Raw genomic sequence first — 253,556 nt, 5'->3', positions numbered from 1 at the left:
CTCTGCCCCCTCCCCCAGCTGCCTATCACCTCCCTCATGGTTCCGCCTCCTTCTTCTACTACCCATTGTTTTCCTGCCTATGACGTCCCTGCTTCCCCTCCCCCACCCCTTTGTCTTTCAAATTACTGGTTTTTCAACTGAACCTACAAGCATTCTTCAAATCCTTCCCCCTCCTTCTTTCTTCAGTCCTGATGAAGAGTTCCGGCCTGAAACGTTGACTCATTGTTTCCACTGATGCTGCCCGACCTGCTGAGTTCCTCCAGCGTGCTGTGAATACAATAAACCAATTATTGTTTCAGGAAGCTTAAAATATTTAACTGAAAAAATATTACGCCATTATGGCTGCATGATTATATTCTCCATTTTGTTGACAACTACTTTGAGTTGGTTAAGCTTCACGAGTTGAAGCTTAACTTCACGAGTTGTTGGCTTAGCAAAGACCTCTCTGCCTTTTTCAGCTTTCTCTCTTGTGCTTAACTCCAGGAAATAGTTCAAGTTGGGAGGAATTTGATTTTAAGTTTTCATGTTCTGTTGGATATTAAAGAGAAGCATGTATCCAGCCCATTTCCTTAGTTTATTTTTTTCTACTTCGATTATGATGTGGAGTTTAATTGGGATTTCAGCAGTCATCTTGTTATGAAATTGGGTGATAAAGCTCATCTCAAAATTTTAATGTATATGTGCAACATAAGTATTCTATTTTTTTCTGCATTTTTACTAATTTTCAGGTTATAGCGGCCATTGGGAAAACCATCGTCCCTAACTGGCCAGGAGAGGGTAGTTGTGAGCCATTTTCTTGAAATGCTAGCGATCTTCCAGTGAACCAGGCCTAGTGAGTCGTGAGTTCCAGGTATTTATACGCAGTGAAAATGAAGGATAGGCTAAATATTTCCAAGTCAGAATAGTGTATGGACCGGAAGGGGGACGATTGTGTACGCATGCACTTCTCCCCTAGTCCTCCTTAGTGGTGGTGGTTGTGGATTTGGAACGTGCTTCTTGAGTAGCCTGGTTGAGTATTGCAGTGCATTTTGTCAATGGTACACATACTGCAAACACTGATGGAGGGAATAAATGTTCAAGGTCGTTGGTGGTGCCAATTAAGCAAGTTGATTTGTTCTGGATTGTGCTGAGCCACTTGAAAGTTGTTGATGCTTCATTCTTCAGGAAAATAGAAGGTATACCACTATAGTCCCGAGTCATGATTGTAATTGAACATAGAGGTGTTCATTGGTGTGAGGGCTTTGATGGACAGGAAGATCGATCAATCCCAATAGGCTGCCCACCTTCTGACTTGATCTTGCAGCGTTGGATTTTGTGGCTAATCTATTTGAGTTTCTGGTCAGTGTTGACCCACAAGATATTGATGGTGGGGGAGTTAGATGGCAATGCCTTAAAACGTCAAGTGTAGGGGTTTTGACATGTTTTTGACATGACATTCAGATTAGGCAATATCTGGATGCCCCCAGGATTTAATTATAACATAATGAAATATAACTGCATATATTACTGTGGATGTTTTGTATTCTAATATGATTACAGTGCGTGATACTGACTTTTATTCAATGCAGCTTAACATGACAGTCTCAACAGGGAGTTCTTTATAAAATTTAAGATAACTTTAAAGTGCTTTGTATTTAAAAGGTATGGGGGGCAGTGTTGAAGTGGCTAAATTAGTGATCATTGATTAGTGGTCATTGCTTGGTACCTGAACGTAATAATCATGGTACAACTAAGTGGCTTTCTTTCCCACTTCAAAGAGCATTTCAGAGTCCCACTTATGTCAAGTTTCCTCTGCTGAATAAAATTAATGTGGTACAACAATTCAGAATTCTATTGTGGTTATCAGTAATAAGAATTTTAACCTTAATTCGAAATTAAGTGAAATCAAACTGAATTCCACAACCATCATAATGGTATTTGAACTCTGGTTTCTGGATTGTTATTCTGGGTCCGCAGATCACTAATTTAGCCACTGCACCCCACCATACCTTTTAAAACCAAAATGTATGTTAAAGGTAAGTTATTTTACAAGGGTTTTACAGTATCACGCACTGCAACAATCATATTAGAATATGAAACAGCCGCAGTAATATATAGATATGAATATGCAGTCATACTGCATTTTGTGACATAATTATATCCAGCAGGCATACAAATATTGCCTCAAATGCAAGAGTAGGAATTTATTAGCATGAAAGTGACATAATAATAAATGTCTTGAGCATGCAAAGATCATCACCAAAGATGCAGCAATCTCTTCACTCACTTCCTGTGGTAACCTGGGAGTATTCCATCTGGGCCAGGGGACTTTTCTATCCTAAGTTTTTTCAAAAATTCCAGTGATCCTCTTTTGTAATCTTAACATGTTCCAGCATATCAGTCTGTTCTATGCTAGCTTCACATTTGTTAGGTGTCTTTCACTGGTGAATATTGAAGCAAAGTTGTCCATTAAGGACCTGCTCTGACTCGAGGCATGTTTTCTCTTTTATCCCTGATTGGTCTACCCTCACTCTCGTCATCTTCATGTTCTTCACATACATGTAGAACACCTTGCAGTCTTGCTTAGTCCTAATCACCAATGCCTTCTCATGTCCCCTTCTAGCTCCCTTAAATCCCTTCTTAAGCTCTTTCCTGGGTACATTATAACTCAAGAGCACTGTATGATCCTTGATTCCTCAAACTTAAATATACTTCCCTCTTTAACCTTGACTAGATGCTCTATATCTCCGTAGAGGGGAGCAGTAGTGATAGGGGACTCAGTAGTCAGGGGAACACACAGGAGATTCTGTGGACATGAACAGCACACCTGAATGGTATGTTGCCTCCCAGGTGCCAGGATCAGGGACATCTCGGATCGCGTCCACAGCATTTTGGAGGGGGAGGGAGAGCAGCCAGATGTCTTGGTACATATTGGTACCAATGGCATAGGAAGGAAAAGCAAAGGGGTCTAGAAAAGAGAATTTAGAGAGCTGGGCAGAAGACTGAGGAGCAGCACCTCCAGGGTAGTAATTTCTGGATTGCTGCCTGTGCCACGTGCCAGTGAGAATAGAAACAGGATGATCTGGCCAATTAATGTCTGGCTGAGAAGCTACTGCAGGAGGCAGGGCTTCAGGTTCTTGGATCATTGGGATCTCTTCTGGGGGAGGTATGACCTGTACAAAAGTGATGGGTTGCACCTGAACCCAAGGAGACCAATATTCTCACAGGCAGATTTGGTAGAGCTGTTGGGGAGAGTTGAAACTAATTTGGGAGGGAAATGGGAACCCCATGAAGGTGCTTGCTAAGCAACCTCCACATGTTCATGGTACATTTCTCCGAGTATATCTGTTCCCAATTTGCGCTCCAAATTTCCTGCCTGATGTCATCATAATTTGCCCTGCCCCAGTTATATACTTTTACGTATCACCTGCTCCCATCCCCGTCAAATGCTATGATAAAGGTCAGGATTTGTGGTCCCCAAAATGCTCACTCACCAAGAGGTTTGTCATCTGACCAGATTCATTGCCCAGTACTAGATCTAGTATGGCCACTCCTCTAGTTGACCTGTCCAAATATTGTGTCCAGCATTCTGGACACACCTAACAAATTCTTCCCCATGTAAACCATTTGCATTAAGGAGATGCCAATCAATATTGTGTATCAGGAATGATCCTGGAATTAAAAACCAGTGTTGGGCAAACTATTGGAGAAAATTCTTAGAGGATTTACAAGCATTGGAGGTGCATAGTCTGTTCAGGGATAGTCAGTGTGGTTTTGTGAAGGGCAGGTCATGTCTCATTAGCCCAAATGACTTTGAGGAATGAGACAAAACAAACTGATGAAGGTAGAACAGTGGATGCGGTGTAAATGGAAGGCATTCAACAAGGGTGATGTGGGGGTGGGGAGGAGAGAGGAATTGTAATGTTTCAGATTGAGACTCTGCAGCAAGAGATCAAGGTAATGTTGCTTTGTGTGACAACACAAAACAGCTGTTTTTAACAACTCTTGTCTTTCAAGTCAATATACTGCAAATGAAATTAGGAGAAAAGCAAAAATGGGCACCATTGGGTCAGCACCTTACCTTACTCAATTGCACAAGATTAAACTAACAGGGCAGGAGTCACAACGCAGCAGTCAAGTCTGAGATCTTTTCATTTTACTTGGGAAAAAAAGATGCAGAGAGCTTAGAGAAAATGTTAGAGCTTGGCAATTATTGTTATGACTTAATCAGAGAGATGAATGTTAGAATCTTGTATTCAGTTCTCAGTGAAAGCTATTTACTTATTTGAACATTATATTTGGTGTCATCAGACATAATTTATTAATTTAGGACTTCAATGAAGGAAGCTTATGATGATCCAGAGAAGAGGTGTTGTCTTCAATCACAGGCCACATTCATTGTCACATAATGGACAACAGTTATACAGAATACGTTTTACATAAATTAAAAGTCACAGATGTCATCAATCAGAAATACTCCAAGAGCAGATGAAACCTTTGCCTAAATTTTGGCCTTAATTGTTCAATGTTCTTGAAAGAAAGCCAGTGTGTTTTTTCACATATTGTAACTATTTCCTAATGTTATAATCTTACTTCCAGAAATACAGATATTATGCTGAAGAAACTGATACATAATGTTTAATGTTTATTTCAAACTCCTTGGAATTTCTCTAAGCCCAGTGGATCCCATTAAAGTCATGTTATGCATCCAAGTTTTATTCACTAATGCCCTTTATACAAACCTAGTATAGCCATCTGCTGCTTTTGGTAAAATACTTGCTGTTGTATTCTAACAAAACAAAATTTAAACCATAAGATATAGGAGCAGAATTGGGCCGCTTGGCCTATTGAGTCTGCTGTGCCATTTCATCATAGCTAATCCATTTTCCCTCTCAGCCCCAACCTCCTGCCTTCTCCCAATGTCCCTTCATTTCCTGACTAATCATGAATTTATTAACCTCTGCCTTATGACTTGGCTTCCATAGCTGCTTGTGACAATGAATTCCACAGGTTCACCACTTCCTGGTGAAAGAAATTTCTCCTCCTGTCTGTTCTAAAAGGTCCCAGTATTCTGAGGCTGAAGCCTCTGGTCTTAGACTCCCCCACCGTAGGAAATAACCTTTCCACATCCACTCTACCAAGGCTTTTCAACATTCGATAGGAAACAATGAGGTCACCCCACATTCTTCTGAATTCCATTGAGTAGCGGCCAAAAGCCATCAAACGCCCCTCATATGACAAGCCTCTCAATCCTGGAATCATTTCTGTGAACCTCCTTTGAACCCTCTCCAATAGCAGCACATCCTTCTTTACATAAGGGGCTCAAAGCTGTTCACAATATTCCCAGTGAAGCCTCACCGATGCCTTATAATAAGTATATTCCCCTCAATAATAATTATGCTGTTTTGGAGACTGTTGTGGGGGATGACCTCCAAGGAGAATGCCATGGAGACAGGGTTACTGTCACTGAGCAAGGGTCCATGGTGAAGAGGGAGAAGAGGGAAGCGGTAGTGATAGGGGACTCAATAGTCGGAAGAACAGCCAGGAGAATTTGTGGACGTGAATGAGACTCCTGGATGGTATGTTGCCTCCCAGGTGCCAGGGTCAGAGACATCTCGGATCACATCCAGAACATTTTGGAGGGGGAGAGAGAGCAGGCAGATGTCTTAGTACATATTGGTACCAATGACATAGGAAGGAAAAGCAAAGAGGTCCTGAATAGTGAATTTAGAGAGTTAAGAATAAAGCTGAGAAGCAGGACCTCCAGGGTAGTAATTTCTAAATTGCTACCTGTGCCACACACCAGTGAGGGTAGAAACAGGATGATTTGTTACTCAGATATAGAATACAGAATTTATTTAAATCTTACATCCATCCCACAACGTGAGGGGGTAAAAATCTTTGCATTACGACTCTGTCGCAATGTACAGACTTGTGAATTTAAAAGTCTAATGAATTGTAGAAAGAGGCTGTTCCATAGCCTGTTGGTCCTCGCTTTAATGCTGCAGTACCGTTTGCCAGAAGGAAGCAGCTGAAGCGGTTTATGGTTGGGCTGACTGGTGTCTCCAATGATCTTCCAGGCCTTCTTTGTGCATCTGCTGCTGTAAATGTCCTTAATGGAGAGAAGTTCACATCTACAGAAGCACTGGGCTATCCGTACCACTCTCTGCAGTGCCCTGCGATTGAGGTTGGTGCAGTTCCCGTACCAGGAGGTGATACAGCCAGTCAATATGCTCTCAATGGTGCCCTGTAGAAGGTCCTGAGGATTTGGGGATCCATGCCAAACTTCTTCAGTCGCCTGAAGTGGAAGAGACATTGTTGTGCTTTTTTTTGCCACAAAGCTATGTGTACAGTCCAGTTGAGATCATCAGTGATGTGTATACCGAGGAACTTGAAACTACTCACCCTTTCAACTGCAGACCCACTGGTGTTGATTGGGTGAGCCTTTCTCAGTTCCTCCTGCAATCCACAATCAGCTCTTTTGTTTTTCGGACACTGCGTCAGGGTGTCGACCTCTCCTCTGTAGGCTGTCTCATCGCTGCTGGAAATAAGGCAATCGAAGTCGTGTCGTCTGCGAATTTGGTCAGCAGGTTGGAGCGGTGTGTGGCAGTACAGTCGTGGGAGTAGAGAACATAACCCGGGGGGGAGGGGGAGCACCTGTGTTGAGGGTCAGAGGGGTGGAGGAGAGGGAGTCCATCCTTATGACCTGTTGGTAATCTGACAGGAAGTCTAGGATTCAGTTTCATAATGTGGGGTGAAAAGCTGATGTAGGGACAGGACTTTAGGTTCTTAGATTATTGTGATCTCTTCTGGGGGAGGTATGACCTTTACAAAAGGGATAGGTTGCACCTGAACCCAAGGGTGACAATAGACAATATTCTTGTGGCCACGTTTGTTAGAGCTGGTGGGGAGGATTTAAACTAATTTGGAAGGGGGATGGGGACCGAAGAGAAGGGACTCAGAATAGAATGTATGGTTAAAAAAAAGCAAAGATAGCATGCAGTTATACTGTCAGGAAGGGCAAGCAGATGATAGGACAAAATTGCAGCCAGCAGGGTGAGTATCAGTGCATTAGGGATGCAGAACCAAAAAGGGTAGCAAATACAGTAGTCAGTGTTATAACTCAATGCACAGAATATAAGATATAAAGTAGATGATCTTGTTGCATGTTTACAGATTGTCAAATATGATGTTGCGGCCATCACTGAATTGTGGCTGAAGGATGGTTGTCGCGGGGTGCTGAATGTCCAAGGTTACATATTATATCGTAGGGATAGGAAGGTAGGCAGAGGGATTAGCATAGCCCTCCTGGTAAAGAATGTTATCAAATCAGTAGAAAGATGTGATATAGGATTGGAAAATGTTGAACCCTTGTGGGTTTGGTTAAGAAACTGCAAGGGTAAAAGGACCCTGGTGGCTGTTAACAGTAGTTGTGATGTGGACAACAGATTACAATGGGAAAAAGAAACTGTGTGGTAAAAGGGCAATGCTATGACACTCGTGGAAGATTTTGACATGCATGTAGATTGGGAAAAATCAGGTTGGCAATGGATCTCAGGATAGCGAATTTATTGAATGCCTACAAGATGGCTTTCTAGAGCAGTGTTTCATTGATCCTGTTTGGGGATCAGCTATTCTGCATTGGGTGTTATGGAATTAACCACAGGTGATTAAGAAGCTTAAGGTAAAGGGACCCTTAGGGGACAATGATCACAATATGATTGAGTTCAACTTGAAATTTGATAAGAAAGTAAAGTCTGACGTAACAGTATTTCAGTAGAGTAAAGGAAATTACAGTGGTATGAGAGAGGAGTAGGCCAAAGTAAATTGAAAGAAATGCTGGAAGGGATGACAGCAGAGCAGCAATGGCTTGAGTTTCTGGGAAAAATCAGGAAGATGCAGAATAGAAGTATTCCAAAAACAAAGAAATATTCAAATGGCAAAATAGTACAACCATGGCTGACAAGGGAAGTCAAAGCTAATGCAAAGCAAAAGAGAGGGCAAACAACAAAGCAAAAAAGAGCAGGGAGACGGAGGATTGGGAAGCTTTTAAAAACCGACAGAAAGCAACTAAAAGAATCATTGCAGGGAAAAGATAAAATATGAAAGCAAGCTAGCAAACAATAGCAAAGTGGATAGAAAAAGCTTTTTCAGGTATCTAAAAAATAAAAGAGAGGTGAGAGTGGATTTAGGACCACTAGAAAATGAGGCCAGACAAATAATAATAACAGGGGACAAGGAGATGACAGATGAACTAAATGAGTATTTTGCATCAGTTTTCACTGTCGTAGACACTAGCAGTGTGCCATGTATTGAAGGGCGAGAGGGCAGAAAAGTGAGTGTAGTTACTATTACAAGGGAGAAGGTGCTCAGAAAGCTGAAAGACCTGAGGGTACACAAGTCAACCAGACCAGATAAAGTGCACCCGAGGGTTCTGAAAGAGGTAGTGGTAGTGATTGTGGAGGCATTAGTAATAATCTTTCAAGAATCATTGGACTCTAGCCTGGTTCTAGAGGATTGGAAAATTGCAAATGTCACTCCACTTTTTAAGAAAGGAGGGAGGCAACAGAAAGGAAATTATAGACCAGTTAGCCTGACCTCAGTGGTTGGAAAGATGTTGGAGTCAATTATTAAGGATGAGGTTATGAAGTACTTAGAGACAGAGAACAAGCTAGGACAAAGTCAGCATGGTTTCCTTAAGGGAAAATCTTGTCTGAAAAACCTGTTGGAATTCCTTGAGGAGATTGCAGGTAGGATAGTTAAAGGGGATGCAGGTGATGTTGTACGAGGGGTGATTGATAAGTTCGTGGCCTAAGGTAGAAGGAATCAATTTTAGAAAACCTAGCACATTTATTTTTCAACATAGTTCCCTCCTACACTTAGTCCAGTGGTCATGGAGCATACGGATCCCATCTTTGTAGAAGTGGTCCACAGCAGGGGTGATAAGTTTGTGGCCTAAAGTACAAAGAGATGAGTTATTAACTTCAAACTTTCTGCATGATCACTCAAAGAGTTGAACTACACGTGCATGTAACGAGAGCGTCTTGGACCTCCAGGAGGTCCACAGCAGGGGTGATTGATAAGTTTGTGGCCAAAGGTAGAAGGAGATGGGTTATACAGCTCTTGTTACATGCAGATGCAGTTCAACTCTTTGAGTGAAAATGCAGAAAGTTTGAAGTTTCTCCTCATCTCCTCCTACTTTAGGCCACAAACTTATCAATCACCCCTGCTGTGGACCACTTCTGGAGGTCCAAGACACCAACTTCTACAAAGAAGGGATCTGTATGCTCCATGACCTCTGAACTAAGTGTGTAAATGTAGGAAAAATAAATGTGCTAGGTTTTCTAAAATTGACTCCATCTACCTTAGGCCACGAACTTATCAAGCCCCCTCGTATATTTGGACTTTCAGAAGGCCTTTAACAAGTTGCCACACATGAGGTTGCATACCAATTTAAGAGCCCATGGTATGACAGAAAAGTTACTGGCATGGTTAGAGCATTGGCTGATTGCTAGAAGGCAGTAAGTAGGAATAAAGGATCCTTTTCTGGTTAGCTGCCAGTGACTCGTGGTGTTCCGCAGGGGTCAGTGTTGGGACCGCTTCTTTTTATGGTGTATATCAATGATTTAGATGATGGAGTAGATGGCTTTGTTGCCAAGTTTGCAGATGATAAAGAAGATTGGTGGAGGGGCAGATAGTTTTAAGGAAACAGGAAAGCTGCAGAAGGGTTTGAATTAGAAGAATGGGCAAGAAAGTGGCAAATAAACTACAATGTTGAAAAATGCACTTTGGTAGTAAAAATAAATGTGCAGACTATTTTCTAAATGGGTGCAGGGAAATCCAGAAATCTGAGCTGCAGAGGGACTTGGGAGTTTAAGGTTGACTTGCTGAGGCTTTATAAGGCACTGGTGAGGCTTCACCTTGAGTACAGTTTTGGGCTCCTCATTTAAGAAAAGATGTGTTGGCATTGGAGAGGGTTCAGGGAAGGTTCACAAGGATGATTCCAGGAATGAAAGGGTTATCATACGAGAAACGTTTGGTGACTCTGGGCCTGTACTTGCTGGAATTTAGAAGGATAAGGAGGATCTCATTGAAACCTTTCAGATATTGAAAGGGCTAGACAGAGTAGTTGTGGAAAGGATGTTTCCCATAGTAGGAGAGTCTAGGACAATAGAGTACAGCCTCAGGATAGAAGGGTGTACATTTAATACAGAGATGCATAAAAATTTCTTTAGCCAGAGGGTAGTGAATTTGCGGAATTTGTTACTACAGGCAACTGTGCAGGTCAGGTTGTTGGGTGTATTTAAGGCAGAGTTTGATAGGCTCTTGATTGGCCATGACATCGAAGGTTACAGGGAGAAGACCAGGGTGTGGGTCCAAGGAGGGGAGAACACTTTTTAACCAACAATGCTACGTCACCCCCTCTGCTTACCTGCCTGTCCTTTCAAATACAATGTGTATCCCTGGATGTTAAGATATTAGCTATAATCTTCTTTCAGCCATGATTCTGTGATGCCCACAATGTCATACATGCCAATGTTTAACTGTGTTACAAGTTCCTTTACCTTATTCCGCATACTGCATGCATTTAAATATAACATCTTCAGACCTGTATTCATCACCCTTTTCAATTTTGGCTGCCTTTTACATTGCAACTCATCCTGTTGACTGCAATTTTTACTTATCATCTGCCTCTCTTTGTTAGCTGCCTCACTACACACTGCCTCTGTTTGTAAATCAACTACCACATCCTCAGCAGAATCACTCCAGTTCCATCTCTTTGCCAGTTTAATGTAAACCCTCCAAAACAGCTTTAGCAAACCTGCCCATGAGGATATTGGTCCCCTTCGGGTTCAGGTGTGACCCATTCCTCAGATTGTACCTTTCCCAGAAGAGATCTCAATGATAAATAAATCTGAAACTATGCCCCTTGCACCAGTTCCTCAGCCAAACATTAATCTGCCAAATCATCCTATTCTTAACCTCACTTCAACAATGGCCACTACGCTTGCCCCTGGCTTATTTTGATCTGCTTTTCCTGCTCACTGATTGGGCACAGTCTAACTCTTAGTGTTACACGCTTTCAGACTTTTGTCTCTTCTGCCCGATGGGACCAGGGTAAAATAGAGAATGCCCAGGTGGGTGGGAGCTCACTGAGGCAATGAGAAGTATAGACAAAGTCCATAGAGAGGAGGCTAGTTTCCTTAGCCTTGCAGTCACAGGCAGAGCATTTGCTCTGCCTAAACACGCAGACTGACAGCATGTTTTCTATGGTGCATCAATAAAAATTGGAGAGGGTCAAAGGAACATGCTGCATTTCTTTAGCCTCCTGAGCTGTTGGTGAGCCATCTTGGCCATGGCATCTACGTGTTTGGAGCAGGATAGATTATTGCTGATATTTACTCCTAGGAATCTGAAACTTCCAACCTCTTGACCTGAGCACCTTTGATATATACAGGAGAATTGCACCAACCCACCCACCCCTTTTCCTGAAACTCTTTTGCTGACATTGAGGGAAAGGCTGAGAGGAACATACCAAAAGCAGGAATAACATTGAATGCACTTTAATATTTAATTGAAATTGCTATTTATATTATACATTGAAAGTTAGATCATCTCCAAGACTGGCTCAAAAATGACTGGTGAAGCGATGGATATGTGAGAATTTAAACATTTCTTTCAGCGGTTCCCTAATTGAACGGGAGGTGGCACTAAATGGTTGTAGCAAACTTTAAACGTTGCCGCTTGCACTGCGTCCGTCGAGGTTGGAACGGAAAAAAATTACGAGTATTAACAAAAAAAGGCATCATTCCGTTCACCAGGTTAAAGGAAAAGACCAGTAGTAAAACAGTAGAAGTTTTATTTGACCATATTTAAGTTTACTGTATGTTATTCTGTTCACTATACAGTAAATAAATGAAACGCCTGATTGTTTAATCCTTGCAAATTGCGACAGGACTGTATTCAATCATTTCTGGCGGGGCTTTAGACAAAATTGTGAGCCCCTGCCTGCACGGGCTCAACGTCAAACTCGTCAATTTGAAATAAAATACCTAATACGTACAGACACAAGGGGCTGCAGATGCTGGAATATGGACCAAACAAAATGTAAACCTCCGAAGGAGCCCAGCGGGCTGGACAGCATCTGTGGTGGGAAATATCCACGGCATTTTAGTCAAGCCTCGTCCGAAAGGTCCAGATGAAAATTTCTCGATTGAAACGTTAATTGTCCATTGCTCTGCACGTTCAAAGTAGTGTGTTTCCAGGCGGGAGGGTGGATGTTCCGTGTCCTGACCACGGCAGAAGAACTTTCTCTGTTCTTGCTGTAGCAGTGCCTGATTTGATTCTTCAACGAATAGTTAGTTATGATATGAGTGCATTTTCATCCTGGAAACTTTATAACAGTAAACTGATGTAATGGAGATGTCAACATGCATAGATGATAGCGTTACATTGATAGTCACTTCCAGTTTTGGATTACAATGCATCCATGATTTTCCGGGAAGATGAGTGCTAATGTAAAGAGCGCTAACGGATAGGCTAGGGGCATTTCCTTGTACTTCGGAGAGTAGGAGGCTGAGGGGTGTTTGGGATTGACCTTACAGAGGTGTATAAAATCATGAGCGGCACCGACACTGCTATTTTCCCAGTGCAGAGGTGTCTAAAGCTAGAAGACTCTGGCTTAAGGTGAGAGGGGAAAGATTTTAAATGGAACTGAGGTTCTTTTTTAAAAAAAAAAATCCGCACTAAGCGTGGTGGGAATGCGGAACGACCCGCCAGGAAAAGTGGAGGAGTCCGGGTCAGTTGCAATGTTTAAAGGGCATTTGAAAAGCAGCGTAGATAGGAAATTGGCCAAATTGAACCAGCTCAGTTAGTCAGTGGACTAGTTGGGCGGAGAAGCCTGTTTCCGTGCTGTATGTCTCTCCCATTGCTTCTTGTTTTCAATATAAGCTGCTGTCTTCTTCCCCACCCCAACCCCCTCTCCTTGACCGGCCGCGCATCTCTCTTCTGCTCGGGGGTTTATCTCTGGTGACAGAGGGAGGGAGGGTATGCAGCTAAACAAGGACAAGGCGAGACACTTCCTGCGGGGGCCACCTACCAACACACGGGACGGGTGCTGCCAGTCCGGGCCTAGCCGACCTCAGCCCTTATAAAATACAAAATTCAACCCAGTCCTTTATCAAAGTATATGTACGTCACCATATACTACCCTGGGATTCTTTTTTATGTGGACGTTCAAGGTAGTTACACAAAAAACCCCGCAATAGAATCAACAGCGCTTCTTTCACCTCAGACGGTTGAGGAAGTTTGGTCTGGGCCCCCAAATCCTAAGAACTTTCTACAAGGCCACAATTGAGAGCATCCTAACTGGCTGCATCACTGCCTGGTATGGGAACTGTACTTCCCTTCATCGCAGGACTCCGCAGAGAGTGGTGTGGACAGCCCAGCGCATCTGTAGATGCGAACTTACCATGATTCAGGACATTTACAGAGACAGGTGTGAAAAAAGGAACCGAAGGATCATTGGGGACCCGAGTCACCCCCAACCAGAAACTGTTCCATCCAGGAAACGGTACGGCAGCATAAAAGCCGGGACAGCTTCTTCCACCAGGCCATCAGACTGAATAACCCAAGCTGATTTCAGAGTATTTCTGTTACATTGACTGTTCTATTTATTATAAATTACTATGATTGCACATTGCACATTTAGACGGAGACATTACTTAAAGATTTTTACTTCTCATGTATGTGACGGATGTAAGAAATAAAGTCAATTCAATTCAATTAAAAGCTGCGCACAAAGATGAACGAACAGAAAGTGCACAAAGACAAATAGTGCAAATAAAATGAATGAATTAGTATTGAAAACATGAGTTGTACAGTCTTTGAAAGTGAGTCCATAGGTTGTGCATGAGCTCAGTGCTGAGGTGAATAAAGGTATCCTGACCATTGAACCTAGTAGTGTGGGACCTAAGGCCCCATACCTCACAGGTCGCCTCTTCACAGTCAGCCGGGTGAAGGGGCGATGCCTCGTTGCCGAGCTGATATCTATTTTAAATCACAGTGGAGGCTTAGGGGGTATCAGAGGGGCACTGAGATCACCCTAACCGCTCCACGTGGAGCACAAACTGGCTCCCAGTATATCGCATAAAAGATATTCCAGGCTTAAACAATTATTGTTATTATCTAATCAATGACAATGCTGATGTTCGGTTTGGAGAGAGATATGAATTAGTAGACCGTTCAGTTCTGGAAATTAATGGCTCCTGTAGTTGGTTATTTCTCCCACACGGTGGGGCAAACGCCTGTTTTATTAAAGGGTACCCGGTTGGAGAAAGCAGCAAACGCGGGGAGATTTATCCTGTGTTGTAAAGCGAGCAAACAAGGATATAATGAGGAAGTCCTGTGCGAGCTAACCAACTGTTTCTCCTCCAGCCATGGATTGACGGCTCTGACATCCTGACTCCGAAATGACCTTTCTCCCCTCTAACAGCCAGTCAGACAGACGGCGAAGAACTCAGTGCTAAATAAATTTCCAATACTTCGGCCAAGCAAAAAAAAATATAAATATGGAAATAGGGACGCGTTTTCAACCTTGGATACCGTCATCCTTTTTAAGGAATAACTTGCTTTGTACGCGGGATGCACAATAACGTATATGTAGTCAGAAATGACTGCAGATGCTGGCATGTGGAACAACAATCTGCTGGGAGATCTCGACAGGTCGAGCAGATCAGCAAATGGAAAGGAACAATCTACGCTTCGGGTCGAAAGGCCCGCGGAGTTCCTCCAGCAGATTACTTGTTACACTATATATGGATTGCTAAACCATTCCAATAAAATCAGAACCGGGATTTTAAATCTTCTGAGCTGTACAAAGAGCACTTGGTTTTCCCAGAGCAGTTACTTCTACTCAATGGTACAAAACTTAGTTATTAAGTTTTAAAAACGTCATTGTTAAAGTGAGTTTTCAACCCATTCAGCTTTTTCTGAAACAGTTCAGGTAGCATTTTTGACGTTTCGCCTGTTATTATAACTCACGTGAGCTAGGTATCCCTGGACGCCTTGTGCTTCAATGTGATGTACATATGACATTAATCAAAAGGCTGCATTGATAATGTTTCTGAAAAGATCTATCCACAACAATTCATACTTTTTTTCTGTTTCAAAAGATTGTCTTCATCACTCAGAGCTTCGAGTTCTCCGGTATCATGAACTTCCTTTAACTGAAACAAGAAGAGGCTGGAGAGACTCGGCAGGTTAAGGAACTTCACAAACAAAAGAAAATCTGCAGATACTGGAAATCCAAGCAACACACACAAAATGCTGAAGGAACTCAGAAAGCCAGGCAGCATCTATGGAACAAAAATACAGTCGACGTTTCGGGCCGAGACCCATCGGCAGATTAAGGAACATAAAGTGGTTTCAGGTCCCGAATCTTTTCAGCGTCTGCAATCATTATTAAAATCTTCCTTCAATAGAGATAGTTACCATCTTTGCTACAGTCATAGAGTCAAAGAGCAAGCACTGTAACACAGAAACAGACCCTTCTATTGTTGGAATCTATTATTCAGTCTATTCCCATCGACCTACACCTGGACCATATCCCTACACACCCCTCCCATCAAAGGTTGTGAGCTGTTCAGTTGAATATTACTGTATAATCAACTGAAAAGTTCGGAACTTTTTCCACCTGTGTATCACCAGAATGTGGGCATCGCTGGCTAAAGCGGCGTTTACGCCCTTTAGCAATTGTTCTTGAATGTGTTGTATTTTCGTGTTTACCGAATGTTACTACAAATTTGTACCTTTAAGAAAATCTTTGTGATAGTTACATTTATTTAACGTTCATCGATCGAAAGAGAAATGCAGTAACACTAATGAGGAACAAGTGCCCCGAAGGTTGGAGGTGAGTTATATTGATTTGCATTTAAAAGTCAGACTAACGGGACAGGTAGTTAATCAAATGGTAACAAAACAACCAAGAAACAAAGCTTTGGTTTTCCAAAAAGTGCTTCTTTCCGCAATTCTTGGCAATTATCTCCACTTATTTTTTGCTACCAGTGAGTACAGTAACAAATGGATAATATCTATCCAACGCCTAAAATAGCATTAACCTCCTGCATTCTCTCTCTCTGGAATATTTGTTGATGCCGTTATCAGTTTATCATTTAGAGGCGTGGCCACCAGGCGTTTATTTTCACTTAGTCATAGTATTCTAAGCGAATAAGGGTATTACCAGAACAAGGGAGTCTATTGCGTGTAGAAGGGGAAACTATAACATCTGCTCCCAATAAAACCAGGACGTTAGAGTAATGTGGTTACATCGAAACATGTCCGAAAGATCAACATGAGCCTCAGAACTGCCAACAGCAAACTTGATTGACGCAAAAGAGTTAATGTCGCCTGAGTTTGAAGAATCTGCAAATTGATTATTTGCAGATCTATTTATCATTTATTGATACACCAGTCCCGTCCCACAACTTCTCTAACATTCGTGATTCTTCTGATAAATAAGAAAATATGCTATAAATGTGAACTATGACAAAAAGCCGCTGTGTGTACGAAACGGTGCACTAGACCAGAGGGAGAGCGGGTAACTCGCTGCTTCACCTCGCAGGGCAATTTGGATTTCTGGGTAGTGAGAAGGGAAGAGGTGAAAGGACAGGTGTTGCATCTTCTATGGCTGCATGGGAAGTAGTTATTTCTTGCTTTTTAGTCAGTGTGCTGAGGTTGGTTTTCACAACGTGGACTCTTCTACTTCGGAGAAACCAAATGCAGAATGTCCACGAGTTCATCTCTGAGCTTCCTGTGGCTGCCGCTTCAATTCTCCATCCCACTCCCACTGCGACCTCTCTGTGGCCTTCCATACTGTCAAAGAAGACCGACATGAGCTTGATAGTCAACACCTCATCTTCCAATAAGGCATCTTGCAGCCTTAAAATTTAACTCCACATCTTCAGGGAACTCGCTAACTCAGTAACAGAAAATTAGCCATTTCGGCTCTGTTAGCCACCTGACATATTAACTCAGTTCTTTTCTCCCCTCAGTCACAGCCTGTGTCTGCTGGACACATCCTTCATACCTTTTTGTTGAGATTCTTGTTCTCTACTTTCTCTCTTTACTCCATAGATGAGTTGTGGAAATCAACCAGTCCCCACAGCAAATGTGGTCTCATCCTATTAGAGATATTCACTTTGTCCTTACCATCCCTCCCCAACCTAAACCTAACTTTCTTTCTTTGTCAGCTCACTGAAAGATCTCTGGCCTGAAAGGTTAACTATTTATCCTTTGCCAGAGGTTGCCTGACTTGCTGAGTGTTTCCAATTTCTGCAATTTGCATTTGATTTTCATTTCCTTGCCTGAAATCACCTGACTGACATGAGGAACTGCCCTTGATGCCTACCTTGTTGACAACACCTCATCAAAGTCACTACAAAATCTGCTTAAGCTCACAAGATGCCATTTTGTTGCAAGCACAGCACCCAAAATGCATAGTTTAAACCCAGGTTTTGCCCCGACACCTTCCAGTGTCTTGTCTGCTGTAATAACTCCAGATTCTTTTTTTCTTATTCCTTCATCCTTCCAATTAATCAGCCTTTTCTCCTGAATAGAAAATTGACATGGGCTCACTATTCACCTTGGTCTATCATAAAAGTCAAAGCAAGTCACCATTCTATTCGACCACAATGACGAACGTTAATCTTACACTTTGCCATATTTGCTGAACAGCATCCTTTGCAAGTTTAAACAATGTCTTTGGTCCTGACAAAGAATGTGTTCAATGCTGCTGAACAAATGTATGTGGTATCTTCACCAAATTCTAAGATCTCAAGGCTGAAAACAAATAGATGTGGACATCGCTGGCAAGGATACCATTCATTGTCCATCCCCATCTGAAAGACAACCACCTGGTAGATCCAGAATCCAATATAGACTAGCCCAGACATCCTTCTCTTAGAGATACAAGTGAATGGCATGGATCTTTACAACATTGCAGGGAATGGCTATTTAATTCATACTTAGATACTCACATGAATTTCAATTCCCCATGGTGAAATTTAATGTCCTCATTCTGGATTATATTTTTCTTTAGCGATACACCAGAGAACAGGCCCTTCTGGCCCAACAAGCCTCACTGTCCTGCAGCCCAGCTATTTAAACCCAGCCTAATCACAGGACAATTTACAATCACCAAGTAACCTACTAACCACTTTTAGTCTGTGGGAGGAAACTGGAGCTCTTGGAGGAAACCTACACATTCACAGGAAGAAGGTACAAGCCTCAACTAGGGCTGGGTCTCCAAATGTTAACCGAATAACTTAAACACCATGTTTTACTAACAATATGATATTCAGTTATTTAGAAATGTGTTTGTATTCATCTTTTCTATGTTACCCTCCTAATGCCCACTATTTAGCTTTCACTGCTACAGAAAGAAATAGTAAAATAATGAACCCACTCACTACTTATGAGAATATGCTCATTCAATAGATTACCCTGCTTAATTCTCTTTTTAAAATTTCAAACAAATTATTTATCTATTTGCCATCAGTTGGACTACCTACAATGTCATTCTCACATTTTAGTGGTGTACACTTCTAAGCAAATTTTCACAATTTTTACAACATACTGAAGATGCTGGAATCTGGTGTAAAAATAAAACCTGGAGCAAGATATTTTTAAAAAAGAACAAACTGCTGGAGAAATCAGCTGGTCAGGCAGCATCTGCGGAGGGAGTTGGTCAAAGGCTCTTGACCCAAAATTTCAATGTTCACTTCCTTCGATGGATGCCGCCTGACCCTTTGAGTTGCTCCAGCAACACACGCAAAATGCTAGTGGAATGCAGCAGGCCAGGCAGCATCTATAGGAAGAGGTACAGTTGACATTTCGGGCCGAGACCCTTCATCAGGACTAACTGAAAGAAGAGATAGTAAGAGATTTGAAAGTGGGAGGAGGAGGGGGAGATCCAAAATGATAGGAGAAGACAGGAGGGGGAGGGTTGGAGCCAAGAGCTGGACAGTTGATTGGCACAAGGAATACCAGGCTGGAGAAGGGAGACGATCATGGGATGGGAGGCCTAGGGAGAAAGAAAGAAAGAGAGTTTCTCCAGCCTTTACTTTGTCAAAACTAGCATTGCCTTTACCCTGTTTCTCCTAAGGTCAGTTGATCTGCTTGATCGTAATTGCCTTGTTTTTCCATTAATTCTGGAATTCTGCAGAGTTCCTGTTCCGTTCTAACCATTCTCCAGATCAATGAGATCTTTCTCTAGTTGACCATTCTCCCTCAGCTTTCGCTGACGGACTAAAGAGGAAAAACACTCATTCCTCTCATTATTATAGGCATGCTACAAATTCAGTCATTTGCTATCTATAATATTCTTTAGTCACTCTACTGTGAGTTAATTATTACCATAAAACAGCTGTATGTTGTCACGATTCGACGTCACTGGACCAGGAATGTAGTTCAATAGACACAGAATGATGAAATGCCATCTGTTTTCATGTTGGCAATGGGCACCTTGGTAAGGAATGATATTCTGCCTCAGGGAACTCATAGTGTTAAAGAGGTCCTGGTAGGTTACTGTCATGTACCTTCAGTAGCCATGGTGGATGGGGTTCTATTGCTCAATATCAGCAACCTGGGAAGTAACTATGGACAGTCGTCCTTTTGATAAAAATTGCTCCTTGCTTCTGATTTATTTTATCACATTATTTTCTCCTTTCATTTAATTAAAATAAATAAATAATAATGCATTAGGTAAGGTCGAGTGAATAAATTACCTGGATTATCTGAGCCACTTTCTTTTTGCATTTGAAATTTTACTGGCGATTAAATTCCAAGCAAAAAATCTACATCTTTGACACTCGTACCCTTAAAGCTGTTCTTGCAGATCATTTGGCAGCAGGGTCTCAGTCACATCACTTATCTGTAATTCTTGGTGAAACAAATATAACAATGAAGATAGCAGGAAGACTGAAGGATGGTGTTTGGTAGAGCACTGTGAGGCATTTGAGAGCATTCAGTGTAATTAAGTAGGGAGCCATATAATTAATGAAATTAGACAAACAATTTCAGCCATGGAGTGTAATTCCTGTTTCAAAGCCTAAACAATGTTATGCTGGATCATGCTGAGGCAATATGACACTGGTACTTTTCAACATAAAAACTTAACCTTTTGGTCTGAATATTTTCTTTATTCCAATTATTTTACCAAATTAAAGGAAAGCAGGAAATAATGTCGTAAAGTGTTATGATATCTTTATTGGTTGACCGGGAAAGGATATTGCTCTAGAAAGACCAGTAATGCATCTGTTGGCTTAAACTGGTAACCAATAGAACATGCACCTAAATTTCAATGGGCGTTTCATGCACAGATGGTCCAACAGGCCCCAAATCCATTCAGGGTAATCCTCACATGAGCTGATGCAGAGAAACCAATGGCCAGATGAGGAAGGACCATGATGGAGTCCAGCACCAGTGTTCAATGGAGCTTTGCACAGTGCTTGAAGCCTGTGCTTTCAATAATAGTCCAACGGCAAAACTTTGCAGATGATAGCAGGGTGATGTAAGAACGGAAAATGCCAGAAGTATACGAGAGAGAGAGGTTTAGGAGAGAGAAGGGGTAAGGGAAGAGAGAGGGGAAGGAGATAAGGGGGAAAGGAGAGGGGGAAAAGAGAGGGGGGAAGAGAGAGATGGGGAGGACAGAGGGAGAGGAGAAAGGGGGGAAGAGAGACAAGAAGAGAGAGGAGGGGAGAGAGTGAGGAGAGAGAGGAGGAGAGGAAGTGAGAGGAAAAATGGGGGAGACAGAGTGGGGGATTTGGGAAGAGAGGAGGGGAGCAGAGGGGAGAGTGAGAGAGGGGTTAGAGAAAGGGGAGAAAGAGAGAGAGGTGGGAGAGATGTGCGGAGAGTGAGAGAGTGGAGAGAGATGGGCAGAGGGCAAGGGGAAGGGACAGAGGAAAGAGAGAGAGGGGGTCGAGGTGGGGAGAGGGGAGATAGGAAGATGGGTGGAGAGAGACGGGGATGGAGGGGGAATGGCAGAAGGGGGAAGAGAAGGAGAGACAGGGGAGCTAGAGAGGCATTTGAGGGGGGAAAGAGTGGTTGGGAAAAGAGGGGCAGAGAGGTGGGTGTAAGGTGCTTTATGTTTAAGAAAAACCATAACAACTCACTTATAGTACTCCAAACACTGAGCACAAAAATCACGGTAACAGAACATCACCTAATACATCATCGCGTTGGACCAGCCTGTTAAAGTGAACCCCAGCTCAATGACTGTGGTTGTGATTTATATATGCTTGCACCAATAATGTTGCCCTACACAGGTTCCCCACTAGAATTCACTAAAACCGTCATTGTGAGCCTGCCCGGAGCTCAGATGAGACACCAGCTCGGGTCCTATGTTCCATGGGTGGAGGAACAGCAGGTGTCTCTGGCCCATCCAGGGGTGTGTTGACACATTCATAGTCATGTCATGACAGCAGGGGCATGGTCGCGGAATCCTCCAAAACTTTGTGGGCTGGTATAAGGTGATCTACCGAAATACATTTGGATTTAACCCTCTTATCTGTGATAGAAGTCTTTTCTCTCCATTCCTAAATGTGGAACGGGCCATCATAAGGTGGCCTAAGGGGATGTTGGTGTGCATCATGGTAGATGAAAGCAAATGTGTAAGTCAACAGGAAACCAAGAGAGCTGTACGCCATAATGAGATGTAGCAATGGGTGCAAAGGAATTGAATTTACTGAGGAAGGTGGAATACTGTTGAGAGACCGACCAGTTGAACAATCAGGCAAACGTAACGGCTGCCCATATACCAACTCAGCCACGGACAACTGCAGGTCCTCTTTTGGAGCTGTTCTGAGCCCCAGCTCGACCCACGGGAGATGATCAAGCCAACACTCATCAGTCAGGGAAGCCCTCAGAGCAGCCTTTAAGGAGCGGTGAAACCACTCGCATAGGCCATTGGATTGTGGCTGATACACTGTGGTGTGATGTAGCCTAATGCTGGGGTTCTGGGCCATCACAGCCCAGAGGTCTGAAATTAATTGGGGACTACAGCCAAAGGAAATATCAGATGGGGTGCCATACCAAGCGACCCAGATGCTGATGTATGCTGGAGCCACACCTGTGGCCATTGTCAATGCTAGAGGAACAACCTCTAACCACCTGGTGGTACAGGACGTAATGGTAAGGAGGTACGTGAAGCTGGAGGAGAGGGGGAGAGGACCAACAAGGTCCACATTGACGTGGTCAAACCATCACTCAGGGACCTCAAAAGGTGCCAATGGCATCTGAATGTGACCGTTAGTTTTTGCCCACTGGCTCACCACACAGACTGTGGTGTTGCAGTCCAACCACGCACACCCTTTCTACACGCCACGCCTCACAAACTTCAGTGCAAACAGCGTCTGTGAGGCCTTCCAACTCAGATGCGAGGGGCCATATGTGGAGTCAAAAACAGTCCACCTCAAGTTTGTGGGCACTACAGGACGAGGGTGTCTGGTTGAGACATCGCGTAGGAGAGAAATCCCAGCTTCCCTGAACTTGATGTCAGCCAACCGCAGGCCCCTGACTACTGTTCAGTAAGCCTGTATCTCTGGATCAGGACTGCATGCTAGCGTTGTCAGCCCCTATGTACATGGTCTCAATGGCTGGCCATGGGAGGTAACCAGCCACAGCACTGTTTCTCCCCTTGATATGTTGTACATCAGTTGTGAACTCCAATATGTAGACTAGGTGGCATCGCTGCTGTGTAGATCAAGGGTCTGATATTTTGGCCATTGTGTGCACAAGGGGATTGTGGTCCACTAATGCCATGAAATGGCAACCCTTTAGAAGAAAACGAAAATGGCAGACAGCCAGCTAGAGACTGAGAAGATCATGATCAAATGTACTGTGTTTCCTTTCTGGGGGACGGAGCTGCCGGCTGATGAGGGGCGAGTGACTACCACACGCCTCCAACTAGCTGTTCATGCACAGCACCCACAGCATAGTCTGAAGCGTCAGTGGTCATGACTACGGGTGCGTTGCGGAGCCGCTGCACCAGCGGGGTCACATTGGAATGAGCTCGTTTGGTACCAGTTAGTGCCCTGGTCATGTCCGCTGACCAGTCAAGCATGTGATTAAGGGGACTGTCTTTAAGCGCACTATACGGGGGAGCATCAATTCAGCAGCTCGCAGAATGAAGCGGTGATAGAAATTAACCATACCTAAAAACTGCTGACATTTTTAGTAGTGCAAGGTGCTGGGAAATCCATATTAGCGGCTGCTTTTGATAGGAGGGGTTTTGCACCTTCTGCAGAGATGCAATGGTCGAGAAAGTCAATGGTAAACATGGACATGCTGATGGATTATCCCATTTACACTTGAAAAAATTAAATACCTAAAAAATTTACCAAAAAAGACACCCCTCTTAATGTATTCTCCCTATTGCAAGTCGAAAGTCTCCCTATTACAGCAGAAATGATCCAAAGGGAAAGCATTAAAAAACCCACACTGTCTCAAGTCTACACGGCCACCCAAAATGGCTGAAATGTGCAACAGCAACCCCAGTTTCCCCATTTTACCAGCACTGAGATGACTTTGTCCTTGATGGTAGTTGCCTTATGTGACGATTGAGAGTTGTTTCACCACCCAAGCTCAGAGCTGAAATGTTGGAGGAGCTACATGCCGGTCAGTTAGGCGTGGTTAAAATTAAAGCATTAGCTTGAGGCTTTGTCTGGTGGCCTAGGATAGATCAGCAGATTGAGTAGCTTTTCATGCACTGAACAGGATGCCAACATGTCCAGAAGATGCCAAGGTCCCTGGGAATGGTCTGCATTGTCCTGGCAGAGGATTCATGTGGATTCTGCTGGACCATTTATGGGCACAAATTTCTTGGTAGTAGTAGATGTAGATACAAAGTGGCCAGAAGTGTTCCCAATGGCTTCCACTACAGCCTCGCACACTGTTGATGTGCTGAGAAGCTGCTGCTCAAGGACTGGTGTTCCAGAACACTGAGTCAGTGACAAAGGACCACAGTTTGTGGTGGAACAGTTTCAACCATTCCTAAAACTGAATGGAATAAGATATACTACATCTGCCTCATACTAGCCAACTACAAATTACTTGGCAGAAAGGTTTGTCCAAAGTCTAAAGAATGCACTGTGAGCAATGGCAGTAGGACACACTACACCAGCACTGAGTCAGAACAATTCCCTTCTTGCATTTCTCAATACAGCATGCTCCGCAACCAACAACTCACCAGCAGTGCTGTTCCCGGGTTGCCACTAGCGCTCACACTTGGATTTCCTCAAACCCAGTCTTAGATGCAGTATGTAGGACAAACACTGAGACAAATTGAGAGCTCCTCAAACAAGGAGGTAGCATGTTTCAATCCTGTGCAGGCAATCCTGGTGAGGGACTACAGAGGTGATGAAAAGTGGGTACTCTGAAAGATTAAGGCCAGAACTGGACCACTCTCCCACAGAGTGGAGATTGAGTCTGATATCATTTGGAGATAACACATCAGTCAGTTGAGGAGAACAGAGTCAATTGTTAATGAGGGTTACCACTGTCAGAACCACTTTCTGTAGTCCCACAGTCAACTCCTACCACCACCACAGAAGAGGCCCCCGAACCCGAGATTGTTTCACAGCTACACGTCTCACCTGCCAAGGAAAGTGACCCCCCTTTTCAGGAAAGATGTTATCCTACAAGAGTAAGAAATCCTTCACAGCGATTAAATCTTTAAGTCTGAGTGGGACAATTCAAAATTTACGATGCTGTGGATGTCTGCATATAGTGGTTGCACTATATAGTATACTGCATATATAGTTGAGATGCATTCTCTGTTGAGTTGGAGTTTATGGCTAAGCAGGGAAGAGTGTTGAACATTCAATATTTCAGTAATATTTTGAGCAATCTTGTATATATATATATATATATATATTGTTTGATTATGCATTCTTGTTCATTTAAATCATTAATTAAGGTAAAAATGCATTAACTGCATGCATCATTAACTCACCATGTGATATGTGTGCGCCTTACTGAAAGTAAACCCGAAGTTAGACCCACATTTCTAACTTATGTGTCTTCCTTTGAATTAATTTAATATTTTGAAGTTTCAAACATAACAGGTAGAGAGAGCGGAGTGAGGGAGAGTGGGAAACATGAAGGGATAGGAAGAGGGGAGAGATGGAAAGGGGTGAGAGAAGGGGAGAGAGGGGAGAAGGAGGGGGAAACAGAGGGGAGGAGTGATTAGGGAGAGAATGGTGGAGAGAGGGGTGTGAGGGAGAGGTAGGGAGAGACAGAGGAGTGGAGGGGGAGAGGAGGGGAGAGGAGAGAAAGAGGTGGGGTAAAGAGGTTGGTTAGATAGAGGGGAAGAGAAGAGAGGAAAAGTGGGAAGAAAAAGTGGATGGAAGGTGAAAAGGAGAGAGAAAAGTGAGGAAAGGAGAGAGGTGCAGGGAAATTGGGGAGAGAGTTGGCAGAGTCAGGTAGAGAGTGGGGAATTTAGGGGTGGAGACAGTGCAGCGAGAGAAGTCAGTGGAAAGAGTGTGATACAGTTGACTGAGAGAGGGGAAAGGGAGATGGTGGAGAGAGGGGTAAGGAAAGAGAGATAGGGTGAGGGAGAGAGTGGGTGGAGAGGGGCAGAGGGAGGAGGAGGGAAGAGGGCATGAGTGAGATGAGGGGTAAGGAGACAGTGTGTTGGGAGAGGGGTCAGGGAGATGGGGTAAAGAGGCTGAGGGAGTGGGTGAACAGAGGGGGAGGTGGGGAGAGAGAAAGGGCTTTAGAGAGGTGAGGTGAGAGAGAGGGGGAAAGTGGGGAGAGTGAGAAGCAGGAGAGAGAGGGGTATGAGTGAGAGGTGGGTAGGGAGAGAGGGGTGGAGAGAGAGTATGCGAAAGACAGTGGGGATAGAGTCGTGGAGACAGATAGAGTGAGAGAGAGGGGAAGGTAGAGGTGGGGAGTCAGAGGGGTAGAGAGAGGTACAAGGAGGTAAAGGGTGTGAGGAAGAGGGGAAGGGAGGGAGAGTGGAGAGACGGGGCAAGAAAGTGGGAAGGAGTTAGGGAGTGATGGAGAGTGTGGAGAGTGAGGGGGTGAAGTGAGAGCAGCTGGTAGAAAAAGAGGGGGTAGAGAAAGAGGGCATAGAGAGATGGTGTGAGAGAGAGAGGAGGGGGTGGGGACAGAAAGAAGGGGGAGAGGGGTGGAGGGAGGGAGTGAGAGATAAGAAAGAGAGAGAGGAGAGAGACAGGGCAGGAGAGGGGGTGGCGAGAGAGGGGGAAGAGGGGTTGTAAGAGAAGAGGTGAGAGAGAGGGCATGTGAAAAGGGGTTGTAAGAGACCAGGCGTAACAGATGGTATGAGAGACAGGGGGACAGCACTGTGAGAGAGGGGTGGGATAAAGGGAAAAGGGGAGGAGGGAGAGAGATTGGGGAAAGGGGTTAGGGAGAGGGGAGAGTGTGGGGGCAGAGAGAAGGGGAGGGAGAGGGAGGTTGGGAAGAGGGGAGGCGAGAGGAGCAGAGAGATAGGGGATAAAAGGGTGGAGAGAGTAGGGAGGGAGAGAGCAGTGAGAAATAGAGAGAAAGGAGCAGAGAGTGGTTGAAGAGAGTGGGAGAGAGAGAGAGACAGAGAGGGTGAAAGAAAAAGGGCGAGTGTGGGGTGGAGTGAGGGAGTCTTGGAGTGACAGGAAGTGAATGGGAAGAGCTGAGGTGAGGGGGAAAGAGTGGGTTAGGACAGTGCCAAAGGAAATGAGGGAAGAGGAGTAGATGTAGTGGGAAGAGACTGAGGGAAAGAGAGGGTGGGGAAAGAGAAAGAGCTGAGAGAGAAAGGGAGGAAAGAGGGGAAGTACGAGGAGGAGAAATGGGTGGAGAAAGAGGCAGGAGGGGCACAGAGAAGGAAAAGAGGAGGGAGACGAGTTGGAGTGAGGGGTAGCCCGAGAGGGTGGCGAGAGAAAAGGAAGTAGAGAGAAGGGTGTCTGGGAGAAGAGCGACAGAAGGAGAGGCAGAGGCAGGTAGAGAGAGGTTGATAGAGAGAGAGGGTGAGAGTGGTGATGAGAAAGACTGGGGTGAGAAAGAGAGGTACAGAGGGAGAATGGGAGGAAGGGTAAGAAGGATGGGTGTGAAGGAGAAGGATAGATAGAGGAGCAAGAAAGTTGGGAGCAAGTGTGAAGAGAGTGGAAAGTGAGGGAGAAGTGGGCAGTAAGAGGGGTGTGGACAGAGAGACGCTGTGTGAGGGAGTGAAGAGCGGGGAGTGGTAGAGGGGGAAGGAGGGGTGAGAGAAAGGGAGGAGAGAGAGAGTAGACGGGGTAAAGAGTGAAGCGAGGAATGCAGAAAGTGGGGGTAGAAGGATAGGTGGATAGGGAGAGAGGGGTAGAGTGAGAGATGGGAAGAGAGGGGCAAAAGTGGAAGGGAAGGAGAAGAGAGGGTGAGATAGGTTGGAGAGAAAATGTGGAGAATGAGGGGTGAGAGAGTGAGGTGGGTAGGGAGAGAGGGAGCAGAGTGAGTGAAAGAGAGAGAGGAGGGATGAAGGAGTGGGGGAGGATTGTTGGGAGGAGAGAAGGGAGAGATGGGGAGAAAGGGTAGCAAGATGCATGAGTGAGACAGGGAGGAGAGAGAGAGGTGGTGGGGGAAAACTGAGTGAGAGAGGGAGGGGTGGGGTAAGGAGGGAGAGAGGTGATAGGAGAGGGATACAGAACGTGAGGGTGATTGAGGGGGGATGAGAAAGGGAGAGGGAGAGAGAGAGAGAGAGAGAGAGGGAGTGATGGGATGGGGGGAGAGGGAATCTGATAATAGAGGACAGAAGACTGTTGAAGAAAGGGAAAGGAAGGAGCATCAGAGGGAATTGATGGACAGATAAGAAGAGAAGGTATGAGAGGTTAACAAGAATGGGGAATGGTGAAGGAGAGAAGGACGGGCAATTACCAGAAACGTAGAAACATAGAAACATGGAAAATAGGTGAAGGAGTAGGCCATTCGGCCCTTCGAGCCTGCAGCGCCATTTATTAAGATCATGGCTGATCATCCAACTCAGAACCCCGCCCCAGCCTTCCCTCCATACCCCCTGATCCCCTGTAGCCACAAGGGCCATATCTAACTCCTTCTTAAATATAGCCAATGAACTGGCCTCAACTGTTTCCTGTGGCAGAGAATTCCACAGATTCACCACTCTCTGTGTGAAGAAGTTTTTCCTAATCTCGGTTCTAAAAGGCTTCCCCTCTATCCTCACACTGTGGCCCCTCATTCTGGACTTCCCCAACATCGGGAAGTTCGATAAATTGATGTTCATGCCATCAGGTTGGAGGCTACCCAGAAAGAATATAAGGTGTCGGTCCTCCAGCCTAAGTGTGGCCTCATCGTGGCTGTAGAGGAGGCCTGGGACTGACATGTCGGAATGGGAATGGGAAGTAGAATTGAAATTCTCGTATCTCTGTAACGCGCTGTAAGGATTCACTGCTAAAGTAATGGCTTCTTTGTAATGTTCACTGCTGAGCTAACGGTTTCTCTGTAGTAGCAATGTTAGGTTTATGGCTGGAGATAACAGGATTGTGGTATGCAAGTTAGCCAATCGGAGATTGTTGCTTTGTCTTGTGAATCTGGATGGATGTTTTTTCATGGTCTTTTGTCGAGGAGAGATGAAGAGGGAAGACACGTGTAGAGAGGGCTGATAGACCACCGGACGGAGTGGACTGGGATCTGAGGGTCCGAAGGTCGGTGACGTTCGGCAGAGACTGATGATGGAAGAATGACTACTGAGTGAGCTCCAATGTGAACTTTTGACTTTTCCTTGAATTGGGCCTTTTTTAATTTTCATTTCTAACCCTATATTCAGATTAAGATTCATAAAGTTCAATCATTAAATTGCGTATGGTGTACTGTCTGATATTTTGTGTTGTGGGTTTGTAACTGGGCAGTACATTACGCAGCATCCACACAAATGTGATTTCCCAGTTTGGCGGGGCCAAAGGCTGTTTCCCCTAGATGAACACAAGCTGCATGAGCCTGAGGGTTACATCTCCTTACCCGCTTATCACCTCCCTCTAGTTCTCTTCCCCCTTCCTTTTCTTCCATGGCCTTCTGTCCTCTCCAATCAGATTCCCCCTCCAGCCCTTCATCTCTTTCACCAATCAACTTCACAGCTCTTTACTTCAACCTCTCCCAGTTTCATCCATCACCTGCCACATTGTACTTCTTCCTCCCCTCCCCATACCTTCTTATTCTGACGACTTCTCCTTTCCTTTCCAGTCCTGATGGTGGCCTGAAACATTGACCGTCTGCCTGGCTGTCTGAGCTCCTCCACCATTATGTGAGTGTTGCTTTGGATTTCCAGCATCTGCTTTGTCTCGTGTTCGTGATACTAAAAATACCACTACTATATAGATATCCCCAGCTTAGTAAATTTTAAATTTTTCCATTCAGACCTAAAGATTTGATCGCTGTGGAGACTTACTTTTGTGATATAATGTCTTTCCTGATGAGGGGGACCATTCTGATGACAGGTGAGACTTGTGGCCTTAGGTTCTGGAGCCTCCTCCGCAGTGGTTGTAGGAGTTGACTCTGGGACTGCAGGAAATGGTCCTGACAGCTCTGGAACCCTTTGTTCTCTAACAATTTACCCTGCTCTCCTCAACAGATTGATGTGTCATTTCCAGATGACATCAGATGCAATATCCTCCGTGTAGGAGTTCTGTCGATAATCTTTCCAAGTACCCATAGCTCGACACATTTCCTCTCCATTCTTCAAGGCGCACCATCAGCACTTCCATACTTAGTTGTCCTCTTAAATTTGCTCTTGTAATTGTGTCCTCCAAGGAACAGAGGCCATCTCTGCATTCATTCTGCTGACGCTAGTGGAACACCCTTCTGTGGATCGAAAATGGACACTGATGGTTGACGGTCAGTAATGAGGATAAACTCTGTCTCATACAAGTACTGGTTGGAACATTTTACACCCCAAACCAAATTCCAGTACTCTCTGTCAATCTGTGTGTAATTTCTTTCTATAACAGTAAGGGAACGTGATGCAAAGGCAATGGGGCATTCACTTCCATCACTCATAACATGTGACATGACTGCACCTTTTGTATACCATAAGCCGAGACATCACAGGCAAGCTTCACTGGATAATGTGGATCAGAATGTGTGAGTACAGTGTCTGATTTCACCATTTCCTTCGCCTTTTGGAAAGCCGCCTCACACTGCTTTGTCTATTTGTTATTTCTTCCCAATCTTTAGTAATGAATTGAAGGGTTGAACACAGTGGCCAGGTTTGGCAGGAACTTGTTATAATAATTGACAAATCCTAAAAAGGACCACAACTGTGGCACATTCTTTGGCCTTGGGGCACCCACCACTGCTTGAATTTTCTCAGCTCACTTGTAACGCTTGTGCATCAATGGTGTGACTACAGTAAGTGATGCTTGGTTTAAATAATTCACACTTGTCATGTCATGCTCTGAGCCCATCATTTTATAACATTGTCTTGCGTTCCTTGTCATCCTCAGTGGTAACAATGATGTCATCCAGATAACGTTGATTTCCTGGGCAGCCTTACAACACCTGGTCCATAGCTTTCCACCAGAGAACATGTGGAGATGTTACTCCAAAAATAAACCTATTATACAGATAAAGTCCTTTGTAAGTGTTTACGGTGAGAAACACTTTGGCTCTTCTTCTATCTCCATCTGTAGGTAGGCGTCAGCCAAGTCCACTTCGCTGAAGTGTTTCCTTCCGGAAGGTTGGCAAAGCTATCCTCTATCCGGGGCAGAGGGTATTGATCTGTTTTCACTACTGGATTGATGGTGACCTTAGAATCACCACAGATCCTGACAGTAGACCCGTTCCTGGCAACTGGGACCACTGGCGTTGCCCATTGGCTCCAATCAACCTTGGAAAAAAATCCCATCAGCCGCCATGCGATCTAGCTCACTGGCTACTTTATCACTGATGGTACAAGAAATCCAGCTGGCTCTGTAAAATTTGAGTGTGGCAATTTCATTTAACACTATTTGACCCTTGATATGTTTGAGTTTTCCAATGCCATCTTTGAACACCGCTGTGGCATCATCCAGTACCTTTCTTAGTTCACTTTCAGTTGACTATTGCAGGGGAAGGGGCATGCAAATGATGAATGGATCTCCAATCAAGTTGTAGTTGTCTCAGCCAATCACACCACCACAATGCTAGCCCTCCTGTTTTTATCAGATACATACAAGCCATATGCGGCTTGTCAGTTGTTGTATACAAGCTCATTTGGGTTTGTTGGTTGTTGCATTTTAATGTCATTCCCACATGAGTTATCTTTTCTCCAGAGTAAGTTCTTAACTGGACATCTGCAGGCGCCTGTTCACTGTCTTTGAAATGCTGTTCAAACTCATTTTGTGGAATGCCTGCATTCCAAATGCCCCTCACTACTGGCATAAGCTATGTTGCTTGTCTATTGTTAATTTTCACACTCTAAATGTCAAGGCTACACAGTCTAGTGTCACTCTCACCATTATCAGATTTTTCACCAACAGCATGCAGATTAGTGCTCCTTTTGAAACTGCAGCTTGGCTGTTTAATTTTTTTTTCTTCCCTGTGCAGTCCTTTTATTTTTTTCTGAACAACGTGCTCTTTGTAGGTGTCCTACTTTGTTGCATTTTCTGCAAGTTTTGCCTTTGAACCTGCATTGCTCTGGTGTATGTCAACCCTTGCCGCAACAGTAATGCAATTTGTTCGGCCAGGCACGTTCCTCTTTAGATGTCAAAATTTTTTTCGCATTCACTTTCATTACTGAAACTCAATTGTTTCTCTGGCTGCTGTTTCCATTGATACAGTGATGCAACTGCTCTTTTAAATGTGAGTTGTGCTTCAGTTAGGAGCCATTTTTGAATGCTTTCTTGTAAGTTTTCATAAACTAACCAATCTCGCATTGCAACATTAACAGTTAAACTTCAAAGCAAACTCTATGCTTTTCGAACAATTTCATTCAGCAAAACTGGCACTCATTTCTCATCGGCTATTTCAATTGTTTCAAAATACTGTTCAATTTGTTCAGTACACACCAGCCAATTGGTTGGTTGGTGGCATCCGTTAGTCTCGCGAGACACATGGATCTGTGCCTGGAAAGTTTTGCTTCAGTCTGTGTTAGAGCAGTGTCTGTTGTGGCTGTAGAGTCCCACATGGGAGTGACAGTCTCGGCTGCAGCGACTGCACTTGAAGGCGCTGTCCTCCAGTGTTGTCTTGGTGATGTTTTTCCGACAAGTGTGCTTTTCTTCAGCAGCAAGCTTCAGCTTCTTGTCTCCTCTTTTTAGACCTCTGCATAGTTCCAGCCTCCAGCGAGAGCAATCGGTTGCGATGTCCTCCCATCTCTCGACGTTCATGGTCAGTGACTTTATGTCTCTCTTGCAGACATCTTTGAAACGCAGACGGGGCCGCCCTTGTGCTCTGTTGCTGGAGGCCAGTTCTCCGTACAGCAGGTCTTTCGGGATCCTCTCATCTGACATGCAGTGTACGTGGCCCAGCCAGCAGAGACGGCGTTGTTGGAGCAGCGTGAAGAGGCTGGGTACCTGGACGTGGGCCAGGACCTCATTGTTGGTGACTTGGTCAGTCCATTTGATGTCCAGGCTGCGAAGGTGGATGGCGTTGAGACGCCGCTCTTATCTGGAGTAGAGGCTCCAGGTCTCGCTGTCGTAAAGCAGTGTGCTGAGGATGCAGGCCTTGTAAACTGCAACCTTGGTGTGCGTCGTCAGCTTTCTGTTCTCCCAGACTCTCTTTGTCAGCCTCGTGAATGTTGAGGCTGCTTGTCCGATCCGTCTGTTGATCTCGGGGTCTAGGGAGAGGCTGTCCATGATGGCGGAGCCAAGCTATGTAAACTCGTGAACTACCTCCAGCTCGTAGTTGTTGATGGTAATGGCAGGGGGGTGCTCAATGCCTTGGCCCAACACGTTATCTTTTGTGCAATTGAACATGTCCATCTGTTCAATGTAGTCAGCCATTTCTGCCCTTTTTTAAAGATTTATGATCATTATCACCATTTATGAACCTATGAAATTTAATCCATTGTCTGCCTTTTTTTATAACTCAAATGCCTTTCTCCCCTTTCCAACCGAAAAGAAGTGTGTTGCATTTTTGTTTTAACATGAATGTCTTGCTGTGCTTCAACAGGTTGCTAGCTCTCCCAGATTCGTTTTAAAACTACCTTATTGTCCCAGTCATGTTTTGTAACTCCAACGCATAAACCTAATTGAAAGAAAAGTATAGAGATGGGCATTTACTCATGTGTATTTACTTTTTACTTAAGTGAGGTGATCATATTACATGTAATGGCATATATCATTCACATACATTGTACATATAATCTGTAATGAATTGTGTAAACAACAAAGGATCCTTAATCAAACAGTATACTACTCAAATATTACAGAAATAGAAACATAGAAAACATAGAAAAACCTACAGCACAATATAAGCCCTTCGGCCCACAATGCTGTGCCGAACATACCCCTTCCTTAGAAATTACTAGGGTTACCCATAGCCCTCTATTTTTCTAAGCTCCACATACCTACCCAAAAGTCTCTTAAAAGACCCTATATAAACATAGAGAAACCATAGAAACATACAATATTGAATACACAACGGGAGTGAGAGCAAGATGGATGAGTGAGAGGGGGTGCAGAGAGGGAGGGAAAGGGAGTGGAGAGAAGGAGAGTGGGGAGAGAGAAAGGGAAGTTAGAGACAGTGGGAGGATAGGTGAGTGGGAGAGGGGAGAGTGATAGGGGAGGGGTCGAGAGAAAGGCGGCAGAGAGTTGGGGAATGATGGTGAAGACTGAAAGATGGGTGTAGTGTGAGCGGAAGCTGGATTAAAAAGGGGGAGGGAAAGAGGTGACAGAGAGAGGCAGGTAGAGTGAGAGGGTGGAGACAGAGAGGAGAGAGAGAGGAGTAGATGGGGGTTCAGAGAGAAGGGGACAGAGGAGGGTAGAAAGGGGGAGGTAAGAGGTGGAACAAGAGGGTGAGAGAGAGGATTAGAAGAGAGAGAGGGTTAGAGAGTCACTGGGGATGGAAGAGGGGTGGAGAGAGAGAGGGAAGGAAAGAGAGGGGGCAAGAGAGATGGGGTGAGGGGGGAGAGAGTGAGAGAGCGGTGTGGGAGGATCAAGAGAGGGGAAGGAGGAAGAGAGGGTGGAAACAGAGGAGCATAAAAAAGTGGTATAGAGAAAGAGGGTGTGGGATAGAGAGAGGGGTAGAGATTGACAGGACATGGAGGGAAGGTTTGCGGGTGAGAAGGAAGCAGAAAAAGTGGGGAAGGGAATGAGAGAGATGGCATGAGAGAAAGAGGGAAGAAGAGTGTAAGGGGAGAGAGAGAGAGAAAGGTGAGTGAGAGAGGGATAGAGAGTGAGCTATAGAGAGAGTTAAGAGATAGAAAGGGCAGGTGACCGAGGGAGGAGAGAGGGGAGAGTGAGATGAGGGAATGGGAGTGAGAGAGGGAGGAAAGGGGGGAAAGGAGGTGGAGTGTAGGGTGAGATGGGGAGAGAGTGGGTTAGGATAGGAGCGGGGCAGATGGGAGCAGAATAGTGCGAGAGAGTGGGAAGAGTGGACAGAGGGGGAGAAAGCAAAGGATAGAGGGGTTGGGGAGAGATGGGAGAGAGAGTGGGGAGAAGGAGGAAAAGAAAGGGGGAGAGTCATAGGGGAGAGGTGCAAAAGAGGGGGAGAGATAGTGAGTTTACTGAGAGGGGGGCTCGGAAGGGTAGATGCTGGGAGTGGGGTAGAGAGAGCAGAGAGCATATGGGGGAGAGAGGGAAAACAGGGGTCTGGGAAAGAGGAGACAGAGAGAGGAGGACAGGGAGATGTAGTAAAGAGAAGGATAGTGAGGGAGGGTAAAGAGAGCAGGGCAGAAAGAGCGGGATTCACAGAGAGAGAGAGAGTGGAAGAGGGGATGAGAGATAAGGTTGAGAGGGAGAGAGGTAAGTGAGTGCAGGAAAGAGAGTGGGTATAGAGAGAAAAGGGGTAGAAAGAGAAGGGAAAAGTGGTGGGAGAGAGGGGGGAAGGAGAGGTGGTGGAAAAGTAGGAGAGGGGGCAGTAAGAAGGGGAGAGGGGGATGAGAGGAAGAGAAGGGATGAGAGAGAAGAGAGAGAGACTGGGCATAAGGAGGGTGAGGGGGAGTGAGAAGGGTGGAGAGAGAGAGGAGGTAGAAGAGATGAGGGGAGCGAGAGGAGGGGAGACAGCAGGGAGAGAAGGGGAGAGAGGGGGAGTGGGAGGGTAGAAAGAGAGGAAAGGGAGGGGAGAAAAGGCAGCGGATAGAGAGAGTTGGAATGAGGGAGAGTGTGTGGGGACAGGAAGGATTGGGGAAGAGGGGTGGAGATTAGGGTAGAGTGAAGAAATCGCGGGGAGGGGGTGGGTGAGAAAGGGGAGAGGGGAAGTAGTAGGTAGGAGTGGAGATGGAGATGTGAGAGAGGGGAGATAGGGGAAGAGAAGGGGTGAGGCAGTGAGAGAGAAATGTAGGAAAGGGGAGAGAGAGGTTAGAGGGGTTAGGAAGGGCAGAGAGGGGGAGAAGGGAGGAGCAAGGGGGTAAGAGGATGAGAAAGGGGAGGAGTGGGAGGGAAGGAGTGAAAGAGAGAGAGATAGGGGGTGGAAGAAGGAATGAAAGATAGGGTTCCGTGGGAGAGGGGTAAGTCAGTAGGGGGAAGGACAGGGAATGTAGAGCAAGAAGAGGAGAGTCGTGGGAGAGAGGAAGAGTGATAGGGACAGAGAAGGAAGGAGAGATGGTGGGATAGAGAGGTGAGGAGGGAAGGGACAGTAAGGGGGGAGAGAGAGTTGGGGATAGAGTGTGGAGAGTGAGAGGGTGGTGTAGTGAGAGTGGGAGATAGAGAGACGGGAGAGAGAGAGAGATAGGAGAGAGGAGAGAGAGAAGGGAGAGAGAGGGGGGAGGAGAGAGAGAGGGGAGAGAGTGGAGAGGAAGATGGGAGAGAGGAGAGAGAGAGCACGGGGTAGAGAGATGGGTGGAGAGAAAGGGAGGAGGGATGGGAGAGAGAGAAAAGGGGAGACAGATGGGATGAGAGAGGAAATGGGAGTGGAGAAAGAGGGGAAAAGGGGGTAGAGAGGGCAATGGAGAGAGAGAGGTGGAGTGAGCGGGGAGTGCAGGGTTGAGAGGGGGAGAGAGTGGGTGGGACAGGAGGGAGAGGAATGGGGAAGAGAGGTGGAGAGAGTGGGCAGAGTGGGGAGAGATTGAGGGAAAGAGAGGGGTAGGGGTGAGGGGGAAAAGAGGGGAGAGAGAGGAGAGAGTGGAAAAGGATGGGTGAGAAAAGGAAGAGGGTTGTGGTGGGTATGAGTGGGGAGAGAGTGATGGAGAGAGGGGGGAGATAAGGGAAGAGAAGGGGTGACAGGAGCATGGGGAGAGAGGGTAGAGGGGTTAGGAAGGGCTGGGAAAGAAGGAGGGAATGGGGAAGAGGGGTGAGAAGATGACAAAGGATGAAAGAGGGGAGGAGTGGGAGGAAGGGAGTTAGAGAGTGAGAATATTCCTGTTATGCTGTCAACCCTGGTAGGCTCTATGGTATTTATAAACATTTTGGCCTTGTGTTGATGGATTGCATCTTAATCATGTAGAATATTCTTGTCAACAATAAATATACTCTCCTCGTTCAATTGTCAGAGACTCTTGGCTGCTGCCAGGTTTGGCTGCAGATCAGCTGGAATTCAGACTCATCTTAGAGTTCACTTGCAGCACTCATTGTACTAAGCAACAAAATGCTGGAGGAACTCAGCAGGTCAGGTTTCACTGAACTTCTGTCAAAGAGAAGATTTAAACTTCTTCAGGGCATGCATCCCTCAAAGAATCTTCGTAGTGGAGCAGCAGGTCACACACATGAGAAATTCTGCCAATGCCGGAAATCCAGAGCAACACACACAAAGTGCTGGAGAGGTGGAGGGAGTACATTCAGATTGGAGGATTGTGACTAATGGTGTCCCACAAGGATCTGTTCTGGAACCTCTACTTTTCATGATTTTTATTAACAACCTGGATGTAGGGGTAGAAGGGTGGGTTGGCAAGTTTGCAGACAACACAAAGGTTGGTGGTGTTGTAGATAGTGTAGAGGATTGTCAAAGGTTGGAGAGAGACATTGATAGGATGCAGAAGTGGGCTGAGAAGTGGCAGATGGAGTTCAACCCGGAGAAGTGTAAGGTGGTACACTTTGGAAGGACAAACTCCAAGGCAGAGTACAAAGTAAATGGCAGGATACTTGGTAGTGTGGAGGAGCAGAGGGATCTGAGGGTACATGTCCACAGATCCCTGAAAGTTGCCTCACAGGTGGATAGGGTAGTTAAGAAAGATTATGGGGTGTTAGCTTTCATAAGTCGAGGGATAGAGTTTAAGAGTCGCGATGTAATGATGCAGCTCTATAAAACTCTGGTTAGGCCTCACTTGGAGTACTGTGTCCAGTTCTGCTCACCTCACTATAGGAAGGATGTGGAAGCATTGGAAAGGATACAGAGGAGATTTACCAGGATGCTGCCTGGTTTAGAGAGTATGCATTATGATCAGAGATTAAGGGAGCTAGTGCTTTACTCTTTGGAGAGAAGGAGGATGAGAGGGGACATGATAGAGGTGTACAAGATAATAAGAGGAATAGATAGAGTGGATAGCCAGCGCCTCTTCCCCAGGGCACCACTGCTCAATACAAGAGGACATGGCTTTAAGGTGAGGGGTGGAAAATTCAAGGGAGTTATTAGAGGAAGGTTTTTTACTCATAGTGATTGGTGCGTGGAATGCACTGCCTGAGTCAATGGTGGAGGCAGATACACTAGTGAAGTTTAAGAGACTACTAGACAGGTATATGGAGGAATTTAAGGTGGGGGCTTATATGGGAGGCAGGGTTTGAGGGTAGGCACAACATTGTGGGCCGAAGGGCCTGTACTGTGCTGTACTATTCTATGTTCTATGTAAACTCAGCGGGGGGGATTTCACACCTTCTGTGGAGATGCAATGGCCATGAAGGTCAATTGTTAACAACCTAAACTGGCATTTAGCAGGGTTAATAATCAACCTGTCTTGGCTTAAGTGCTTGAAAAGTGTGCGGAGATGGAATACTTGTTCAGATTTGGATGCACTGGTGACAAGTATGTCATCCAGGTAATCAAAAAGTAAGCCTAAGTCTTTTAATACAGAGTCCATCAGCTGTTGGACAGTCTGTAGTGCATTTTTCAGCTCAAATGGCTTGCACAGAGATTCAAAGAGGTCAAAGAGGGTTATTACAGCCATTTTGGGAATGACCTCCAAGCATACAGGCACCTGATGGTAGCGCCTAACTAGATTGAAATTGGAAAAAAATTAACTTTCTGGCTAAACGTGTCAAAAAGTCGTGAATGTGTGGGATTGGGTAATGATTGGGGTTGGTGACCTTGTTAAGGCATCAGTGATCGCCACATCACCATCGGATTTAGGGACCAAATGGAGAGGTGAAGCCGATGGACATTCAATGACAAGTCTTTCTTTGTTCATCTTGATTGCCAGCTTTTCTGGGTCCAGTCTATGCCATGGGCATGGACTAGTGGGTCAGTTATAGAAATGTGGTGCTTGACCCCACGTTTTGCGATGCAGTAGAGAATGTGGGCTTGATGAGGTTTGGGAATTCACCCAGCAGTCGAGTAAACCCACATGCGATGGTGCACGTGCTTGACAGAATCATTGTGGGGAACTTACTGGGGGAGCAGGGTGACAGCCCAAAGTCCTTGACATCCACAAGCCAGCAGTTCTTAAGATCGACTTATAGCCCTTGGGCACACAGGAAGTCTGCACCAAGCAGAGGTCTAGCCACCTTAGCCAGGAGAAAGTCCCATGTGTAACGTCGCTCACTGACCAGAGCATCACACGTCGTGTCCCATAAGTCTGGATCCTGCTGCTGTTGGCGACCTCCAGTGAGGTTTCATCACTCATTGCCTTCTCTTCAATGGGCGATGCCAGCAGCACACTCACTTGAGCAGTCATGCCACACAGGAAGCATTGCCCTGAAAGGCTGTCTGTAATGAACAGTAGATGACTCTTGCAGGTGGAATCCACAGTGTGCACAGACCTCTGATGTCCCGATGCACTGGCGCTGTCAAAGCTGCAAGTGGTCAGCACTTCCTAGTGTTCCTACCAAAGCGAAGGTGGTAAAAATACAGGCCCAACTTCGTTTGTTTCGCAGCCGCGGCATCCTTATGCTGGGGGACTTGCTGGCTGGACTTACTGAAGTAGGAAAAGGAGGAGGAATTATGCACCGCTGCCTGGCTGAGTGTAGATTACCAGCCATTTTAGGAAGCTCCCTTTAGTCCTGCATGGGAGAATTAGCAAGGGCTATCTGAACTTGATCAGGCTTTTGCTGCTTGAAGAGTCCCATAAAAAAAAACAAGGTGATTCCCCAGTAGAGACAGAATGTGGTCCATTTGCTCTGACGATTTAGCATCACCGAGGCCAGGCAAGGAGAGCAACTATTTGGTGCGCTCGGACTCTGATAGTCTAAAAATCTGTAAAAGGTGAGTTTTCAGCAATTGGTACTTACAGTGTTCAAGTGGGCGTTCGAGTAGACTCACCACTCTCACAGCTGTGGAGTTGCTAAGTGATGCTACCGCATAGAAAACTTTGGTGCTGTCGATGGTGATTTCTTACAGCACGAATTGAGCCTCGGCTAGTACAAACCAAGCGATGGTATTTTGCTCCCAAAACTCCCGACAGTTCCAAAGCAAATGCAGTAACTAACATGTTCAATAAATTTGGAATCGTCCTAGTGCACCGGGTTCACCAGTGTAGGTTTTTGCAAATAAAACAACGTGAGTCATTTTATGTTTGAGAAAAAACATAGCAATTCATTTATTGTACTCCAAACACTGAACTCAAAAATACAATTAAAGAACTTTATGTAATTACGTCGTCATGCAGACCAGCCTCTTAATACAAACCGCAACTCAGTGTCAGTGGTTGCGAGTTATGTATGCTTCCACCAATTCCATTACCCTACACATAGCACATGGTCAGCCTACATGTTGATATCTTCAGAAGAGTGATACGATGCACTTCTCTGTCTCATTAACACTCGGGATGCACTGTGACCTTCCTGACTGTACGTGGCAAACTGTGTTGTGATGCCACTATGTCAAGCTCTATTCTGTAATGTAACTGAGGTTATTGGCCACTGTGTCTAATATCTGAGCAGATAAACATGTTCTCTCATTGTTCTGTGATTCGAGTTAGGTTCAGTGTGCAGGAAAGAGAACAAATGTTTCTCTAGTGTTTGTGAAATTTATCCTCCAAAATTGTTAGCAACATTTGCAATTGCCATTTTGATTAGGCCTGGACTCTTTACTGTCTCAGTCTAACTTTGCCCATCCTTAAAGACAGACAATTGCCCTACACTGAGTTCATTATTTCATCACCAAAGATTATCTAATATTGTCATTGGTAACTGTCACATAGTTAAACCCCACTTGTCCTTCTCCTTGCCGAACAGGGAATTTCTGGGTAGATATCCAGTATTTCAAGGACAGTGCCCATTATTTTAACAGCAATCGTGCTCAGTATTCGTGAGTAGGGTTGAGTGAGTGAGCTGAGGCATTCGTACTGAGGGGCAGGGATAGATCCTGTGAATGGGATTAGGATTAGTAATGTGGCAAATCAGAGTGAGGACTTTAGTACTGAATTACAGACACCTCATATAAGAGAACTGCATGTGCAAATTTTACCTTCTTCCAAAGATCCCTCTCATCACTCCTCTTCCTCTTGCACCAGCTTGCCTTCGACTGTCAGATCCTCTGCTCATTCTCCCTGCCATGTTGTACTCTAAGAACTGGTCACTGAATTCCCACTGATTGGGAGAAATACCTATTGCAGAAGCCTCAAAATCTTGACAGACCTGTGCTTTCCAATCAATGACCCCTGCTCTCTTTAACAGCGGTAAGAAATCTAAAAGTATCAAGTACTGGCTGGTGTGGAGAGGTTATCAAGCAATCAGCTGGTATTGAATGACTTCATCAAATCATACATCCGGCTGCTTAAAACTTTGTTATGTATGTGTGTGTGTATGTGTGTGTGTGTGTGTGTGTGTGTGTGTGTGTGTGTGTTTCTCTAAATGGACTGATCATCTGACCAGCAGTTCCTGCTGGCCTTACCCTTAAAAAGTGATTGCATGGCTGAGGTGTGGCATGTCCTGACCCGCGGTTGTCGCCACTATTTAAGCAATGAGAACTGTGCAGTCAGTGTTTGCAGACTTGATGTCTGGTATTTTACAGGACTGTAACTTGTCATAGAATCAGACAGAGATACAGCAGAGACTGGACATTCAACCCACCCACCACCAAACCACCCTCTATCACTAATCCTTAGTTATTCTCATTCCTTTATTCCCCTGCCACTCATGTCAACTGCACCGAATTCTACTAATTAGCCCACCAACCCACACAGCTTTGGTATGTTGAGGAAACCGAAGGACCCATGTGATCACAGTAAGCATCAGCCGTCGGGATTGAACCAGCATCTCTGACATTGCGAGGAGACGCTTCTACCAGCCGTGCCATTGAATAGCCCCATTCGCTTTACCAGTTGCCTTCGAGGTTAAAACTGAAGCATGTGCTCCATTGCCCCTGCAGCACTTCGAACCACCGAGTCTTTTACGCCCTGCACAGTTGCTGACTTTGAAATTGGCATGTGTATTGTTTTCCTTCTCTGAGGATATGATTTAGTGTTAGCAGGGAGCAAGTGCTGCTCTCTTAACATTTAAAACATTCCAACCCGATGTAAGGTTTTCAGGGTGGTCCCACTGACAGCCTGGATATAATTAAAGGGCAGCTTTGTGCTGTTCACCCCAGGCATAAAACCTCAGTGGGTGTCTTGACTGACCTAAAGTAATCCCAAATTTGCAATACATCACGAGGCCTGTCCAGATTTATCTTGAGTGATCTTTTTTTGTGTTGACATTGAAATCTAGTAATCATTAGTAAGAGACTACTAGTATAACAAGTCTCAAAACACCTTCACGCCACTAGATGAACTGATACAAATAAATCTTAGTTTATTAAAGTAAACTTAATAAGATTTCAGGAAGCTCATCATGCCCATATGTTAATTTTTCTCACAATGATTAAGGGAGTTATTTGTCTTCAATATTCGTACTGCAAAATATCACATGCTGAGGACAAATGGGGAAATGGGTCATGTGTAGGCCACCATCTTCCAGCGATTCATTTTATTGGTTGGAATATCATAGGCTGATATTCACATATGTGCTTCTGTTAAATATGTGGGTTATGACCTAAGGGGGAATAAATGGCTGAAGTTACTTGGCAATCTAGAGCAGGGGCTTTTATTAGGTACATCAAAAATCAAACTTACAAAAATTAGCAAAAATAGCAAAAAGAAAACTGCCAATATTTACAAAAACCAAGAAAACACAGTAATAGCTCCATACTATTTTGCCTAGTGTAAAGTCTTGGCAGCCCCTATCTCTCTCTCCTACTGAGGATGAAGAGCCCTGTTTCATTAGGTACCAGGACATACCGTCTTTAATTACCCAGAAAGTTAACGCAATGATACAAGGATACAAATGAATTATAATATGATGCACCCCACAATGTAGTTACAATCACATTACAAAATAAATAGAACTATCTACCTTAAATACAGTATACACATTTACACATCCCCATTACTAAAGAAATGGAATATCCCACCATGTATGGTGGGGAAGGGGCCATAAGGCCAACCCTGAGTGCATCACCTTGGTTTAGGACCCATTATGAGAATATACCGGGGAAGACATTGAAGTGTGTATGCTCAGCGCAATGACAGCAGAACGGCAAGCTAATGTCTGTGTATGAGTGCATATGTCAGTGATGTATAAGGACTGCGCTTACTAAGTACTTTCCATTACAATTTCATCGCATAAAAGACCACAGCTATATGAGTGTCAAACATTTTCTTCCTTCTAGCGTGTGGTGTATCAATGAGTTCCATTTTTCTTCCACCTTCTACGTGAAGAAATCATTCTGATATTATTATTTGATCTGTGGTGACTATTATGTGTTTATGTCTTCTTTTTCTAAACACACTCGTTAAGTTGAAGCAACTCCTCAGCGCTAGTTGGAGCACAAATCCATGTATGATGTAAAAGTCTTCGATCAGGTCCCTTCTTAATTTCTCTTCACAAGATTTTAATCTCAACTTTCCATCAGTCGCCAAGTTACAACTTGTCAATGATTGCAGAGTTCAAACGCAATGCTTAAAAACTGCTTGATGCCTTTCTGAACCCATCCCTGAATACTCCTAAACCTGGGCTGGTCAGATTGAGATCTTTGATAGCTGAAATCTTTGTTTGTCATGGCACTGGGCTCCGGAATTCTCTTTCTTCTTCATTACACCTCTTCACATCTCCAACTGCGTCTGCAGAATCATCATTGATCTCTGGTCACCACTGTCAATCATCTCCCAACTTTTACTAGCTGCTTGCTCTTCATGCAGTGCAGACATACATACATATGTCAAATACTTACATATGAGGGGTGATTGATAAGTTCGTGGCCTAAGGTAGAAGGAGTCAATTTTAGAAAAACTAGCACATTTATTTTTCAACATAGTCCTTTCCTACATTTATACACTTAGTCCAGCGGTCATGGAGCATACAGATCTTGGACTTCCAGAAAGTGTCCACAGATGGGTAATTGATAAGTTTGTGGCCTAAGGTAGAAGGAGATGAGTTATACAGCTCTTGTTACATGCACGTGCAGGTCAACTCTCTGCGTGATTATGCAGAAAGTTTGAAGTTAATAACTCATCTCCTTCTACCTTAGGCCACGAACTTATAAATCATCCCTGATGTATTATTAACTGATGAGTTATTAACTTCAAACTTTCTACATAATCAGTCAAGGAGTTGAACTGCATGTGCATGTAAAGAGAGCTGTATAACCCATCTCCTTCTACCTTAGGCCATGAACTTATCAGTCACCCCTCGTATGTATACATACATACATACACTGTATACAGTATAGTTACTGATTTCTGGACAAACAACAACACCAAAATCTTCTCGATGTCACCAATGGGTCATCTTCTGAAGTGCATGAGCACATGATTCTTACAATAGCATTTGTTCAAAGAACCTTCAAATAACTGTAACACTCTGTAAGGTTTCACTGCTAATGTAGTGGTTTCTCTATAATGTTCACTGCTAAGGTAATGGTTTCTCTGTAGCAGCAGTGTTTGGGTTATGACTAGAGATAACAGGGGTTTGGCATGAGCGCTATCCAATGAGAGACATGTTGTTTCTTTCTTGTGTGTCTGAGAGAAGGGTTTTGCGGTATTTTGTCAGCAAGGGATGAAGGGAGAAGACACAAGTAGACCGCCGGACAGAGTGGACTTGGAGTGAGGGTCCGGGAGTCGACGCCGCTCGAAGGAGGTCGATGGGGAACGAATGGCCGGACAACCGTGAGCTCCAATGTGCACATTAGACTGTTTCAATAAAATGGGTCCTTATTCCTTTTGTTTTCTTTACTAACCCTATAGTCAGATTAAGAACTATAAAGCTAAATAGTTTAATTGTATATGGTGTACTGTCTGATATTTTGTGGTATGGATTTGTAACAGGGCAATACATCATGCAGCATCCACACAAACAAGATTTCTCATTTGGCTGGGCCAGAGACTGTCTTCTCCTAGACTAACGCATGCGGGCCAAATCTGAGAGTTACATAAATATGAACTATTTAGTTCCATGGGGAACAAAGTCAGCTTACTGAGGTTTCACTGATATTTTATGCTTAAAAGATCTCTTCCGTGCTGTCTTCAGTTACACTTACATATATCATTGAATTTGAACAATGATCATTTTTAAGGTCCTTTGTGAGCCGTCCAATTGGTGGAGGTCTTATCACACAGAGCTGGTAAGAGCAACTAGTTCTTCTGTCTCTTGGAGTGAGGAAGGAGTGGGTTTCTTGCCCAGCAAAAGTAATTGTCAGTGTCCTTCTCAACCACTTCCTCCCAATGCCCAGATCGTGACTTCCCAAATCACAGTGCGAATTTGATCCCACACTCTGGAAAACCTGGACTCTCCCATAGTTCAGGAGCCATCTCTTAGTGAAGGCAGATATTAAAGATGAAATTCACTGCTGCCCATCATAGTCTTTGGCCAATTGAGGAAAAGGATATTTGAAGATCAAGCTTGCTGAACTGGTGGAGAACTCACAATCCACCAGCAAGCAGTGATCTTTGCCCCTCTTTTGTGCCCTGAATTACCTACAGCAAATACATCTAGCAACCTAGATAATACTACCAACCCTATCTGCACAAAATCCTCCAACTTCACTGAAAGGACAGGCAAGTCCTCTCCCAAGCGAATGTTTTCACAATGCAGCTCTTGCTCCACTCAGCCAGCTATGTAAGGCAGGACCTATTGTTTACATGCCTCACACCAAGTTCCTAAAACAGACTTTCTCTTCTAATGGCTGGGAAGCGATTACTAGGCAGGCAGAGAAAAACATTTGATGATATGCTTAGATTCGCCTTAAAGAAATTCAACATTCCTCATTGGTTTTGGGGAATTTCTGGTCCACAACTGTTCACAATGGAGAAGGAGCACTGGGATGATATTCAGAACATCTAGAGTGTATATCAGGAGCACACAAAAGCCCAGGGTAAATAACAGATACGATGCCTCAGCTGATTATCCAGCCACCTATCCTGTCAACCATGACATGCCTCATCCATGGACAACTCCACATTGGCCTCAGTAGCAACCTCAGAATCCTCAAAACCAAAGTGAAAGTTGGTGTTGGACATTTGAGAGGGGACTAAACAGCTTGGACCAAGGGTATAGAAAACTGACGTATGATCTCTTGAAAATATACAAAATTCTTACTTGGATTTATAGTGGCTGAAGTATATCTTTCAGGGGTCTCCAAGTAAGCGGTTGTCTATTCAGGACTGATGAGGACAAACATCCTTACCCAGTGAACAGTGGATCTTTGAAATTCTCCATTCAGGAAAGCAGGAAGGCTCAGTCTCTGAGTATGTTCTGTTCACAAACCAATAATTTTTTGGATATTAATGGAATTGAGGATAGGGTTCAATGAGAGAAAGCAGCACTTGAATAAATGAAGATCCATGATCTTATGGAAATGATGGAGGAGAGAGCAAATGGTCTACTCCTGTGCCCACCTCTTATGTTCTTTTTATTAGGCTTTTGAACATCTACTCCCTTTAAATCACCACACCCATGCTTAGTATGAGCACCCCATCCTTAAAACTTTATAAATCACACAGCAAAAGACCTCCCCAAACCACCACATCCTCTACAGTGCCTCAGCCACAGCACTCGCTAATGCTCACACTCAGAATAGGTCTGCCAAGCCAGAAACCTCTTTAACCACCCACCCACCCTCAGCAAGGTCCACTTCACCAAGCATGGACACACATCCTTAATTTTATTGCGCTTCTTCTTCCAGGGGATAGAGAAAGTACACTTCAGGTCCACACTTACCACAGCCTTCCTGCAAAGAATTTACAATCTTTTTAATCTCTGCAAAGAAAAAAATGTCTTTCACTGGCCCAATAACTCAGGTCCATACTTACCTTGTTCATGTGTTGACTTTTATGTGCTCCACAGTCAAGGATATAACTACTGGACATCAAAGGAATGTTGGATATCAGAAAGAAAAAATGATCCTGTTAAACATTGCCAGTAGCAATGACCTTTGCCCAGCATGAGAAAAGGTAGTCTGCTCCATAATATCTATTTCAGACTACCATGGATTAACTTTCTGATAGCTAAATGCAGTTAATCATACTGGTGTTTGATTGAATCATTGACCCTGGAATATCTTTTGAATTACACGTTGTTAAATGCTACACTTGCACCAGAACAGGCATCTGCATTTAAAGCAGGTGTAGATTAACATTTGTCTGTGTGATAATATTGTATCTGCTGTTGGCAAGCTCCAAATTTAAGAGAAGATTTTAATCCCTATTCAATGTAAGAGTGAGTACCCTGACTTTAAGGAGATCATACAGTGTCAACCTACACTTCAGGAATAATTTACCCCACTGTTTAGTCTCCATAGCGAGATCCTGTTGTCAATAGTCACTATTTGAGCAGTGGGTCCTCCCTCCCGATCAAGGGGGAAATACTTGGAGCTTACAAAATAGTAGCTAACGCAGTTTAACACACACACAAATACTGGAGGAACTCAAAAGGTCAGGGAGTATCTATAGAGAGGAATGAAGAGCTGATGTTTGGGGTCAAGATCTCTCATCAGGATTGTAAAGGCAGGCAGAAGAAGTCAGAATAAGAATGTAGGTACAAGCTAAAAGATGATAGGTGAAGCCAGGTGAAGGGGAAGGTAGGTGGGTAAGTATGCAGATGAAGTTAGAAGCTTGAATGTTGCTCCTCCAATCAGATAGTGGCCCCACCATGTCAGTATAGCTAACTCAGTTTATTTCATTTTTGATAATACACTTTTAATTTAAGTGAATGATTCTTGGCATAGACTTAGAAACATAGAAACACAGCACAATACAGGCCCTACGGCCCACAGAGTTTGCCGAATATGTCCCTACCTTAGAAATTACTAGGCTTACCCATAGCCCTCTATTTTTCTAAGCTCCATGTACCGATCTAAAAGTCTCTTAAAAGACCCTATCATTTCCGCCTCCACCACCGTTGCTGGCAGCCCATTCCACGCACTCACCACACTCTGAGTAAAAAACTTACTCTTGACATCTCCTCTGTATCTACTCCCCAGCACCTTAAACCTGTGTCCTCTTCTGGCGATCATTTTAGCCCTGGGAAAAAGCCTCTGACTATCCACACGATCAATGCCTCTCATCATCTTATACACCTCTATCAGGTCACCTCTCATCCTCCATCGCTCCAAGGAGAAAAGGCCAAGTTCACTCAACCTATTCTCATAAGGCATGCTCCCCAATCCAGGCAACATCCTTGTAAATCTTTTCTGCACCCTTTCTATGGCTTCCACATCCTTCCTGCAGTGAGGCGACCAGAACTGAGCACAGTACTCCAAGTGTGATCTGACCAGGGTCCTATATAGCTGCAACATTACCTCTCGGCTCCTAAATTCAATTCTACGATTGATGAAGGCCAATACATCATACACCTTCTTAACCACAGAGTCAACCTGCGCAGCTGTTTTGAGTGTCCTATGGACTCAGACCCCAAGATCGCTCTGATCCTCCACACTGCCAAGAGTCTTACCAGTAATACTATATTCTGCCATTATATTTGACCTACCAAAATGAACCACTTCACACTTAAACACGAGGAAATCTGCAGATGCTAGAATTTCAAGCAACATACATAAAAGTTGCTGGTGAACGCAGCAGGCCAGGCAGCATCTATTGGAAGAGGTACAATTGACTTCACACTTAACTGGGTTGAACTCCATCTGTCACTTCTCAGCCCAGTTTTGCTTCCTATCAATGTCCTGCTGTAACCTCTGACAGTCCTCTACACTATCCACAACACCCTCAACCTTTGTGTCATCAGCAAACTTACTAACCCTTCCTTCCACTTCTCATCCAGGTCATTTATAAAAATCACGAAGAATAAGGGTCCCAGAACAGATCCCTGAGTCACTTCACTGGTGACTGACCTCCATGCAGAATATAGCCCTTCTACAACCACTCTTTGCCTTCTGTGGGCAAGTCAGTTCTGGATCCACAAAGCAATGTCCCCTTGGACCCCATGCCTCCTTATTTTCTCAGTAAGCTTTGCATGGGATACCTTATCAAATGCCTTGCTAAAATCCATATACACTACATCTACTGCTCTGCCTTCATCAATGTGTTTAGTCACATCCTCAAAAAGCTCAATTAGGCTCATAAGGCATGACGTGCCCTTGACAAAGCCATGCTGACTATTCCTAATTATATTATACCTCTCGAAATATTCATAAATCCTGCCTCTCAGGATCCTCTCCATCAACTTACCAACCACTGAGGTAAGACTCACTGGTCTATAATTTCCTGGGCTATCTCTACTCCTTTTCTTGAATAAAGGAACAACATCTGCAACCCTCCAATCCTCTGGAACCTCTCCAGTTGCCATTGATGATGCAAAGATTATTGCCAGAGACTCAGCAATCTCCTCCCTCACCTCCCACAGTAGCCTGGGGTACATCTCATCCAGACTTAAAACTCACAGAGGGTTTCTAAATTATAAAATATTTCCAAATTACAGATTATTTCTAAATTACGAGGATTCCCAAACACAGGTACACACTTCTTACAAACTAAAAAGACATACCAAGTCACTGATGAATGAATTGTCCATTACAGAAATCGAAGGCTGAGGAATGAATTCTCAATCTTCTTTCTGTCACCATCTAATTCCTAGCAAACCTCTTCTTCTAGTTGTGTTTAATGGTGGTTGGTAGACCAACGTAAGGTGCATTACTGCTACCTACTGAGCATCTTTCAAGCGCGCCAAATGCTTTTCTTCCAGTAAATCTTCCACCACCGCCCTTTTGAAATTGTGTCACTACAACCCCAATTAGTACTATGAGCATCAAAATCCTCTGACCATTAGCGAACAAACTTCTGGCATTTAATTGTAAGATTGTAAAAAGGAAAGGAGAGGAAGAGGAGAAGGGGAAAGATGAGGAGCCACTCCACTCCACTCTGTTTCTCTCATCATCATTGATATTGATCAGGCCAGGTAAGTGCAATGTGTACCCCATTGTTTCTCCCGAATCATGGGGCAATGAGAACATCGATGTTCTCTTGGTTATGACAAGAGGATGAACAAGGAATATTGTATGGAAATTTAACTTAGTCAAAAACAACTCCTTGATGCTCGAAAGGGTCATGCCGTTGTGATAAAAAGCTGAGGTTAGCAATAACCCCTTCTGTCCTGGAAAGTGGATATCCACCACACCTGCATAATTGCAAAAGGATTGGAGTACTGCTAGTTGGCCCGCAACTGAAGAATCATCTAGAAAGGAGCATAGGACATTAACTGTCAGCACACTTGAAAAAAAAACAAGTGCAGATAGTCTGTGCTGAAGTCACTGTTGATAAGATCTGAGGGGAAATTCGATGTGAAGGGAACAGCAAAGCAACTTGAGTGGCGGGACTTTCATATGAAGAAAGACTGGATGAACTGGGCTTGTACTCGTTGGAATTTAGAAGATTGAGGGGGGATCTGATTGAAACGTAGAAGATCCTAAAGGGATTGGACAGGCTGGATGCAGGAAGATTGTTCCCGATGTTGGGGAAGTCCAGAACGAGGGGTCATAGTTTGAGGATAGAGGGGAAGCCTTTTAGGACCGAGATTAGGAAAAACTTCTTCACACAGAGAGTGGTGAATCTGTGGAATTCTCTGCCACAGGAAACAGTTGAGGCCAGTTCATTGGCTATATTTAAGAGGGAGTTAGATATTGCCCTTGTGGCTACGGGGGTCAGGGGGTATGGCGGGAAGGCTGGGGCGGGGTTCTGAGTTGGATGATCAGCCGTGATCATAATAAATGGCGGTGCAGGCTCGAAGGGCCGAATGGCCTACTCCTGCACCTATTTTCTATGTTTCTATGTTTCTATGTAACTCAGGATGCAATAAATTTTATGTGGAAACAAGCAGCAGATAAGATAATGGAACTACCAAATCTATTAGGAAATTCAAATGGTACTCAAGATGTGACTCAGTTATAATGGAATGCAAAAGGAGAACTGAGAAATGTTAAAAATGATCTCAGGCAGTTAAAGAAAATTGTCAGCAAGAGCTGCAGTGTTGATATGACAATATGATGATTTACAAGGACAGCAAAGAACCAATGTCTGGAGTGCTGAGCTGGTGACAGGGAGCAAGGAAATAAAACAAGAGGTCATGGAATTGAGAAGTGAAAATGCTAAACTGCAAAAACAAGTCATGAAAGAGCTGTACGAGGAAACAATAAGCCATTTAAGTAGGGAATTAGACCATACTGACTGTTATGGGCTATGGACACATACTATGATAGAAAATACTGATAAGTGCTGTCACTAAAGGATTATATGGTTGGATAAGTGAGAGACAGGGATGAGATTATGAAGTTAATGCCATTTTTGATCAGTTTGAGGAGATCTGGATTTGAACGTATTAAAAAAAAGCTTTAAATTTGAAACCCATTTTTAAACTGCTGATGAAACAAACGAGGCAATAAAATGTGTGAATGAAACCAAGGTCTTTGAGAATTGCAGACTGTGTGTTGGAGTATTTACCAATACAATACATCCTTTTCTAAAAGATCTGTCTTGAAGAAGCATCTCTGTCTTCTTTTAGGTATCACTTGTCTGCAAAGCTGCAGGAAACAAAGGACTGCAGATATTGAATATTGGAAATTAAAACAGAAAGTGTTAGATATCTTCTTCTTAGTCACTTCTTTAGGATCAAGGATATACTTTTAACTGCTCTACACATTCTGAGATGGCTGATGATAGCAATGTAAGGACCACATACTCTTCCACAGATGGGGCAGGAGGTGCCTGATGGGATGAGCAGGTGGGTAGTCCATAAGGCTGGGTGCACCTTCTGCAGCTCACACATGACCTCAACCCTCTCAACACCTTCCCCACTTTAGGCAGTCATGGGTCAGAGATTTACAGGAATCAATAGGGATGTTGCATTTCTTCAAGGTAACTTTGAATCACTCTCTTCCCTCTGTCTGTCTACCTGACACTCCCTTCCATAACAGAGCCCAGAGCAGAGGGTGTATTTCAGGCCCCTGGTGTCAGAATCAGAATCGGTTTTCATATCAGCAGCATATCTCATAAAACTTGTTGACTTTGCAGCAGCAGTATGTGTTGTTTTGTGGCGGTAGTATGTGGCAATACATAATAATAAAATAACTATCAATTACAATAAAAAGTATATATATATATATGTACACTGATGGCAGAGGGGAAGAAGCTGTTCTGAAACGTTGAGTGTGTGTCTTCAGGTTCCTATTCCTCCTCCTTGATGGTGGCAGTGAGAAGAGGGCATGTCCTGGGTGATGGGGGTCTGCAGCTTTTTCCGATCCTGTGCAGAGGCCCCTCAATATCAGTGATACAGCCAGTTAGAATGCTCTCCACGGTACATCTGTAGAAATTTGTGAGAGACATTGATGACATACCAACTCTCCTCCTCAAACTTGTAACGAAATACAGACACTGTCATGCCTTTTTTGTAATTGCATCAATATGTTAGGTCCAGGACAGATCTTCAGAGATGTTAGCACCTAGGAATTTAAAACTTCTCACCCTTCCTACTGCTGATCCCTCGAAGAGGACTGCTGTGTGTTCTCATGACTTCCCCTTCTTGAAGTCCACAACCTTTGCCTTACTGATGTTGACTGCAAGATTGCTGCTGCGACACCTTACAATCAGCCGATTTATCTCTCTCTGATAAGCCTCCTCATCCCCATCTGAAATTCTGCCAACAATAGCTCTGTTATCAAGCGGTGATCAACCTCTCAAAGTGTTCCATCACAGTAGATCTGAGTGCAGCTGGCCAATATTCACTGAGGCAGCTCACCTTGCTCTTACTGGGTCCTGGTATGATTGTCAGCCTTTTGGATCAGGCGGGAACTCAGACTGCAGCAGTGAGAGATATCTTTGAACACTCCTGCCAGTTGGTTGGTACAGGTTTCAGTTCCCTACTAGATACACCATCAGGGCCAGATAATTTGCAACGGTCCACCCTCTTGAAAGATGTTCTGGTGTCAGCCTTCGAGACAGAGATCACAGGGTCACCAGAGGTTGCAGAGTTTCACACAGTGAAACCCTGCATTGAGCTCATCTGGGAATGAAGCATCACAGCCATTGATGGGGTTAGACAATAGACAATAGGTACAGGAGTAGGCCATTCGGCCCTATGAGCCAGCACCGCCATTCACTGTGATCATGGCTGATCATCCACAATCAGTATCCAGTTAGGTTTCACCTTGTAGAGGGTAATGGCCTGCAAACCCTGCCAGAGCTGATGTGCATAAAATTCCGTCTTTAACTTCAATCGGAATCAAGAATGCAAAAGACATAGCTTGCACAGCTGAGTGTAACTAGGACCTCAATACTAGGCATATTGGCTTTGGAAAGAGCATTGATGATGGTTCACTTACCTTTCCCGTGAACTCAGAGGATTTTGTGGATTCAACATTGCTAGTCTTTTTCTATTGCCTTGAGGTAACTGCTGAAGGTAGTTCAGGACTCAGAAGTACATGGAAGATCAGGGATCTACTACTGGAGCATGAATTTCAGGCTAGGCCTGACATCTTGACCTTAAATATCATTTCTCTCAACAAAAGGCAGTGCTGGGCCACTAAAGGTGGCTGGTGAGCTTTGTCATCAATATCTGCCTTTGCAGAAAATGTTACGCAGTCCATGTTTTCCATGATCTTGTCATAAACCTTGATTGGTGCAGTGGCAGCAGGCTGGTGGAGAACCTTTGCCTTGCATATGTGGAGTGTAAGGCCATCATTTCAAATGCCTCTATGAAAATGTCAACAACAGCTTAGAACTCTGAAACTTGGGCAAAGCCTTGGTTCTGGGGTGTAATTACAGTTGGTTTTTCACTTGCTTCACACTCACTAGATGTTTGCTGGTTATAAGGAGCAATATTCTGGTTAGAATGAGAAAGTGCTGGGGCTTTATATCAACCAATACTGTCCAGTATGGTGCAGCAGTCTCACAATATACAAAAATTACAACAAACTAACACGTCAAGAGACAAGATTGGCTGGACTACCAACACTTCAGAACATGTATGTGTGCAGAACAAAGAAGTTGTCATGGAAACTACTGTGGGCACTGCCCACCCAGCAAACTGCTTTTTCCAAAATCTCCCTTCTGGAAAGCGCTGCAGGGCTATTAAAGAAAAACTTCACACTTCTTAAAGATTTCTTCCCCCTGTCCCCTTACCTCCCTCTATCTATTAACTCAGTCACTACACTGTATTGTAAGCACTTTAGATGTCCTTTTATAATGCTATTTACATCATAAAAACATGCTGTTTTATGCATATATGCACATTTTATTCCATATTAATACTTCATCAACTTTATTTTTCTATAATTCTTTATTCTTTGTAATATTTGAATGTTGTTCTTTTTTGTTCCATGACTGTACATTGTATATGACTGTGCATAAATTTATACAAAACAATTCTGTATACAATCTTAGTGTTTGGGCAATGTCCACCAACATTTCCCCTTCCTTATTCCTTGTACATATCAACGGAATTGCAACATAAAGATTTTTACTCCCTCACACTGTGAGATGGATGTAAGAAATAAAATTCTAATTCTAATTCTAATGTATTACTAACACACCACGACCAAGTCCTGATACATGTAAATATATATGATGCTCCTTGATTGTTTATTTGACACCAGGTTTAACCAAAATTGGTTCTATTGTAGACCTATTGGTTTGTGTTATGGTTTGAATGTTATGGAGAGCCAAAGTAAGATGGAGCCAAAAGTTTTAGGTGAGGTGGAGTAAGTCTGTTGGTGTTGCTCCATGATTTTTTCTTGGAATTGTTAGGAAGTGAAGATCTTGTCCCTGGATTCCACACTGGGACTCAGGAAGCAGCTCTTTGGCCACAAGAAATACTCAATAAAGCCCTTTTTCTGAAATTGAAATTATGCTGAATTCTAACTTTCTCAGTTCTGATGAAGTTAAACCTGTTTCACTTTCCACCTGAAAAAAACAGTGAATACTTTGTGACCCCACAACTGCGAATTGGAACTTAAAATTCTGCTCTTGGGTTCCTAACTAGTTATAGAGATCAATGTTTCAATGGTTCAATGATTCAATTTAATATCAAAGAATGTATACAGTATACAACCTTAAATTCTTACTCTTCACAGACATCCATGAAACAGAGAGGGAAAAACCAAAGAATGAATGACAGAAAAAAACATTAGAACTGCAAAGCCCCTTGTCCCTCCACACACATGCAGCAGCAAAGGCTTCACTTCCCCCCACTTGCCCCAGCAAATGCATCAGGCCCCTGTCCCACTCACCACACAAGCAACAGCAAGCCCGCAGAGACCATGATCTTCAGTCCATCAAAAACCACTGTCCATTCCAGCACTTCGATGTCTCAAACAGGCTCTCTCTCCCATTAATGAGGGAGAGAGAGATATCACTCCTGCCACTGAGAGAAGGGAGGCCAACAGCTTGCTGTTTCAACATTACAATCTGCAGCATTGCTTACTTGAGTCCCCTTGACTTGAGAACCAGCAGACTCTCCCTCAATATCGAGAGAGAGAGAGAAAGATCACTCAAGTGCAGAGGTCTCTGACAGCTGCACCCACTGCTTCGATGTTTTGATCTCCTGAGACATTTCAGTCGGTGAGGAATCGGGTCTTCCACAGGGCGGCACCCCAAAGGCACACGTCTTCCAAGCCGCACCTGGAGATCCTGAAACATAGGCTGCTCAGTGGGTTCCAAGAGCGAGAACCCACCACTCGTTAAGAACATAGTTTCAAAGGTTTCAAAGGTACTTTTAATGTCAGAGAAATGTATACAACATACATCCTGAAATGCTTTTTCTTCGCAACCACCCACCAACTTCCGATACCACCCCCCCCCCCATCTCCAGAGCCACGAAAACTCGGTCCTCTGAAGGCGAGCGGATCTCCTAGGCCAAGGCCTTGGTGTGCCAAATAACAGCCAGTTGTGAAACCCCGAGAGCGGGTCCCATTCCCATAAAGAGCCGTAGTCAGTGTGTAACTCCAGGTCAGGGTCTTCAGAAGAACCCTGAAAGGAAAAAATAGAGATATTAAAGATAGAAATAGAGCTGTTTCCGAAGATGCAAACAAAGGCGTTGCCGTCAGGTGCCATTAACCCTCCTAAGCTCCGCCTTCCAGCATGTGGAGCTGCGGATCATGGACCCCGACAGGACCCCAGCCACCTTGAAAAGGAAAAAAGAGACATGAGAACAGGCAATTTAAACTGATTCGTAGATGAACTAGAGGAAGTCTCCCAGGTTTGCAAAAACCTCTTGCACCATCAATGTTGCAGAAAAACAAATATTGCAAAAAGTTTGCATTTTTGTACACTTCGAGAAATTTGAATTACCTTTTCAGTGTTGTGAATCTTATTCTGATTTGAGATTAATTGTGAAGCAGAGAAATGGACTGTTTTCAGAAATAAGAGCTGGCCTTGAAAGTTCAGTTCATAAATTACAATTGTCAGTGTTTGTGGTGTTAGTTCTAAAGAGCTTTTCAAAGTGTAAATGAGTTACTGCTGGAAATTGTTTTTGTTTCATTTAGTTTAAATTAAAATAAGTGGTTCTGTTAGGTATAATTTGAATGTTTACAAAATCACTGTTCAATTCCATTATTGCAAGTCTGAGACCTGGTATTTCTGGTTGGTTCTTCCCAAGCCTACAGCCTCTGGGTTATTGCAAGTAAGAACAGATCAGGTTAAATTGAACAAATCATTAATTCAATGCCATAGATTAAGAAGAATGAGATGCAGATCTGTTCCCTTTCAGGAATAATTTGTACTCCTTTAACAAGTTGTTTGAAGGTTTCAGAATCCACAAGTTGTATGAAGGTCAATTTTCACCAATAACCTTCAGTGTAAGAATGTTGGAAGTTTTATGTTCATATGATAATTAATTTCTTCCAGTTATATTCAGCATGCTTATAGTTATTTGGTACAATCTATCCTAAAGGCGTCTGAAGAAAGAAAGTGAGTTTATGTACTTTGATAGGTTGTGTTTGCACACACGCAGAACCTCAGATTCTCTCTTATAATAAAAACAGTAAGTGCAGGAGACATTCTGCAGGCCAGGTAGCATTTTGGAAAGTGAAACAGAGTTACACTCTCAACTTAATATTTTCTCTTTCATCTGTTGTATTTCACTTGACAAACAATTAAATTGAATTAAAATCAGAAGAAATTCTCATGACAAGTAATTCTAGTCATATCATAAAATTATGTCAAAGTTTCTAGATCTGGACATGAGATTATTGCATACTTCGAAATATTGCGGAATTTGGTAGCTTGAGTTGGCTATTTGGAAGGCTAGTTGATCACCGAGCTTGGCAAAATGTTTGCAGACGATTTGGCTCCAGTCAAGAAGTCATTATCAGTGCGCAGTTGATGGTGTTGTCGCCTCAGAATGCTGGCTTATATACTCCTCCGGAGTCCGAATGGATATTGATTAGAAATTGTGATCTGGTTGGTTGGTTCAAAACACAGTGAACAGTTTAGCAGTAGAAGATTCTGATTGGCTAGCTTTGAAGGAGATCTGTTGGAAGTGTTTGCTTTGCTGTCCAGATCCTGAGATTACTGGCAATTCTTTGATTGTTGACATTGTTGTTTCTCTTTTCTCCATAAAAGTTCATACAGTATACCGGATCTGCGTCAACGTGCTTGCTGATGGATCCTTCTGTAGAGAGCCATGCCTTAAGAAATTCTCATTCTTTTCTTGTCCTTGTTTGAGTCAAGCCTCTGGTTGTCATCCCATTGAACTGGTGTCCTTCTTGGTCTTCATGAACTGATACCATGTACAGTGGGTCTTGCCTTTTGCTTGCTAGCTGATGCTCATGTAGCTTGGTCGATAGTTTTCTTCCTACTTGACCAACGTATTACTTGTCACAGTCACTAGACTGGATTTTGTAGATAACATTTGTTTTATCAGTCACATTTTGCTGTGCTTTGAGTTTTGGTAGGTTCCTCCTCAAAGTTGCAGTTAGTTTGCAAGTAACTGTGATGTTGTGTCGCTGAATCAGTCTTGCTGTCATTTCTGAGCTGTTCTTCCTGTACGGCAATATAATTCATTTATTCTCCGTTCATGTATCACATACTAAAACCCAGTACAAATAAACTCTGTGCTGCAGTGGGAGTTTCAATGCTTAAAAATAATATACGCGAGATTTTGAAAGATGTAAATATCTTGGAAAATGATAAAATGAATCTCGTAAAGGGACAATGATTTAATGTAATTCCAATATGATTCTGAGAGTGGTTTGTGCTTCACTGGCCTCCAGTTTACCCTGTAGAAAATTGCCCAGACATGCCCGATCCACAGAAAGCAGGGCAATTCCAGTCCAGCTAATTATTGTCCAATCAGTCTACTCTTGATCATCAGCAATATGACGGAAAGTGTTGTCAACAATGCTGTTGACTGATGTCAGCTCTCCAATATGGGTCTACGTTAGAAAGAAACTCCTGGAAGCTCCTGAGCCATAACTACTCAAAACACAGAAGGAGCATTCAGTACAGGGTTGAGAGCCTCAAGAACATGCCACTGGAGTGCACATATACCAGGTGAAAACTGTGAAACAAAGTATCACTTCAAAAACAATAAGAAGTTGGAGCTAGATGAACTCTGGGTCACTTGGGAGGCTGTGGGCGTGATAGTCACAACATGCTGCATATAGAGGTAGCTACACCCAAGATACAGGACACAGGACACAGGATGGCAGCCGGGAAGGGGAAAGGGGTTAGAACCCACTGCAGAGTATCCCAGTGGCCATTCCCATCAACATCAGATATACCACTTTGGATACTGATGTGGGGGGGGGGGTTGTAGGAATAAACTAGTAGAGGAACATTACAGCAATCAGATATCTAGCACTGAGTCTGGCTCTGTGGTTCAGAAGGGAAGGAGGAGAAGAAGCGAACTGTGGTGATAGGAGATTCGTTATTATGAAAAATGATAGGTTTGATCCTCAGGTTGAGATTCTGCCAACTGTGGATTGGGGCAGACTGTTTGCTGGCAAAGGTGTACTTGGGAAGTGGGAGGCCTTCAAAAGTGAAACTTTGAGATTATGTGCCTGTCAGAGTAAAAGGCAAGGATAACAGGTTTAGGAAACCTCAGGAGAGGCCCTGGTTAAGAAAAAAAGGAAGGTGTATAGTAGGGGTTTAGGCAGGTAGGAACATATGAGGTACTTGTGGAGTTCAAGAAATCCAAGAGAACACAAGAAAGAAATCAGGAGGGCTAAAAGAAGGCATGAGCTTGCTCTAGCAGATAAGGACAAGGAGAATCCTAAGGTTTTCCACAGATATATTAGAGCCAAAGGATTGCAAGGGACAAAATTGGTCCTTTGGAAGATCAGAATTTTAATCTACAGTATGTGTGGTGTCAAAAGAGAGTACAGAGGAGGAGGTGTTTGCTCTCTTCAGGCAAATCAGGGTGGACAAATCCCTAGGGCCTGACAAGGTGTTCCCTCAGACCCTGAGTGACAGGTGAGGTACGGGAGGATTGGAGGATAGCTAATGTTGTTCCGCTGTTTAAGAAAGGCTGATTAAGAAAATTCATCATGGCTTTGTGCATGACAGGTCGTGTCTAAACAATCTTATGGAGTTTTTGAGGAAATTACAATGAAAGTTGATGAAGGCAAAGCAGTGGATCTTTGTCTACATGGACTTCAGCAAGGCATATCCAGGTCCTGCATGGGAGGTTGGTCAAGAAGGTCAGTCACTTGGCGCTCAAAATGAAGTAGTAAATAGGATTGGACATTAGCTTTCCAGGAGAAGCTGGAGAGTAGTCTTAGGTTGTTGCCTTTCTGACTGGAGGCCTGTGACTAGTGGAGGACCACAGGGACTGGTGCAGGGTCCATTGTTGTTTGTCATCAACATCAATAATCTGGATGATAATGTGGTTAACTGGATCAGGAAATTTGCGAATGACCCCAAGATTGGGGGTGTAGTGGACAGTGAGGAAGACTATCAAAGCTTACAGTGGGATCTGGACCATCTGGAAAAATAGCAGATATAATTTAATGCAGACAAGTGTGATGAGTTGAACTTTGGGAGGACCAGCCAAGGTACATTGGGTTGGTTCATCTGGAGAATGTCATGGTGAGTACAGGTCAATGGGGCTAGCAGTTTAAATGGTTTGGCATGGATTAGATGAACAGAAGGGCCTGTTCCTGTGCTGAGCTTTTCTATGACTATGACTAACAGATTCAAGATTAAAGCTTATTTGTCACATGTACATCTTACACAGTGAGCGGAAGGGCACTGAGGAATGCTGCAGAACAGAGGGATCTACGAGTACAGGTCCATAATTCACTGAAAGTGGCATCACAGGTAAATAGGGTCATAAAGAAAGTTTTTGACAATTCGGCCTTCATAACTCAAACTTTTGAGTACAGGAGATGGGATGTGATGTGGAAGTTGTATAAAACATTGCTGAAGGTTAACTTGAAGTATTGTGTGTAGTTTTGGACACCTACCTACAGGAAACTGTTTGTATGTTGGAAATGAACAAAACCAGAGTGTGGGAGAGGATCAGAGAAACAGCTGTTAAAGGGGAGTGAGCAACTAAGTGTCAGAAGAGTGAGTTAGTGAATCACTCTGCTCAGCACTCCCAGCTCTCCTCGGTTTGACCCAGACCCCTGACCGCTGCAGCTTGGCATAGTAGGGGGAAGCTGAAGAGAGAACGCCAGCTGAAATTACCTGTTCACACTCGACAGATGATGCTCTCAGCCCCGCTACAGCTGGCAAGTCCATTCCCATCCATCCCACCAATCTCCCAAACTCAGCATCGATAAGCTGGACATTTATAACCTGGAGGGGACCTGTAAGTGGGCATCAAGAGAAGGTGCTTCAGTGGTTGGAGTTACAGCTCAGAAAAACATTCTGGCTGTCAGAAGTCAGTTATTCCAGTTCCAAGATATCACTGCAGGAGTTTCTCAGGAAAGTTCAAAGTTCAAAGTAAAGCGTCCTTAGCCTAACCATTTCCAGCTGCTTTATCGGTGACCTCCCTTCCTTCTTTCCAACAAGTCAGCTGAGGATGTTTCCTGGTAATGACACAATGTCCAATTCCCTTTACAACTCATCAGCAAGTGAAGAGGACCATGCTTGCACAGCTGCAAGAGCGAGCTAGAATCTGGGTATCCTGTGATGAGTGATTCATTTTTTGATACCACAAAGCCTTTCCATCTTCAGAGTGTATGTCAGGATAGAGAAAGAATAGTCTCTATTTTCCACGACAGAGCAATTCCGTTCTGGTCATTGCTTACCTGCACCACACGTTCTCTGCAGCTGTAGTATTAAATTCTGCACGTTATATTTTCTTTATTACCTCGATATACTTCTGATCTACAAAAAAAACAGGTTTTCATTATATCTCTGCATGTGACAATAATAAACTAACTCCAATTCTGAGTAACACACACAAAATACTGGAGGAACTCAGCATGTCAGGCAGCATCTATTGAAAAAAATAAACAGTTGACATCTCAGGCTGAGTGTGGCACATGGCCAAGTGGTTAGGGCATTGGACTAGTAATCTGAAGGTCGTGTGTTCGAGCCTTGGCCGGGGCAGCACGTTTCCTTGAGCAAGGCAGTTAACCACACAATGGTCCAGTCTACCCAACTGAGAATGGGTACTGGCAAGAATGCTGGGGGTTAACCTCACGATAGACTGGCGTCCTATCCGGGCGGGGGGGGTGTGGTGAGTCTCGTACTCTCAGTCGCTTCATGCTATGGAAACCGCCATAAGCACCAGCCTGATGGGCCACAAGGCTCATTACAGACTTTAATTTCAAGCTGAGAACCTTTGTCAGAACTGGAAAGGAAAGGGGAAGAACCCAGAATAAGAAGGTGGGGGAAGGGGAAGGGGAAGGGGTACGTGCCAGAAGGAGATAGGCAAATTATAATTGCAATTGTGATTTCTTTGCTATTTCTGGGTTTAAATCCAGGAAATTATTTCCCAATAGCACTGGAGGAAGGCCTTCATCAGAAGGACTGCAGTAGTTCACCACCACTTTCTCAAGAGCAGTGGGAGTGGACTAGAGATCCTGGTCTTAATAATGACACCCAGATTCCAAAATAAATGAATAAATATTGAAATGTGTGGATGGGTGTTGGGATGAGGTGTGGTGCATGTTGGGATGTGGTGTGATGGATGATGGGATGAGGTGTGGTGCGTATTGAAATGGGATGTTGTGCATGTTGTGATGAGGTGTTATGTATGTTGGGATGCGGTGCAGTGGGTGTTGGGATGAGGAGTGGTGGGTGTTGAGATGAGGTAAAGTGGTTGTTGGGATGAGATGAAGTGGTTGTTGGGATGAGGTGTTGTCCATGTTGGGATGCGGTGTGATGGGTGTTGGGGTATAGTGTGGTGGTTGTTGGGGTGAGGTCAAGTGGGTGTTGGGGTGAGGTGAAGTGGGTGTTGGGATGTGGTGTGGTGCATGTTGGGATGAAGTGTTGTGCATATTGGGATGCAGTGTGGTGAGTGTTGGGATGAGGTGAAGTGGGTGTTGGGATGGAATGTGGTGCATCTTGGAATGAGGTGAAGTAGGTGTTATGATGCGGTGTGGTGCATGTAGGGATGTGGTGTGGTGCATGTTGGGATGAGGTATAGTTGATGTTAGGATGAGGAAGGGTGCTGGTTTCCCTTTCAGATTGTTATTGGTTAAGAGTCTGATTTCATGGAGTAGACTTTTAAGGGTCTACAGAAATGAGTAAGAATTCAAATAAACCAGGTATGGTCGATAGAGGTAATCTAGCTTTAAAATCCCATACCCAATCTGGCAAAATAATTTTTGCACAGCTTTGGAAGGATCTGACTATATCAGACTATAAAAGTACGCCTTGTGCTGAGTTCAGGATGTCTTTTGGGAAAGGCAACCACCCAACTCTTAATGAAAACAGGGAGAAACAAAGGATTCAGCTTATGCTAGCAAGTGCCAGTGAGACCAGAATTTGTACTGGTCTCAGCTAAAAAAAAGATTTTTGAACTGTATGCAATAAAACAGCCAGGACTGATGACATTTTATGCCAATAAAGCAGTTAACTTCACTCCAATAAAGCAATTAACCCCTTCTGCTTCCCCCCTTTTGTGTTTTCTAGTTCATCACACAAATTTTATCTTCCAATCTGAAAATCTCAATTAAGATCAATATTCTTAAGCTTGTAGAGCTCAACATTGACTGGCAACTCCTGCAATGCCACTGGTGCCAGATTGTATCAATCTCTGCTGTTCCTTTGGATTCATCAGCTGTGTGAAGAAGGAGAGCCTGCCACATGGGCAACATGTACATTAGATTCTTCTCCCTATTGTACTGCCCTGTAGGCAGCTGGGATACAACATCCATTGTCGATCTCAACCAATGGAGGGCCTCAAGAAATTAAACTTGTACCTTAAATGTAACTAAACATTTTCACCATGGGAACTTTGAATTGGCAACTGAATGCCCTGCGATTTTGAGATGTCTGCAGTAGATTCTATTGCTTTTAACTATTTCAATGAGGCAGCAATTTAAGATTAGATGCGTTTGGCAAGTAATTCCCATTCTTAAGAACTTGCAAATTCACATACAGACATCAAATGACTCAGCACGGTGGTGAGTTACATTTAAACTTATCTGTAGTTGGAAGATACAAAAATAATTAACAAGAAAGCTACAGATTGAGTATCAAGAAATAAAATTTCAATTGAGAAAAAGAAACTGAATTATGACAAATCCCAACAGTCCAAGATGCTAAAATGTTGGGTCATTTCAAAATGAAAGAATGGGGAAAGGCACGAACATTACTGATACATATGTGTAAATAGCCTTCCAAAATAATTGAAGACGATGTATTAATCATAACTTCAGAAATGTGAAAATCTCCATCTTTCTCCCCTTAAACCCTTCTTTTACCAGTGATACAACATTGTGGACAAGATTATAGCTCTGATATTTCTCAATTATTATTAGCTATTTCAAGATCAAATCTTAGTTCAACTACTTGACAATAGTATAGATTTTGTACGGTTAAAAAGGAAACTCGTAACTTAAACCTCCATTTTGCCCCATGAGAAATCCTGGCCAGGCAGGACTAGGATACATTTGGAGACCTTGATCCTAATAAGGATCAAAGCCCAAGTGACCTTTGTTTAGTTTTAGAATATTTATATGGCCTAATACTTGCTTCATTTCTGATAATGATCAATTTCATATTGTATTCTAAGAATACAAACAAGCAACCGCTCTCAACCATTTTCATGTCAGGTTGTACCATTTTTTTACGATAAATAAAATTTTATAATATCCATTCTTTCTTCCTCAATTATTCAGTCTGCAACACTGCAGCCTCCTAAGCTCAGAGTTATCTCTAGTGATCCCACTGTAATCTTCTGTAGTTCTCAATTTTCATCAACTCCTCACCACTGCCCATCTGCTTCTGGGACTTCAAGTCAGAATAGCTCTCCTTAATTCTTTATACCTCTACATTTTTTTCACACATCTTAAGACCTTTGCCTTTGACCAAACTTGCCCAATTAGGCTGGGAGTTGCAGAGCGAGGCATTGACTCCTAGGGTCTGGAGTTTGATGATGAGTTTTCTTGAAATAGTAGCATTGAAGATGGAAAAATTATCAATAAACAATAGTTTGATGTCGATATCTTAATTGTCCAGATATTTCAGAACTTACTGTAGGGCCAGGGAGATAGCTTCTGCCATAGACCTGTTTTGGTGCAGAGGGTTGAGATTGTCAGGAAGGCCGGAGTTGATGTGTGCCTTGACTTGCCTCTTGAAACACATTATGATGTCAGAACCACTAGGCTGTAGACATTAAGGCACATTATCTTGTTTTTTTTGGGGTACTTGTATGATGAACTTCAATAAAAAGATAGTGGTCATCTTAAAATAGATGGCAACCACTGCCTGAAGCAGGGAGGGGTTAACAAATTCTGCAAATGTGGCATGTTGAATCGGGTGAGAGACTAGTTTTTGTTGCACTGCAGATTATGGTCTTTCCTGAGGGCTTTGTTATTGCTTACCTGTGGGTGGAGGGTGCTGATGCTTTTTTTGCTGAAGCGTGGGAGGGTAAAGGGAGGGTCATTGCTCTGCTGTTGCTTGTGCGTGGGAGAGAGGAGTAGGGGGGGCTTTGAGGTCCTAACTTTTTTATTCTCACTCATTCTTTGGTGCACTCTTCTGTTTTCATGGATGTCTGTGAAGAACAGGAATTTCAGGTTGTATATTGTATACATCCCCTGGTATTAAATGGAATGAGTGAACTATTAAACTATTAAAATGTCCCTGCCAGCTGATCTGCACAGGATCTAAGGACACAGCCAGGGAGACCAACTGGGCCCGGTCACTCTCTGATCTCACATCAGCAACAGTGACTGTAGTTTCAGGTGCACTGGAGACGGTCAGAGTGGTTAGTGACATACCCACTCCCTTCTGTTCGAATGTGCATAGATCGCAGTAAGCGCCTTGGGCAGGCATGTGCTGTTGTCAGCGATGCTGCCCAACTTCATTTTGTAATCTGTTATAGTATGGAAACCCCGTCACAGTTGACGTTTGCACTGAGGCTTGATTTTGAATTGATACTCCTTCTCAGTATCTTTGATAGCTTTATGATGGTCATGTCCTGATTTCTTTTAAAGGTCAGGGTCACCTGATTTAAATGCTGTAGACTTAGACTTTAGAAGAGAGTGAATCTCCTGGTTCATCCATGGTTTCTGGTTGTCCTCTTCAGTACAGAGTCTTCAACACACTTACTGATAAAATCCACGATGGTGGGAACATACTCACCTAGGCTGGCAGCTGAGTCTTTGAATATGGGCCATTCTGCCACTCAAAGCAATATAGTGAAGATAATAAAGAAACAATTTCCAGTAAAAAATTATTGTTGTAAGTTGTCCCAATAAAAATCTGTTGTGATTCTAAAAAAATCTAAGAAATGCATTCTTTAGTAACATAATTTTAATAGTGATTTGCGGGAATGAAAATTTAATTGGTGACAACATCTCATAGATAACTAATAAGGGCATTTATTGAAATGTCATCTTTCTGAATTTTATGACCAATGAAGTACAGTCACAGATGGACAGAAGTAGGGGGAAAGGAACATCCTATTAAACAGCAATGAGAAAATGGATGTACTATCTATTTTTAATGGTGAAGACGGCAGGTTAGTTTATCGACCAGGGCTGCTGAGAACTCCTTCGATAAAGTTTATGTGTTTGATCATTTCCGTCTGAGGGCAGACTGAGCTTCAATTTAATGTTCTTTCCAAAATATGTAATTTCTGTGTTGTTCTCCCCCAGAAAAGAGAATTTGCCCGTTGAGCCATTACATTCTGGGACCCAGAGCCCAGTCTGAAAACATAAAACCGCTACTGATAAGAGAAATCCCTCTCGATCTGAATGTAGACAGATTAAAACAACTAGACTGCAGAGCCAATGGAATCAAAGGATCATTGTCCAGGGAATAGATCTGCATTTACACTACCTTTTTTTTATATCTTTGGGGTGTTTCACACTGAAAGTGTGAAGTTGCAATACAAGAAGCTATCTGGTTACAAGTGATAAGAGACGGTTTGCATGCACTTGAAACTTACTGTGCCTTTCCCACTGAAAGATCTTGTAAACTTCAATTTGTTCTAAAGTTTGTACTGAAAACAGAGTATCGGTATCGCTTGATTTGATCTGCACTAATCAGGTTACTAATGATCAATTAAAATACCCTGTGCTTTTCTCTGCAATTTGAAAGCTTGATATATCAATTTCAACATGGCCTGAAGGTATATGTCTAGTCAATGTCTCTCACAGGGAGCCAGCTAACTGTCTAATTTAATTTAATTTTACCATGATCCAGCCAAACAAAATTATGACTTTCTTTTGATATGTATTCTTTGATTATTTATAAAATTATATTAAGTGTACGGGTGATCTGTAAATAATGTCAATTAGATGTCCTGCTTTATTTGCATTTAACGCTGAAAGATAGATGGGAAATTATTACTGAAAGGCCCAGGTTCAGCTCCAATTAGTTGTAAATGCAGAATTTACTTGGCTGTGTCAAAACCCACTCGGCGTTTTACAAGCGTAATTCAGTTTGTGTATGCAGAAAACATGAGGGCTGCTTGACACCCAAAGGATGTCAGTTCAGATCCGATTTGAACTCTGCATCTGTTCTGTTGCAATACACCAAGTCACGTCCTGTTTTTTCTCAACTAGGCTTCCCTATTTAAAGAATTTATCAGATTGCTGAACTTCTGGGTTCAATGTGGGAAATAAAAATAATACTTTTGTTTCAAGGCAAAAGTTACAAAAGCCTCTTTTGTAAAGAAGTTATATTAATTTTAGCACATTGATATAAAGCTTATAGAAATTTTTGGTGAGATTTTAATCAATGTGCCGTTCACAAATGAATGAATTGACTGTGGTTTATGTCTTCAGTTGACTGTACATGTTATTTAAGAGGCTGGTAGATGGGAATTGTTGGCTGTGACTTCATTAATAAACACTAAAGCTGGTGTTCCTTTGACAAATTGTTTGTTTCTATTGACCACGCACAGCTAGGCTACTTCAGCAACAATAAAACACAGATACAGAGAGCCATTGCCAACTTTAATGAAGTGTTGGTGACAATTCCTTCGCATAAAGTTGCCTTGAAAATAATCTTCCAAAAAAAAGAGGCAGAAAAGGTTACATGGATTTGTCCAATAACACGGATCTACTTTATCTGCCAGGTTCTCTCATGCAGATTGTCAAGCATTTTCTTTTCGTAACTCTGACTTTCAGATATTGCAGCAAGTATTTGTAAACCACTGACAATGGGCAAAATATTAATTTCCAAGGAGAAGATTAACTTAAAATTTCTTGGCATAATTTATTTATAAATGAAAGGCATGCCAATGGTTATACTTCATGAGGCACTTGAGGAGATTTGGCATGTCACCAAAGACTAGTCAATTTCAACAGATGTACCAAGAAGATCATTCTGACTGGTTGCATCACTGTTTAGTATGGAGGCTTCAATGCACAAGATCAAAAGAGGACGCAGAGGGTTGTGCAGTCAGCCAGCTCTATCACAGCTACAAGTCTCCCCACTCTTGAGGACATCACCAAAAGGCAGTGCCTCAAGAAGGCAGCACCCATCTTTAAAGTCCCTTACTACCCAGGACATGCCTGCTCCTCATTACTACCATCAGGAAGGAGGTACAGGCCTGAAGACGCATACTCAACATTTTGGGAACAGCTTCTTCCCTTCCTCCATCAGATTTCTGGATGGTCCTTAAACTCATGAACACGACCTAGCTATTCCTCTTTTGCCCTATTTATTTATTTTGGTTTTTTATATTGTAGCTTATAGTTCTTTTTTATGTCTTGCACTTTACTGCTGCCACAAAACAGACCATCTGATAATAATTAACATTGATTGATACTAATCTGTTTCTGATTCTGAAATTTCCACTGTGTTATTTTATACTGTGCTTCTCAATATTTATGAAGCTATCAATTCTATTGTTTAAAATATGCTTATCACATCCATCTCAGCTTCTTTGCTTTGTTCTGTTGATTGTAATTACTTCTTTCATGCACAAGTTAGTAATAAGTTAGAACTAAAATATTCAAGATACACTTTAGCCCCTGGTCAACCGTTAGATATGGAACACGTCAAGAATATCAGCAGATACATGCCAGGGGACAGGCAGTCAGGATAGACTGGATGCCATCTAAGCCATGTCCCAGAATAATGCAAGTGAAGGACCCACAACCGGCTTTCCACCCTTTGCAATGCTCGTCAAAGATCAGAAGCATGGGACTGCAGTATGCTCAAATTTTGAGCATCATCCACTTTAAGTACTCAGTGAGAATACAACTTCTTTCAATGAACTCTCAGGCATTTAACTATATTTGTTAGTGCTGAAAGCAGGAACCTTTCTTCCTCATCTCCCCTAAATATGTATCAGACAGAATTATTATTTTTTTGACTTATATTTTATAATTTATATAGTTTTGCTCAGCAATGTCAGTTCTGGGACAATAGGATATTTTATGTGTTAGCTGCTTAAAACTAGCATTTGGGTGTCATGAAGGTTCAACCACCTGAAACAATGTCTGTTTCTTTTCCCATGGACTATGCCTGACAAGAGGAGAACATGTAGAAATTTCTTTTGGGATGTTAGCAGTTCCAGAGATGTAAATTTAACTAATATCTAAACATTCTTCAAGCTCTGAATCTAAAGCTCTTGAAGGGATCTAGAGCACCCACAGTTGTGGCTTCTCTTAGCCGAACTAATATTCTTAGCTCAGCTAATAGTGGGCGTGTTTGTGCTGCAAATTGAAGTACGTTAAGAAATGACTTGCAAATGGACCAAAGCAGGTTATGTTGTATCAGAATGCGTTCATCTCTGTTTCAGATTGGTGTCGTCCCACTCTCACCCATCAAAGCCTTCCTTATTAAACTAGAGTCATGCAGCACACAAAACAGATTCTCTTTCTCATTAGTCTATACTGACCTAACACCAACCTTATACGAATCCCATTTCCTCTCCATTCTACCACACACCAACCGTAGTAGCTAATTGAGATAGCAACCAGATCTTTTTTAAGAATTAGCTTCCTGTACTGTTAACGTGTTCTGTATATTTAAGGTGGCACCTGGACTACAAGAGGTCCACAACCTCGTTGTGGTTTGGAGGCTTGTATGTCTCGATGACCCGGAAAGCTATACTGGCTGGAGTCAGGGCTTTATGCTTTGATTCTTGGTCGGGTCACCAATGCCAAACAAGTCAAAGGGTACAGGTCAGATTAAGAATGGTCCACCAGTCCTCCAGGTTTGGGAGTTCAGTTCAGGCCTAACAACCCTGACTGGTCAAACAAAACTGTGACAGAAACAGCAATGAAGAATCCTGCTATATCTATGTGTGACGGTACTCCTGAATCTCCACCCAGGACTTGCACGACTAATGGTAGCGGGAGCGAAGAGGAAGCTACTGGCACCATGAAGGAAGCTGTGAACACTGCCAAGAAAATGGTGGACCTTTGTTGCTGCCCTGATCATAGTCATAGTCATAGTCATAGTCATAGTCATACTTTATTGATCCCGGGGGAAATTGGTTTTCATTACAGTTGCACCATAAATAATAAATAGTAATAAAAACATAACTAGTTAAATAGTAATATGTAAATTATGCCAAGAAATAAGTCCAGGACCAGCGTATTGGCTCAGAGTGTCTGACCCTCCAAGGGAGGAGTTGTAAAGTTTGATGGCCACAAGCAGGAATGACTTCCTGTCTGCCAGCAGACATAATGGGCAGTAAGTAAGTTAGATTACATTTAGAATATTTGTGAGCAGTTTTGGCCCTTCATCTAAGAAAAGACATGTGGCATTGGAGAGGATCCAGAGGAGGTTCACAAGAATGATCCTGGGAATGAAAGGGAAACGTATGAGGATTGATTGAGGGCACTGAGCCAGTGCTCACCGGAATTTAGAAGAATTGTGGGAGATTTCATTGAAATCTATTAACTATTGAAAGGCCTAGCTGGAACGGACGTGGAGAGGATGTCAGAGTGGGAGTCTAAAATCAGGGGATACAGCCTCACAATAAAAGGACATTCCATTAGAACCAAGATGAGGAGAGATTTATTTATTTATTTATTTATAGTTTAGAGATACATCACAGGACAAGTTCTTCTGGCCCAATGAATCGCATAGCCCTGCAACATTTAAACCTAGCCTAGGCACAGGACGACTTCTAATGGCCTATTAATCTACTATCCGACATATCTTTGGAATGTGGGAGGAAACGCATGTGCTCATGGGAAGGACATACAGATTTCTTACAGATGGCAGCAGAATTGAACTCTAAACGCCAACACCCTGAACTATAGTAGCATGGCACTAACTGCTACACCACCGCGGTGCCCATTAGCCAAAGGGCAGTGGTGAATCTGTGGAATTCATTGCCATAAATGTCTGTGGGTGCCAAATTATTGGGTATACTTAAAGCGGAGGTTGATAGGCTCTTGGTTAGTAAGAACATCAAAGGTTACTGAGAGAAGGCAGGAGAAGGGGTTAGAGAGGGAGAGTAAATCAGCCATGATGTAATAGTGGAGCAGACTTGATGGGTTGAATGGCCTAATTCTGCTCCTATGTCTTATGGTGAATGTCTCATCCAGAAGTAGTTAGAACCCGGAGCAATGGCCTGCTCTAGATTTCAAAGCAAAAGATAAATTCACCATGTAACATTGGGGACAAGGAAATACTGACAGACAGCTTTAACTTGCTGGTTTAAATGTTCAATTAGCAACTATCTTGTACCAATGCTGGTAACATGATATATTGCAAAACAAACAATTTCCCTTGAAGTTATGTGTGAGCAGGAGCATGGAAACACCACACTTGCATGCTTGTCTCTAGGCCGCACACATCCTAGCTCTGAAATATTTCACCATTCCTTCATTGTCATCATGTCAAATTCATGGAATTCCCTCTGCAACAGCACTGTGGGGGTACCCTCACCAGAAGGACAACAGAGGGTCAAGATAGTGACTCAAACATAAGTAATTACCAAGGATTTGGGCCTACTCCGGGCTGCTCCTGGGATCAGATCTAAGGACCACTTTGGTTTGCACTAGGCTTTTGCTCGCTTTGACTGTTTGCAAAATTTATGTGTGTTTTTCCCCTTTCTCTGCATATTGGATGCAACACTTTTTTTATTAGGCTCTTGCAGGCTTCTTGCTTTGTGGCTGCCTCTAATCAAAAAATCTCAAGGTTGTATAATTTATATATTCTTTGATAATACATGTACTTTGAAACTTTGAATTACTGCTGTTGCTCTTTCAAAAAGAAATACTGGAACATAATCAGAGGTCAAAGAGCATTAAAGGGAAAACACTCCTGTAGTTGGAGTCATACTCTGCATAATGTGGGATGGTTGTGATTGTTGAAAGTTAATCATCCCAGCCCTAGATTTTCGTTGCAGATATTCCTCATGGCAGTGTGCATCTTCAGCTGTTTAATTAATGACCTTCATTTGATCAGAACTGTCCGAACTACACTACAGATCATGAGGTCTGAGCTACACCAGTTCAGTGAGGTTGCTCAGAGATTGGTGGTTGCTGCTGTTGTTCTTTCAAAGGGGAACTCTATAACATAATCAAAGGTCTTTCATGGAATGGGGGGGGGGAACAAGACTAGTAGGGGTTATTCAGCAACAACGTCGCTGGAGTGTCAGGGCAATATGTTCGACTCAGAAATAATACAAGAAGACGAAAACTGCATTATGGGATGGAAGTAGGTCAGTGAGAAGGAAGAGAATTAAGATCATTTAATCACTGATCTGTGGGTTTGCTGTGGAAATTGGTGGTGACCGGAATTATAATATCTTTCACAAAGTCAATTGCGAAACAATTCAATGTTAGATTGTGTTGTTGAAAACAGGAATGAGGGATAAGCAGTGATGAAATGATTAGAACTATCAGCTGTATCATGAGGAAATATTTTTTATTGCTACAACTTCTGTAGATTAAATATAACCTAGACTGATGAGAAGAAAGCCTCCTCTGTCTAAAGCAGTGAGGGCCTAAGGGAATTTAAATATGGATTTTCACAAATAAGTTCCCAGTGATTATGGACCTACCTCACTAAGTTGTCACTAATTGCTAATCTCATTTCATGTAAAATGGAAAATGCATCACATTGATACAGAAAAATGATGGTCTGGGTTGGAGTTGATTTGAAGGAGTTACTCTTACCTCACGTGGGATTGGTTCCTGCTGAACTTATAATTGGAGCATTGTCCTTATCGAGCTTGGAGAGCAGTGACATAAGTGAGGCACCTGGAAACACCGTTAATATATTCCCTGTGTTACGTACCCCGTAACTGGGTTGCCAAACCAGCAGAAATGGATCACTCAGTTGGAGTCTGGAGTACTAGAACTAAGAAAGTTTTATTAAAGAAACAAGCAACACAGTAATCGAAAGGATAATAAATGCAACAGTTCAGCGATGATAAACACACATGTGCACAGAATTAAGATAACAGCATCAATCAAGCTCTATCGTTGTCTAGGGGTAAATGACCAAATTTCAAAATGACTCAAAGTTCAGTCCAGTTCAGTTCGCAGTAATCGTTGCCATGGCGATGGACAACGTGGGGGAAGAGAGGGATAGAACAGGAACAACTGATCATTCAGAACGGCTTCACTCACAGACCGGCGATATGGCTCACAAGCAACTTTTGGGCGGGTCCTTGGTGATGTCACCTGAGGTCACCGACTGTGACCCCTCCTCCAGATGTGGTCGATCCTCTGCAGTGAACCCGGCACCCAGGCAAGGGCGGACACACACCGGGTTCCCGCTGATCGTACCTTTCCACCCTGGCCGTTGTCTGATACTTCTCACCCACTCGTGAGAGGCGCACCGCTTCCAGGGTCTCGTTACCTCGGGTGGCGTGTGTGTCTGTCTTAGCGAACCGGTCCCTTTTTATCCCCCTGCTGGGGCATCGTCTGTCCATCACTTCAAACAGTTCAAGGTTCAAAGGGGGGAGCCGCTCCAGACAGCTCTCTCTCCCCCGTTCCTTCATTACACATCTCCAGACGCTGCTCCATTGTTCCTTATCTCTCCTTCCCCTGAGGGCAGGTGGCAGACCACTTGCTGATGTCACTGATGCTAACCTAGGCCAGCAAACATCTTAATTTTATGTGTATTCTCGTCACACCTGGAATATTTATCTAACCACTGAATTGCCCATCTCAAGTAGGAGATGATTTTAAAACTGCATTTTTTTTAGTAGAAAGCATTCTTAATGATTCCATTAACAAACGTTTCTTATAATTTAAACCCCTTTCTTGTATAAAGAATAAGCCAGGATTTTAATGCCCAGAATCGGTGGAACATTAATAACAAAAAAATTAGCATTATGTCATTAAAATCTTAACTATTTCTGCAAACATGGATTTAGATGAAATAAGTATCTTCACGTCTGAAAGCAAATGGCAGGCTCTTGAGCGGTGTATGATCCACACAGCCCTTCCTTGACTCGCCCATGTGCAAGGATCATTCAGCAGTGTTGTACAAAATCCAACTGTACGCAAAATAGAAAGAACTTATATAGTGTCTTAGCTGGAGATTCTCTTTTGCAATCCAAATTTGTCCAGGAGCTGCCGAAATGACGCAAATATCCCTTGTATGTATAAGTCTCCGACACTGTGTATCCCTAATTCTTGCCATGCATCAAGGCTCCATCTATACATGAGTGGATAAAAGAGGGGTTCGCTGATATAGGTACAAGAAAAGATAATGTTCTGAGTTTCAAATGCTTCCCTATTTGTCTCCATATCTGTATGGTGCTATGGATAATGGGATTGCCTCTATAACAGGCTTTATTTAACCGAATAGGGGACATGATGACTGCCCCTTTGGAATATGGTAGGCAATCCTCACGCTCCATCTCCAACCATCCAGAAAATACAACTGTATCATCTATCCAGTATGCTATATGGATAATGTTAGCAGCCCAGTGATTCAAAATAAAGTTGGGTAGTGCCGGCTCCCCACTAGTCTTATTCTTGCAGAGATGTTCTTTCCTAATTCAATGGGCTTTTTAATTCCATATGAAAGGTAGAATTATCAAATCTAATCCTTTAAAAGAGGTTTTGGTAAGATAGAGGGGCAGGTTCTGAAGTAAATAGAGCAGTTGGGGAAAAAAGATCATCTTGACGGCATTTACTAAAGAAACTGGGAGTGTCTTCCAAAATTCTATTTTCTTTTTGGTTGGGATTGGGAGGCAGATTTTGGAAAGGTGCAAAAATAACAGAGTTGTTATCATGAGTGACTTTAACTTCCCTAATATTGATTGGCACCTGATTAGTTCCAAGAGTTTAGATGGGGCAGAGTTTGTTAAGTGTGTCCAGGACGGATTCCTGTCACAGTACGTGGACAGGCGGACTAGGGGAAATGCCATACTAGATCTAGTACTAGGTAATGAACCGGGTCAGGTCACAGATCTCTCAGTGGGTGAGCATCTGGGGGACAGTGACCACTGCTCCTTGGCCTTCAGCATTATCATGGAAAGGGATAGAATCAGAGAGGACAGGAAAATTTTTAATTGGGGAAGGGCAAATTATGAGGCTATAAGGCTAGGACTTGCGGGTGTGAATTGGGATGATGTTTTTGCAGGGAAATGTACTATGGACATATGGTCGATGTTTAGAGATCTCTTGCAGAATGTTAGGGATAAATTTGTCCAGGTGAGGAAGATAAAGAATGGTAGGGTGAAGGAACCATGGGTGACAAATGAGGTGGAAAATCTAGTCAGGCGGAAGAAGGCAGCGTACATGAGGTTTAGGAAGCAAGGATCAGATGGGTCTATTGAGGAATATAGGGAAGCAAGAAAGGAGCTTAAGAAGGGGCTGAGAAGAGCAAGAAGGGGGCATGAGAAGGCCTTGGTGAGTAGGGTAAAGGAAAACCCCAAGGCATTCTTCAATTATGTGAAGAACAAAAGGATGACAGGAGTGAAGGTAGGACTGATTAGAGATAAAGGTGGGAAGATGTGCCTGGAGGCTGTGGAAGTGAGCGAGGTCCTCAATGAATACTTCTCTTCGGTATTCACCAATGAGAGGGAACTTGATGATGGTGAGGACAATGTGAGTGAGGTTGATGTTCTGGAGCATGTTGATATTAAGGGAGAGGAGGTGTTGGAGTTGTTAAAATACATTAGGATGGATAAGTCCCCGGGGCCTGACGGAATATTCCCCAGGCTGCTCCATGAAGCAAGGGAAGAGATTGCTGAGCCTCTGGCTTGGATCTTTATGTCCTCGTTGTCCACGGGAATGGAACCGAAGGATTGGAGGGAGGCGAATGTTGTCCCCTTGTTCAAAAAAGGTAGTAGGGATAATCCGGGTAATTATAGACAGTGAGCCTTACGTCTGTGGTCGGAAAGCTGTTGGAAAAGATCCCTAGAGATAGGATTTCTGGGCATTTAGAGAATCATGGTCTGATCAGGGACAGTCAGCATGGCTTTGTGAAGGGCAGATCGTGTCTAACAAGCCTGATAGAGTTCTTTGAGGAGGTGACAAGGCATATAGATGAGGGTAGTGCAGTGGATGTGATCTATATGGATTTTAGTAAGGCATTTGACAAGGTTCCACACAGTAGGCTTTTCAGAAAGTCAGAAGGCATGGGATCCAGGGAAGTTTGGCCAGGTGGATTCAGAATTGGCTTGCCTGCAGAGGGCAGAGGGTGGTGGTGGAGGGAGTACATTCAGATTGGAGGATTGTGACTAGTGGTGTCCCACACGGATCTGTTCTGGGACCTCTACTTTTCGTGATTTTTATTAACAACCTGGATGTGGGGGTAGAAGGGTGGGATGGCAAGTTTGCAGACGACACAAAGGTTGGTGGTGTTGTAGATAGTGTGGAGGATTGTCAAAGATTTCAGAGAGACATTGACAGGATGCAGAAGTGGGCTGAGAAGTGGCAGATGGAGTTCAACCCAGAGAAGTGTGAGGTGGTACACTTTGGAAGGACAAACTCCAAGGCAGAGTACAAAGTAAATGGCAGGATACTTGGTAGTGTGGAGGAGAAGAGGAATCTGGGGGTACATGTCCACAGATCCCTGAAAGTTGCCTCACAGGTGGACAGGGTAGTTAAGAAAGCATATGGGGTGTTAGCTTTCATAAATTGAGGGATAGAGATTAAGAGTCGCGATGTAATGATGCAGCTCTATAAAACTCTGGTTAGGCCACATTTGGAGTACTGTGTCCAGTTCTGGTCACCTCACTATAGGAAGGATGTGGAAGCATTGGAAAGGGTACAGAGGAGATTTACCAGGATGCTGCCTGGTTTAGAGAGTATGCATTATGATCAGAGATTCTAAGGGAGCTAGGGCTTTACTCTTTGGAGAGAAGGAAGATGAGAGGAGACATGATAGAGGTGTACAAGATAATAAGAGGAATAGATAGAGTGGATAGCCAGCGCCTCTTCCCCAGGGCACCACTGCTCAATACAAGAGGACATGGCTTTAAGGTAAGGGGTGGGAAGTTCAAGGGGGATATTAGAGGAAGGTTTTTTACTCAGAGAGTGGTTGGTGCGTGGAATGCACTGCCTGAGTCAGTGGTGGAGGCGAATGCACTAGTGAAGTTTAAGAGACTACTAGACAGGTATATGGAGGAATTTAAGGTGGGGAGTTATATGGGAGGCAGGGTTTGAGGGTCAGCACAACATTGTGGGCTGAAGGGCCTGTACTGTGCTGTACTATTCTATATTCTATGTTCTTTTTTTTAATCTTTTCAATTAGAGGGATAACATTTGCTGCAAATAGAGAACTATACTTTTTGGTTATTACAATGGTTTTGAGATGGCAGAATGTGATAAATTAGATATTCATTTAATCATGTTTAGGGACAGAACACATCATCGCCTATCTGTATGATGCCATACAAAACAAGTGTCATACAACAATGGATAATATTTAAAAAGAGTGGGAAAGGAGTTGGGTACAGAGATAGAGAAGGTTATATGGAATGAGGCTTTGGAGTATGTTCACTCCTGTTCCATCAATACCAGGCATTGTTTAATACAATTTAAAATCCTACATAGACTTCATTACTCAAAAGTAAGGATTCATAAAATATTCCCAGAGGTGTCCCCAATGTGTGAGAAATGCAAGTCCTCGGAGGCAAATTTGTTATGTAGTTATGCTCTATGTCCCAGGATATAAGAGTATTGGAAGCAAATATTTGAGGTCCTATCAAAGGTACTAAAGGTTCAGATAATACCAGACCCCATTTTAATAATTTCTGGAACTTCTGTGAGGTCAAATAAATTCCAGGCTATCAGCAACAACTCCTGAACTGTGGCATACTTAATGGAAAGAAACTCATACTGATGTTCTGGAAAAAGGAGGAAGCTCCATCACTCAGACAATGGCTGGCTGCATTAATGGATACTCTACATCTAGAGAGGATAAGATACGTTATCAAGGACAGACTCGAGGAATTTGAAAAAAATCTGGCAACAATTACTGTTCTATTTAGCAGAGACCGACAGCTGAACTAAGTGTGGGGGGCGGTAGGACCTAAACAGCACATACGGGAGGGCTGGGAAGGGGAAAGGAGACGGGCTGGTAGGGTTTCCTTTGCTTTTTGCTTGCTTACTATACATACATTCGTTTGACTTTCATTATGTTGTTATAAGAAAGGAAAGAAGATAGAAGCATTGTACTTTAGGACATTGTCGGTTGTGGTTAAGCTGATGTTGCTTCACAATAAAAACATTTGAAAACAAAACAGAAAGAACTCCATTCACCAGAACTAATACAATCCACTTAGATATTGAAACAATTAAAAAAAGCCCCATAAGAAACCAATTGCTTTTTTAAGGAAATGATTTAGCTGTATAATATTTCATGACTATTGATCCTGGGCATGACATATGTGGGAACAGCTGGAATTAATTCAGGTAAGTTATTTAGAAATAATTGCAGCAGTTTACTCAGTACTTGACAAGTTTAACGTTATTAAACCGAAGTATAGTTCAATTTAAAATATTAAAAATGCTGACTACACGAAAAATTCGAATAAAGCAGAAAGTGCTAAACTCAGAGAAGCGTTATCAACTCTAGAAAGAGAAAAATAGATTGGTGTTTCATCTGTCATCTTTTCCAAATGTAGCATTCATCACTTGTATGTATTGGTGCAAATATATTGTGAGTTAAAATCTCCCCTGAACCCTTATTTACCTTCAAGACCAATGAATTTGGTCCGTAGAGGCTCATTCCTCTTCTACAGATCTCAGGCATAGATAATTTATATTATTGTATCCAAAGCGTTAAGAGGACACAGATTTAAGATAGTTGTCAATAAGAACCAGGATTTTTTTGCATAATCGATGATTTGGCTTTGGAACAGATATTGGATAAGTGCTTGAAGGAAAACAAAATACAGGGAAATTGACAGCAATGATACTAAATGTATCATTCTTTGAAAGACTGGTGCATTCTCGAAGAAATTTTCTTTTCTGTGCTATTCCAAAAAGAATACCCTTTTTTTTAGCTAAAGTTGCAATCGGTAGAGTAAAATTATTTGAGAAAATTCATTCTCCTTTGTGAAACCATGTATGATTTTGCTAGCCACAGTGACCAGAGCAATTAATGCCCTATGTATTTAAAATGTACTGCTTTTTAATTTAAGGATATAGTCAAATGCGATTCCATTTATTGTCTCATGATTAGCTGACGAGCTAATTCAGAGTTAAAAGATTCTGAGCCTGAGTTGTTTCAATTGTTTCAACATGTTCAGTGAGATAGGCGTTAGATTCAGTGTGAAGCTGCCTTCTTAACCACGCCAGAGGCAGCCTTGATTCAGTATACTACAGACCACCCAGGTGGCTATATGGAAAAAATGGCAAGATTTGAACTTGCGTGACAGTCTGTTCTGTACTGTAATTTAGTGTCCATTGGAACAAGACCTGTTTGGATCTGTCCAAAATTATTTGACTTTGAAATTTTATTTTGCGAGTGTTTTGCTCCATCAGCCTGGAATAAGGTGAATTATTGCACTGTATCACCAGTCCCCAGGGTGAAGCTGTTTCAGAATACTGTGCTTTGGATAGATCCCACTACACAGAAATATTTTAATGGATTTCTATTAATGTTGAACATTCCTTTCAAAGAAAAGCAGTCACGAAGAGTCTATCTATTTGGAAAACTTTACTTCAAGTGTCATGCTGATGACAGCAGCAATTTAAAATTAAGCATCGCATCAGTCAAGTGCTGATGGACAGCCTTATCTTTCAAAATATTTGCTTTTACTTACAAGATACTTCTGTTTACTGTTTTATACCTGACATGGGATCATGTGATTATGAGGATTCTGAATTGTGTCAGGAATCGATAACACAGTTCTATGAGCTGGTGATGTACAGTGATAGCATTGATCACTCCAACTGATGGAGCACAAATTCTGCTTCTCTGTTTGTATTATGTTGAGGCCTGGTGTTTAGCGGTATCTATACGTATGCAATTATTCATTTTTAATTTTTAAAGATTACTCTGCCTATGTTTTATAAATGCAAACAGGTTTCTATTCTGTCCTAATATAAAACTGCTGTCTTAATTCTTGTGTAAAGTTGCCCAGAGCTGAATTGGATGAGCGATTAGATTCCTTTAAGTGGGTCCATTGGTCGGGTATGGCTACCACTTTGCTTCTTAAAAATAAGAAGCAAGCAGTTTTAAAACATTTAAGCTTTTAAGCCAGCCACATTGGCAATTGAACCCTAAAAGCTGTGACGGTGATATTCTCACTGTAGAGCAACCTGTTAATGTACAAGCATGGAGTTTACACTTGAGAAACAGCTAGTTGGGGAGTACTTTGGCAAAAGCAATGTTATTTATAATAGTATCTTTAACCTTTGGCCCGAGACCACATAGGGAGATGTTGGAGCTTTGGGTCTTCGATCAGTGGCAGGTTATAAGTGCTGCCGCAAAGGAGGATAAGACCAAGGTTTAAAGGAGCAAGTCATATTAAAAGTTAATATTCTACAATATGCCACATTTTGTTAACAACCGCATAGTAAGTGCAAGAACATTTATCTAACAGGAATCATAATATGATTGTGATCATTATAATCTTTGAAAAGGAGAAATACAAAGTAACTACAATGAAAGTAGATTTTCCTAAGGCTTTCTTGAATGCATGCAACAAGACAGATGTTTACTGTAAACTCGGCCAACCGGCCAAGAGGTAATACTACATTCGGAAACATTCCGAGACATATTTATTGTCATGTCGTCAGGAGGGGCAAGAGCTATGAATGTGTAGAAAGGTGAAGAGAACTTACTTGTGAGTGTTTACCACCTCAGAGAGACCGGCAGCAGAAGTGGAAGTGATATGCCACAGAAGAGGCAGCTGGTTGGTAATAGATTTCCAAATTTTTATTGTTTATTTGCTTTAGCTAAAATAAAGGCAGGCTAATTAGAAATGTGATTAGCATCTGTTACTAAAGACCTTAAAAGAAAGGTATTTTTTTTAGTTGGACTACTTTATTAATAAAGTTAAGGACCTGGCATGGAAGCCCGACGGTGTGTGCTGTATGGCCTGTGGTGTATGAACATTCTAGATAGTTGTAGCTGGATGGCAATCAGGACAAGATGCCAGAGTCTGACCAGCTTCAGTCAGTGCATGTTTTGAACATGATGTACTGTAGTCCGTCAATGCTGTGAGTTATGTAGATAACATAAGAGTGAAGATCTTCAGCAGGAATTCAGAGGACTTGGTAGCAGATTAAAAAGCAGCATCTTTGAAGTTGTCATAAAACCATAAGATTTAGGAGCAGAATTAGGCTTTCTTCCAGTATCTCTTCATGCCCTGACTAATCAAGAGTCTATCAACATCTGCCTTAAATATACATAAAGACTTGACCAACATAACTGCCTGTGGCAAAGAATTCCACAGATTCACTACTCTCTGGCTAAAGAAATTCCTCTTCATCTCCATTCTAAAAGGATGCCCCTCTGTTCTGAGACTGTGTCCTCTGGTCTTAGACTCACTCACCATAGGAAATATCCTCTCTACATCCACTCTATCAAGGCCTTTCATGATTCAATAGCTGGAATCGTTTTCGTGAACCCTCTTTGAACTCTCAAGTTTCAGCACATCCTTTCTAAGATAAGTGACCCAAAATTCCATGTGAGGCCTCACCGGATCACTTTATAAAGACTCAACATTACATCCTTGTTTTTATACTCTGGTCCCCTGGAAATGAATGCTAACGTTGCATTTGCCTTCCTCACCACAGATTATTTTGAGTGCAGGAACAGGAAAAGGAGGAGGATAGGTTAAACAAATGAGTAGCTGAAAAGATGGTGTTGGAGGGACGGCTTTGGATTTCTGGACCCTTGGGTCTGTTTCTAGGAAGAACATAAGGACAATGAGTTGTATATGACTCAGAACAATTAGGATGGTTCAAACACGTTTGACAGAGAAATGTGAGATGCAGCAAAAGTAGTACATTAAGGGGTAAAATATTAGTAATAAGTCTAGAAGGTGCAAGTGTGGGAGTAAGGCTAATAGTACTAATCTTCATCAAAGAAAATCTGATGAACTGAGAGTGGTGGAAATCTGATCAGTGAGTTCACATGGTGAAAAAATTGGTGGTGGGACATTCTAGGTGAGGTGAGATGAGATATTCTAGGTTTTGGAATGATATTGATTACAATAGGCAGAGAAATGCCAGATGGAATTTACCCTATAGAAATATGAGGTGCTACACTTTGGGAAAATGGCTAATACACGCAGGACTCTTGGATGGACTGAGGAACAGAAGGACCTTTGTATTCATGTCCAAGGATCCCTAAAGACAGTTAGCACAGATGGGTAAAATATTTAAGAAGCAAGTGGAATAATTACCTACATTATATGGAGCATAGAATATAAGAGCAAGGAGTTGATGGTGCAGCTATATAAAACATTAGTTAGCGCCTAGCTAGAGGATTATGTGTAATTTATGTCTTTACTCTTTCAGAATGAAGTGATTGCACTAGAGAGATTAAAGATCGGATTCACCAGTATGTTGCCTAGGAAAAAATCTTCAGGTATGAAAAGGTTCTGGATAGGCTGGGTTTGCCTTCTTTAAGGTGAAGAAAGCGGATGAATCACCTGATTGACTTATACAACATTATGAGAGCTAAAGATAGGAAAGGTAGTGAGAAAGTTTTCCCCTTAGCAAATCTGTCTCTGGCTGGAAAACATAGGTCTAAGGCAAAGAGAATTTTTCGAATAGTATTTGCGCCCAGAGGTTAGTTGAAACCTGAAACCCATTATCTGAGGTGTCGATAGAAGGCAGGTCTTCTCACAGCATTCAAGATATGTTTAGATGAGCATTTGAAATGCTATAGTATTGAAAACTATATGCTGAGTCCTAGAAAGGGGTATTATGTTGAATGACAATTTTGTTTCATTATTTATTCATCTTTACCCTACAGAGAAACAGGATAGTAGGACAGAGAAAACGAATATTACATCGAGAACAACAACTCATGAATAGTATCAAAAGCAAAATTACAAAAATAACCTTCAAAGCCAAATTCTTTGAACCAGGTGGTGTCCATTTCAAGGTTTTCAGGGAAATGAGTGAAAGAAAATTACAGTCACCTTGACTATAAACTCCATCTTGATTTAAGATTAACCTCTTTATATAGTATAATTTCTTATGGTACTTCAGGGAAATTGGGGAATTATCCGTCAGAGTGATAGAGGTGTATAATATTATGACAGGTGTAGGAAAGGGTAGAAAGTAGAATCTGTTTCCTATGGTAGCTGTGTCCAAGACGAGAGGGCATAATTTTAAAGTGAGGGGGAAGCAGTTTAAAGGAGATCTAAGGGGCAAATTTATCATGCAAAATGTGATCGGTATCTGGAATGAGCTGACACAGGAGGCAGTGAAAGACAGAATAGTAACAACACTTAGAGGTATCTAGCCAGGTAGTTAAATGAGCAGGGCATGGGAGATGGGGTATAAAATTAATGCAGGCAATTGAGATTAATGTAGATAATCAGCAGGATATGGTCGGTCAAACATCCTAGTTCTATCCTGTACACTTCTATATCTCTATGCCACTAAATTCTAGTTAATGGGAAATTCCTGAATTCTGTAGCTTGAATTGTTAGAAAGGTTTCAGCTGTTCAACAAGAACCAAAATGGATTTGCAGATAGATCATACCTGAAGTTTTTCTTTTGAAGAAGCCACTGAACATTGCAGTGGGGAGTGTTTAGGGGAAACCTTGTAAATGTTAGTTATATGGTGCTTTAAAGGTCTTTGCAAAGTCCATCATTAGATGATTGACTAAATGTGAAGCTCTTGGAACGGAAGGCAGTTTGTTCAACTGGCAGGGAAAACCAGCCAAGCAACAATCAATACTTTTCCATTTATATTTAAAGAAGCAGCTTGTTTGTGGAAATTATGTGCAGGTTGTAACAGTTTATCACTTTACTATGCCAGCTTAGCAAATGACACACTGATAGGTAATGTTACAAGAAATGTGGAAAGAAGTATTACAATGCAAAAAAAAATAGAGTTGACAAAATTCTAACAATTATAAAGAAATCCGGTTTGGATCTAAAAATGTAGAGATGTAATGGTTCTGCAGGAAAAAGAAAACAGACTTGCAAGGGTTAAACTATGATTACCAACATTGATTTGTAGTTCCAGGAATTTGGAATGTTAATGGGTAAAGCTTTCAAGGTACAAGTGAGTATTACTGATATTGCAAATGTTTCAAGGTAAAAGTGAACACTGGTGATACCACAAAGGCTCTCATTGCAACTTTTCAACTCTCTCCGGCTACAGGATTGGAGCAGTGGATTTGAGGGCTGCTTCCATCGTATTATTGGAGGTCATTGGTGGTGGAGCAATACAAATAAAGCTACTCATTTTATCTGTGGGGTAGGAAAATCATTGGAGTCCATTTAAAGGAGCAACATAAACTTTCATTTAGAAAGTGTAGATTAGTCAGGGGCAATCTGTATTGATTGGTCAAGGGAAGGTTGTGTCTGACTAATAATTAATTTCTTTAGAAGGTAACAAGAAGGACTCATAATAGCAGTGCATTTGATGTAGTCCATATGAAGATACAATATTGACTACATGAAATGCTGAAAAATTGAAAGCCCACGAGATCCTATTGTAAGTGATCACACAGTAGTACTTACATCTACTGTGATGAAGTGCTTTGGGTGGTTGATCATTGCTAAAATTAACTCCTGCCTGAGCAAGGACCTGGACCTGTAATTCATCTACTGCAACAACAGGTCTACAGCAGACACAATCTCGTTGGCTCTCACTGGGCTTTGGAGTACTTAGACAGCAGCTTAGCTTTCAACACCATCATCTCCTCAGACCTACTCAGCAAGTTTCAGAACTTGGGCCTCTGTACTTCTTTTTTCAACTGAATCCTCAGGTTCCTTACCGATAGATCACGGTCAGACCAGATCAATAATAATATCTCCTCCTCACTGACAATCAACACAGGCTTACCTCAGAGATGCTCTACACTCTCTACCTTCATGACTGTCTGACTAGGCACAGCTCAGGCACCATCTGTAAATTTGCTGATGACACCACTGTTGTTGGCAGAATCTAAGATGGCAATGAGGAGGCATACAGGAATAAGATAGATTGGCTGGTTGAGTTGTGTCACAGCAATAACCTCACATTTTGTGTCAGCAAGACCAAGGAATTGAGTTTGGACTTCAGTAAAGGGCAGTCAGAAAAGCACACCAGTCCTTATTGAAGGGTCAGCAGTAAAAAGAGTAAGCTGCTTCAAGTTCCTGGGGTCATCGTCTCAGAGAGTCTATTTTGGACCCAACACATTGATGCAATCGTGAAGAGGACATGCCAGCAGCTCTGTGTCATTTGGAGTTTGAGGAGATTTGGTATGTCACTAGAGACTCATGCAAAATTACTATAGATGTAAAGTGGAGAACATTCTGACTAGCTGCATCTCTGCCTGATATGAAAGCTCTAAAACACAGGATCAAAAGAGGCTGTAGACTTGGCCAGCTCCACCACAGGCACAAATCTCCCCACCATCGAGGACATCTTTCAAAGACAGTGCCTCTAGAAATGTCATCCATCATTTAGGACATTCACCATCAAGGACACACCCCACTCTTGTTACTGCCATCCGGGAGAAGATACAGGAGCCTGAAAGCACACGCTCAATGTTTTAGTAACAGCTTCTTCCACTCTGCCATCAGATTTCTGAATGGTCCATGAGCCCATGAAATCAATCTTGTTATACTTTACTATTTATTCTTTACTATTTATTTATTTTTGTAACTTATAGTAATTTGATGTCTTGCACCATACTGCTGCTGCAAAACAATGAACTTCATGACACATGTCAGATAATAAACCTAATTCTGATTCTGGTCCAAGACAGGCAAATTATCTGAAATTGGTTCAATAGCCAGAAAGAAAGCATAATAGCTGATCTTTTTTTTTGATTGGAAGGCTGTAAACAGTGGAATCCCTCACTCTTTTTTTGCAGTGTATATTAACATCTGTGTAGGGAGCAAGATAAACAAAATTGCATAAAATACAAAATCATGTCCTGTGGTTGAGAGTGGAATTTGGATAGTACAATACATCAATACACACTTCAGATGACAGAGCAGATTAATAAGGTGGTTAAAATTATACACATTATGAAATAGTTCCCTTTATTAAGTGAGGGTGAAAATATAAGAACTGAGAAGTTACTATTGATAAACAGTATGTACATCATCATTCGGGCAAACAGTTTGAATGTTCTGTGCAACACACATCAAAGTTGCTGGTGAACGCAGCAGGCCAGGCAGCATCTCTAGGAAGAAGTACAGTTGACGTTTCAGGCTGAGACCCTTCGTCAGGACTAACTGAAAGAAGAGATAGTCAGAGATTTGAAAGTGGGAGGGAGAGGGGGAGATCCAAAATGATAGGAGAAGACAGGAGGGGGAGGGATGGAGCCAAGAGCTGGACAGGTGATTGGCAAAAGGGATATGAGAGGATCATGGGATGGGAGGCCAAGGGAGAAAGGGAGAGGGGGGAAAAGCCCAGAGGATGGGCAAGGGGTATAGTGAGAGGGACAGAGAATATTCTTTTTCTCTCTCTCTCTTCTTTTTCTCCCTCTGTCCCTCTCACTATACTCCTTGCCCATCCTCTGGGCTTTTCCCCCCTCCCCCTTTCTCCCTGGGCTTCCCGTCCCAAGATCCTCTCATATCCCTTTTGCCAATCAACTGTCCAGCTCTTGGCTCCATCCCTCCCCTTCCTGTCTTCTCCTATAATTTTGGATCTCCCCCTCCCCCTCCCACTTTCAAATCTCTTACTAGCCCTTCTTTCAGTTAGTCCTGACGAAAGGTCTCGGCCCGAAATGTCAACTGTACCTCTTCCTAGAGATGCTGCCTGGCCTGCTGCATTCACCAGCAACTTTTATGTGTGTTGCTTAATAATCTAAAGTTGTTATCTTTTGGAACTGATGGCAGAGGTAAGATTTAGTTGATACATAAGCAATTGTGAGTGGTGTAGGCAAAATAAATAGGAAGGACCTTTTTTAGTAGAAGATTCAAAAATGAGGATCATAAATTTAAAGTAAGTGATGGATTCGAAGGAACGAGTAAGAGTCCGTCTCGACCCAAACTTTCAATTATTTCTCTCCATAGTTGCTGCTGAGCCATTGAGTTCCTCTGGTAATTTGGGCTTTGCTCAGCTTTATAGTATCTGCAATCTCCCATGTCTCAAACTGTCTGACTGGTTGATAGATGCAGAAGCTTCACGACATTTGTGCATTTAAGGAGTTATGGATTTAAATGATGGAAAATTGCATTAGCCTTAGCAGCTCTCTTTTTGATCAGCACAGAATGTCTTTCTGCTGTGTTGTAGTTAGTCTGTGATACAATGGAATGCAGTGTAAAGCAAAACTGTGTCTTCCAGTTTTGTGTACATTGGATGCTACTGTAAAAACACTCATTTCCAACTTCTAAGGACAACTAGTCCTGACTATAATGATCTTGCAAATGCCAACAAAAACATATGCAACCATATTCAGTATTCACTGATATGCAGTGTTTGATATCTTTGGGCTGTTGTGGAGATGGGTGAAGTTTAAGAGCTGCCAGAAAGCTGCAGAGTGTTACTGCTCTTCACAGAAAATAAAACATTTTTGCTTTGTGTTCAGGGTGTCCTTTAGGGAGAATATATGTGCTGTGTTTGTACAACTTGTAAGTCCACCGAAGAAATGCCAACCATATTTACATCCACTTTCAGAGAGAGGTGACCTGTTTTCCAATGATTTTTGCCAAGATCTCAGTCTTAAAGCCCTCAGACTATTATGTCGTTGCAAGTCCTGAAGAAGTTGACAAATAGTGGATTCTACTTCCACACTTCATTAATTATGGGTACAGGAATACAATCAAACCTTCACTCTAACAATAAAGAACTTCGGTTCTGTAAGGGGTTTACTTCTGTGGAGAAAATCGGTTATTTTGCTAGAGAGGAGCTAGTTGTTTTTTTAAAAATCATTGTCCTGCACTACTCGGGAGGCATCTCTGAATGTCATGGAAATATTGTGTGAAGGCGGTTGCCACAATTACTTTTCCAGTAGCGGTTGGGAAAACTGCACGCGAGGCGGGCTTCCTGGCCAAAGCGGTGGATCCGCTATTATTAACACTGGACGATGCCGGCCAGCTTGCTTACTTAACTAACAAAAATCCCACCCCAACGAACATCCCAAGACCAAGGCCATTTTTTAAGACCCGCCACGGTGCTCTCGTGAGACCTGATGAAATGTTGCAGGTGGCAACAATATTGTACGATTTCAAAGCTAATGTATTTACCTGAGTCCCTGCTGTCTAACGGGAGTCTGACGAAAGAAAACCCGTTTATAGGACAGTGAATCCACTCCTTGCAAATAACATCATAGACATAGGTTCTGCTAAATGCAGAAAATAATGAAAGTTGTTATAGTTTCAATAAAATGGAAAATCCCGTTATGCAGCGCAGACTTCGAGCGGTTAAGTTCCAGTGAACAAGACTTTTGTTTAATTGAGGCGTTCCAATCACAACAACTGCTCGGGAGTGTGGCGGGAAACCGCGTGCCTTGAATATAGTCTGCGGATGTCTCTCTCATATGGGGATGGGTTGAGAACACGCAGGAGTCAAGTGGTGGCACTGTTTGGCAAAATACTGACTTCAGACCACGTGAAGTGAGTGGAGCCTGGTTTAAAACCTGACATTTAACACTGCCTGCAGATCATTGCCTCTTAAACTTCCATCGGAAGCTAAAGTCTGTTCCGGACTCTGGAGTGATCCCATCTCGACTTACCACCTTTACATTTATTGCCCCACTCTTCTCGATTGAAGTACTGTGCACCATTTTAAACTCCGATGACCATAGTCCTATATCTATTTTTTCTTACGTGATGCTTCTATTAAGTGATAAAGCAACTGTTTTCATTTTGTTTTATGTCTCTACAGCTGGCGGCCGCTGAGGAACTCCTATCCAGGCTTCATCAGGATTGCCAGTGCTGTGACTTATTTTTTTTTCCCCTCTGACCGGTCTGACATTTGGTGGTGTTGTATACGTTTATTCCCGTGTCCCCGCTTCTCGCAAACATTGCCACACTCGCGCAGACAAGAATGATGAATAAGCAAGTGCCTTCTGATCACAAGCTGGCATCTGTTGCTCCAACGATAGAGTGCAACGATGTGGAGAGGAAGGAGATGGAGCTCGTTCTGGTAAAAGAACGCAATGGGGTTCAGTACGCAAACACAGCTATCATCAACAGCTCAGCCGGGAGAGAACAGGAAGGCAGGGAGACATGGGGAAAGAAGATCGACTTCTTACTCTCTGTTGTCGGTTTTGCCGTGGACCTGGCCAATGTGTGGAGATTCCCCTTTCTCTGCTACAAGAACGGAGGCGGTGAGTGAAACTTTCTTTTAATTTCCCTGTTCTGCTTGAATTGATTTGATGGAAGAATGGTATTAAAAGCAGCGACCGTTCTGTGTATCGAGGCGGCTGTGATTTCTGTGAACTTCCGAGAAGGAAGGGGTTCTTTCTAGTGACCTCGCCGCCCAGAGACGGTGTAAAGCCTCATAACCTAGCCTGGGTTTAATCCGATAATCCATTGGGGGGCAAAGTCCAACCCACGTAAACACTCCCCGTACCCTCTCATGACGGATCTCTCACTTTCTGAAGCACAGGATGAAAGGAACTGCACTTTAACGAAGCATCGATTCAAGTTTAGCCATTTTAGGAGTGCATTCTTACAACTGGTTCTCTTCACTAAGATGGTGTTACAAAATATTCCTCTGGTACCGGGGCCGGACGCAATCCAAGAACGGGTGACAGAAGACCACACATACAGTTCTGATTATCTCCGCACGGTCGCTGGAAGAGCACTTCCTCGGTTCACATGCTTTCCCGGGGCGATCGAAGAATGGAAACATTGTCTTGACGCTTTATTGATATGATGCTTCAGTCTAACTTTTCATTGGCGAAATCGTACACCACACCTAACCTCGGTCAGGCGATGTTTGGAGCCAGAATCGCTGGCTGCCACGGAGCGATCAAAGCGCTGGTGATACTGTGGCATGTTCCCTGGTCCTCAGTTCCACAAATAAACACACTGTGCTCTTCCTCTTTCCCCAGGTGCATTCCTCATCCCTTACTTGTTATTTCTGCTAATCGCTGGAATGCCCTTGTTTTACATGGAATTGGCACTGGGACAATACAACCGCGAGGGCGCCGCCACCGTATGGAAAATCTGCCCTATATTCAAAGGTGATTTGTCTTTGCAGTTTTCAGCAGAAGTAGCCTATTAATTCGCATGTCTCGCGTGGAATTTCAGTAAGATAACGAACCAAGTGGAAGCGTTTGCACTTGATAACACACCATTTTGTTAACATTTATAACACTCGTGAAGATGACTGTGAGTCTAGGACTGAATGCAGGAAATGTGATAAAGTCAATTTTATGCAGTAAGCTAAAGCTAACCATAGACTATGTGCTGTTTTCGAATTGTTATATAATTTATGCAGGGGAATAATGTATCGTTGAATTTACAGAGTCTAGTTTGCCTGCTCGTGGAATTGATCTGTCCTGGTTATTCCCGTATGGTTGGCAGATTTGGGAGGGAAATGGAAGCCTCCGAGTATCCCATTCCAAAATTCTTAACAGTTTCCCATTGGTTTGGCTGTCCGGGGTAGGATTCAGTGCCAAATGCCTTATGATTTACTAAGGGCGATCTTACCATAGACAAACCCATGCTCTAGCCTATAGAGTTATGTTCTATGTTTTCTTAAAAAACTGTTTAAATGTTGCAGTCTTATACCTTGTTAGATTGTGTGCAAAACAGGTAATGATTTAATTGGGGGGGGGTTGTTTGTTAACGATGTTATTCATCAACAATTAGCAATTATTAATTAAGATGCAGCCTACAGAGAAGAGAAACCAGTGAACCTTCTACAAACTAATGTTTTCAACAGTCCAGATACACCTCAGTGAGGAAGGAAGATGATGTGACCATATTTAAGCTGGTAGTAAAATTACAGTTTTCTTTGAACTTGCTGTTTCTCAGCTGTGTTTTCTCAAGCGAGCATGTCCCGCCTTGGGCATATTTTAGTAATGTAGGCTGCGTCAAAATGATGACCTTTTGCTTGCTCAGCAAGAGCTGGCACTAGAAGATAGAGCATAGCTTAGCGATTGGCATGACGCTATTCCAGCTCAGGGTGTCGGAGTTCAATACCAATGCCGTCTGGAGCAGGTTTCTATGCCTTTGCTGTGGTGCGTGGGTTTCCTCCGGGCGCCTCCGGTTTACTCCCACAGTCCAAATACATGCCGGTTAGCAAGTCATTGTAAATTGTCCTTTGAGTAGGCTGGAATTAAGATAGAGGGGTTGCTGGGAGGTGCAGCGGGTTGGGCCAGAGAGCCTGTTCTGCTCTGTTTCTCTAAATAAAACACAATAAAAGTAAGCTTATAGCAGTGCAGTCCCTCTGACCCACAATGTTGTACTGACCTACTTAAACATACACCATGATCAACTTAACCTTCCCCCCTACACAAACCATGACACTCCAACTTCTTGCATCCATGTGCCTATCTAAGAGTCTCTTAAATGTCCCTGTTGTATCAGCCTCTACCACCACCCCTGGCAGTGTGTTCAGGACATCCACCACTCTCTCTCTACATACAAAAAAACTTTTCCCTGCTATCTTCCCTAAACTTCCCACACTCAGCTGAAAAGCATCCCCTCTGGTACTGGCCATTGCCGCTCTGGGAAAAAGATGCTGGCTGCTCACCCTATCTATACCACTGTAGGGCATAGTTTAGATGCTATTACAGGTCGGGCCATCAGAGTTCAGGGTTCATTTCAGGTGCCCTCACCATGCACATCTGTACATTCCTTCACGTCTGTGCATGCGTTTCCTCTGGGTGCTTCCCGGAGTCAATCGGTCATAGTAAATTGTCCCCTGATTAGGCTAGGGTTAAGTTGATGGGTTGCTGTGTGATGCGACTCGGTGGGCTGGAAAGGCTTGTTCCCTGTGCTGTGTCTCTAAATAAATAAATAACTGTTCTTATACTGCTCAATCAAGTCACCTCTGATCTTCCATCACTCCAAAGGGAAAAGTCTTACCTTGCTCAACCTTTTCTATTATGTGACTAGTAGTCACATAACCAAACCTCCTTACGATTTGGGCAGGTAATTGCACTGGACTCCTCACTGGAGGTGGTGCACGCTGCTTGTCAGTATGTACCTTGGTACAAGTGGAGGTCTCTCCCATCCCTCCACTAGAGGGAAACAGCTCCATTAGAACATAGAACAGCACACTATGTGAGTTTCCAGGACATTGGCAGAGATGGGTCGTACTGCCCATTAAAAGTGCCTGACTGTTCAATGTGCTATATTCTAACTCAAAATTGGATATGAAGCACCTATTCCCAACAAAAATATTTCACAAATCACAAAATTTGGAGCCTCTCGAACCTCTTTTGTATTCAAAAAGATGGTGGCAGTCTTAGTTTACTTCCCCCCTGCCCCAATCTTTACGTCCCCTGATTCCTTTGGTGCCTGTGATGCTGCGGCATCTAAGTTTTTCACTGCATCTTTGCATGCATGTATTTGTGCAAGTGACAATTAATTCAATTTTGACTTAATAAGTTACCAATTTCAGCTCTGAGTGCATCTCCACAATGGCTGAGCATCCACAGCAATAAAATGTGGCAAATTCCTATAATTTCTAGCTTTGAATCTAACTTTTTTTTAATCAGAATCTAATGGCTCCCTCATCTTCTGAAGATTTGGTATACCCACATCTACAGTTTTCAGTTTACAGTACAGGATAAAAAGAGTGACTGACTATTAGCTCTATTTCCCTCTTTCAAAATCTTGTATTTGAATGAGATAATCTTTCAGTCTACTCTGATTTAAAAATTACTTATTAAGCTGGCATCTTTAACTTTTTGTGCAGGGAGATGCAACCTTCTGGCACCCCTCTGGTTTTAATGTTAAGTCCCCTCACCATTTCTTTCTCCCTCTCTCATGAAAAATAAACCACCTCTAACCCACTTATTTTAGCCATTTCTCTTAAAATTGAACCCTTGTAATGCCAAATCTGTATAATGCTGTGTCATATGTCAATAATATCGCTATGGTGATACGGTTCTGAGAAATGCACCCTGTGTTTTTGATGTGATCTAAACATTGTTTACTTATAACAGAACTTCCTCAATTTGTCATACTGTCAGCTAGAAAGGTTAACAGTTCATTCACCTTTTTTGGTTTATTTTCCCTGTACACAATCGTTAGTAGTCCGTACACATTCATATGAATCCCCACATCTCTTGAGATGTGCACTGCTGCCAGCTTTTTGTTTTATGCCAGCTTCACCAGACATAACTGGAATGCAATGGTTTTGTTGGGGAATGAAAATTGCAACTTTTACCAATGTATAGAATAAAGAATGTGGAACAGTATAACACAGGAATAGGTCCTATAACTCACAATGTCTATGCTGAACGTCATGTCAAATCAAACTACATTTCTTCCCCCTCTATATCCTCCCATTCCCTGCATATTCGTGAGTCTATCTAAAAACATCTTAAGCACCACTATCCCTAATATTGTGTTTTTTTAAAGTATTTTTCATTTTCACAATGTGATCAGTTACAATATGTCAAAGACTACTTTACCTTAAAAGCCCACCTCAGACACATTAGTTGCCAGGCAAAGATAGCTATAAACCTTCGGGGTTAGGAGCATTGTGATACTTCTAATATCTGCAGTGCTAATGTATGCCATCATAAACATCTTACTTCAATACGGGACTCAAAGATGAATGGGAGCGGAAAGAGGTAGGTGGAGGAGGAGATAATGCTACTTCTTGTTCCTGTTTGCCTAATACCAGTTCTGTAGAAAGATGAGCCCATCAAGTCTAGAAAGCACTATAATGTCTGTTAGCTAAATGCAGTTCATAAAAGAGAGCTTTTTGGCCATTACGTACTTGTCAGCCAAAATTAGACTTTGAGTTAATCCCACTTCTGGCTCTTGGTCCAGAGCATATCAAGTAGGTATCCACATAGATTTTAAATGTTGTGAACGTTTCTTCTCCCACCATCCTTTCAAGCAGTGAATTCTGGATCCCACCACTTATGGCGTAGAAATAAATTTTCTCAACTCCCTCCAGATGCTTTGATCAATTAATTTAATTTTATACCCCCTAAACTGATCTCTCTGCCAAAGATAATCAGAGCTTTCTGTTTCCCCTGGCCAAGTACCACATAATGTGATAAGTTGTCCCCCTTTCAACTTTGTACCAGTGGAAGAGCAAGTCCAATTACACATCTCTCCTCTTTAATAGAATTTTTCAACCCTGGTAAAGCCTTGCAGATTTCCCCTACAGTCTATCCTGTGCTAAAACATCCTTACTAATGTGTGATGGCCAAAAATGTATGCAATGCTCAGTTACTGAATTTGAGTTGCTGATTTTCATGTTGCGAAATCAGGCAGGATTCATGTAATCTAGGATGCCACCTGCTGATAATTGATAGGTGAAGATATATTGACCAATCACTGTTAAACTAAACAGCTAGAAAACACTAGCCTTTGGGTTTATGCATATATATTCACATGGAGCTTTTTCATTAAAGGAATGGGTAGGTGTGTTCAAGTTGCAAAAGGGAAGAAAACAGCGCAGAAAACAAGCTCTCACAAAAGATAGCTAACAGTCCTTCATGAGTTGTTTTTTTTAAAGAAAGATGCACCAACGCTGAAAATAAGTTGTTAAATAAATCCTACCGAGAAGTTCTCCATCTCTTTAAAATGGATGGCATTTGTCCGCCTCTATTAAGAATTATAAAACTACCTTAAGAAGTTGCAGTTTTGGCTTTTTCAAAAGGAACAAAGCAAAAATATGTTGAAAAATATATTGAATCTGTTTAATGAAGTCCAATACATTTCATCTCATAATGAAAGAAAATTAACAAGATATTTAAACCCTTGGAATTCTAATTCTGGTGGCATAATGATAGATTGTGGTATTGTTCACATTCTAGCCCTTGTTCAGAATAAGAAGCAGATTTAATATCACCAGCGAAAGTCGTGGAATTTGTTAACTTTATGGCAGCAGTACAATGAAATAGATGATACATAAATGTAGAGAAGATGATTGAGTTACATTAAATATATATATTTATTAAATAGTTAAATTAAAATAAGTAATGCAAAAAAACAGAAATAAAAATTGTAATGAAGTAGTATTCATGGGTTCAATGGCCATTTAGAAAATCAGGTGGCAGAGGGGAAGAAGCTGTTCTTGAATGTGTGTGTCTTCAGGCTTCTGTACCTCCTTCCTGATGGTAACAGTAAGAGGAGGACATGTCCTGGGTGGTGGGAATCCTTAATGATGGGTGCCACCTTCCTAAGGCAGCACAGCTTGAAGATGTCTTGGATTTTACAAAGGCTAGTCCTCATGATGGAGCTGACTAATTTTACAAGTTTCTGTAAATTATTTTGATCTTGCACAGTAGCTCCACCCCCGTCTTATTTCACTTATTTGGACCTTCAAGGCAGTAAATCAAGACAGTAAGAGTTTAAGATTTTTTTTAAATAAGAGGGCTGACATTTGCTCATACGTGTAATTGTATAAAGATTAAATTCACCACCTTGTTAAGAGACAATAAGGCTCTTATGAGAAACATTATTTGACAAATTTATTCCCAAGTTTTCTCTAAGCATTTGTTTCATTTTCAGCCAATGGTTACTTCATAAAATGATAAATAAATAGATGATCTGTTAAGCCCATATATACTTGTGATGAAGTTTGGGAAAAGGCATGTTAATTGCTAAAGTAATTTGATTCATTTAAGGAAATTTGAGGAAGAAATTACAGCAATTTAGCTAATGTGATTTAGAAAAATCCATGCTAATAGTAACAGTATTCCTTGGAGTTTAAAAGTTGATGAATTATGGGCACCACTTGAGTATTCCCATCGTTAAACAAATGTGTTCATTGACAGTCTGAATTATGGCAATTAGTTGGACCCAACATCCAATCCCTACTTTCTCAGACGATGTTGGTTGGCATTACATTACCGTTGCAGGAAAAGAGAGGAAGTAATCTTGTGAGATTTTTGAAAAAAAATTAGAAGATATAAAAAGGAGGATGGTGATTAATTGTGGCATTTGCAGTTTGGACTTAGTGTCTATAAAATGGAAGGCTGGGGAATGATGCCAAAGGAACACTTGCTTCCATTATTCCTGGTATTTATACTTCAGCACAATAAAGAGAACTATGCCACTATTCTGTTTTTCAACATCTGCAGAACAGTTCTTTGGCACAAAAAGTTTTCTGTAAGAACAAGTTGTATAAGTTGACATTTCGCCATATACACATAGTGAATACGTTTCAAAAGGGAAGTTGCTGCAATACCTTTTGCAACATTATGTTTGATCACAAAGTCAAACTTGTACTCTTAATATCACCCTGGTCATTATGTCATTAATGTACAGATGACATTAAAAAGGCCATTGTAAAGACTCAATAAGTAACCCTGAGGTTAGCTTTATTGTTCAAGTAAATATTTCTTGCTAAATAACAGAATGTAATCAATATGTTATGAACAAATGTCTAAAATGCAGTCAATATGTTTGCACAGGGACTATTAGAAGTGCAGTTTTAATATATTTTAACAACAAATTTACTCTGACACAGAATCCACAGTAGAGGGAAAGCCAATGTGTTCTGCAACATGAGAATACAGGTTCTTTGCTGTAATTGATATTATATTCAAGAAAACTAGAGGCTCAAGTGTCTGTGACTAATTTAAAATGATAGCCAGCACAAGTGTTAAAAAGAATTAAGAACATCCAATGGAAGAAAACGTTTTAAGATCTCTCCGTATACTAACTTGGAAAACATTTCTGGAAAAGATAGTGTTTTTTTTCTGAGTATCTGCCACCAAGATTTGGATTTCCATGCTAAAGTGGATGGTCAACATGTGCTGGCTGCGATTTGTTATTGGTTTGCCAACTAATCTCTATTGTTCAGCTCTTCATGGAGTCCAATGGCAGAGCATGAACTTGCTTCAGTCTCCCCTCACTTGTGTTGGGGAGTCTGCCTTCCAAACCTGCTCCAGGTTCGACCCGACCATAAATGGTGTAACCATCAATTTCAATGGTGATGAAGTTAACCTATTTTATTATTTGGATTAGCTTTTCATTAGTTAATTCAATTGGTGTTTTAATTTTAAATTCTAAAAACTTTAACCATTTAGTTTTTCATAGTTTTAAAAGCTTTTCAAAGTTGTTGACAGTTTTAAGAGCCAGCTTACACAAGGGCAAGGTTCAGAAACTTCACAATTTTTAAGTTATCTTGTGGATACAACTTCTTCCGAGTTTTCTTTCTTCCCTTAGGCTCCGTTCCACTGCCACATGATGCTATTGCTTCAAACAAAGTGTTATTACTGTGCAGGGAGTTGACATCAGCAGACATGAAAAACCCATAGACCACAAGACCATAAGACACAGGAGCAGAATTAGGCCATTCAGACCACTGAGTCCGCTTTACCTTTCTATCATGACCAATTTTTTCCCCCCTCAACCCCATTCTTCTGTCCTCATCTGGTAGCCTTACTAATCAAGAACCTATCAACCACCACGTTAAAACCAAAGTATATGTACTGTTTGCTCCATTAGTCAGTAAGTTCGGGTCTGTGATTACCATGGAAAGTATGAACCATTAGGCTAAATTGTCTTTGATAAATGGAATTTGTTTTTAAAGACTCTAAAATACCCTAACATTCTTATGGAGTGTTTGACAGGGCAAGAGGGAAAATTAGAGCACTTGACGTTAGGGAGAGAGAGAAGAAAAACTTAGTTATTGTTTTCACATTTTGTAGCGAATTGCAAATTGTACCCTGGTTAACAGAAATTAAGTGTCTATGTTTTTTCTTTTAGGTGTGGGCTATACTGTGATACTGATAGCCCTATATGTTGGCTTTTACTATAACGTCATCATAGCTTGGTCTCTGTACTATCTCTTCTCTTCATTCACCACTGACCTCCCATGGGTACACTGCAATAACCATTGGAACAGTCGGAACTGTACTGACCCTAAACTAGTCAACAACTCATTTCTGGGAAATGGAACCAAATATTCAAAATATAAACTCACACCAGCTGCAGAGTATTACGAGTAAGTTCAATCCTTTATTTTATTGGTTCTTGAAAACTGTGATATATAAATCTGACTTTGGAAAATCTTTTATATATATATATATATATATATATATAGATAGATATATACTGATGAATTGCAGTACATTTTTAGCCTCTGATTCACTGCACTGGCACATAGTTTAAAGTCCATTAAATCTTTGTGAAACTTGGTTAAACTTCCTATGCTTTTGAATGGAGAAAGTTCATAACCACTTATGTTACAGCTGGTAAACAATCATATTGGCAAATGGTCTTTCTGACAGTTTTACAAATTGCCAAACTTCACCTGCATCAGTTTGCCCTAATAAGGTAGTTTATAATATTGGTTTATTTTAAAACAGCTAAAAGATGGAGAAGTTTGGTGGCAATATTTGTTGTAATAAACCTGTGAACTTACCAGAGTAGGAAATCATACTGATAATTAGTATTTGAAATAAAAGCACCAGGGCTTTGCGTATCACAAACACAAGAGATTCTGCGGAGGCTGGACATCCAGAATAATCAGAATAATACACACAAAATACTGGAATAACTCAGCAGGTTAGGCAGCATCTATGGAGACAAATAAACAGTCAACATTTCAGGCCAAGGCATCCTGTTCATTCCTTTCAATAGATGCTTCCCAATCTGATGAGTTCCTCCAACATTTTGTGTGTGTTATAATGCTTTGTATTTAAATTTTAATTACTTTTATGTAGTTGGACATTATTGTGGTGAAAGCTAAGTCTGTGTGAAGATTATGAAATGTCTAATATTGTGAACAAATTTTATAGTAACTTTATCAGTTTTCCACACCTATAATCTTTCTCTGTAGATCTGTTTGTCAAGTTGTTGTCAGCAGGATATTTGAAAGTTTAACACTTTCTCCAGGGCAGTCAGGACTTGTGTGACTTGGCAAAGTATCTGTTTATTGTCTAAGCTATGAAGAAAGAAAAAAATGCCATATAAGTTAAATGACTGAATTCAAAGTCAAATCAGACATGGAAAGTGAAATACAAAGAGAAAGAATCATATGACTGAAATTGTTACAAGACTGAAAATTTAAAATAGGAATTTTAACTTTTGTTGTAGTTAATGTCACTTAAATTCTTCAACAACGTTAGAACACTGAAGAAATGATAATCCAACTTTATGAAATTTAAAATTCAGTGAGAGATGGTGATTCAGATATGACTTGTTTTTTAACGTATTCTTGGATTAGAAAGGATCATTTTTATCCTTTGAGTTTAATCCATTTCTATGATAACAGTCCCAAACTTCACATCCAATACATTTGAAAGGAGACTATTGGACCTGGACAGCTAGTTCTGTATTTTGCACTGAAAACTGTGTGCCAGCTTTTCCTGCATATGAATGAGTCAAATTAGTTACTTTTATGGTGTCCAAGAGTGTTAAATTTGATGGAGCTCTAAAAGATCTGGTAGAATCTTAGTTACATGTACTATACAAGGATCATAATACTAGTTTTAGGTGCCCTCCAATAATAAGAAAAACACCAAGACCCAATTTAGAAACAAGCAGAAATTGCTGGAAATGATCAAGAAGTCAGACAACATTTGTGGAGAGATGAGCAGTGTCTACGTTTTAGTTGAATTTATTAGAATGAGAAAACTAAAAAGCAATCATCTATCTACTGAAATAACCTAATGGTTCGAGCAGCATCTGTAAGAGGAAAGAAATTGTTGAATACGGGTTGAAACCCTGCATCAGTCATGAACAGGAGCTAGTGTAGCCCTCCAAGCCCACTCTACTGTTCATGACAAGTCTTGGCTTCAACATTATGTTCCACATTTCCTTCAATTTCCTGTAATATAAAAGTCTATTGATCTCTGCCTTGAATATTTTGAATGACTGCATACTTACAACCCTCTGGTGCAGAGAATTCCAATCATTTACAACCCTTTAATGCAGAAATTCTTCCTCATCTACATCAAGACTGAATATCTCTTTATTCTGATGCTATGACCTTAGTTGAAGAAAACCACACTTTGGGAACATCCCCTGAGCATTCACTCAGCATTGAGTCATCACAGAATCTTTTTTGTTTCAAAAAGGTCACCTGCCATTCTTCAGTATTCAAATAAGTATTGTCCCAATATGCTCTACCTCTCACCATACACTGGTCATCCCAGGTATGTACCTAATGAATGTTAAGACCATACGATATAGGAGTAGAATCTTGCCATTTGGCTACGCTCTGCTATTCCATCATGGCTGACGTATTTTCCCTCTCAACCCCATTCTCTTGCCTTCTCCCTGCAACATTTGACAACTTTACTAAAATCTATTTACCTTTAAGTATGCCCAATGATATGCCCTCCATAGCTGTCTATGGCAATTAATTCCACAGATTCAGCACCTTCTGCCGAAAGAAATTCCTCCTCATCTCTGTTCTAAAGGGACATCCTTCAATGCTGAGGCTGCACCTTTTGGTTCTAGACGCTCCCTCTATTTGAAACACCCTCTTCACGTCCACTCTAACTTGGCCTTTCAATACTTGGTATATTTCAATTAAATTCCCCCCTCATTCTTCTGAATTCTAGTGAGTATGGCCCAGAGCCATCAAACGCTCCGCATGTGTTAACTCTTTCACCCCCAGTTTCATTCTTGTGAACCTCATCTGGTCCTTCTTCTTAAAGATAAAAGAAGATTAGCTTAATTTGCCATATGTCCATTGAAACACACAGTAAAGTACGCTAGTTGTTGTAACAACCAACACAGCCCAAGTACGTGCTGGGGGCAGCCTGCAAGTGTTGCCAAGCTTCTGACACCAACATAACAATCCCACAACTTATTAACCATAACCCATACATCTTTGGAATGTGAGTGGAAACCAGAGAACCTGGAGGAAGCCCACGCGATCACAGACAGAATATCTAAACTCCTTACAGGGAGTGGCCTGAATTGAACCCCAGTCTTCCGATCCCAGGTGTGATCTTCCTTTAGCCACGATTCTGTGATGCTCACATCATATCTGTCAATTTATAACTAGGCTACAAGATCATTTACCTTATTTCATAAGGTAACTTTCGTAAGTGCATTCAAAATAACACTTCCAGTCCTATATTCACACTCTTCTTCTCAATTTCACCTCCGATACCTGATATTAAATTCTTATCCGTTCATAATTTTTGTTTTATTCTTTATTCAGTAGACTTCAGTAACCCCTCCTGTACTCTCCATCCCATTTACTTTATCCACACTTTTCCCAGCTATTGGACCCAGCCCCCCCCCACACACACAATTTAATTCAAAGCCCTATTCACAGCCCGAGGTATACGACCCAGCATGTTTCAGGTAGAGCTCGTCCTATTGGAACAGCTCCCTCCTTCCCCAATACTGGTACCAATATTCCACAAATTCAGACCCACTTCTCCAACACCAATCTTTGAGCCATGTACAGTATTTATCTCTCTGATCTATGCTAATTTGCATGGGGCTTAAGTAACATTCCGGAAGTTATTACTTTCTTGGTTCAGTGTTTTAATTAGTCCCTGGCTGTTCAAATTCCCTCAGCAGAACTTCTTCCTTTATTTTCCCTATGTCATTGGTACCCACGTGGACCATGACAACTGCATCTTTTCCTTCCAGCTCCAAATTCCTCTGCAGATTACATGAAATCTCCTGAATCTGGGCACCGCCAGAGGCTTTTGCTGCTCTCAATCCTTGCGATTAAGAATCGTGTCTGTTCCTCTGATTATAATATCCCCAAGAATCTCCGACCTACTGGGCATGCTCAAGGGCTGAAGTTGCTCTTGGATCCCCTGCTTGCCTCATTCACAGTCACACACTCTTGCCTCTGGCCGCAGACCCAATATGAAGTAGTTGGATTCAATAAATGGATGTGACTCTTTCCTGAAACATAGAGTTGAAGCAAATGGCCCTCTTCCTGACGCACTGCAGTGTTTGAAGGCTCAGATTCCAGGTCATCAAATCTGAGTCTGAGTTCCTCAAGCAGCCAACGCTTGCTGCATATTTGGTCACCAGGAACCACAGTGGGGTCCATCAGCTGCACATCATGCAGCTACAACACATCACCTATTCCTGCATCCCTACTTTATTTAATTAGTTCTGGTTTAAACAAAGTTTACTTGTTCTTACCTGCTTACCTGTGCATCTTTCATGAAGCCTCTCGAGCAAAAGCCTTAGACCCATGCACTGGCCAACTCACACAATTGCCAATCCAAAATGGTGTACGAAACCTTGGCCTCTGCCTCTTCTTGTCAAAGCTTCTTGAGCCAAAGCTTCATTTTCCCACTCTAGCTCTGTCCCATGCTAAATATAGCTGCTCCATTTAAACCTTATGCATAGTGGGATGAAGTGCTTTGAGAGGTTAGCCATGGCTAGAATCAACTCCTGCCTAAGCAAGGACCTGGACCTGCTGCGATTTGTCTATCGCCACAATAGATCGACAGTGGACGCAATCTCACTGGCTCTCCACTTGGCCTTGGATCACCTGGACAATACTAATACCTACATCAGGCAGCTGTTTACTGTTGTGTGTCTAATATTTCAGGAATATTTAAGTAATTTTGTAAATGTATTGTTTGATTAAGCATTCTTTGCTGTTTATGTAATTCATTATGGTTATATGTAAATATATGTGAATTCAAAGTTCAAAGTAAAATTTAGTATCAGAGTACATACATGTCTTCACATAAAACCCAGAGATTCTTTCTGTGCGGGCAGACTTAGCAAATCTATAGAACAGTGAACATCAGAAACTGTAAACAAACTCTGAAAATACAGATATAAATAAATAGCAATAAATAATGACTATTGAATAACAATATAACAGAGTACTTAAATGAGTGTAGTTATCCCCTTTTGTTCAAGTGCCTGATGGGTGAGGGGTCGAAACTGATCTTGAACCTGGTGGTGCACGTCCTGAGGCTCTTGTACCTTCTGCTTGATGGCAGTAGAGAGAAAAGGACATGGCCTGGGTGGTGAAGATCTTTGATGATGGATGCTGCTTTTCTATGGCAACATTTCATGTAGATATGCTCAATAGTTGGGAGGGCTTTACCCGTGATTCACTGAGCCGATTCCACTACCTTTTGCAGGATTTTCCGCTCAAAGGCATCAGTGTTCCCATACCAGGCCATAATGCAGCCAGTCAGCACACTTTCCACCACACATCTATAGAAGTTTGCCAAGGTTTTGATGACATCCTGAATCTCTGCAGATTCCTGGGGAAGTAGAAGCACTGTCATGCTTTTTTACAATTATATTTTTATGATGGGTCTAGGACAGGTCCTCTGAGACAGTGTCATCCAGGAATTTAAAGTTATTGACCCTCTCCACCTCTGATCCTCCGATGATTACTGGCTCATGTACTTCTGGTTTCCCTCTCCTGGTCTACATTCAGTTCCATGGCCTTGAGAGATTATTGTCTTTACACCACTCAGCCAAATTTCAATCTCCCTCCTGTATGCTGATTCATCACCACCTTTGATATGGCCCATAACAGTCACAACTATACATTGTGATATGCGCGTACTTTGCCTAAAGGAAGCATAGAGTTAGACTCCTATTCCTGGCTCCGTCTTTTTCTTGCCATTAGTTTAACGTTTTGGAATACCAAAACATAACATCTATATACCACAGCTCAGCGTACAACACAATCCTATCCTCCATTCTAATCAACAAGCTCCAAAACCTGGGCCTCTGTACCTCCCTCTCCAACTGGATCCTTGGCTTCCTCACCAGGAGACCACAGTCTGTCAGATCGGAAACAACATCTCCTCCTCGCTGACAATCAACACTAGTGCACCTCAAGAATGCGTGCTCAACCCACTATAATTTCTCTGCGCCCACAATTGTGTGGCTAGGCACAGCTCAAACAACATCTGTAAGTTTGCGAATGACATCACTATTGTTGGCAGAATTTCAAATGGTGATGAGGTGGTGTACAGGAGCAAGATAGATCAGCTGGTTGAGTGGTGTTGCACTCAACGCATCAGTAAGACCAGGGAATTGGTTGTGGACCAGGAAGGGAAAGTTGAGGAATCACACTCCAGTACTCATCAAGGGATTAGAACTGGAAAGGGGGAGGTGTTTAAAGTTATTGAGCGTCACCATCTCTGATAATCTATCCTGGGCCCAACATATTGATGCAATTACAAAGAGGGCAGGGCGGTGGCTGTATTTCATTAGGAGTTCGAGGAGACTTAGTATGTCCCCAAAGACACTGTCAAATTTCAACAGATGTACTGTGAAGAGTATTCTAACTGGTTGCATCACTGTCTGGAACAGAGTGGCTACTTTACAGGATTAGAAAAAGCTGCAGAAAGTTGTAAACTCAGCCAACTCCACTATGGGCTCCAGCCTTCCCAGCATCCAGGACACTTTCACACAGGCAATGCCTCAAAAAGGTGGCATCCAGCATTAAGGACCACCACCACCCAGGACATGCCCTCTTCTCATTGCTACCATCATGGAGGAGGTAGAGAAGCATGAAAACGCACACTCAACATATCAGAAACAGCTTCTTCCCCTGAATGGACAATGAACCCATGAACACCTCCTCAGTATTTTTTATCATCTCTTTTTGCAGTACTGATTTAATTTTATATGTACCGGATTGGCTCTATTCAATGGTTCCTGCTGTAGCATAGATCTTGCTTATGCTTCTCCAAAGTGAAACTCTGTGTTGCTTTGAATACTGGCCCATTCGTCCTTAATCAAAACTATATCTATAAGCAGTATTCCAGGTATGATCACACCAGTGCCCAATAGTTACATCAAACTTTCCCTACTTTTATACTTATGTCCTCGGCAAAATTCCAGAGGCCTCCCTAATTACATACAGTACCCATATCTTGCCTTTCTGTGTTTCAGTTACTAGGACTCTTTGATTTCTGCATGCATTGTGTGGTCTCACTTCATTTAAATAACAACTTGCTTTTTCATTCTTCCCACATTTCTTACTTCTTGTCCGCACGTTTGATCAGTCCATATAATAATTATAGGTCCCTTGAGTCCTCCTCACAACTCGCTAACCCACCTATCTGTGCATCAGCAATTTTGGCTACAGTGCATTTGACCTATTCAATCAAGTCATCAATATACACACAGTGACCACTTTTATTAGGTGCCTCCCGTAACTAATAAAGTAGCTGCTGAGTGTTTGTTTGTGGTCTTCTGCTGCTGTAACCCATCCACTTCAAAGTTTGACATGTTGTGCATTCAGAGATGCTCTTCTGCACACCACCCTTATATAGGCATGCATTAGTTTCATGAGACCATGGATTTGCACCTTGGAAGGTTTCCAGGGTGCAGGCCTGGGCAAGGTTGTATGGAAGACCAGCAGTTGCCCATGCTGCAAGTCTCCCCTCTCCATGCCACCGATGTTGTCCAAGGGAAGGGCACTAGGACCCATACAGCTTGGCACCAGTGTCGTCACAGAGCGATGTCTGGTTAGGTGCCTTGCTCAAGTACACACACGCTGCCTCAGCCAAGGCTCGAACTAGCGACCTTCAAATCACTAGACAAACGCCTTAACCACCCTTATAACGTGAGGTTATTCCAGTTACTGTCACCTTCCTGTCAGCATGAACCACACTGGTCATTCTCTGACCACTCTCAATAATAAGGCTTTTTTGCCTACAGAACTGCTGCTCACTGGATTTTTTATTTGCTTTTTTCACCTCTCTCTGAAAACTCTAGAGACTACTGTGCATGAAAATCTCAGGAGATCAGCAGTTTCTAAGATACTCGAACAACCCTGTCTGGCATCATCAATCATTCCAGATTCAAAGTCACTTAGATCACATTTCTGCCCCATTCTGACACTTGATCTAAATAAAACAGAACCTCTTGATGCTTTGTGCATTGAGATGCTGCCAAAATTGGCTGGCGAGTGATGGATAGAAACAGACAAGGAGAGAGAGAGAAAAGGGGCATTTCTCACTTAAAATACTGACACAATTTAGAATGTCTCATTTTTATTTGTCCTCAATACACACAATGTTGTTGATCTGTGAATTCAGATCTAATGAGAAAATAAAACAGAAAGTGCATGGGATGCTGAGCTGGTCAGACGTCATCGATAACAAAAAACAGAGTTCAGGTCAATGACTTTAAGGCCATAAGACATCAGAGAAAAATTGGGCAATTTCACCCATCGAGTCTGATCTGTCGGTTTTAATGACTTCTCATTAGAACCTTTCTTCAAGGTCCTTTTGATCTCATTGTGAATGTTTTATATTGCATAATAGGTGGAACAAGTTGTAAATTCTCTCTGAGCACTTCTGTTGTGAACATGCTTTAGTGATGAACATTTTATGCTGCAAACGTTCATTGGTTCAGTCACTGGAGCAGTGGTACTAAAGTACAGCGCTTAAGCTGTAAACTGGAGAATGTGATGATGCTAATAACATTTTATTAGTGATTCTTATCTCAGAAGAAAAATGAGGAGCCATTATATCTAATAATGTGTAAGTGCACTTTTTGGAAATTAATATAAAGCAACTTTTGCTGAGTAGTGTATCTTTTACATAGTATTAAAAGCAATTTCCTTAAAATTGATGTAGGAAATAACGGACCTCAGCACTACATCCGACCGAAAAAGTGATTCCTATCAACCCTAAAACTCCTTGTAATTTTAATTAGCTCCTAAGGAGTATCACAAAAATAGCAAACTGAAAAATGTACTGCTAAATGATTTTGAAAATATTAAACGCTGGAGGAACTCAATGGGCCAGGCTTCATCTGTGCATATTGTATCATTTACTTTTTTCTATGAAGTTTGATACTTTAATTTGAAATAGAGGAAGACTGTGCTTGATGACCAGCACAGCTAGGGAGGGCTGAAGGGCCTGTTTCATGCTGTGTGACAATCTATGCTAAACTATTACAGAAGTACAACAGGTGTACCGAAGTGTGGGTATCCACATTATGGGACATCAGTACTAGCCTGCTAAATTGCTTTCTGCACTGTGCTTTTATCTGTGATCTTCCTCTTTTTTTCTGTTCTGTTTCATTGCGGGACAATTATTAGCCATCAAATCAGGGATAGATACAGAGGAAGTGGCTATTAAAAATATGGAACGACAATTGTAATCTTCTCCTCTGATCAGTTCATTCTGCTTTTGTTAGATGTTGGTTGAAGCTCAATTTCAACTTAAAGGGGATTCCTTTTCATCCAAATTTACCAAACATGGTCATCTCTACAGATTGATGCTATTCATACCTGAAGTATATCATCATCGCCGGTAATCTTGGGCATACCAGCAACCACAAGCAATAACTGTGAATGTCCCCTTTTAGAATTTTCTAAGTCTCTGTGAATATGGGACAGGCAAGGAATTCCTACCAATAAAATCTCTATGGTTAGAGACCTTCCAAGGGACCTTCATGACACAATGCAGAGTATTGTAAACATCGTACTACTAACTGACTACAGCTTCATCCAAATTGATTTATTTCTGGTGTTAAAGCATTTTTCCTTAAAAAGCCATCTGGAATATGAGAGAGCTCTGACCTGCATATTTCAGCTGCAGTTTTTATATAGGAGAAAACATAATGTTGGATTGTTTCAATGCTTGCTCAATCCAAGCACTTAAAGGGGGTGGGGAGGGATTATAGTTTACTGAGTACTTGTTCCTCAGTTTCAGTTATGTAGACTCAAGTAATAGTCTGGAAATCATTTTAAAATCTAAATTTTGAAGACCAGATAGTTCGTCATTAAAAAGAAGGATATGATAGAATTCCTCAGTCCTTCCACAAATCCTAACCATGATTATTATTTATAATTAAAAATGCTAGACTATTAATAGGATTACTGTTTACCTTTAACAGGCTAGATGTATTTAAATTAAGGCAGAAGCTTCTGATTTTAACAGTTCATCTTTATTTTATAAAGTAATGCAAGGAAGCAATGATTAATTTTATAATTATCTTTAGAAATTCTTTTATCCATTTGAAACAATTATTACAAGATAAATATAATGACATCACTATTTTACTGTTCTGATCAACAGAGTTGCCTGGAAGTCCATTAAATTCAGCAGTGTTACTTACCTTATGGTGTAGTGTATTCTGCCTGTAGAATTCAATTCCATTGACTTCAATGGACCTCAATTTTGGAAATGCAGTGGAAGATGCTGTTCCAACAATATAGCACATTCACCTTTTTTTGAGTGGGGATGGCCTTCTATACATACATTTTTTTTTACTTTACAATTCTTATGAAATAAAATAAATAATGCTTGATTTTGAGTTGCCTATGCGAGAGGTTAATCAGTTACAAGGAAAACATCCAGAGGTACGACTCTTTTTTTCTTATAGTTTGTAGAAGTTTCAAGTGTTACCTCAGCGAGTGTAAAAGAGGTTTAATTATCTTGTCATGTCAAGAAGCTATTCAATATATTTTCTTAAGATTTGCTTACTTTGTGTTGATCATCTTGCTCATGTGTGTTCATACTGCAGCCAGATTGCAAGGGTGGACTGTAACATTCTGAGCTTCCTGCCCTAGTAGAGGCAAGCTATGTAAATTCTGTTTGCAAGTTTCTGTTTCCACAACCCCACTGCATCATTAGTGTCCTCTGTGATGTTGGAAGATAATCCCAGTAGCAGCAGCGTTATTTTTCTGGATTAATTCATCTTCTTGAGGCCAAATCTCCTCCTGGGGTGGCCACTGACAGCAGCTCACCAGAGTCTTCTGTCCTGGGCCATTCTTTTAAGTTGGACTAAACAGAGTTTACGCGTTTCCTGAGTGATTTATAAGAGCAAACACTTATTTTTAAATTAAAGCTAATATAATTTAGAGGAATCAAAATGGTGGGGGAAGTGGTAAATGAAACTGAGCCAAAAACTAAGTTTCTTGTGCAAATTATAAACAAGGCCTTCCATCAGTGATAACTCTACACTGTTTAGTCTCAGTTCTTCAGAATGCTACAGGTTGCTGAATGTTCCTATTAAATTGTTTGGATAGTAATCTTCCTGCTAGAGAGACTACACAATTCAATTCAGTTTTTTTGCCATTTAAGCACTTGGTTTAGTCTTAATGTCTAAGAATGCAGGACGCAGCACCTCTGCCACCCTGCGCACTGTTTGAATTCTGTTTAAAGTCAAAAGGCTTCAGTGTTGTTACAAACACCATTAAATTTGTGAAGGAGTACCCGGATACAGGTAAATAATGCTGGGGATAGTATTGCTATGGGATATCATGGAAAACATTAAAGAAATTACTTCAGCAGCTGTTTAAGCTGCTTTTCTGAGATACCTTTGCTTTGCTGATCTTAGATGGCGATTCTAATATATGATTTCAATTAACTTAAATAAAACTTAATTGTCAGGTATTACAGAAGGGTGGGGGTGGGAGTTTTGAAAATGTGGTGGGGGTAGCGACATGTTGATATATTTATATAAAACCCTTCTGTCTATCATCTTAATGTGTTGCTTGTGGTTCCTGGCCACAACTGGGTGTTTTAGTAATGATTCTTCATCTGTGTATTTAAAAATCCTTCTCCAATACTTATTTTGTGTGAGAGGGCAGTTGAAGAAGGAGGTTCTGAAACGCTGGATGTTATGGGAAAGATTTTCCCATATTATGTGTGAGAAAGTAATTTAAAGATGACAGCTCGAGGGGAAGGGGAAGATAAACTACAGCAAGGATAAACCACAGCAGAGTTTTTGCATACAAATTTATTTTTAGTTCTTTTCCTGCAACTGTTAAGCTTCTTTCTCTCTCAGCTCATCCTGCCACGTGCTTATATTTGGCCAGGATTGAAAAGAGCCATAAATTGTGGTTACTTTGAATAGTCCTCACACATACCATCCTGTCAAATCATAAACCAACATTCCATCAACACAGATGGCATTTATAAGCCTTCAATACGTTGCTTTGAAAGCACCACCAAGAAATGTTACACTTGTCATATAAGTAATTAATTATAGGGAGGTTGTGATCATCTGTTTTTGTCTCCAAATCCTGAGCGCTGGTTCCTGAGTAGTTTGCACATAATGTATTGAGGTGTACAAATGGGCTCAGTGACCAAATGCCATTTTTCTAAGCTTCCTGTTGGGACTGAGAGAAGGGTGAGGGTTAGGGTTAGGGAGAATATGAACAAGCTGTGAGTGAGTGAACAAGAACTTAGGAGGTGAAACTGAAGGAGGAAGAATGTGAGGTTATCCACTTTGATGCACAAAACAGAAAATCGGTGCGATTTTAAATGCCGAGAGCTTGAATCATGCTGAACTTCAAACAGATCTACTGTAAGTGTTCACTAAAAGCCAACACACAGCTATAACAAAAAGAAAGCAAAGAAATGTTGGCCTGTAATAGGAGAGGATTTAAGTACAGGAGTAAAGGTGTCTTACTGCAAAATTATATACAGTAGGACCCTGTTGCAACTACACCTGGAATATTGTGTACAGACATGGTCTCCTTATCTAAGCAAGGATATATTTGTCATAGAGGGAATACAGCAACTGAACTGCTTCCAAAAATGTTGTGTTTCCTGTATGAGTAGAGGTTGAGTGGATTAGGACTGTATTCTCTAGAGTTTAAAAGAATGAGAGGAGACCCTATTGAAATTCACAGAACTTGACAGGCCAGATGCAAGGACAATGCTACCTCTGTCTGGAGAGTCCAGAACCAGGGATAACAATCCAATAACAATAGGGCCATTTAGGACTGAGGCAAAGAGAAATTTCTTCACAGGAAGTTTGGTGAATCTTTGGAATTCGCTATCCTGGATGCTGTGGAGTTCAAGACTGCTAGGTTTCTGGATAGAAGGAATCAGGGGATTGTGAGGTTGGGGCCGGAAAATGGCAGTGAGGCAGGAGATCAACCCTGATCTTGATGAACGGTGGATCAGGTATGAAGGGCCAAACAGCCTGCTCCATCCCATGTTTATATGCTTTGAAGTGTAAAGATGATCTGATTTCATACCTTGTGACTGCCCCAATGCATGTTGTTTCTTTTATTTATTTATTTCGAGATAAAGTGCGGAGCATCCACCTCTGGTCCAGTGACCCACCCCACCCAGCAACCCACCTTTTAAACACTGGTCTAATCACAGGACAATTTACAATGACCAATTAACCTACTAACCAGTATATCTTTGGCCCATGGGAGGAAACTGGAGCACCAGGAGGAAGCCCGCATAGTACCCAGGGGAAAGTGTAAACTCCTTTCTGATGGCACCAGAATTGAATTCTAAACTCCGAACGCCAGAGATTTAACTGCGGCACGCTAAGAGCCACGCCACCGTGGCACCCATAACATCCAGCGTTTCAGAACCTCCTTCTTCAACTGCCCTGTCTCCCTGTAACCTGTTCCTTACTCCTCCTCATGACTTTAGATCTTAAACTCAAACCTAATTTCCATTATAAATGTATTTGACTCCATTTAACTCAATGTCTCTTTCTAGTTTTGCCCCTTTAATATTTCAAATGCTGGATTGGTCCACTTGCATTCTTGATCAGATTGCATAGACATAAAGGATTGGAAGGGATCTTTATGTCATCAAAATCAAAAATGAATCCGCCTTGTGGGAGGTTCAGATGTGTCTGTAGCCACATCTCTGCTCTGTGCCTATATCTTACCTGACATCTATCTGCCTGTTCTAAGAGGGGTGGTGTTAATCATGTTTACTTTTGAATCCCACTAAGATTTCTCTTATTTCTCTATGTAATCAACTTTTTCCAATATAAATAAAGAAAATACTTGTCTTGGAGGACCTATTGTGTTCCTTCATCAACTTATTTATTTTTTGTTCCAAATTCCGGCATCTGCAGGTTCTAGTATCTCCAAACTCATCAAGGTATAGCTACTTAGGAGAAGTTTTCCTCCTCTCCTTGACAAGAGTTCTGTGAGATCTTCTCTCACTATTCTCCAATGTTTTCCCCCCCTGTTCTCATACCCTATCACCATATTGCACCTCTCACCTATCAGTTCCTGCCTCACCTCTTCCTCTCACTTCTTTGTACTGGCTATCTCCTCTCAACACTCTCAGTTCTGACGCCGGGTTTTGACCTGAAATACTGATTAGCTATTTGCCTCCACAGATGCCGCCTCACACATTGAATTCCCCCCCCCCCCCGTAGCTTGTTTGGTGGTTCTCAGCGAAAGATATGAAGATGACACAATTGTGCTCTAGGCAGTGTCTAGTATTCCAGCAGACCCATCCCAATCCAGGGAAGCATTTTATTTATATTTAATTTTTAATTTTTAAATTTTATTTAGAGATAAAGTATAGTAGCAATGAGCCTGCACTGCCGAATCACACCCATGTGACCAATTAACTTGTTAACCTGTACATCTTTGGAATGTGGGAGGAAACTGAAGCACCCAGAAGAAATCCACACGATTGCGGGGAGAATGTACAAACTCCTTACAGAAAATAGCACAAATTGAATTTGGGTCGCTCTCACTGTAAAGCACTGACTATCCACTATGCTACTGTTCTGGATGTTGTAAATCTTCCAGTCTTTCTTGAATACAAATGCAGTGTAGAATTTATGGAGTAGATTTCTGTGTACCTGGCCATCATTATGCTTTATATTAAGAGCATTGGAAAGAAGCACGAGTAGACCATTTGCACCTGCCATTAAGTGTTACTGCAAATAGTACAACTCTCCGACAGTTCCCATAGCCCAGGTTTGATCCTCTCCTCCGGTACTGCCCATATGGAGTCTGCACATTCTCCCTGTGATTGTCCAGGTTTCCTTTGGGTTCTCTGGTTTTCTCCCACGTCCCAAAACACACAGGTTAGTGGGTTAATTGGTGACTATACACGCAGGCGATTATGAATAGTCTCTTATGCAGGTGGCCGGGAAGGTTTTGTTAATGGATGCATGTGAGGTCAATAATAGATTATAGGAAAATTCAGAGAGTGAATAGCATTGATCAGATCACGAGTATAGATTGGAAAATCTTCCTCCTATGTAGTGAAACAAGACAGTGGCTGTTCTTTTGTTTCTCTGCTGCTTTCCTGTACCATATTGTTTGATTTCCTGAATATCTGAAGATCTGTTGATTTCTAATTAATGAAGAAGAATGGGATGTTAAATTTACTGTTGTATTTATCTTAATGGAAGCAAATAGGAAATAATAAACACTGATAAATTCCTTTCACTTAACTTTGTTTATAGGCTTTTCCAGGTTTTGCTGGCAGGAACATAACTCTTGGAGCTGCCTGGAAAAGCTTATTTCACATATTTTGACAGACTGAGCCCTTTCATTTTAACTGGTCAACTGAAAGTTAATTAAATCTCTTGTCATAGAATTAGAAATTGGAAGAGCTTCAACCAAACTTTTCTCATCTTTCAGATCCATTTAGATTTTTAAATAATGGTAATAATATATAGAGAGAAGCATATGGAAACGTTTATCATGCTGTGCTCCATTCAGTCTAACAGAATTAGAAGAGGTGGAAAATTTTATGAAAACAGATGACCTTTTGGAGGTTACACATTATCCTTGTATTTTTCACCTTTATATTTTTGTAAAAAAATATTATGTAATTATTAAAAGAAGCAATTATATAAAGTCAGGTAAAGGTTAGGAGATGGGAATTCTAGTCTCAGCAGAAGATCCTATTTTAAAAAAAACTGAAATGAAATATAACATGATATTTGCCACTTTACCAGAATTTCTGGTGCAGATATTATTTTCAATGATTCTCATCAGATGCCTTGCAACCTGCAGCATGCTTTATATATCCAGCATTATTTCCTTGTGGACAAATGTTATTGTTAATGGGTAATATGTGGTTTTCTCTGGCTACTAGATTTACAACAGCTTGTATGATTACAAATACCTCAACACTATACTGCCTGTGGATGAGATTATGCAGAGCACAGAGGTCCTTCTGTAGATTGTTAGTTGTAGTTTACTCTAAGGTTTTTGTACACATCCTTACAAAAGCATTGGAAGAATCTAAGTAAAGGAAGTACCATGATTATTTTAGACTTAAAGTAGATTTGCAGTTAAAGATACATCAAAATTTTGTATTTTCTTCTACCTAATGGTGACTACATGCTTTGTGTTTAAATCTCTTCTGTTCCACCTTCACCTCTATAAACGGCTGGTGGCCTCTACATTTCTGCAGTTCCAGCTTCTTGCATGCCCCTGATTTTCATCATTCTGCAGCAGTGTCTTCAGCCGTCTGGGGCCCTACTGAAGAAATCCCTTCCTCAGCACTCCAGTTTTTCTCTGCAGATGCCATTCAAAGTTCCATGTAAATGTATTATATGTCATTATATACTATCCTGAAATTCATTATCTTTTGCAGGTATTCACAATAGAACAAAATACATCAGAATCAATGAACAACTATACACCAAGACTGATACACAATCAATGCTAAAAAAAAAACAAACTGCAAATGCAAAACACTACTACTAATAATAATAATCTTAAAAATAATATCCTAGTTCAGAATTGCCAAACACAAAGATAATGAATTTTTGATCTAATACCTTGTCAAATAGGGCAATGCACAAGGAACAAGCTAGAACAGGGAGGAAAAACAACACACTCACACAATTGAAGACATCCAGACACCTGCAGTTACAATGATATGCTAAAAAGAGTTATAAAAAATACCAACTACTGGAAAAGTACCAGCAGTGATAATATTCATAATTATAAGTTCGAAAAACTTTACTTGCCTTCATGCAAACCTATTAATGCATAGCAACAATTTTCTTAAAAATCCTGAAAAAGTGCCCGAATTTTTGACAGAGAGTGAAACATATCTCTTATCTTAAGGAGAAATCACAAATGACCCATCAAAATAGCATCTAGCTTTAAACCTGCTCTCTAATTTACTGAATCAGATGAAAATAGGGTATCAAATCAGAGACACCAAACGAATTATACCTCTATACATGGACGATTTGAAATTACACACTCCTTCATCAGCAAAGCTAAGGCATTAATTCAAGTAGTAGAACTATTTTCTGAAGATATAAACATGAACTAGATAAGTGCTGAATATTAAACATCAAGAAAAGTGCAATAGAGCTAGTAGAATATAAAACAGAGCAGGAGGATACAATCCAATGGATGAATGTGAAACGTAGGTATATCAGCAAGATATCAACAAGCAAAGAAAATAGATCATAGTGTGATAAAGAGAAAACTTTTGACAGAATTTGCTTCAAGGCTAAAGAAAATCTGCCAAACAGGGCTCAATAATAAAAATATAACAAAGGCAAAGAACACTTTAGTTATACCAATATTAACATATCCTTTTGGCATAATATCTTGGTCCAAACCATTCTGGAAAACTTACAAAGAAAAACAAGAACTGAAATGACAAACTTTAGAAAACACTATGTACTCAAACACATTTAGATTAACACTATTTAGGAAGAACAGGCATAAAAATTTACACAACAATCAGATAAAACGTCAAAGGATATACTTTCATCAACAAAAAACAGGATTCAGCACCCCACATGATCATATGCAATTTTGATAAGAAGTACACACCACTAAACTTAAGTGAATGCACAAAAGCTAACCAATAGAAAAGAATGACCTTCTATGGAAAACATCACTACAATCCGAGCAGACTAGATGTCGATAGGAAACATTAAATGCCTGGCTCAGAGTTGGAGATCTCTTCCCAGAAACAAAGGGGTTCCTTGCGACAATAAAGGACCAGGTGGTTAGTGCAAAAAATATTAAAAATGCTTAATAAAAGACAAACAAATCCAAGATGGTAAATGCAGATTATGCCAAGAGGAACCAGAAACAATCCAACACATAACAGGATCCTGCAGCAATTTAACTCAATCTGATTACTTACACAGCAAACACCATTCATCAAAAACTTGATTTAAAATAGAAGCTGATAAAAGACACCATACCTTAAATAAAAACAGGTCTGATCCACTTTTAGAGTTAGAGTCTTACGAATTTATATTATGACTGATCCATTATTACAGATAGGACAATCCATGATAACCATCCAGATATAATAATACAGGATAGGCATGCAAGAACAACTTACTTAACAGATATAGCCATTCCAAACATACATAACATATAGAAATCAATGAGTAAAAAAAACCTTAAATATGCTGAATTAAAAATGGAAATTGTAAGACTATGGAACACGAACAGGGTATGTATTGTCCCAATTGTAATATCTACAAGTGGTATCATCCCAAAGTCACTACACAACAGTATTAAACAAATGGACCTACCTCTGAAAGAAGTAGAAATATTCATGTAAATCCCCAGAAGCCAGAACACTAAACACCATTAGTGAAACTTCATCACCATTGTGAAATGAGTGTGCTTGGCTATGCCCTTACCTCAGGTTTTACCAGCTTGAACATAGAAAAACATAAAAATATAATAATAATAATATAATGAAAGTAAGTAAATAATAATGAGAACGTGAGTTACAGAGTCCTTGAAAGCAAGTCAGTTCAGTTCAATGTTGAGGTGAGTGAAGTTATCCATCTTGGTTCAGGAGCCTGATGGGTGAAGGTTAATAACTGTTCCTGAACCTGGTGGTGTGGGACCTAAGGCCCCTGTACTTCCTTCCTGATGGCAGCATTCAGAGGAGACTGTGGCTTAGAGGGTGGTGATACTTTACGATGAATGCTGCTTTCCTGGGGCAGCACTCCTTGTAGATGTGCTCAGTGCTGGGAAAGTATTTTCCTGTGATGGTTTGTCCTGCCTTTCATCAAAGTCAAGTTTGTTGTTGCATACACAAGTACATGCATGCAGGTGCAATGAGAAAGTACATCCATGCAGGTGCAATGAGCAAGGACATGCATGCAGGTGCAATGAGAAAGTACATGCATGCAGGTGCAATGAGAAAGGACATGCATGCAAGTACAATGAGAAAGTACATGCATGCAGGTGCAATGAGAAAGTTACTTGCAGCAGGATCACAAGCATATAGCATCAGATAGTAATATTCACTAGAAAAACATAAATGATACAAGAAAGTGCAGAATTTTAATAAGGTCCTTTGTGTGCAATTTGGTCAACGTGTTGCTTTACTCAGGTAAGATCAGGGTTGTGCAGGTTGGTTCAAGAACAAAGTAGTTGAAGGGAAGTAGCTGGTTTTGAACCTGGTGGTGTAAGACTCTAGTCTGTGCTCCTTCTGCCTGATTGTCGCTGTGAGAAATTGACATAGCCAGGACACTATGGATTTTTGAAGACAGATATCACCTTCTTTGGACAGCAGCCCCTGTACATATCACTGACGGTGGGAATGATACATCTCTGATGTATTAAGCAGAGCCCACTACTCTCTGATCTGTGCTCTTGTACTGCTGTACTAGTGTTGCAACCAATCAGGATTAATTCAAGAGTACATCAGGAAAAAAAATGTTCATCAATGACGTGCTGAGAATTTTCAGCAATTTTTGTTTTGTGTCAGTTTACCAACATTCATATTGCATTTTTTTTTCCATTTAAATGTTTATATTAATATTTGTGCTATTTATATTCACTCCTGAATTGTGTACTTTGCTGGCAAAGCCCACGTTTAAATAAAGAGAAAACGTTTTGATTAATTTTGCAACATAGGAAAAATAAATATTTCAACACAGAATTACAGTGTAACACCAAAGAAGGAAATCTTTCACTCCATAGTGCCTGAGAATAGATTGTTCACCATCACTTTTTGCTTTGTTGCTCTTAACTTTCTGGTCAAGATGTTGTTCAGTGGAACTCTTTATGGGACATTGCCCAGAGTACTTTCTTTAAATAGTTTGATGATTGATATTACAAATCCTGAATTTTATTGCTTATTACCTTGGTGACTATGCTTTCCACTGCTTTAGCATTACAGTCCAGAGTTCCTGTCTTAAATCTCTACCTCTTATACAATCCATGTAAAATTCACCTCTTTAACTATATTTTCTATTATCTGCTCTTAAACTCTGATAAAAGTTCATGAAAATGGTGAAGTATTTAGGAAAATTGACAATGCAAGTAATATTCAGAGAATGTGCAATATTTTCGAGACAATAGGAATTTGTACAGGAAAATTGGATTCTGCTTAAGGGCAAAGAAAATAAACTAAAATGTCTGTTCTTGCTTTGCTCATTCAAGCAGAAATCTAACATGCATGTACTTACAGAGACATATCTTAGCGACAAAGAAGCAGGGTTCTCTGTCACATTCCCTGGGTGCATCTTGGTCCCACTGGCAAGAGAAGCACATCAGAGGTATTGTAACATAGTTATCAGACGAGAAAGAATAGCTTTTGGACTCTTAGCATTAATTAGAGACCAGGAAGTCTCACAACATTAGATCAAATAAGACCAAGGAAATTTCTTCCTGATACCACCTTCAGTCCTCTCTCAGATCCTGATCAGTGTTCTTCCATGTTTAATAAAAAACTTGGGAAAAAAGCATGAAGTGTAGGAAGAGCCTAGAATGTGCTCGGGATGGTGTCACCACTAACCAGACTGGCTAAACCATGAAAGATCGAACTGCTAGACTGAATCTGTGACAGTGAACCAGCATAACTGCTTGACCACATCGTCACCAATCTATTTGTGGCAGACCCCACTGTACATGCTAGTTTGACATCTGAGTGCTGAAGGCAAAGCAGAAACATCCTCAGCCAGCTTCAGTTTGAAGTGCTGAATAGACAGTATTCTCAGCTTCTTTCTGTGGGTCCACCATCACAGTCCTGGTGAAGGGTCTCGGTCCAAAACATCAACTGTTCACTCTTTTCCATAGGTGCTCCCTAGCCTGCTGTGTTCCTCCAGCATTTTGGTTTGGATTTTCTACATCTGCAGATTTTCTTGAGTTTGTGATTTACTACTCGACTGTAAAGTCTTTTCAGGGATGCCTACCCTGAAGAAGTTTAAATCTTCCCTTTGATGGGAGTTCAGTGAAACCCTTTCTCACTGCGCCCCCCTCTGTGGTCTCTGCTGCTCTCTGACTCTTCGACCAGTGCTCACCCAGACCCGTTACCACAACCACATATCCCTCCTGAATACTGATGAGGGGTCTCGGTATGAAACGTCGACTGGTTGCTCTTTTCCATAGATGCTGCCTGGTCTGCTGAGTTCCTCCAGCATTTCGTGTGTATTATAGTACTGAATACCTGGGGTTCAGAAGTATTTGCACCTTGAGACAAGTTGTTGCATTACATTGCCACTGGCATATTCCTGATAATGTGAAAATTACCCAGATATGTCTTGTTCACAACCTCCAGTCCAGATAGTTACTGCCCAGTCAGTTACTGTCAGTCATCAGCAAAGTGTTGGAGGTGTCGTCCATAGTGCTCTGAAGTGACACATACACGCGTACAAGCTGCTCACTAACTTTTAACTTAGGTGCCTCCACGATCATTACAGTCCAGACCCCATCACAAACATGGACATTAAGCAGAACTTCAGAGGTGATATGAGATTGACTACACTTGAAAACAAAGACATTATTGGAGTTATAATAATTTGGAGTTATGACCATAACTCACAAAAAGGAAGTTGATTGTGACTGCAGGAGCTCCTAAGCGCATCTTCAACTTCTTCATCAATGACCTTCCTTCTCCCTCCACAGGATTCGAAGCAGGGGTGTTCAGTAGTGATGGTACAGCATTCAATACCAGTAGCAAATCCTCAACAATGAGCCAGTTTATGTCTACATGCAGCAAGATCTAGACAATATTCAGACACGACCTGATAATTGACAAGTAACATTCACACCGCAAAAGTTCAAGGCAATAACAACCTCCTACCCATCTACCCTTGACATTCAATAACATTCTCATTGCCGCATCCCCAACTGTGAATAGGCTGAAGTTACAACATTGATAGTGAAGTGAGTGATAGACTTCTTATGAAAAAAATCATGTCACACTCTATAGTTTGTCATACATTCCTTTAATTCTAAATAAATTAATGATCGATATATGCGAGAACAGCATGTTGAAATTGTTGATAACCATGTTGGACTTTCTATCAAGATTCATAGAAAACTTGAAATTGTTGTTCCTACTTGGGTTTTTGTTTTAATCAGTGATGGGAATGTTTTGGAATACAAGTCAGAGCTGTTGCAGTATATATCAGACAACATAATCTCAGTACATTCAGAAACAGTTTATTAGATTTCAGACACTGTCAAGAAGTTTCTAGATTTTGTGGTATTTAACTACAGATCCAAAAATAGTATGTTTTTATAGTTTTGCGCATCTATCATTCTGGTCCTGTTTATGCACATGAGAAAACTTGAAGGACATGGTGATACAATGTCTGTGAAGGACACTTCATGCAGAATAAATTTGACTGATTATCAACAGTTACATTCCTAGTTGATGTAAATTAACTTTGGGATCCCTTTTCTAAATCTATCTCCATTATTTATCCTTGTTTTTTAATTAGGTGTTCTTTCTATAGCATAAAACTTAACTACCATTTATTATTTAATCACAAGATTTATGAATTAATTGGCTGTGAGTTGCAAAGTGACAATTCTGAATATTCAAATAACACTATAAGCCAAAGAGAGATAAAACAGAGAGCATGGAGGCATCGTGTTGACTTCCTTCTGCCAATCAAAAAGATTGACACTACCCTATAAATCCCCAGTTGCACACCAGACTTGGCAGTGACAGTTCCCCAATTGCTGATTATCAGTTGAAGGGGTTATAGCTTTTAGCAAATTTAAAAGAATTAATAATTCAACCTAATTGATTGTACTATAGTTCTGCACAATTCCCTACCAACAGTGAAATGCAGAAGTATCAGACAAATGCAAAAGATAGAGTAAATGAGTGGAAGTAAAATTTGATCCTCGAAGGAATTTAATTTGGAGTTATGTTTTTCCATGACCATTTAGCATGAGCTCCTTGTCTCCTCCCCAGTGGATTCCTTCAACAATTTTATGAGTGGAAAGTGTAGCTGTTGGTGCCATTACATATCGATAAAGAATGTAGCAGTATACATCAGAGGAGATTGCAGCTAATTCCAGATTACTAAATTCTACAGTTTCATGCAGCAGCTGAAAATTGAACAAAGGCAGTTTTCCCTCTTCATTTGGGAACAGACGAGGGGGAGTACATCAGAAAAACAAAAAATATGGCAGATGCCAGAAATCTGAAATAAAACCAGAAATTGTTCAAAATACTCAGCAGGATGCCCGATGTAGAGTCATTGACGTGAAACATTAACTTTGTTAACAGATGCTACTTAAATATTTCTGGCATCATCTGTCTTTACTTAAGAAGAGTTGGACTGGGCTGTTTGCAGCTTCAGAATGGAGATTGCTTGAATTTTGATCAATTTAAATGAGTTAAGCTGGCAATTCTCCCTGCACTGTTTTTGTCGTAAAAATCTGATGAATCTGGATATCAAAGTCCTGAGGATGAAAGTGTGCTGAAACATTAATTTCATACTTAAAACTCTACTTTTATTTAATAAGTCTGTTATAATCACTGGAAAATAATACTCTCTGAATCAAAAAGGAAAATAAGGAGGAATAATTAATCTGTTGTTTTAATTGTTTTTAATTTTCCCCTCAATACTTACTTTACATTATTACTCTTAAAATAACTTCACAAAGCCTTAAGAGGGGAGGTATGTCATTCAATAATTCCAAATATATTGCAAGATTCCAACTTTTCTTTGTGAAAGATAAATCCAAATTGGAAAATTAAAACACTGAAATATTATTCTCTCCAGAGATTCATAAAACAAACAAAAATTGATGTGGCTGGGTCATAATTGACCTCTCTTTATGAGAAAGCTCATTTTACATACTACAAATCCAACATTTTCCTAGCAGGATACAACGTATCTTCAGAAAAGATTTAGTATAATGTTCAGAATATAAATCACAGGAAATGGGAAAAATAGTTCCACCTGGTGAAATGGTTAAAACTTGCAAAGATGTGTTGACCTGAGTGTTCTATGACTGCCATACATTTACAGACCTCACTGAGAGTAGAATGAAACCTTAGCTGATTTAATGCAAAGTAAATTGCACCGGGGGTGAAAGTAACCAAAATCAATATCCCCGAAGAAATGAATATTCCAATAACCTTACTCTTTTTATCCTAGAATATAAAGCACCAATTGTATATTTTTCACAGCTTAGTATATCCCAGAAGAATTAGCAAACAAATATTTCTCATTTCGAACTGGTTGCCCTTGGAAATCAGCGAATCATTCCAATGTATTGTCTAATTTTAACACTCAGTAATTTTGGAGGGACCAGACATAACCAGTGTAAGCCCAACAATTGTATGTGTTTTCAGTTTTGAAACAAAATTCTTGTTTCTTTTTCTCAAACTTTTCTTTGATTCTTATTCTGTTTGGCTCAGTCATTCCAACTATTATATTTTAGACTCTCTGATTCAGTCGCTGAAATAGGAAAGAACAGAATCTATATGCTTATCCCACAGACACTGTGAAGGAAAACCAGAACAATGTTTTCTGAATTTTTCAGGGACATTCATCAATCAGTATTCCAGTCTGGGTCTGCACCAGGTTGCAATAATTGAAGATATGTCTGCAAATTCATTATGCTGCTCCCAGTTAGAATTCTGAATATTGCTTTGGGTTTCTGAAAATCCCTGGCTTTCCTTTTAATAGACATGCTTCAAAGTAAAACTCATCCACTGGGAAGAGTTGTTTCTTTGCTGTGCATTCAGTTAACCTGGTAAGCATTGTTAAAGTTTTTGATTGTCTTGTTGGACTTAAACTCTGTGATTCCCTTGAGCATTAGGCCCTCCCTGCTAGTCTCCCTCCCAGAACTTATCCCTGCAAGTGGCCAAAGTGCTACACCTGCCATTCACCTCCTCCCTCACCTTTAGTCAGGGCCTCAAACAGTCCACTCAGGCAAGACAACACTTCACCTGTGAACCTGCTGGGGTCATCTATTGTGTCTGGCACTCTCAATGTGGCCTCCTCCACATCGGTGAAACCCGTTGTAAATTGGGGGACCACTTCATCGAGCATCTGTGGTCCATCCGCCAAAAGTGGAACTTGCTGGTGGCCAAACATGTTAATTCTAATTCCCATTCCTGATCCAACATGTCAGTCCATGGCCTCCTCTTGTGTCATGATGAGGATACCTACAGGGATAGCCTCCAACCTGATGGCATCAATATCGATTTCTCCTTCCCGCCTCCTCCCCTTTTCTTCTATTCCCCATACTAGCCTCTTACCTGCTTATCACCTCCCCCTGGGGTACCTCCTCCTTCCCGTTCTCCCGTGGTCCACTCTCCTCTCCCATCAGATTCCTTCTTCTCCAGCCCTGTACCTTTCCTACTCACCTGGCTTCACATTTCTCCTTCTAGCTGTCCTCCTTCCCCTCCCCCTGTCTTTTTATTCTGGCGTCTTGCTCCTTCCTTTTGTCCTGAAAAGGCCCAAATTGTCGACTATTTATTTATTTCCACAGATGCTGCCTGACATGCTGAGTTGCTCCAACATTGTGTGTGTTGCTTTGAATTTCCAGCATCTGCAGATTTTCTCTTGTTTATGATTACATGGTTAAATCCTATTCCTTTGAAATTACTGCATTTTACAATTAAACAACACGTTGGGATAATGGGTTGATTTTCAAAGGCAAAAAAAAAGCAGTGTAGCTGGTGGCAGTTGTGCTAAAAGTGAACCTAACCTGGGAAACACTGAAAATAATAAACTGGCTTAAAGTTTTAAGAACATCTCACTGGAGTCCTTTTGAGAGAGGAGATACTCCAAATTTGGAGTGGGCCAGGGGCTCGATGAGTAGAAGAGAGCTGTGAGCCCAGTGGCTTCAAGTTAGTACCTGGAGTCATGGCAAGAGATATGCTGACAAAGCCTGGCACACCATTCTGCTAACATTAGCCTCAGACACCAGTCAATGCACCAACAATTCTACCCATCAGGAGATATGCTAACATTCTTATTCTTACTGCGTTCTCAGCATTCACTTGTGATGTGCTACCTCACCTGGAAGGACAGTTTAGGGCCCTGAATGTGGTGAGAGAGGAGGTGTGGGGGCAATTGTAATACTCAGCATAGAAGCAGGGATATGTGCCTGAGGTGGGAGGTCGAAGGGGGGAGACGTGTGGACAAGGGAGTCGTAGAGAGAATGATCTCTGCAGTATCACTTTCTGCATGGAATTTCCTCAGAGATCGATCTCTGATTGAGGCCAGGCACAGATTGGAGGAGATTCTATCTTGGAACTTTCCAACCTGGGGGCATCAACATAGATTTCTCTCAGTTCCAGTAACCATTTCTCTCTGTTCTTCCTCACTGCTTCATATTTGTTTCTCTTATCCCTTTGGCCCCTTTACCCTTTCTCCTTCTCCTTACCCTCCTTCATCACTTACACTTTCCTTCCTATGATTTCCCACCTCCTTCCCTTTATTCCATAGTCTACTGTCCTCTCGTATCACATTCCTTCTGCTTAAGCCCTGTGTCTCTTCCATGTGTCAGCGGATGTTGTTCACATGGATTTTCAGAAGGCTTTTGATAAGGTACAGCACATGAGGTTGCTTGACGAGATATGAGCCCATAGTATTACAGAAAGGTACGAGCTTGGATAGAAGATTTGCTGACTGACAGGAGGCAAAGAGTGGGAAGAAAGGTGTACTTATCCGGTTGGCTGCTTGTAACTTGTGGTATTCTGCAGGGGTTGGTGCTGTGACCCCTTCTTTTCATGTTATATGTTAATGATTTGGTTGATGGAATTGATGAATTTGTGGCCGTTTGTAGATGATATGAAGATAGGTGCAGGGGGAGATAGTATTGAGGAAGCAGGAAGTTTGCAAAAAAACAGATCAGGAGAATAGGCAAAGAGGTGGCAGGTGGAAATAGTGTAAGGATATGATCATGTACTTTGGTAGAAGGTAAAAAAGTGTAGACTATTTTCTAAATGGGGATAAAATTCAAAAATCAGAGGTGTAAAGGACTTGGGAGTTCTTGTGCATGATTCCCTACAGGTTAACTTGCAGGTTGAGTTGGGGGCAAGGAAGGCAAATGCAATGTTAGCATTCCTTTCAAGAGGACTAGAATGTTAAAGCAGAGATGAAATGCAGAGGTTTTAGTTTATTGGTCAGACCACACATTGGGTATTGTGAGCAACTTTGGCCCCCTTCTCCAAGAAAAGACGGGTACATTGTAGGTTCACAAGACCGATTCTGGGAATGCAAGGGTTAACATATGAGGAGCATTTGATGGCTCTGGGTCTGTACTCACTGGAGTTTAGAAGAATGAGCTGGTGGGGGAGGGTCCCATTGAAACCTAGCAAATATTGAAGGGCCTAGATATACTGGATGTGGAAAGGTTGTTTCTTATAGTGGGGGAGTCTAGCACCAGAGGGCACAGCATCAGAAGAAAGGCATGTCATTTAGAACAGAAATATGGAGGAATTTCTTTACCCAGATGTTGGTGAATCTATGGAATTCATTGCCATTGATTGCTGTGGAGGTCAAGTCATTGGATATAATTAAAGTAGAGATTGATAGGTTCTTGATTAGTCGGCATCAAAGGTTATGGGAGTAGGCAGGAGAATGGGGTTGAGAGGGATAATAAATCAGTCATGATGGAATGGAAGAACAAACTTGATGGGCCAAATAGCCTAATTTTACTCCTATGTCTTATGGTCTATCATCTCCCAGCTTCACATGCCATTCCTGACCTCTCCTACCATACTTTCCTACTTTCTCTTTCTCACCTGGATCCACCTATTCCCACCGGTTTGTGCTCTTACCCTCCCCCACCCCACACAACTCATTTTTATTCTGACCTTTTCCTTCCCAGCGATGATGAAGGGTCTTGGCCCAAAACATTGACTGTTCATTTCCCTCTATAGATGTTGTCTGACCTGCTGAGTTCCTCCCATGTTTAAATGATCTTGTTCAGATGAATAACAAAAAGGTAACTATGAAAACTAAAGGTTCATGTCAAGCCCTATCATACTAAAGACAGTGGGTATGTACACCAGCCAATTTTTCCTTTCCATTGTACTACTCAACTTTTTATAGCCATCCTTGAAGTGTCATATTTTGTTTTTTTTTAAATAAATTCACCCCAATTAAAGAAGTTATTCATTGAAGTGACTCTTATACTAAAATGTCAGGGGAGTACTCAACTAAAATGCTCTGGCTCTGCATCTGGGCCTTCATGGTGGGTGGGCTTTCTCACGTGGGTCATTCGAGATTAAATTTGGAAAAATGTGTGTACAAAAACACAAAGATGCTGCTCTTTTATATATGTATATCGAACATTTCCTTCCCTGTGTTCTGAAGACCATCCAACATGATCACTAAAACACAAATTGATAATTCTGTGCAATTGAGTTGCACCAAAGGAATGCTTGAAATTTTGAAAGAAACCAGAATCATCTTGTTTGAAACCACCTCAGAGAGATGTGACATATTATACATTCAGGTCAATGCCAGTGCAATGTTGCCTGATTTTCATTTGCCTATATTATACCAAAGTGTATAGTCATGAAACATATCTCCTATACCTAATAAAGTGGGAACTGTGTATGTTGATGGTCTTCTGCTGCTGTAGCCCATCTATTATGTTTTGTAACTCCAGAAACTTATCAAAAGGAAAATGCAAGAGCCTGGATACTTGCTTACTTAGTTTCCTTTTAGTGAGGCGCTCACATACGACGTAGAGGTGCAATGATGTATGCCATTCACGTAATTAGGCCATAAGACCATACGATACAGGAGCAGAATTAGGCCATTTGACCCACCGAGTCTGCTCCGCCACTTCATCATGGTTGATCCAACCTTCCTCTGAGCTCCAGTCTTCAGTCTTCTCCCTGTATTCCTTCATGCCCTGAGCAATCAAGAATCTATCAACCTCTGCCTTAAGTATACATAAAGACTTGGCCTCCACGACCACCTGTGGCAATGAATTCCAAAGATTCACCACTCTCTGGCTAAAGAAATTCTTCCTCATCTCAATTCTAAACAGACGCCCCTCTATTCTGAGGCTATGTCCCCTGGTCTTAGACTCTCCCTTCATAGGAAACATCCTCTCCACATCCACTCTATCACGGCCTTTCAACATTCGATAGGTTTCAATGAAGTCACCTATCATTCTTCTGAATCCCTGTGAATAGAGACCCAGCGCCAGCAAACACTTCTCATATGACTTGCCTCTCAATCCCAGAATCATTTACGTGAACCTCCTTTAGACCCTCTCCAGTTTCAGCACATCCTTTCTAAGATAAGGGAGCCAAGACTGCTCACAATACTCCAACTGAAGCCTCACCAGTGCTTTATCAAATCTCGACATTACATCTCACATATAACTTATAATGAATAATGTAAACAAAGAATCTATTTACACTATTACTCAAATATTACTGAAATATTAAATACATTACCCCATCCACTTCAAGGTTCAATGTCTTGTGCATTCATAGATGCTCTTCTGCACACCACTATTATAACAGAGGGTTATTTGAGTTACTGTCACCTTCCTGTCAGCTTGAACTAGTCTGACCATCCTGCTCTGACCTCTCTCATTAACAAGGTGTTTCTGTCCACAGAACTACCACTCACTGGATTTTGTTTTTTGCAGCATTCACTGTAAACTCTAGAGGCCATTGTGTGTGAATGTACCAGGAAATCAGTAATTTTTGAGGTACTCAAATCATGTCTAGCACCAACAATCATTCCACAGTCAAAGTCACTGAGATCACATTTCTTCCGCACTATGATGTTTGACCTGAACAACATCTAAACTTCTTGACCACGTCTGCATTTTTTTAATGTATTGACTTGCTACCACATGACTGTCTGAAAAGATATTTGCATTAATGAGCAGGTGTACCTGATAACATGGCCTCTGAGTGTCTAAGGCTATATTCTCTTAAACCTATAGAGCCTCATTTCCTCTGGTGCAATACTGTCCCAATCTGAAAGCATCTGTGTTTTCACTTATTATGAAATCAAAGTCCATTTCATGCATTCTCAAAGTAAAAAGTCACCCAAAGATGGTGAATTCACACTCTCCCTACAACATCTGTGCTGGATGTTGTAAGAGGATTGTAACCTAATTCAGCAATTTCATCCTCTTGCCAGGAAAGCTGTATGCAACAGGCATGTGGGCTGTAGATAAGGCTGAAGTATTACCAATGAGATTCTTCTACTCTTATTCCCTTTGAGCAAGGCTCCAACTGAAAGCATGTGATTACTGAAGTAATCTTCCATTAACTGCTTTATGCAACTTCAGAGATCAATAATTAGTACTTTAACTATAGTATAACAATTTCCTTTTACGTTCCAAAAGGAGGAAAATACAGTACTAGGCATATTATTAGTTCTGAGAGATATCAGTAACTCCTTTGATTGTAACTGATTGCATCAATGCAAAATGCTGAACATCATAACAGCATATATTACTTAGTGATAATTGCTCCCAGCAGGTGACTGGATATAAAGAGCAGGCAAATAGAACATTTAACCTTGTGAATCAGAAAACAACATGATTAATTCAGGATGCCCTTGGAAAATTTTAGCACACAATGATTATATTTCTGGTGCATTACAATCAGGAAGGTAAACAGTTCAAGTCTGAAAATCTCATAGCTGGATTTCATCCAGCTTTGACAACTCTAGCTTTTGGCTCCTTTATTGCAAACATGTTGAATTCAAATAATTTAATCAGTAGAAACACTTGGTTCCCTAGGAGATAGTTCTTTTCCCTTTTTCCATGTCTTTATTCTCATGCTTAGTCTCTTCACTTATCTTGTCAAGTACATTACATTAATAACAGGACTCCCCTTATTTAAATAAAACTAGCAGAATTAGCAATGCATGAGATAATTGTACAATTGAATATGTGGATGAACTTGGCGTATGAATCACTAGGTGTGGGCTTGAAATTGACTTCAATTATTCAGCCTGCATATAAAATTGGATGTTCCTTGTATGTACTGTATTGATTCATGTCAATCAATCATTTCGTGAATTCTCTACTTGAATGCATCATCAGAAAGTTATGAGTAGGAGATAATCCTGCATTACCAGAAGGTTTGCTATGGTTTATCACCCTGCCCTGAGTTTTAAAAATGGAAAGACAGTAAAAATGTAAAATAACATTGTTCTTAAGTCTTAAACATCAGAAATTCTGCAGATGCTGGAAATATAAAGCAGCACTCACAAAATGCTGGACAACTCAGCAGGTCACCCACCATCTATGGAAATTTTGGGCTGAAAGCCTTCTTGAAGACCCTTTTAAAGTGGGAGCATCTCCTTCCTACTTTCACCTTGAATCTATCACCATCAGAATCCTCCCGCCCACCCTCCACATCCAATTTTCCACACTCTTATTTTTCCAGTTCTGATGAAAGGTCATGAATTCAAGTTTTGGGTCAGATCATGTTGGTCCAGTCTCATTAGTCAGAGAGAACGCAATTCTAGATTTAGTGTTGTGCAGTGAACCGGATTTGATCAGGGACCTGGAGGTAAAGGAGCCATTAGGAGGTAGTAACCATAATATGATAAGTTTTAATCTACAATTTGAGAGGGAGAAGGGAAACTCAGAAGTGTCAGTATTACAGTTGAACAAAGGGAACTATGGTGCTATGAGGGAGGAGCTGGCCAAAGTTCAATGGAACAATACCCTAGCAGGGATGACAGTGGAACAGCAATGGCAAGTGCTTCTGGGAATAATGCCGAAGGTGCAGGATCAGTTCGCTCCAAAGAGGAAGAAAGATCCTAAGGGGAGTAAGGGGAGGTCGTGGCTGACAAGGGAAGTAATGGACAGTATAAAAATAAAAGAGAAGAAATATAACATAGCAAAGACGACTGGGAAGCTGGAGGATTGGGAAACTTTTAAAGAGCAACAGAAGGTAACTAAAAAGGCAATATGTGGAGAAAAAATGAGGTACGAAGGTAAACTAGCCAAGAATATAAAGGAGGATAGTAAATGGTTCTTTAGGTATGTGAAAAGCAAAAAAAATAGTTAAGACCAAAATTGGGCCCTTGAAGACAGAAGCGGTTGAATTTATTATGGAGAACAAGGAAATGGCAGATGAGTTGAACAGGTACTTTGGATCTGTCTTCACTAGGGAAGACACAAAAAATCTCCCAGATGTAATAGTTGCCAAAGGACCTAGGGTAATGGATGAACTGAAGGAAATTTATATTAGGCAGGAAATGGTGTTGGATAGACTGTTGGGTCTGAAGGCTGATAAGTCCCTGGGACCTGATGGTCTGCATCCCAGGGTATTTAAGGAGGTGGCTTTAGAAATCGTGGATGCATTGATAATCATTTTCCAATGTTCTATAGATTCAGGATCAGTTCCTGTGGATTGGAGGGTGGCTAATGTTGTCCCTCTCTTCAAGAAGGGAGGAAGAGAGAAAACAGGGAATTATAGACCGGTTAGCCTGATGTCGGTGGTGAGAAGATGCTGGAGTCAATTATAAAAGATGAAATTACGACACATCTGGATAGTAGTAACAGGATTGGTCCAAGTCAGCATGGATTTACGAAGGGGAAATCGTGCTTGACTAATCTTCTGGAATTTTTTGAGGATGTAACTATGAAAATGGACAAGGGAGAGCCAGTGGATGTAGTGTACCTGGACTTTCAGAAAGCCTTTGATAAAGTCCCACATAGGAGATTAGTGGGCAAAATTAGGGCACATGGTATTGGGGGCAGAGTACTGACATGGATTGAAAACTGGTTGGCTGACAGAAAACGAAGTGTAGCGATTAATGGGTTCCTTTCGGAATGGCAGGCGGTGACCAGTGGGGTACCACAGGGTTCAGTGCTGGGACCGCAGCTGTTTACAATATATATTAATGATTTATATGAGGGAATTAAAAGTAACATTAGCAAATTTGCCGATGACACAAAGCTGGGTGGCAATGTGAAATGTGAGGAGGATGTTGTGAGAATGCAGGGTGACTTGGACAGGCTGGGTGAGTGGGCAGATGCATGGCAGATGCAGTTTAATGTGGATAAATGTGAGGTAATCCACTTTGGTGGTAAGAACAGGAAGGCAAATTATAATCTAAATGGAGTCAAGTTAGGAAAAGGGGAAGTACGATGAGATCTAGGTGTTCTTGTACATCAGTCATTGAAAGCAAGCATGCAAGTACAGCAGGCTGTGAAGAAAGCTAATGGCAAGCTGGCCTTCATAACAAGGGGAATTGAGTATAGGAGCAAAGAGGTCCTTCTGCAGCTGTACAGGGCCCTGGTGAGACCACACCTGGAGTACTGTGTGCAGTTTTGGTCTCCAAATTTGAGGAAGGACATTCTTGCTATTGAGGGAGTGCAGCATAGGTTCACAAGGTTAATTCCCGGGATGGCGGGACTGTCATATGTCGAAAGATTGGAGCGACTGGGCTTGTATACTCTGGAATTTAGAAGGCTGAGAGGGGATCTTATTGAAACATATAAGATTATTAAGGGATTGGACACACTGGAGGCAGGAAGCATGTTCCCACTGATGGGTGAGTCCAGAACCAGAGGCCAGAGTTTAAGAATAAGTGGTAGGCCACTTAGAACGGAGCTGAGGAAGAACTTTTTCACCCAGAGAGTGGTGGATATATGGAATGCTCTGCCCTAGAAGGCTGTGGAGGCCAAGTCTCTGGATGCTTTCAAGAAAGAGATGGATAGAGCTCTTAAAGATAGCTGAATCAAAGGTTATGGGGATAAGGCAGGAACTGGATACTGATTGTGGATGATCAGCCATGATCACAGTGAATGGTGGTGCTGGCTCGAAGGGCCAAATGGCCTATTCCTTCACCTATTGTCTATTGTCTTTTGTCAGAATCATTGCTTGCGTCTGCCCATGACGCTTGTATGGAGTGGATGTAGGATGTAGTACACTCCACTTTTACCAACAGTCAGTCTGTTATAGGGAGAGGAGTCCTGTGCATGTGCCAAATAGTCCTTGAGCTTGTCAGGGCTCCAATATCACACTTAATTTATTCTTCCAGATAAGAAGCTGTGCCAAACATATGTTTTCTTATAGATATCTTTTGCAATTTTAACATTGTTGGTTATCTTAATATTTAACACAGGATATCTTTGTAGGAAAATACAAGGGATTGTAAAACATCGTAGCATTTTAAAGATCTTCCTGATATTTATGATGGTTGTAACACTGACACACCTGTTCTACTGGTGCACCTACTCTACTGCCACACCAATTCTACTGACCCACTGTATCGGTTATACACTGGTGCAGAGAACTTGACGTTGAGCTTGAGTAGGGAGGCTTACCAAAACATTGTGACTGGTGGGGATCAAGGGTTGGAGCCAGGAAGTCACATGAAACATTAATACAAATGTTTGTAGGTAAAAAGGTGAAACAAAAGAATTGCTCCTGTTTAAATGGTAATATAAGACCATAAGACATAGGAACAGAATTAGGCTATTCAGCCCATTGAATCTGTTACGCCATTCAGTTATGGCTGAGCCTTTATTCCCCTCCTCAGCCCCACTCCCTGTAACCTTTGATACCATGCCCAATCAAGATCCTATCAAGCTCTGCCTTAAATATACCCAATGACCTGGCCTCCACAGCTGCCTGTGGTAATAACTTCCACAAATTCACCTCCCTCTGGCTAAAGAAACTTCTCTGCATCTCTGTTTTAAATAGACACCCCTTAACCTGAGGCTATGCCCTCTTGTCCTAGGCTCCCCCAACACAGGAAATATCCTTTCCACATCCACCCTGTCTAGGCCTTTCAACATTCAAAAGGTTTCAATGAGATCCCCCCTTATCCTTCTAAATTCCAGTGAATATAAACCCAGAGCTATCAAACGTTCCTTGTATGATAACCCTTTCATTCCCGGAATCATCCTTGTGAACCTCCTCTGAATCCTCTCCAATGCTAGCACATTTTTTTTTACATGAGGAGCCCAAAACTGTTCACAATATCAAGGTGAGGCCTCACCGGTGCCTTATAAAGCCTCAGCATCACATCCCTGCTCTTGTATTCTGGGCTTAATAGCAAAGCTACTTTAGGGCAGGACATGGGAAGAAGCAATATTCAATCACACTTTTGAGCTGTAGCAAATCTGAAATGTGTGACAATAGATATTGTCCAAAATGTAATTGGAGTTGAAACAAATTCTGAAAAATAAAAGAAAGGATTTAGAACACATTGAGAAACATAACTGGGTCACTGTTTGTAGTTCTTCTAATTGTGTTGTAATTCTGATACATGCCTTACTCATATAATTTGAACTGTAAGGTGCTTTCTTAGTAAGACCTTGCACTTCTAACCTTGATCGAGGAGATGTTGAAATCTTAAAGAACTTGCAAAAAAACCTGTTAGCCCAGTCATAGCTTTGTTTTCAATATGCCTTTGCAGTGCAACAGTTTTTCACAGACCCTAATTAAGAAGTATTCTGACTTCAGTAGGTAGTAATTAAATACTTGTATTTTATCGTGGATGTCAAATATTAATTGTACAATTTAAGTGTCAAATCACCAAGGGTATGGGTTAAAACAAATCACTAAACAGGTTTTCTTAGAACCTGGTGCAACACTAAGAACAATCACGGGAATAAAAATAGGAAATCACTGTAATTCAGTATACTGTGGAGTATAGATGTTCAAGAAATCCACCAATCTTCTAAAATAACCCTGTCCCTTGAATTAGGCTAATAGTTTGATAATATGCACATAGGTATAATTAATCCAATCAGTGGCTTGTTGAGTATAAGGATATAAGGCTAATCAAATCTAATGAAGAAGCTCATTTGAAAGGATGTGGTCTGGAAATTTCTGGTTCATGTGTTGTAAATCAGAGGTATACAAATCTATGTTTTGGAGAAGGGATCTTCGCATAATTGGAAAAAGGTTTCTGAACCTGGCATAGCAGAGTTAGCTGAATTTCCCCTTCCAACTGGAAAGATTAAGTGATTCAAAGGATTACAAGCATTGTTTTAATGAAGAAGAAAAAAAAAACCACAGATGCTAAATATCTGAACTAAGCACAGAATATGTTGGAAATGCTCAGCAAATCTTCCCCAGTTCTGATAAAGAATTTTCAACCTGAAATATTAGCCCTGTTTCTCGCTGCACTGAAGTTGCTTGAACTGCATTTTCTTAAGCATCTTTTCGAACTTCATGTCTCATAATTTTTACAGACGCTGCTGAGCCCTGTTACAAGCATTAAGGAAGGAAATTTCAGAAGCAAAGGGAGGTCATGCCAAACATGCAGTGGAATCGACTTGCTCTTTTCTGACTGAATTACAAATCTCAAATAAGGCAGAATTTCAGCTGAAAATGGATTCAATGGGTCAAGGTCTTGACCTGCATGGGGTGTAAATTAGCTAGCATAGTGCTGCAGCTATTGGAGTTGATGTCTCTCAGCCATGGCAATCTGATTTAATGTTGATCTCTGATACTGCCTGTGTTAGAATTTGCTTGTTCGGTCTGCAACTCCCTGTGTTCCAATCTCCTCCCACATCCCAAAGTCTGATCAAAGTTAAAAATTCAAAGTAGATTTATTATCAAGTTACATATATATCACCTTATATTACTTTGAGATTTATTTCTGTGCAGGCATTTACAGAAAAATAAGGAAATACAATAGAATTAATGAAAATCTATACATTAGTGGAGTAACTAATGTGCAAAAGAAGACAAACAGTGCAAATAAAAATGAATAAATAAGTGATACTGAGATCATGAGTTGTAGAGTGCTTGAAATTGGGTTTTAAAGGTTGTGGATTCAGTTCAGAATTGAGGCTGGTTCAGGAGCCTGATAGTTGTAAGATAATAATTGTTCCTGATCCTGAGTAGTGTGGGACCTACGGACCCTGTACCTCTTGCCCAATGGCAGTAGTGAGAAGAGAGCATGGTGTGGATTGGGACAGGCTGTTTTCTGGCAAAAATGTACTTGAATAGTGGGAGGCCTTGAAAAATGAAATTCTGAGAGTACAAAGCTTGCATGTGCCTGTCAGAATAAAAGGTAAAGATAACAGACATAGAGAACTTTGGTTTTCAAGAGATATTAAGGTCCTGCTTAAGAGAAAAGAAAGGTGTATAACAAGTAAAGGCAAATGAAAACAAATGAGCTGCTTCTGGAGTACAAGAAATGCAAAAGAACACAAGAAAGAAATCAGGAATGCTGAAAGAAGGCATGAAGTTGCTCTAGTGGACAAGGTGAAGGAGAATCCAATGGAGTGCTACTGATATGCCAAGAGCAAAAGGATTGCAAGGGACAAAATTGGTCCTCTGGAAAATTAAAATAATAATCTATGTATGGAGCCAAAAACAGATGGGGGGAGATCTTAAATGAATTGTCTGCATTTGTATTTGCTCGGGAAATGGATACAGAGTCTATAGAAGTGAAGCAAAGTGGCATCAAATTCATGGAATCTGTGCAGATTACAGAGGAAAAGATGTTTGCTGCCCTGAGGCAAATCAGGGTGAATAAATCCCCTGTGCCTGATAGGGTGCTCCTTCCAGCCCTATGGGAGGCAAGTGCAGAAATTGCCAGGGCCCTAATAGAGATATTTAAAACATCCTTAGTGACAGGAGAGGTACCAGAGGATTGGAGGATAGTCAATGTTGTTCCATTGTTTAAAAAATGCTCTAAACATAAACCAGGAAATCATAGGCTGGTGAGTCTGACATTATTTGTGGGGAAGTTATTGGAAGATATCCTAAGGGACCAGATACATAAGTATTTGGATAGACTTGGACTGATTAAGGATAGTCAACGTAGCTTTGTGCATAGTAGGGTATGTCTAACCAAACTTAAAAAGAGTTTTTTGAGGAAGTTAACAGGAAAGCAGATGAAAGCAAAGCAGTGGATGTTGTCTACGTGGACATTAGTAAGGCATTTGACAAGGTCCCACATGGGAGGCTGGTCAAGAAGGTTCAATTGCTCGGCATTCAGGATGAGGTAGTAAATTGGAATTGTTGTAGGCTTTGTGGGAGAAGCCAGAGAGTGGTCGTAGAGGGTTGTCTCTCTGAATGAAGCCTGTGACTAGTGGTGTGCTGTAGGGATCGGTGCAAGGTCCTTTGTTGTTTGGCATCTATGTCAATGATAATGTGATTAACTGGGTCAGAAAATTTGTGGATGACACCAAGATTGGGGATATAGTGGGCAGTGAGAAAGACTAACATGGCTTGCAGAAGGATCTGCATCAGTTAGAAAAATGGGCTGAAAAATGGCAGATGGAATTTAATGCTGACAAATGTGATGTTTTGCACTTCAGTAGGACCAGACAGGTAGCTCTTACACAGTGAACAGTAGTCCACTGAGAAGTGTGGAAGAACAAAGTGATCTGAGAATACAGATCCATAATTTGTTGAAAGTTGTGTCAGTTAGATAGGGTCATAAAAGCTTTGAGCATGTTGGCCTTTATAAGTCAATGTATTGGGTACTGGAAATGGGATGTTATGTTGAAGTTCTATGAGATATTGGTGAGGCTTAATATGGAGTATTGTGTGCAGTTTTGGTCACCGACCTACAGGAAAGATGTAAACAAAGTTGAAAGAGTACAGAGAAAATTTATAAGGATGTTGCTGGGTTTGGAGGACCTGAGTTACAAGGAAAGATTGAATAAATTAGGGCTATTCTTTAGAATGTAGAAGACTGAGAGGAGATTTGATAGGGATGTACAAAACTATGAGGTGTATAGATAGGGTAAATGTGGCCAGGCTTTTTCCACTGAGGTTGAGTGGAATTACAACCAGAGGTCATGGGTTAAGGGTGAAAGGTAAAAAGTTTAAAGGGAACATGAGGGGAAACTTCTTCACTCAGAGGGTCATGAGTGGGTGAAATGAGCTGTCGGCACAAGTGGTGCATGAGAGCTCAATTTCAACAGTTGAGGGAAGTTTGGATAAGTAGATGGATAGTAGAGGTATGGAGGGCTATGGTCCCAGTGCAGCCCGATGGGAGTAGGCAGTTTGAATGGTTTTGACGTGGACTAGATGGACTGAAAGGCCTGATTCTGTGCTGTATGACTCATCGAGATGGTGGGGGTCTTGATGATAGTGCTTCTTTCTTGTGGTAGCGTTCCATGTGGATGTGCTCAATGGCCCGTGAGAGACTGGGACATGTCCACATGTTTTGTAGATTTTTCCATTCTTGGTGCTTCCATATCAGGCTTTCATCCATTAGTTAAATTATTATTGACAACTTTGGTGAATCAAAGGAGACCAGTATAATAGAGTGTCCATTAAGTATTTGTTATCTGATCTGAAGTTTATCAATGAATGTTTTGTATCTCATTTAGATACGTACTCATAGAATGATTTTGTTCATTTAAGCTTATGTAGGGTCTGCCATTACTTTTAAGCTTTGATACTTTTTGAAGGGTAGAATTTTCCTAACAAGTAAAAAGGTTTCCAGCCCCAAATTTTCTGATACCTAAGTCTGAATAACCAGAATAATATACTGAATATACAGCTTCCCATTCTGAAAAAAATACTCCTTTATGTACCTAGCAAGCAATGGTCTGTGATACTGAATTACCAACGAATTGTCAGCATATGCATTCATAACATAACACAATTAATAAGGCAGCTCTCAATATTTTCCAGTGAAGAAACAGATGCAACAAAAGAAAGATTCTTCTACATTCTTCTGAAAATATATAGTTTTGAGATGCAAAATAAGCACAGTAATTTTTTCTGTAAATAAAACACCCCATTTTTGGTAAATTTTCCACCCTTAAACTGGGCATGAACTGGGCTTCAAACTTGGCTGCAAGAAGTAGACCCTTCAGCCCAACTTATTCATGCTAACCATTCTAGCCTCATTTATCCACATTAGGCCTATTTCTGTCTAAACCCCTGCCATTCATGCCCCTATCCAAATGTATTTTAAATGTTATCATGTATGAACTTCAACCAACTATTCCGTTCTTTTGCATGAAGAAGTTGCCCCTCAGGTCCCTTTCAAACCTTTCATCACTTACCTTAAATCTATGCCCTCGTGTTTATAGATCCCCTTCCCTGAGGAACAAGTCTATGTGCATTCACCCTTTCTATATCCCTTATAATTTTATACACTGTCATAAGGCCATCCCTTAGTCTCCTACATTCCACAGAATAAAGTTTGAGCCTGCCCAACTTCCACTAACTCTCAAGTCCTGGTAGCATCCCCATAAACCTTCTCTGCTCTCTTTCTGGTTTAGTGATGCCTTTCCTATAACAGTCACTCCTAGTTGTGCAAGTTTGGCCAGGAGCTTGCAGTGTGGTTTATTGACTGCACTTTGCCTCTGAGGTCAGGGTGACCCCCCACTTAGTCAATAAGTAGGTATACTTTCATGTAGGAACGTGACCCAGTGTGGTCCAATCTTTAGGCTGCATGCAGACTGGAAGCTGAAGTTCTGGACCTTTGGCCAATTTTCTATTGTACTCTGATGCTGCAGTTTGGGTTTTGAGTGTTGGCTCTCTACATCCAGACCCTGTCAAATATTGAAACAGGTAGTAACAGAAAGGTTTGCTTAACCTGAGGCCTGTTCTTGGTGAGTGAGTGATATCCATAATTAACCCCGAATTTCCATATAACCTATCTCTTCACCTTGCTAGGCCAGATAGGACATTTGAGACTTAACAATTTTTGTTTTTCTTCATCCTTGTTGGCTGCTAACTGGATAGAGCATTCATGAAGACAAAGTTCATCAAGCACCTTACAGAACCATGCCTTGGGGACGTGAGGGACTACAGATGCTGGAATCTGGAACACCAAACAAACTGCTGGAGGATCTGAATGAGTCAGGCAGCATGGGCTATAGATGAAGAGTTGCATTCTGAAATGTTTGCTGTCTATTTCCCTCCATAGATGCTGCCTGACTGCTGTGTTCCTCTAACAGTTTGTATTTTTGCATTTGTGTGTTATCTTGTTCCCAGGATTGCACCCACCAAGTTAGTGGTGTGTATCCTGATTTAACTACACTTTTAGGATCTACTAATGGTAATTAAACTTTCAAATTTGCTGGGACTGTTCCAGAATTTAGGGAATTTAGTAGATGATTGCCACTGCATCCACTGTCACAGCCTCCTCCTTTGGAATGCTAATGTGTATACCACAGGGCCCAAATATTATATGGTTTGTAATCTCATTGATTTCTCCAGTTGTGTTTTGTTCAATTAATACTTAAAAGACGAAAATCCTCATTAGACTTCTTTCCCATTTTGCTTTTAAACTCTTTGGTTTTAACTTATCAGTTATTTCCATTTTCTCCACAATTTCTCCTTATTTTAACAATCAAATAGCTGCATTTACTTTGCTACTCTCTTCTTTTTAAGGACTTGCAATTTTTTTTTAATGTTTTGGTGTTCCTCATTTTTTAAAACTAAAGCCATTCCTTCAAATAACTTTTGCAGCCTAGATTTTATTTCCCAGTAGAATTTCCCAGTCTCTTGCTTGCTGTCGCCAGAGAAGCTGTCTGTGTACGGCGGTCTTTCAATCCTTCTTGCTCACTGCTCCCGAGCCAAGGCCCTTTCATTGAAGTGATCTCTCTCTCACCCTCAGTGCTGTCAGTGGATGGTGACAGAGCAAGGTTTAATCGATGCAGATTGTAGATTTGGACTCTAATTCAGTTTTTATGATAATTTCTAGTTCTAGCTCTAGTTGTGGTTATTCTTTTTGTTACTACTTTTGGGCAAATTTTGAATCAGGGCAGCTGACAGATAGCGAACATTGAATTGAACTGAACTGAAATATGTCTTTTGGTTTTGTTTTCTATATCCTGTTTTCGCTCTATTTTTGTTGCCATTTACATAACTCTTTTGTGTGTTGGGGGAGAGGGGTTTGATGCTTGATGTTTTCCTTTGAAAGGGTTGGTTCCATGGTTATTCTTTGTTTTGTGATTGTCTGTGAGGAAGATGTATTTCAGGGTTGTAGATTGGATGCATACTTTGATAATAATAAATGTACTTTGAAAGCTAAGAAGTATTTAATTAAATGTTTGAACATCTTTATCCACTGGCAATCTTTTTCAATCTAATTTCCCTTATAAAATTTCTAACAAATCTTTTAAACTAATTTCCCAGTGTCCCTTGGCCATTTTTTCTCATATCAGTGAACAACGCCACTTAAGTACTTCACCTGAGACTGAATATTAAACTCTTTCCTAAAAACACTCTAAACCTGAACAGTGCATGTAATGGGATTAATTATAAAACATTTTAATCAAGTTCTAAAATAGGTGCCTATTTTGTCGGATCCACAGGGAAGAGGTCACCAATCAAGTTTCAGGGTGGGAAGAGGTATGGTCAAGGTAACTGTGAGAGACACACATAAAAGTTGCTGGTGAACGCAGCAGGATGCTGCCTGGCCTGCAGTGTTCATCAGCAACTTTTATGTGTGTTGCTTGAAATTCCAACATCTGCAGATTTCCTCGTGGTAACTGTAAGAGTCAGTATGTTTGTAAAAATTGTCAGTGGGTAGTCTGTCTCCAGATACAGAGACAGTGAAGTAGAGAAAAGGGAGAGAAATGTTAGATAAGTACAAAGTAATTTTAAGGAAAGTGTGGAAGTGGAGGCAAAGTTGATGAAATTGAGATTTGGGTGTAGGAAGCAGCACCAATGCAGTCTCAATGTTGCAGAGAAAAATCTGGGGAGTGTTGCCAGCATAGACTTGAAAAATAGACATTTCAACATTCAGATTCAGAGTTATTTACTTATGACATGTATATCGAAACATACAGTGAAATACCTCATTTGCATTCACAACTAACACAACCACGTGTTGGGGCTAGTCCACAAGTGTCACCACACAGTAGTTAGGAGGATGTCTCTGCTTGACTTTAAGGCAGGTGTCATGCAAGTAAACACCATTAGTTTTATTGCATATTTAACATTGTCATCTCTTGAATCACATTGGACTTGGTCACATATTGATCAGCCTTTGCTTGTGTATAGTTAATAAATGTTTTGAAGTCAGGTTTAGATATTATGTACAATTTCTAGACATGACATATTTATGGTGATCATTTTAAATAACAATGTTCAAAGAGCAGAGCTTGCATAATATCTGACAGTATAACTTCTCTGTATGATGTAAGTTGTAACCATACAAACTAGCAACTTGTAGTTTTCCCTCTAAATGCAGACTAAACAGAATTCAAATATAATTAAAATTGGCTTTGATCTTTCTCGATAATGCAAAGTAGGGAAGAGAGAGTCATCCTGGAAGGATATATCCCTTCAAGTCTGTATACTCTCTTGTCAAGTCTGCATCTGAGTACCTTGTCAGTCACAGACATGGTGGATCAAAGGATTAGCGGACATTGAAGCTGACCTTAGCTGTGTTGCTACTGCATCAGTTGAGTCATTCTGCTAAGCTTCTCCTGTCCTGTCGCCTGTAGTACCTCACCCTTGTTGCAAAATATCATCAGATTCTGCATTCATAACAAAAAAAATCAATGAATTCTTTGAATCCAGTTACTTTGCAAGAACGTAACCCTGGTATATAGGCTCTATGCATCGTAGTTATTGAAATAAATAAATTATTGTAATAGGTATTGTATTAGTAGAGCACAGAAGCTTTCCGTGCTTTGAATTGAATATTAGGACCTGGATTTAATTAGGCTTTGGCCTACTATTGGAGCTGGAGTTGGCAAATTGCCACAGAATACCAGGCAAGTAATGGGCACAGGTAGCAACAATTTAGATTACAATGCACCATCCTGCCCTCTACTGTTTTCTGCTACAGCCTTTGCATCTGGCTTTAAAATAAGAATTAACAGTTCCAGATACTGCACTAGAACCGAGACGTGTATCAGCTGTTGGAGTGCTTATTTTATGGATAATTTACCCCACTGACAGGACTCCCAAGTACCAGCACTGCCAAGAGCATAAGTGTTGTACCATTGATGCACGACCTTAAGATTACATTACTATTGTAATGTCACAATATACGCTACTATTGTAATGTAATCTTTCTATGTTATTGCAGTGGGTAAGATCCATGCTCTTGTGAAAATAAAATAATTGCATATGTTGGACCTCAGTTATAATAATTACCAGTTATTTGTGCCTGACCTCTGTCCAGTAGCATATTATGGATGTACTTTGTATCTAGTGATAAAAGATTTACTATTTAATCTAGTTTTACACCACTGAATAGTATTAGCATCTTGACGCTAATGATACAGATACAGTGATGGTTTCTGGACCAGCAATGTCAGATTTAACTCTGGAATAGTTGCAGCCGCAAGTTTGAATGAGAATAAAAATAAGCTTCAATTTTGAAATAATTTCCTTTTTTAATATAAGCCCTTTTAAGTCATTCTTAATAACTGTTGATGAAAATCTGTAAGAGAACTGTACTTAATTAGCATTTCAGGGATATAATTCAAGTGCTGATAATTTGAGAGTATGAAAAATCTGATTCTTTTCTGACCTGCACCCCCACCCCGGTTGTCTGTATGGGTTTTCCTTGGCTACTACAATTTCCCTCCTCATTTCAATGATGTGCTAGATGTTCGGCTAGGAAAATCAGTGGAGTGAGTGTTTATGGGCAGATGAGAGAGAACAGGTCATAGAACCATAGAAACTACAGCACAGAAACAGGCCTTTTGGCCCTTCTTGGCTGTGCCGAACCATTTTCTGCCTAGTCCCACTGACCTGCACACGGACTATATCCCTCCATACACCTCCCATCCATGTATCTGTCCAATTTATTCTTAAATGTTAAATAAGAACCCGCATTTACCACCTCGTCTGGCAGCTCATTCCATACTCCCACCACTCTCTGTGTGAAGAAGCCCCCACTAATGCTCCCTTTAAACTTTTCCCCCCTCATCCTTAACCCATGTCCTCTGGTTTTTTTCTCCCCTTGCCTCAGTGGAAAAAGCCTGCTTGCATTCACTCTATCTATACCCATCATAATTTTATATACCTCTATCAAATCTCCCCTCATTCTTCTATGCTCCAGGGAATAAAGTCCTAACCTATTCAACCTTTCTCTGTAACTGAGTTTCTCAAGTCCCGGCAACAACCTTGTAAACCTTCTCTGCACTCTTTCAACCTTATTTATATCCTTCCTGTAATTTGCTGACCAAAACTGAACACAATACTCCAGATGTGGCCTCACCAATGCCTTATACAACCTCATCATAACGTTCCAGCTCTTATACTCAATACTTCGATTAATAAAGGCCAATGTACCAAAAGCTCTCTTTACGACCCTATCTACCTGTGACGCCACTTTTAGGGAATTTTGTACCTGTATTCCCAGATCCCTCTGTTCCACTGCACTCCTCAGTGCCTTACCATTAACCCTGTATGTTCTACCTTGGTTTGTCCTTCCAACGTGCAATACCTCACACTTGTCTGCATTAAACTCCATCTGCCATTTCTCAGCCCATTTTTCCAGCTGGTCCAAGCCCCTCTGCAGGCTCTGAAAACCTTCCTCGCTGTCTACTACACCTCCAATCTTTGTATCATCAGCAAATTTGCTGATCCAATTTACCACATTATCATCCAGATCATTGATATAGATGACAAGTAACAATGGACCCAGCACTGATCCCCGTGGCACACCACTAGTCACAGGCCTCCACTCAGAGAAGAAATTCTCTACTACCACTCTTTGGCTTCTTCCATTGAGCCAATGTCTGATCCAATTTACCACCTCTCCATGTATACCTAATGACTGAATTTTCCTAACTAACCTCCCATGCGGGACCTTGTCAAAGGCCTTACTGAAGTCCATGTAGACAATATCCACTGCCTTCCCTTCATCCACTTTCCTGGTAACCTCCTCGAAAAACTCCAATAGATTGGTCAAACATGATCTGCCACGCACAAAGCCATGTTGACTCTCCCTAATAAGTCCCTGTCTATCCAAATGCTTGTAGATTCTGTGTCTTAGTACTCCCTCCAATAATTTACCTACTACCGACGTTAAACTTACCGGCCTATAATTTCCCGGATTACTTTTCTATCCTTTTTTAAACAACGGAACAATATGAGCCACTCTCCAATCCTCCAGCACCTCACCTGTAGACAGCGACATTTTAAATATTTCTGCCAAGGCCCCTGCAATTTCAACATCAGTCTCCTTCAAGGTCCGAGGGAACACCCTGTCAGGTCCCGGGGATTTATCCACTTTAATTTTCCTCAAGACAGCATGGACCTCCTTCTTTTCGATCTGTACAGTTTCCATTATCTCACTACTTGTCATAGGGAAATTGGTGGGGTAATATTCAGTCTATAGGACCGTGAGACATGAGAGCAGAATTAAGCCATTCACCCCACTGAGTCCACACCGCCATTTAATCCTAGCTGATTTATTTCTCCTCTTAACCCCTTTCCCCTGCCTTCTCCCCATAAAAAGGAATGGCTCTGAAAGTTGGCATAAGCTGGTAGCTTCTTGTATTGTATAAGAAAGATAAGAATGGGTTTGCTTAATTCTTGATGTACTTTATCCTCCAGAATTTTGAGGTTTCATTTTGCAGCAATGCACACACTCCTCAATAATATAGATATTGAAAATACAAAACATTAAACATTCTATAAACCCACAGACACTACCTTGTTAGTTGTCTTTTGCACTACTATTTATTTTTGCAACTTATAGTAATTTTTATGTCTTGCACTGAACTGCTGTCACAGAAAAACGGACTTTACTGATTCAGAGGGCTATGTGTAAAAGACTGTATCTCTTTTATTTAATGATCTAATGTCATCATTTAATAATGTTGGTAGGGTTACAGCAGATCTCCATCTTTGCCGCTTCTCACCACTTTAATAATTAGATGAATTTTGTGTTGTAGATCTGTGGCCATAAGGGATTGGATTAAGACAGTCCAGTGGCAAGACTTCCAGCCTACACTGTAATGAATTTAGATTACAATACACCATCCTGCCCTCTACTGTTTTCTGCCACAGCCTTTGTACTTGGCTTTAAAATAAGTGACACAAGTATGCCTGAAACTAATAGACCAAAGTAAACCAGTATTACATGAACGGTAGTTTCACTAAGAGCTGTGATTATTTTTTTGTAACACACTCAAAGTGCTGGAGAAACTCAGCAGGTTGGGCAGCTTTTATGGAAAGGAATATACAGTCAACATTTTGGGCTGAGATCCTTCTTCATGACTGTAAAGGAAGGCGGAAGGGCCAGTATAAGAAGGTGGGGGAAGGAGAAGGAGTAGGTGATAGGTGAAACCAGATGAGAGGGAAGGTAGGTGGGTGGCGGAGGAGAATGGAGTGAGAAGTTGGAAGGTGATAGGTGGGAAAAGTAAAGGGCTGAGGAAGAAGGAATCTGGTGGGAAAGAAGAGTGGACTACGGGAGAAAGGGAAGGAGGAGGGGCACCAGAGGGAGGTGATAGGCAGGTGAAGAGAAGGGAAGAAGTAAGAGGGGAGCCAGAATGGGAAAAGGAAAAAGAGAAAGGGAAAGATGGCAAGAAATTATTCTTCCACCCACCCACCCATCAAAGTCACTGATCCTTACACTGCAAAATGTGCAAGCTGCACTCAGCAAGATCTCAAATGATCCTCGAGCAGTAACCAGACCAAAGAATATGTCACGCTCTGTCTCTCTCCACTCTCAGGTCTCAGGCAATATAAAATAGTCTAATTTCAATATGTCAGTTTCTGAGTCTTCCAGTAGCCCATTCCCTCTGCTCAGTTATCCTAATTCCCATGTTGATCCTATCATCGGGAACTTTGAGGAATACTTGTCATAGTTCCACGTGCATAGTTGTCGTGTAGTGCGACTACCAGTGTTGGTATGAGGAAGCTCCTTCAGTGTGACCACGTAGAGATTCGCTGAAGTTCTGATTCCTTTCTCCTCGGCTGACCACAATTCTCAAGATATCTGGTGATGCAAGTCCATTGAATGTTGCAGTTATGTTACAAAGGCAAATCTGCAGCTACCTAGTTTCTTATAATTTTTGATATTTGTTTTCCTAGACGGGGCGTTCTCAATCTCCATGAAAGTGCTGGAATTCATAACTTGGGGCTGCCGAGATGGCAGCTTTTCCTCTGCTTGCTTGTTGTGATAATCATTCTCTACTTCAGTCTCTGGAAAGGGGTAAAGACTTCAGGAAAGGTACAGTGTTTGACTTCTCATCATCTCTAATACGTTATTTGAAAAAACATCGGTTATTCAAACAAAGCCCAGAAAATAAGCACACTAAATTCTATCAAGAAGCAAGCTAAATTGGAACACTTCCTCACAAGCACAAAACAAGACTAAGGGTTCATAAGCTCCTTAGAAGTTCGATGTCTGAATCTGCAAATTTAGATATTGTCTCTATAATCAGATAATGAGTGTGGTTAATGAAGGCTTTTTCTTGTTACTTGTGTGAGTTTGATACAGGATCAACAATAAATAGAAAAAAATTAGACAAAATTAATCTGACAAATCTAGATACTGGTCTAATTCATGTCAACATCCTTCTGCCCAATCTGTATTTCAATTCCACCCACCAACCTCTCCCATTGCTTTTGCTCTATCAATATTTTAAACTATTGAAACTAATATCATTTTCATCATTGTAGCCAACAGCGACATCTCCATATACCACTGCTGAGATGATGCTTGGACCTTAAAATAGTTTGCAGTGCAGTGCGAACGAAGCTAGTAATGCTTCTCCAGTTTTAAGCCTATAATAAAAAAGTAAAGTCAATATTGGATTGCAAGGTTTTGGGTAAATGTGCTACTTACTACAGTAGTAAGCTCTCCAAACGTTTGAATTTGCCTTGGCATGAGCTGACCTTAATCAAAAAGTGGTAGGTGGTGTAAAACTGAAATAAGAGACAGAAAATGCTGAAAACGCTCAGTTCATCCAGGGAAAGAGAAACAGAGCTAGCATTTCAGCTCATAGGCAAGGGGTCCTCAGGCTGAAATATTAACTCTGCTTTGCTTTCCTCAGACATAGTCCGACCTGCTAAGTGTTTCCAGCTTTTTCTATTTTTAGTCCAAATGGTGACTGGAACACAGTGCACAACTTGAAAGGAATCCACAGACTCCAGTGGGGAGGTGAAGATGAGCAGCTGTTAGTTGAGGAAAAGATAGAACTTGCTGCAGTTCCTCCCAGCGGTTCAATCATTGCCTGTATACATCTGCTACATGATTCTTGAAGAAGGTTCTGTTGAAGGACAGAGTTCTAGAAACTGCAAGGCAAGCAAACAATGTTTTCAGAAGACCGATGATTGAAAAGCTCTGCGTAATTTTTAATTTTTTTTACAGCATGTATGAGTTGTCTTCTGTAATCTGATATTTATTATGGTTATCTAACAGACTTTCATTGAGAAGCTCTATATTATAGACAGGAGATGCACTCAATTAGTTCTTCATTAACCAAAACAGATTTAATATCCCTGGCGTTCACTTTACAACACACACTGTTTGGGGAAAAGCAGAATAATAACATTGGCTGCTTTAAGACATTTGAACGAAATGTTTTACTGTTAACATATTTCTATCATTTCCCAGTAAGAGGAAGGTGAAAATTAAATCATCTTGTCAATGTGCAATAGACAATATGGCCTACAAATTCAATTGGCTTGCACTGTTTATCTTAGTGCTGTGTGTTTGCAGGAAAAAAATACTTTGACTGAAGTGTTGCTAGTAAAGCTAAAATATGTTTGTATGCAACGTGAGACACACTTACTGCAGGTCCAATAGGGTTAGGCAGCGGTAATTTGCTCAAACTCACCCATCTTTTACCAGCTCGATTAGGGTTATTGAAATGGTAGCCAGCCCTGAAGAACATGCTGTAGTAACTCCCCTGACATGTTGTGGTTGGGTTTTCTTGTGGGTAAGATGTTCAGGAGACAACAGAAAGCTCCAGGTTCACCACAGGATGAGTAGGCCAGTCCACCTCCTGCACTATGGATACAGGATGAAATGTTATTTAGTCTATGAAGTAAGAAGAGGAGAATATAATGTACAATCTGCCAGTTCTCAGTTCCTGAGCTGACCACTGTTGCTTTCAAAGTGTGTTTATGAAATTCAAATGCAAGGTTCAAAGACAAGGATGCAGGCCATTAAAAAGATATCAAATAAAAACTGTTTTTTTGTAAAGTGAGCTGTTCACATCTTCCTATTGGAGGGCAAGCCTTTCCCACTCCACCACATTAGTAAACTGGGCATTTTTCTTCATTGTCCATTCTCAATAGCCACTATAATTCTCCACTCCAGCTTTGTCCTGGAGTCCCTCAAGTTTACAGACATGAGCCGTCCTCTAACAAGAATAAACTCAGGGTGTAAAGCTGTAATAGGGATAGCACAATGAATCCATACCATCTCTTTAAATAGGCTCTTTCAAGCTGAATCAGTAGTAGCAGGAGACTTGTGCCTACCGGTAAGGTAGCTTGGTTTCGTATAGCGAGTGACTAACTTACTATACTTACTAACTTACTGGTGTTGTACTTTAATGAGAGGCTTGTTCACGCCTATAAGTCAATCCAATATTATATTGTCAGCAAGAGACCTGTGCCCACCGGTAGAGTAGTCCAATGTTCTACTCTGACAGACTTGTTTTAATAGTTCCTATGTATGTGCTACACATTGTCTTTTCCGTATCCATCAGTACTGGACCAGTGTACTCACCCAGTACTCCACACCAATGTCAGAGCAACTAAAGTCTGCTTATCCATTTGGCACCTTGATCTAGGACTCGATGTGGACACAGAGCCAGAAGATCAGATCAGGCCCAGGGCAGTCCCTGCATATTTGATCCCTAGGACCAGGTCCAAACTGGCCCCAGAGTCCCTAGACTGTGGACCCTGTGTCATTGATCTCTTATCCTACCCTGTTTGATGCCTGATCTCTGCGGATCGATCCTTGATGCCAGTCACAGGTTCAGGCTGGTCATTATGTCCATGCAAATTGGTGTTTGGGCCTCTTGTTGTGCCTGGCATTGTGGAGGCACCAATATGACATTCAGCGATTCTGGGATTGACATTAGGGACAATCACATCCATGCTTGGGTCTTCAGTGCAGCCTTGTCTACAGTGTGAACCAGAGTTTTCATGTTTTACATGGCATGGTGGCATCACTGGTCAGTCTTTTGAAGGACTGGGCTGACTAAGTACTTTCTGAGCATGACCCCATAATCTCCCTTTCAGTTTATAGGAAAATTGGTGTCCTGTATCATTACCACATAGGACAGACGATTTTCCGTTTAAGATGCGAGAAATCACATTCTATAGGAGGCTATTGGTAACTTTGCAATAGGTCCACAGTTAGCTGGAGCAGACGCTTTAACAGCAACTTGTTGAAAGAAACTGCCCTTGAAATGGTCAGCAAGGCCCTCCTGCCTTTTAAAAATTATCAAATGGTAGGGCCAGAACTACACCCACAGACACAACTATTTTAACAGCTGGCTAAGCTTTTCCCTTGGGTATGAATTAAAATCCATTAAGAGAATAAAGGCATGAATTTCTAAAAAGGCTAATTACCACCTTCTGTTGAAACAAATGGAATTGTTTAACCTGTGTCCTATCCAACCTCGTGTGGAATTCAGCAGGCAGATTTGCCAGTGTAATTGTTGACATATCACGGAACTTGGTGCTTTGCCTTTAGATTCCACAATGAGTGCTGGTTTGAGCATTCCCATATGCATGTCCACATACTGTTGCAAAGGAATCAGTGAATTCCTGGGAATTCTGTGGGAGAAAGCAAGGATTTCCCAAACAATGTTTCCTAGGCAAATCTAGCCTGTAGTTTCTGTTGGTGAATAAATGTATCACTTTGCTTTGCAATGTAGCAGTCTCTCATATTAGATTGGATATAATTTTGTCAGGAATATTATTGAACTACGTAGTATATAAAATATGTTGCTAGCTGGTAGATAAAATATCATTAATTTCTATTTTTTAAATGTTATATTGTGGCTTTTATAGAAGATGGCTAATGATTTGGTTTTCTTCCAGTTTAGATTAACTCTCCATAATAATTTCACTTTCATAAGCATTCTGTTTGAAATGTCAGCTCAATTGGACAGAGGTCTGAAATGTAATGACTTTTCTCATCTTGTTTTACAAGAGCTGTGATCAGAATGGAATAAAGTGCGCCTGCCCCTTGTTTTTTCTCTGCAGGTGGTGTGGATTACGGCGACCATGCCCTATATAGTGTTGTTTGTGCTGCTTATTCATGGAATCACATTACCGGGTGCAATGGACGGGATCAAAGCCTACCTCAGCATTGACTTTGAACGCCTGAAAGAAGCCCAGGTAAGAAGTTCCACCTTGCATGTGGCAGGTTGAAGAAAGATCTGACTGGCTTATCCGTGACTGACTTATCTTAAATAATCCAAAGTAAATATTGCCTCTGCTATTTTGATGCCCTGTGATACTGTGCGCCGGATTTTATTTTGAATTTGGTGCGATAGCAACATTGCAGTTACTTCCGCTCCCTCTTAGCCTAAGCGACTCAGGTGCAATTGTCAACCCCTGGTGAGGAGTCTCTGACAATGTGGATTTCCTGCTGACCCTCTGGTTTCCTCCCGCATACCAAAGGCCGTGCTGACTGGTAGCTTGCTGTGAATTGGGAGCATCTCGGTGCGGCTGTTGGTCATGTTAAAAAGAATAGGTCACGGGGAGTTCAGTGAGGGAATGAGATTGGTGGGATCCTCTGAGAGCTGGGACGAACTTGAGGGCCAAAGAGTTTACAATGTTGTTATGCAATGTCAGAAGTTTAAAAGTAATCTCAGATTTATGAAAGCAGTGAGAGCATGCTGTCGAAAGACAATTAGGATAATGTACTGGCAACACACATCAAAGTTGCTGGTGAACGCAGCAGGCCAAGCAGCATCTATAGGAAGAGGTGCAGTCGACGTTTCAGGCCGAGACCCTTCGTTAGGATAATGTACTGTCTGTTTAAATAGAGGAAAGAATTCACCAGCATTATTTCATAGAGTTCTACAGCACCAAAGCAGGCCCTTTGGTTCACCACAGCCATGCCAACCCTCGAGCATCCATAAACATTATCAGCTCCGCCTGCCCCAACACTCTCTTACACTAGAAATAACTTAAAATCACCAACTACCTATCAATCATTTTGACATGTGGCAGCAAACCGGACTCCCAGGGAAGCTCCTGCAGTCATAGGGGGAACACACAAATTCCACACCGACAGCACTGGAGGTCAGACATAACTTTGCGGAGCTGTGAGACACCAGTGTTAAACAATGTCCCACAGTATCCTGGGCACTTCCTAGTGTCTAGGATAGTTGCCATCAGTGCTTTGAAGCACAACATTCAAAGGCATTTAAGTCCCTGGCAATGCTCGTGGGTGATCTTGTGGCCTGAGGTCAATGAGACTGCGATGCTATTTATTTCACTGAGTGCTGAATTCCTACTGAAGAAAACATTTTTTTCCCCCTCAGAAAAGTGTTCACAGTGGCATTTCTCTGTGAGACATCATTTTTCTCAAAGTGTCATTTCAAATGATTGTCTACATCTGCAGACTTTAATTATTGCTGAAGATAAATTGGTTTACCGAAACCTCTCTCATCCTCAACCATTCCAGTGTTTCTATTTATTGCATCTTTCTGAGGGAAGACTGTGGGTCAGAACACAATTTTAGGAGCATTGGTGCATTTTAATATCACACACAAAATGCTGGAGGGACTCAGCAGGTCAGGCAGCATCTACGGAAATAAATAAACAGTCGACGTTTCAGAATGAGACCCTCCACATGTAATATAAAAGTAATAATGATGAATATGCAGCATTAGGAACTGATGTAGATAGAGGGAAGCTCTTCTCAGCTAATGTTCAAGGAGTGGGAGCAGAGATTTAAAACTTTGGGCAAAAAGTATGAGGGAAAAAAAGGAATTACTCTTGGTGAGTAATTAAAATTTTGAATTTCTTGCATATAAGGATGGAGGAATCAGAATCAATCAGCATCTTAAAAAGTTATTTGGACAAGTAGTTGAGAGAGGTCTATTCAGCATGGGGATAGTGCCAGCCAAAAGCACTGATAGGCTAGGCTGAATGTGTTCCTCTGTGTTTTAACAATCCTATGACTCTAAAACACCCCAGGTAATGGCCAGCAATAAGAGTCCTATTGGTTTGCTACCATCTAATACTAACCACCACATTCTGAATCCCTGTTCTTGTGTAGCATAGAAGTGCTGAAATCAATGCCATGTCCTTACCTGGCATAAGCCGGCGTTTGCACTGAGCACACCACATTCCAAGTGCCCTTGCTTTCTGTGGCCAAGTAATTAAAAAAGCTGTTGAAGACAGTAACTGTACAGCAGCAAATTAGGAACTGAATAACCTGCAGATTGGAGGAGAAAGTAATGAATGGTGGAAAGCAAAGGCTTGAACTTCCTTTGAGATCCTGTCAAGAAAATTGTTGAAGTGGGAGGTTGCAGAATGTTTTGCTGTAAACATAAAGAGTGCCAGAAAGAAATAGGAGTCTGGAAAATTATACGTCTAAACCTGGTGTCTGACTGGTGAGGATTGGGCGTTAAAATAGCCCGGATTTAACAATGATGTTGATGGTTACAATGAATGTTAGTCTGATCCACTCTTTCACCCAAAGCCCACTCTGAGTTCAAACAAGTAGAGAAAAAAAACTGCAAATGAGGGAAATCAAAAATAAAAATAGAAGATACTAGAAGAATTTTGGGGCACAGTGTTCAAATACATTCAAGTCTCTGGTAATCTTATAGTTTGTCTTGTGTCTCGAGGTCAATGAGAATTTTGAATCTATTATCAGGCATTGACTTGGAGAGAGATACAAAGCTAACTTTTCACTATTTTGATTAAAAGACACATACCTGAATTGTGAACGTTGTTTTTCTCTCTAGATGCTGTCTGACTGTATTTCCAGTATTTCCTGTTGTTGTTTCAGCACTAAAGCAAAATTTTCATTGCCTCTGTGGCATACTTAATATTAAAATGAGAAATTGGTATCAATAACACATCCAACCACCGAAGAACAACCAAAATAGATTAAATGTAATTTAAATCTGTCAGTGCGTTTCTGTTTAGTAAATACCATGGTGATTTTATTTATGTGAATAAATGAAAGCCAGGGTTTAATCCTGTACTTTCTTGTCTCATGAAAGCATTTCTAGAAATTGGTAGTTTTGCAGCAATGAATTTTAATGTTGCTGTGGAAGATGTTAAAATATATTGTTTGACTTTTCCTGGACAGTCTTAATGATAACGTTACTATTGGTACTGCCAATACATAATTCCCTGCAATCAACCTGATCTCCCTTTGTCTTCCTCAAGCAGTTCCCGATGACTCAGAATTGCTCCAGTAGCAACATGTGTTTAGCTTTAAAAAAGCAAAAATAGGGGAAAAAAATCTGAACATTTGGCTGTCTTTGCCTATGCAACTCCTTTAATGTGTGTCAGTTGGAAAGATTTTAATCAAGCCAAGCGAGCTTTCCATTTGGGTCTGTCAAAGTCTGAATCACTCAAACATATTGGAGGTCCCAAATCTGCATGAGCTGTCATCTAGCTTAAGGCTTACATCTATACAACAGCTTCCATGTCTTCTTAATATCCCAAAACCCTTGCAGCCTATGAGAGTTAATAGCATTTGCGATGTGGGTAATAGATTGGCCAATTTGGTCATAGTGAATGCAGTTCTCTGTCAATTTTTATTTAAGTAAACATACCTCAAGCTCAAAAACTCAGGCAACACACATAAAAAATGCTGGTGAACGCAGCAGGCCAGGCAGCATCTATAGGAAGAGGTACAGTTGACGTTATGGGCCGAGACCCTTCGTCAGGCTGTACCTCTTCCTATAGTTGCTGCCTGGCCTGCTGCATTCACCAGCATTTTTTATGTGTGTTGCTTGAATTTCCAGCATCTGCAGATTTCCTCGTGTTTGTGCTCAAAAACTCAAGTTTATTTGCCACATGTACATCAAAACATACAATGCGTCACTTGTGTTAACATTCAACACACCTGAGGATGTGCTGGGGGCAGCCTGTAAGTGTCACCACTCATTCCAGCGCCAACATAACATGCCCATGATCCCTCCTCAAATCTTTCTGATTCTATGTCTCCGGTTACAGAATAGAATAACAATAAGGTAAAATCCTCCTTCTAAACCAACACAGGCTATGCTACAAGATTTGAAATATTCGTATAGTGTAGCTCTTTTGACCCTTCACCTTTTTTTCTCCCAATATTCCTTATTAGTTTAATAGGGATCTCCAGGAGAAAATGCCAAGTAAAGGCCTCCTATATTATCATGAGAAAGAAGGGCAGACAGGTCAATCAGCATAATTCTTGCACCTGAAAGTATGGCTACAATTAGATGAAAGCCTAAAAAAAGCCAAAAGAATATTGAATTTTACAAATTGGGATGAATGTAAGTGAAGATGTAATGAAAAATGTTTACGGGATGTTGGTAAGGCTAGACTAGAGCAAAAGGAATTCTGAGTAGACTTGCCAAGTTGTAAAGTCAACAACATAACTGCAGATAGGCTAAATTGCAGATTTATTAGAATAATGTCAAGAATGGGAAGCTATTGATATAATGGAAGATTTAATGCAGGCATATTAAGCCGTAAATCAAATGGAGGAAAGTTCTTTCTGGGTGTAAATCTTTATAATTTTTGTTGAGGGTCCTGGTGAAAGGTTCTTAAAAAGGATTGCTAGACCATGGATTGCTTTGCCATAGGCAGTGCTTCAGATAAGAACTATTGTGTAATTTTGGAGAAATTTATGTAGGACTTTAAAGCTATGTGAATTGAAAGTTTTAGGAAAGAGCACAGAGCAATGGAATTAATTTGGGTTTGTTTTCGTAAAGTACTGGCATAAACATTCTCCACCACATGGTTGCCTGCTGTGCTCAAAACTTTGATGCTTCCAACTGCATTTCAAGTCTTTGAAGTTGTGGCTCTTCAGGAATAGCTATCACAATTATACAACAGCTAACAGCAGTTATGTGTGCAGCTTTATTATAATAAAATAGGTCAGAACTATTTTCATGAAAGATATCAAACAGAATTTGACACTAAACTTGATAAGTTTTGGAACAGGTGAACAACATTTTATTGTAAGTTGCAAGGAACATCTTAAAGCACAGAGGAGAGGTAGAGACTCAGTTTTCAGAAGCAAATGTAGACTGGATAACTAACGACTGGTTGTCAATGGCGGGAAATAGAAGATAAGAATCTGAATATCTTGACATAAATTCAACGTTTAAAATGAGTGAATAGCACTTGATGTGATGTGGGACAAGGGGCAGTGGAATTTTACATAGCCTGAAGTATTTTACATTTAAAATTTGGGATTATAGCCATGAGACATTTTGAAAAAGCCTAGAGGTAACAAATGATGATAAGAGGTTCAAAGGCAACTATTGAACCTCTTGTGCAATGTTCATTGATGTGCACTTAGTAGTTTCCATTTGTTAATGACACTTGAGAAGGAAAAGTTCTAACAGAGGAAGCAGCTCCCTGCATAGAATCATATTTGTTTCCACGAAAGGGATGTGGGCTTCACAGACTGAGCCAGCATTTAATTGCCCATCCTTGGATGTCCAAAAAACTGGGTAGTACTGAGCTGCCTTTTTGAATCATTGCAGTTCTTGAAGAGTGTGTTCATCCCTTTGTTCAAAAAGGGTAGTAGGGATAGTCCGGGTAATTATAGACCAGTGAGCATTATGTCTGTGGTGGGAAAGCTGTTGGAAAAGATTCTTAGAGATAGGATCTATGGGCATTTAGAGAATCATCGTCTCATCAGGGACAGTCAGCATGGCTTTGTGAAGGGCAGATCGTGTCTAACAAGCCTGATAGAGTTCTTTGAGAAGGTGACCAGGCATATAGATGAGGGTAGTGCAGTGGATGTGATCTACATGGATTTTAGTAAGGCATTTGACAAGGTTCCACATGGTAGACTTATTCAGAAAGTCAGAAGGCATGGGATCCAGGGAAGTTTGGCCAGGTGGATTCAGAATTGGCTTGCCTGCAGAAAGCAGAGGGTCGTGGTGGAGGGAGTGCATTCGGATTGGAGGGTTGTGACTAGTGGTGTCCCACAAGGATCTGTTCTGGGACCTCTACTTCTCGTGATTTTTATTAACGAGCTAGATGTGGGGGTAGAAGGGTGGGTTGGCAAGTTTGCAGATAACACAAAGATTGGTGGTGTTGTGGATAGTGAAGACGATTATCGAAGATTGCAGAGAGACATTGATATGATGCAGAAGTGGGCTGAGAAGCGGCAGATGGAGTTCAACCCGGAGAAGTATGAGGTGGTACACTTTGGAAGGACAAACTTCAAGGCAGAGTACAAAGTAAATGGCAGAACACTTGGAAGTGTGGAGGAGCAGAGGGACCTAGGGGTACATGTCCACAGATCCCTGAAAGTTGCCTCACAGGTAGATGGGGCAGATAAGAAAGCTTATGGAGTGTTAGCTTTCATAAGTCGAGGGATAGAGTTTAAGAGTTGCGGGGTAACGATGCAGCTTTATAAAACTCTGGTTAGGCCACACTTGGAGTACTGTGTCCAGTTCTGGTCGCCTCACTATAGGAAGGATGTGGAAGCATTGGAAAGGGTACAGAGGAGATTTGCCAGGATGCTGCCTGGTTTAGAGTGTATGCATTATGATCAGAGATTAAGGGAGCTAGGGCTTTACTCTCTGGAGAGAAGGAGGAAGAGAGGTGACATGATAGAGGTGTACAAGATAATAAAAGGAATAGATAGAGTGGATAGCCAGTGCCTCTTTCACAGGGCACCACTGCTCAATACAAGAGGACACGGCTTTAAGGTAAGGGGTGGGAAGTTCAAGGGGGATATTAGAGGAAGGTTTTTCACTCAGAGAGTGGTTGGTGCGTGGAATGCACTGCCTGAGTCAGTGGTGGAGGCAGGTACACTAGTGAAATTTAAGAGATTACTAGACAGGTATATGGAGGAATTTAAAGTGGACGGGGTTTATATGGGAGGCAGGGTTTAAGGGTCGGCACAACATTGTGGACCGAAGGGTCTGTACTGTGCTGTACTGTTCTAAGTTCTATGTAAAAGATATTATAAATAACACAAGTTCTATCTTTTTCAAGTGGTCGGTTCCAGAATGGATTTTACATCTGGAAACTCTTTGGTCCATCTTATCTGTGCTCAGCACAGTCCAACATTCTGTTCCCTACTGTTTTTCCATGATTTTGCAGGTTCTTTTTGGAAGTTATTGAGTTGGCTTCACTAGCCTTTGAATTAATATATTCCAGAGTACAATGTCTCACAATGTAAAATTTAAGAGAAGTATCCTCATGCTATATCTAGTACCTTTGCCAATAATCTTAAATCAGTGTTCTCTGGTTACAGACTCTTTTTCTCTTCAATAAGCTTCTCATAGTTCCGAATATTGCAAGGGATATCTTCTTCACTCCATTGTTCTAAGGTGAACATTTTACAGCCTCACTTATTTAAATAATCTCCTTCATTCCTTAGCATTATCTGTCGAGTCTGCACAGCTACGTATCAAATAAATAAAGGCACACGCTCAGGGAAGAAGTTAATGCATATATTCACTTTACAGAGAGAGCAACAAATCAATGCGCATGTGTAAGTTATCAGTCAATGATTAGTGCTAAGGGGAATCATTGCACGAAAAGAATTAGATCTAGACATTACAATTGCTCCCCCTTTAGATTAATGTAACATTAAACTGTATACGTAACAAAACATTGAACTTCCCTTTAACAGACCATGTGCAAATAAACATGCTTTCACTATAAGAGTCCATAACAAACAGCACCATACTAAAGATTCAGTCTTTTGGGTGGCGCTCTGTTTCTTTCAGGATAGCGTCTTTGGATCTGTGGAGTAGCATCAGGTTTGACTGGTGCCTTGTCAAAGACAACTTTTCCAGTTGCAGGTGTCACGTTGCTATCAGTGACATTATCACATGGATAATGGTCCAGTGGTTGTAATGTGTCCATCTTCTTGGATGCAGTTGACTCAGATATGATTTTCGGCTGAACGTCCAGTACCTGGTCCACGTGACGTCTCCATGTATGATCTCTAACATCCACTATGTACATCAGTGGTCCAGTTCTTGTAGCTATCCTACCGGGTGTCCACTGGTCTTCTCTGTAATCACACACTAGGACTTCTTGTCCAACCTCGAAACTCCTTGGTGATTCACTTAGCCATCAACTGAATTGTTTTGTTCTGTACTTCCCTCTGTAGATCTGGTTTCAAGAGGCATATGCGGGACCTTAGATTCCCGCTCATGAACAGCATTGCAGGTGTTTGATTTGTTGTTGCATGAACAGAGTTCAATGCACAAGAAGGAAGTTGTCCACCTTGTGCTGTAGAGAAATGTCCTCCTTGACCATTGCTTTTTGGACTTCTTGAAGGTTTGGATAAAACTTTCAGCTAACCCATTCGTTGCTGGGTGGTGAGAAGTTGACTTGAAGTTTTTGATGCCAATTTTCTTCGTAAATAGTGTGAACTCTTCTGACATGTATTGTGGTCTGTTGTCACTCACAATTTGTTCTGGTAAGCCATTTCTGGAGAAGGTAGTCCTCAGAGTGGAGACGGTCTTTTCTGATGTGGTTGGTTTCATTGGTATGACCTCGGGCCACTTTGAATGAGCATTAACAACAACCAGAAATACTGAGTCCATGATGGCAGAGTAAAGTAAATATGCACTCTTTGCCGTGGTGAAGGTGGCCACTCCCATGGCTGTAAAGGAGCCTGTAAGGGTGAATTTTGAACTTTGTTGCATCCCGAACAGTTTTTGGTCAAGTCTTCAATTTGTCTATCTATTCCCAGCCACCACACATAGCTCTGGCTGAGACCCTTCATCTTGACTATACTAGGTTTCATTCATGCAGATTCTCTAACACTCTGGAGCACAGTTTAGAGGGAACCACAACACGAGATCCAATCGTCGGTGTTCTTTGACATACTGACAGTTGGTCTCATCGCACTGAGAACTCTGGAAGCATAGAGTTACCATGAGCTAGCCATCATCGCATGGTGATGTCAGACTTTTTACGATGTTAGATCATTCCTTGTTTCTCCTTGTATTTCAGAATTTGTTACCAGCAGCTGGTCCACCAAACCTGTGTGGAACACCTCTGCCGGTGAAGAATTTTCTTCTTCAATTGTCAGCAGTGGAAGACGTGACAGGCCATCAACATTGCTGTGTTGTTTGGTACCCTTGAACTATACGTCCTAAGAGTGGGCTCCTAGGAAAATTGCCTAAAGTTGCAATCACGTGGAAGATATCACTGAGATTCCCTTCCTGGGATTGAAAATGGACTCAAGGGGCTAGTGGTCTGTCACAAGAGTAAACTTTTGTCCATAGAAGTAGTGGTGAACCTGTGTATAGTTGCATTCTACGCTCATCTTGAAGCAAATACTATTGGACGTTCAGGTCCATCTTTCATAATGTGTGATGAAACAACTCCAGTGCCATAAGGGCATCGCACTCCATTCTGATGGGCAGAGATGGGTCATAATGTGTGATGAAACAACTCCAGTGCCATAAGGGCATCGCACTCCATTCTGATGGGCAGAGATGGGTCATAATGGGTGATGAAACAACTCCAGTGCCATAAGGGCATCGCACTCCATTCTGATGGGCAGAGATGGGTCATAATGTGTGATGAAACAACTCCAGTGCCATAAGGGCATCGCACTCCATTCTGATGGGCAGAGATGGGTCATAATGTGTGATGAAACAACTCCAGTGCCATAAGGGCATCGCACTCCATTCTGATGGGCAGAGATGGGTCATAATGTGTGATGAAACAACTCCAGTGCCATAAGGGCATCGCACTCCATTCTGATGGGCAGAGATGGGTCATAATGTGTGATGAAACAACTCCAGTGCCATAAGGGCATCGCACTCCATTCTGATGGGCAGAGATGGGTCATAATGTGTGATGAAACAACTCCAGTGCCATAAGGGCATCGCACTCCATTCTGATGGGCAGAGATGGGTCATAATGTGTGATGAAACAACTCCAGTGCCATAAGGGCATCGCACTCCATTCTGATGGGCAGAGATGGGTCATAATGTGTGATGAAACAACTCCAGTGCCATAAGGGCATCGCACTCCATTCTGATGGGCAGAGATGGGTCATAATGTGTGATGAAACAACTCCAGTGCCATAAGGGCATCGCACTCCATTCTGATGGGCAGAGATGGGTCATAATGTGTGATGAAACAACTCCAGTGCCATAAGGGCATCGCACTCCATTCTGATGGGCAGAGATGGGTCATAATGGGTGATGAAACAACTCCAGTGCCATAAGGGCATCGCACTCCATTCTGATGGGCAGAGATGGGTCATAATGGGTGATGAAACAACTCCAGTGCCATAAGGGCATCGCACTCCATTCTGATGGGCAGAGATGGGTCATAATGTGTGATGAAACAACTCCAGTGCCATAAGGGCATCGCACTCCATTCTGATGGGCAGAGATGGGTCATAATGTGTGATGAAACAACTCCAGTGCCATAAGGGCATCGCACTCCATTCTGATGGGCAGAGATGGGTCATAATGGGTGATGAAACAACTCCAGTGCCATAAGGGCATCGCACTCCATTCTGATGGGCAGAGATGGGTCATAATGGGTGATGAAACAACTCCAGTGCCATAAGGGCATCGCACTCCATTCTGATGGGCAGAGATGGGTCATAATGTGTGAGCATTTCATTGGGTGATATTAGTCTCTTAGTTTCCTTGAATGCTTTTTCACATCTTTCTGACCACTTCCACTTTGCTCCTGTCTGCAACATTGCGTTCAATGGGTGTAGCTCTGTAGCAAGATTTGTGAGAAACTGATGGTAGTAGTTTACAAAGTATGACCTGCTTTGTGACATGTTTTCTGGTTTGAGTGTCTGCGGTACTGCTTCAATCTTCTCTTGTGACTTATGTAATCCACGCTTGTCAATGACATGTCCACAATATGAGATTTCATTCTCAAAAAACTCACGTTTGTCTCTCTTTGCACACAGACCATACTCACTCAGCCTGGTAAGCACCTTACCAAAGTCCTGGAGGTGCTCTTCATCATTCTTGCCAGTCATGATGATGTCATCAAGGGTACGTTGTGTTCCTGAGATATCTTGGAGCACTTGGTCCATTGCTCTTTGCCAGATTGCTGGAGCTGATGCAACGCCAAAGATGAGATGATTATACTTGAACAGTCCCTTGTGAGTGTTGATAGTGAGGAACTTCCTGCTTGACTCCTCAATCTCATTTGCAGATAGGCTGGTGACATTTCAATCTTTGAAAAACTCTTCCTACCTGCCAAAGATGCAAAAATGTCTTCTATACATGGCAGGGGATACCGTACAGTATATAGCACAGGGCTGTTGTTCCCGTTAAAGTCCTTTTATTGTCCCTCTCTGGATCACCTTCAAGCTCTGAAGTTCAGCATCCACTTTAGGCCTGTCCCTTAATGCTTTAGAAAGTCCATCTCTAAAAGTATTGGGAAAGTCTGCACTGTTCTGCAATGTATTCAGAAATGCTTTCATCCTTTTATTGTTTCCTTTTGTGAAATCTAAATCTCTCAGCTGTTACAAGCCATTTTGAACTCAAGTGACTTTGCGAAATTGTAACTACTTCATCGAACTTTTTACTTGCTAGCTTTTCAGGAGTTACTAAGCTGTGTAAGAGGCTGTACGTTCTAGCACCCATTAATATTAGAAGTGTGGAGACGTGCTTTACCTCATCCACATCGTTAGCATGACAATACAGTTCAACCCCCTTATTATACAATTCCCAGTCCTCATTAGCACTATCAAGTTCACCAACTTTCCAGACTAAGACCATCGTCATATTATTTCTACCTTAGCTTTGCTAGTTGTGTGTCTCTCATTGTGTACTGTGCACTGTTAATTACGTGTCCTTTTCTTGCATCTGTGACTGCCTTTTCTGTCACCATACTGGTTCAATTCCCTCTTTCCTCTTGCTGTCTCACTCCTTTCCTCTGAATTCTGTCGTCTAATAACTGTTGGTGCAGTTGGTGATATTCGCTGACATTCAGGTTCGTACTGGTCGCCAATTTGTCATGTCTGTACAACTACATATCAATTAACTAAAGGCATGCACTTGGAGAAAGTTAATGTATATATTCCATACATTAGGTCCATACATTACATCATCATTGTAAAACAATCTCTTTGTCACCTTCTTCAAGACTTATTAGGGTTTGGATGCCCAATACTGAACATGTTTCTTTGACTGAAGCCATGCAAGAGTTTAATAGATTTCTTTCATAACTTCCTTGCTTTTATACATGATACTAAGATAGACAAGGATGTTAAGGTTACTGATTTATTTTATTTATTTAGAGACACAGCGTGGATCAGTCTTGCTTGGCCTAGCAATACACCTATTTAACACGAGCCTAATCACAGGACAATTTACCATGACCAATTAACCTACTAAACAGTACGTCTATGGACTGTGGGAGAAAACCTAGAAAGAACACGTATTAAATAGTTACCTCCAGGTGATAATAAACTACTACCAATGGCATGATTATTTTAATGCATGCATCACCTATAATGATCTGAGTTTTCATTGCAAAAATTGTCTGCCAACAATAAATACTATTTTAATATACTATTCTTTCAGCACACATTTTATTTAAAATGCTATTTCTCATGATAAAGTTTTATTTATATATATATATCAGCATAAGAAGCGTAGCTCTGAGACATTCCTGTCTGAAAAAGAAGGAATTTACCATGAAAAAGCCAGTGGCTTGTTACCTCATGGTTTAGAACTGCCAAGTATCTTCCCTAACATCTCTGACTTGTGAAGTTGGCTCTAGTCCCAGGTCCTGCACTAAGTAAACATACAGTTCAAGGTCTGGTCATATTGTTGTAACGTCCCTGCACCCTCCCTTAACTTCGAAAGTAGCAATTCTGCCTCTACTAGCAATTAGCTTTGGGAAATTGTAGCAGGAGACGGGTGTGAGTAAGCTTGGAAAATGTTTTTTCCAGACCAAGATATCTGCTATTCTAATCAGAATTTTGATATCGGAAACTTCATTATTCTAAATTAAGTAAATGAAAAAGAAGAACAGTCTTGTCTCCAGAGTACAAAACCTTGCAAATTAATTGACAATCAATTAATAGCATAACAAATATTCAGTGAATATTTAGCATCGTTGGCCCAGCTAAATCATTTTCAATGGTCAAGTTATCAAACTAAGTAAGTTGAAATGAAAATCTGCTGTCTTGATATTTATTCCAATATTCTTTGGAAACTCAGACATTTTGAAGAGCTGGATTTTCAAACATCTGGAACATTTTTTTGTGCATTAAGGATGAAAGATAAAAGCAGAGCTACATAGCAAATGAGATTAACCTGTAGATCCACCTCCAAATTAATTAATGTGACTGGAATATTTTGGGTGAATCCTTGTTGAATGATGTAAATAGTTTTATTGTGTGACTTACAAATGCATCAGATGTTGCTATGCTATGTTAGAAAACATAACACCTTAACGTGGATGTAAGCTTATAAACAGCATGGTACAGATCCTTGAGGCTAATCGGTCTGTTCTGACCACCAACCATCCATTTACACTAATCTTACCTTAAACCCTTTTATTCTTCTCACACTCTCAACAACATTCCCAGATTCTTCCACACATGTACCAGTTTGGGATGTGGGAGAAAACTGGAAGTTCAGGAGGAAACCTATCAACCACTGTTTTAAATATACCCAATGACTTGGCCTCCATAGCCATCTGTGGCAATGAATTCCACAGATTCACCACCCTTTGGCCATGATTTACCACAATTCCTTGTGTTTCTGGGTCCATAGAAAACCAGGGTGTTATACTTTTGGATTTATGTTGGTGTCCTTTTGTCCAACATAAAGGATCATAAGAGGCCTGTGATCTGTTCAGCAACCCTGCTCTTACAAGCACTCTCAGACCTTTTCTTTTCACATTGATGTAGTCTACAAGTTGCCAGTGTTTTGAACATAGGTGGTTCCATGCAGTCTTTCATTTGCCATGTTATCTGAAATGCATGTTGATAATCACAATTCCATGCTCAACAAATTTGCCGAGGAGGAGAAAACTGTTAGCATTGGCTTTTGTTATTCCCTCTTTACCAAATGGGCCAGTGCGGAGATCGACATCCTTACCAAGTCTTCCACTAAATTCTTCGTAAAAGGTGATTCTGTCTTCCTGAGGACCTCGTTAAGATTGGCATAGATTTGTTCTTTTTCTTTTTTAGAGTCAAGAATTGGAGCAAAAGCACCACAACTTTCTTTACTATTTGAGGTCTTAGTCTTAGGTGAGCTAGAAGGGGACATGAGAAAACATTGCTGAGTAGAAGTAAGGAATAGAGTGGTCAAGTGTTGGCCATCATTAGTTGGGGATTGAGTCCAAGAGCCGCAAGGTAATATTGCAGTTCTATAAAGCTCTGCTTCGACCACACTTGGAATATTGTGTTCAGTTATGGTCACCTCTTTATAGGAAGGGTGTGGAAGCTGAGGAGATTTGCCAGGATGCAGTCTAGAGTAGAGAACATGCCTAATGAAGAAAGAATGAGTGAGCTTGTGCTTTTCTCTTTGGAGCAAAGGAGGATGAGAAGCAAGCTGACAGAGGTGTATAAGGTTATAAGATGCATAGCTAGAGTGGACAGCCAGTGCCATTTTTCCCAGGGAAGCAATGGCGAATATCAAATGACATTTATGGTGTGTGGAGGAAAGCTTAGGGGAGATGTTAGAGGTAGGCTTCTTACATAAAGAATTGTAGGTGCCTGGAGACAACTGCTGGGGTGGTGGAGGAGGCTGATATATTAGGAAAATTTGGGAGCCTCTTAGATAGGCACAAGGATGTCTAAAAAGTGGAGGGTTATGGGCTATGTAGTAGGGAAGGTTTGGTTTGATCTTAGAGTAGGTTAAAAGTTCTGTATAACATTGTAGGCCGAAGGGCCTGTACTGTGCTGTATCAGTGCCTCTCTTTGCCTGGTGCCTGTCCTTTCTCCTTCCTGCTGTGAATGATTCTATCAGCATAGACTGCATCACATTTAAGCTCATTATGATAACTTAAATATCTCTGTTACATTCAGATGCAATTTGTGGAATTCATATATTAAGGAATTGGAAGAAAGGGAGCAAATAAATGAAGAGACAGCTGTGTGATGATCAGACTGATTAGTGCGACATGTGAAGAATTGAATGGCCTACTTTTGTTCAACTCAAAGAGTGGTGAAATTTTCATGATCTGTGGTTCACTGAATTTACAATATTTGTGAGGGTTTGAATGTTTTGAACAATAGGACACACAATCATCAAGAAATTTGGGAAAGAATAGTCAGTTAACTTGATTCTTTACAGCTTTCTCCACTGGGATGTATAATTATAGCATGAATTCCAGCAAGATTCTTAATATTTCTGGGGACTGCCCATGGGATGCCCCCCTTTGTACTGCCAGAAGGTCAGTTGTACCAAGCTGTGTAAGTAGGTATGAAATTATGCTACATATTGTAGCAAAACAAAAGCAAGAAGATGATAACTCTGATTGAGATGTGTTGTAAATGATCAGAGTTGGTCTGAGGCACTGCAGTTTTTATTGGTTCAAGAGTAACATGCAGAGGAGGATCATGCGATATTCCTGAGCATTACTTATAAATCAGGAATGTAGACATGTTCCTAACACTGAAATCTAAATTGGGGGGGGGGGGAGTGAAGTGGGGGTGGGGTGGAGGTAGTTGGTAGCATAATATGATGTCAGACACAGTCTATTTCAGTGTACATTATGATTTTGATCAATACATTCTGTTGTTAAAGTTAGAGAAAGTTAGTATGAAAAGTTAGAGAGTAGACTTTCTGTCTTGCACAATCACAAATGCGAATTCTTAAAATCGTAACAACTCTGGACACTATTCAATCTATTGAGGTTATGGAAAGTTACTGGGCTTCATTTCATCTCCGTTCAGAATATGTGTTCATTCCAAAAATTTTAAAAAAAATGTTATTCCAGTCCATCACCTATGAGTAAAGCAAATCGTAGAATCCTTCACCAGTTTTACTGGTGTGTGATGTAAATTGAGTATCATTTGAAATGCGTCTGCCAGGACAGTGGGCAGAAACTTGCAATGTTCTCCAATGTGATCCGCAACATCATTAGTTTATTTGTGCAGGGCCAGTTTCCAGATGCATTATTTTTAAAGCAGTCTAAGAGTACATGACATTCTGACACATATTCAGCATAATCTGCATTTAAAATTTCTCTACTTTGCCAAATTCAGTTGAATTTTGATGCTATAACCGAGATATATTAGTGAAAACTGGCTCACCATGTTTTTTTAGCACATGATGAATGGGACAATTAATTCAGCAGGATGTAGAGACTAATATTTTGTCAAACCCCATATTGCAACAGTGTAAGAATTGCTATTGCCAGTGTAATTCAGTTACCTATTATTGGCATGACATTGTTGAATCTGTGTTGTCTTTTTACTCACTGTGGCTCGATGAACTTTGGAATTATGTGAACTGTTTACAGTGGCTGTGTCCTTCAGTACATTTGGGCAGAAGGCACCAAGGTCTTCCCCAATAAACAGTTTTGCAGATAATGACTGTCCTGGTATGATGACCAAGAGGTTCTTCTGTTAGAGAAGAATGAATGTGGATGTGATTGCTATTCTTTGATAGTTTACTTCTTGGCAGCATAATGAAAATTAAATCATCTGGGCAATATCAAGTCAGGGTTCTGGCTGCATGAGTGATATTTTGATAGAAGGGAAGAAAAATAAGACAACATTATGTTATGTAACATGTTCTAAACATCTGGTCTTTGTAACAAACTTTGTTGATATTCTCAGCCTGAAAAGTTAATCCACTTCATCGGTGTATCCATTATTCTGGGACACATGTTTTAAATATAAGTTGGACTGACTGACTGGCTAATTAAACTTGAAGGCAAAGGGACATTATCTGGCCCCTAATACACAATGACATGAATTTTAACATTTATATTGCAAAGTCAGTTTACAGACTCGTTGATCTCCTAATATATAAACCTTTCAAAGCTCAGAGTAAAATTATTATCAAAGTACACATGAGTCACCATATACAACACTGAAATTCAATTTCTTGTGGGCATACTCAATGAAATCCATAAAAGAATAATGACCATAATAAAATCAATGAAGCACCAACTTGGGCATTCAACCAGTATGGAAAAGATAACAAACTGTGCAAATACAAAAAGAAAGGAATAATAATAATAATAAATAAATAAACAATAAATATCGAGAACATAAGATGAAGAGTCCTTGAAAGTGAGTCCACAAGTTGTGGGAGTATTTCAATGATGGGACAAGTGAAGTTATCCCCTTTGGTTTAAGAGCCTGATGATTGAGAGACAATAACTGTTACTGAACCTGGTGGTGTGAGTCCTGGGGCTCCCGTACACTCTTCCTGATGGCAGAGGTGAGAAGAGAGCATGACCAGGATGGTGGAGGTCCCTGATGATGTATATTGCTTTCCTGCGACAGTGCTTCTTGAAGATGTGCTCAATGGTTTGAGGACTTTACCTGTGATGGACTAGGCCACGTCCACTACTTTTTGTAAGTATTTCCATTCAAGGGCATTGTTGTTTCGATAACAGGCTGTGATGTAGCCAGTCAATATAATCTCCAAAACACATCTATTGAAGTCTGACAAGGTTTTAGATGTTATGCCACATCTTCACAAACTTCGAGGGAAGTAGAGGCGCTGACATGCTTTCTTTGTAATTGCACTTATGTGCTGGGCCCAGGATAGGACCTCTGAAATGATATCACCGAGGAAGTTAAAGTTGCTGACTCTCTGCACCTCTGATCCTCCAATGAGGACTGGCTCATGGACCTTTGGTTTCCTCCTCTTGAAGTCAATAATCAGCTCCTTGGTCTTGCTGTCATTGAGTAAGAGGTCGTTGTTATGGCATCACTCAGCCAGATTTTCAATCTCCCTCCAAATGCTGACTCATCACCACCATTAATTCAGCCTACGATGGCGGATATCATTGGGCATTACATCTGTGCTTTGCCATACGGTCGTACGTGTAAAGCAAGTAGAGCAGGGAGCTAAGCACACATCCTTCTGCAACTGTGCAGATGGAGATTGGGGAGGAGATGTTGTTGCCAATCCAAATTGTGGTCTGCAAGTGAGGAAACTGAGGATCCAATTGTACAAAGATGTATTGAGTCCAAGGCCTTAAAGCTCACGGATTAATTGTGTGGGGATAATGGTATTGAATGCTGATCTGTAATCGATAACGAGCATCCTGATGTATGCAACTTTGCTGTCCAGATGTTTCAGGGTTGAGTGAAGAGCCAGTGGGATGGCATCTGCTGTAGACCTGTTGCTCCAGTAGGCAAATTGGAGCAGATCCAAGACGCTCTCAAGTGGGAGTTAATATGTTTCATCACCCACCTCTCAAACCATTTCATCACTTTGGCTGTAAGTGCTACTGCACAACAGTCACCGAGGCAGGTTACCACATTCTTCTTGGGCATTGGTATAAGTAAAGTCTTCTTGTTGCAGGTGGGTAACTCAGACTGCTGAAGTGAGAGGTTAAAGATCTCAGTGAGCACTCCAGCCAATTGATCAGTACTTGGCCAAGGACCAGTCTTGGCTGGATGCTTTTCATGGGTTCACATGTTGTCCCCAGAGACTGAAATTACAGGATCATCGGGGGCTGTTGGAGTCTACGTTTTGATGGTCAAAGTGAGCATAGAAAGCATAGAGCTCATCTGGAAGTGAAGCCTTTTGTCGCCTACATTGCTTGATTTTATTTTATAAGAGGTGACAACATTCAACCCCTACCACAACCATCAAGCATCAGGAAAATTGTATTTTATTGTAATCCATGGACTTGATTAATTGGTTTATAAGGGAGGCTGGTCTCCTGCATCTTATTTATGTTTATGCCAAAACCCAAGCTTGTAAACCCAACGTTAACTTTACATTTTACCAAATTACAGAGGGTGAAGTTGACAAAACTGATATAGAGTGATTTCTGTAAACTCAATCAATTGCAGCATTTTCTTTCAAGGGTGAATGCATTACTATTAAAGAAATGTATTTTTTCCTTTTATTCTTATTTCTTTCTTAAACAAAATCACCCACCCACGATGGTATAGTGGACAGGGAATGAATGCAGTGTTCTAATGCAGGATCATCATCCTGAAACGTTAATTCTGTTTCTCCGTCCACCAATGTTGCCTGAGTGCTGCTATTTCCAGTAAATCTTTGTCTTTATTACTTTGTTTGCAGGTTGTACTCTTTCATATTCTATTCATGACTTTTTAGATAACGGAATAGTTTGAGCCTGCAAACAGAAAGATCTGGACAGGATTCAGGCCAGGACTGATAAATAGGTATAATATATTCCTAATACTAATGCCAGGTAATGACCATTCATAACAAAAGATAATTCTTTTCACAATCAACATTGCTGAATATTCAGGCTATTATGATTGCTTAGAATCTTAGCATTATCTTAATGTTCAACAGCTAAGTTAATGACTTTCATTAAATCCTTAGTGTGGAAGACTTATCTACAGTACACTGATCTGGTCCAGGGGTCAATTGAAACCTTTAATTTAAAAAAGCGAATTGAACACTCTAATTAATAGAGCTAGCATGGGCATACTATGTTGGTGGTAGAAACATTGTAACTCTTGTAGCCTGCTCGCAGCACATTGTCAGATTTTGTTGGTATTTGATCCAAATGATGCATTTCACCATGTTTCAATATACATGTGACAAAGAAAGCTAATCTTGTCTCAGAGTAAACACTACAACTTCATTTATGTTACATAGCAGGTCAGATACTGCAATGATTTTAGTTACCTTTGACTATAGAATAATGTTCTCTCTAGTTTTTTTTACAGCTGCACAGACTAATCATTGCTCTTAGAAGGATATGTTTATGCAGCCTGAAAACTGCATAGCACTTTAACTGTTTTTTTTTGTAATATGCACAAGACAAGTAACCTGTGTTAGGTAGTCAAAACAACTGACAAGCACAATGGCAAAAATAAGATGTTTTGACTGGATGGTGTTCGTGCTCAGCGGGCTGGCAGTTTATTAACAATAAGCTACTGGCTTCTATTCTGTGTTTATTGTTACAATTTGTAACAGTGTTGTAACTTTAAATACTGACAGTGTAAATATGTTATAATTACAGAGTAGTTCATTATTATATTAACATAGATTTCAAAATTATAACAATGCTATATAGAAGAAAATTCCAGCTGCGTGGCAACAAAGGCAATATGCACGTGAGCATTTCAGTTACTATGTGGCCACACACCTGCACATTTTAAAGGGAACAGTGCAATTTTCTTGTTGCTAGGCTTGTTAGAATATGATTGAATATCCTCCATTTGCCTTGCTAGATACAGCTCCAAAATGACATAAAAGGAACCCAACATCACTCAAGACAAATCGATCCACAAATGCTACCCCAACCATCAGTGGCTCTCAGTGGTGGCTCACCACTTCAACCACAATTCAGCAATACGTTATGACTCTGAGAGTAATTTCTGCTTCATGCAGATGTGTTAACTAAAGCTATCTTGATGAAATGTGATCTATACCTAATGAATGACTGCATGCTCTATTAATCTGTAGGTTTGGATCGATGCAGCAACTCAGATCTTTTATTCCCTTGGAGCTGGTTTTGGAGTTATAATTGCATTTGCCAGTTATAACAAATTCGATAACAACTGCTATCGGTAAGGGTCCCAAATGAGTGAGAAAGTAACTATTAATAACAAAAAAGTTCTGATGCCATGGATGAAATCTCCTTTTATCTGCAGGATTTGTGTGTGGAACTGTTTTGTTTGTTTCCTTTCTATTATTTCTGCCTTACAAAATCTGAACTTAAGACAGTAATCACAGGGTCAATGGTTGAAACCTGAACAAATGCAGAACTGTTGAAATAAACTGATATGTCAGAGTTTGTTTTCGTTCTCACTTTAATTGTTTAACAGTTAAGTCATGGGCCTTATTTATTTTGTTGGAGTATGAGACGTTACTCAGTTCATTAAACTACAAACATAAACACATGAATCTTTACAAGAGTAAGCAGTGAATGTTGGAATGGGCTCATTATGTTGTACGGAGCTGTGTTTGTGTTTGAATACAAATATAACATTAGCAGCAGTTTGCTTTCAAATGTCATCTTTATGTTGTAAAATGATCAAAGGCATAATGTTGTAATGTTATCAAAGCATATTACTATTGAGTCACAAGAGATTTTACAGCAAGTGACTAAAACCTTCCTTAAAGAACTTGGTTTTGAGGAAATGCCAAATGAGGGAGGATGGGTGGAGAGATTTAAAGGAGAATGTTTGAGTTTTGAGCCTTAAGGGATGATGCTACACCCAACAGTAGAGTAATTAAAATCAGAGTGAACGCAAGAATTAGAGGATAATTTGGAGTTTTCGTGGGCTGGAGAAGAACACTAAGATAAGGAGAGGTGAAACAATGATGGGATTTGAAATTATTAAGACCATATTACCACAGTAATTTTGGTCATTCCACAGACACAAAACCTAAAGTTTATCTTTGCTATCAAAATTGATATCCAGATTGCTGGTCGGGTGAAAGTTGATAAGCAGAGATTAACAAAAGGAAGGAGCTTGATCAAGGAAAAAAATTGACTTCAGTACTCTTTATTATTAATTGAAGAAAATTGCTGCTTCTCTTTTGCTGATTCTTAGATAATTTGATTAAAGCAGAGGTTTTGTCAGAGAGCCCGTATGGTGTAAACTAGTGCTATCAGTGTGCTTGTTGTGACTGTGATCGAAATCACCAGAGAGACAGTGAAGCTGGTGATATAGAAATTTTTTGTTGTTTCAACAAGCATGTCTTCTCATGGAGACACTCTCAGTTGAGGCCCACAAACCCAAAAGTACATCACATTCTTATACCCTTAACATCAAAGCTGATTCAATGCTATTTGATAGTAACAATAATATCAACACTTCAATATTTTGGGTTGACAATGCTTCCTTTACATTACGTATCTACAATGGGAGACACCTCTAAATGTTCAGACACCTTTGTTGTAAAGTAATTCTCGCAAATAGTCTAAAAGCTTCTGAAGATAGAGAGCCAGACACCCAAAATTAATGTTGTCAGGACTGTCTCTGAGTAAACAAAAGTTATTGATTACCTATACCTATGACCATGTTTTATATGCTAATTGACAACATCCATCAAATCACAATGGTGCAAATAACTTGGCCTATGTTACCTGATTTGATGCAGGGCAATTAACACAACCCCATTGTCTTAACATTTGGCTCATGCATGTTAACGTAACAGGATCAGCTGCAGGTGCTGTGACATCCCTGGTTCTAGTATGAGGGAGGTATCCCTGGTACAGATCAGGTTCATTCCCCTGTCCTGTTTTATTCTTTATACTCTGTAGTTAATCCTGCACAAATATTGTCACCCACATTTTATTCATGGTGATTATTTTAATTTTATTGAAGACCCTTTTTCAAGGCTTAGTATTCTAGCTTAATGCAAATTAAAAATTTAGTTTACCATACTTCCCATCTTTTTCCTGAGATTTGTACTCTCTCTCTCTCTGTTCTCATTATGTCATGCATTTTCTAGTACCTATATATTACTTTGGTATTGTGGAGACCAGGATTTTAACAATGGTCAAAGAGTGTACAATTAATAAGTATACAGCATGAAAAGGCAACCGATCAACATCTTACTTTGTGGATCGGGGCAAGCTGGAACAAAACTGTAAAGGTTTGGTCATATCAGATGAACCTGACCTGCATTTTTTGAAAGAATGGATGAATGACTCCTATTTATGTGAGCTTTCAGAAAGCATTTGACAAAAAAAATGCTAACTAAAATTGAAGCACCAAGAATTGTGAAAAGCAAGGAAACAAATTTTATAGAAGTTTAATATACCTTTTCCACTTTTAAACCTTCCATTGAAAATGAAACCCTGTACTTTGTTTTCAATAGCTTTGTTTACTTGTCTGTTCCTATTTAATGATTAATGAACCTAGATTCCTCTGTACTTGCAATCAAATGAAACTTCTATTTTCCAAGGAGTGGATAGCCCCCTTCACCCTCTAACAAAGTGGGCCATCCCATTCCTGACTATTTTGAAATTAATTTGTCATGGATTTTGGAGTAATAAAGTCAAAGAGCTCAACGGACCAGAAACTGGTCCTTTGGCCCACCTAGTCCATGCCAAGCTGGTATTCTGTCTAGTCCCATTAACCCATACCTGGATCATAGCCCTCCATACCCCTCACATCCATGTACTTATCCAAACTTCTCTTATATGTTGTAATCAAACCTTCATCCACCACTTCCACTGGCAGCTCGTTCCACACTTACACCACCCTCTGAGTGAAGAAGCTCCCGCTCAGGTTGCCCTTTTACCTTTCACCATTAACCTATGACTTCTAGTTCTAGTCTCACCCAAACTCAATGGAAAAAGCCAGCTTGCATTTACCCTATCTATAACCCTCAATTTCTGCTTATTCTTGCAACGATCTTATAACAAGATTGTCGTGAATATACACAATAATGAATTCAAACAATGAAAATGACCCCGTGAACCTACAACAGTTTCATTTCAGTATAGAATTGAACTTGCATGAATTATTAAGTCTTTCATAGGTTTGGATTTGTTGGTATGTGTCTTATAACATTTATCCAGGGTTTTGTTTAATCAAATGATCGAAGTGTGAGTGTGATATAAAGTTTAACTGAATATAAAGTCATGTCCTTACTTGCTTTTCTTACCAAAAAAGCCAAGCATGATTATTTAATAAACATAATCTGAATGATGCCTTTTAGATTAGAAAATCTAAACTAATTATACCAGCAAAATCTAGTTGGAGATGTCCAGAATTATCAACAAATTATAGCCTCGAATCAATAAAGCAGCAACTGTCCTGTTTTCTCAGTTATTAACTTTACAGAACATTTTTCCTTTCCCTATTTTCATGTGACTGGAATTTCTTTTATTAAAAGGATTAGGAAGTGGAGATTTTAAGGGTGAATTATTTACTTTTATCTATCTATTATTTCACACAATCTAGGCAGTGCTCCAGCCACTTCAAAACCAGTCATAGAGTCAGAGTGCTCCAGTATAGAATCAGGCCATTTAACCCATCTAGTCCATGATGAATTGTTACTCTGCCGAGATCTCTCGATCTGCACCTTGATCATAGACCTCCATACCCCTCCCATCCATCTATTAAAGTATCTGTCATTGATTGTATTATTCCTTTCACTCATTTTTAAAATATGTTTTGTAAACAAGAAGCTGCAAGTGGAAGGAAAGTTACTGCTACCTAGTTATTGCATGTGTTTTAGTTAGTCTGGTTGTTATGTTTTACATAGCCATAAATGGTGAGATTTCCAGGAACCCCTTCAGTGTATAGAACTATTCCATCTACAACACATAAGTGGCATAGAAACTCTCAGACTCTCAAAAACTCTCTTATTTAGAGTGAGAAGACAAAAGAAAGAGACCCAGAAGTAGACCATTTTTCCCTTGTGCCTGATCCAGCACAATGAGATTGTTTCAGTTACACTTTCCTGTACAAACCCCATGGCTCTTAATTCGTCTAATATTCAAAAATCTATTGTTCTGTCCTGAATATACTGAGCAATTAAACCTGCACATCCATTTTGGGTGGAAAAATACAAAGGTTTACAACCTCCCAGATAAAGAAATTACTTTGTGTTTTAGTACTACTGGCTAATGCATATATTAAGATGGGAATCACTAAACTCTAGATCCCCAAATGGGCAAGCATCATTCCTGAATCTGTTCTGTTAATGTTCATAAAAATCTTATAGGCAAGTAAGATCACCCCTCTTTCTTCTAAATTCAAGGCCATGTAAAGCCAGTCTGCTTAATATCTCCTTACAAGATAAGACTGTATCCCAGGGATTAATCTGTTGACTTCTCCTACACCCTGCTGATCACCAGGATATACATTCTTAGTTAAAGAGACTAAACCTGAACATTTTATTCCAAATGCAGTCTCTCTGTGCTCTACATAATTTCAAGTTCATCTTTAATCCAATCCTCATGCAATAAAGGCCAGCATACCATTTGCCAAAAGGGATATAAACTTCCAGTAATTTCTATGCCAGAATACGCAGGTTCTTCTGAACACCAGCACCTTTCAATCTCTTACAGTTCTTTCTTGGACTTGTGTGAGTGCCGGTGAATGCTTTGGACAACCTCACATTTTTCCACACACAGAATTCCATTTGTCCATTCACTTAGACTACCTAAATTCCCTTGAATCTTCTGTTGGCTCTCATCTCATGCCCACACTGTATAATCAATAGATATGGAAATATTATAGGTTGTCTGTAACAGACTGACACCACTGATTTGTGAGACACCCTACCAGTCATAGCCTCCCAAGACAAAAATTATGTGTTTATCCTTTTCTGTTCCTCATTCCAGCCTGTACTGTATATTGCATTCTACACGGTATATTTTAGTGTGTAAATCTCCACAAGTGGCAACTTGTAGAAAGCCTTCTGAAAGTCTGAGTACACCACATCCATTCGTTTTCCCTTATATTTTTCTATTTTTTTCAACCTCAAAAAAAAACTGACAGATTTGTCAAACGTGATTTCATAAATCCACGTTGAAACTCCCCAATCCACTTATTATTTTCAAAGCCTTGTGTTGGCATTTTCTTAATTATTTTAACAGCCAATGATTGAAACATAACTTGCCTACTTCATTGTCCTTCTTGAATAGTAGTGTTATATTTTCTATTAATCAGCTCTTCTAGAAAGTGCAGAGTTTGGGATAATGTCAGCCAGGGTATCCCCTATTTCCCCTTTTCCAAACCTAAGGTTAAAAATCATAAGGTCTTAAGGTGGAGGGGCAGGTAATATTAAGGAAGCAGGGAGTCTGCAGAAGGACTTAACAGATTAGCAGAATGGCAAAAGAGTAGCAGATGGAATACAGTGTCGGGAACTATACACTATATTCCATCATGCACATTGGTAGAAGGAAAAATAGTGTAGTTTATTTTCTAAGCAGGGAGAAAATTCAGAAATCGGAGGTGCAAAGGAACTTGGTGGACCTCATGCAGGATTCCCTAAAGGTTAACTTACAGGTTGAGTCAGTGGTAAGGAAGGCAAATGCAATGTTAGCATTCATTTCAAGAGGACTAGAAAATAAAAGCAAGGATGCGGAGGCATTGGTCAGACTGCACTTGGAGTATTGTGAGTAGTTTTGGGCCCCTTATCTAAGAAAAGATGTGCTGGCATTGGGGAGGGTCCAGAGGCGGCTCATGAAAATGAGACTGAGAATTAAAGAGTTAATATGTGAGGTGTGTTTGGTGGCTCTGGGCCTGTACTCAGTGGAGTTTAGAAGAATGAGCGGGGATCTCATTGAAACCTATCGAATATTGAAAGGCCTTGATAGAGTGGAAGTGGAGAGGATGTTTTCTACAGTAGGGAAGCCACGGATAGAAAAGCGCAGCCTCAGAGTAGAAGGACGTCTTTTTAGAACAGAGATGAGGAGAAATTTCTTTAGCTAAAAAGTGGTGAATCTGTCAAATTCATTGCCACAGACAACTGTGGAAGCCAAGTCTTTGGGTATATTTAAAGCAAAGATCGACAAATTCTAGATTAGTCAGGGCTTCAAAGATTATGGGGAGAATGCAGGAGGTTGGGGTTGAGAGGGAAAACAAATCAGCCAAGATGGAATGGTAGAGCAGACTCAATGGGCCAAATCGCCCATTTCTTATGCTCCTGGAAATTTATTGCCTTTTTATCTTATTTATGTTACTGTAGATTCTTTTCACATACGTGAATTTGTTTCAGTACCTTATTCACTCCAGATCTCGACAACTTCTGGGATGTTTTCTATGAAGGTAGACACAACATAATAGTTTAATTTCTTTGCCATCTGCTGAACTGTCAATACTTGTATCATTTTTCCTTTCTCAATTTGCATGGGGTTCAAATTAAATTTTGCCATTCTTTTCCTTCTTACTTCACAGAATATCTTACAATATCCTTTTATGTTTCTATTCTAAATTTTTCTTGTATTTTGTATTTTCTGACTCCATATCATTGCATTGGTAATAGAAACATAGAAAACCTACAGCACAATACAGGCTGTTCAGCCCACGATGCTGTGCCGAACATGTCCTTACCTTAGAAATTACCTAGGGTTACCCTAGCCCTCTATTTTTCTAAGCTCCATGTACCTATCCAGGAGCCCCTTAAAAGACCCTATCGTATCCACCTCCACCATCATCGCCGGCAGCCCATTCTACGCACTCACCACTCTCTGCATAAAAAAACTTACCCCTGATATCTCCTCTGCACCTACTTCCAAGCACCTTAAAATTGTGCCCTGTCATGTTAGCCATTTCAGCCCTGGGAAAAAGTCTCTGACTATCCACACAATCAATGTCTCTCATCATCTTATACACCTCTATCAGTTCACCTCTCATTCTCCACCGCTCCAAGGAGAAAAAAAGGTAGTAAAGGTAGTAGGGATAGTCCAGGTAATTATAGACCAGTGAGCCTTACGTCTGTGGTGGGAAAGCTGTTGGAAAAGATTCTTAGAGATAGGATCTATGGGCACTTACAGAATCATGGTCTGATCAGGAACAGTCAGCATGGCTTTGTGAAGGGCAGATCATGTCTAACAAGCCTGATAGAGTCCTTTGAGGAGGTGACCAGGCATATAGATGAGGGTAGTGCAGTGGATGTGATCTATATGGATTTTAGTAAGGCATTTGACAAAGTTCCACACAATAGGCTTATTTAGAAAGTCAGAAGGCATGGGATCCAGGCAAGTTTGGCCAGGTGGATTCAGAATTGGCTTGCCTACAGAAGGTAGAGGGTCGTGGTGGAGGGAGTACATTCGGATTGGAGGGTTGTGACTAGTGGTGTCCCACAAGGATCGGTTCTGGGACCTCTACTTTTTGTGATTTTTATTAACGACCTGGATGTGGGGGTAGAAGGGTGGGTTGGCAAGTTTGCAGACGACACAAAGGTTGGTGGTGTTATGGATAGTGTAGAGGATTGTCGAAGATTGCAGAGAGACATTGATAGGACGCAGAAGTGGGCTGAGAAGTGGCAGATTGAGTTCAACTCAGAGATGTGTAAGGTAGTACACTTTGGAAGGACAAACTCCAAGGCAGAGTCCAATGTAAATGGCAGGATACTTGGTAGTGTGGAGGAGCAGAGGGATCTGGGGGTACATGTCTAGCGATCCCTGAAAGTTGCCTAGAAAGCTCATGTGGTGTTAGCTTTCATAAGTTAAGGTAGAGAGTTTAAGAGTCATGAGGTAATGATGCAGCTCTATAAAACTCTGGTTAGGCCACACTTGGAGTACTGTGTCCAGTTCTGGTCACCTCACTATAGGAAGGATGTGGAAGCATTGGAAAGGGTACAGAGGAGATTTACCGGGATGCTGCCTGGTTTAGAGAGTATGGATTATGATCAGAGATTAAGGGAGCTAGGGCTTTACTCTTTGGAGAGAAGGAGGATGAGAGGAGACATGATAGAGGTATACAAGATATTAAGAAGAATAGATAGAGTGGATAGCCAGCACCTCTTCCCCAGGGCACCACTGCTCAATACAAGAGGGCATGACTTTAAGGTAAGGGGTGGGAAGTTCAAGGGGGATATTAGAGGAAGGTTTTTTACTCAGAGAGTGGTTGGTGCGTGGAATGCACTGCCTGAGTCAGTGGTGGAGGCAGATACACCAGTGAAATTTACTAGACAGGTATATGGAGGAATTTAAGGTGGGGAGTCATATGGGAGGCAGGGTTTGAGGGTCGGCACAACATTGTGGGCTGAAGGGCCTGTACTGTGCTGTACTATTCTATGTTCTATGTTCTAAACGGCTGAGTTCACCCAACCTATTCTGATAAGGCATTCTCTCAATCCAGGCAACATCCTTGTAAATCTGCTCTGCACCCTTTCTATAGTTTCCACATCCTTCCTGTAGTGAGGTGACCAGAAATGAGCACGATTCTCCAAGTGGGGTCTGACTGATATAGCTGCAACATTACCTATCTGCTCTTAAACTCAATCTCACGGTTTATGAAAGCCAATGCATCGTAGGCCTTCTTAACCACCGAGTCAACCAGTGCAGCAGCTTTGAGTGTCCTATGGACTCGGACCCCAAGATCCCTCTGATCCTCCACTCTGCCAAGAGTCTTAGCATTAATACTATATTCTGCCATCATATTTGACTTACCAAAATGAACCACCTCACACTTCTCTGGGTTGAACACCATTTGTCACTTCTCAGCCCAGTTTTGTATCCTGTCGATGTCCCACTGTAACTGCTGACAGCCACTATCCACAACACTATCCACAACACCCCCAATAATTTGCTGAAAGCTGAAATTTTCACGGCTTTTTGGCTTTGCTGTTTTTTTTGGCAACGATGCAAGCATTTTCCTTCTTTATCTTATTAATGATAGCTAGACAAATATCCCTTCTGCGTTTCTGTGTCTTAATGAGATAAGTATTTTTTTTGTAAATGATGCTTATACTATGTTCTAACAATATATCCAGAATCTCCATAGCCTTTCAAACCCTTGGTGTGTAGGTCATCCGGTTCATTCATGGTAAGGGGCCCCACAGTAGAGTAGAGGTTAGCACTACGCTTCACTATTACAACTCAGGGCATCGGAGTTCAGAGTTCAATTCCAGCAAGTTTGTACTTTCCTTTTTCTGTGCACATGGGTTTCATCTGAATTCTCCAGTTTCCTCCCAAATACGTATGAGTTGGCTGGTTAATTGATCATTGTAAATTGTCCCGTGATTAGGCTAGGGTTAAATCAGTGGGTTGCTGGGTGGCATGGCTCGAATTGAATTGAATTGACTTCATTTCTTACATCCTTCACGTATATGAGGAGTAAGAATCTTTACATTACAGCTCCATCTAAACGTACAATGTGCAATCATAGCAATTTATAATAATTTATAATAAATAGAACAGTCAATGTAATATAGAGTACACACAAATCAGCGTGAGTTCATCAGTCTGATGGCCTGGTGGAAGAAGCTGTCTCGGAGCCTGTTGGTCCTGGCTTTACGCTGCAGTACCGCTTCCCGGATGGTAGCAGCTGGAATAGATTGTGGTGGGGTTGGTTTGGATCCCCAGTGATCCTACGAGCCCTTTTTACACACCTGTCCCTGTAAGTGTCCTGAATCATGGGAAGTTCGCAACTACAGATGCACTGGGCTGTCCACACCACTCTCTGCAGAGTCCTGCAATGAAGGGAGGTTCAGTTCCCATACCAGGCAGTGATGCAGCCAGTCAGGATGCTCTCAGTTGTGCCCTATAGAAAGTTCTTGGGATATGGGGGCCCATACCAAACGTCCTCAACTGTCTGAAGTGAAAGAGGTGCTGTTGTGCCTTTTTCACCACACAGCTGGTGTGTACAGACTACTTGATGTTCTCGATGATGTGGATGCCAAGGAACTTAAAGCTGATTACCCTCTCAACCCCAGATCCATTGAGGTCAATACAGCTTAGCCCGTCTCCATTCCTCCGGTAATCAACAACCAGGTCCTCTGTTTTTGCGACATTGAGGGAGAGATTGTTTTCTTGACACCACTGTGTCAGGGTGATGACTTCTTCCCTGTAGGCCACCTCATTATTGTTTGAGATAAGGCCAATCAATGTAGTGTCATCGGCAAATTTAATTGGCAGATTGGAGCTGTGGGTGGCGACACAGTCTTGGGTATACAGAGAGTAAAGGAGGGGACTCAGTACGTAGCCCTGAGGGGCACCTGTACTGAGAATCAGAGGGTTGGAGGTGAGGGATCCCACTCTTACAACCTGCTGGCAATCTGACGGGAAGTCCAGGATCCAGCTGCACAAAGTGGGGTCAAGGCCGAGGTCCCTGAGCTTCTTGTCGAGCCTGGAGGGAATTATGGTGTTGAATGCTGAACTGCAGTCCAAGAGCAGCATTCTCACATAAGTGTCCAGATGTGTAAGGATGGTATGTAGCGCTGTGGCTATTGCGTCATCTGTGAATCAGTTGTGTCAGTAGGTGAATTGTAGTGGGTCCATTTTGGGTGGTAGCAAGCTGCAGATGCAGTCCTTGACCGGCCTCTCAAAGCATTCGCTCATTACTAAGGTGAGTGCGACAGGACACCAGTCGTTCAGGCATGTTACCTTGGTCTTTTTTCGGTACGGGGGCAATGGTGGATAATTTGAAGCAGGTGGGCACTCTACGCTGGGAGAGGGAGAGTTTTAAAATATCAGTAAATGCACCTACACATCCTGAGTACTCGGCCTGGGATGCCGTCCGGTCCCGTAGCATTGCTCCTGTCTGCTCGTTGGAAACACCTGTGTACCTCAGCCCCAGAGGGTCTCCATGCTGTACCTCTAAATAAATTAATTCAATTACAGCAAACCTGAGCAGATCATGTGAAATTCTTTCCCCAATGTTAGAAACTTCTTCCTACAAAACAAATGGATTATAATTTTAAAAACAGCAACTTTCACAAGCAATAAATGGGCACTGTGGAGCTCCATTTGGCTGTTTCTCAAAACCATCTGCTGAGTAATTGAAGATTCCACAGAATTTTCATAAACAAAGATGATCAAAGGAACCCACACCCTTTCTCCAGCACACTGGAATCTGAACCATTAAATACTACCTTCTGAAGGAATTAGTGCGATGAATCAAAGTGTAGTTATTAATTAGTCACCATTTAAAAAAACAAGATTTATGTGCTCACTGCCACATCTTTGCAGCATGTTAATGGTGCACCATGTAGCCTTTATTCATAATGAGTTGATGCCCTGTGGCATTGTACGGGGTGGGGAGGGGGTCAATGCAAAGTGTTTCTCAGGAAGGATTATAAATGATTAAAATAATTGGAACCCAGCGAGGGGTATAGGTAGAATTGTTCGAGAATAGTGTAGGAAATGAGTATAAAGAAGGTAGTGGTTACTCCATGTTCAGTAAAGTGTCTAATTTTTTTCCCACATGCAAGATTAGCATGATGTACGTATTTTGTGAACTGTTTTTCTCATCACAAGAAAGGAGGGCATGTTAGAGTAGTTGTGCTGGCCGACCTGAATCCATTATTGGTTCTTCACTAGGTACACATTGCCTGCAAGAAATGAAACTCAAGGTAGTAGGTAGTGACATACACGTACTTTGGTAAAAAATTTACATTGAACTCTGAAATACATTCACTTTGAACATATATTCAGCCAATCAACCAATATTTCCAAGGCTGCATAACTACTTAGCTTTCTCTCAACCCTCCTTCATGTTATGTTGTACTGGATTTGGAGGGGAGACTGAATTTGGTATTAACAGCTTAATGCTCTGGACTTGCCTCTATTTACTTTTAGGTATTCGAAGATTGTTCGGATGACCATTGTAAATCCTTTCCTTGGAATGTATTAATGTAGTGACAGCCAGAGTTATTGGCCAAGGATGCAAGGTTGTGCATGACAAAGATGAACTGAATGAGGAAAATGTATGCAAATGTTTAGTAGAAAATGGAAAATACAGATATCAATGTAGGTATCAGTGCATCTACATCTACCAAATATATCCATTGACTCTCCAGGTAGGGTTTCTACTTAAAACATCAAAATAACACATGGAATTAGTGAGTTGCTAGGCTAAATTACACTTCAACAAGAAGACTGGAGTCATTATTAATATTTATATTTGTTTTAATCTATAAAATAATATTTCAAAGATTCAAGCATAACTTGGGTTGTCGCTGCTGCTCTGAGCTTATACATTGCAGTGCTGCCATCCACTGCCACAGTGGTGGAAATGCACGTTGACCCTCAGGACCTTGTGCAGTTCTGCTGCAGCAAGAGATAATGTAAAAGGACAGCATTGCTTCTGAGCATCAGAAAGCCCAATGGCAATTATATCCACAGGAGCAAAAGGTGCTGGAAGTAAAAATAGATCTTTTTCTCCCATTGTCAAATCTGACAAACGTGAATTTTGAGTTGGATAGAATGTCTGATTGAACTACCCTGTTACCATGTATTATAGTAAGAATGGCACAGCAATATGAAAGGAAAAATTATCAGAGAAAGTGTACACAAATATACCTTGTGAATACTGTTGGTTCTCTTATGCATTTTCCCTGTATAAAACAAGTATTAAAGATGCTGCAGATATAGCAAAAAGAAATTGCTGGAAATAATGAACAGTTTAGGCAATATTCATAAGAAGTTGAAATTGCAGATCAATAATTCTTTGTGAGAAGGCTTTTAATGGAAGATTATTGACCCAATAACTTAAATATTTATTCTCTTTCAAGATGCTGCCTTACCTGTTGAGTATTACCAGATTATTTCAGATTTAAAGCAGCTGCAATTTTCATTTGATGTTTGATAGAAATCTTCAGCTTATGGACCTTGCATAGCAGTGTTTCATGGCAGAAGTGCATGTCACAGTATTTGATGTGTCACGTTATGGAATTCACAACAATCTTTCGAAGATTGCCTTGTGATGACTCATGACTTTGCACATGGCCAAGAATAAGTTTTCAGATTGGTTAAGGCACAAAATTAGCATTGTAGATAGTGCCACTGTTTATTTACTTAGAGCTTCAGCATGGTAACAGGCTCTTCTGACCAAATGAGCACACGCCACCCCAAATACATCCATGTGACCAATTAACCTACTAACCCGTATGTCTTTGGGATATCGGACAGAATCGGAGCAAATGGAGGAAACACAAGGAGTGATGGGGAGAACATACAAGCAGCAGTGGAACTGGCACAGTAAGAGTAGTACACTAACCATTACGCTACACTTCCTCTTTAAGTCAGATAAAAGAAGTGCATAGATAGTCAAAGTTTTGTTCCCAGTTTGGAAATGTCAAATACAAGAGGGTTAGGATTAAAGTGAGAGGGGGAATGTATAAAGTGAATCAAGTTTTTGATTACATAGAGAGTGGTAGGTGCCTGGAATGCACTGCCAGGGAAGGTGGTGGAAGCAATGATAAGAGGCATTTAGTCAGACACACGGTGGACAGTGCATAGAGGGATACAGACATATACAGGCAGGTGAGATTAGTTTAGACCGGAATCATATTTGGCACAAATATGGTGGCAGAATGGCCCATTCCTGTTGTACTGTTGTTTTTGTTCCATGTTCTGTATTAGAAGCTGATGATGACATGCATTTGGACTTGGAACTGTTATCTTTAGGTGAGGTGGATCCAGCCCCTATTCTATAACTGCTTTTATTATGTGCAAGTGTATATTGTATATGTACATATGTTTAGGGAAACGTGTAACCTTTGAACCATTGAGGAGTTGTGTTATCTCTACAGGTGAGTAGTTTAGCGCTTTGCAGGTTAGTATTCTAAATATGGATCAAGGACATAATGGAAAACCCTGAAACAAGGAATCCCAGTAGAAAGGTCTTTTTAATACTATTTTGATGTGGCACCAGGTAATTCTGCCACCTTGTTACTAGTACGTCCTTCTTAATGAGAGTGGATCAAATGCTGGAACAGTAGATCATTCAGTCTCATTTGGAGACAAACTCCAAAGTTTATGCTTAATTATGAAATATTTGAATATTTTCTAGCATCATCTTCATGGAATTTTCACATCCAATTGTGTTTTTGTTTTGTGTGTGGCCCAGAGACGCCATTTTTACTAGCTCCATCAATTGCGTGACGAGCTTCTTCTCGGGATTTGCAATCTTCTCTGTGTTGGGCTACATGGCATTCAAGCATGGAGTTGATATTTCAGAGGTAGCCACAGATGGTAAGCAATGTATATTTAAAATGTTTAAAAATACATTTTCAATTGTATTTGTGATTGTCAAAACAAAATCAATACATAAAATGCCTGAAGACATGTAGAAACTTGTAAAATCCTTTTCCTAGGATAGGGGAGTCCAGAACCAGGGGCATAAATTTATGGTGAGAAGTGAAGGAATAAAAGGGGACATGAGGGGTAACTCTATAAAGTCAAGGTTATTTAATGTCATTTTTTATACACAAGTTTAAAGGAGAATGAAATAATTGTTATTCTAGATCTGATGCAGCACACAGAAGAAGAGGAGTAAATGGAATGAGCTGCCAGAGGGGAGTGGTTGAGGATGGTATAATAGTTTACTTTAAGAAGCTCTTAGATAGTTCTGTAGAGGGGCAGTACTTAGAGGAATATTGGCCGAACACAGGAAATTGGGACTAAAGGGTGAACATTTTATTATCATGGACTTACTGAGCCGAAGTGCCTACATTGGTGCTGTATTTCTCTATGATTCTATGAATATAACTCAGAATATGGATGTTTTCTTTAAATGGTAAAAAAGTTTAGAATCTATTGTATGTTCATCCAAATAATAACTTCTATAACCAATGTTATTTACGACATAATACAAGACAAAAAGTTAATAATATACAGTGAATGTTGTGATCCTCACCACATTTTGGCCAATGTTTCATTTCAGTCAGGTACAGTGTTAAAAATGACCAATTGAAAAGTATGTAAGTCAAGCCTTTCACTGTACATGTGACAATAATAAATACAATTCAAATAGTTTCTTTGGAAAATGTAAAAGAGTGCAGTACTTAAGATAAATATTGTCTTAATTGTTTCCCACTTTATACTGGTGATTGCATTTCAGAAGAACTTAATTGACTATAAAACATTTTTGAGAAAGGGATGTGAAAGATGCCACATAAATATAAATCTTTTTCTTTATTATTATATTTATACAACATTTATTTCAGCAATTAAGCAAAGGCAGCAGTGGAAGAGATGCCACTTGAGAAGAACTCTAAAGTAAATTCTTTCTTGAATTCGAGGTTCCTAATAGGAAAGCAGTCCAGGGATAAGGACAATAATTCTAAAACATTGTGCTGCAGCTCACGCTTCTTTCTGGTGTGATACTACTCTTCACCAAACTTCACTCAGTCATTGCAGATGGATGGTGCCTCCTAAAGGTGGATCTATCATTAAGGATCTCCACCACCCAGGAGATGCCCTCTTCTCATTATTACCATCAGGGAGGAGGTACAAGAGCCTGATGACACACATTCAATGTTTAGGAACAGCTTCTTCTCCTTTGCCATCGGCTTTCTGAATGGACAATGAAACCAGAATACTATCTTATTGCTTTTGATCTCCTTTCACATTACTTATTTATCTTTTTTTATATATTTCTTATTATAATTCATAATATATTTTATGTATTTCTCTGTACTGCTGCTGCAAAACAACAAATCTCACACATTAGTGATAACAAACTTGATTCTGAAGACTTTCAGATTCTTTTGTTGTTGAATGAATAAAGTCCAGTTTGATTGAATGTTTATCATTTTAATTTCATCATCAATTTCCTATAAAAAGTTTGTCTTCACAATAAATGTCATTCAGCAATCTCCAGAATCCAACACAGCCCTTGATAATTAGTTTACTGTGTAAATGAGAGCGATCAATTAATTAAAAGTGGCAGATTAGCCTGTAGGGGCATAAAATGAGCCACCCTCTGCTTCATGTTGGATTTTAATGCCTTCTCACTGTTTAATCACAACATCCTGTTAATACAATTAAGATCAATTAGAGTAGTTGATGGTGACAGCTAAAATTTTTCATCTGAAAATCCAGTGCAAATACTTAAGTGAAAATGATTACAGCCCTGCCTCTTTACTTGTTGAATATATGCTCACATTGTCTACTTAATATTGTTCAACTGTTCGGCCAAAGACCTTCCTTTAGATAGTTATAAAAGGCGAAGTGGCTAACTGCCATTAGACAGTAACACTTCTTCTAATCAACTTAACATCCAACTGGAAACTTTGGCTGAACCATTAACAAAATTTAGAAACAAAAATATTGCAAAAATACTGCAACACGTTTGATATTACTCTGTGATAGTTGCTACCTTTGCAACTTGTGATAGTAAATTATTAGGAACAGCACAGTGGAACAGTCCATAGAGTTGCTGCCTCTCTGCTCCTGTGATCCAAATTTAATCACAGCCTCTGGTACTGCATGTGGAGTTTGCATGGTCTCCTTGTAACTACATGGGTGTCCCCTGGGAGCTCTAATCTCCTCTCATATGCCAAAGACTTGCCAACTTATAGGCCAATGTAAATCACCCTGCTGTGTAGGTAAGGCATAGAATCTGGGAGGAAAGGATAGAAATGAGGGGATATTAGATTATAGGGAAATGGAATTACTCTTTGAGATAGCATGGATTTGATGGGCTGAAATAGACACCTACTTTGTTGTAAGGAATTATGGAAAATGACCAGATTGCAGATGGGGTTAAGTAAATAAATGGATATTAAGCCAAAGGAAATGGATAATTTACAATTTAATCTGAAATTAATTTTAATGAACGCCTTGGTCTGGAATGCTCTCTGGAGAAGGCACGGCCAATGAAGGAGGGGCATGAATAAAATGTACAAATGTTGAAAGTATTCAGCAAGTCAGACAGCAGGAAATACAAGGAGAATTAGCACTTAAGTTTGATAATGAAGTTTCAAAAAAAGTATGGAACTCCATGAGAGGCAAATGTGATTAAACTTGCCAGGATTTTCACCTTTGGCTAGGTTGCTACCAGCTAGTAGGTCTAATATCGAACTGGACCAGGGTAGACTGTGGATAGGTGGAGAATCAAGTACCAGCTGTTGATGCTTGCTTTGAGACTGATAAAAAGCAATTGAAACTATGAACCACCTTGAAGAAAACACGGGTAGAAGACAGGATTTTGAGGTTTTTAAATGCAGAATGTTGTTCAGGGCTTCCATTGAGATAATGCCTAAACTCATTTAAAAGTCAGCCTGGTAGCAGCACCGTCTGCAATCCCACGTATTGGCTGTACTTTTGAAGTACAGATTCTGCAGTGCTCAGGGACCAGCATGGAAAACTTATGTTCCATCTGTTTTAAATTTGTTTGATGTTTGTTATTTGTAGAGGTCAATTTCAACAATAAACTCACTGTGTGCTATTTTATTCTCAGGTCCAGGTTTGGTGTTTGTTATCTATCCTGAAGCGATATCGACACTCCCAGGTTCAACATTTTGGGCAATAATGTTCTTCATAATGTTATTGACATTGGGGATTGACAGTTCAGTAAGTGACTTGTAATTTTGCCTATTGTACATCATAATAAATTTTCATGGTTCATATAAATACAGAAAATATACAGCACATAAACAGACCATATAGTCGGTGCTTTTTTCCTTACTCAGGTCAGGTACAGCTCCTTCAGTAATAATAAAGACCTAAAGATAACATGAATGTTTATAGATGGAAAAGCTGAACTATTATTGTTTGGATCATAAGAGCAATATGTCCAATGTAGCAACATTCTTTGTAACATTCCTGAATTGAATCTGAAAAGTGCAATAATGTACTTCAGTTTTAGCAGTGGTTTCCTGATATCCAGATTACAAGGCATTTAATCTTCATCTATTTGAAGGGTATTAACCCAAAACTTTGATTGTCCATTTTCCTCTACTACCTACCTGCCCCGTCGCTTGTGTTCACCTATCATTTGCCAGCTTGTACTCCATTACCTCCCAACAACTATTCATTCTAGCTTCTTGCCCCTTCCTTTCTGGTCCTGATAATGAGTTTTGGCATGAAACGTCAACTGTTTATTCCTCTCCATAGATGCTGCCGTTCTGCTGAGTTCCTCCAGCATTTTGCGTGTGTAGCCCTGTATTTCCAGCATCTGCAGGATCTCTTGTTTATGAGTTTCATCCCTCCATAGATGCTGCCTGACCTGCTGAGTTCCTCTGGCATTTCATCATTTACTCCAGATCACCGCCCCCGATGTCTCATTTTTAGAATCATGCTTCTTCTACCACAGAACATCAATTATTGCATGGTAGTACTGACCTGAATTTGAAACAATTCCATAAAACTCACTGAAGAAACACCGGCTAAATTCTAATTAACTTGAGCTTGTGTTTTATGAACAATTTAAATCCTGAGTGGGAACTGGATCCAATTCAGCAACACTACTAGACACTTTACCTCGTATGATATAAAATCCCCTTGCAAAATAAAGTGAGAGGTCATCAGTCTGCAGGTGACCTATACTGTGGGGAACTACTAGTCTAACAACTATCTTTGTAAGTTCTGCTGGAGCACTTTTTAAACTTAAGTCTTTTAGCACTTAGCTGGTTAACTGGCTGATATATCTCCATGACAGGAATGAAATTATTCTGATCACCCAGTGTGGCTCAAATATCCATCAGCCAGCACCTTCAATGCTCCAGCCACGTAATTCAATACTAAACTCAGAGTATTACCCAGTATATTAACAGTGTGTCACATTGATTCTAAAAGCTCTGAAAATATAAATATAGTGGGCAGTACAGACCCAAAATACAAAATTAATTTATTGTTTGATATTAAAATATAGAAGTTCTTTCAGACTGATTCCTGAACCTAAGTGGTCATGGAAACGCAAGTAGAAGTTTAGTCTGAAATTTGACGCAAAGCTTCCCTAGTTTTATTTCTTTCAGTAGTTGGCATTCGACGTGCTTAAAGAGGCAGCTCTCATTTTTATGAGTGGAGGTTTTACAAGCTACTTCGGTCTCCTTATACGAGTCAATTACAGTTTGTTGGTGGTTAGTGTTTGGGATGCAACAGTAGCTGATGTGTTCTCAGTGGCTCAAAGCTGGACTGAAAAGCAAAAAAACAAAAGGGAATATAAAATAAAAAAGAAAAAGAAAATGTAAGAAATACTCAACAAGTTTGGCTGTATCTGTAGAGAGAAACAGAGTCAGGTGTCTAGCATGGTGATCTTTCCCCAAAACATCCACCTGCAATGTTGACTGTGTTTCTCCTACCTCAGACACCGCCTGGTCTGCCGAGTATTTTCAACATTTTCCATTGTTATTTTCAGGTTGAAGATGAAGGTCTAATATGGGATCATTGGTTCAGTAATTCAGACCCACTTTCCCTACTGCAGTATTAATTTTATTTTTCAAAAGTTAGGCTCTGCAAGATTAGAACAAGGGCTAATATTTCCTTAAGCCTCTGGGGATTAGCATTCTGGGTTTGTGGTGATGCAAAGAGAATCTTCTAATGTGGGACATTCTCAATCAATGTATCAGTTTTCAGAGAGTATAATTAAGGTTTTTTGTTAAAGAAAAAATGATCTGGCAAGAGGAACAGTATTTATTTTTCATCTGTTTGTGATGAAAACCCTGAAAGTCTCGTGAAACAACACAATGACCGCAGTGATTCAAGAGAAAGTCTCTTCCCACCAACTTGGACAGCAAGGGTGAAGGTTAAGATTTTGTCTTGCCAACCAAATCTTGATCCAGTAATGAATAAAATGAAAATAAACACATATGCTTTCAATTTAAAAATATGCACTGTAACCTGTAATTAGCAGATTAAAGTATTGATATAGCTGCTCCTGCTCCTGATATTCTTTGGCAATAAAGCAAAGGTGCGGAATGAGAAGTTTAAGCTGTGTGAGTTTCAATGCACGAGTTTGTAACAAGTTGTATCCTTTACTTGCAGCTCCCACGCAGTGTTTCAGTGCGAGTCAAGGCTCACTGTAGTTGGAAATCCAGCTGCATCCTAGACATGGCAGGCTGGTTGACAAAGGGAAAGTGATGGGCGAAAATATTTAGAAATACAGAACAGGCAGACATTACTTTTGTCTACTCACAGTCACCAAATCCCATCCTTTCAGCAGAGACTCATTAATGTTAACATGGACTTTGTTTATAGTTTAACCACAACTCAGGGAGAAGTACATGCCTTGATCATTTGTATATAATTTCCAGTACATTCTAAGCGTATTTGGAAGACAGCTGTGTTTGGAAAACTAGTGTTTTCCCTCGCCCTTCTTATAAATACAAGTCCAGGATAAATACCCACTTTATTTCATTGGTATTACTGATCCCTTCCATGGACTGACTGGGCCTGAATCCTGCCAGCTGATTGAGCCAGCAGTCCCACAGTGCCCACCTGCCTGTCAGCGCTAACCTGATTCAGATATAGAGAGCCAATCCTCACTGCTGAATAGCGGCCCAGCGAGGAACCATCAACTGAACTAATGGGTGCTGGCTCCTGAGGAGTTGCTCAGATGACCTTTGACTGCTTGCCACTGATAGATACATTTTTAAAGCTGTTCAAGTAAACTAAAATAATACTAATTAAAACACCTTAAAATTGGAGCAAATACACATGTTAAAGTGAAATAAGTAAGCCACTTACCTTTTCTCACAGGGTCAATAACCCCATGTAAATGCAAGAGATTTCAGTTCTTACACCAACTACCACTGGCAGAAAATGAGATATTAGCCACTATGTATGGAGAAAGAGCTCTGATTAGATTTGTTTCTTCCCTATACTACAACTTACAATCATATAATCGTGATTTAATTATGCAACGCTGCCTCTTTTAACTGTTTGACTCCTTTGTCTATTTTTCTTCTGAGTCTGGTTTTTACAAGACCATTCTCCTCAACAGGTTCTCTTTGCAAACGGATTCCATAGGCTTTTCAGTGCCTTCCATTCTGGAGGATAGCTGAGAAAAATCTCTAAACACGGCAGACACTGGGTGTTTGTCATTTGAAGAGTCGAACTGTTGAAGTGCTTACTTCAGCCTATGGTGCAACTAGGTGGCTGATTAGCATCATAACTACTATATCAGATCTCTTATATTGCCCCCAGAATGCTTTAAAATACATTTGATGCAACAATTCAAAAAAAGCAATTTATCAAAAATTCATTGAAATCTCTTGAAATCTGGCACATATATTACTTTACGCAGTCATATGGCATTTCATCCAAATATTTAACAAATGCATTTGGAGAGAAGCATTATATTAGTTATCAAGGAGAAAAATGTAGCAAATCAATTTTTTTTAAAGTGCAGGTGTGCTTAAAATATGGTTCACCGTGGTCCCTTTGCAGGCCACAGAAGGCGACCAGTTTTTCTACTCCGCACCTGCCCCACCGCCACCCCCCCCCCCCCCGTCTCACAACACCTAACCATGTATGGACCGGAACCCAGAGGCTCATGCACATGTACTGTGGTGTTGCAAAGTATGCTTTTTGGTTGGGCTTGAATGAAACCTGCTGTATCCAACCAGAAAGAGCTTTAATCTGCATAAAAACAGTAAATGCTAGAAACAGTGAACAGCTCAGACAATATCTGTGGAAGGAGCAAAAAGAGTTAATAATTCAGGTTGAAGATCCTTTGGAAGATTTCCAGTATCTATACGAGAAGTTATTGATAAGTTCATGGCCTAAGGTGGAAGGAATCAATTTTAGAAAACCTAGCACATTTATTTTTCAACATAGTCCATAGTCCAGGGACCAGCTGATTGAGCTTATGCCGGCCGGTTTAGCGAGCAGAGCGGCGGACACCCCTGCTGAAATCTGGAGGAAAGCACATACAGGATGCATAGGGGGATCACAAAGTCGAGGAAAGAGGACCGGATCGAAACAACAGAGACTTATGGAGAAGAGGAGTTCGGTGGGTAATAAAATGGACGAGTTCACGGCACTAGCCAGGCGTCAGAGAACATTTCGGGAGTGCAGTGTTATGTGTTTCATTGGAACGGGGCTGCACGAGGACATACCCGATCAAAACTTTTCCATGGACGGCTTCCAGACCGTTCAGGCTGACCGGAAGTGCACTGAGAGCGGTAAGCGTAAAGGAGTTGGGTGCTTACTGTTCTGGTTAACAACAGATGGTGCAATCCGGGTCATTTTACGATCGAGGAACGTGTTTGTAGACCAGATATTGAACTTTTTGCTGTTGGACTTCGGCCATATTCCACCGAGATACAACACTGGGCGGCATGGGAGGTCGTTCCGGCCTGTGGCCATCGAACTTGCAGCTCCTTCCGTGGAGGGTCAGACACCCTGAGCAAATAGGCTAGTCCTGGACTTATTTTCCATCTGGCATAGTTTGCATTTTCTTGTTTGATTGTTTGTGGGTTTTGTGTTGCTATATTTATGCTCTATTTTTGGTGGGTGTGGTTGTAACGAAACCCAATTTCCCTTGGGATCAATAAAGTATATCTATCTATTTAACTATCACTCCGACATTTACACACTTAGTCCAGTGGTCATGAAGCATACAGATCCTGGACCTCCAGAAAGTGTCCGCAGCGAGGGTGATTGATAAGTTTGTGGCCTACAGTAGAAGGGGATGAGTTATACAGCTCTCGTTACATGCACATGCAGTTCAACTCTTCGAGTGATTATGCAGAAAGTTTTGAAGTTAATAACTCATCGGGGCAATTAATAAGTTCGTGGCCTAGGGTAGAAGGAGATGAGTTTGTATTTTATTTTGGATTTTTATGTGTTTTCACTCAGCCTCAGGCAAGGCTGTAAAACAAGAAGTCTGTATACAAACCAACACAGAATTCACAAAGTTGGCAAAGAATTCTATTCCTTCAGTCCAATTCTCAATGCAAATACAATAAAAACATTCTATGGTGAATTCAGCATTTGTAACAGAAAGCCTGTATAGCAGGGGTTCCCAACCTTTTCTATGCCGTGGACCCCTATCATTAACTGAGGGGTCAGTGAACTCCAGGATGGGAACCTGTAGAGGCAATCCTGCAATCAGGAAAAAAACTTATGTTACGCGAGCATATCAATATTACTCGAGCATATCTTCTATAACAGATGCAATGTGTATGATCTGCTTTAAGCATTGCTGTTACTCTCCCTCCCTGCAGTACCACTGCCAAAGTGGCCAAAAGCCAAAATGTCATGGAATACAATTAACTGCACATTGGCCTTGAAGATTGAAACCATCCTAACTTGGAAAATTGTCAATTCTCCCATTCAAGTCAATGTATTCTGGAATTTCTGTCACTTCAGAACATCATTCCTCAAAGGAATGAAATTCAAGCAGAAGCCCACTTCATCAGGGTAGCTTGTGACGAACAGCAAGCGCAGTCTTGCCTCCATCTCTCACAGGGAGCATATGGATTGGAAAGGTAGTTTTATGTACAGTATACTGGAAACACTAATGTGGACTATGACTATGATCTTAATAAGAAAAACAAATTCTAGCAGCAGTTTGCAATGTCACCTTCCAGGATACCACACAATCTGCATAAACTATCCCCGTAGGATTTAAAAGCACACTTAGTTTTAATGTGGATAGAATAAGATGCAAACTTATATTCTCTTTTTTAGTTACCTTTGAATATATAATTTCTGCAATGCTCTATATTTAATATAAAGCTTTATCATTAATGAGAGAGACCTTAGCCATTGCAGTTTGAAAATAGTCACTCATAGTTTCTTATTTTCAGATGGGCGGTATGGAGGCAGTTGTTACCGGAATTACAGATGACTTCAAGGTTTTGAAGAAGCATCGGAAGCTTTTCACGCTAGTCACCGCGGGTGGAACTTTCCTAGTTGCACTTTTTTGCATCACCAATGTAAGTCTGAGTATGACTGGAAATAAACATAAAGACAGATCAATCAAGGTTTATAGTGCATCATCTGAATGTAAAATTCACATTTGGATTAGCAGCCCCTTCTAAAATCTACCTACTTTTTCCAACACATTTCCATTGATTTCTACATTTCTACAGTCTGTTTTAACATTGGCAGCAATTTGAAATTTGACCACTGGATACATTCCAGTTGTACTAGTTTATGAGGTGTTTGACTTCATTTTATTTTTGCCTGAAGCTGACAGCTAAAAGGCATAATGGATCACTAGACAACAATTAGTTTTACATTTTAGCCAATCTTTAACCATGACATTTGACTGAAATAAGCTAATTCAATTTGTACATCACTTAACTATACACTGCGTAGTAGAGGTGGAGTATTTGACCATAGCTCTACCTTTGAACAACAAGCCATCATTTTCCAGACTGTCATCGACCCTATCTCCTTGGAAGATCTTCTCTTCATGCTTTTCAGCCCTCATAGACTCCCAAACAAGGACATTACATGTCTTTGTCCACTGTGGGATCTACAGTCAAAACTGTCCTGGTAGACAAGCTATTTGAGTTTGTACATGTTTCATGAAATTAAGTTCACCTGACCTTAGCAGCATCATTTTTCTTCAACCCTTCCCAACAGCCTTTGCGGTACTTCTGCTCCCTCCATTGCTTTCTAATTTTCTGCCTCAAATTGTTTCTTTGTCACCATAGATATTGACTCCTTCCGTTTCTCCGTCCCTTGCCAGGGCAGCTTGAGGTCCCTTTGCTTCTCCCAACCAGTCTTCCTCCATGACCACCTTCCTTCATCCAGATGACCTGGCTTTCACATCAAATGGCTTCTACTTCGATTCCATTGATTCCCTTCAAATAAAAATTGCAGCTACAGGACCTGTTTGGCTTGATGCTGCCTGGCATGAGTGAGACATCGTTTCTTTCAGTTCACCTTGGGAGAGCAGGTTATGAGTGGAACCAGATTTGGTGGGGGAGCAAAGTGTAGAATGATTAGCAGACAGAATCAGATATAGGGGGTGAGAATGAGAGGAATGGGAGAAGTGGACAAAGGGAAGAGGAAACTAGTGAGTGTGGGTGGGAAGAAAACAGTGGAGGAAGTAGGTACCTAAATTTGCAAACTTCAATGTACATACCATTGGGTATAAACTACCCAAGCAGAATATGATGTATTATTCTTACAGTTTGTATTGGCCTCACTGTGGCACTGGTAAATGCTGAGGAAAGATAGGTCAGTGTGAGAGAGAAAAGGAGAGTTAAAATGGAAGCTGGAGATGTCCATTGCAGTCACGACTTGGGTGCCCCCAAAAGCAATGTATCAGATCAAAACTCTGCAGGCTTGCTACATCTTGTTGTGACTGGCAGGGAACAATGAAATGGTCAAGCATCAGCAAAGTAAAATGGAAGATGTTGTCGAGATTGCTATCAAATGGCGCTTACTCTCCTGTGACTTTCTCACCTATGCCAAATTTGAGATTTTTCCGAGGACCAGGCCTCAATGCAGCCATTATCCAAACCTAGGTCACAGAGCAGAATGCCAAAGGTGAGGTATTAGTATCTGCCCTCAGCATGTTGGCAGCATTGGGAAGAGTGTGACACCAAAGAATGCCAGTGAAACAGAAATCAGTGAACATAAAGGGGAAAGGCATCTGGGGGCTGGAGCCATATTTAACTCAAAGAAAGGGGATTGTAGCCATTGAGGGTCAATCATCTCACCCTCAGGATTTCCTTAAGGTAGTGTGCTGGATCCAACCATCTTCAGCAAATTTCTCACCAACCTTCCTTCTATCATGCAGTCAGAAGTGGGGATGTTCAACTGCTGGTGGGACAATGTTCATTTCCATTCACAGCTCCTCAGACCATGTGACAAGACCAAGACAGTACTGAGGCAATGGCCGGCAGGTGCCAATTAATATTCATGCAATTTGAACATGGGTCAATGGAATATTAGTTACGCATGTATTGGTATCTTTACTGAAGTTTGGGCGGAACCCCAAGTGATACCTTCCCATTGTTTCTTGAGGTTTATCATGATTCTCCGTATTGATGTGAACAAGCCAAACAGACTACGCCTGCACATTTCTGCTCACGTGCTAACTTTCAGCATGAATCCTTGGCACGGACAAGTCTTTGCACCAATAACCCAGTAGCAGTAAGAACGCCACTGGAAGACTGAATCCACAAATGTTAAATAAAGCCAACTTGTTTAAGTTTGATAGTGTGGCGGGGTTAGATGTATGGGTGATGGAGAATTAGAATGTTAAACAATAATATTTTAACGAATAACTGCTCCTTTAATTTATATCACCAGCTAAATTTCTTCCTTGTTTCTGTTTGTAATTATAGACCCATGGCTAATTCAAAGAATGGGTGTGCAACTAAATAATTAGAAGTATTGGCCTTCAGTCAGGAATCAAAATAAGGGCTTTAGCATCGTAGGAACACAATCCATCTCTACAGGTTTACCTTGGGTCAGATACTCCTGAACTGCGACAACATGATTTCTGACAAACGCAAGTTTCTCAGTTGCTTTGAAATGGTATTGTTAACCCCCAAAATCACAAACTGAAGAAAGTTTTCAGTTTACTTCGAAATATATTATTCATATTAATGAAAGCTGCTTCAAAACAAAGGTTAAAGCTGAGTGCATTCTGAGTTCCAAAGCCAGGTCTATGTACCCATGTTACAAAACGTAGGCAGCAGAGTGGCTCAGCTGGTAGAGCTGTTGCCTCAGAAGATGAGAGAGCCGGGGTCAATCCTGTCTGCTTGCATATTCTGTCTGTGATTACATGGGTTTCCTCGGGTGCTCTTTTTTTCTCCCCCTACATCCCGAAGAGGTGTGGGTTAATGGGTAAATTGGTCACTGTAATTTGCCCCAAGTGAGTGACAGAATCTGGGGAGGTGATTAGGGTAGGGTTTGAGTGCAAGTGGGTGCTTAATGGTTAGCATTGACTATATGTGTGGGTGATGGAGAATAAGGATGTTAAACAATAACATTTTAAAAGATAAAATGGTGGACCAGAGCACCCATTTCTGCGCCTATATCTCCCTGATTCTGTGACTCCACAACAGGTTCTTCACATCCAAGCAGGTGACTCAGGCCCTAGGTTCTGTGCAGAAGGAAGGTGAGAGATAATGGTCTGGACAAAGAGAAAATGTAAAGCTTAGCACTGCCAATTTGGGCACAAACAAACGAGATTCTGCAGATGCTGGAAATCCAAGAGTAATACACAGAAAATACTGGAGGAACTCAGCAGGTCAGACAGCACCTGTGAAAAGGAATAAAAGATTTCAAGCCGAGATCCTTCATTAGTCTTGTCTTGCTGTGTTCCTCCAGCATTTTATGTGTGTTACTTCCATTTAGGGGTAGGGCATATCCAGAGTTGAGAGTTGGGTTTTGGCCAGATTCATAGGATGAAGGTTTGAAGAGGTGCAGGATGCTTGCGGGTTCACGTGAGGTGTTGATATTTGCAGGCAGCTTGATCAAGGATAGTGAGACAGTTGTGTTTGGATCCAGGCACTGCTGGGGTGGTGGTGCGTGGAGGGAGGGTGAGTGGTGTTCATGGGCAGAGTAAGTTCAGGGGTTAGAAGGAAGGGAAAGGTAGACAATTGTGGGAATAGTTTGCTTGAGATTTGTGGGTGGTACCTATACAGTGGAGAGGGAAAAAGGTTAGAGGTGGTGGTTGTAGGCAGACAGTTCAATCAGCTGTTGATGGATAAGGAAAGGAGGGAAAAGATCTGTGTTGAAATGGAGGAGAAACTAATTACAGTGACTCGGAATCACTGGTATTAGCTACAAGTACTAGTGTTCTTGAGGGGCTAATGGAGTACATGTGGTTCTTCCGGCTCATGAGCGTATTCATGAACGCACTGGCTTTCTGCAGCCTCTTCATTCTGCCTCCAGCATTGTTGGGACCTAATGTAAACATTTTACTAATCTGGCTTGCCTCTCCAACACTGGAGACATGCATGACAAAGAACTTCTAGCGGTAAAGTTGGGCAACAGTAAGTAAGCATATTGGGGTCCGATCTTGCAATTGGAATTTTTTTACAATTCTCTTCTCTCCAACTCTGTTCCATTCAACTCAGGAGCCTACATTGACATTGAGTGGTATTCAAAGGTACTTTCAATTTTTGTTGCCTGCATCTGTAGCAAGACTAAGTGAGTATAATGACATCTTAGCATCCTCCATGCTATAAGTTTGATGATCAATTGTGTCCTATGAACTGATGCAGCTTATAATTAAAAACAAAAGAAACTTGGGTGGCCTCCTGGCGGACATTGTTTTTTATCGTTAGAGTTTCAGATGCACTATTGTCCTTATAATTAGAGCCTATATCTTGTTACTAATTATGAATTAATTAGGAATCCTTCCTTGATGCGTATTTTGACACAGCTCTGGGATTGTTAATATTGTTGCACCTAATTCTTTGAGACAACACACACAAAATGCTGGAGGAACTCAGCAGGCCAGGCAGCATCTAGGAAAAGAGTCCAGTCAGGCCGAAATGTCGACTGTACTTTTCTCCTAGATGCTGTCTGGCCTGCTGAGTTCCTCCAGCATCTTGTGTGTGGGTCCTTCCAAAGGGTTTTGGCCTAAAAGTCAACTGTACTCTTTTCCATAGATGCTGCTTGGCCTGCTGAGTTCCTCCAGCATTTTGTGTGTGTTGCTCAGATTTCCAGCATCTGTAGATTTTCTCTTGTTTGTCCTTGAGGCAAGATAATTGAATATTAAGAGTATTCTAACTCCACAGTAAATTTCATGTGACCAAGAGCTTTTGGAGTCATTGAGGGAACATGGAACCAGAACTCTAACACTCACCTACGTACTAGAGGCAATTTACAGCAGACAACTAACCTACCAACCTGTATTTATTTTGGACATGGGAGGAAACCAGAGCACCTGGAGGAAATCCATGCAGTCACAGGGAAGGGATGCAAACTCCACACAGATGGTTTGAACCCATGTCTTTGGCACCACTGTGTCACCCTTCTTGACTCTCTTTTTCTTTGGTTTCATGGACTCATTCAGTTCAGTAATTCTCACTTGAATCAACACAGATCATGGAAAATGCAATGTTTGTAGACTCGAGAACAAACCTAATTAGATCCAATATTAATCTATCAGAAAACAAAATATAAGTGTTTTCAGTTCAAAGTATAAATTTTACTCAAACTCCAGTGTCTGCCCATCTTTAACGATACAAATTACCGAGGGATATTTACTTCTTTATGGCTTAAAATGCTCATGATCTTAATCTTGTTTCATAATCCTGGATATTGTCACATTAACTATCACATTCAATCTTGTGAATATTTTAATGTTTTCAAGGACCAGCTAACGAAAACTGAAGTAGTAAAAATATTGATTGCCTTTTACTGCTTCTTGTAGGGTGGAATTTATGTGCTCACATTATTGGACCAATTTGCAGCTGGAACAGCAATCCTTTTCGGGGTATTAATAGAAGCCATTGGTGTGTCGTGGTTTTACGGTAAGGTCCTCTTCAATATTTCATTTCAAGTTATTTGAATACATTGTTGAAAGGCTTGTGGTAAATTCTTATGTAGCAAATTAACTCAGCAGGGCACAATATCAATTTAACGTGGACATGATACATGCAGCACGGATCTGATAGTGAGCAATGTGAACACTTTTTTATCACTTTGTATCTGTACTTAATGGCTGCCCACTTTCATCACTTTAACTGATGGGGTTTGAACCAAATTTAATAAAATGCAATTTTAAGTTAACTGGCTGTAAAGCCAGTTCATAAATTTCCATAAAACCATATGTATGTGTGATATACCAACAAATATTTTTGGCAGCATATTTATTTTGCACAGGACAGTAAATTCCATTTTACTCCATTCAACTCCAGAAAATAGTCATTTTCACTGGTAATCATGGTAAGGAATTTTCAATTCCCAAATGGATCACTTTAAATCCCAGTATTATTATACTGTTAAGCAGTATTAAAATATTCTATCCTATTTAGATAAGTTGCTAATTTTTTCTCCTAGCATTGGCGACAACACCAGAGAGATAGGATTCTATTATTGCCCCCAGCCAGCAAAGGAAGAAGTGGAAATGAGTCATGGTCCCACCATAAACACTGTGCATCTCAGACTATTGTGATGGCACTTATGACCATGGGAAGCAGTGTTGTTTGCAGTCTAGTAATGCAATATGAATGCCTGGCAATAATACCTGCTGAATAAACCTTAATTTTAATTAAATCCATGCCATTAATAATGACCTGGATCTAACCATATTATTTAGGAGATTATGAATTCATTTTAGTGACTTGAGAAAGTAGAAATATTACACCTCATCTGGTGAGAGAGTATTAATGTTAGACATAATTTCCCATCTTCAAATAATCAAGAATACAATTATATTTCAGTACTGGGGGGACGTAAAACCATACCATACTGCAAGATAAGACCATCTAACAAACCATGCATATTGATCCCCTTCTTTCTAGTTAGCAGCTTATTTTTGGTGTAATTTTCTGCATGAACGTAGAGCAGGGAAGGAAACATTTCTAGTGCCTAACATTGTAATTATTATTAGCTCTTACGAGTTTGCAAACCCTTCAATTCTCATCATAAGTTCATCTCGTCAATATTGGTAATCATTATTACTGTGAGCACCAAGAAAATATATGTAACTGAAGCCTGTAGAATTTCATATAATTTTCATATTGGAAGAATCTGATAATAAATAAAGACCAAAAGTAAAACCAATGAAAATATTGAATCTAGAAACCAAACTTTAGATTTGCTGAACTTTACTGCTAAACAAAAATGTGTTCTTTATACACGAGTTTTTTCTTCTTAATATGACCTCATGTGATTTTGTAACATAATAACTTGCACCATATGAAATTAAAGCAATGTTTTTTAAAATTTGTTGCATGATGAAACCAAAGTGAAAATGGTTTGTCAATAATCCCAGTACATATCAATAAAGTTAATGATAATCATGGATGTTCTCAATATGCTGTTGCCATCCATATTTTATCATTGTACTGATGCTTTCAGATAAGTTATGGTCATTTTGATACTTGATGTCTCCATATTGTCAAAACAGTAAATCCTATTAATTGTTACATATTCAAATAGTTCTTGCCAAAATAAATAAAAAGAACAAAGTTTAGAATGTCATGTCAGAAATCTAGACCAGTGTTATCATGTACCAGTATGATTTGTACTTTCGTAGCCTCACAAATACTTCCAGTTCTTAAACTTGGTTGGATAACAGGATCATTTGAGTCTGTGGGTCAGTTAAAAATGACAATAGGTGACCCTGTGCTTGGAAGATGATGCTCCATTACAACATTTTGTTTTAATTAATGTTTCCTGATAATGTGATCTGGCACTTTGTCCTCTGTTTTGTAACTAGGAAAAAAAGATTCCTTAGTTTGAGTCACCTGAAAGGATTATTGTCAAGGCCCTCAAGCACTGTGTGACATTTAAAGAAAGTGAACTTTGAAATATTTGGATTTAAGCCTAATCATGAAAGTCATGCAATAGAAATGTAGTGATATTTCGTGCCCCTACAATCCAATTTCAAATATAAATATTATCTTTGCGTATCTGAAAACTATGTAGAAAATAATAAGTATAACTTAATCAAGAGATGTACCAGAAGTTTCCACTTTCCAATGGATAAATAATTTGTAAATTATTCAGACAGTTAAAATATATTGTGGGTAATTAATGCATTTTTAAAAAGCAGTAAATAACTAAGCACTCATTAGCTTATTCTTTGTCGTATAGATGAAAATGAATCACTGTATACTCAGCAGTTTGTTTATTTATTTAGTTAGTTAGCAATACGGTGTGGAGAGAGCCCCTCCAGACCTTTGAACCTTGCCACCCCAGCAACCCCCTATAAACCCTGACCTAATTACAGGACAATTTGCAATGACAAATTAACCTTCCTGATACTTCTTTTGACTGTGGGGGGAAATCCGGACTACCCGGAGAAAACCTCCACATCCCACGGGGAGAGTGGGCAGAGACTGCTTACAGAATGACTCCAGAATTGATCCCAGAACTCCGTAATGCTGAAAGCTGCAATAGCATCGTGCTGTCGGTTATGCTACTCTGGTGCCTATTATCGGAAATAGAAAGCTCGCACGTCATAAAGTTTAAAGATATACTTGCATTTATCAAAGTATTCATAATGTTTATATGTGGTTCAAGTTGCCTTAGAGTATAATTTTAGTACTGACAGTTTTTAAACATACTACTCGAAGAATATAAATCATTGCATTTCACCATGACGTGCTGCATAAGGATGGCTCAATTTTCAGTGGAAGAAAGGACCGAGTAAGTACAGATGCTTAACTCAGTTGAATTCAACTTAGCTTAGTGATTCAGAGGATATTTACCATTACACAAAAAGGCAGCACTCTGGTGCGGCTAGGAGAACCAGTTCCTGACGTAAAGCTCCAGTGACTTAGGTTTAATCCCGGTTGCAGGTGCCATCTGGGTGGAGTTTGCAGAACCCGAGATCAGTTGGGTTTCTCCTAGGGTGGTACAGTTTCCTCCCACATCTCAAAGAAGTGAGAGATTGGCCACTGTAAGCTACCCTTAGTACGTAGGTGAGCTTAGAAGCAGTGGGGAGCTGCAGGTTCAGGAGCCGTTATCACCCTTCAACCATCAGGCTCCTGAACCAGCACGGAAAAACCACTTACCTCAAAATCTGAACTGATTTCCACAATCACTTTCAGGGACTCTACATCTACGTTCTCAGTATTATTTACTTACTATTTATTTAATATTATTTTATTTTTATTTTTTTCTCAGCTCAAGCTGGTAAAACCTGAGGTGCAGGCGTAGCCAAGCACACACGTTTCTCAATTGCTAGGAACTTTCGAACCATTCTAGTGTTGTTTAGTGTAGTGGCTTTCAGAAGGTTTACATAAATATTGTTCTATAAATATTACAATTGTGTAGTGACTTTGGAATGATATTAGTTGTAGATATTACTATTGAGACAATGTATATACCCTGTTCAAGTTCCATTGTCTTTCAATTTCCTCTTTTAGTTCAGCATATTTTTAGTATCTTTCACTTATTGATTTCTGTGTTTGGATTGGCTTTATCTATTAAGTAAGTTGTTCTGTTTGTTTATCCTGTAATATTATATTCGGGCTGTTATTATGGATTGTTCTATCTGTAATAATGGATCGGTTGTAATTTTATTATTGTTATTATTTGTATTTGCAGCTTGTCTTTTGCACAATGGTTGTTTGTAAGTCTTTGTGTGTGGTACTTCATTGATTCTACTGTATTTCCTTGTCTGATGATGCCAGTGACCAATGCAACTAACGGCAGGACGCAGATAGTTCAGGAACCCACTTCTTCTTCTTCATCTTTTTTTAAATATACTCTACTACTAATCCGAGCACGAGTGGAGCCTGTAATTTATATTTTTATGTTGTGTTTTTGGGCCAACTGAGCCATCTAGCACTTTTACTGTCTCCAAGGGAGTTTGGCTTGGTTGAGAATGGAAGTTGCGGCCTAATGACGAAGTGTGAACCCATGATCGGCTGCAATTCTCGCAGATTGAACTGTTGAGCAATATTCAGCTTCAGCATCGCCTGCCTACGTTTGACCACTCACCTCCTCTCTTTCACTCACCGCTGTTGGATTAAGGTGCAGGACTCTTGGGTCTTGAGCAAGTTTTGATAGCTGCACTTTGTGGATTGGACTCTTTTTTAGAGAACTCTGCAGGTCACGTTGCATGTGTTTTCTGGTTTTAGTTACTCGTTTTTCTCATTGCTATTTTGTACAATTTTGATCGGCGCTCTTCAATACAGACAGGCACTGCAGCCAGCAGTCAAAGAATAACACAGCACTAATTTGAACTGAACTGAACTAAACTGAACTTTCCTAGACTGTTTCAAGAACTCTGTCGTGTGATGTTTAATATTCTGTGTGTTATTCACTCATTTATTGCTGTTTGCGTGATTTGTTCTTTTTTTTAGCACTTTGGGTGTTTGATCTTTTCTTTGAACAAGTTCCTTGGTGTTTCTTTGTTTTGCAGCTTCCTGCAGGAGGAAGAACCTCAGGGTTCTATTATGCATACATACTTTGATAATAAATGTACCTTGACTTTGACTTTATTCTACAGTGAATTCATTTTCTTCTTAAGCCCATCACCCCTATTGGGGCGTAGACCACTGACAGCAGCTCACCAGAGCCCTCTGTCCTGTGTCAGTATGTCAAGTTGTCCCCAGGTGTAATCCACCCTCGAAGATCCTTCCTCTCCCACGCACGAGGACTTTGGAACTTCTAACGGCATTTCTGTAGCACTGGGTTTTTGCCCCATGCCCAGCCCTCCTTTCACAGCTGGGGCTTGGAACCATCCATGACAGAGTTCATGCTCTAAATGCCGGCAAGAAAGTGAATCTCTGGGTAGTATATGATGACATATACGATAATAGATTTACTTTGAATTTTGAACTCTTGAGCTTTGAATTTGGGGAGAATAGAAAATACGATTAGCGTAAGATAAGTGTGAATGGGCTATGTCTTTCTATAAATATAAATTTACAGACAAATCAGTCTGTATTTTTATTCACTCAAACTTGAGAGATGTAGTAACATGCACTGAATTTATTTTCTTGAACAATCTTGTGTATATTACAAATTAAAATTTCTCAATAACTGGGGCTCCAACCATTTAACTTTGAAGTAGTGCATTAAGTCTTATTTCTCCGCACTAGATTTTTGATATATTTGTCTGCTTGTTGTGCTTTTAAGTAGATTGCAAGTTGTGGACATGGTAACGGTAACAGTAGCTAACATAATACACTGCCACATTATTTTCCAGCAAATCAGTAGTTTGAAGAGAGTAGCAGTTATGAGTCCAACCTTATTTTAGATCCATCAACCTGGTTTTATTGATATTTTGAGCTGAACTTCTTGGAAGTTAATGTTATCAGAACTAAAATGGCTAGTTTGACAGGGGAAAGTTAATTTTGTATTTAAAGAGGCATAAGGTGTGTGCCTAACAGATTTATTTTTTTATTCACAGACACCAGAAAGTGAGTCATATTTTCAAAAGAAACTTCATTTTCAAATGAGATTTTCGTAGCTTTTCAAATAAGAATTTAAAAAATTTGCAAGGTTTCATTTGGGTTGTTTTGTTTGACACCATTCAAATGACTTCCAATCAGTGTAATTATCTTAGAGCTTCTCAGCTGCTCCAGTGGAATGATGTTGCGGCTTTAAAAACAGTCATGGTTAACATACCAAATGTGGTTGAATTAACTGCTCGAAACAGAGTTTGAAACCGCTTGAATAATTGCTAACATTCTGTCATTAAAGGCTGTATATAATGCTGTATAATAAATACAGCGTTTCTAACATTATTTATTTTAATTTTTTCAACATTCTATTGCTTAGCATAAAATAAGTAATAAATAGGATGTAATGGAAATAATCATGTTATATTTTTCAAAGAGTTGACTGCTGCTTGAAATACACTTTAACTCATGGAAAGGATTCATGCCAATTTTAATCTGAGCGTCTTTAAAGTTTTGTTATTAATGATTATAACCATGATTCATTAAACTATTTTAGCGTTTCCTTAGGAAACCATTACTTAGAGTGGATAGCCAGAACTTTTTCCCAGGGCAGAAATGGCTAATACAAGAAGCCATAATTTTAGGGTGATGGGAGGAAGGTATAGGGGGATGTCAGAGATGAGTTCTTCACACAGAGTTGGGGATGCGTGGAGTGCGTTGCCAGGGGTGGTGGTAGAGGCAGATAGATCAGGGGCATTGAAGCCACGCTCATGGATGATAGAAAAATGGAGGACGATGCAGGAGGGATGGGTCAGATTGATCTTAGATTACATTAAAAAATCAGCACGATGTCTGGGCTGAAGGACCTGTGCCGTGCTGTAATGTTCTATGAAGTATGAGCAGACCTCTTGCAAGAATAAGATCAGAATTTATTTTTGTTTCTTCAGAAATACAGGCAGTAATTGGATAACTGTTATTGACATGTTTTATTATACTACTTCTACGTGAAATTGAATGACATCCTTGCATGGCCTCTATCCAGCTTCAGTGAATCACAGGAGATGTTTTTCTGAATCAAATCTACCATGCAGATTTGGATGCTTTAAATAGTCAGAAACATGATTAACATGTTGTTAGCATCTTGATCTTAATTTAATTTACACTATCTGCCCTAGAGTTTAACTACAGAAATACTAAAGACCTTTTTGAAATACACAGCCAATCTATAATACATTTGGATTGAATTACTAATCCCGTTTTTCTGTTATATTACTAAATTTACAGCAGTAAACTATATTAAAATTAATTTAGTGTAAGAGCATGTCTGCTGCAAAGTAAGAAATGTTTCATTGTGTCTGCAGACTGCAATTTAATATTAATAATGAAATCAGATAGCTTTGTTAAAGTGCTTAAAGAAAGTACTTCTGAAGTTTTGTGTAATTTATTGGAGATGAATTGATAGCAGGGTATATTCATGTGCGTATGCGCTTGCTCATACAAGTAGCATGGTAACGAAGCAGTTAGTGTAACACTTTTACAGTGTTAGCGAACCAAGTTCAATTCCAGTACTATATGTGAGGAGTTTGTTCTCTCTGTGACTGCATGAATTTAATTTCCTACATCCCAAAGACATAAGGGTTAGTAGGTTAATTGGTCGTGGGTGTAATTGGGTGGTGTGAGTCATTGGGCCACAAGAGCCTGTTATTATGCTGTATTTTCTAAATAAATAAATAAAAATGTTAATTGAACAACAGTTCAAAATTTTATTTGAAGAGTCAATAGGATGGCAGGTACAGAAGAAGGAAGTAGATCCTCTTGGCCGTCTGAGATATCCTTTGGAGTTATTAGCTGAAGGACATCGCTAGGTAGTAAATTGAGAACCTAATGCTGCATCTGATCATTCAATTCTGTGAGTGCTTTGTTGGCAAACCCTTGCTTTGTTAATGCCCCTTTTTTCAGCACCAACTTGTATCAGTTTAAGTAAACATCTGAATTTTACACAAAACAGCTCTTGGGAATTTAGAAAGATTTTCATTTGTGTTGCACGATTTGGTGACTCTGATTACCCCTCTGATTTCCCCCATCTATGCACTTCCCGTGTATTCACCCTCTTAATTTTGAATATCCCTATAAGGTCTGTCTTCATTCAAGTCCAAACCAATTGAACCTTCCCCTATAACCCAGGTCTTCAAGTTCCAGCAACATCCTGGTAAGTTTTCCCTGCACTTTTTCAAGCTTATTGATATCTGTCCTGTAGGTAGGTGACTAGGACAGTAAACAATACTCAAATTCAGCTTGTACAACTTCAACTTGACATCCCATCTCAGTGCCCTAATTCTATGGAGGCCAATGTGTCAAAGCCCTATCTACTTGTGATGCCATTTTCAAGGAATTATGGACCTGGATTCCATAAGACCAAAAGACATAGGAGCAGCATTAGGCTATTTGGCCCAACAAGTGTGATCCACTATTTCATCATGGCTGATCCATTTCCCTCGCAACCCCATTCTCCTGCCTTCACCTCATAACCTTTCATGGCCTGACTAATCAAGAACCTATTGACCTCCAGCTTACATACGCCTGACCTCCACAGCGCCTGTGGCAACAAATTCCACAGATTCACCACCATCTAGCTAAAGAAATTCCTCCTCATCTCTGTTCTAAATAGAAGTCCACCTATGCTGAGGCTGTGCCCTCTGGTCTTAGACTTACCCAGCATAGGAAACATCCTCTCCACATCCACTCTATCTAGGCCTTTCAGCATTTGATAGGGTTCAATAACATCCCCTCCTCATTTTTCTAAATTCAGCGAGTAAAGGTTCAGAGCCATTAATTTCTCCTCATATGATTAGCCTATAATTTGTGGAATCATTCTCATGAAATTCCTCTGAGCCCTCTCCAATGTCAACATATTTTTAGAAACATAGAAACATAGAAACATAGAAACATAGAAAATAGGTGCAGGAGTAGGCCATTCGGCCCTTCGAGCTTGCACCGCCATTTATTATGATCATGGCTGATCATCCAACTCAGAACCCCGCCCCGATATGAATAAATTGACCTGAGATAATAAAACTGTGACATAGTGTGTTTCCTTTTTTGATACCTATTACTGCTGGGGTTGAGTGTAAAATTGTGACTGTTGATTTATTGTAACGTGTGCACTCACCACAATAACAGAGGGGAATAATGTGTCTGGATGACCCTTTGAGTGTTTTACCGAGTGTGCCATGAGACGTCTGTAATCAGTGACGGGCCTTCGTCACACAGTCGGAATAGGAACTTCAGAAATTGCCTGGATTTTGCCTGCACAGGAGCCAACTTGCCTTGACCTACAACACAGCCAAGATAGATCACAGTGGCATGGCCAAATTCACTCTTAGCTAAGTCAACTGTAAGGTTGGCCCCGGAAAGCCTGTCAAACAGCTTTTCTACTACAGAGATATGCTCTTCCCAAGTGTCACTCCCTGTGGCTAAGTCATCAATATAGGCATCTGTGTGTCCTAACCCTTGAATTACAGAATCAATCATTCTCTGGAATGTTCCTGGAGCATATTTCATTCCAAATGGCGAAACATTGTATTCATACAACCCAGAAGGTGTAACAAATGTAGAAATTTCTCTACCTCAGTCCATCAATGGAACACACCAATACACTTTCAACAGATCGATCTTTGTAAGAAATTACCTTTTCCAACCCTATCGATGCAATCATCCACCCTAGGGATAGGATAGACATCTGTTTTTGTTACTGCATTTACCTTCCTATAATCAGTGCAAAATCTAACACTACCATCAGGTTTGGGCTAGATTTTGCACTGATTATAGGAAGGTAAATGCAGTAACAAAAACAGATTTTTCTTAAATAAGAGGCGTAAAACTGCTCACAATACTCTAAGTGAAGCCCCATCAGAGCCTTATAAAGCCGCGGCATTACATTCTTGCATTTCTATTCTAAAATGAATGCTAAAATTGCATTTGCCTTCCTCACCTGCTAATTAACCTTTATCGAATCCTGCAAGAGGACTTCCAAGACCATTTGCACCTCAGAGTTTTGAACTTTCTCCCAGTTTAGAAAATAGTCTTTGATTTTATTTCTTCTACCAAAGTGCATGACCATACACCTCCAACACTTATTCCATTTGCCACACAGCCTCCCTGCTTCCTCAACACTACCTGTCCCTCCACCTATCTTCATAACATCTGCAAACTTGGCCACATAGCCACAACTTCATCATCCAAATCATTGACATACAACATAAAAAGAAGCAGTCCTAACACCAACCCCTGCAGAACACCACCAGTTGCTCCTGCCAATCAGTCAATGCTGTATTCATGCTAGCATCTTTCCTATAATACCATGAATTCTTATCTTGTTAAGCAGCCTCATTTGTGGCACCTTGTCAAAGGCCTTCGGATAATCCAAGTAAACAACATCCATCACTTCTCCTTTGTCTATCCTGCTTGCTATTTCCTTAAAGAATTCCAACAGATTTGTCAAGCAGGATTTCCCTTAAGGAAACCATGTTGATCTTGGCCTATTTTATCACGTGCCTCCAAGTACCCGAAAATCACATCTTTAACAATCGATTCCAATATCTTCCCAACCACTGAGGTCAGACTATCTATAATTTCTTTTCTTCTACCTCCCTCCCTTCTTGACGAGTGGAGTGATATTTGCAATTTTCCAGTCATCCAGAATCATTCCAGAATCTATTGTTTCTTGAAAGATCAATGCTAAAGCTTCCATAATCTCTTCAGTTACCTCTTTTGGAACTCTGTAGTGTAGTTCATCTGATACAGGTGACTTTTCTAGCTTCAGACAATTCAGTTTCCTAAGCACCTTCTCCCTAGTAACAGCCATTGCGTTCACTTCTGCCTCCTGACACTCTCAAACCTCTGTCATACTACTTGTGACATCCGCTGTGGAGACTTATGCAAAATACTTATTCGGTTTGCCCGCCATTACCTTAACCCCCATTACTACCTCTCCAGTGTAATTTTTCAGCGGTCCAATATCTACTATATTTTACTCTTTGAATATCTGAATAATCTTTTTATATACTCTTTAGCATTGTGGGCTAGCTTACCTTCATGTTTCATCTTTGTCCCCTGTATGGCTTTTTAATCACCTTCTGTTGGTTTTTAAAAGTTTCTCAATCCTCTAACTTTCCACTAATTGCTTGTAGAAACTCCAGCCATTGCTGTCCTGCTGTCATCCCTGCTGGTGTCCCCTTCCAGTAAGGTTTGGCCATCTCCTCCCTCTTGCCCCTGTAATTCCCTTTACTCCATTGTAATCGTGATACACCTGAATTTACCTTCCCCAACTCAAATTGCAGCATGAATTCTATTATATTACGATCACTGTCTCCTAAGGGTTCCTTTACCCTAAGCTCCCTAATCAAATCCAGTTCACTACACCCAATCCAGAATAGCTGATCCCCTAGTGGATTCACCCACAAGCTGCTCTAAAAAGCCATCTTGTATGCCTTCTACAAATTCTCTCACTTGGGATACAGCACGAGCCTAATTGTCCCAATCTACCCATATATTGAAATCCCCCTTGATTACTGTAACATTGCCCTTTTGATATGCTTTTTCTATCTCCTATTGTAACTTGTAGCCCACATCCTGGCTACTGTTTGAAGATCTGTATATAACTCCCATCAGGGTCATTTACCCTTGCAGTCTCTTAACTCCAGGTCTCTTTATTCTACTGTACAACTCAGAGCCCTACCATTCACTTTGTAGGTTTTACCCTGGTCTGTCCTGCCAAAGTGCAACAGTTCACACTTGTCTTTATTAACTTCCACCCGTTCTGGATTTTAACCAAGAAGCGGTAATATATTTCCAAGTCAGGATGGTGTGTGGTTTGGAGGGCAACTTCCCACTGCTGGTGTCCTTTTAGCTGGTGAGGTCATAATTTTGGAAGGTACTGCCTAATGATGTTCATCAATGCCTCTTGCCTTCCCTTGGTGTGTTGAAGTCTGCAATAAGTGACTAGTGCGCTTTGTCAGAAGTCCAGCAATGTAAAATATGACTCATTAGTGAATCTTGCACATGGTTAGTATGCAGAATGTATCTGGAACTCATGTGCTCAATATAGAAAACTGGGGCCTGAGTAGGTTATGGTGTTCCACTGCATGTTTATTGGCTCCTTGCTACACTTAAAATGCCTCTACTCCTACGGGTATAAATTAAATAGCTCCCAACCTCAAATAAAGCGGCATTGGGAAGTTTTACCTAAGTTTGGAATCAGCAACTGAATGCCGTAATTTGTGCATAGAGTATATTTCATTCAATCACATACCTTGTTCAACTTGATAATTTTCAACAACTGGCTAATTAGTGAAGAACTTGGTTTCGTGTGGTTTGTCTTAATAAATCCATATTAATGACACTAAAACAATCGAAAGCTCACACTCACAGAACCAGCTGATGCAATAGTTTAAGCTCTGTATTCTCAGTCTGATAAATGATAATCTACTCCCTGGCCTCATAAATATCAGTTTACCATTCGGGATTTATTATTAGCCCTGCCAATGTAAATAGCATAAACTTTCCTCCTTCATAAAGTATTGCCATTCCTTTGTAAGTAAAGCTACTTTTAAAAAGCTCTTAATTTGTGTCAATAAATTACTGTAACTTGAGACGTTTGTCTTTATCTATGATTTTTTTTACTTGTATTATCTTGTGTAGAGAAATTATAAATAGTACATCCGTGAGGCGGGTAAAATAAGTGGTTTATATTAATTTGGTTTATAAATTTAGCTTCTCATTTAGTGCACTCTCCAGCCCATGACGCTTCTAATGAAATAGATAAAAGTGTATACTGATGTCTTAATCTGAAATACATCACAAATTATTTTAGTGTTCCAAGAATAAAAGCATGTGGCGCATGCCTGAAGCAGCTATTAGATACCTTACATTAGCAAGTAAGGTCTGAAGTGTTTGTTTCACATCCCCAGTTCAGGAGTGGTTTCCTGGAAGGGAGCTCCTGCTATAAAGGATACAATCAGACTTAGCAACCTGTAGGTACTTACCTGATTAGGTTCAATGTGATTGCATTTAGAATAAAAAATGACTTCAGTGATTGCAGTCTTATTATCGTTTAATGTTCATTTATTTCCTAGGCTCTGGGATTGGGAAAGCTACAACAGCTTGCTGTGGTTGTATTTGAAATTGTTTAGCCAAACTGATTTTCATGCATTTAATGTTCTTTTCTGTTTTGTTAAATATCATAAGCAGCAATTTGAACCAGTTCAGGTGATGTCACTACATTTTGAAATGAAAACAGAAAATTTTGTGGAAATGTCCTCAGGTTGAAGCATAAGCTGTTTCTCTTTCCACAGATGCTGCTTGAGCTGTTGTGTGTGTCCAGTATTTTCTGTTTTTATTTCAGATCTCCAGCATCTATAGCTTTTTGAATTTTTTTTAATTGTGGTGTAAATAATCCTGAAGAGAGGAGCTTGATTTAGTAAGGAATAAAACAGGATGGTGGATGCACAGCATCTCTGCATGCTTCAGTGTCATAGTTCTGTTGTATCTGCTCATCACTGCAAAGCAAACATTGCAGTTTACTTGCAGCATCCAGGATTGTTACCATCTAGGGAATGAAAACCTTAGATTTATAGCACATTAATTGTGATCTAAAGCTCAAACAGGAGGCTATTTCACTGTACTTTTGATTTGCATTGGCTATATTAAATATATTTCATGCAAAGCAACTTAATTTTACATGCTGTTTCCTGTCAGACATTAACTAACATTTCCCTTTAATACTTGCAAAAATTAAATACTTAACTCCAATGGGATAACATAAACATAACTCAGATTAATAGTAGAGAAATCACTGTCTGTGTCATTATGCTGTGCCACAGGAAATGTTAACCCTGTACATATTTCAAAGGTTTATTTTTTATGTAATCTTTTCTCCCTTCTCTATCCATTTTGATAAACATATCTCTAGCCTTGGGTTTAGCATGCAAAGTAGGGTTTATGTAAGTTAACTGCATTATTTGTTTTGCAGTGAAGTTCCTTGTCACTCAGTATATCTGATGAAAATTAAAAAGCATTTTATTGTTGTAGCTCTATAATCTATTTCCTTAACAAATACTCATTATTTTATTTTATTCTGTTAATTAACTTGCGAGACATTGAAGAATGCTAAAGATGGATTGTTTTTAAATGGACAGTCTTGCAGTTAAAGCAACTCAGCTTCAGCCTGGACATTTTGTCCTTTGTAAAGCTGATGTAGAGAATGTGTTCAAAAATTATAATGTTCATTTGCTAGTGGGTAATTAGATTGCTATTCTTTGATGATTTGGTATAAAATTGCATTATTTCCCTGGCAACTGAATTTGGATGGGTGTTGAAATGCCCCATCCACAATTCTGATGATGCTCTAATCTGCTTTGGAATTGTTTCTGTTCTAGGAGTTGACAGATTCAGTGAGGACATCAAACAAATGACAGGCTTCAAACCAGGTCTCTTCTGGAGACTCTGCTGGAAGTTCGTTAGTCCTGCCTTTTTACTGGTAAGCAAAGAATAGTTAGAATGGCCAAGTACAGTAAAATATTGTGAAACAACGTTAGAAGAGTCCCTGCCAATGGGGTGAAATATTTCCTTCTTCACAAGTGTTCATTTCTGTACTTTGGGTGGTTTAATAATGGTCCGATGTGGAGACAATGTCACAGCTTCAAAGGGATGCCTGCTCTTTGGGTTCACCCAATATCCTCCGTGTGGAAGCCACACCACCCACAAGTCTGTTAGGTTGGCAGGGCAGTGACTCATTGCAGAGTGGCTGCTGTAAAGTTATGATTGTGGAGATATATTGCATCACATACTATTTTAATGGTTAACTTTGGTTGCACTCTTCATCTTCACTGTAATGAATAAGGCTACAGCAGTGATGTGAATCAGTGTACTTTTAACAATCAAAAACAGACATATATTTAAGAAACAGCCTTGACCAGGAAACAATGCTCATTACCTGTTCCATTAGGAAGTCCTTTGGAGAAGAGAAGACAATAGTGGATTCCTCTCCAATCAACCATGACGCAGATATTACTAAAGTTCAAAGTAACTTTATTACCGAAGTACATATGTGACACCATATACAAACTTGAGATTCATTTTCTTGTGGGCATACTCAATAAATCCATAATAAAATAATAACCATAATAGAATGAATGAAAGACTGCACCAAATGAGTATTCAACCAGTTGCAAAATAAGACAAACTGTGTAAATACAAAAAAGAAATAATAATAATAAATAATCAATAAGTATTGAGAACATGAGATCAAAAGTGAGTCCATTGGTTGTGGGAACATTTCCGTGAAGGGGCAAGTGAACTTGAGTGAAGTTATCCCCACAGTTTAAGGAGCCTGATGGTTGAGGGATAATAGTTGCTCCTGAACCTGGTGGTGTGAGTCCTGACATCTTCAGTACTTGGCCAGGTACCCCATCTGGGCCGGATGCTTTTCATGGGTTCATCTTCCTGAAGGATGCTCGCAAGTCATCCTCAGACACTGAAATCACAGGATCATCGGGGGGCTGTAGAAGTTCGTGATGGTCGTCCATGTTTTGACATTCAAAGCGAGCATAGAAGACATTGTCAAACAAGAGAAAATGTGCAGATGCTGGAAATCAAAGTAATACACACAAATTCTGGAGGAGCTCAGCAGGCCAGGTGGCATCTATGGAAAAGAGTAACAGCTAAAGTTTCAGACCCGGTCCCTTCAGCAGGGCTGGAAAAAAGAGATGAGAAGAAATAGAATGCATTGAGCTCATCTGGAAGTGAAGCTCTGTTGTCACTTGATTTTACTTTCTAAGAGATGATAGCACTCAAGCCCTGGCACATCCGTCAAGCATCCTTTGTTGATTCAAGTTTAGTCTACAATAGCCACTTCACCCATGCGATGACTTTCCGGAGATCACATCTGGACCTCTTGTAACTTGCTTGTTCACCAGACTTGAATGCCTCTGATCTGACCCTCAGTAGTTTGCGGATCGAATGGTTCATCCAGGGTTACTGGTTGGGGAAGACTCTGAATGATTTTTTTTGGGGACATGCTCATCTACAACTGTTTTCATAAAGTCCATGACAACCATGGTATCTTCACTCAGATCCACGGATGAGTCCTTGGACATGGCCCAGTCCAGCAACATGGAGCAATTCTGTCGCTGCTCTTCTGTCTCCTGCGACTGCCTCTTTGTTGTCCTAATCGCTGGGCCCTGCTCTTTAGCCTCTACCTGTATGCAGGGAGGAGAAGGGCAGCCAAGTGATCAGATTTACCGAAAGGCGATTTGGACATAAAAAGGTAGGCATTTTTTATCTTAGTGTAACAGTGGTCTGGTATGTTGGGACCTCTGGTGCTTTAGGTTATATGCTGATGGTAATTGGGCAGGGATTTCATCAAACAAGCTGGTTTGAAGGCCCCAACTATGATTTGAAATGTGTCAGGATGGACTGTTCCTTGTTTTGTGACAGCATCAGTACCTCAAGTGTTTGATTATAGTCGGTTGCTGGTGATACGTAAGTTCCAGTGAGGATCATGGATGAGAACTTCCTCGGTAAATTGATGGACGGCATTTGATTATTAGCTGTTCAGATCGGGGGAACAAGAGTTTGACAAAACCGCCACATCGAAGCACCACCAGGAGTTTATCATGAAACTCACACCTCAACATTTTGCCTTTTCCGACTCAGCAGTTTGGTCCATTCTGTGAATCGAGAAGCTTTTATGTCTGATTGCTGTATATTTCTACAGTTTGCAAAAAAATAAATTTTGAGCCCTTCTAGTTTCTATTTGGAGACAGCCCCACCATCCTAGTTTTACCCTCTGCCATTGACATTTGCCATTATAGTTTGGAGAAGCAGGAGGCTTGCTGTCATACTGTCCCACTGCATTTGTTGAGTTACCCAGAACCAACCTACTATTTCCAGGAATGGTTCCAGCTAAGATCAGCTGCATTTTAAGAGTTCTAGCCATGGTGAGGCTGTGGCACAGACGGGTTCCATTAATGTACACCACTGAGATTCTTCACTGTTTAAAGTCCGGTGCATCACTCTGCTTAACTGTGTAACACTGTGCATGCACAAACTCACTCGTGGCTTTGGATGAAACTTGAATTGCCCCTTATGCAATTTTGGTATGCATTTTCATGCAAACTAGAGGTAACATCTTCTACCCACGGCCAAAGAGATCTGGAGTTATACATAGTAAGAGATTACAGCATCTGTGTTGGTTTGTTGCAAGAGGAATCCAGAGCCAGTCTCACAGCCCCAATCATAACTCTGATTTAAATCTTTAATTAAATTCTGTGCCTATGACCTTAATTTATCAATCCAGAAATTATACACTGCAATGCTTTAACTTTTGAAAATGGTGTTACTGTGAACAATTGCCCACTTCCATTATATCTGCACTTAGCTAAAGCAGGAATACTCATATTTATATGGATTTTCAATTCATTCTTAATGTACTATCTTGTCACAATGATACATAAAATCAAACTTAATGTAATGATCTATGTTTGTCATTGCAAATCAATTGCTCCTGGATTATTTTTAAAAGTAAGTTATGGAAAAAATGTAATCAAATGGCAGCTTCTGAAGTTGTAATAATCTGTTTGCTCCAGAAAAATAGATAAAGTATCTTGGGACATTATTAAAAGATGTGATTCTGAATATTGGTCCATGTTAAATTGTTGTTATAATCTTAGAATATATTCATTGGTTGCTAACAAGAGAATGAACAGGGAATTTTATCCAGGCGATTACTTTGAAATGAAAGATGAAAAGAGTCATACATCATGAAATATATTAACATATCAATTGCTAAACAGAAGAGGTTTTCGCAAAATTCCAGTAGAGTCGAAGATTTATGGAGTCTCATAGCACAAAACAGGCCTTTCGGCCCATCAATTTCACATTGACTAACAAGTAAACATTTATACTAAAGCTGTGCATATTTCATCAACTAAAACTAGGTTTACTTGCTTGCTGTTTCAATAAATAATTATTTTTCAACTTATTACCACAGTAAATTTACACCATAAGACATAGGAACAGAATTATGTTATTCAGCCCATTGTGTCTGCTACACCATTCCATAGTGGCTGATTTGTTATCTCCTCTCAATCCCGTTCTCCTGCCTTGTCCCCATAACTTTTGATACCCTTACTAATTAAGAACCTATTAACCTCAACTTTAAGTACACCCAATGACCTGGCCTCCATAGCTGTCTGTGGCAATGAATTCCATAGATTCACCACCCTCTGGCTAAAGAAATTCCTCCTCATTTCTGTTCTAAAGGGTTGTCTTTCTATTCTGAGTCTGTTCCCTCTGACCAGGACTTCCCCATTAAAGAAAATAACTTCACCACATCCATTCTATCTAGTCCTTTTAATATTTGATAGGTTTCAATGAGATCCCACCTCCAGCGGGTACAGGCCCAGAGCCATCAAACACTCCTTCAAATGTTACAGCCATTGTAGCTTAGGGATTCAATAGTGCTTATACAACATACTCTCTAAACTGACCAGTAATTGTCAAAGCGCAGAACAAAATGGATATTGCAGTTTAGTAAGAAGTTTGAAACAGCTGGAGTTTATCAGAAAGTAAGACAATTTTTTTTTGTAAAGATATTCAATTACGTCTAATTAAATCTGCAAAACGCTTAAGGCCAAATATTTACACTCTACAAGATAGTGTGTGCAGTGTTCAGCTGGCTCTTTGAAAGACCTTACAGTAAGGTTATACAATTAGTTGCATTTACTTTCAGAGCAGAACTCTGTTTTTGGCAGGTCTCTGGGCATGCAGATGGTAGTTGTCAGAAACAAACTGTAAGGCAAGCTAACATGTGTCTTATTGAATTTAGCTGCATTGGCATTTCTCTGGCTATGCCTTGCCTTTTTGCAAGGGAATAAGTGCAGCCTTTGACATTCAGTTCTGCAAGTCTTCTGCAACAGAATGGATTTTATGTGACAGGACCAGAAATTGTGGCCCTTGTGGAAAATTAGCAAACAATATGTGCTGTTAAAAAAATGTTGAAAATCTGTTCCCAGACAGAGATTCCTCTTAAAATCAGGTCTTCTATTTAATACTGTAGTAAGAATGTAAAGCTTAACCTGGCAGAACACTTGCATCTTCACTGGAAGATTGGAGATCCATGACTATCAGCTTGGTAAATCCATTTGTGCCTGTAGATTTCTAAGCACAGTCAGATATGGAGTGTAACAGATGAGTTTTTCCATTCCAATTAAAAGGTCAAGTCAATTATAGAAACATAGAAACATAGAAAATAGGTGCAGGAGTAGGCCATTCGGCCCTTCGAGCCTGCACCGCCATTTATTATGATCATGGCTGATCATCCAACTCAGAACCCAGCCTTCCCTCCATACCCCCTGACCCCTGTAGCCACAAGGGCCATATCTAACTCCCTCTTAAACATAGCCAATGAACTGGCCTCAACAGTTTGCTGTGGCAGAGAATTCCACAGATTCACCACTCTCTGTGTGAAGAAGTTTTTCCTAATCTCGGTCCTAAAAGGCTTCCCCTCTATCCTCAAACTGTGACCCCTCGTTCTGGAACTCCCCAACATCGGGAACAATCTTCCCGCATCTAGCCTGTCCAATCCCTTTAGGATCTTATACGTTTCAATCAGATCCCCCCTCAATCTTCTAAATTCCAACGAGTACAAGCCCAGTTCATCCAGTCTTTCTTCATATGAAAGACCTGCCATCCCAGGAATCAATCTGGTGAACCTTCTTTGTACTCCCTCTATGGCAAAGATGTCTTTCCTCAGATTAGGGGACCAAAACTGCACACAATACTCCAGGTGTGGTCTCACCAGGGCCTTGTACAACTACAGTAGTACCTCCCTGCTCCTGTACTCGAATCCTCTCGCTATAAATGCCAGCATACCGTTCGCCTTTTTCACCGCCTGCTGTACCTGCATGCCCACTTTCAATGACTGGTGTATAATGACACCCAGGTCTCGTTGCACCTCCCCTTTTCCTAATCGGCCACCATTCAGATAATAATCTGTTTTCCTATTTTTGCCACCAAAGTGGATAACTTCACATTTATCCACATTAAATTGCATCTGCCATGAGTTTGCCCACTCACCCAACCTATCCAAGTCTCCCTGCATCCTCTTAGCATCCACCTCACTGCTAACACTGCCACCCAGCTTCGTGTCATCCGCAAACTTGGAGATGCTGCATTTAATTCCCTCATCCAAGTCATTAATATATATTGTAAACAACTGGGGTCCCAGCACTGAGCCTTGCGGTACCCCACTAGTCACCGCCTGCCATTCTGAAAAGGTCCCGTTTATTCCCACTCTTTGCTTCCTGTCTGCTAACCAATTCTCCACCCACACCAATACCTTACCCCCAATACCGTGTGCTTTAAGTTTGCACACTAATCTCCTGTGTGGGACCTTGTCAAAAGCCTTTTGAAAATCCAAATATACCACATCCACTGGTTCTCCCCTATCCACTCTACTAGTTACATCCTCAAAAAATTCTATGAGATTCATCAGACATGATTTTCCTTTCACAAATCCATGCTGACTTTGTCCGATCATTTCACCGCTTTCCAAATGTGCTGTTATCACATCCTTGATAACTGACTCCAGCAGTTTCCCCACCACCGACGTTAGGCTAACTGGCCTATAATTCCCCGGTTTCTCTCTCCCTCCTTTTTTAAAAAGTGGGGTTACATTAGCCACCCTCCAATCCTCAGGAACTAGTCCAGAATCTAACGAGTTTTGAAAAATTATCACTAATGCATCCACTATTTCTTGGGCTACTTCCTTAAGCACTCTAGGATGCAGACCATCTGGCCCTGGGGATTTATCTGCCTTCAATCCCTTCAATTTACCTAACACCACTTCCCTACTAACATGTATTTCACTCAGTTCCTCCATCTCACTGGACCCTCTGTCCCTTACTATTTCTGGAAGATTATTTATGTCCTCCTTAGTGAAGACAGAACCAAAGTAATTATTCATTTGGTCTGCCATGTCCTTGCTCCCCATAATCAATTCACCTGTTTCTGTCTGCAGGGGACCTACATTTGTCTTTACCAGTCTTTTCCTTTTTACATATCTATAAAAGCTTTTACAGTCCGTTTTTATGTTCTCTGCCAGTTTTCTCTCAAAATCTTTTTTCCCCTTCCTAATTAAGCCCTTTGTCCTCCTCTGCTGAACTCTGAATTTCTCCCAGTCCTCAGGTGAGCCACTTTCTCTGGCTAATTTGTATGCTACTTCTTTGGTATTGATACTATCCCTAATTTCTCTTGTCAGCCACGGGTGCACTACCTTCCTTGATTTATTCTTTTGCCAAACTGGGATGAACAATTGTTGTAGTTCATCCATGCAACCTTTAAATGCTTGCCATTGCATATCCACCGTCAATCCTTTAAGTGTCATTTGCCAGTCTCTTAGCTAATTCACGTCTCATACCTTCAAAGTTACCCCTCTTTAAGTTCAGAACCTTTGTTTCTGAATTAACTATGTCACTCTCCATCTTAATGAAGAATTCCACCATATTATGGTCACTCTTACCCAAGGGGCCTCTCACGACAAGATCACTAATTAACCCTTCCTCATTGCTCAAAACCCAGTCCAGAATAGCCTGCTCTCTAGTTGGTTCCTCGACATGTTGGTTCAAAAAACCATCCCGCATACATTCCAAGAAATCCTCTTCCTCAGCACCTTTACCAATTTGGTTCACCCAGTCTACATGTAGATTGAAGTCACCCATTATAACTGCTGTTCCTTTATTGCACACATTTCTAATTTCCTGTTTAATACCATCTCCGACCTCACTACTACTGTTAGGTGGCCTGTACACAACTCCCACCAGCGTCTTCTGCCCCTTAGTGTTACGCAGCTCTACCCATATCGATTCCACATCTTCCCGGCTTATGTCCTTCCTTTCTATTGCGTTAATCTCTTTTTTAACCAGCAACGCCACCCCACCTCCCCTTCCTTCATGTCTATCCCTCCTGAATATTGAATATCCCTGAACGTTGAGCTCCCATCCCTGGTCACCCTGGAGCCATGTCTCTGTGATCCCAACTATATCATAATCATTAATAACAATCTGCACTTTCAATTCATCCACCTTATTACGAATGCACCTTGCATTGACACATAAAGCCTTCAGGCGCTCTTTTACAACTCTCTTAGCCCTTGTACAATTATGTTGAAAAGTGGCCCATTTTAATGCTTGCCCTGGATTTGTCGGCCTGCCACTTTTACTTTTCTCCTTTGTACTTTTTGCTTCTACGCTCACTTTACACCCCTCTGTCTCTCTGCACTGGTTCCCATCCCTCTGTTGTGAACTAACCTCCTCACGCCTAGCCTCTTTAATTTGATTCCCACCCCCCAACCATTCTAGTTTAAAGTCACCTCAGTAGCCCCCGCTAATCTCCCTGCCAGGATATTGGTCCCCCTAGGATTCAAGTGTAACCCGTCCTTTTTGTACAGGTCACGCCTGCGCCAAAAGAGGTCCCAATGATCCAAAAACTTGAATCCCTGCCCCCTGCTCCAATCCCTTGTTTCTCTTACTAACTGGGTAACAACACAATATAAATTGACAGTTACAGAAAAGCCTTCAAATACAATGTTAAATGACTCTACATTCTTGGAAACCCTTGTTACTCATCCCAGATGAAAGACCATAGTTGACTCACGAAATCGGATTTGAGCAATCCTAGGTGACCATAATAAACATTTTTTGAAAATGCTGCAAGATAGCATGGAAAAGGAAATGAGCACTTGGCTATTCCCTTGATTTACCATTTATAATTCTGCTTATCATTGAAGTAAATCAAATGGTCCTGTTTCACAAACATGAGGAAAACCTGCAGATGCTGGAAATGCAAGCAACACACATACACACAAACACACCAAATTGTCCTGTTTACTCTTGTAACCAGTTACAAGCTCGACAAAGCTCTAAATTAAAGTTTTAGTCTCAGAAACATCACATTTCAGAAATATTTAACCCCCTCCTAATCAATCAAAGCCTTCAATCTTTTCATCACAGATAAATTTAGCTGCTTCACTTTTAAAGTTCCTCAACATAACTGTTTTTTGCCAAGGATCTCTCCCAGCTGTGTAGGCAGAAACCTTTGAACACTGACACACTGGAAATTTAATTAAAATTGTGCATATGCTTGGTAATTGTGACTCAAGAGTAGAAACTGGGTAATTATCCATGTATCAAGAGTAACTGGGGAGTGTCCATGGCATTCCATGTATTCATGTACCCAGGTAAAGACCAGGAAAACATTTGCCTATCATCTTACCCCTTGTCTTGCTCAAGGGCAAATATGTATTCCTTATGATCACCTACGTTATGTGCTGCAGTCTCTATGATAGCATTTAAAATCATTGCCCCAGGAGGACTGCATTTTCAGTGCCTGTTCTGTGTCTTTTTTCACCTTTGCTGACAACGAAGTAAGTTGTCAGCACCTTGTTCCATCTGTCAACCTTCGTTTTCTGTACTACTTCTCTTTCCCGACCTTCTACCCAAAGTATTATCAGCCTCTGCTTGATGCTCAGTAATTGGACATATTGCACAAGTACCTTCAATGTAAATCCAGTTGGGTGGAGCTCAGCCTTTATTGCGTAAAACATTTCTGTCTGCGAAAGATTCCCAAATCAAAAGCAATTTTCCCCTCATGCATTGTTTTACGAATAAAACGTTAAGGGAACTAAAGATGAGGAACCCCAGTATAATCAACATGCTCAATAATCAGTGAAATATTTAATTGGTATTTGGTTACCAGTTTATTATCAAATGTACTGAGATACAGTGAAAAGCTTTGTTTTGCATGCCATCCAGACAGATCATTCCAAATGAAAGTACATCAAGTTAGTTTGAAAGAAAAAACAGTAACAAAGTAGATATACTATTATAATTACAGAGAAAGAGCAGTGCAGGTAAGCAAATCAGAAGTAAGGGCCATGACAGGTTAGATTTGGAGACCAAGAGTTCAAATTTGTCGTATGAGGTCCATTCAGGAGTTTTATAACAACAGATTAAAAGCTGTCCTTCAGCTGGGTGGTACATATTTTCAAGTTGTCATATCTTCTGCCCAGTGGAAGAGGAGGAAGAAAGAGTGACTGGGATGGGAAGGGTCTTTGGTTACGCTGGCTGTTTTCCAGAGTCAGTGGGGAGTGCAGACAGAGTCAATGAAAGAAAGGCTAATGCTTGTGATATACTGAGCTGGATAGATCAATGAAAGAGAGGCTAATGCTTGTGATATGCTGGGCAGATCAATTTCTGTACCAAGCTGTGATGAATCTAGGTAGAGTGTTTTCTATGGAGCATCTACCAAAGTAGGTGAAGGTCAGCCGGGATTTTCCAAATTCCATTAGCTGCCCGTGAAAGCAGGGATGTTGCTACATTTTCTTGACAGTAGTAACTACATGATTGGAGCAGATAATTCATAAAAATGCAACCAATGTTGTTATGTAAGAGAAAGCAAGGTTAATAGAATGGAAGGAAGGTAGTAAGCACATAATTGCCTGGCGGGACTTCATCCTATAAATCTGGCATCTACGGGACTTCTGTTATGGAAGCCAAGCAAGTGGCCTGGCACACCAGTTTGCCTCTTTTGGCATCTGTTGTAAGACAGCTCGTTTGGGAACACGGCATGCAGTTAAATATTCTGGCCTTTGTCATGGTGGATGGTGCCTGCTTCCAAAAGACACATCACAGCTTTCTGAACAGGAGCGGGGAAACCCCTGAATAATCCTGAGCACTGCTCACAGTCTTCCGTGGTTCAAGACAAGAAGATTAGAGGGTGGGGCAGGAAGCAGAAGAAGAGCTGGCATGAGTTGGAGGGCAAGCATCTAGGAGGTCCAGGCTTAGGGAGGAAGAGGACAGAGAGGAAGATCTTGACCACGCATCCTCCCAGCCTCGACCAGCCCTGCTCAATCTGCCACACTATTCCCCCGGCTCTATCCTGCTCAGTCTTCTAAACTCCAACTCCCCAGGGCTATTCACCAATGTAAAGGGGCAGCTGAACACATGCAAGTACTGAGAAATTTGGAGAAATGTACATTTTAAGGTGACTTATTTTGTGCTTAAGTAGGTTGGGAGCTTTGAGGTCTTGATCAATTTATAAAGAAAGTACTCTTGGAACAGACATAAATCGTTCTAAGTTTCTTCACGTAGCATGCTTGTGGTCAGAAGCTATTAGTTAGCATGGTTGTTCTCAGAGTGGCCTAATACCTCCTCTCCAGATTGAAGCGGCTTATTTCTTAATAAATGAGCGCTCCGAGAAATGTTCCCATCAATCCATGTCTTCTACGAATGTGATCTATTTCAGCTGATCAGTTGGGAGTCAACACTCACCTTTCCTCCTCGGCCTTGAGAGACTGAGGTGGTGACAAAGCAGCATATGGGAGGGAGATAGAAAATTTCACTGAGTGGTGCCACAACAACAACCCCTTACTCAATGTTAGCAAGACCAAGGAGTGGATTATTGACTGCAGGGGGAGGAAACCAGAGGTCCATGGGATCAGAGGTGGAGAGGGTCAGCAACTTTAAATTTCTCAGTGTTATCATTTCAGAGGACCCGTCTTCTGAGCATGTAAGGGCAATTACGAAGAAAGCACATCAGCGCCTCTACTTTCTTAGAAGTTTGCATGACACCTAAAACTTTGAAAACTTCTATAGATGTGTGGTGGAGAGTATATGACTGGGTGCATCAAGGCCTGCTATGGAAACACAAATGCACTTGAATGGGAAAACCCTTCAAAGGTTAATAGATATGGCCCTGTGGACTCCCCCCCCCCACCCATTAAGGACGTACTCTCTTCTGGCGGCTACCATCAGGAAGAAGATACAAGACCTCAAGACTCCCACCACCAGCTTCAGGAACAGTTATTACCTGTCATCTATCAGGCTGTTGAACAAATGGGGATAACTTCATTTGCCCCATCACTGAACTGTTCCCACAACCTATGGACTCGCTTTCAAGGACTCTTCATCTCATATTCTCGATATTTATTGCTTATTTATTTATTATTATTTCTTTTTTCCTTTGTATTTGCAGAGTTTGTTGTCCTTTGCACATTGGTTGTTTGTCTGCCTTGTTGGGTGCGGTCTTTCATTGATTTTACTTTCTTTCTTAGATTTACTGAATATACCTGCAAGAAAATGAATCTCAGGGTTGTATAATGGTGACATATATGTACTTTGTACTTTGAACTTTGAATTTTAAAGCCACAAGTCCTATGAGTCAAAAATTAGACTATTCCCCCCTGAGCCATAACAGCAATTTAATTTCATTTTGATGTGTATGAAGAACACTAATAATAATTAATTCTATCCTTCTGTCTTTACTTTATTTAGCCACCCTTAAGTTTTGTCCTTTATTTCCTTGGACCTTCTGCACAAAGTCTTCATGTCCTCTGCTTCCAGTCAGTCTGAGCTTCATGCCACGTCCTTTGTTATAATTAGCTAATTAGTTGTGATTTCTGATGTATATATCCTTTTCCCTTGTCCCATAAAATACCGCTCACAGCTCACTATCCAGACGTTTCTGTAATTAGTCCACTACTTTGTGCAGATCTTTCCTGCCTCCCTCTACCTGAACCATTGCACCCAGCCTTCCTGCTTCATCTGTTCTACTCCATTAGCTCCGACAATCTCCCAGTCAGCTGAATGAGAGGTTGAGCCAGCCCATTGTACTACTGGTGTCTGACTTGTTCCCAAAGCGAGTTCAGGCCATTTCTGTGCACGTTCATAGAATCTGTTTATTTCCATTATCAGATTCCACCGCTGCCTCAGCTCACCTGCTGCTGAAACCTCCACTTGCACCTTTGTTGTGTCAGGTCTTGGTTATTCAATAGCACATCCAGCTGCCTTTCCTCATTCTGCCCTCCATCACCTTGTCAACAGCAAAAAGCCTGCCCTTGCTCTGCGTCTCAGAAGTTCCCATTCCTAAATCACTGGGGTGCCTTCCAAATTTTCACCACCTCAGTCCTCAAAAAAAAAAGACATGCATATTTCTACAGTCCCAGCTTCTTAATCACCCTTGACTTTTATCTTTCCACCTCTGGAAACCCAGAGTATTAGTACCCAAGCTCTAGAAATCCCTCTGTTCATCTCACCATCTCTGCTACTTGGCATAAGGTGCCTCACGAAGGACCTCAAGTCCTTTTGCTGCAGTAAAGGTGCTAAGCAAATGTCAATTGTTGTCGTGCACTGATATTTATGTTCCTGCTGCATCCAACTATCTATTTTCACACTACATATTGATTAATGGAAGAAAGTTGCAGCTTCTGAGGGTATGAAAGCAACGCCAAGAATTTTATAATATTATATTTGTATGTGGAATGATGGATTATTATTTAGCACTGGTTTTGAAATTACTTAAAGAGATTTTGCATTCTTTTAATTAAACTTCAAATTTATTTTTACAGCTTTTTTATCCATCTTCTTGGGAAGATTTAATCCTGCAAGTAATACCACGATTTTCTGTCTTTCAGTTTGTAGTAATTGTCAGTATTGTGAAGTTCAAACCTCTAACTTATGATGAATATATATTTCCAATCTGGGCAAACGTTGTCGGATGGGGAATAGCAGTATCGTCCATGTCGTTGGTACCAATCTACGCAATCTACAAGCTCCTCACTGTACGTGGCACTTTAAAAGAGGCAAGTTTTGGAATACTTTCATCATTTTAATAGATTCACACCTATAAAGATCTGAAATCTGGTAGCGATGCGGTTAGTGAAATGCTATGACAGCGGCAGCAACCTTCCCCCGCTGTCTGTAAGGAAGTTTGTACGCTGTCTCTGTGACCGTGTGGGTTTCCTCTGGGTGCTCTGGTTTCCTCCCACGTTCCAAAGATGTGCGGGTTAGTACTTGGTCACATGGGTGTAATTGGGCCTTACGTTGGTCTGGAAGGGCCTGTTATCTCCGAATAAAAACAAATCAAGAGAAAGGTTTATTTTGTCAGGAAACCATAGACATGTTTGTATATCATGTGTGCGTGTAACTAGATCCAAGTACGTCAGAATTTCAATTACACAAACCCAGATTAAGTACTTCAAGTTTTTCTGCCTGTCGAATTTTGAAAAAGGCATAGACTGTTTTGCTGGCCACCATCTGCAGCAGATTGATATGAGAGTGGTGTGGAGGGAAACTGGAGCATGCAAGGGGAAAGCTACGCACTCACAGGGGGAATACACAAACTCAACACAGAGATCTGTGCCACTGTACCACACAGGGTGTGACCACTTCCTTCTGCAGACGGCTCGGGGCCTGTTGCCATGCAAAATGATCTACATCTTACTCTGATCAGTTGTACATGCCATCCGTTGTCAGCCAATTGCACGTTCATATGCCAGTGACAAGAAATCAGTCAGGTAATCATTCAGCTCAATTATAACTGATCTTTGAAGGGTTGGTAATGTATCCCTTAGTTCCACTAAGATAAAATTAAATTTCTGCCCCCTGTATCCTCCACTGATTCCACCATCCTGCCTACTTCTATCCCAGATGCTGCTCAGTGCACCAGCTATTTCAATAGTTCAGGATTTCAATAGTCCATCCATAGGCCAGTTTGCTCCTGCCCCAAAATCTGCTGTTGCCAAAAGCATCTCCTTAAAATAACACAGTGAGGTTTTGGTCACCGGCAACACACTCAAGGGGATGCAGAAAGCAAGAGTCTCAGCCTGAAACGCTGACTGTTTACTCTCATCCAAAAATGCTGTCTGACCTGCTGAGGTCCTCCAGCGTTTTGTATGTGTTGCTAAGTAAATGTTAAGTTAAATTTTAAAGTTATCTAGATGTGTGCTGGGGCAGCAGGCTGAGGGTAGCAGACACCAACAGAATCAACAAACTCATTTGTAAGGCCAGTGATGTGGTGGCGATGGAACTGGACTCTTTGACTGTGGTGTCTGAAAGAGAATGCTGTCTAAGTTGCATGCCATCTTGGACAATGTCTCCCATCCACTACATAATGTACTGGTTGGGCACAGGAGTACATTCAGCCAGATTCATTCCACCGAGATGCAACACAGGGCGTCATGGGAAGTCATTCCTGCCTGTGGCCATCAAACTTTACAACTCCTCCCTTGGAGGGTCAGACACCCTGAGCCAATAGGCTGGTCCTGGACTTATTTCATAATTTACTGACATAACTTACATATTACTATTCAACTACTTCTGGTTCTATTACTATTTATTATTTGTGGTGTAAATGTAATGAAAACCAATTTCCCCCGGGATCAATAAAGTATGACTATGACTATAATAATTCCAGCAATTCCTCCTCCCAGACCCACATAATCCTGTAGAAATAATGGTCAGCATCCTCAACCGAGGTGTTTTTACAGCTGAGCATTTCCCAAATAAATCAAATTTACTTCTAAAGCATGGGGCAGAGTAGGAGCAGCTGATTAACAAAAGAATGACAAGTTTAGAATGTATGAAAGACACAAAAGACTGCAGATGCTGGCATCTGGAGCAGCAAAGACTCTTTTTCGTGAGGTCACTAATGTGGACTTCGAAAGAGAAAGGTTGGAGCGTGTGTGGGATTGAGCTCAAGCGGGCCTGAAAGGGTAATGGCCAAGCGTAACATGGAGGGTGAACTCGGAGAAGGGATGGACATTGTGAAAAGGCAACCAACTCAGAAATGTGCAACAGTTAATGGCTGCAGAGATTGGAAGTGGACAGGAAAGCGAGGAGGTGCTGGGTGAAAAGGCAGCACACCAGGTTTGGTGGGGGGTGGGGGCGGATTACAAACAGGCTGAGAAGTCGGAGTGAAGTGTGAGTGGACCCTGTGTACAGCACAGAGGTGACAGACGGTAGGGGGAAGTGCAGAGGCAACAGGCTGATCCAGAGTGGATCTGGCAAAGTGGATGCGGGCCCAGCGGGGAGGAACTTGGGCAGACCTGAAATGGTAAAGAGCGAAGAAACACATGTGGATCAGAAAGGGAGAAAGCAGAGCGGAGCAGGTGTGGACCTGAAAGGGGGATGGCAAGTGGAACTCAGGTAGACCTGAAAGGGTAACAGCCCTGCAGACCATGTCGGGTGAGCCAGGAGCAAGGAAAACTTAGCCAGCAATCTCCTTCTCTTCAGTTGTCCATCAAAATCCGATGACGATGTCCACTCCTTTAACAGTGAGATCTCTGATGACTATACAGTCCTATCCTGGACCGACAAGCTCTACTGTAGGTGGGACGTGTATATGTGGTAGTGGTGGCAACCATGGCTGCATTTCTCCTGGCTCTCTTCTGCTGTCTTCTGGTTGTTCTTTCCATCTCCAGAATACGAACCCCGTCCCTACACAGCTGTCACCAAGTGGTACGGTCAGCAGCAACCTCCTCCAGGCCCTTGGGTCTGACCTTGTACTTCCTTAAAGCATTCTTCATCTGATTCTTATAGCGCTTCTTCTGCCTTCCAGCTGAGCGTTGACCATGATGTAGCTGGCTGTATAACACTCTGTGGGGTAGCCGACATGGGGGCATCCTTATCACATGCCCCAGCCATTGCAGCTAACGCTGGGTGATCATGGCCTCAATACTTCTGCAGTTGGTCTTTACAAGTATTTCAGTGTAAGACACCTGCTCACACCAGGTAATTCCCAGGATGCGCTGGAGGCAGCTTATGTGGAAGCGCTCCAAGGACTTGATGTGACGGCTGTAGGTTACCCAAGCTTCACAGTTATAAAGGAGGGTGGTGACACAGACCGCTTGGTATATGGCGACCTTTGTGGAGGGACGAAGGCTCCTGTTCTGAAAGACTCTACGCCGAAGTCTCCCAAAGGCAACTGATGCCTGTTTAATGCGGCTCTGGATGTCGTTGTCAATGCCGCTATCCTCAGAGAGAATGCTCCCCAGATATTTGAAAGATGGCACTACTGACAGCTTTTCATCACCAACAGTGAAGGCAGGTAGAGTGGGTGGGACACTGGTACTCCATTGGCAAACCACTTCTGTCTTGGTGGTATTGACAGTCAGCCCCATCCTGCTGTACACTCCACCACAGCAAGGACAGTCTGAAGATCTGAGACAGTAATCAGCCATAGGGGGTTTGGAAATGGATCAGGTGAAAGAGGAAAGCAGAAAACAACATAGATTAGTGTGGATGGGTAGAAGAATGCAGGGGCGACGTGGGTCAAAGGACTTGTTTCTGCACTGTATAACACTATGAGTGACTTGATGACAGCTGCCAAGATAAACTGCTACATTTTATAATTGTACACTAACAATAATAAATAAAGACATTAATATAACATACCAAGATCCAGACCCATTCAATCTTTTTTTTATACACTTGAAAAAATTTACAGCCAGGGAATCCAAAGCAATACCCTTAGAGAAATGTTAGCCAGACTGTGCCCAACATAGTTTGTGGAGAAGCACTGCCTGGCATAAGTGATAATGTATTTTGCTGTTCAACACCTGCACTGTGTAACATAGAAACATAGAATGCAACGGAAGTCAGATCTCAATTTCCCACTCTGTCCCTGTATAGGTGAAGGCACAACATACTGTATATGAAAGTTGTTATTTTCAGACATGTTTAGCTTTTTTAAGGTCCCATAACTGCTATTATTCAGGATTCGTATTTCTGGTAAACTCTTAAAACCTCTTAACTGAAAGCAAGTTTGTATATAAAACGAACAAGAATAGGGCAAAGCAGTATCAGTGGAAAAAGTAGTAGAAAAATTTTAGACAGTAACTTTACCAATAATCGTAATAATTAGTCTGGTTTTTTTTCTGTAGAGAATAGCTTACTGCATCACCCCTGAAAATGAACATTATCTTGTGGAACAAGGAAAAGTGCAACAGTTTAAGGTAAGTGAAACAGTCCTTGTCAAATCCATTAAAATGCTGTATTTTGACAATGTCAAGAACCAAATGAATGTTATGACTGCTTAACAAATTTAATTGTCATATTATCACTTCACAGCTGAAGCACTGGCTCGCGATATGAAAACTTTCAAAACAGCGACCACGCAGTTTGAGATGCAATGGAAATAATAAATTCCTGGGTTTTGCAAGCTTTTTCAATTAATGTTTCAGAAATCTCAGATTCCATTACAAGCCAAGTTCAGTGCCATTTCTGTCAAGTTATAATGGGCTGGCTGAGCACAGGATTATTTATTTTGTGACCTTTTTCATGCATGGAGTATTACAAACTTACATGGACATTGCTCTCCTCCATTCATTGACCTACCCGAACGCCATCGGTTCATTCAAGTACAGTAGTCATGTCTCCAACAACAAACTAATTTACAGTTTGTTCTGCATTGGTATAATTGTAAACCTTAAACTTCAACGAACTTTGTCCAACTATGATAGATTTTAGCCTTAAATGTCTAAAACTACTGCCTCTATTTTCACTCTGATCATTATAAGTAAGTGTAATTTCCTTTATTCATAATCCTTTGTTTGGCAAAGTCCACTGCCAGAATAGTTTTCAAATATCTGTGTCTCACCTATGTTATGTAGAAGCTTACACAATTAGAAGCAGAGTCCAAGAGTCATAGAGCATGACAGCACAGAAACAGGCCCTTCAGCCCATCTAGTCCATGTCAAATGGGTTTCTGGACCTTCGCCCTCCATGTGCCTCCATTCAATGTACTTTTCCATACTTCTCTTAAATACTGCAATTGAACCTGCATCCATCAGTCCCGCTGGCAGCTTAACCCTCTTATTTCCAAATAATGATGTAAATCCTATGAATCCACCTGTGTAGCCAGATTGAAGACTTCCATGTCTTAATGCTATGTTATCTTTATACCAGTTTAACATGCTGTTTGTGTACATTAAATTCTGTTTTAAAATGCAACACCAACTGCTTTGCAAGAGCATATAGACAAAGGTAAGACAGTTAAAAATATTTTCCATATGGAATGTAATGGCAGCACTTTCATGAGAAGTCAGCATTCACTATGAATTTAGTAGGTTTAGTCAAAACTCAAGCTAACCTATTTCAAATCGGTAGATAAGTGTTAAGACATAAAATACAAGCATTCAACACCAGAAGGAAATAGAAGTCTCCCTGTACAGTCTCACTTCACCTGTTTTTGAAAGGTGATTTCTACATTTATCACATGCATTGGGTTAAGGGCATGAAAAACATTTAGCGAAAGGTGCTCAGTCAGTGATGTACTGTTTCTCAGTCACAAATTGTGCCTAAAGAACAACACTAGTGATAATCATTTTCTCTGAACAGAACTGGGCATTAACAATGCATGCAAGAGCAATCTTTCCTGTTGACAGTTGTATTCCAAGCAATTTGCTTATTTTTATTTCCGTTTCAATCTGCAACATTATGCAGATCAAGTTATTGCCAGCATATCAGGTTTTTCCAAGTATTTTTCTGTTCAAAATCTTTTTAACTTAAAGTGGAATATAGCCAAAGGGATTTTCTGTCTGTCTTAGTTCTGACTTGCCTTTATCAATAACATGCAGTGAAAAATGAAGCAGCAGGTGAGAACAAGAGCATTCATTGTTGCAATGTAGGAAGAATTTATTTCCTGTTCCTCACAGAGGGTAAGGTCTAAAACCATCAGGGCAGGGTGATTTCTGGAAACATCTGGCCAAACTACAACATCAAACAGAGGGGTGGAAACTGTGTAGTTAACCAGAACAGCTTTAGAGAGAGGGACCAACCATATCACTCTTCAAATTTCAACCTGTTTCTGAAGTACTGTCGCACTTGTAACATTTAGAAGGCAGCAGTCATTTGTACACAGCAGTTCCTGAAGATAACAATGTAAAAATGTCTAGGCCATCTGTTTGCTGTGTTGATTAAGGGATAAATGTTGGCCAAGAAAATAGTGTTAACTTTTGCAATGAATTAAAGACAGTGCAGATGGTATTTCTTGTCCAAATACTTATATATTCGGTCTCTTGGAATACATTCCAACAACTTACCTACTACTGATGTTACGTTCACCAGCTTACAATTTCCTGGCTTATTCTTAGACCCTTGCTTAAACAGCGGAACAACATTAGCTACTCTCCAATCCTCCAGTACCTCATTCATGGCTAAGGATGCCTTAAATATCTACAATTTCTGCCACAAGGTCCAAAACAACAGACACAAAACACTGGAGGAATTCAGCAGACCAGGCAGCATCTATGAAGCTGAGTAAACAGTTGACATTTCAGGCTGAGAGAAGCTCTTCATCAGGACTAGCAGTCGACTTTTTACTCTTTTCCATAGATGCTGCCTAACCTGCTGAGTTCCTCCAGCATTTTGTGTGTGTTGCTTTAGATTTACAGCATCTGAGATTTTCTTGTGTTTCCTGTAGAGCATCTTGTCAGGCCCTGGAGATTTATCCACCCTAAATTGCCTCATGACAGCAAACGCTTCCTCCCTTAATCTGTATACAGTCCATAACCTCACTGCTGTTTTGCCTCACTTCCGTACACTCTATGTCTGTTTTCCAAATTAAAAAATTCATTTAAGATCTCCCCCACCTCTTTTGGCTCTAGGTGTAAATGACCACTCAGATACCCCTCTGATCTTCAAGAGGACCAATTTTGTCCCTTGCTATCTTTTTGCTCTTTATATCAATGTGGAAGCCCTTGGCAGTCCCTTCACCTTGTCTGCTAGAGCAACCTCATGCCTTCTTCCAGCCCTCCTGATTTCCTTGTTAAGTGTTCTCTTGTATTTCTTATACTGCTCAAGTACCTCATTTGTTCCTTCTTGCCTATACCTGCTATGCACCTCCTTCTTCTTCTTAAACAGGGCCTCAATACCTATCAAAAAATAAGGTTCCCTAAACTTGTTATCCTTGCCTTTTATTCCAACAGAAACATGCAAAATTTGTACTCTCAAAATTTCACCTTTGAAGTTATTCCACACTGAACACACTTTTGCCAGAAAGCAGCCTGTCCCAATCCACACTTGCCAGATCCATTCTGATACCAAAATTGGCCTCTCTCCAATCAAGAATTTCAGCCTGAGGACCAGACCTATCCTTTTCCATAATTATCTTGAAACTAATGGCATTATGATCACTCAGTTCAAAGCGTTGCCCTACACAAATTACTGTCACCTGTCCTGTCTCATTCCCTAACAGGAGACTTAATACCACGCTCGCTCCAGTTAAGACATCTTCCTATTGATGAAGGAAACTTTCCTGAACATATTTAACAAACTCTATCTCATCAAGCCCTTTTGCAGTATGGGAGTCCCAGTCAATATATGAAAAGTTATCACAATCTAATGTTTCTTGCAACAATCTACAATCTCTGCACAAATTTGCTCCTCTAAATCCCACTGATTATTGGGTAGTTTATAATATAATCCCATTAACATGGTCTATCCTTTCTTATTCCACATATCCACCCATATAGATGAGCTCTCCAGTGTGTCCTATCTTAGCACTGACATGCTTTTTTCCCTGACTAGTAAGTCTACAAATCCCCTTTTAATTCCTCCTGCTCAATCACATGTAAAACAATGGAACCCTGAAACACTGAGTTGCTAGTCCTGCCCCTCCTGCAGCCAAGGCTCACTAATGGCTACTAGGTCATAATTCCACATTCTGATCTATGTCCTAAGCTCATCTGCCTTTCCTACAATAATCTTTTCATTGAAGTATACAGAACTCAGAAAATTAGTCCCGCCATGCTCAACCTTTTGAAGCCTGACTTTGTATGAAGGCTTAACAATATCTTTCCACACAACCACTCCACTATCTGTCCTGGCACTCTGGTTCCCATCCCCCTGCAGTTCTACTTTAACCGCGCCCCCCCCCCGCCCCCACCACCATCACCCGTGCAGCACTAGCAAACCTTCAGGTCATCTCCCATTTTGTCAACATGCTCAGAAATGGAGAAATTTGCTCAAGTTCAGAAGGCCCTTGCCCCCAAATCTCAGCTGTAACCTTGATGGGAATCATGCACCAGAATTTCCTTCAAATGTACGTAAATTAAAAATTCACTGCTTGCATTATCAATGTCAATATTTATAGAATGTAGAACTTTACAGCGCAGTAGAGACTCTTTGACTCACAATGTTATGGGTGCAAATTTTCTGCTGTATTCCTGCAACCAATACTATGGCATAAGTGGACTTCATTGGTTGCAAAGGGAATGGATGCCCTGAAAAGGATATTTAAGAATGGTTTGATGTTAAATGTTAAAATTGCATGTTTGTCACATATTTAATATATCTCATATATCCATACTTTAAAAATAGTGTGTTGGTTTTGACGTAGTGTACATTAGAATAAATGTCTTGAATTAGATCTGGGAAAGGACATCAGAGGCTAAAGTGAAGGTGAACACTTCAGCAGAACTAGGGTTCTTCCACATCTCCCTAACTCAATAATATTAAATGGGTCATTAGCTTTCTTTCTGCCCACCTGAGAATGCCTAAACCACATTTGCAGAGCAGCAACTGATTTTATGAAAGCACTTTAATTATCAGTAACTTTCCATACTTAAGTAATGGAAATGCTCATTATGAATTCAGTCTTTAGCCCATGAGATATTCTTAACAGATGCATTTTGTTCCTTTCCTTTGTTCCAAACTTTGTCTTTTAAATCATTACAAAGAAATTCCTGTCAGCAAAATATTTTCCAAAGCAGTCTGATGACCAAAAAGCCAGATTTATGGTTTTGATGTATTCTTCTTCAATTTATGTATATTTTTTAAAAATCTTTTGTTTATTGAGGTTAACTTATCATTGAAATAATTCCCATTATGATCTTTTTAAACATTTTGTAGATATGTTTCTAAACTGTATTCAGCTGTATGATGTTTCAAAATATTAAAAATATGTTAATCTACCTGTATCAAAGTTTCAATGTACTTTTCTAAAAAGATGATTCTGTCTGTGTTACATGTTTTCATTTGTTAAATAAGCAAATGTATTTATCAAAAAGTGTTTATAAAATGTGCTTGTAAAATCAATATTTTAATGTACTGTTACTTTTAAATCTGTTTTGTGCTTTGTGTAAATATGAGCTGTCTAGAGCTGTATTATACAGAATTACAGAATATTAAGATATTGTGTATATTAAAAATTACTGTTTTAAGTTGATAGTTTCCTCTAAAATGTAGTAAAATATGCACACTGTAATAAAGTATATGCTCTTATATGGATATCAGTCTTCAATTCTTAGATGATAAGGCTCAAGAATTTCATGTACTTTAACTTTCATGAAAATCTGACCCATTAAGATATTTATAACACCGGGGTGAAGGCTTGGGGTGCATCCTGCCAGGAAGCACTATCAGCTGCAGAAAGCGCACATTCTTTATTTTCATATAACCATATATAACCATATAACAATTACAGCACGGAAACAGGCCATCTCGGCCCCTCTGGTCCATGCCGAACTCTTACTCTCACCTAGTCCCACTGACCTGCACTCAGCCCATAACCCTCCGTTCCTTTCCTGTCCATATATCTATCCAATTTAACTTTAAATGACAACATCGGACCTGCCTCAACCACTTCTGCTGGAAGCTCGTTCCACACAGCCACCACTTGCTGAGTAAAGAAGTTCCCCCTCATGTTACCCCTAAACGTTTGCCCTTTAACTCTCAACTCATGTCCTCTTGTTTGAATCTCCCCCACTCTCAATGGAAAAAGCCTATCCATGTCAACTCTATCTATCCCCCTCATAATTTTAAACACCTCTATCAAGTCCCCTCTCAACCTTCTACATTCCAAAGAATAAAGACCCAACTTGTTCAACCTTTCTCTGTAACTTAGGTGATAAAACCCAGGTAATGTTCTAGTAAACCTTCTCTGTACTCGCTCCATTTTGTTGACATCTTTCCTATAATTTGGTGACCAAATCTGTGCACAATACTCCAAATTTGACCTCACCAATGCCTTGTACAATTTCAACATTTGAACATTTCCTCATAGGTAATCAGAACATTTCAACATTTCCTCATAAGTAATTAGAATATATACACTGGCCTCCCGTACCTAATAAAGTGTCACTGAGTGTATGTCCGTGGTCTTCTGCTGCTGTAGCCCGTCCACTTCAAGGTTCAATATGTTGTGCCTTCTGAGATGCTCTTCTGCACATCATTGTTATAATGTGCGGTTATTTGAGCTGCTGTCACCTTCTTGTCAGCTTGAAACAGTCTGGCCATTCCCCTCCGACCCCTCTCATTAACTAGGCTTTTTTGCCCACAAAACTGCTACTTACTGAATGTTTTTTTTGTTTTTTGCACCATTTTCTGTAAACTCTAGAGATTGTTGTGCGTGAAAATCCCAGAGATTAGCAGTGTCTGACATAATCAAACCACCCCATCTGGCATCAACAATCGTTCTATTGTCAAAGTCACTTAGACCAGATTTCTCCTCCGTTCTGGTGTTTGGTTTCAACAACAACAACTAAATCTCTTGACAATGTCTGCATTCTTTTATGCAATTATTTGCAGCCACATGATTGGCTGATTAGATATTTGCATTAATAAGGAGGTGTACAGGTGTACCTATTAAAATGGCCACAGAATGTATTTACTTCAGTGTTGGTAGCTTGTTAAAATCATGGTGCCAATATCACTCAAGACAATAAGACAAGAGTTTGGTTTGACTATTTTCAGTCGCTAAAACATGGAAGTAAAAATCACAATAATCACCCAGTTAAGAAGAGTCAAAACAAAGAAGTAAATTCAGCAATCCAATAACACAATTTATTGTTAGAGGCTATTGCACAGAGAAAGCACATGAGCAAACTGCAGTGAACGCTGGAAACCGAAAATAAAAACTGAAAATAAGCAGAAACATCGGCAAGTCAGGCAGTATCTGTAAAGAGAAAGTCATCAATCATTGATTAAAGTCATAGAAAAGAACAGCACAGAAATAGGCCCATCTAGTCAGTGTCGAGCCACTTAATCTGCCTATTCCCATTGACGTACATTAAAACCATAGCCGTCAATACCTCTACCATCCATGTAACTATCTAAACTTACCTTAAATTTTCAAATCAAACTGGCCACTGGCAGCTCGTTTCAAAACTCTCATGACCCTCCGAGTTAAGAAGTCTCCCCTCACGTTCCCCTTAAACTTCTCACCTTTCACCCTTAACTCATAACTGCTAGTTCTACTCTCACACAGCCTCAGTGGAAAAAGGCTTGCTTGCATTTGCCCTATCTTAAGTTAGGGTTAAAGTCTGTCCTCAGCCTTATAGGCCCATCAGGCCGGTGCTTATGCCGGTTTCCGTGGCATAAAGCGACTGAGAGTACGAGACTCCCCCCCCCCCCACCAATAGGTCGCCAGTCTATCACGAGGTTAATCCCCAGCGTTTTGCCGGTACTCATTTTCAGCTGGGTGGACTGGAGCAGTGTGTGGTTAAGTGCCTTGCTCAAAGACACAACGCGCTGCCTTGGCTGGGGCTCGAACTCACGACCTTCAGGTCGCTAGTCCAACACCTTAACCACTTGCCACGTGCCACACTTACCCTATCTATACCCCTCTTAATTTTGTATACCTCTATCAAATCTCCTCTCAATATTCTACATTCCAAGGAATAAAGTCCTAACCTATTCAATCTTTCCCTATACCTCAGGTGCTCCAGACCTGGCAACATCCTTGGAAATTTTCTCTGTACTTTTTCAGCCTTACTTGTATATTTCCTGTATGTAGGTAACCAAAAATGCACATAATGCTCCAAATTAGGCCTCATCAATCTTATGCAACTTCAACATCCCATCTCCTGTATTCAATACTCTGATTTATGAAGGCCAATGTGCCAAACCCATCAACCTGTTGCACCACTTTCAAGGAATTATGGACCTGTATTCCCATATCCCTTTGTTATACTACACTCCTCAGTGCCCTACCATTCACTGTGTAAGTTCTACCCTGTTTGGTCCTACTGAAGTGCAACACCTTGCACTTGTCTGCATTAAATTCCATCTGCCATTTTTAAGCCCATTTTTCCAGCTGCTTCAGATCCTGCTGTAAGCTCTAGTGGTCTTCCTTGCTCTCCATTGCACTCCCAGTCTTGCTGGCATCCACATATTTCCTGATCCAGTTAACCACATTATCATCCACATCGTTGATATAGATGACAAACAGCAATGGACACAGCGTGGATCCCTGCAGCACTCCACCAGTCACAGACCTCCAGTCAGAGAGGCAACCATCTACTACCACCCTCTGGTGTTGTTTGTACCCTTGAACTCTATGTCATAAGAGTGGGATCCTGGGAAGAATGCCTAACATTGTAATCTGGTAACAGTCACAAAGTCTGTAACTAGAATAAACTTTTATCTGTAGAGGTGGTGGTGGGACTTCTTTACTTCCCCTACTAGACTAAGGGCTTCTCGGTCCTTCTATGCATAGTTTCGTTCTGCGTCATCTGTAATCTTGAAGCGAATGCAATTGGACATTCAGATCCATCTCTCATAGTGTGTGACAAAATAGCATCAATGCCATAAGGGGATGCACTGCATACCAGTCTGATGGGCAGAGATGGGTCATAATGGGTAAGCAGTTCACTTGATGTTATTAGTCTCTTTTTTTCTTTCGAATGCTCTCTCACATCTTTCTGACTAACCCCACGTTGCTCCTGTCTGCAACAGCACGTTCAATGGATGCAGTACTGAAGCAAGATTTGGGAGAAACCTGTGGTAGTAATTTACAAGGCCCAAGTATGACCTGAGTTGTGATGAATTTTCTAGTTTGGGTGCCTGTAACACTGCTTCAATCTTCTCTTTTCTTTCTTTTTCAAGCTTTATTTTAGTTTCATAATGATAAACATACCATAATATTGATACAGAGTTGTTGGGATTACATTGTTATGATTAACATAGTTAAATATAAACTCATTTAACACATGGGTAGTAAACCTCCCAATCATACAGGATGCAAATGTAATAAACAAAAATAATATAGAAAAAAAATCATGAAAAAGGAAAAAAAATATACCCCAAAAGAAAAACTAACCTTAACAGTGTTAATCAACTAAACTAAGAGAAAAAAAAGACATTGACTGTTATATAACATCAAAGAAAAAGGAACCACTGGTGTCGTCAACTCCGCTCCTCTCAACATATATTAAAAAGGAATAGAATAAGATTGGAAAGGTCAAATTACATCATATGAAAATTTTGAATAATAGAGGGATCAAAAATAACACTTCTAATTTTTTCTAAGTTTAAGCACAACATAGTTTGAAAGAACCAATGAAATGTGGTGGGAGGATTAATCTCTTCCCAATTCAGCATCTTGTGACTTATGTAAGCAATGCTTGTGAATGACATGTCCACAATATGAGATTTAATTCTAGAAGTATCATCTGCTGAACAAATGAAGAAATAAGACCATAAGCCATAGGAGCAGAACTAGGCCACCCGGCCCATTGAGTCCGTCCCTCCACTCAACCAAGACAGATCCTTTCTCTTCCCCCTCCTCGGCCCCACTCCCCGGCCTTCTCCCTATAACCTTTGATGCCTGGTCCAATCAAGAACCAATCAATCTCTGCCTTAAATGCACCCAACGACCTGATACGACCAAACACATAAATAAACTTTGAGGATCCACCTCTTCCCAACATTAAGCTGTCCTGCCTCCAGGAAAAGTCACAGCAAATCTCCAGTTGTTAATGGTGCTTCTGTTCAATTTGTGATCCAACAACTGTCTTTAACTGTCCATCCTTAATTACTGTATAGAAACGGACCTCTACCTTAATATGTTTGGACGAACACCTTTTATCTGTTGTTTTAACAAAGGACTTAATCATTTCATAAATATGGCTTGCATCCAGCCATTCTCTATCACTGCACCTCTTTTCATTTTCTACAGTCATGTACCTAGCAATTACATCATCTCTTTGTATAGCTGCCTTAGCCTAATCTCATGTTTAAAATGAAGCCTCTCAGCATTCCTTACTACAAGACTATTGCTTTGGAATATATCTAGCAATGTGAAGCATTTTGGTTGGTTGAGTGTGAAAAGTACTTGTACTTGAGTCCATCCATTCAGGGGAGATGAGCAAATAATGAATCAAAGAGGATATTGTTTAATAACTTGCAGGCAGACATGCAACTGTGGTTATTGCATTTAAACTAATAATAAAATCACAATCTGAGTATTGTGCCTCTAGACACGGGGTGTGGTGAATGAGGATCATGGTGGGATAGTAGCACAAAATAAAACTATCATTCAAGATTTGCCTTTGTAATTCCGTGTTTAGATTGGGGGGAGGAAAAGGTGCAGGTTGGGACAAATCATAAACACGACAGATTTTGCAACACACACAAAATGCTGGGGGAGCTCAGCAGGTCAGGCAGCATTTTTGGAACGGTATAAATAGTCAATGTTTCGGGCCAAGGTCCTGATGTCAGTGCAGGTTGGGGAATGGCGGGAGGGTAGTTGTTAAAAATGAAAAGTGCAACAGAATGAAGAAGTATTCAGTCTCCAAGCCTTTGTTTACATAAATGAGTATTACAACTAGGAATTTTGATCAGTTTAACTGAGAATTTTTATTTGCAAATCACATGTTCCTTTTTTTCACAGTAGAGACCGAAAACAGGGAAAATTGTAAAGCATGAGAAACTAAAATTTCGAGAACTGAAACGTCAGCAGCTCAAAAGTATTCATTCCCTGTTGCTCAGTTCTTAGTTGAACCACCTCTCACAGCTATTACAACCAGTAATCTTCTTGAATAAGTCTCTGTTAGCTTTGCAGAGTGTGATGGAACAAGTTTTGCCTATTCCTCCTTACAAAATTGCTCAAGTTGTGCAGGTCAGTTGGGGAGCAGCAGTGGATGGCAGTCGTGAGGTCTTCCCAGAGATGTTCGATTGGGTTAATGTCAGGACTCGGACTGAGCAACTCAAGAACATTAATCTTCTTCATAGAAGAACATGGTTGTTCTGGCAATGCGCTTTGGGTCGTTGTCCTGCTGAAAGACTAACTTCCTCCCCAGTTCAAGCTTTCTGGCAGAAGTTAGCAAGTTTTTATCCAGGATCTCCTTGCATTTAGCAGCATTCATCTTCCCATCAGTCCTGACCAGATTTCCAGTCCCTGCTGTTGAAAAGCTTCTTCACAGCATGATGCTACCTCCACCATACTTTACAGTAGGGATGGTGTTACCTAGCTGATGTGCAGTATTGGATTTACACCATACGTACTGCTTAGTGTTCAGCCCAAGAAGCTCCACTTTAATCTCATCCAACCACAAGTCCTTCTTCCACATCTTCACAATATCTTCTAAGTGACGCTCTTCAAAGCCTTTATGGGCAAGTATATGCTTACTTTTTAGCCAGGGCTGCTTCCTTGCCACTCTTCCATTTTGTGCAAAGCCTTAGAGATTGTGGAAGCATGTCCCTCATCTCCAGTTGCAGACAAGTACTTCTGCAGCTCACTCAGGGTGACAGTTAGTGTCACAGTAGCCTCTCTTATAGGTTGCACTCTTCCCTGGCTGTAGATTTTCCACAAATAAAATGCAACAACTCATTAATTGAACACCAAAAACAGAAAACAAAGTGTGCTGGAAGTCCTTTACGTAATTACGTCATCACATCAGACCAACATCTTAAATGAAATCCCAAATCAATGTTGGTGGTTATGAATTATGCACATTTCCACCAATTATGTTACCCTACGCAGGCCCCTCCCCCCAGAATTCACTAAAACCGGCATTGTGAGCATGTCTAGAGCTTGGACAAGCCATTTGACTTGGGTCTTGTGTTCCATGAGTTGTTGAACAGCAGGTACCTCTGGCTCAGCCAGAGGTGTATTGGTGTATTGACATGGTCATGTCGTGACACCAGGGGCATGGTGGCGGAATCTTCCAAATCTAGGTGGGCTGGATCTATCAAAATATGTTCAGGTGTACCCCTCTTATCTATGATAAAAGTCTTTTCTCCCCTTTCCAAAATCCGGAACAGACCACCATAAGGGTGCCTAAGGGGATGTTGGTGTGCATCATGGTAGACGCAAACAAATGAGGCAGAACGTAGGTCAACAGGGACGCAAGAGTGCTGTACGCCTTGATGGGAGGTAGGAATGGGTGGAAAGGATTTGTATTTACTGAGGAGGGTCAAACACTGTCAAGAGGCCAGCCAGGCAGACATAATGTCAGGAATAAAATCACTTAGCACTCGTAACGGCTGTCCATATACCAGCTCAGCCGCAGATGACTGCAGGTCCTGGTTTGAACCTGTTCTGAGCCCCAACAGGACCCATGGGAGGCGATCATGCCAGCACACATTGGTCAGGGAAGCATTCAGAGCAGTCTCTAAGGAGCAGAGAAACCACTTGCATAGTCCATTGGACTGTGGGTGATACACTGTGGTGTGATGGAACCTAACACCAAGATTCTGGGCCATCACAGCTCGGAGGTCTGATATGAACTGGGGACCGCAGTCAGATGAAATATCAGAGGGAGTCCTAAACCGAGCAACCGAGGTGCTGATGAATGCCCGAGCCACTTCTGCAGCCATCGTTGATGCGAAGGGGATGTCATCTGGCCACTTGGTGGTATGGTCCACCATGGTAAAGAGGTGCGGGAAACTGCGGGAGGGGGGAAGAGGACTAACAAGGTCCACGTTGACATGTCAGACCGTTGCTCAGGGACTGTACAAGGTGCCAATGGAACCTGGGCATCACAGTTAATTTTTGCCCGCTGGCACCCCACACAAGCTGCAGTCCCATCAGGCGCGTCCTTCCGAAGGCTGTGCCTCAGAAACTTTAGTGCAACCACTTTCTGTGAGGCCTTCCAGCCCGGATGTGAGAGGCCATCTGTGGAGTCAAAAACAGTCCACCTCCAGACCGCAGGCACTATGGGGCGAGGGCGACCGGTTGAGACAGCGCACACGAGAGGAACCCCAGCTTCCCCAAACGTAATGTCAGCCAAACGCTGGCCCCTGTCAGCTGTCCGGTAAGCCTGGACCTCTGGGTCAGTAGCTTGGTCGGCTGCCATGCCGGCATAACCAACATCTATGTGTGCGGTCTCAATGGTTGGCGGTGGGAGCCAAAGCATTAATTTTCCTCTGGATATGTCGCCTATCAGTTGTGAACTCTGATATGTACGCCACTTGACGTTGCTGCCGTCTGGACCAAGTGTCTGATATTTTGGCTGATATTTTGGCCATTGTGTGCACAAGGGTTTTGGGATCAATGGATGCTGTGAAATGGTGACCCTCTAGAAGAAAACAAGAAGGACGAACAGCCAGATAGGGATCGAGAATTTCACAATCAAATATGCTGTCCTTCCTTTCGGGGGAACGGAGCTGGTGGCCGAAGAAGGTGAGCGGCTGCCACATGCCTCCAATCAGCTGTTTGTGCACAGCACCTGCAGCCTAGACTGAGGCATCAGTGTGCAGAATGTGGAAAGTGTGCGGAGATGAAGTATGTGTTTGGATTTAGATGCACTGGTGACAAATATGTCATCCAGGTAAACAAGAAGAAAATCTAAGTCTTTTAGTACAGAGTTGATCAGCCGTTGGAAAGTCTGTCCTGCATTTTTCAGTCCAATCAGCATGTGCAGAAACTCAAAGAGGCCAAACGGGATTATCACAGCCATTTTGGGAATGTCCTCCAAGCACACAGGCTCCTGTCACGAGATGGACTTTGGAAAAAATTAACTTTCCGGCTAAACATGACAATAAGTTCTGGATGTGTAGGACTAGCAAACTATCGGGGGTGGTGACCTCATTACGCATCAGTAATCGCCACATGGACAGCAACGACCATTAGACTTAGGAACAAAATAAAGGGGCGAAGCTCAGGGGTTATTCAACAGGCATGCAGTGTTGGCAAACTCAGCCTTTGCAGTTGCCAGCTTTTCTGTGTCCTGTCTATGTGCACGGGCATGGACTGGTGAGCCAGTTGTAGAAATGCGGCGCTTGACCCCATGTTTGGTGACTGTAGTGGAGGACATGGGCTTGGTGAGGATTGGGAGTTCGCCCAGCAGTTGAGTAAACTCATATGCGGTGATGCATGCACTTGACAGAGTTGTTGTGGGGAACTTACTGGGGGAGCAGGGTAATGACCCGAAGTCCTTGAAATCCACAAGCCGGCAGTTCTTGAGATCGATGAACAGTCCTTGGACACACAGGAAATCGGCACTGAGCTGAAGTCTAGCCACTTTAGCCAGGTCAAAGTCCCATGTGTAACATCACCCACTGAAGCCGAGCATCACCCATCATGTCCTGTATGTCTGGATCCTGCTGGGATTGGCAGCCTCCAGTGAGGTTTCGTCACTCTTTGTCTTCGAATCCATAGATGATGCTGACAACACACTCATTTGAGAACTCATGTCACACAGAAAGCGTGGCACTGAAAGGGGGGTCCGTAATGAACTGTAGATGACCCTGGTAGCTGAAACCCATGGTGTTCACAGACTCCTGATGTCCTGATGTGCTGGCATGTTGAAGTTGCAAGGTCGTCAGCACTTCTTAGCGTTCGTAACAAAGCAAGAACGGTAAAAATACAGACCCAGCGTCATCTGTTTCACAGCTGTGGGCGTCCTTGCTAACCAGGCTTATTGAGTTTATGAAAGGAGGAGGAATTATGCGCCGCTGCCTAGCTGAGTGTAGACTATCAGTTATTTACATGAAGTTCCTATTGTCCTTCACGGGTGCACTAGCGAGGGCTATGTGAACTTGATCAGTCATTTGCTGCATGAAGAGTTCTTTAAAAATAAAACAAGGATTATGATTTCCCAGTAGACAACGTGTAGTCCGTTAGCTCTGATGGCTTGGCATCGCCAAGGATGGGCAAGAAGAGCGACTGTTTGGTGTGCTCAAGCTCCGGTCATCCAAAAGTCTGCAAAAGGTGGACATTCAGCAATCGACATTAATTGGGTTCATGCAGGTCTTCTAGTGGACTCATCGCTCTTATGGAATTGCTGTGTAACACAACCACTTAGAAATATTTGATGTTGTTGGCAGCGATTTCTTGGTGTGCAAATTGGTCCTCGGCTTGTACAAACTAGGCAACAGCATTTTGCTCCCAAAATTCCAGCAGTTTCAAAGTGACTGCATTGGCTAATGTGATCACTAACTCTGGAATCATTCTAGAGTATCAGGGTCGCCAATGTAGGTTTTCACAAATAAAATGATGTTTTATGTTTGAGGAAAAGAAATAGCAACTCATTTATTGAATACCAAAAACTGAACACAAAGTGCACTAGAAGTCCTTTACATAATTATATCATCATGTCAGACCAGCCTCTTAAAATGAAACCCCAAATCCATGTCAGTGTTTGTGAATTATGTGCATTTCCACAAATTCTGTTAGCCTACATGGCGACATAGTTTCGAGGGGTGGCCTGACGTAGCAGTGTGGCTGTGATTTCAGATTGTTTCCACTTTTTCGTGAACTGTTCCGAGGGATGTTCAGTGCCTTTGAGATGGTCTTGTATCCTTCTCCAGATTTTTGTTTCTTTATTATCATTTTCCTGACGACTATAATGCTCTGTTGTTTTGATTTTCATTTGATCTGTTGAAAATTGACTATACTGTTGAATTTACAGAGATGGGGGTATGAATTCTTATGAGTTCATTAAAAACAGATGATCCTCCAATTTTCTACATCACAAACTGGGTGAGTTGGTAAGGTAATATACAGTATTGCACCTGAGAAAAGTCAGCATGATATTCACAAACAGGATGAATACATTTTTGGACTATAATTTTGGTTTTTAATTTTTAGTAAATTGTTGACAGGTTTTGGAATCTTTCTTTGGATTTGACATGATACATGTGTTTTATAGATTAGCTCAAAAATGTCCTACTTCAATATGTTTTAAATTTAGAAAATGAGGCAGTAAAATATGAAAATAGTTTGGAGGACTGAATACATTTTTAAGGCACTGTAGACATGAGATTCTACAGACGCTGCAAATCCAGAGCAACACACACAAAATGCTAGAAGAACTCATCAGGTCAACCAACATCTATAGAAGGGAATAAACAGTGGACACTTCTTTTATGATATCATTTGAATTGTTTCCCATTGTCAGTAACGTTTAAAGGCTACTTTTCAAAAGGCTCTGCAAACCTTACAGAAAAGGGAGGGGGTGGGTGTGAGATTGGGTACAGCTGCAGCACATCTGGCAATTTCACAGAATTGAGGATTGCTCCCCCTGAGCCTACAATCTAATCTCATGACTGCCATCAACTAACACCACTCCTTCCCTTGACTCCATCTAAAATACCTACCAATCACAAATCCGCAGTTTCTCCCTCCTGATTCACAATAGCTTCAGCTGTTCACCTGACAGCCAGTGGGTGTGAAATGACCTAAAATGATAACAAGGTCTTCTGGTCAAATGCCTTCCCAGGGTCACCAGGTCTCACCTACAATCTGGCATAAATATTTCAGCTAGTAGATATGCCCTTCATTCGTTTTGCACTCCCTCTTCAGTGTAATGTGTGGCTGCTGGAGACACTCCGCTAGATATGGGCAGGGCTTTGCTAATGAGGCAATATTGCCTTGGAAGTGCTGTCCGGTTAGTCAGACTGATTGAATATATAACTCATCCATAGTGTGGTGACAAGCAGAATGCTGGAAAGAACATAAATTATCCAAGAGAGGGATCTAGATTGGAAGACAATTGTTTGCCGATTGCTAACAATTTGCAACTGTTGTTTTTTAAAACCTGTCTGGGAGAAAAATGAAAATCACTCTCCTCGTTTTAGGCATTTTTAAAAAATTCCTCCTTTCGCTATCTAATTCTCACCAGTCGTCCCTCAGGGTTAAATCTGATGATTTGTTTTAAATAATTTATCTCTCTCTATGATGGAAGTCTGAGGATTCATTTCACTCTGTTATTGCCAGTGCCTGATTTTCCGAAGAAGCAACTGTTGAGTTGAAGTTGAGAACACCACCAAGGCTGGCCCCCACCCTCCAACCAGCCCCTGCTCAGCCAGTCACACTCCTCCAGGTGCACGTCACGGTCCTAATGCCAGCCCTCCAACTCTGATATAAACTGAACCACAGGGCTGAGCATTGGTGCATTTGCTCCACATGTTGCTTCTAGTCCACAGTAGCCTGGCCAGCAGTTTGGATGGCATGGAAATTGCTGGTGATGTGGATGGTATGGAAGGCTGCCTTAACCCATGTTGCATTTACAGTGGAGCTAGGAAGTTTGTGAACCCTGTAGAATTTTCTCTATTTCTGCATAAGTATGACCTAAAATATGATCAGATCTTAACGCAAGTCCTAAAACTAGATAGAGAGAACCCAATTAAATAAATAACACTAAAAACATTACACTTGCTCATTTATTTATTGAGAAAAATGATCTAATATTACAGGTAAACATGAGGAAATATGCAGATACTGGAAATTCAAGCAACACACACAAAATGCTAGTGGAACACAGCAGGCCAGACAGCATCCATAGGAAGAAGCACATTCGATGTTTCGGGCCAAGACCCTTCGTCAGGACTAACAAAAAGAAGAGCTAGTAAGAGATTTGAAAGTGGGAGGGGGAGGGGAAGATCCGAAATGATAGGAGAAGACAGGAGGGGGAGGGATAGAGCTAAGAGCTGGAAAGTTGATTGGCAAACGGGATACGAGGCTGGAGAAGGGAGAGGATCATGGGACAGGAGGCCTAGGGGGAAAGAAAGGGGGAGGGGGGCACCAGAGGAAGATGCAGAGCAGGCAAGGAGTTATTGTGAGAGGGACAGAGAGAGAAAAATTGGGGGGGGGTTTATAAATAAATAAATAGCTAAATAGATAAATAAATAAATAAATAGATAGATAAATAAATAAATAAATAAGGGATGGGGTAAGAAGGGGAAGAGGGGTATTAGCGGAAGTTAGAGAAGTCAATGTTCATGCCATCAGGTTGGAGTCTACCCAGACGGAATATAAGGTGTTGTTCCTCCAAAATGAGTGTGGCTTCATCTTGACAGTAGAGGAGGCCATGGATAGACATATCAGAATGGGAATAGGACATGGAATTACTCTGGTAATTCCCTCTGGTTCTCCCCTTGCTTGAATGTTTTGCCACCTGGCTTTTCAGGGGTTAACAAGCTCCATAGTAGGCCCTATGTTTTTGCTCCCGTAATACTGAATAAGACGCTGGCTTTCTTTTCATCCTTAACCCCGTTAGCCTCACAATATATCTCCACTCTTTCATTGTAAGTTGCCCAGTTTTCAATGCCACTATCAAATGCTGTAATGGTTCCAATCATCACTATCTTTGTTATGTTAATTAATCCCCATTCTCCCCTTATTTTCTTTTTGACCCACGTGTCCTTTTTGCTAACGCCACGAATGCACTCCGTCTAGATGTGTGTGTGTCGCTCCTTTTTATCTCCCTTCTGGGGCAGGAAAACCCTCAGTCCCTGGGGGTTAGCGCCGGCTGTGGTCTCGGCTGGACGTGCTGTGGCTCCGACTGTGTCTCTTGGTCTGCTGACATTCCCGACCCCGACTGTGCTCCCATTTCCTTTCAGACTTGCAGCCTCGCTCTGCCTCCTTCTCCCACTCCTTGGCTCATTCCTTCCGCTCTTCTTCCGAGTGTCATTATCAATTAAAACACAGCCTTCCGATACGATGTAGGTTCATTAACCTCATCACCAATTTGTTGTGTATCTGGCCTGGTTACATAACAATGCTATTAATAAAAATGCTGGAGACGGGAGCTAAGGTTCATAGTTCTTTACTGGCAGAAACTGAACTTGGCACACATGTACAGATCGATACGCGCCTAATAGTGCATGCAACGACGTGTCCCTACAACATAAAGCAGTCCCTTATTATACTGTAGGCCATACAGAACAAATACAAAATTATGAGGGATATAAATAGGGTAAATGCAAGCAGGCTTTTTTCACTGAGGTCATTTGTTAAGGGTGAAAGGTGAAAAGTTTAAGGGGAATATGAGGGGAAACTTCTACACTCAGACAGCTGTGAGATGGAATGAACTGCTCGTGCAAATTCAATGTTTCAATGTTTAAGAGAAGTTTGGATAGGTATGTGGATGGTAAGGGTATGGAGGGCTATGGTCCCACTGCAGGTCAATGGGAGTCAGCTATTTAAATGGTTCAATGCAGACTAGATGGGCTGAAGGGCCTGTTTCTGAGCTGTATTTTTCTGCAACTCTATGATTCTAATCAGCTATTGATAATAAAACTGGTTAAATGCCAATAAAACATGTTTCATTCAAGTTGTTTTCTCAGAAAAATCTCTGCACTTCAGGAATATTCTAACAATTTGCATAGCATGCTTCCTGTTTTACACATCCAGTCAGGCAACTTCCAGCCAGTGCTGCGAATTCACCACAACAATGTCAATGAAAATAGCATTGGCGTCCAATTGAGATCATAGGTTCCAGACTTACACACATTAATGAGGCTTCAGTCAGTCATGTCTGCAATCAAGATGGTGGGTGGAAGAATGGCTCTTCTGCTGATAACGAAGTAAAAGATGGTCCCAATATGTACGCACCAATATATGTGATTTGTTCTGGTAAAAATATTGCACTTGTTGAACAGCATGAAACATATTTGGATTTTTTTGGAAACTAATGTAATTATTACAAGCATTCTTCATATAGATTAGGTCGGAAAGTACTACAGAAGCTGGTAATTCATAAGAGGATCAAAATATATTAGATGTATTATTTATAACGGAGTGCATATTGTGGAATTGCCTGTTCTCAAGCAGCATCTACCCAACAGATGAGAACAAATTGTCAACCAGAATCACTTTTTTGTTTCTAGTACTTTCTCCAAGGCAATATATTACCTAGAACATGATTCCTTTTCTTAAGAGGAGTTCACAATATTTATACCACAGTACAATTAGTTCACATATCGATGTTAAATATCAGTTCTTTTCACAAAGGACTCCAACTGTCCTAAACTATTAGAGACAAATGAAAGCCTTTAAAGCTTTCCTCTACCAAGGTCTCAGTAATCTAATTTTTGAAATTTTCTCATGAATTCATGAAGATAGAATTTGAAATGTTCCTTATAAATTGGAAGTCATATTGATGATTTGCATAATCAAACATAAGGCTGAGTACTAGAATACCAAATATTTATTAAAACTTGTTAAATTCTGTCTCCTTCGCTAATCTGAGTGCATTCATTAGAAGAAAGTTGGAACAGTATCAAACATAAACTATTCCAACCTTCAAGGACTCCAGCAAGAGGTTAGCATTGAACTTCAATGTTGATTCACTGCTATGAGCAAACGTTTGCCAAGCATTCCCTAATATTATGAAGTACAGTTAATTTGGAAAAGTATTCTCTGTCCTTTCAAATGTATTCAGTTAGATTATGAGAACACTCAGTCCTCTTTTATTGTCCTTTAGAAATGCATACACGAATTAAGAAATGATACAATGATTCTCCAGAGTGATATCACAGAAAACAGGACAAACCAAAGACTAACACTGACAGAACCACATAATTACAACATATAGTTACAGCAGTGCAATGCAATACCATAATTTAATGAAGAACAAACCATGGATACGGTAAAATAAGTCTCGGTCGACTCCCGAGTCCGCGGTAGCAGGCGGCAAAAGGGAGAAATTCCCTGCCATAAACCTCCAGGCACTGTCAACTTGTCGATGCCTTGGAAGCAGCCGACCACAGCCGACACTGAGTCCGTCCGTCCGAACATTTTGAGCCTCAGACCAGCCCCTCGGGTATAGCCTCCCGAGCACCATCCTCTGCCGAGCGCCTTCGACCTAACCCCAGCCGCTGAAGCAAGCAATGTCGAGGATTCGGAGCCTTCTACTCCGGAGATTCCGGTTACCACACAGTAGCAGCGGTAGCAAAGCGGGCATTTCAGAAGTTTTCCAGACATTCCTCCGTACTCTTAGGTTTGTCTCCATCAAATCAGAATTGTGCATGGTCCCCTACTTGACAGATTACAGATATCATTCACTGGAGGGGCGGCACGCACTGCCGTCACGCTGCCATCTTCTCCTCCACCAGTTAAGTCTTCTACCTGTGAATTGTAAAATTTGGATAAAATTTTGAAAGGAGAATATGGCTCAGTTGACAAGTGTGGATGATGAATGAACTTGTTTTCCGGGGCAGACTTGGCCACACAATTAGGTTTTTAGGGCTCCTTAAAAATATTATTGGCTGCCCCCGATCACTGCTGTCTGGGACCTGCATGATGTTTAGGTTTCAAAAGGCATCCAAGGAAATGAAGGGGAGCCAGCCAAATGAATATGGATCAGCCATTATCTAATTAATACCAGGGCAAGTTTGAGGAGGTGAATGACCTATTCTTGAGCTCAAGTCCACATACTTGTTGAATTAGTTCTATCATAATCCATTGGTATCAATGGGCTTATTCCAGAAGGAACAAAAGCATACCGTAATGTTTCCTGAACAGAGACTTCATAAGAAAAATTCCTAGTGACACCTTCAGAACAATGTCCTGCGACAACGACTAGAAATGGTTCAATGATTAACAAGACAAAAATTCTTCTGATGAAGCCATCTGTTTGATATAGTTGTAGCTTTATGTGTTTTTTGGGTGTCTGTCAGTGATATTCAAGATTTGCCACTTAGAGCATCCTTGATAAGTAGGCAAGTCCAACATTCCTGCACGGGTAATACTGACTTTATTTGTTTTCCATTTATATTACTCCAATTATACGGCTTTAACTTTGGAAGCCCTAGAATAATTCTGTTGAAAGAATATGGAAAGCTTTTGATTCATCTCTAGCTAATAATGTTCTTTATTCCTGACCATTCTCTGCTCTGTGTTAAGTCTGAATAAAGCAATTTCCAATCCTTCTCCCCTAAAGTTGTTTGTTTTTAAATTGCTTCCCCTCTAAACCTTTAAGAATCCCAAAGACCCACAGATGACTGCAGTTATTATGGTAACTCTATTAAGCATGACACTGTTTGATTACAGCTGGGAAAACAAGCCACCATGCAATCCACTTTCACTACTTTCTTGTTATAGTTATTGACAGAGCCCACAATAGAGTTAAGCCCTTCTTTGATTTTTCTGTTGTGACACAGGGCTTGCAATTTCCCCAAGGATGCATCAATCACATCAGAAAAGATTGAACAGCATTTGATTCATTACTTGTCATTTCTCAGGGGCAGAGGTCAAGTTCACAGTCCTGTTAGGGTGCAGAGGAAAGCAGCAATTCTTCAGCCCGAGCTCATGTGTGAATGATTAAACCTCACTGATCTTTAAGTTGAGTCCTTCCATAAGTACGACGTTTATTGTTCTCAAGTTATTTGTAAAGTGCAGGATCTTGAGTTTATTGGCAGCATATAATTGTCATAGGTGGCTAGGAACGGACCCAAGTGCAAGACACAGACACTGAAGTACTAGGGACAGGACCAGGATACAGGGTGAGGGCAAGGACATAGACACGAAAACCAGGAACCAGGAACAGGACTGGACAAGAGAGCAAGGAGCCTGGGCTTGGACTCCGAGCCAGAGACTGGACAAGGACCCAGTACCTGGGTCTTGCCTCTGGCTCGGACCCCAGAACTAGGCAAGGACGAGG

General features: G+C 41.1%; 1 protein-coding gene and 1 long non-coding RNA gene across 3 annotated transcripts; one reads left to right on the top strand and one right to left on the bottom strand.

Moving 5' to 3' along the window:
- Positions 1 to 42,017: 42,017 nt before the first annotated feature.
- LOC134356478 (uncharacterized) lies at positions 42,018 to 46,552 on the bottom strand. The gene is made up of 3 exons (XR_010020357.1): positions 46,523 to 46,552; positions 45,810 to 45,965; positions 42,018 to 42,209 (listed from the first exon to the last, which is right to left on the bottom strand). It is a non-coding gene; the product is annotated as an uncharacterized LOC134356478 (long non-coding RNA).
- Positions 46,553 to 86,639: 40,087 nt separating this feature from the next.
- Positions 86,640 to 236,197, top strand: slc6a2 (solute carrier family 6 member 2). 2 transcript variants are annotated; one of them, XM_063066838.1, is made up of 15 exons: positions 86,640 to 88,515; positions 88,631 to 89,075; positions 89,805 to 89,936; positions 97,609 to 97,846; positions 145,626 to 145,764; positions 149,763 to 149,897; positions 170,258 to 170,361; positions 184,282 to 184,406; positions 187,618 to 187,730; positions 193,913 to 194,041; positions 199,459 to 199,558; positions 213,547 to 213,647; positions 226,641 to 226,808; positions 230,889 to 230,960; positions 231,076 to 236,197. In XM_063066838.1, exons 2-15 carry the CDS (start codon positions 88,793 to 88,795, stop codon positions 231,097 to 231,099), a joined length of 1,863 nt encoding a protein of 620 aa, XP_062922908.1. In that variant the 5' UTR covers positions 86,640 to 88,515; positions 88,631 to 88,792; the 3' UTR covers positions 231,100 to 236,197. The 2 variants fall into 2 exon arrangements, with proteins under 2 accessions (XP_062922908.1, XP_062922909.1); XM_063066839.1 differs by having other exon boundaries at positions 88,346 to 88,359.
- The last annotated feature ends 17,359 nt before the right edge of the window (positions 236,198 to 253,556 follow it).

This window comes from Mobula hypostoma, chromosome 14 (genome assembly GCF_963921235.1).
Source record: "Mobula hypostoma chromosome 14, sMobHyp1.1, whole genome shotgun sequence".
In the NCBI taxonomy this organism is placed as follows: Eukaryota; Metazoa; Chordata; class Chondrichthyes; order Myliobatiformes; family Myliobatidae; genus Mobula; species Mobula hypostoma.
Note: the sequence above shows the minus strand (reverse complement) of the source record. Positions and strands in the feature narration are given on the sequence as shown.

Bases quoted from the DNA above. Each gene is read 5' to 3' on its own strand.
- slc6a2 (XM_063066838.1), top strand. From the start codon at position 88,793: ATGATGAATAAGCAAGTGCCTTCTGATCACAAGCTGGCATCTGTTGCT. The intron at 149,898-170,257 runs GTAAGAAGTTCC...ATTAATCTGTAG, and splicing joins AACGCCTGAAAGAAGCCCAG to GTTTGGATCGATGCAGCAAC. The intron at 194,042-199,458 runs GTAAGTCTGAGT...TGCTTCTTGTAG, and splicing joins CACTTTTTTGCATCACCAAT to GGTGGAATTTATGTGCTCAC.